This window comes from Chlamydotis macqueenii, chromosome 3 (assembly GCF_036417535.1).
Source record: "Chlamydotis macqueenii isolate bChlMac1 chromosome 3, bChlMac1.mat, whole genome shotgun sequence".
Lineage (NCBI taxonomy): Eukaryota > Metazoa > Chordata > Aves > Otidiformes > Otididae > Chlamydotis > Chlamydotis macqueenii.
In genome coordinates this window covers 71,082,469-71,330,243 of record NC_141558.1, presented here as the reverse complement: position 1 = coordinate 71,330,243, position 247,775 = coordinate 71,082,469, and the positions used below count along the sequence as shown (strand labels likewise).

At 42.2% G+C, this 247,775-nt stretch overlaps 2 protein-coding genes and 1 long non-coding RNA gene across 5 annotated transcripts; 1 reads left to right on the top strand and 2 right to left on the bottom strand.

Annotated features, from left to right (window-relative positions):
- Positions 1 to 31,064: 31,064 nt before the first annotated feature.
- CAPN13 (calpain 13) lies at positions 31,065 to 77,026 on the top strand. The gene is made up of 22 exons (XM_086745963.1): positions 31,065 to 31,301; positions 43,013 to 43,082; positions 43,901 to 44,019; positions 47,641 to 47,774; positions 49,590 to 49,764; positions 50,666 to 50,737; positions 52,474 to 52,559; positions 53,985 to 54,059; positions 54,930 to 55,093; positions 55,624 to 55,626; positions 55,941 to 56,086; positions 59,161 to 59,321; positions 60,862 to 60,898; positions 62,567 to 62,629; positions 63,653 to 63,710; positions 64,746 to 64,813; positions 66,487 to 66,555; positions 67,747 to 67,829; positions 70,724 to 70,866; positions 73,775 to 73,830; positions 74,899 to 74,951; positions 76,897 to 77,026. Exons 1-21 carry the CDS (start codon positions 31,065 to 31,067, stop codon positions 74,923 to 74,925), a joined length of 2,046 nt encoding a protein of 681 aa, XP_086602089.1. The 3' UTR covers positions 74,926 to 74,951; positions 76,897 to 77,026.
- Positions 77,027 to 92,448: 15,422 nt separating this feature from the next.
- LOC147601301 (uncharacterized) lies at positions 92,449 to 96,534 on the bottom strand. The gene is made up of 3 exons (XR_015258021.1): positions 96,434 to 96,534; positions 93,036 to 93,158; positions 92,449 to 92,576 (listed from the first exon to the last, which is right to left on the bottom strand). It is a non-coding gene; the product is annotated as an uncharacterized LOC147601301 (long non-coding RNA).
- A 19,064-nt stretch (positions 96,535 to 115,598) lies between these two features.
- LCLAT1 (lysocardiolipin acyltransferase 1) lies at positions 115,599 to 240,862 on the bottom strand. 3 transcript variants are annotated; one of them, XM_086744932.1, is made up of 9 exons: positions 240,722 to 240,862; positions 240,411 to 240,522; positions 205,188 to 205,308; positions 198,126 to 198,294; positions 192,182 to 192,380; positions 180,174 to 180,320; positions 170,367 to 170,483; positions 141,867 to 141,909; positions 119,662 to 119,785 (listed from the first exon to the last, which is right to left on the bottom strand). In XM_086744932.1, exons 3-8 carry the CDS (start codon positions 205,247 to 205,249, stop codon positions 141,890 to 141,892), a joined length of 714 nt encoding a protein of 237 aa, XP_086601058.1. In that variant the 5' UTR covers positions 205,250 to 205,308; positions 240,411 to 240,522; positions 240,722 to 240,862; the 3' UTR covers positions 119,662 to 119,785; positions 141,867 to 141,889. The 3 variants fall into 3 exon arrangements, with proteins under 3 accessions (XP_086601056.1, XP_086601057.1, XP_086601058.1); XM_086744930.1 differs by lacking the exon at positions 141,867 to 141,909 and having other exon boundaries at positions 115,599 to 119,785; XM_086744931.1 differs by lacking the exons at positions 141,867 to 141,909; positions 205,188 to 205,308 and having other exon boundaries at positions 115,599 to 119,785.
- Positions 240,863 to 247,775: the final 6,913 nt, after the last annotated feature.

The window sequence follows — 247,775 nt, the reverse complement described above, 5'->3', positions numbered from 1 at the left end:
CATACATTCAAAGAGAAGGAATGACAAAAAACCAATCTTGAAATGTTTTAGAGGGATACCGGGGCTCCTGTGATGGGCCTCAGTTTGATGTGCACAGTATTTATTAATCTCTCTGGAAACACAGGTAGAAGAAACTTGGAGACCGAAAGGAGACTTGGACTCAGCAAAACAAACATCTCAATAGCTTTTGGGGGGTGAGGCCGGTGCAAGGAGGGATATACCAAGGGATGCTAAGAAAGATCGCCTGGGATCAAGTGAAAAACACAGCATTATCTTTGCACTTTTCACTGCTGTGGATGAGTTTGTCTTTCTGCAGATAGTGTGGGTGGAGCCGTGCTGCACGTTTTAATTTGTGTCTGATCGAGTACATGTTGTGTGTACAGAGGCAGGGCAGTCATTCATGGGTACGGCCAGGATGAAACCAGCAAGTAACAGGGGAGTCCTGCTCAGTGCTGACTGCACATGGGGGTTGTTGAATCTCCAAAGCCCAAGCAAATAGAGGATTCAGTGTGTGAGATTAAAGGATATAAACTGCTGTGAAGCTGGGAGAAAAGGCAGTAATATGATTATTTCTCTTCTCTGAAGGCCATGGGAGAACCTTGGTCACTGAAAACTCCCCTATAATCTCACTGTGTGTCTCTCTGCTTCAGATCTGGAATAAGTCAAATTTTCACTTTTCCTCCATAAAAAATAGTATTTTTGGTAATTGAAGGTAATTGTGTCATATTTGTGTTTCCCAATTTCCCAACTACAGAAGAGAGGACTCCTATGAAGTCCTGGTACTGAAGGAATGGAGAAGGTACTTAAAACTAGAGACTACTCTGAGAAAGGACAAGGGATATTACCTGGTTTTGCTTCCCAGGTATCTTGTAGCCCAAGATGTGAAGTACTGAAGAAAAGGTTTGGGATTCTACCAATCACAGCTGTGAGCAGGGAACCCTAGGTCACAAAGTACGTCTCGCCCAAAGTCTTCTAGCATAGGTAGATTTGGCAGAAATTATTTCTTCACGTTTTGGAGATAAGTGATTAACTAGAGGTCATGTCAAGTGCTATTGCTATGTGGGAGTGAGGTGACTGCCAAAGGAGAATACGACAGAAGGTCTCAGAAGGAGTTTTAGGAATAGGAGAAGACTGGAAGGTCCTTTCCAGTGTGTTCTTCAGAGCAGATCCCACCACAGCAACAGGTAGTAGGCAGCGAATCACCAAGAGCTGCACACACAGCTCTTGTATAGTAACAACTTTTGAAGAGAACTTTTGCAGGACTGGCAATGCAACTTGAAAAAGATACAGTTTATGTCTCTAAAAATTCTAGGATTTATTGAAAATCCTATCCTTTGTTCCCTCTGCTGCAAACTATAGGTAAAATACCACAAGCTTAGAGCCTTCAAGTGCTCTCAGCATCCCTTCTTGAATAAATTGCTGGCTTTCAGAATGTTACTGCCTCAGTTTCTCCTACCTCAGTGTTGGGAGAAAGCTGTATGTGTAAATCTCCCTGGCTTTAGAGGCAGAGCCAGTATAACTGTTTATTTACAAAAGGTCAGAGAGGTATAAATGCTAAACCTTAACCCTGTGTGCTGCAGTAATCAAACTCCCTTGGTGCAAACCTCCAGGGCTTCTATGTTGAAAGGGCTGGAGTAAGCTGCCATTTCATGGTGGGAGATGGCATTGTTTCCATGTCACTACTTTGTGGAGGAAACAAAGGGAAGTATTAAAATGGAATGGACCCATTTCACTTAGAAAGGTAGTGACCTTGAGATCCTTCTGTTTTATTGAACCAGGAAATATCACACCTACTTTTCACATTGGTGATGACAGGCAAGTGGTACTAATTCCTTGTCTAGTGCTCACAAGGGAAAGCAGCTCCCAGGAGCTTGCAGCTTAACATGTTCACACCTGTACCATGCCTGCAGCCCAGGACTGCCCAGCTGCTGGCACTTCAGTTCTGAAAACTTAGAGAGACAAAAAACTTGGCATCAGTTTTGAAGTCCAGCACCCAGTGGGTACACTGTGACCAGGACCTCAGACCTGTCTAGTTTTGTTATTTTCCACCTAAGCCAAAAATATCTATTCTGCTGACAACCAAAGCTCTCTAAACAGGTAATGCTCTTTGCCTTAGCAGAAACAGCTACCTCACTACACATGTGTGTGCTTGAGCACACGGACCCATGGGACCTGCAGGGATATATTCTAGGAAGAAGTTATTTGACCAGTTTTTCAGCTGTCTTGCATTTTGTGAAACCCAAACCCCCTCCTATTCCAAAACACACACTAAGGTGATCACTGTGGACTTGTTTGGGGGCAGTGAAAGGCAGGCAATGGGGAAGGTGACATCAGACGTAGTGTCCCCTACAGAAGAGTAGCGTCATTCAGGCTGACTCCTGGGAAGCTTTATATAAGCAGGCAATGGACTGGCAGCCTCCAGAGTTAGCCCCAATATGACATTTAGCAAATCTTCTGCTTAGCATCGCTGCAAAGAGACTGCATCGTACTGGGGGAAAGGTTAACTGCTGCTGAAATCCAACTCATACCTTTAGGTTTATTTCACTTATTAAAATACACTGGAGACAGATGAACCTTTTTTGCTTTGTATTTGTCACTTGCCTAGACATTTATTATCATGCTGTGAACAGATCTACGTGACATTTATAGGTGTATCTAGATGGGCTCCTATGCCTATACCTCTTAAGCCCTAATGTCATTTGGTAGTAATGCTTTTTGGTAACATTTTGCACTGACTTGAAAGAACAGAAGATAAAGTAGGAAATATGGTTCTAATCCTGGCTATTGAGCTTTGTGACAGCCTTTATGATCTGCAGGTAAGTCACTTCTTGTGCCTTGGAAAAATTAGATCCAGAGCAGGAAACTCAGAGCTAGAACTACTACTGCCTTTTAAACAGACAACCAAGGTTATATTTAAAAAAAAAAAAAAAAAAAAAAAAAAGCACCTTAACCTTCCCCATCCCTCCTGAAGGAGATCCATTTTCCAGTGAGAATAAATCTACCTGGTTTTAGTTGGGCTGGGGGAAGTTCTACAGTCCTTACCTTGCTGCTTATCTGATTTCTAGGTATTTTGTGCTCATCCTCTCTCTGTACCGGGGCAGTGCCCTGAGATAACAACACAAAGCATTAATGCGTGGAACCTCATCTTATAACATGCAGATGTAGTAATTTAGTAGTAAAGAGATGGAAAGGTCTTTGATTGTCCAGTGAGGCAAAAGGAAAATGGGGCTGGCAGATGAAAGCTGGAGGACTGTGGTTCGAGACAAACAGCAGCCCTGAGTACTAATCCCTTCTATTGCTTCTGGGAGTGACGTGAGATAGCTTACTTCATTTACCTGCCTCAGTTTCCCAAACTTTTGGTGAAGACTGAGTGTTTTGAACAGAGAGAAAGCCAAGTGCTAGTTTTTGTTGCATGCAATACCGTCAGTACTGGACTGGCAATGGACTGGCAGTCTCTGAAGTTACCCCATGGACCCTTATTATCTCCCTGTACACAGTCTGGTTCGAATGGAGTTAATTTTCCTCATGGCAGCCTGTATGGTGCTGTGTTTTAGACTGGTGCCAAAACAATGTTGATAACGCACAACAAAGTTCTAGTTATTGCTGTGCTTGCACAGTGTCAAGGGCTTCTCCATCTCTCACTCTGCTGCGCTAGCAAGGGCTAGGATTGGGCAAGAGGTTGGGAGGGGACACAGCTGGGACAGCTGACCCAAACTGACCAAAGAGATGTCCCATACCATATAACATCACACTCAGAAAAAAAACGGGGGAGTTTTTCCACAGTAGGTGTTGCTCGGATCAGTTGTTGCTGGGCATCAGTCTGCAGGTGGTGAGTGACTGCCTTTGCATCACTTTTTTGGTTTTTTTTTTTCCTTTTCTTTTCCTTAACTTATTAAACTGTCTTTATTTTGACCCACAAGTTTTTCTCACTTTTTCCCTTCTGATTCTTTCCCCTATCCCATTTGGCAGGGAGTGAGTGAGTGACTGGGTAGGGGCTTAGCTGCCAGCCAGGGTCAGCCTACCACACTGCCCTAAGCAAACCAGGGTTCGTGGTGTAACAGGCTGGTATTCTTCATGGCTTGGACTCTGAACACTGCTGTGCAATAGGATCTGCGCTGCTCAAATTTCAGATCTTAAAAGCTTTAGTGAAAAGCTATGGGCTAGAATTGTTTGTAGAACTGGTAAAGGAAGCAAAATCCCACAGATGACAAACTGCTGATGATCAACGTACAAGCAGCAGAAGAAACTGTAGCTCATTAATGTTCTGGCTAAATTAATTTTGAATGATCAGTCCAGCTCCAGTTTTAGTATTATGTGGCTGCTTTAGATGGCTGAAGAGTTTACGGAAGTCTGGTATGGGTGTCCAGCTTCCACTGAAACTTAAGGGCTGAAATCCAGTGGAATTATTCCAGGTTTACGGATGTTTTCCATATGTCCACTGTTCTGTTTCTCACTGGAAGTGCCTTCAGAACCCTGTAAGAATAAAAACCTGTTACAAGCTACTACTTCTCCAATTGAGTCTAATTAAGTTTTGAGTTGAGCTGCATTTTAGCTTAAAGCTGATGAAAAGCAACATATAAATTTGCAGGTAAGAATGCTGCACTGTGATGTAGGGGGCTGTTTTGTTTTCTCTGGTATTACTTGGCCACTAAGGAAACCCAAGCTGATTGTGTGTGATTTATAAAAGAAAACATGATGGAGTTTCAAGGTTGGGTTTTGCATAAGCACTCGTCTAGCAATTATCTATCAACTGTTCATCACAATGACTGTTTTCTCTTATTTTCTTGTGATTTATGTGAAAGAAGTGTTCAGATAAGACATTTGTACTGTACAGGGTTAAATTAATTTGTAAAACCAACCAATCAACTAACCAACCAAGGAGAAAAAAAAAAAAAAAAGAGAAAGGAAAAGGAGCATTGAAAGCTTATATGTAACCTGATAGATGTAATAAAAGAAGGATATTGCAAAGTCAGGACCATTCCCAGGCTGAAAGATTTTGGACTCTACAAGCCAGTAGAAGAAATGTATTTAAGTTATTTTTAAGAGAAGGGTGGGGAAAAAAAAAAAGATATTTTCAGTGTGAACAAATTTATTGATTGCAAACATACTTTTTCCTGCAGTTTCTGTGACCCAAGCTTTCCTACCTGAGGCTGTGAGTTCATTGCAGACAGAAGTGCCCATGCTAACCTGTTCCCACTGCTCAAACCGAAGAAGTAGGAAGAAGCAAACTCCCATCTAAAGTTTATACAGGTCTTCCTAGTTTTTAAATGTCATTGTTTTACTCTGTGTGAGGGAGAGGGTTGCTTTCCTGTAGGATAGCAGCTGTCTCTGCTGCAGCAGGGAGTCCTTTGCCAGGATGCTCAGAGAGCACGAGGCACCTAAATGCTGTGGCAGGGCCCTCTGCAAACTGGCAGCCTTACCTCCTAGCCATGGGCTGGCATGCCTGTGCTTTGTCCGAGTGAGCTGCAAATTCAGCCCCAGTGCCCCAAAGCTGCACCATGGGGTCAGGTTTGTAACACAGCACCAGTGCAAAGTTCCCCAATCCTCCGTTTTCTTCCTGAAAAAAGCATGCGACCCTGCAGTGCTTCTGTGGTCCTTCAGAGCAGCCATCCTTGTACCGGGTGCTCCCAACTAACTCTGACCATGGAGACTCATAACGATCCACGTGTCCGTTTGTGTGTCTCTGCAGCAGACAGATGCAATGCCATGCCTTCTTCTCTCAGCTTTGGAGAAGTTGCCTGAGCCCATTTTAATGGAGGTCAGGATGCTGGTACTGTAATGCTGTTCTTGCATTTTGAAGTGGTTTTAGATGAATCTGTGTTAGATGACTTTGAGCAGTTTTCATTAATTCTGATCTTGCTGACAATTTCCAGGATCACTCCTGTGGACGTTCAGCCTATTTTTTCTAGCAGAGATAATAATTTTCTCTAAACACAGAATCAGACCCAAAGACTATGTCCAGTTACAACTTGATCTAAGGGTATTTCTAATATTAACTCTGATTCTCTTGAGCTAAGCCAACGCAATTTAGATAGCTATTACAAGTTTGACTGGACTTTAGCTGCCTGAGGCCACTGACAACAAGGACACACATGAGAAGCAAAAGAGCATGCAGTGTTGGGAGAGCGTGCTCCTCATCCTCATCCTGAGGCTGCTTTCACCTCCTTACTAACCCCTGGGGAGTTGATCTGAGGAGGGTTGTGCACAAGCTGAGGTGAAAGGGAGTTTTCCTGGAGGTTTGGCAGTGGTGGGAAGCACCGGCAGGCAGGCTGACTGACACAAGAGCTGAGGGAGGGCAAGGAATGGTGCGTTCACAAGATGCACAATAAGTTGTGAAGATGTGAGGCGGCTGCTGCAGCAGGTCAGGTGAGACTGGGGAATAACCAGGGATGTTAGAAATCATCTGAGCATGAAAACACCTGCTCCCAGGGGTGCAGAGAGCCTGGGTGGATGTCAGGTCAGCACCCTGCACTTTTAGGGTTTTTATTTTGACTGACAACTGATCCAGTGGCTTGAAATGGCTGCCCCAGAACACTGTAGGGATTAAAACAAATTTGCTTAGCTGGTCACTACATAATTTTTCATCTGTTAGTGAAACTGTTGTTAGAGTGGCAGTGGATTATTCAGTGCCTTGGAAGTGAAACTTTGATTTGGACATGGCACATACATAGATAATGTGCATTACTTGTCCTGTCTATGCATCTTTGCATTGCCAAACAGTTAGTATGTTTGCAATGGATCCTTAGCTTGAAAGATCACAGCCATCGCATCTTGAAATTGATTTTCTTTTGCAGAAAGATGTTTGAAGCAAAAACCAATTTGGTTTGTATAAACTACATTAGATATAAGAAGATATCTCTCAGAGTGCACAGGATCACTTTTGAAGCCATTTTCACCCTACTGTGAATAACAAGTTGCACAATAAAAGGAGTTTCTTACGGCTGATCTGATCTCTACCCATCTGTGAGCTGGCTCTGAAATGAGATAAACCTATCTACTCTAATTCAGGTGTAGATACAGGTGTATCGTATTTCCCAATCATATTACAGAGACTCACGAGGCCTCGTGGGGTAACTCAGAGCATACTACCAGGGCAAGGGAGGCAGCTCTGTCTGCTTTGAGGGACTTGCCTTGCAAATGAGATGCCAGGCTGCTCCTGCTGCCTTCAGGAAACAGCAAGCTGGTCTGAGAGTTTCTACCTGGGTTGCCAGTTGGTAAGTGGTGGCTCTGGAAGGTCATGCACGCAGCTTATTTTTCTCTCTGTATACATTTGGTGTTTTGTATCTTTCTTCCCCCCTTCTCTGGCCTGTTCTTTCCTTCTAGTTTGGTCCTCAGCTGGTGCCTGTCTAAGTACTGTAGTAGCTAACCTGGAGAAAACAGCAAAACGAAGTATGCTTTAAAGGGAAAAGCAGTAAGGGGGGAAAAAAAAATAATTACATCACCTGCCCCATGCTGGACATCTCTATTGGTCTTTTGTGGTAGGTTTTCCTGGTCTCTGCTAACATCTAATTGGTAGGATATCTAAGCGGTGTCAGGGCTTGGGAGACTGCCTCAGTACTGGAGATAGAGATGTATTTGCAGTGCAACTCCTGTCTGGAGTCATCGCCTTCCCTCAGCACAAGGCTGCCAACTGGACTTGTGTTCAGACTGCATATGTTTCACAGGTCCTGCATTGCCTTTTTCCCTGCACTGGAGTGTCACAGCTGGATAGACACGGTTGATTCCTGAACACTCAGCAGTTATCCCCAGACAGGAGCAGAGGGACTTCTAGCAATAGATGCCAACTCACGGTTGCCTAAGACAACAGGGAAGACAACCCTGGCTGACCAGGCCTGGGGCAGGTACTGGCCCTTTTGTACAGGACAGGGTGACATTTACAGCTCAGCTTGTTGCTTCTGGTGACAGAGAGCAAACCTGTTGATTTGCCTGAATGCAGCTGTGGAAATGAAAGGTCCCACATTCATTTATAGTGATAATTAATGGTAGTTGTCAACAGGTGCCTGAGAATGTAAGCATCCAGAAGATGCCTCAAGTGGATTTTGTAAGAAGTGACTGGATTGGGGCAAGAAAAAGAACATGTCCTTAACCTGACTTCAAGTTTTTATGGCAAATAATAATAGTAGCATCTGTGGGTGGGGATCTGTGGGTGGGCTCTGCGCTGTTCAGCCCTGAGCTGTTTTGATGTGAGCCAATGGGGAGTTAAAAGCTCTGCTTTTTCTAAACCTTGTGTCCAATGTGTTCAACTGTGCAGGGCTGTGCTGGGGCCTGGGTAGCCCTGTCTCCCCAGGCTTACAGTGGTAGCTGGTGGGGGATCACTGGTGGTGAGTTGTGTGTGCCCTGGGTATGTTACACCTTCCTGGTATGACATGCCTGCTCCCCTGCTCCTGGGGGACTGATGCCAACCTTAGTGTAGCCGGTGGTACCCCATTTACCTTTGGTGAGACTCTGATGGAGTGAGAAGCCAGATCTGTTCAGGTGCTGCAAGCTGTTCCTTGGAGGAGGCTCTTTCTAGGGCACTTGGCTGCCTGGGGCATCCTGCAGCCTACTTGTCGGCATATTATCAGCTAATTTAAAATGACTCAAACAAGCCCTTATCAGCACCTGAGACCAAAGGGTATTAACGGGCATGATGACAAGAAAGGCTTTTATGAGCCACTTCATAAAGCCAAATCCTCAAGAGCTATTGAGGCCATAATTAGATTTGGGGATAATAGAATTATTTTTTTTCCCTCTTTTTTTTTTTTTTTTTTTTTTCCCCTCCATTTTCTGCTAGCAAACCAAGGAAAAAATTGGAGCACTCGGTTTGTTCTCACGGAGTCAGAGTGTGGCTGCAGGCTCTTTACTCAGTAACACAAAGGGATTACAACTTGATACCAAGTAGCCCCGGAGAAGTCCGAGCATGAAAGTATAGTGGTCTTGCTGTAGACTGTGTGAATCCCTTAGGTACGTGCCTTGAAAAGGCCTCCCAAGCCTTAGGAGCGATTGATAACATAATCAACTAATAACAAGATCTGCAATGTGAGGAGAAAACTAGCTGGTATTTTGTTATGGGGAGAAAATGAGCAAACCAGCGGGGGACAGGCTGATCGTGTCTGATTCATGTTGTCTCTATAATCCCAGCTTAAGTTTTAACAGCCCAGGAAGATGAATTACCCACTCTAACCAACACATGGATCAGCATGGGGTTTATTAGAAGCAGGCTATCATTTAACAATGTCAGGAGTGTATTTATTATTAAGCAGTAGACTCCACAATCTAAATGGGAAACCATTACTCCTCCTTAGACACCAAAACAAGGTAGGTTCATAAAGCCAAATGGCCAATATATTGTATGCTTGCATGGACACAAATACTAGGTCCACTTTACTGGACCTCAGGGCTTTGTATGTTTAGCTGAAGACAAATAAAGCAAAATGTTTTAAGCTACTGGAGGACAAAGCTGTACACCATATGCTAACGTTGACTCTCAAAACTCCCTAGTGACTTCACCCCTGTGACTTGGTAAGAAACTAGAGAGAGGATTCTGGGTTCAGCACAAAGGGATTGGTTAAAAAAGATTGTGTGAGTGCCATGGTACAAAAAAAATGTGCAAGAAAACTCAGCACTAGCAATTACACTGCTTTCTAATACGCACTGTGCATTTTCAGCCTAGAGATTGTTCAGAGTCCTCCCCTTTTCTTGAGACCTCTGTCTTTGTCTATAAGAAGACTGACCAATCAGTAAAATAATACACAGCAAACATTTTGGTTTGATTTATCGCTACATTAAGGTGCCCAACATGGAAGCATTTTGCAGAGTTAATGCTGGTCTTTAAACCTGTACTTCACCAAAGCTTACTTTGTAAAAAGTAAAATGAACCAGTTAACTTTTCTGGTCCTGTTTCCTGTCACGCACTTGGAAAGAGATGTGCCAAATGTCCATGTGAATGTGTTGGAAACTGAAGCCAATCTTTGCATCTGGCTATGGAGGGCATAATGTCTGCTGTACAGATCTGAAGGGTCTTGCTATAACAAGAGTTCTCCTCACCTTCAGTGCTCAATTTGTCTTTTTTTTTTGTTTCCTTGCCACTCCCATCAGCTACTTCTACTGATGAACATAGTCTGTCACTGTTCCCTGAATTCCCTGTAACCATTTTCCATGATCAAGTCATAAAAGCAGATTTGATAGCGTCTCAACAGGAATGATTTTCATCCAGGCGTGATGAATACCTCTTGCACTCCAATAGCTTGGATCTGAGCCATGCATAATTTTTGCATTAATTATGTCATTACTATTTAATTGTTGCAATTAGCAGCATCACTTTCTCTGAGCCATCACTGTTATCATATGGCCTCCACATTACAGCAGGCTCTCATTTCTGCTGGCTCCCACCTGTTGGGGCAATCTATGCTGATTCTCATGTATGGGATGTCCACAAAGAAAATAAATACACGATCCACAGATGACAAGTCAAATTGTCTGCTGCAATGTAACTTTAAGCAGGAAGACTTTCTTCTGAGGATATTAAAGTTCAATTGACTAAAAGAAAGAGAGTACCTGAGAGTACCTTCTCCTTTGTGAAGGTACCTAAAACTCTGCAAGGTGAGTGCAAAATGGTGCCTCTCTGAAATGGTTATTTTTCATGTCCTCTTTGTGTAGCTTCAGATGGCTACACAAAGTACAGGAAAGTTGGAATCAGGTCTCAACCTGATTTTTAAGGAGCTTCATAAACTCAATTTGTATGTCACCATGACAGTAAGTGCCACCTAGAAGTGATATGCATGTCATTTAGGCTAGGAAATGAAGACCAGGCTGGGAGTGTGTATCAGGAGGCAGATTGACGCTTAGTTAACAGTGTGACTACACTCTTCAAAAGCTCTATAGCTATTAGAATGATGCTTCTGGAAGACCTGAGTGCCTCCTACTGTCTGGTGGAAACGTTAAATGGTGGACTAGTGACAGGCGTATCATCTGATAAGTAGCTAGCAACACTTCTGGTGTCATCTGTTAGTGCTTTAGGAATCTACCCTCATCTAACCCATTGCTGCATCTGTAGTGGGGAGGCTCTGTGAAGAGCCAGTTATGTGTTTGTAGGACCTGGGGGAATGCTGTCATGGTGAATGGAATGGAAGCATCTCATAGATAGGCACAAGACCCTCTGCTTTCAACTTACCGCAGGGCTGGGCGAAGCCAGCTGCAGGCTACATCTTCACAGTTTCTGACTTTTTGAGCTAAAATTTTCAACGTTACCTCTTGTCAGTCTTCTGCACTAAATTAAAATCCATTTTAGATAATGTCAGAAGGATGCCAGTACAACAGGTTATTAATCCTACAGTTATAACATCCAGAGAAAGCTACCAGGACTGGAGTACACTCATTATATTAGCCAAGTACCAAAGTCCATACTTCCATTTTGTAGAGAAAAGGGATAGCTTCTCTGAAGTAATCCCTCTTCCAGTAATCTGACCAGCCCTCAAGAGATCATACAAATTAAAATTACACTCTGTTTTTCAGAAAGAAGATTAGCTTTTTAAGGAGAGTCATACTTTGTACTGTGGTTGTTGGGCTCAGGAGGCTTCTGACTGTCTGAATCCCTGGTCTCCCACTCAGCATTAAGCTATCTGCTAACAGCACCATCAGCCATCATTACTTTACTGCACAATATCCATCAAGCAACAAACCTTGGTATTTATTTAGCAGCAGGAGATCGTTATCCAGGATAAGCGTTTTTTGTGTCTTTAGACATTCTGCCTTAACTAAGGGTCACCCATGCTGCCAACTGCATAAAGCTCACTTTACCCTGAATACAAACAATTATTTTTGAGTAAAACAGAAAGAAATGCAACTTCCTGAACTGTTTTTTATTCTCAGTGATTTTTTTTCTTTTTTTTTTTTTTTTTTTTGTGTGTGTGTGTGAGATGAGAAGGCTGCGTGTGTGCTTCTGGAGACTTTTTTTTTTTTTGTAATGGCAATGGATCTGCTGGGAGTTCTTATTATTGTTGCATTCATTTGAGTTTGCTTACACAGACAAAAATCACTCAAGCAAAATCACTGCTGATCACTCTGCAAGTGGGAGTGATGTTGAGGTGACAGTTATATGGGCTCAGTTGTGTGGATATAAGCCATCTTCATCGCTTGGAAAAGCCACCTTGGGAGGGGCTCAATCTTTTCATGTTTGCTTTTATGTGCTTAGGAAGAAAGGCAGCAATTACAGAACGTGGCTTTGGGTCACTTTAAGTCACCCAGTGATGAACATTTATGACATATATTACCAGCTTTTTAAAAGGCTCTGTTCTGTGCCAATGGTTACCCACTGTGTAGATAATTGTAAAACAAACTCCATATTCCAGTTGACACCTTTTCTAATTACATCTCACCTTCATTAGACTATTTAAGTGATAAATGATAGCAATTACATTGAACTCCAGTGCAAACCCTCTGTCCGTGGCACGCACGGACTGCAGTGTGAGTGATTTGCTCAGGAGACTGGCAGAACTCTGTTAGTGCAGTGAAGCCCTGAACAAACCAACCACAAGAAGAGAGAAAGGGGAGGGGGGGGGAAAATCCTGCAAAACAGCTCATCTGATTAGAGAATATCTGACAGTAAAGTCCATACTCAGCATCAAACTGCATGGCTGGCTGGGGCTGGATCTACCAGCTGTGAGTGGCAGCTTCTTTTCATTTTTTCATTTTAATTAGATCTGTGCAGGAGGGGAAGAAGTGAGCAGATCTGGTATGTTTTTTGACACACAATAAGGTGTTCAGACGTGGCACTGGTGGCTTGTACATTTTGGCACACCCATATTCTGGTACACACAATCTCCCTCACACGAAGAGGCAGGTTTCCTTGAGTGGGTGTAGGTGGACATCTTTGTTCTCTGCACCTGTAGGATTTAAATGTGTGCAATTGCTTGTGCTCTAGCTCATGTGCGGTCTCTGACACATGAGGGGGACATAGGTAAGTAAACAAAAAGCTGCTTTCTGTCACTAGAAAGGGACAGGGTGTGTGGCAGTTTGCAGGGGCTGTCGAGAGCACTGCCCAGGGCGGAGGGGGAAGCCATAAGGAGGATTCCCAGGTGTGGAGCTGCCCCATGCTGGAGGTGCCCTGGCCTCCCCTCCTCCCAGGCAGTCCCTTTTGGAGAGTCAGAGAAAGAGCTGGTGAGATTTGGATTTCTGGCTGATGAAAGACTTTCTCCCTGTTGAGTGATCTGGGAGAGCAGCAGGAAGGGGAGCAGCCCTGGCCTCTCCTCACAGAGGAGCCACCACGACCTTCCCCTGGGTATGCACCACACAGGAAGAGTGATCTCCCCCAACTTAGTGGTAGCTGAGAGCCTCCCCAGAGAAGTGGGAAGATGAGCTGGAGTGTCTGGAGTGTCATTATCCAGCATGTTCATGGCCGGTGTCCATCAGAGCCGTGCTGTCACCCCAAAAGTTAAATCCTCTAGCTGATCCCCCTGAGCCTGGGTGCCTTGGGATGGCTAATGCCCCAAATCGGGCCCCCAGCCTGGTTTAGGGAAGGAGAAACTATCCCTTAGTGGGGGAGACACTTGAACAGCCTTGAGTGGGACAGGGGGATGCGCTTCTGTGTCCCCGTAATGGGCCCAGGGGTTTGGAGTCACCTTGTGGTGCCTGGGCTGCGACTGCCTGATGGCTGGCTGTTAATTTGGCATATACAGCTTTACAGCAACTGCTGTAGAGCTGCTGAGTTTCAATCTCAGAGCAAATTTAATTTTAAAACCTCACAATGCTTTGTTATTGCCACGCGTGCGGTTCAGAGGAGAGATCAGCCAGCCACTGCAGGAGCAGATGTTTCTTTTCCTTATGGATTGAGCCAAACGAGATGTAGTGATAGAGGTTTTGCTGATTGTTTTGTTTTGTTTTGGTTTTTTTTAAATAAATATGATAGCTTCTGCAAACTTTTTCTTGAGGGTTTCTGTAGGGCAACTACTATTCCTGCCAAGAGCATGCCCTGCGCTGGACCCAGGCTTGCGCAGCTCCTCAGGGCCAGTGTCTTCGGAGCCAAACAACCGGGGTTTCCTATGATAAAATAATTTCTCAGAGAAGGACAGACAAAATCACCTCTTCTTATCATTTCTGATCTTCCTATGGACAGATTGAGGGCTTCTCAAATGTATTTGCTGTCTGAAACTATTTGCTGAATAGAACCATTAGTCATTTCTGATTTATGAATTTTTCAGTTGGTGAGCAGCTCAAAGTAAGGTATTTGAGACTCAGAATCCTAGCTATGCTGATGTGTTGATTAGCTGGTCTGAATGCATTAATGTACTTGATGTGTTTCTATTTTCTGCCTAAAATGAGTGTGACCTTTAAATGTTTTGTACTACTAAAAATAATAAGTCATTAAAATCCTTAGTAGTTGGCCTATGCCTTCAGAATATGATCCAGAGTTAGGAAGAAACAGCTGTGGGTTGCTTATTGACAGAGGATAGCAGTGGACTTTCCTCCAGCTTCTTTTGACAGGGGTAGCTTTTTGATCTGTGCATGGCCTTGCCATATCTGAGTATCTTGCAGAAGCGTCCTGAGCAAAGTCATCAGCATCTGTACCATATTATTTCTTCCTTTTTTTCCAGAAAAAGAACCAGGTTGAAGGGTATGATTTGTTTTGGTATGAATGCCTTCTCTAACAATGACTCTTTCTAGCAAAGCTTTCTGCATCTCATTAGCTACAGAATGGACACTGCAGTAGTCTGTTGATGTGGAAATTCTGTGTGTTTTCATCAAAAAATGGTAGAAACTCAGCCTATTTTCAGCGACACAGTCTACACAACGCTCAGTCTATTTTCTGTGACTATTTTCTGTGCCTGAAAGCCTTGCTCAGAACACTATTTTTGAATATATTCTTGCCAGGAAAATTGTTCAGAAGCATATTTGTAGAAAAGTAACATGAAAATAACAGGAATCTGGAAAAAAAACCCAAGTTCTTGAAAAAGAGGAAAGATAATTCCTCAGAAAAATAACAGGGTGATCACAAGCCACTCTAATTGAATGCTGGCCCATTGGCCTGTCTTGCAGATGGGCATGTCCACAGCCTTGCTGGACTACCCTGCTGTTGCCATTATGAAAGGCACTCCTCACACTGCCACCACTCAGTCACCTCCAGGTAACAGGTCCTCTTTGTCACTGTGGGAAGAAATAGGGAAATCAATGGGAGATGCCTGGTTATGTCCAAGGGTGCAGTTTAGACCAGGTGTAACTTCCTGTGAAATCAAAGCTGGTGGTGTGACTTTGGGGCAGAACACCCTGTGGCTCTGCCCTGCTCTCCAGGCCATGGCTGGTTGGAGGTGTTTGTGAGTGGTTTACTCAACCAAGAATAAACACATCCATGTGTGAGTCAAATCCAAGATCAGCTGAAGCCAATGTTTGGTTTGGTGCTAATGAGGCTTTAATGTATGGGTTTTTTTGTAGCTGATATTAGCTATAATCCTTATTTGGGCACCACAGTTCAGGCTCTAATATCTACTGCAGATGACGACAGCAACACGAGTCAACTTTCCTGTGTTTCGGTGACACCCAATTTGCTGTCCATGAGGAACACAACCCCAGGTAATAGCCAGCAGGTAGGAGTCAGTGGACCTCGTATTTGCAAATATTTACTTTTCAAGCACTTTTGACACAAGCTTTAACAAATGGTTTTGCACAGATGCAGGTGTGAGGGCAGGCATTAGGTGTGCCGGAGAGGAATGGTGAAAATGAAGAGCAAGGTCAGGCTGTCAGGGAGATGTAGCATCTTGTGTTAGACCTATTGATACAGATGCAGATGAAAGGAAATACTTAAATATTCAGGCATATGGGCTTTTCTTCAGGTGTGAAACTAACCCCAAAAGGTTTGGGTTTTTTTTTTGCTGGCTAGTAAAGAAGCACTATTACTTACCAGATGGTGGTTTGCAGATGCCAATACCCTGCGAGCCTGGATCAGACTGTCTTCTTTTGAGGAGAAAGTAAGTTTGTGGTGTGGGCACATGCCACTTGGCCTTAGGGCCAGGCTCAGGCCATTGGCATCACCTGCTGTATTTAACAGTAAGGATAAAGCCTTGGTGTCCACGGCTTGTTCAATGACGTGGCCATTGACCCCAGGCAGGGCTAGGGTGCTGCTGCCTTGTCCCAAAAGATGTGCTCTGAGGTACACTGAAGTTGTTGAACCATTCTGTTAAAGTCAGTGGCCTTTGGGTTAGATCCTGAAGCCAGCAGGCAGCTGTGCATGGTTTTATTCGGAAATCCAGGCCTTGAGCTAATCCCTGGTTAGAGAAACAAGAATTTCAGATGTGTTTCTGAGATGGACTCTTGAATTATAAATGGTAATTCACTTTCCAACTAAACGCTTTCTGATTTCGCTTTAGATTGTTTCTCTGTGAACGTTTCACCAGTAAAACTTTCTCTCTGGAGTTCTGATGGACACAAAGGGGTATAAAGCACACAGGGCAAACTCCTCACTGTGCCAAGGTGGCAAATGGTGGGGCACAGCCCTGGCAGTCCCAGCTACTGAGTTGAGTGTTGTTCACTGTGAGCAGCGATGAGGAGTTGCTGAACTCTGCTCTTCACTTACTGCCCTGTGTTGAATGAGATAACAGGGTTTAACCTGCCTCTAAGCAGTCACCCATGGCAGCAGCAAAAAGGGCAAAGGGTGGAAAGGAGGCGAAGTTTAAAAAGTGAATGTGTATCTGCACTGTAGCTCTGTGGTCTGTGTTGCAGGCCTGGTAACACAGCAAGTAAAACAAAGGCATGGAAATCTTCATAAAACATAATTTTTATGATAATCACTTGGCTTTTCCACAGTGTGTAGCTGTGCTCATTAACGAAATGCCCACAAATTTATTAAGCCAGTTTGGTTAATAAAAAAAAAACAATTAAAGATTAACTGCTTTGAAAACTCCCTGTGTTTTTATATACCCAATGGTTAAAACACAATAAAATGTTTTTAATCATTCATCATTCTGACATGGACTAATTGTTTGTTATTATGTTTGGATTACAGAGTTCCTAGAAGCTCCAGTCAGGGATCAAAGTCTTATTGTATGAGGCACCATACATACATAATAAATAGCAGCCTGCAGCCCCAAACAAGCTGCAGGATGGAGTATCTATAATTTTCAGGTTTTGTCTCCCAGCAATGTAGGGTCATCTTCTCTCTCTCTGTCTCTCTCTGACAGTCCAGTTATTTAGTGTGAAACCCATCTTTGTGGCTTCCTCGCAAGATGCAGTAATGCTCTCTAGCCCAGAGTTAACAGGACCATCTCTGGTGCTTTGGCAGGAGGATATAAAAGGAATGGAGAAGAGGAAGATAATTTTTTTTTTCCAGGAATCCGATCCATCACAGCTCGCAGTATCTCCTCCTCAATATCATTCTCTGTCACTCACCAGGACATATATTGGGTCAAACACATTATAGTTTGATTCTCCAGCTAACAGCTACCGAGGCCTGGTCTCAGTATGCTGTAACAAGCACAGTAATTGAAATTCAGACAGCAGGAGAGAAATAGCTTAGTCTTCATTTTAGCACATCACACACATGCTTATGTAGAGTTTTCTCTTGGATGCAGTAAACTAGGGGCTTAAACTAGGGGCTTGATTCAGTACTGCCTCATAGTCTTATCCCACATTAGTGAGCAAAATGTGACAGTACAGAGAGGTTCCAGCATTGATTCTTTTTAAGTTCAAAACTCTCATCTTCTTGCTCTGGAGAACAAACTTTTGATGGTTCACTGTGGCAGAGGCAAAGTCTCTGATTGTTCTTGGAAACTGCTAGGGTGGTGTTGGTTTTCCTTTTCCATTAGTGAGTCAGGAGAGCTGCTTCACTGTGGTCTGCTCCATACTCACTCCCTTTTTGCATCTCTGCATGGCTCATGAGCATCAGACTAGCTGGAGGAAATCAGATGACTAGGAGAAGGATGAGACTTTTTTTTCTCATCAGGTGTGCTGTGAGAGATGTGACATCTTGTCATCCAGTTCTTGCTCCATCTTAAAACCCCTTTTATATTAGTGGTGGTATAGTGAGACTAGTGATTTGGTCTGGGAATTGCTAGTAAGCTCACCAAATTTAAAATTCATGTGTTCTGTTCCAGAAAAAGTTGAAACTAAAAATGCACCAGGAATTGAGGCACTATCATGTTGTTTTCTAGTCTATTTTCAGACTGTTCTAGGTGCTTCCCAGCACGGTATTGTACCAGTTTTTCTCACCTCAATGGGGAGCAACCATTTCCAAGTCTGTCTCACCCTGGGGCCAGTCTGGCTGAGCCTTGTCCACACCTACTGTGTCCCTCTTCCCTTCAGGCATTGCCTTGCATTTTATACTTTTTTTTTTTTTTTTTTAACTGGACAGGATAATTTTCACAGAAGTGAACCTCTGTAAAATACCTGAGATTGTGCCCTTCTATATACTTTCTTGTTCTATATTTTGGCCCTGTTTCTGTCCTGGTTTGTGGCTGCTACCTACAGCCTCCTGTGCTTGACCAAATTTTCTAGGGTTTAGTCCTCCCCTTCCTCCTTCCCCAAGAAGAAGGTGTTTAGAAATAGTGCAGTTTGTCTAGGAAAGTTAAATGCAATCTGAATCGTTTCCTTAATCCATTGTAGAATATAGGTAACCGGGGAAGAATATTTGTTGAAATGTCCATGAAAAGTGTCAGAAATGTTCACTAGGGACCACATGCTGTACTCTGTACTGGTATCTTGCTCACCCTACACGTACTGAGCCCTCGCTAAATGGCTTATCTAGCTATTTAAGGTATTGAATTAATAGCTCAGATATAGTACCCATTCTCATTGTTCTGTGTGCTCATAGAGCAGAGCCGAGAGAGAAGACCTGCGTTATCAAAGCCTGTTGCACAGCTCTTAGAGAGGACTTTCATCCTGACAAAAGAGCTCAGGGCTGGAGCTGCTCTGAAGCTGCTCATGCATGTAATGGGAGCCTGCTGCCAGCACAGAGTGGGGAAAGAGGTTACGGTAAAAGGGCAGTATGGAAAACGGCATGCCTGACGCACCACGGGTGTGTGGCAACAGGATGGAAAAGGAGAGCAAACACATAAACTCTTTGTTTTCAAGGGTGCTGCAGTGGCATGTGCTGATGTATTTGTCCACGCAGGTCACAGCTGGCCCCTTGCAGTCCTTGGAAAGCAGAATTTGGGGAGGACAGTTTTCTCCATCAGGCATTTAGCCATTTGTGTACCTGAACCCAGGCTGAGCGCTAATGCCATCCTGCTCAGGATGACTGCCCCAGGGAAAGCACGACCGGGCTCTGTCCCTGAAATTCTCCACTTGCCTAGACCTTCACCACATGGTCTTTCAGCTTGAATGGGCTTGACTCTTTCATGCATCCTAGGCACTACAGCACCCGCCAGACCCATACTGCAAAAGAACAAATACTCTTTCCTTCCGAGTCTGTACTACTATTAAAAGTTCATCCAGGTAAATCCCTAAACTCTTTCTATACAAAATCTTTTTGTTGCTTTTTTCTTCTTCCCTTGACTGCAGCCCTCAGCAGCAAAACTGTCTCAATTACTAGAGGAGCCCACTCCTGTCTCGAGCTCTTTTCTCCTTCCTATGCCTTTCAAACAAGTGATCAAATTCTGCTTTGGTTTGAGCTGAAGCAACACCACTGAACAGGTATAGCCTCAAGAATAAGCTGAGCTGCCTTCTTTACAGGCTGTGTTTTGTTTTTTTACTTACCTCTGAGCTTACTCATCTGACTGATAGTATCTGGCTACCAGGTCACCAGGATGAGGAAACATGACTGTACTCAGGCTGGTAATGTTTTAGTGGTTTGTTTGGCTTTTGTGGGGGTTTTTTTTTGTTTGTTTGGTGGTTTTTTTTGTTTTTGTTTTTTGTTTTGTTTTTTTTTTTTTTAAACTGCCCAACCCTGTGATACTGGCAAGTACTGATGCTGTTATAAAAGCTGAAAGACTACTATTCTCATGGCAAGATCATTCTTAGAGACCAAATGTGTCTCTTGTGAGAGGGGGTACAGAGAGTGTACTGCTCTTTTCACAGAAAGCTCCAGCAGGAGCTGAATGCAGGGCAATGCCAGAAGCCACACTCCACCTTGTGCTGTGGTTCACCTTCTGCTGAGCAAGAGATGCTGTGGGATTGAAACAAAGAAGCGCAGTGAGTGTGGGCTCAGTGTATGTGAGAGGAACTATGGAGTGTCAGATATCTAAGAGCAAGAAATGGTAACTCCTGGCTGCAGTGGGGCACAATCAGAATTTATCCAAATCCTACAAACACCTGTTTAAGGTACCCTACGTATTCCAGGGAAACACAGCATGATCCTGAGAGCTTCATCCGTGCTCCCTGGGGATGCAAGGAGAACTGCCTGCTGCCCTGTCCTGGAGGCTAAAAGAGCTATGTCTGTCTTACCTAACATGGTAACTGAGATGGACATGATTTTTTCAAACATTAACGGCAAGTTTCTCCATCCTCTTTCAAGATAGTCCTGCTTTTTAAACTGCTAGGTGCCTTGCAGGTATGTATTTTTTGATATTACTGCTTCAAAAGGTGTCACTTCTGTTGGATCAAGAGAAGACGAAGCCAGAGTCATCAAAAACAGCTGCTTGCTGTTTGTTTTTACCTTTTACATTGCCAGGAATTTGCTGATGGGAGTGTTAGTCTGAGAAATTAATTCAGTTTCGCCTTCACTTTCATTAGTTGTATTTCATGGAACTAATATATTTGAACAATGATCAGCACTGTCAGCATACAACATGCTTACTGTGTGGTGGTGAATCTGCGCAAGGGCTTTTTCAGGACAGGGCTAGGATGTTATGTCTGCGACTTCCAGCCACCTCATGTTCTTAATTCCGCCGTCATAATATTAGGATTTGCCATAATTATCTTCAGATCCCTCTTCTCCCCCTGCCCTGATTTGGATAGTAACCAGGTTTTGAGTATATGCTGAAGAACATGGAATACTGGAGCAGCTGTCTGGCTTGTCTCAAATCACAGCCTTTACTGTCTCTAGGTGTTGGATGTCTTGTGGGAGCAAGGAGGAAGGGTGGACAGCAAGTTGCTTATCTGACTGGAATACTGGCAGCACACCCTTGTTGGCTCTTTACAAATTACAACATGTCAAAGAAGAAGAAGCTGTGCTGTGCAATATATGCCACCAGTCAGCAAAGACTGAGATGAGGATTGTGAACTGCGAATGTTTCCACTAAACTGCCTGTGAATGATCTGCAGGCCAAGGATTCTTCATTAGAGGAGGAGTGTTTCTGAAAAACAAACAAATGTGAGACTGTTGCAATCTGTTCATAACTCATTTCACACTTTTTTTTTGTTTTGTTTTGTTTTGTTATCTCGTGCCTACAGGGCTTTAACAGGGCTGGATGCAGAAATGCCAAACAAGGTCTAATACGCTGATGAAAACAAGAACTTCATTTTGATGTACTCTCCACAAAGGTCCGGCTCTAATGGACTCCCTGCTGTTTCAATATCCAGTATCCATTTATGAGGAGGTAGATGAGGGACAACATGGTGAGAAGGGCAAAAGTGCTCCTTGACTTACTTAATGCACTTACCTTACTGAGCAGTTACCAGCAAAGTTTGGTAAAGCGAAACAGCAGTGCTATGACCCGATAAAAGGATATCCATGTCACTTGCAAGGATAATGTCATGACAGCCCTGTTTAGAAAATGCTTTGGTGTTACAATGATGTGATGGGCTCATTCTCATGAAGGGTTTCAGTGCCAGCTGCTGTGGGGCCAAACTGGGCTTTCCGTTTTGTGGAGGTTCAGCATGTTCAAAGTGCCTTCATATTCTGTTCCTCATTCAAAGGAAAAACAATGTCCAACGTTTCCCAAGAAACCAAGTTCTGAAAAAAATAATGCCAGACTGAATGTAGTGAGCTATTGCAATAACACTTGGAATCTTTTTTTTTTTTTACATTGCAATATTAAAACTTTCAGATAATACAGAGAGGATCCTGAAGTGATACGTTTTTCATAAGTAAAAAATGAGACCATTCCAAAGTCAAAATGGAGCCTAGTGGCATTATTGAAATGGATTGTGTCTTTGTTGTGGTGAAAATTCATTGCTAGTGGCTTTCATGTTTGACAGATTGGCATTTTTCTGAAGGAAAAATATTCCACTGGGAAATTCTAGTGCTAATATGGGTGTTGGTAGAAGGCTGTCTTGTTTCTTTTTTTTGGAATTCTTTTTATTTTTATTCTTGAAGAATTCCCACTGTAGTTCTGAAGTCGGTAGATATTTCTTCTGAAAATAGGGCTCCAGAGAGATATATTTTTACACCAAATCCCCCCTCCCTCGAGTGGCAGTAGGATCTAGCTGTGCGAATTCATTATATACTGTTAAGCAGCTGCCACATTTCACTCCAGCAGCAGTTGTACTTCATTTACGAGCAAAATGATTCATATGTGAATATGGCAAAGTGCTGCAGCTCATGGTGAATTTGCACTGAGGGGCGGCTTGTGCGTGAGAACTGGGTAAAAACAGATGTTTAAGTAGGACTTTGCTATTTGCCTGATAGTTTATACAGTCATAAAAGTTTGTGGTTTAGAAGGGCAGATCCTGCTAGAAATACGAGTGCATAAACACAGAGCAAAGGAGATTGTTTATGAATAATATTATTCTTAGCCTCCCTGCATTTTATCTAAGAGAAGCAAATAAATGGTAACACTTGATCTATATACAAAATTATGAATGAGGAAATGAAAGGGATTGATAGCGTTCTTCTATTAGTCCCATAATGCAAAAGCAGTGGGACTCCCAATCACTGCAGGAAATGTGAAGGTGGTTACACGAAATGTAGTTGCATTCACTACCCTGGAAAAATTTCCAGCCTGTTTATTTTATTTACCATGGTATAAATTAGGAGCATTTCTGCTAAAAAGAGTGTGATCTTCACAGGGGTAAAAGCAGCGGAAGTAAGAAACGGAGACATATGTCTGAAACGTTGCAAAAGCTAGCAGTCTCGATACTTCAGCACATAAGCTCTGTGGGCGGAGTGAGGAGCGTTGCCTTCCTTCATGCCAAAGCTTCCACCAGTACTTGGGCAAAATTATGCCGTTCCCCCCCTCCCGCCAAAGAGGATACAAAACTCGCTGCTTCAGAGAGGCTCCTGGCTACGCAGAACAGCAGCCTGCCCTCAGGAAAGCTGGGCAAAGCGGGGAGAAGATAAACATACTTAGTTTAAAATCTCTTTTAAAAGGAAGGCCTGGTTTTGTGTATTTTTATTCCAGGGCAGAGAGGAATGAAGGCTCATTAAATCCCAAGACATATGAAATTCTGTGGTGCCAGCTGAGACCTTGCAAGCCATCCTAACTTCACGGAAAAAAACGGGTTCAACAGCACTTTGCTGCCAGTGCCTGCTGGACCAGGAAGGAGGAAGGAATGCCCTGCAGCTGTTGGCCCTAAGCACAGGGGCCCTCCTTTATTTGTGCTTTTAACAGCCCTGAGGTGGTAGCCGACAGCACAAAAGCAGTTTTAAGTTTCCAGTGATCCTTCAGCGTCTTTTGCTCATGAGTGGATAAACTGTACAGCTCCCCTGAGGTGGATTAATGTCCCTGCTTTGCAAAAGCAAACCTCAAGTCAGGGCAACGTTGCGTCTGCCACAATCTCACGGGGTGCCGCTAGCAGAAAACATGCCTGCTCCTCCAATGCACAGCCCTGTGCTTTTCACTCAAATGCTGCTGCTTTTTTTTTTATTTTTTTCTTTCTTTCTTTTTTTTTTTTTTTCTTGCAGGATTCCACACACACTTAGGAGAGCAAATAATCCAAAGGCTCATTACTGCACATATATCCCCCAGCCTTCTGGATATCCTTCTCTGGAGCCACGGTGAAAATGGACACATCAATACAGCCTTCTGCAGAAAAGCTGACAATCTCAGAATAGTGTCATGCTGCAATAACTGAAATCTCCTGCCAGGTTGGTGATGGTGCTTTCTAATCAACTTTGCAATGAATATTTCTTAAATCATGTTAATCCACCATTTAAGCAGAGATATCGGTTCCAGACAATGAATCACCATACCTAGAGGGGAATATACCTGCCGTTTCCCCAGAGAGGAGGCGATTAACTACATACGTGCTGTCAGATGAGCTAGCAGCACTGGCATTTATCACCCCAGAGCTCCTTTCCTGCAATGAAGGAAATCTTTGCTCCCTGCTTCTGGTGCAATCAGCTTTATTTATGTAGCGGTTGTGGAAAACGGCTGTTAAAGGAAAACCACACCTGTTTTCTTCTCTGGGGCAGGTTTTGCTCTAATTTACAGGGATGCATTTCCTGTTAGAGTTTGCTAAATACTGAGTTCACCTGCAGAAATGAGAGCCCTAAAATGTGAGTAGGCAGGATGCTATGCACAACTTCTGAAGATCCAGTTCTGGAGACCCACAGAACTAAATTAAACATTGATGAAGAAGCTGAACTGTCTTTTTCATGAGCACTTTTTGTGTTCTCATCTTCCCAAGCTCCTAGAGACCAGCTGCTGTGGGAACTGCTAACATCCCACCTCAAAGAGACTGTAGTCTGAGTTGAAAGTCTTGTTCTGAAGAAATTTCTGAGCCCAGGTGATTCCGTTACTTTGGGTAAGGAAAGAACTATGCATTGGTAAGTTTTTATGTTAAGCCTCAAGCTAAACTCCACGAACATTCACTACAGAGTAACTTTTCTCTTGAGTAAGCTGTGGTAGTTTGAAAAAGAGAGGGTAATTTATTGGGATAAGTACCTAACCTGCTGTGTATATGCAGCCATAGCCTGAGCTAGTTTTCCATTTGCTAGTTTGAGTATTGACAGGAGTGGTGCTTAAATAGTGGTGCTTAACCATGCTTTAAGTAGTGCACAGTGCTTAAAGTGCACTAACCAGGCAGGTCTTAAGGTGACTTTTGCAACTACTGTAGACATCTGTGCTGCCACTGCTGTGTCCCACTTGCATGCAGCCTAGCCAGCCTAAAGCCAGTGTGGATGCTGCTACATGAGTTACATCTCCAGAAAAAGCGAAGCGTAGAGGTATTTATCTGAGAAGGCACCTCATCAAGAGGTTTTTGAGTCCCACTCCTGCTCAAAGCTGGGTTGACTTCTAAGGTAGGTGATGTTGCTCATAGCCTCGTCCAGCTGAATGTCTTCAAGGGTGAAGATGCTCCAGTCTCTCCAGGCATCTGTTCGTGGGCTGAACAATGCTGAAGAATTTTTTTCTCTCCAGCCATGTATAACTTCCCTTGCTGCTGCTTGTGCCTATTGCCTCTGCCCTTCTATTGTGCACCTTTGAGAAGAGTTTGGCTCCTCCTTCTCTGTAATGGCCTTTTAGTTAGTGGAGATGGCACTTAGGTCTCTTTGGACTTCTGCAATTAGGCTCTCAGCTTCTTTTCTCACGTGTATTCCAGCCCCTTGACCATCCTGGGAGGTTTCTCCTGGACTTGCTGCACTTTCAGTGTCCCTCTGGACAGCAGATACAGTCTCAAAAGCGCTGTGGAAATGGAGGGGATCTCCTGCCTTGACTTGCCGGCTATGCTGCAGCTTGTACAGCCCAGAATGCTGATGGTTTGCTTTATTGCAATGACACATTGTTGGATCTTGTTCAGCTTGCTGTCCACCAGGACACCAAGGGCCTTTCCTTCAAAAACACATTTACAGGCTGTAGGAATATGCTTTGGTTGCTGCCAGGGACTGTGTCCCTAAGAATGTGCTGCACCCATTTCCTTGGATTTTGAGCCTCTTTAGGCTGTCTCAGTTTGGCCTCCCAAAATTGAAATAACCTCCTCTTTCAAATACTTTTGCTAGATACTCTTTAATTCTTTGGGTTTGGGCTTCAGGATACTGGAGGCCAGTCCCCTAGATCTCCTAAATATATGGATAACTCTTACTTCCTCAAGCAAGCCTGTAGAAAATGAACTACCAAAGTGCGTGAACTGATGTGGAATTTAAGTAAGAGCCCAGTGTAAAAGCTAACAGGTATTGGCCTAAAAGTATCTGCTGCTTTTATTTCTGCAGAAAGAATGACATATGGCTCTCGTAGCTTGTCTCGTGGTGAGTCCTGCCAGGCTGTGCCTGGATCCAGGATGATTGCTGCATTTCCTGGTGGTGCAAGGAGGAAAACAGATAATGTGAAAGTGTAGGAGGTGGAAAAAAGTTATGTTTTCTTACAAGAATAACTGCAATTGTAGCCACAATTAGCCACAGAAAACTATCCACTGACATAGGTTAAAAGACAATTCATTGTAGATGGCTCATAGAAGTATATATATATATATATATCTCTCATGGTATGGTTATCTGTATGAAACCACTACGTCTGAGTCAGATAGCTTGCTTCAACTGGGTTATGTTTACTTAAGGCGTGGCAAAAGCTGCCCTATAAAGGAGAACGGGGATAGTGCCAGCCTGTCTGTCTCTGCGTTCCTGCTGGCTGGAGAGTTACACTGGAGATATTGCAGGTAAATCATCACTTTGCTGTTTTACTTAGTACAAGATAAAGCAGGTGAAATACAAGTAATAGTGCTGGAAAAGCACCAGAGACACATTGAGAGGGATTTGTGTTGGGCAGACAGAATAAATTAGAGTCTCTATCCTTAATGTTACCTGGAGGGAAAGAAAAGATGAATTTGCCATCCTTAGAAAGAGCCTTATGGTAAAACAGTAAGTTCTCAGAAGTAATTGCATCAGGTGGGAGTGGAGATCCTAAGACGAGGACGGCTCTATAGTTACTGTATGCTGCTGTTAAATGAGGTAGAAAAAAAAGGTATCTGGAACTGTCCTATGCTATGTATGCAAAACGAGGAGAAAATTGACTTAATAAATAGCCAGAAGGGAGTACTGCACAGACTGTTTGGAGCAGAAGGTCATACAAGATGCCACTGGGAAAGTGTCTCCTAGACAGTTGCCGAAGTGCCTGGGTTTGTTTTGGATTTTCTGAGGTACTCAAGGCTTTCACACATTGTATGCACAAGGAGCTGTTGTCTATCTGGGGTATGGACGCCCAAGTTCACATCCCTGCTCTGCCTCTGTAGTTTGCTGTCACAGTGGGCAAGCTACTGAAAAGCAGCACATTCTCACTTTTTTTTTTTTTTTCTGAATGCAAGGAGAGCTAATGAACTCGGCTTTCCTTCATTATAAGACAGTTCTGGAACTGTTCTCCTGAGGTTTTTACAATGCTCGAGATATATGAATGACAAAGTCTTAGAGGGAAGGAGTGCTTGCATTACTGTATTGAATACTATGGGTGAGATAAAAAGTACACTGATAGTTGGAATGTTTGAGAGGAAATAGAAGAAGGGCTGCTGGCTTTTCGATTTTTTTCTGGTATTTTTTGTGGTGTTTGAGACAATTCGGCTGCTCTTTCTAAGGTACAAAAAGCCAGCTGAGTCAACACATAATGGAAATGTGTTGAGAAAATCGGTGGAGAGGAGAAGGTGGACAGTTCAGCTATGAAGTAGACACAGGTTTCTAATTGCCTGTTTCCACTTTCTATTCAGTGAAAAATATCAAAAGCCATTGAAGGAAGTTATGTCTGTATTCTGACATAAATCTTTATGTAAAGTGTAATTAGCTGTCAGTACTATTTGCCACCATTGAGTACCTGATTATAATAGTTGCTTGACATCTTTCGTGAATGAGTGCTGGAGGGAGATGAGACACACCCTTTGCTGCTGGCTTTTAAGCTGTTTAATGCAGAAAATGGTGACTGCTCAGGCTTCATGGGTTAGTTTCTGGAGGGGTCACCAAACCTTTTGCTCTGATATCCTCAGAGACTCCCTTTTCCTTCCCATCCCTTTCAACTGTCACACCTGATCTCTTTTTCTCCTTCTCTCTGTAGCTTTTCCACTGCTCCCCTTCCCTCCCTCACCCTTTGTCATTTGACCATCCCTCTGAGAGAGACAGCAACAAGGGGAATCTCTCTCTGCTGAGAAGCAAGAGGGACCAAAAAAGGCAGTAGATGCAAAGTTGCATGTGATTCACTTCTCCGTGTCAGATAAATAAATGTTTTGGAGGAGATCCCAGGACTAAGTAAATATATGTTTAACCCCTTTTGAATAATAATTTCCTTAGTTGAGAGTCAGTCTCTTGTTCTTCTAAAGTGTTTCACAATATATCTTAAGCAGCTTTTGTGAGTGTTTGAAATCTCACCCTCTCTTTCTTTCACCCTTTCTTGTGGCAGGGAGCAGTCCAAGGGCAATGGCTCTGAGACTCATTGCTTGTAATTATGTCACTTTAAAGTCTTTCTGCTTCAGAATTCCATAACAGTAAGAAGCTCCCCAACCAGGCAGGCAATATTCTGCTTTAAAAGCTGTTGTGATCTTCACTGTTGCCGATGCTCCAGTGAGAGCTAACCTGTGGCCAGGGCTCAGGATGCTGCTCTGTAAGAGGTGGCCAGCAGAGCGTGCAGGTGCGGAGAGGACCGTGGTAGCCACGTGCGTGTGACCCCGTGGGCTGCCTACCCGGTGGCATGGACGAATGCAGAGCTTGTGTACCTGTGCACGCGTAGCCCTAGACACAATGCTGATGAAGTTATTCCTGCAAGGGAAAAGTGGTTAAGTGTATTATTTTCTTCAATCTGGTTTCTAATTTATGCTGGATATGTTAAACAACGTAATTAAACACACACACACATGCTTTAAAACTCTTGTTCTCTGTCAGAAGAGAGGGAACGCATGTCAGACCCAGCCTTCAAGCTCTGTTAGTTTTAATTTGAGTTTTGGAATTAGTAATCAGTTTTGCTGGAACACTGTTGCAAGAAATAGATCTTAGCATGCATGGGGCCTGGGCACAGTTTCAAATGAGTATTTGTTAAGAAGAAGCCATTCCCTTGTCGTGTTATGGTACATTACATGAGATTTATTTCCATTGTATTAAAAAATGCAAACCCAAGGGAAATGTTCTCTCCTCTTGTTGGCTGAGGGTGATTTCTGAATTCCATCTGATTTTTTTTTTGTGTGTGTGTGTGTGTGTGGGGCTTTTAATTAAAACAATGAGATGCAAAACTCCTTATTTTTCTAGTCTGTTGTTACAATGCCAGCAGGCCATGTGGCTTGAAGCACTGAGAAAGGTGATGACATTAAGTTAAAAGCGGGGTCAGGGGCAGGAAGGAGCTCTATCACACCTTCAGTGTGGCTGGTCTGTGTTTTTCACATGTGTGAACAGTTCACAGTAAAGATCTGAGGCTTTGTTCTTACTGGAGCCATCTGCTCTATTTGTACCTTTCCAAGCACATATCAGATCTACAGGTAAGTTTGTTTAATAGGAGAGAGCCCTTTCATCTACTTTAAAATTAAACAAAAGAGGGAAAAAAAAAAAGCCCAAACCAAAACAGAATGGCTTGAAAGTGAAATGAAGTGACTTCAGGCTAGAAATTTGTGCAGTGAAGTTAATTAATTGTAGTAGTGGCTTGCCCAAGGCATATGGTGTGTTTTCTAGTGCTAATTTATGAGAAGGTACGTCTTAAGTGGAAGCCAGGATCTAGGGGCAGGAATCGCTGAATCAAGTGCAGTGGTGTCTGTCATGGAAGAAACCAGAGGAGGGGATCACAGTGATCTGTCTTGACCTTTAAAGTCTGCTAATGTAGGGCTTCACCTGGAGCTTTTTTTCATAACGAAATGAAGAAAAGGGGAATTACAGCTCAGGACAGTTACCTTTCTTTTTTTTTTTTTTCTGAGGGCAGTTGTGAATAAAGGGTGAAAACTGGTGTGGACTTAGAGTTGCATTTTGACCTAGCAACATGTAATTTTGCATGAGGAAAGGTGCTGGAGGAACCAGGAGGCAAGGCAAGCTGAACAGCCTTCCTGCTACTTCTCTGAACTCCACAACAGAGCTTTTTAGCTGAAGGAAGATCCCCAGGAGATGGTGCACACATGTGCATCCCTCTGTACATCTGTGCAGCTCTGGGGAGTGCACGTGAAAGCCCCTACTTTGGTTAGACAGAACAAATTCATCCTTTAAAGCTCCAGTGCTGCTGCCCATCCAAACATGCGTGTTTTCCACCTTCCTGTGCCCTTCTCCCACTCCTGTCCCAAAAGCCCTCCCACCTCACAATCCAGCATCTCCATGGACAATGTACTGCCTCCCTTTGGAATAAAAGTAGATTTTTGATGTCAAGGATCCTGCTGTGGTCTTTAATGACTGTAAAGGGCACAGAGTCCACAACAGATGATTTTAGCTCCTGCATCCTCTCCTAGCTGTGCCAGCAGATGTATTAGCAGGTCTGTCCAGTCTAGGGTTTCACTGCATGCATGAAAAGTTCATTTTTCCTAGTTGAATTGCCCCTTTCCTCTAGACACATTAACAAAGAGGGGTTCAAACATGCTCCAGACTGGAATACCTATAGATGCTGTGCAATGACTGCCCCATTTAAATCTGAGTCTACAATTCAGATCTGTTCAAACACTGGTCTCCGAATGAGCTACTGAATCCAAAAACCCTAAACCTTGGTGAACGTTCATGCAAGCAAATAGAGCAGGTGGGATCCAGGTCTGGATGTTGCAGCTTGGTCCCATCTCAGCACTGTAGCTTTAGGAAGTCTGGTGGAGCATCTGTGGAAGCTAGTAGGAAGCCACCCGCTAATTTGTCTGAGGTCTTTGGAGCAGATCCCAAGGAAAGACAAGTCTCTGCCTTCTTTAGGTCTCGCAGAGAGTGACTGTCAAGTGCTCACTTGTGGAAATGAAATAAAGTAAGTAACTGGAAAGATGCCCTGGGCACAGGTGTGATCCATAGAAATGTCCTGGGTAGCTCTGAGCAGCCTCCCTGCTCACACCACCTCCCTCCTTCCCTGTGTCTGCAGCTCCTGCTCCATTCCCTACGCTCGCTTACATTGCAGATGTACCTCAGTGCTAACACAGCGGCTTGCTAACAGCTTTGCTCTCTGTCTGCAGGGAAGACTCAAAATTGAATTTGTAGCAGCAACAGCACTGGTTTAAGATAAACCAGTTGGGATTTGACAACTGCTCTTTCCCCAGGCATTTCCAGCTAATAAGTATTTTGTCACAGTGAATGCCCTCAGCTTTGCAAGCTGCTGCTCCACAATCCTCTTGTGGGGAGGAACAGGGGGGTTTCTTTCCCACACACTCCTAAGGCACCACTTTGGATCAGGAAACTAATGGCAGTCCATGTCTCCCATTCACAGGAACGGGGCACAATGCTTGCCCCTGGCTCTGCTCCAACGTTGGAGCAGGGGTGGCGAACAACAGGGCCAACGGGAAGCCTCCAGAACCTGAAGAAATTTAATAACCAGGACTTCACCCGCCTGCGAGCCTTGTGTCTGAGCCAAGGACTGCTTTTTGAGGATGCCACCTTCCCTGCTCACATCAGCTCCATCGGTCCCAACCTGCTTCCAGAGGATAAGCTGCGGCGGATACAGTGGAAGAGGCCAACTGTGAGTTACACCAGCCAGGGTGTTTCATAGCCCTGCTGCCGAGTGGGAGCAATAATGGCCGGGGCTAAAAGCCTTCACCTTGTGGGAAGAGATCTGTGCTAAGCAGGGAAGCAGACCCCAAGGGGAGCACTGGGAACACAATGCTGCAAGAAGGGATCCTTGGTGTGGGACCTGTGGAGGGAAGATAACTGTGTAATTAGGGTACATCTTTGTAGGAATTTTGTTTCCACCTGTGAACTTGACTAGAACTAGGGCTCCCACTTTGATCTGCTTCTAGATGACTTTGTGCAAACCTGAAGAGCTGTCAAATTCTATTAAAGGTCTCTGATTTCTGTAATCCAAGCCACTGATTCAGCAATACCTATTTTAAGGTAATTGGGACAAGGCATGAGATATAATACATTTGTTTGCTGATTCCAAGTTGCAGATTAATAGGCAGTCGTTGTCTTATCTGTCTTAAACTGGCAGGTAGAATGACACACACAGCTCTTTTGTCCTAGGACCTAATTTAGGGAGTCTTTCCGTGGTCAGACTGTTCTGTATAGCAGTGCTGTGTACCATTTGCTGCTGGTGCAGCCACTGGATTAGCCACACACTGCCTTTTTGCTGGGTTTTGCTGAGCGCACCACTAATGCCTGGGGCCTTTGGCTTCCCTGGGCTGGACCAAACCAGTTTATCTCCCTGAAGGCAGCTCCTCAGGGTGTGGAGACAGTAACTGTGAGACTGTAGAGACAGGACAAGATAACTAGAAAAGATTTATTTGGACGGCAGATGCAAGCAGGGCAATGAGGTTATGCTGGAGCTTGGCAGTGTGCTGGCCTTACCGTACCAACAGCAGCGGCTGCTGCTGGCATGGACATTGAAAGCCATGGCTCACAGAAGAAAAGCAGGCTAGCCTAAGGAGCCTGCATAGCTGCTAAATATGGATTCCAGAATGGAAAGGCGAGAAGCCCCAGCCTTGGTGTTAAAGGAATGTAATGTGGTGAAATATTAGATGGAGCAGAAGCTGCAGCCTGGACACAAACAGGGCTGTGGCCGCAGTGTTGTGGTGATAGGGATGAGTCCTGAGGCTTGAACTTCTCCACCACTAACTGCTGCGGCAGGGCCTGAAAGCATCAGAGAAATTGTGCGTGCAGAGGTGCAGGCACTTCCAATCTGGGTCAATGCTTTATGACATGACTCAGTAGGTGTGGAGGTGCTGGGTGCAGACGTCTGAGTGTCCTCTGTGGAGCTGCTGCAGAGGGATCATTCTCTGTAGAAGCAGCTCCTACTTCTGGCTGAACATCTGGGCTTCTCCTCAGGCAGCCTGTCTTCCAATCCAGGTCCAGTGAGAATGCAGCTGGTGCTGTGTTTTTTACACTAGCACTCCACTTACAGGTTTGTAGCAGGTGGGGATAATCTCTCCTGAAATAGAAGTTATACTATAAGAGTAACAAAAATATGCAAAGGAGAGGAGTTAGTTGACACCATTTCCAGACTGAGAAAGACAAAGATACAATAACTAGGCATTAGACTCACAAAAGACAAACATGGGTATTAGAAAGGTCTCTCGGGGGCATTTTAAAGACAAGTAAACTGGAATAAAATGTTATGTTACAGTTCTGTTAAGTACTAACCATCCTGATGTTTTTGCCATTTGGGAGCAGCAGAGAAGTATAAGATTTCAAAAGCATACAAACTGACTTGGGAACCCAAATACCACTAATTTTGAGGCATCAAAGTGTGGGATGAACATCTATCCTACTCAGATATCCTGAGAGTTATTTCATGTGCAAAGGGACAGATGTACCTTGCCAAAAGCAGAACCTGCTGCTGCTAGTCCTTGGAGTTTGTCAGGTGAGGCAAGTGAATCAAAGTTTTTGTGGAATCAATTTAAAACATTTGCAGAGGTCCTCTCCTTCCCAGCACTTCCCTTTTGAAGACTTTTCCAGCAATCACTACAGTTTCCAGCATCACCCGAGCAAATTGACTGAAACCACTTGCTTCCAACAATTTTCCAGAGTTTTTTTTCAGGAAGGAGGGGGATGAAAAGTCATTGACTTTGCCAGAGCTCTCCTCTAAAAAATTACATTGTATGCTCGTGGCCCAGGGTTCACAACGTGAACATTGAAAAGACTTTTCCTCTATTACGGAGGTTCAGGCAGCATCACTGGCTGCTGTTCTGCAATGTACTTAAGGGACAAAAGTTGAGACTGCTGACTCAACTGGCTTATCGGGAACAGAAACCTAGGATGCCAGTGCTGAAGAAGACTCCATTTAAAATTTTACTTTCTCAGTTTATCCAAAACTTCCACCTGTAGCCATTTTCTAACCAGCCAGGCTTTGTCCTGCTAGACAAGATGCAAGATGAAGGGCAATGGTGCTAGCCTGGAGAGCACAACCAAAAGTCCTCAAACATCACCATAACACCCGTGCTGTATCACAGTGACATATAAGCATGGTCTTCATCTGGCAGAATGAAGCAGAGACAGAAGAAGTTGCTAAATAGCAGTGGTTGCTATTTAGAGAGCTGCAGATGTTTTGAGCCAAGGGTCAAGAAGTAAATAAAACTGTATTTGCATTTGCTGTCTCCTGAAAGGCCAGTGCTGTGTCCAGATGCCTCTGGGAGTTGGTCCCCAGGGAAGAAGAGGGAAAGCTACAGTGTTAGGAGTCAAAATGCCAGAAATCTGAAATTTTTTAAGTTGGGCACCTTTCACCCGTGTAGAAATGTTCATAAACTCTTTGCTCTTAGGTCATTGCAGTGCTAACTGTAATGATCCCAGGTGTTTAAGCTACCTAAACTACTCAGCAAAAAAGATACCTGTGATTTCCTAAAGGAAGACTGTTTCCTACCTGAACGTATCTCCCAGAGTGTAGTTACATCCTGCTGACAGCATGGCCAATTTGACCTATGTATGTATTTTTCTCAGCCTCCATTATTAGCTCCCTCTGATATTAAAAAGAAATTGGCTGCAAATGTACCTGCGACAAAAATGGCATCTTGGCCCTATTAGTCTCTTAACCTCCATCTTCTGTGTCATATAGTAGTTAGTTATTTAAGTGGTAGATAGTAATTATAACTGCTGTCATTGTTCCAGATCCAATTGAGCAGTTGAGCAATGTGCTGCATCTATTTTACCTTGTACATTGTTAAGAGAATTGCCAATTACGTTCAGAGTTTGGAGTCTTCATATCTCGAGGTAATGTATAAAGTAGAGAGAAAACAGCTTGATTTTTCAGACAGCAATAGTCAGTGGTGACAGTCAGGAACAACTTATTTTGACTTGTAAAGTGAGCTGATTTGATATGGGAGTCCCTGAAGGGGGAGGTGGATCAGAAGCACCAAGACATCCTTTGAAATGTCACTTTTCCTAACTAACTGTGCACTAGTTGCAGTTTGCCATCAGATGGGGACTGCTCCAGGCTGTGATTTCATCCCTAGGCCCTCAGTCTATGTCCAGTGAAATGTGTGCAATTTGTAAGAGAGATTTTGCGTGTGGTACTTAAAGCATTACTAGAGGTGGGACTGCAGGTACCAGGTACAGCAGAAGCTCTGCAATTAACTGGTCTTTTGGTTCACTCACAGTTTGCAGATATGGAAGAGAGTTCTATTTTAGATTGAACAAAGTATTTTCTGTAGCTGGGCTTTTCTAAAGATCAGACAAAGGGAAATTCTCCTTGAAGAGTTATGTCAGATTTCAGAAACTAAGATGCTTCCTTAAAAATGTTCAGAACACATTCTTTCATTGTTTGGTGCTTTTTCTTCACACAAGCAATTGAGTGGAACAGAGGATGTTACAAAATGGTTTGTTGTTGCTGAATATTCATTTTTAATCAATTAATGTTTTAGCTAAATATTTCACTTTGTTCTGATCATAATACTATACAGATGCAAAAGGAAACTGAAATAGGATGATCCAGATGATGTGAATTGTTGTGGTGCTGAATCTTGAGTGCTTTATTTTTGCCAACATTGGTTATATTTTCAAACATGGTACATGTGAGAGGAGAGAGATTACCAGGTATGCAGCAGTGCCTTGGCCCTGCACCAGCAATAGCCCATCATGGTGCTTGATATGGTGCCCATTATAAACTTTGTAAGGATGGTCCCTGATCTTCAGCACTTATACTTTATAAGGCTAAAATGGGCAGAGGTTTAAAGTTACTGAGGGTTTTTCTGAAAGGTCTTCAAAGTCACGAACTACTGCTCCTGCAGCTGTTCATCCTTTGTCTCTTGGGACCCTGTAGCTACCTTATGGAGTGGAGGGATTGCTGAGCGAGAGCTGGTATAGGAGGATCTGTCCCCTGTTTAACATAGGCTGTGACATGTGTGGGGAGCAACTCGAAGAGAGGGAAAATCTGCAAGGTGGCCAATGAAGGTTTGAGGGTCATGATGATAGAAATCACTGAGTGCCTCTGATGTGACTTATAGGAGGGTGCAAAGTGGAAAGACTCTCTGAAATAGCCAACATGGGTTTCCTCTGCATCATCCAGTCTGTTCGTAGCATCAGGGCATGGACTCCCTGGGTATTTGCCTCATGTGTCTTGTGTCAGGGGAAGGGAAGAGTAGGGTCTAAAGGAAATTCTTGTATAGAAGCCACAGAAGCACAGGCTGCTTTAATGTAAACTTAAGCGAGGGAAATGCCTTGTTCCTGTATCAGAGACTCAGAGAACCATGCTACTGCACTTAGCATCTAAAAAGTACTGGTGAAAATGATACAATTTGAGACAATGGTGGTTTGCTGAGAAAAGTAATTCATCATTTGATCCAGTAATTTTGCAAAGGGCTTGCTCACATTTTTTCCACCTTCTTCTGCCCCTTCCCAAAGCAAGTGTAACCTTCTTTCAGCAACAGAGTGCTTATCATGATTCTACATTACTTTTGGTGTTTATTTGTTTATTAACATTTTACTTAATTCCCAGAGATTTCCAGGAATAAACATCAACATTAAGGAATTTTGAACCCAAGAACTGATGAAACCAAAATGGATCCTTTAAAAAAGTAATTTTGAAGTTAGGATTCTTCTGCACAGATAAGCTGAGCTGAAGTTTCTACTGCATCAGCCTTGGCCTGTCTGTAGCTGGAGGGGAGAAAAAGGCAGATTTTATTCAGGCAAGGAATCAGGCAGCTGTTTGAAGTTAACCTCAAAATTTAACACAGGGGAAAAATGGAGTAAAAACCTCCCACCCCCTCTGTCACCCCCCCACAAAAAAAAAAAAAAAAAGGACAAAAAGAAATGTGGATTGTCACGTGAGCTGCTTTGATAAAGCAAGTTACGGGAAATGTGTGGCGATGCGGGATAGTGCTGTCCTGCACTACCTGCAAGTCTGTCACCATGGGGCTGTTTTCTGGATGAGCCAAAGCCGCTTGCCAGCTGCTCATGGCAGAGTTCACAGCTTCAACATTTCCCAGGGGCTGCGAGGCCCTTGGATCTTGTTCAGTATTTCTCCCTGATGAAAATCAAAATCAATTCACCTTATTTTTGAGTGTGCATGTGCAATCAGTGTAATTGAACAGGAGCAGCATTTCCAGGCTGCCGTTGTCTCAGCACTTGCCTACTCAGCTGATTGCATCTGACCTCGACTTCAGAGTTCGTATCTCGGCCGAGGAATCATAGGATGATTAGAGTTGGAAGGCACCTTCAAAGGTCATCTAGTCCAACGCCCCTGCAAGGAACAGGGACATCCCCAACTAGATCAGGTTGCTCAGAGCCTCATCCAGCCTGGCCTTGAACGTTTCCAGGAATGGGGCATCCACCACCTCTCTGGGCAACCTGTTCCAGTGTTCTATAACTCGCATTGTAAATAATTTTTTTCCTAATATCCCATCTAAATCTACCTCCCTCTATTTTAAAACCATTACCCCTTGTCCTATCACAACAGGCCCTACTGAACCGCCTCTCCCCATCTTTCTTGTAGGCCCCCTTAAGGTACTGGAAGACCGCTATCAGGTCTCCCCGGAGCCTCCTCTTCTCCAGGCTGAACAGCCCCACTGTCTCAGCCTGTCCTCATAGGAAAGGTGCTCCAGCCCTTTTATCATCTTCATGGCCCTCCTCTGGACCTTCTCCAAATGGTCCATGTCCTTCTTGTGCTGGGGGCTCCAGAACTGGACACAGTACTCCAGGTGGGGTCTCACCAGGGCAGAGTAGAGGGGGAGAATCACCTCCCTCGACCTGCTGGCCACACTCCTCTTGATGCAGCCCAGGATGTGGTTGACCTTCTGGGCCACAAGCGAGCATTGCCTGCTCATGTTGAGCTTCTCAGCAGAGGAAGCTGCAGTGCATCACCATTTATTAGATCTGTCTTTCTGCACAGGCTTTAGATGAGGAGGGTTTATTTGCATAATATCTCCGGCCTCTGTTGCTTTTGGAAAGGGCTGGTTGTGGAGGGGAATGCACGCATCCGGAGCTGAGGAACAAGCAGTGCTCCTGTGATGGTTGGTTGACTCACCTCCTTCCCTGTTTCTCAGTCTTGGGAATCAGTCCGCAAGATTTTATATGGCTGTGGTGGCCACAAGGGAGTAGTTGGTAACACTGTGCCACTTTGAAAACTTATACTGAATGGTCTGAATGGGAGGTTTCAAGACTCTAAGGAAACTGCGGCTCAAAGGCTCAGGGTAGACAGGGCTACCTCCTATGTTTACCTGCTTTGTTTGCAGTTGTCATGTTTTTTAGCATTGAGCTACACAAAGCAAACGAGCTACAGGTAAAAGCTGAGCTCGTTTTTGTTTCTGCTGGTTGTTGGAAACCAGTCTGTCCTCCAGCAGGACTTTGCCCTCATATTGGCGGGCTCTGTACCTGTGCAGAGTCTGAGGCCCTTATTCCTCCATTGTGAGAGAGAGCTGGAGCAGAGAACGGGTTTTTTTAAGCATCTGAGGCATTTATGTTGAAAACAGGCAATTAGGAATTGAGCTATTCTGCTGTAAAGTGAGGAGTTGAGTTCTGGTGGTGCACACAAACCCCTTGAGATTAGCCTGATTTTTCCTATCTAAGAGAATGTCAAAGAAAAGCAGAATATGAGTTTAAAAAAAAAATGGCAGAATCAAGGAAACAGATTCCTGATTCCCATGAGATCTAATACACACAAAACTGGATAGAGGCCTGGGAAGTCCTTTAGCCCCCAAGTGATGGAGAGTGGGAGGATGTATACCGGAGGAGCATTACTTTCCACTTGCTTGGTTATCCAGCTCCCTCTCCAAGCTGTTGGAGATGAGGCATTACAACAGGCAGACCTTTGATGTGATTCAGCGCAGTTTACTCTTTGTTCTGTCCTCCCTCATTACTCCAATGGGCTTATTTCTGTGTTAGCTATTCTGTGGAGGTTTTGTGTGGCTGCGGGGTGTATGACAGTGATGTGCCCTGACTCCTCCTCACAGCACTGCTAGGCACTGCCTCAGCCCAGGGAACCGTGTTTGCTTCTTAATCCAGAGCAACACTTTTACAGGCACAGCGGTGATGCTGAATTAAGATTTGTCCAGCTGAGAACCGAGTTTGGCTTTCAATCAATAGCAGCCTTTTTATTTTTCTTGGTGTGTGTTGAACAGGGAGCGCTGTGGCTCGCGATGGCAGGACATGTCAGGAAAGCGGAGCTGGAGCAGCAGGGAGCAACAGAAGTACAGCCAAAGGGACAGATGTGGTACTGTGGCAGGAACAGAAGTGAGGCAGGGATTTTACAGTTGGATTAAGGTGGACTGATTCAGAGGCAGCTCTGCAAAAAGTTGTATTCTGCCTCTTAACCCTCAGTGGCCTTCTACCTGCGCTCAGGATCATGCTGGGCTGGTGGGGAAACCTGTGGGAAAGTGGCCACGGCCAGAACACCGTACTGAGCAGCAGCCTACAGTCAGACTGGCTTATATTGTCCACAAAATCCCACCTCGGGCTTCCAGTTTTCCGCAAAAATGTCTGACTGAGTTCTTTATGTATGTCTGCATATGGCCTAAATCTATATTACTCACTTCCAGCTTCTTCCGGGGACTTGCTCTTCCATAAAAATGCTGAGCAATTATAAAGAGAAATTTAGAGACAAATGCACAGGACTCTCTCCTTCCACCTCTCAAATTAATTTTCCATCTTGCCCTTTGGATAAGCAGTACTTCTATGGTAAGACTATTCTTTAGAGGATGAACTGGTTTGAACTTGAGCTTCTACTTTGAATATGTAACGAAGTCTTCAGTGGGCCAAGGAAAGCAAGTGATGATAGCTTTGTCCTGAGGGGATGAGTTCAAGCAGAGTGCCTGACTTGCAGCCCATATGGTTGCCTTCACTGCTGGACTCGTAAATACTCTGAGAAGAGACCACGTGCCTCCTTGTGCTCCCTCTTCTTTCCCCCTCCAGCTAAATCTGAAGAGTCTCGGGGAAGATGTCGCAAAGAGTCATCATAATTTCTGAGTGAAACAAGGCACTGCTTCTGGACAGACTTCTAGTTAAATCTGTGGTTTCTCTATTTGTCATGCAATTTGAGCACTAGGGAATAGTGAGGCTTGCATGTTTTGTGTAGTGGTAAGTATGTGCATAGCTGTGTTTTGCAATAATATATGATAGTTTCTGGTCTTTTATGACTGCTGTATTCTCTCCTTTGAAGGAAGAGGAGCTAATTGGAGACTTCCTTTCCGCCCTTTCCTTCTGGTTGGGAAGACCTAGATTTCCAGAGCACTGCAGCCATCACAATTATATCCTCTCTAAGCTCTTTCAGAAACCCTTTGTGTTTAGTTCAGGCTCCACACAGCATCCTTTGAGGGAACAGCCATTCCACCACTGACTTCAGGGGTTGCAGTCTTTCAGAAGTCTTCTGTGTACCTGGTCTTGCAATTCCCCACCACTGTCCCCTCCTGCCTTTGATTCAGCTTCTTTTTGTCCCCTGCCCTTCCTTGGCTTGCACCCAATACCGGAAAAAGCTTGTGCTCTGTGCACTGCATCCTTTTGAAGTGTGCCATGCTACCTCTTTTCCTCAAGCCCACAGAGAGAGGGCTACACTCAGAAGCACAAACCTCTGATTGAAACCTGCCCTGCCATTTCTGACCTCAGTGCAAGCAGCAAGGAGGACTGCTGCCGTTTCAGCCAGTGGCACTGGTGTCAGCTTGGTGGCCGTTCACCTTGCATTTTCTGCCTGGCTTCTGCAGAGGGACAGCTGCTGAGCAGCCCCTTTTCCATGTGTTGGTTTAAAGATATTGCCCTTTAAGTCTGTGGGAGTACACCCCACTGGAATTACAGTGTTGTGGGAATTACAGTGAGAGTGTCTGACTTCAGCTTTTGTTCTCTCTAATAGCCATAAAACTGGCTGTATGCACAGTCAAGGCATGCTAGCTGGGGCTGACTTCAGATCATGTCTTTTCTGGTTTTAGACAAAATTATTGGTTTCTCTCAGCAAGGAACCTGCTTAGTGACTCAGCTCATCCCCCTTTGCTTACTCGTGAGTCAAATATCTTGGTGGGCAATAGGATAATAGGATATCTGCTGAAGCATCTAATGGGCTGACTTTTCAACCAGCCTCCGTAGGCCAGCAGGATCCACAGTGCACTTAAGAGCTTTATTGTCCCAATACAGAACACAGCATCAGTCCTTTCCTTGGCAGTCCCGTAGGAGATGCAGCTGCCTTTCCATTAGTTTCAGGCTTGTGTTTCTATGTGGTGGTTACCCCCATGGCAGCTATGCACTGTAGCACATCCATCAGACCCCAGCCACCCTGCCTTGGGCAACTAAGACTATAACAGCCTCAGAAATGATAGGGGAACAAAAATACCCATTCCTTTATGCTTTTGATTTCCTGGGATAACTGTTGGCAACTCAGACACACGCAAAGGCACAGGCCAAATTCAGAGCCTTGTCATGCAAGTTACTCTTTCCTGCTTGTGGGAGGTTTTGAATTCACGCAGGTGAGGGAGGCAAACTGCTGTCAGGGAAATAAAGAAAGGGAGAAGACAAAGCTGGAACAGATGTAGAGGGGAAGGGAGGAGGGCTGAGTGCTGCTACTTCCCTGTATGATGACCAGCCACTGCTGCTGGTGACCATCACTTCTTAGGACTGCTACCTTGCTATAGCTAAACAGAGCCCCCAACATAAGAAGGACATGGACCTCTTGAATCAAGTCTGGAGGAGGGCCATGAAGATGATCAGAGGGCTGGAGCACCTCTCCTATGAAGAAAGGCTGAGAGAGCTGGGGCTGTTCAGCCTGGAGAAGAGGAGGCTCTGGGGAGACCTTATAGCGGCCTTCCAGTATCTAAAGGGGGCTTATAAGAAAGATAGGGACAAAGTTTTTAGCAGGGTCTGTTGTGATTGACAAATGGTAATTGTTTAAACTGAAAGAGGGTAGATTTAGATTAGACATAAGGAAGAAATTTTTTACAATGAGGGTAGTGAAACAGTGGAACGGGTTGCCCAGAGAGGTGGTGGATGCCCCATCCCTGGAAACATTCAAGGCCAGGTTGGACTGAGCAACTTGATCTGGTTGGAGATGTCCCTGCTTCTTGCAGGGGGGTTGGACTAGATGACCTTTGAAGGTGCCTTCCAACCCAAACCGTTCTATGATTCTCAGTCTATTATCGCAAATCTCCAAGGTGCTGGGATAGGTATGGATGGCTGCATGAAAGCATCTGTCAAGGAAGATGCCTCCCCAGGCTGCTTTCCACAGTGTCAGCAGTGCTGTGGGAGCACGATCTGTCTGCCAGGCTGGAGCAGCGACATTGTGTTGCATCTTCTCTTGATGGGGAAACTTCTTAGAGGGGTTTGATCACTGTGAAGCCGTTTCAGAAAACTGACAGTGTTTGCTAATGCTGAGCTCAGGCAACTATACAAGTCATGAGTCACATTGTGTGCTGGTCTCATTTTTGTGCAGCATGTCAAATCAATTGTGGAGAAGAAGTGCCAGGGCCTGCTTAAGGAAGAGCTGCTGTATTATTATTTTTCTTGCTCAGATGTTTTTTTTTTCCTCCCTTTTATCTCTTCATTTTCTTAGGTGCGTGTTGACTTTCCTATTTAAGGCTGATTGCTCTTTCAAACAGAGCCTTACCCAGTTGGGGTGTGCCAAGGGTTACTCACAGGGGATGCTCAGGCCATTCATACCTGAGCTCTCAGATGTCCCAGGCCAATAGCAGACACAGGTGGGAGAATGGTTCACATTTCTGTGTGCAAAGCCAAGCTCTGAAGTGTTTCCCCCTTCACTACCCAAGCAAGACTCTCAAGGAATGAAAGGAAAATTCTCCCTGAGTTAAAAATAAGTCAGTCAGGCCTATGGGATTTTGCAGCCAGAGATTAAGCTCTCTTTCTGTAGCTTCCTCACCAGGGTGATGAAAAGCAGCTCAGGCTGCTCTGTGTTAGTCCTGCAAGGAAACAGAGAAGGCTCAGAGGGTAAAGCATTCCCAGACCCAGTGCAGAGCTGAAGTACAGTCTCTGCTCCACTTTGCTTGGAAACCTCTGTGTCTCTGCTCTACTGTCCCCCAGGAAATGGCATGATTTTGCAGCCAGGCTCAGAGCTGTCTCTGAAAGGTGTTGGTAGTGTTAGAGAAACTCAAATGAAAGCTCAGTGAGCACCAATCCACAAGTACCCATCCCTAGGAAGAGCTGAGCAGACTAAAGAAGAGATGCCTGAGTATCTCCTCTGATTTTGTTGGTGGCAAGCAAGAAAACATCAGGGCTCAAGAGAAATAGCTGTGGAAAAGGTAGGCTAGCAAGGGCCTTCAAAGGGCAGGAATGTACTGCTAGGTACTCACACTGCTCTTTGCATTTTCTCTTCTCCAGGAACTTCAGAGAAATCCTTACTTGATCATGGATGGAGTTAGCAGATTTGATATCATGCAAGGAGAAATAGGTAAGGTCGTATTACTGTTTTGGAAAAGATTGGCACAAAGCCAATTGTGATTGCTTGGCTGTATTCTGAGTGCTCAGTGGGAAGACATGGACCATGGTAGCTGCACTAAACAATTAGTGCAGGTTAATCCAGGCTTACGCAAGTCCACACACAATTTATTGCAGATATTTAACAAGATTCCCAAGTGCAGCAGTTCTAATCCCTGTTACTTATATGGGGCATCTGCCCTCTGTATATAAGGACAGGCATAGAAAGGAAGGTCCAACTGAGATCAGGCAGATGCTTCAAGTACAAGGTCAAATACAGTTCCGAGATAAGTAGGCATAGCTCTGATGCCTATGTCTTCATCTGTCTCTCAGTGTTTTCTTTCTTGTGGATGTTTCTGCCTTCTCTGATACGTACCCAGGCATGTGCCTGTACCAGATCTATCTTTTTTTCCTGTTCCATAACCATGTTTGTCTTTGGGAGCAGCTCTACTCCAGTATACAAAGAAATGTCTTCCAATTTCTCACCCCACTGAGAGGTCTGAAGATTTCCTAATTGGTGTTCTAGACTGCAAGTCTAAACATGGCCACAAAAGATAGGAGAAGCATGAAAGTAGAAAAGGATGGCTGGGTGGCATCAGGGTTCCCAAAAGACATTGCTGTTGAACAGTGGGTAGTGGTTCAGCATTTTTTGGGAGGAAATGGAGACAGAAGAATGTTGGTTTCTTTTAACAAGCTCGTTCTTAGATGTTGAAGACCACTTTCCTAGAGTTAGTTATGGTCCACAACAAGTGAGTAACTGACTGAATGCATTGGATTCTTCCCTCCCTGGAGGTGATTGCTGGATGCTGGCTGCCCTGGGCTCCTTGACACTGCAGAAGCAATTTTTGGAAAATGTTTTGCCACAGGATCAAGGATTCCAGGATGATTATGCTGGGATATTTCATTTCCGGGTATGTATTCTCCGCTGCATTGGTACTGCTTGGGCTTGGCGGCTGGTTGGATTATATATGGGTCTGAACTGCAGTCCCAGATCTCAACATCCTTGGATGCTTTGATTCTTCAGTGCTGATTCCCAGTTCAGAATTTTGCAGAAAATCCCAAATTTTCCAATGATTCCTTGCGCTCCAGGTGATGCAATCACGCTTCAGGGAATCTGAAGCCCTTTTCTGAAAGTTATGAGACTAGAGGTACAGATATCAGCTGTTCAGATAGATTTGTGTACGTATACATTGTAGATAGCATTCTGGTGTCGGCTTTGATTTGGACAGTTTGTTATGGCTGTCAGCACACCTGTGTTCTTTATCTATTTAGACTCATTTTCTATTTCCCCATATACTTCACCTTGCCCTTTTAGCTCATGGAAATGGCTTGAAATTACACATCCTTGGAGACCGATCAGAGGAACAGGCTTTGATATTTTGAAAAGAGATTTGTTTCAGAGAGAGTAGCAAAGCTTTTTAGTAAATCTCACTTTCTACCAACTCCTGAAATTTTCTGAATCTCCCAGGAGGGTGACTGGGATAGTAACTGGCAGGCCCTGCTTGTTTGTATCTGACCAAATATCGTGTGGGATTAGAAGCACTTGCAGTACCATTAAACTCCAGAAGCTAAACTTGGAGAGAGAATTGGTATATATTTGGTATACATGGCAGTCTAAATTTTGCTCTGTTCTTTTGCTTCTTGGAATACCAGATGTTTCTGTCTTGGCCCATTTCCAGCATGCAGAGGTGCACAATATGAGATAAAGCAGCTGAAGGGACACCGATCTGTTGAAACACATTAAAAGAATGCAAGCTAGATTGTCTTTCGTGAGAGCTTGGAAAAGATTAGTTAGGAGCAATCCTTAAATCTTAAGCAGTATGAATACCTTACAGTATTTGAAAATGTTTTCCCTGTCATCTCATCTGCAAATCAATGCAACTGTTTCTGGCTTTCCTTGAGCAATAAACCCCTGAGAAAGCTTCTCTGAATGGAAATGCTTCTCAGCAATGCCTTTCAATTATTCCATCAAAGATATTTTACTGCCATCCACAGGCTAAGCCACCAGTCCTCAGTTCAGTGAAGAATCGCAAACAAGGCATATCATATGCTAGTATAAAAATTTTAGCTTAGGACTTTTTTTCACACTTTTGGATCTGGAGTATATTGCCTCTCAGGAATACAAAGGGCTGCTCTAGTCTTCAAACACAACGTTGCCTTTGCAAGAGTTAAGGGTGTTAAGCACTTCATCAGGTGTAGTTAAGACGGGTGATGTTTTTATCTAGGGAATAATTACAATGGTGTTATTTCACCAGGAATTAAGTTAGTCCCCTGTTTGTATACGAATCACTTTCTCTGCCGCAGAAACTCTGATGCCTGTGAGGCAGAGCGTGCCATGCATTGTGACAGTGAGCAGCAGCAGCTTTGCCGGGAAAAAAAAAAAAAAAATTCTACGGGGACTACAGCAGGGTATGGCACAGTGCATCAACTCAGAACAGGGGGGATCTGCCTTAAGTATTAATGTCCCTGCTCTCAGGAAGAAACAGATGAAATCTTTAAAGGCCATAAGTGGTCAAGACCTCAGTTTCAGAACATGTCCAAAAGGTGCCTTCTAACACTGCAAAAGAGAGTGGTTGAAAGGCATGGGATTTTCACCTTGCTCACTTTCAGAACTGGATTTCTCTAAGATCCCTGTCAAGAGAGGGGAAAAAAGGAGGCAAAATAAACACAGAGTATTTTCCCTCCGACCAGCAGCACTCTAAGCGTGTTGTTGTCGTCTTGCAACTGTCCATTTCCTTTTCCTGCTCTTCCAAGCCCAGGAAAATAAAGTCCTGATTTAAAAGCTAACCACAATTGTGGAAGCAAAGAACTTCCCTCTTTGCAGCCTATCTAAACAGAGATTCTTTGTTTAATTTACTGTCATGTTCCCAGCTGCAATATTTTAAATCCTGAGAGTATAAAGAAATTTAATGAAGCCAGACTCTCAAGCCAAATGTGAGGGCATTGCCCCCCTCTGAAGGCATACAGGGAAGAATGGCTTCTCCTGTACTACTCTTACACTCCTAGAGCATCCTAGGACTTTCCATTGGGTTTCCCATTCCCATTGTGACTTTTCCTGTCCTTGTGAGCTCATATAAGACCACAATCTGAAAGTCTGCGGCAATCAGGACAAAGCAGCTCTCTTTATCCAGCTGAAGAAAAACATTCAGAAGGCTTGAGCTCCCTACCAAAGATGACCAAGGAAATTGGCTTTTGGAAAAATGTCGCTCAGTGGGTTTGGACTGCATTAATCCCCACAGCCACTTTCATATTTTTCTTCTTATTTACCTGTTGTATTTGCTTATTAAACACCATGGGGAGATATAGCTGGATGTCACACCTTTTCTCAATACAGACCTGCTGCTAGGTGTTAACTGGTGATAGGAAGGCATGTCAGGTGACAAAAATGACAGCTCCTTTCAGACTGTCCTTTTGCCTATCTCTCTCTTGGGCAAAGGACAGCCAGTGTCAGGCTTTTCCTCAAACCCTATCCTGCTAAAATCAAGCAGAAGCCTCAGACCACTCCTGGAGCTCAGGTTTGGAGAGTCGGACCCTGCCACCTGCTGCCACCACTAATGTGGGAAGTGAGAGGCTGGGGTGAGGCAGAACCTAAGGAGGATCAAACCTGCTTTCAGCTTAGCAAACTGTAAGCTGCTTTGCTGCTCGGCAGATCTGGTCTTGTGCTTTTCTAACAGAACAGCTCATTTTGGGGTTTTTCATTGACCAAAGCTGTTGAAATAAAATCATGCTAGACTAAATCTATTGCTGGCATACTTCCAATGGAGTCCTTAGCATTACTGCAAATAAGAGCTTGGCCTCTTATGATTGTGAATCATGCTAAGCTACATTAATCTGCTAATGACTCTGGAAATGGCTCTTTTAGTTCATCCTTGCAGATCTCTTTCCCTGTCTTCTGCCTTGAAAGCTTTCATCAGCTGGATCAGCTGGAGAAACACCTGCTCTGTTCACATGCTGAAGAGACCGCCTGTGTCCTCCTCATCTATCAAGGAAATGGATAACACCTCAAAGTCTTTAGTCACTATACTGTCCGTGTTCATGACAGCACATCAGAGTCTAATTGAAACACAGAGGAAAGAAAATCTTGAAACTGGAGCTTGACAGAGGCTCTCTGGCCCAGCGCTGTGCTGCAGGGGAAAATCCAAGTGCAGCTGAGGAGCGAGGCTCACCGAACCATCTGCGTGATTGTTCTTTATCATCTTGAGTACTTGCTATTGCCCAATAATATTAGCATATTTCCCATGTTGAGTCTTTCCTCACAATGATTTCAGGACTATTTATATTCCCAAATGGCTTCCCCTGCCACTGGGAAATCCAGCCAATAGGTAGCTTGTTTAACAATGTGGACTGTTAGCCTGAAGCAGTTCAGGAGAGAACTTGCACATATCCATGCTTTAGATTAATTCCTGTGCTATTTCAGGAGGTTGTTGCTTGGCATGAATATTTGCTCTTAAAAGAGGCTCATTCTTTTCTCTCTGGTTTTTCTTTTGGTTTTTTTTTATTTTTTTTTTTTTTCTTTCTTTCTTTCTTTCCAGTTCTGGCAATATGGAGATTGGGTGGATGTAGTGATAGATGACCGGCTGCCATTCCTAAATGGAAGATACCTGTCTGTACAGCCTCGAACATCAAATGAATTCTGGCCATCCTTACTGGAAAAAGCATATGCCAAGTAAATATACCTTGTCTATTCTTCCACCCCCTGCTGAATGCTTTCTATGAGTAGTTTCACCCTCTGCTTTGTGCAAAGCACACAGGGAGGAGTTCAGGCTAACAGCTGTGTATGTTGTGGTGTGCCTCTGTAAGGAGCTGTGGCTGAATATGAACACAGGGCAAACATAACCTGGAGATGTTGGTCTCAGGCTGAAGACCTACGTGTACCCAGTCCAACTCTGGGGTGTTAACGCCTGAGTAGTAAAATGAACAGGGCAATGGCTGGTGACACAAAAGAGGCTGAGCATCTCCTCCTTACTTAAAGCAAACTTCTTTGCCTCTGTTTTCCTTTCCATATCTTCTTCTATTTAAAACTGCAGACTCCAAGCAGAGGTTACATCTGTTTGCAGTCACTAATCATGCAGACATTTAGAGCAGGCAATGAGAGGAAGCATAAGTGAAGAACACGTGCGCAGGCACAACACACGCACTCCTGTGAGATGCTGGTCAGCTCTCGCTTCACACAGAGCTCTGCCTTTTGGCTGAGGTCCCCAAAGTACTTCAGGATTGATAATGATTAATAAAGAAACAATATTTTTTTAAAAATCCTCTGAGGAGTGAAGGGATCAGAGTGTGGTCCCTTAGTATCTGTAACATTGCACTTTATTACATGCACTGAAGAGAAATTCCTGTGCTAGGGGTAGTATGAAGGGCTGGAATTTTGTACACGTGCCCTACATCAAGCTAGTGTAACATTTGCAATGCAGTAAAGAGGAGCTGAAGAAAAGAGCTAATTATTCTGGTAGATTTGGTCAGGAATAAGAAAATGTTAAAGCAGCATCCAAATGACTTAGGAATAGGAGGCGTTTTGCCCTGAGATATCTCCGAAAAGTTGACTCAGGATTCAGTATCAATTTGCTGCTTAAGATTTTAATTACAAAACAAACCAAACCTCTATTAAATTAAAGTTGCAAGCGGTGCTGTTTATGAGATTCCCATTTGAGAAGTTTTTCCCCAGTGCCCATGACAAATTCTTCTCATCAGTGTAGGACAAGGACAACCCTTCAAAATACAATTACCGCAGACATTTGATTACATTCATTAAATACAGCGTGTATGGTGGAGTTTAACAGCATGCTCTACCTGCTCTAAGTACAGCATGTTCCAGCTTATTTGCTGTCTCAATAAAAAACACGATAAAAACAACAAGGACTGTGTTAGCAATATTAAATTATTATCCTATTATTGCACTCTAGCAGAGTGAATTTGGAACAGTGCTGAAAACTTGTTTCTGTCTTGCCTTGGGAGCATGGGCAAATACCTTTACCTCTCCTTCCTATTTCTCGTTTGCAAAAGGGTTACCGGACACTTTTGTGAAGAGTCATGAGAAAATACTATGTAGAAACTAACAGTTCATCTCCATTTGATCTGAAACACCCATTTGAACTAGTCACCCTTGGCTTTTTTTTTGTGTTCAGAAGAAAGAAAATGGATACTACAAGATGAGATGCAACTCATCTCTGTAAAATGTCTGTGCTGGCATGAGATGCACGTTATTATCTTCCACTGTCTGTAAATTATTCTAGACAGCTGCCTCAGATGTGAGTGGATACACTGGATACACTGAGTGTATTCTCATTCATTCCACAGGGCATGTGTTGTGTCTGGCCATGTATTTCAATCCCATTTCCTTTCATTACCTGGCCCCAGTGTTTACACACCGCAGGCTCATGGCCTCAATGCGCATGTCCGTTTTGGAAATCATCACTGTACATTGTTTGTTAAAACACAGTGTAAGGACTAATTTACTTTTTTTTTTTTTTTTCCTCCCTAGGTTACAGGGCTCCTACCAGAACTTGCATGGAGGGTACCTTTCTGATGCTTTAGTAGACTTCACAGGTGGAGTCCAAGTGCAGTTTTCATTGAAAGATCCCCCTCCTGATCTAGAGGAGATACTGAAAGCAGCTGACAAGTCTCGGTGTCTGATGGGATGTAGCACCTCAGGCCAGGTAGGTCACAGGACTGGGAGCATGCCTTTCTTGGTTTACCATGTTTGCATAAAGGTTGCTCTTTTGAGTGAAAAAGGAAGTCCATAATCACTCTGTGTAATAGTTACAGCTCATGGATGCCTGGAAAGGTCTTGGCAGCAGAAAGTAGATAAGGTTATGCAGTAAGTAATGTAAAGGTTTTGGCGTAGATGTAGGTGGATTGGTCTGTCAGAGAGGGGTCTGTGGCTTCTCTCCTGGCTAATTCCACTGTGGTAGAGTGGTATCCTCTTGCAGCAGGGCTGATTTTGGCCTCATAGCTTTGTGATAGATTCTACCAAGCTGAAAAATGCACTTCTCTTCTGCGAGAGGGTGCTGTTATTGCATTGTGATTTGCAGGCTACCAACATTAATACTGGGAAGTTGCATAAGGCTTTGTGATGCTCAGCAAGTATCTTGCTAAAAAGCTGCCAAGGCTTCCCTTACAGCATGTAAGGGAAGACTGCAAAGTGTACGGCATTGCTCCTATAGTGCCTGGCTTATCAGGACATAAAGCTTAGTGTTGCAAACAAGCCAAGGACTAGCTCAGCTCAGGTGGCTGGGCTGGGCTGTAGGTGGCAGGGAAATTCTGGGGCTCTAGTCCTCCCTCTGACCCAGTCCGGGTCATTCTGCAGTTGCAGCAGCTCTGGACCATTGAGGAACTTGCAAATATGTGAAGACCTGTAGTTTTGTTAAATTTTCTGGACTACTTATGGCTGCAGTGAGAACAACAATCACATTCCTCTGGAACTACTATATCTGAGATACTGCTGTAGTAGAAACCAAGTCTCTTTTCCTGCCATACCAAATGAGAGTTCTGGGAGTTGATGGTCATACCCTTGCAGTGTGGCAGAACACTAAAAGCTTTGCTTTCTCCCTTCTGCAGCTGAGGAGGAACATAGAGTTGAGGAACGGGATTATACAGGGTCATGCCTACACTGTCACAGGAGCTGTGAAGGTAAGCTCAAGGACTTAATTTCTACTTGGTGATCTGGTACTGGTGATTCACTACAGGGCAGTCACACTGCTGTTCTAATTGGAGTAATTTTAATTAGCTTCACTCTGAGAAGGGATTGTTGAAAGCACATTGTTCAAATTTCAGGAGATGGAAGGATTCTGGCACAATGGGAAGAGGGAGGATATCTGAATCCTATCATTTTTTCTAATGGAAAAATGCAACTTAAATTCACTTTTGTTTTGGGAGACTTCAAGAGTAAATACAGCATTTCTGGGAATTTTCATTCCATGCTGACTTTTAAAAAATTCACTTTTCTGTTTCAAATGAGAATTAAAATACTGGCTAAAGTTCTGGATTTTGTCATATGATGCAAATCTACATTTGTGCAGCTCAATCACAAGCTGTCAAAAATCACTGTGTGAAAAGTAAATAAGTCACTGGTTCAAGAACAGCATTTCTCCATCTTTTAAAGCTGTTCTACTCATGCAGAACTTCTCTTAGCTAGATATTAATATAGCTGGCCTGGAAATAGGACCGATTTATCACACAGATCAAAAAAAATGAAGGATTTTTTACAACCAGAAGTCAAAACATGGCTTACCCCAGTAAGCTGTAGTGCACACAGGGAGTGTTAACAGTAAGCAAGGCCAAGAAGGAAACCAAACAATGGCTATGCTATCAAGCAAGATAGCTACAACACATTTTAATCTAGGAACTCAAAGTAGTTTGGAGAGGGGACGGTGTTTTCTCCCTTCTCTCCCCCTCTCTTTCATTACCTCCCATATGAGCCTGGCTTTGGTTTACAGTCCCTTATGCTGTGGCATGTCTGGTGCCATCATCGCAGTCGTGTGCTGCTTCTTGTAGGATGCTTGCTTGTAGCCAAGAGGCTCCGAAGTGGAAGGATGGGGGTTGTTAGGCTCCAAAGGAGATCTCAGCTGGCTCTCCCCAAGACGAGGTGGAAGGATGCAGAATCCTATTGGAGAGGAAGCAGAGTGTTTCAGCTTCCTGATGCTCATGACGTCTGCAGAGAGGAGAAAAGGTCTTTGCCCCACCTTACAGGAGTGCCAAGGTGTCCAGAGGGGTGGCTTGTGGGGAAATTATTTCAGGCTGGCCAGGGACTGGGCCTTTGCTTGGGAAGAGACTGCCATGGCATTTGTTTCCAGTATGGTCTGTGTGCATAAGGAAAGCCAGAAACAACAAGGTTTGTTTCTCCTTTCCACTTCCACCATTTCAGCTTCACTGGTGAAAGTGAGTTGCTTCTGGCTTAAAGCAGTGATAGCAAGAGGAGAAAAGCACCAAAACTCCAGCTGTTGGAAACTATAATACTGTAGATAGAGACACAGATTCTGTTTATCATAATCTCTTTGTGCTGTCAACATTCACTCCAGGCAGTCTGGGGTCCAGGTTCCTGAAAGTCTCTGCCTTTGCCGACTCACAGCATCAGATGTGCAGGATTAGGCACTGGACTTTTCCAAGACTGTTGAAGTCATGTGGTGTGGCAGGAATTCTGCTGCATCCCTTTGTGTCAGCTGTTTAGCGTCCTTGGGAAAGGAAAATGGGCACAGTTTTCTCCTACACGTCGTTCCTTTACAGTGTAGCAAAAGGCTGTTTAGCTGCAGTCAAATGAAATAAGAAGTTAAACCAGGCCTCCAAGGTATAGAGGAAGATCCATTTTATTACCCTTCTCTTCACTGAATGTGAAAAGCTGTGACTGAGTTTATTTTTCTTCTTTATAGATACGCTACAAGAATGGCTGGAAACATATCATCAGGATCTGGAATCCGTGGGGCCATGGGGAGTGGAAGGGACCCTGGAGTGATAAGTATGGTCTTAAAGCCTTAAACCCATACGAAGAATCACTGTTTTATAGGCTATTGTAAAGGACCTCTGCCTTGCACCCATTGTAATGAAGCAGACATTTTTAAATCAATTCATTGTAAGCGTTATTTCCATCTGCAAAGCAACTGCCCACAGAAGTCCAATCCAGAGAAAACTAATGCAGCATTGGTTTTATATGTTCTCCTCATTAGGCCTAGCTCAGGTATCTCTCTTCGTCTATGTGTACATTTTTCCCAGTGCATAATTCCAGATAAGTCATGGATGAAAGAGTTATTATTACCTGCAGTAAGCTCTGGCTATGCATGTAGACACTGGCTGGTGGCTCCTATTGAATTCTGCAGCAGTTGTGCATCCCCCTTCTTGCTCCTTCTTCCCCTCCCATGAGTCTAAATCTGGGAAGAGGATGGTTAGCAGAGTCCATCAAAGTAGGGCAGTATTTGTCAGTAATATTGAAAACAGAAATAAAAAGGGTCCTTGGTTATTGCAAAGGCCAAGTGCCACTGAGTGGCTTGAACTGATCTTTTGGATCCTGCATGCAGCTTTGGAGATGCAAGGACTACTTTGCTGCTGTGTATATAAGCTAACTTCTCTTTCTTGAGGAAAGGAATGATACAGAGGAAGTCTGCAGCAGTGTTTTATAAATACATAGAAGCTAGTTTTCCTGGTGGAATTGCATCAGTGTTTTCCTGACCAGAGACATGTTCAGGTGTCACTCTTACGTGATTTAATAGCATCCCCCCCTCTCCCTGTTGCTAGGAACACTTAACTTCTCTGCTGAGAAAAGTCAAGCTAGCATGTTGCATTCATCTGGATGGGTTGGTGAGTAGTGCAGATGTGCTTAAGGCAGGGATAATAGCTATCTGCGCAAACAGCATCCTCCCATTTTTTGGAAGGGTGAACTATAAGCCTAACTGTAATTGAAATGTCAGTAGAGTGCACTCACAGGTAAGCTGCATAAATCAATAAATTTTTGATTCATGCTCTATTTATTTATCTTACACTCTGCAGAAAGTACAATTATCACTTAATTATAAACATGCTGCTTGGAAACAACACATTTGACTAGCTAATGTGCCCTCTACACATCAATTTAATATCAGCACTTCAAAGTGCTATGCCTTGATACCTCACTAACCTCTCCAGTATGGGGACAGGTGACCGAGTCTTGGAGGGCAGAGGCAGGATTTGCCATCCCAGGGTGGGTAGCTCAGACAGGCACAGCAAAGGCACAGAGGTCTATTTGCTGGCCTTGGCTATGAAGGTGTTGAGCACAGTCCTGTTCCCAACACGCAGTTTGCTCATCCCTCCTAATCCCTCATGACTTGATGGGCTGATTAGAGGAATGCGTTGGCTGGAGAGGTGGACAGTTGTGTCTCACATCTGCTTGTTGATTTGTTCCTGTTTGCAGCTCTCCTCAGTGGGACCATGTTGAGCCTAAAGACAGAGAAGCCCTCCTGAGAAATAAGGATGATGGAGAATTCTGGTATTTCCCTATTGACCCTTTTGTCTACCAGCTTTTCTATTTATGTCCATTATGGAAAAAAAAGAATCATTTAGACAGTTCTCTGCTCTTAGTGATGGCTCAAGGCATCTTGTGTTAGCTGTAAGCAAACAGCAACTTGGAGGTTGTGCTGATCCCATGGTTTCAGAGGAAACAAGACCTGGAGAAAAGGAGCCGGTCAAGATTAAGTAACAAGCTGGTGAAAAAAGTGAGAAGTGAGAGAAGTAAAAATCCAGCTCCCTGAGACCTAGTCATTTTTCACACTGCCCTTCCCCAAAAAGTGCCTAGCTTGAACCTTGGACTGTCTGGTGCTCAGAGAGGATGAGTGGCTGAGCAGGTCATAGAGCTTGTGCACTTGACTTCTGCAATGTGCTTGTTGTGTTTGTGATTTTTCACTGCTTCTGATTACCCTCAGATCCGGTTTAGCCATGTGTGAGCCATCCTTTGGAAAAGCTATTATTATTCAGGAAGTGCACACTTGCCCTGTGAGGCTCTGAGGAAAAAGCAGAGGAACAACAGGCTGGTCTGAGATAGACACTGCAGGCTTGAGCAAAGCATGAGGGCAAGGCAGGACACTGTGGAGGGACAAAGCAAGGTGCAGTGGCAGGGATGTGCTGGAGATAGCAGGGGTCTACCTAGGTACTACTGAACATGCCCTGTAATTTCCCTGGGGCTTTAGGGGCAGTTAGGGCAGCCCAAATGGATTGAGAGCTGGCCTCTTCTCAAGGTATCAGCCAGCTCATCTACAACCTGCAGTGCTCTCTGTAATCCCCTTTTAAAGATGTGGAGGGTAAACGCGAGAACCTGACCAGTGTCTCGAACTGGAAGGTGAGATTTTCTCCTTTCCTGCAGGATGTCCTGTAAAAACTTCCAGGAGCAGTTTTCCTGGCTGTATATATGTAACAGCACCCCAACGTTTCTAGACTTTGGAGATCAGCACTGCACATGGTCTGTGGACAGGCATGTCAACTTGTGGAGTCCAGTCCGTGCTGCAGGCAGGAACAACCATTCCCCAGGTAATGAATGCTCACTGCTATCACCTAGTCCTCTCCTCCTCTTCACTGGTGCTTACAGTGAAAAATTCACTCTGAGCCCCGAACTGCAGAAATATTAATTACCAGTTGTTAATGCCTGCCCTTTGCCATTGTAGCACCTATGAGCTAAAGAGGGAGAAACAAAGCAGCAGCACCGACTGCTAAGTTAAAACAGGAAACTTGTGATTTAGGAACTCTAAACTCTTTAAATCAAAATGTATTCATCTATCTTCTTTCAGCCAGTTGCAGTAGGTGTAGCAGATGCTACCATCTCAATCCTTTTTCCCCAGTCTGGGCATTTTATTGCTTTCTTGTCAGACATGCTTCCTGTTAACCAAAGCCTTGGTCAAGAAGAAGCCTTTTCCCTCTGGTGCTCAACACTCTGTGTTGTCCATCACAAACACTAACAGGAAGGAAGAAGAGGATAGCTTAGGACCATTTTGTCTTTTTATTTTATGTATTTATGAACTCCAAGCCACAGTGCTTTTCAGCTCAACCACTGGGTCAGGCAGCTGGTTAAGAATCACTGCTTTTCTGCCTCGGGGAAGGTGTGCCATGTAGGTGAAGCAGATGTAGGGGGGTTGAGAAATCTGCATGCATTTTGTGAATTTGCCAGAGATCTCTAGAATGATTAATGTGCAAGTAGTTCAACTCCAGATGCCTCAACTCCTACTGCTAATGTAGAGACCACAGTGCTCTGTTGTATTGAAAGGATCTTGGAGCAGTAACTACCCGTTCCTCTGGGTCCATACAAACAAGGTGTTACACAATAGGCTACTACTAGGACATCTGTGTGGCTTCTATTAATCTATTAACACTTTCTCCACAGGTGCAGTTTCAATGAACCGTCAGTATTTTTTCAAAGTGGTGGATTATGACCCAAAAACCTATAATGTAGTCATTTCACTCATGCAAAAACATGCTGAGGATATGCAGGATGCAAAAAAACTGGAGATTGGCTTTTTGATCACCACGGTAAGCACAATCATGTGGGCACTGTTGTTTTCTATGTGGTTTATTATACCTATACATGGAAGTGAAAGACTGAATTGCATTTTGGGCTGTAAAAAAAGAAAGCAGTCAGTATTTGGAGTGAATTTCTGGATGCCTTCTATCATAGGACATCAGAGGAAAAGTAGAGTTAGACAGGCTTGGTTGTTTCCTTTATTCGTGTCTTAAGAGAAGAAAGGTTGAACTTCTGTAGCATCCCAAAACAGCCGTGGGAAACTTGGGGAATAGGTTAGAATACATGCCAGGGCAATACCCTCTGTGCCCAGCAGTACTGATGGCGTGCCTTGCTGGCCCAGCACAAGGCGTGACAGCCAGCACTAACAACAGTGCTTCAGCAGTATTCTAGGTCTAGTAGGGAAGCGAATGGCCTCTTGGTCGCCAAAATGGGCCTGTCCGCATCCCCCCTTTTCTATCACAAATGCCATGCAAAACCTATTTACAATATACAGGGAAGGCTTTGCTCAAGACCAGTGCAGAGGTAATCCACTCAGATATCTGGGACCTCCACTACAATTTCCCTGTTGATTATTTATTTATTTATTTATTTATTTTCTTGGTGACTGTCCAGGGAGCAATTGTCAGATCATTACCGGGCTTACTGAAAGTGGAATTGCTAGTGTGGATGGATGCTAACCTTTTCCAAAGTGTTTTTGCTGTAGCCTGAGGAAGGTGGGAGGGGGTTGTTCTTAAAGTGAAGAATGAAAGGAAGCAGAGATTGCTGTCACCCTAACTTCACATTCCTCTGATCACTGGAGAGATTTACCCTAGTCTCAGACTTTGAATAATTAATGCCATAAGTCTAACAGCTCCTCATAAAGGAAGAGCATGGCTTTGTAACTCAAAAAACAGTGTCTGAGAAATAAAAGATGTAATAAAAAGAGAGTCCCTCCAGCAAGTGATACTTGCTATCCCTACGCAAGGAGATCCTCTGCCCAATGCAGATATCAGGCCTGTGGGACTCCTTGGGGCCATCTGTGCCACTCGGATAGAGCTGCTGCTCCTGATAAGTGGGGAACTCACTCCTTCCAGCATGCTCATCAGCTGTCCCCCAACAGTCAACAGACATGGAGGTCCCTGCATGATGCACATCCACCTTGATTAGTTACCAGTTTTACCCATTTTAACATAAATGAGCCTCCCTGGTAGGGGGTGGCATAGGTCTTGGATCCCTTGAAAAGAGGTGGTTTAATCAGGAAGTGGCCTGGGGGACAAATTTGCTCTATTCTTGCTCTGTACTTAAAATTTCTTTCTTCCCCTCCAGTTGATGATCAGGTATGTTCATTAGTTTTTCTCTCTCTTGGTATATTCCTAAGGATAGATGAAATTTGCTCAGTATGTCGAGTATGGATGACATGGCCTCTGTGGGCTGTCAGCCCATAGCTCACCTCAGGCTTAATTTGGGCTTCTGATCCTAGGTGATCTCCTACACAGGAGCTAAAGGGCAAGGCCAGGCCAGATCATTACTAAAGGCACTAGGATTGCTGTGAAGCAGTTGGTCAACAAGGGAAAAGGGACAGTTATGCTGCTCTGTCACAGCATAGCTTTTAGTGATGTAATATTGGTACAAATCCACACAGCAGAAAGCATTCTCCCCTGGACACAAGCTGAGTATTTTAATGTGAGAGCTGGTCTATCAGCCCCTCACAACCAGCCCAGCATCCTGCCCTGGTAGCAGCAAAAGCCAAGTCCAGGAGCTAAAACCAGGGTCGGTGTAGAGTGCTATTCTGTCATTTATTTCTCAATGTCTAGCCTCAGTGCCTGAGGGAAGTCAGAGGTGGCATTTTAGTATAAAAGTTTACAAGGGGTTTTCTTTGCATAAGGAGAGTGCAATTGCTAAGATTTGTGTGGCTTCTCTCTTCCTCCTTGGACTGCTTTCACTGCCATTTTTCATTAGCAGCATCATTCATTGTTCAGTACCTTTTGAGATGCATCAAATTGTTGCTGTGAAGTAAAAAAAGTATTATCCCTTGGCAGGATGAGAGGGAAATGCAGTACAGGCAAGGATGCAAACCAGAATGGATGTATCTGATAGCTCTAGGAAGCCTTTGATTAAATATACACATGGAACACTAATACATGGCTATGAGGAAGTTTAATGTTGTGTGATAGAGCTGAGCAAGGTATAGAAGCTGATTCTTATCTCACACTGGTTTTGTCTCCATTGAGATATTAATCTACTTCTGCTCTTTACCAGAAGGAATGTGGAATGAGACCCAAAAGTAAAAAAAAAAGGATTAAACCATTTATTTCTTTGCAGTACTGCCCATTTCTATCTGCTCAGGATCTGACCCATAATACTTGGCAGTCTACATACCTTCCAGCTGTCTGTAACAGTAGTCATCTTTTTTTTTTTTTTTTCTTTCCCTCCCAAAATAGCAGTTTTATGTTATTTTCTCCCAAAGGCATGGCTCATAAATAACTCTGCCACGCTGTATAACCATTCTAAATGGAATTTATACACGCTGATGTATTTTGGGGAATATGTTTAGTAAGAGTTTTTTTATTATGCTATCTTTACATGTCATCATAGTAATAGCTGTTGCACTATATTTGTTTCGTCTCAGCAAAAATATTGGAATAACAGGAGAAGAATCAGAATATTCTGCTTTCTTGTGACACTTGCTGGAAGGTTTGTGTTTTGATTCTTGAAGCATTGACATCTGAGTGAGATGCCTAGTGAGCTCTCTGCCCTCTCTGAGTCACAGTAGATCTCAGGGAAGTTTTAGGAAGAGTATTTGTCCTGTGTTCCTCCATGAACTCCAGTCTACTTAATATTAATAGAAGTTCTCTTCAAATCTACTTACACTCATTCTGCCTTCTGTTTCTTTCAGTTCTTCCACCTTTGTGCATTTTTGACATGTCCTTGAACAAAGTCTGTCACCTGTACGTGCTTTTCATGCCACTGGGGAGGTTAAGGCATGTTAGATGCAGTGTATATTTAGAGAGCTGTGGGAATGTGAGGCTGCTGTGGGTGTACTTGCTGATTTACTTTGGTTCCTGATATGGAGGGGAGATAGCCAGCTATGATTTTCTTTCAGGAGAATTCCAAAGTTCTGAGACAAAATTTTTCCCTGACTCGAGACGTGACCAGCTACTTCATCTTGAGCCCAGGAACCTATGCTGTTGTTCCTGCTACAACAGAGGACAAAGAATTTGAATTTCTCTTACGAATTTTCATGAAGAATCAAGACTACAATGAGTAAGATGATAAGTACTCCTTATACGCCCCAGACTTAGAGTATGCCAGGATTTAAAAATTTAATGTCAAGATAACTAATGTGGCAATTTGCTTTTAATGTACTCTAGAAGCATGTTGGGAAGACACAGCTGAGTGTTAAGCACCTTGTTGAGAGGAATCAGACATACAGTCAGATGCATAGGGGTGGCCGCTACAGAACAGAGCAATAGCTCATCTGCAGCCGCACAAATGAGCATTAATTGTGAGACATGCTCCCCTCTACTCCCCCCAACTGTGGGGAAATCTTTCTTTACTGAAAGGAGGACGGAGAACTTGTTTTTCCTAACAGTTGTTATGTAGTTTCTTACGTTATGCCCACTGGACACCATGGATCAGGTCTCATTCTACTCCAAGCAGAACCTAGAAAAGCAAAGAGCAGTGAAAGCTTTGATCTTTTCACCTGGCCATCTCATAGACAGGCTAGTAGGGCTCCCTGTGGGTATGAGAGGGGTCTTGAGGATAGGTTTAGTGGAAAAACGGCACCTTAGTTCATGCAAAGGCAGCTATTATCACATTTTCACATAAATATCTGGGTGTGTTTTATGTAAAGAGCGAGCCCCAGCATTCAGCCTTACTGAATGACCTTCAAGCATCAGATGTGCAGTGGCTTTCCTTCACAAGCTTTGATGACAGCAGCTCTTACATCATAAGCCCATATGTTAGTAATGAGATTGCTTTCTAGGCTTTGGCCCCTCAGAAAAATAGCCCAGAAACAACTAAGGCAACTCCTTACTTAATGGAAAACAAACATGAGAAGTCTCTGCTCTGGGCTGGACTACCTTCAGCATGAGTCATGCACAAGATGGCTCAGCCTTGGGAGGTCACACTTTCCAGGAGAGCCTCGGACCCTTACAGACCTTCCTGAGCTAGGCCAAACGTGGGGATCCCCTTCCCGTGTGTCTCTGCAGCTCTGATAGCACAGATGCTGTTAAAATAGTATCTGACTCGCCTAATTTCTCTACCAAAAGCAAAACTCAAGTATGGAATGTTGCTGCTAAGTGAGTCTCAGAATGAATGGTGATCCTGGCTCAATTTCAGGCAGTCTGCAGACACTTAAAAGATGTTGCCTTTTAATAGCCCAGGTGCTATTTTTATTCCTGACTATTAAACTAGACAAAGAGAAAGCAAGTGAAAACTTTATGTGGCTCAAGGGAGGGCAGCCCTGTCTTCTGTGTGGTGAGGTTAGTCCTGGCATGCTCCGAGTGAGACGAGTTACCCTGTCGCTGCTGCCAGTGCCAGCAGGGCCGGTTCAGGGAAGGCACTGGCCCCAGAACAGCCAGAGACTCAGATCTGCTCGTGTTTGCTTGCACAGACAAAGCCAGGACTAGTGCAACAAGCTTGGCTGAACCGGGACAGGCTGGGAGGTGTGGGTGCTGAGCATCTTGTGGGGCTGCAGGCTGGGTGAGTGCTCCTGTTGGTGCCTGCTTTCTGCCACATCTGTAAATTGGTACTCCGAAGAGGCCTGTTCTCTCAAAGTTTGACTCTTTTGACTCTTTTCTAGGAAACCAAACTCCCTGCCCAGCCCAGAGCTGCCAATGGTAAGAGTCTGTGAAAACTAATGTAGATACTGGTGGCAGTGAATGGTTCTCAGGGAGCTGACCATTTGGTGGACATCTCTATTGACTCCTCTTCCTTCCCTACATAGCAGACACCACTCCGTTCTTCTCTCCTTTCACCACCCAGAACCTGTCCCAGAGTTTGACTCTGGTGCCCTGCGAACTTGCGGAGAGAGCAGATGACCAGTCTGGAGTACCTCTCTGGAGAGATGGGAGTGACAACGAAGCCCTTCCTTTTCACATATATCTCTTTCAGAGCCTGATTTTTTTAAGGAAACAAATCTTATACAGTCCCTCTGTCGACCTGTCCATCTGTCCTTTTCACCTCACCACCTTTAACACTTTGAGAGCATTTAAAAGATACTAATTATTGCAATATCTGTGAAATGGGTATGTATGTCAGGAGGAGAGAGGGAGAAACTTGGGTGAAAAAAGTCACAGCTTGAGTTTGACCTCTTTTTAAAAGATCTCACACCTGAGAGCAGGGTCATAGATGACCTTCCACGGGAATGGCTTCATTTAAGTGCTTGCACTCCCTAAAGCACAGGAATCCGTAGAGGTAAGGCCCAAAGCAGATTTCCTTTGATTTTCATCAGGACTTCTTCACAAATGTAAGGGAAATTACACTTCAAAACTGGTTGAACCTCTAGTTCAACCCACATTTCAGGCTGCCTAGACCAGCTACCATCTGTCGCTGGACTTACTTGCTATGAACTGTGCAAATTGCCAGAGCTGGTCCAGTCCATGCTGCTGTCTCCCCAGTTGCTTGAAAAACCCTGCTGCTGAGAGGCTGTTATTTATAGCAGTGCAAACTCAGTGCAGGTCTTTGAAGCTAAAGGTGTAAAGCTGCTTCAGGAGAACAGAGTCCTTCCCTTGTGATTCATTTTTCTAGCCTGCAATTAAGCCCCATTAGAGGGGTAGTGTAAATAGTGGCTTATTATCTCTTTCCACTGACAAACTGTCAGTTTACTCTGCTGTTGTCATTAGCCAATGTTTTGACTTTGATGAATTATGGTACCCCTACTTTCTGGTCTTGTTCAGGTATTTGGCCTTCACTGGTGTGAATTATCTCACACAGAGCTGAAGGCATTGGGGCTTAGACTTAGATTTTTATTTGGGAAACTTTATAATGTTCAGGATAGCTCCCCTTTGTGCCTGGTGGATGTCTTCATCAAAAAGTTGGGAAAAAAAAAAAATCACGTAACCATTCAATTGCAATTGCTCAAGTACATTCAAGCCTGCCTTCAGGTTGGAAAGGAACAAGAGAAAGGAAAAAATCAACTCCTGCTCTATTTTCTTGGTTCACGTGAATCTTCACATGCCCTAAGCCAGTGGTTTCAGTGAAGGGCCGTTCATAAGGATCAGGCTTTGTATCTCTATGCTCATGTATTGACTTGCTGAGCTCCACCATGGGTGTGTTCTGTTGTCTTCCTCAGGCCCTGAGCTGCTCCTTCCTGGTTGTACTAAGTGATAATATCCAAACTCTGCTTCTCCCTTCATTGCAGTAGATGTTCCTCCACTTTATTTTCCAGATATTAGAAGTGCAGCCTGTACTGTACATTTCCTGCCCTCTCTAAAGTGCTGTTTAGATCTGCAGACTTGTTGTTTTGTAACTGAATTATTTGTGTGCATACTTTGTCTTTGATCCAGGATGTACCAAGACAGAACCAGGACAGCTCCTATAAGGCTATCTTCCTAAGATACGCTAAGCAGGTATCCTATCTAAAATATCTTGCTGAAAAATAAATAAAAAAGACATGTGGAATTGCAAAAAGAAAAACTAATCTCCAATGTTGATACTAATCCATTTAGAAAAATATTTTTTTTAATGTAGCTCCATCCTCAAGTGGATACCCTGAAAAACCCCCAGAAAAATGGGACATTCGGCTGGGATAGATTAGCTAGCCCCATGTATCAGAGGAGGATCGGAGACTTGTGGTTGTGCTGGTGGTGGGCTTGCATCTGTACTTTTTTTTTCTTTTTTTTTGCTTTAGTTTGTTTATTTACTGAAAGTAATTAGAAAGCCTTGGGTATTATCCCCTCTCGTTGGCATAATTTTCCATTTGCCTTCATGGCGTTTGGAAACCAGACATCAGTCAGCATTTGAGTAATTGATTCCTGCTCTTTCAGAGCCAGACTGTATGTGTTCACAGGAGATGGTTTTAATGGTTTAATAAACTGTTATAAAGAACTCCTCAACTTAGTCAAGAGGAAAAAAAATCACTGCCAGAAGTCTTTGCACAATGGACCTCTTGCAGTTAATAGTTATATCAATGCATGAAGGTGAAAATGAACACAGGCTGCCACGCTGAATGCCCTGGAGGTGTCTTGGGAGGGAGGCAGTCAAGTTCACTGGTGGGTTGGGCGACTCAGAGGGAAGCAGGTAACAGCGCCCATGTTCCCAGCCCACTCACCCAGCTGCCTGCTGTGCCTGCCCATTGGCAACTCCCCAGCTAGGGGCTGGTGATGTCAACAGGTGTCCCTGTCACTGCTGGAAATACTCCACCGTGATGGGGAGTGCCTGTGACTCCCATGCAGACTCTTCTGGAGAAGAACAAGAGTGACCCAGCAGCGTGGAGGGCTTTGTTATGCTCCCGTGTGGGTGCTGCTGCTCCTCTGATATAAGCAGGGGTCCTTCTTGGTTGCCACAGTGTATGACTAAAGAATTCTGGGGCAAAAGTGACACAGGAGAAAACTATGCTCACAGAACTCTCTTTGCATTTTGTTCTTCACTAGAGCTCAGCTATTGATGCCTCGCAGCTACAACAACTTCTTAATGAAGTGATCCTGCAAGGTAAAGCTTTTACAACCCAGCTAATGTTGTTGATGCTTCCCTGTCCTTAGTCTACTGTAAATTAGACAGAAGATTTAGTGGTGTCCTGATGGTCCTCAAAAAAATCCTTAGTGTGGCTTACTGCAGTATTGGATCTTGAGGAACGAGAAGTGCCTCCACCACAGTTCCTTTGGAACAGTTTGGGTTTGCTTTGTTTTTTTCTTTTTTTTTTTAAATTGAAGCAATGTACACGTGAAGAAGGCAATGTAACCCCGAACAGCTGCTAATACACTCTTTAATGCATGGCTGTCAACAAAGCTGTGCATCTGTTTCACAGACAAATTTCACCTTCCCCTCCCAGTTCTGCTGTGGGACAGCCTCTGCTCTGCAGACCTGCCCTGTCCCATGCTGTCCTTCTCCTGGATATCCCTGCAGCCCCCACGAGCACCCCTTCCCCACCAATTGCAGCAGGAACTCTGTCCCTGGCTGGGCTGCACTGGTGAGTGCCCCAGGGAGCTGTGCCTTCCACCCTCCTCACAGTCACTCAGTTTCTCCCAGTTCATTGCTCTTCTGCAGAGGCCTCAAGGTGGCTTTCAGCATTTCCCAGCCTTCTTAACCTTCCTACCTTGACAATTGCGTGAGACAAGGGCACAGCTGAAGGCCTCAAACAAACTCAGTCTTGCACAAGGCTCAAAGTGCTCCTAGGACTCGCTAATTCAGCATAAATGGCCTTTCTTGTCCCTGTCATTTCCCTTATCCTTATTGCAAGAAAGAAGAGTTTCCATCAGGGCAGGTGGGTGGGCAGAGTCTAAGCAGAGCAGCTACCTGTGAGCCTAAACAGGGCACCTTTCCTTAGGGAAGGGAGCAGTAGAGTTGTCTGAAACACATCAGACTCCCTCAGTGGACCTCAGCCCGGTGTGTAGCCCTTGTTGCTCTTTGAGGCCCTCAGCCAGATCTGGGGCTTTTTAACTATGTGAGCTTTCAGCCTCGTGTCCCTGGTGCCTCTGTCACCCTCCTCGCTCTCGGTGATTCCTTCTGTTTTGTCAATCCTTGCAGACGAAATGACCAGCCGGGGAGGAAGATTCAGCTTTGATTCATGCAGAGGCATTTTAGCGCTGATGGATGTATCCTTTCAGCAGAAGCAATAAACTTCCCTGGTGCTGCCCACCATTGCCCTGAGTTATGGCTGAGCTGAGTGTCCCACTGTGAGAACCTGCAAGTAAATTAGCCACAGTCCTCAATAAATAACTGTCCCAGAGTCCATGCAGGGCTTTGCCGTGCATGCCCTGGCTGTCGTGTGTCTTCTGAAGGGTGAGGGTCAACCTTCTGCTACCAGCTGAACTCTTTGCTCTCTTTTTCACCTCTGCAGGGCCCAGGGCTTGGCTAAACTTCACCCCTGGGTGCAGGGTCCCAGATAGAGCCAAAGGTGAGGAGGCAGCACAGGGCTCGAGCATGGCTCAGCTCTCCATCACTGCTGCAACCATGCTGACCTTTGGCTACCTGCTAGCAGCATTAGCAAAGCTGGTGTAATGGGGAGAAGTACTGTCATCACCAAATTATAGGCACTTGCCTGACAGCCTGTTCATCCTTTCCGGTGTACTTTTCCTATTTAGATGGATCATGCAGTCCTTTTACTGTTAACAAGACGACACTGGAACTACATGGTTGGTCATTGTAGAACAAGGGGGCTCCTTGATGAAAACATAGTCTCTCCCATGTATTTTCTCCCCCTTGCTTGCTCACTTTCTCTTTTGTTCCATGCTTTGAAATAACTTTGAGTGAGACATTTTCAAACCTTCATAAACTGCCAGGGAAAGAATAGAAATGACCAGAAGTCTCTCTCTCTTTCCAGCTTTCTGCATCTAGGCAGTGAAAGAGACTTTTCCCCCTTTCCAAAGCCCCTCCTGGGCTAAGTGGGCACTGTGAATGCATGGCACGTGCAAAGAGCTGACAAAGCCACTGCTCTGCTTTAATTCAGGATGGATTTTTCATTCTCTGGACTGCATGCAACCCGTGTGCGGTGTGACCTATCCTGGCCTGCGAAGACAGGATCAACTTTTTTTAGTCAGATTCATGACAGTGGCACTTGTCTGCTTATATTTCACTGGTGCTGAGTTTTGCTTTCAGGGAGTTTTTTCACCGTTTTTTTTCACCGTTCCAGCTGCATTAGGTGAGGTGCTACGTGTCTGCCCGGGACTCCTAGACGGTGTACAGAGGGAAGCAGGTCCGCTGACATAGTCCTTCAAGCATCTGTGGGAGTTATCTGCTGACACCCATGGGCTCCTGCAGCTCATGGTAGGGAAGTGTTTTCTTGCTTGCAGCATACGCGTGGTTCAAAAGCTGCTGCTGCCTTCTGATGGCAGGCGTCAGGACTGGCTCCTCATGCTCTTGGCTCCTTTGGTGCCTGTTCCTCCAGGAGGATCCAGACGGAGCTGGACAATGTGCACAATGTGCACCCGTGGCCTGGAGCACAGGGTCATGTTCATCCAGAGGGGCCTCTCTGCTCAGTGGCGACATGTCAACTCTAGCGATCACTGCAGGTTCCCTTGTGGTTAAAGGCACCGATAAGTAGAAACCTTTTGTTGTTTGTGAGCATGGGTGTGAACAGCTGTACAATGTGCCGAAGAAGGTGTAAGCGTAACTGAAAGCAGAAAAGCTCTTGGCTTTCTCAACGTAAAGTAACAAACAGAAGAGACTGCATCTTATGTCTGTCTTTATGTGACAACAGCATCCTTGGGAATGAAGACAGCCAGGTTTTAGCTCTTATTAACTGTTCAATTCTTAACTAAATGCACAGCTCAACTCGAACGGACGTCTCACACTGCAGGAGTTCGGGAGCCTCTGGCGAAGTCTCACTAAGTACATGGTACACGCGGGCTGCTCTCTTTTCTCTGCTGAAACTGTACTCTTGGGCTTTTCATCAGAAGGGTGCAGGTGCTCTGTGATATCCAAGCAATGGGGGGAAAAACATTGCAGAGGTTGCTTCCTTAGTGGGTCAGACTTCCATCCTCTCATGCAAGGGTTGAGAGTTCAGAAAGCAGTAGTGTGTGTAAAGTGATGAGAAGCCAAAACTTTTCTGGAGCAGAGAATATTCAGGAAAAAAAGTTAGAAAAAGTAGGAAGGCCAATAAGGCTCAGAATTTGGTGGACATACCTGTTTATGTGCCACTACTGGCAATTTTAAAAAAAGCTTTCTAAGCTGAAACGAGTTCTTCAACAGAGTAATCTGAAAAATGTCACTTCCTCATTACTGCAGTTTGTAGTGGAAATGTGTAGGATATGGTGAAAGTTTATCTGGAAGAAATGTCTCTGCTCCAGGACAAGCATTAGATCTGGAAGCAGTGAGGACGGTAACTTGGTATTTAGGGTCCCACCTAAATTCAGGCAGCTTCTCTGTGTCAGGTCCTTCTCCCTCCAGTCTTGCTACAGAATGGGAACATTTCCTGAAGCCTTAAAGTTGGGTGAACTCTGATTTGTTTCACCCCTCTTAAGATGGTCCGAGGCCACCTAGGACATAGGGTGTCAGTTCCCCATCTAGCAATGGTGCTCTTCCCACTGGCAGCACCTCAAGTGTGGCTTGTGGGTTTTCAACAGTGTGTCAGGAAAGATGACCCCACACCATTCTGGGACTCGGGGGCTCTTGGCTTATTTCACTTGTTATAGACAATGTCTTTTTGTCAGTGGAAGTGTGAATATTCCCAGTGCTGCCTGCACACATAAAGCAGGGAGAGCGAGCAAAAAGGCTTCCACCCACCCAAAACCGTGGGATTGTTACCCACAGTAACGTAGTGTCTGAGCCTTCTGGAAATGGGTCTCCCTTGTCATGGTCACCCCATCTCATCTGTTGAACTTCTTTGCAACCTATTTATTAAGGAGGGAAAGCATCCTACATAATTAGATAGAATCATAGAATGATTAGAGTTGGAAGGGACCTTCAAAGGTCATCTAGTCCAACCCCCCCCTGCAAGGAGCAGGGACATCCGACTAGATCAGGTTGTAGTAGTAAATTTGGGGAATGCTGGTGCAGGCCTGAAATCTGCCTTTACACTGTTTTTTAGGATATCTTCAGCAAGGAAGACAGAAATCATTCTGGATTTCTTGATGTGTCTGAACTGAAGAGTGCGATACAGAGAGCAGGTATGTCCATAGGCACTGAGCGACTCCCTTTCTTGTTCCTGTGGCAGTGAAGGAAAGGATGAAAAAGAGGAGACAAAAAAAAGAGCATCAGGGAGAAAGTGGCTTGGATTGCACTGAGGTGCCAGTTAGATTAAAGCTCTGCTTAGGTGTCTGCATTGTTTTAGGGCATTGAGACAGAAAGCTTATTTCAGGGAGAAACCCTTTGCACTGCAGCTGAGGGGGAGCCAGCAGAGATGCAGAGAAGCACAGTGCTGGCCGGAGCATGCAGACTGGTTTATCCATAGTCCCTCTAGGTCATGGACAAAAGATCCAGGAGAGGAAAGGAGCAAGGAGGGAGCAGCCAATGCTTGCACTTACCCCAATTCCCGCCAATTCTCTCCAGAGGCAATGACAGTCTGTAAGGGAAAATCTCAGGGACAGACATTTATTTAGTTTGCACTGACCTCTGTTGGCTACACGAATGCTGAAGCTTGCAGTGAGTGCATGGAACTCCTTCACATGAGTGAAGCATTTTGGCTGAGTCATCCCTCCGGAGATTTTGTGCATGAAATACCGCATTGAGATAGCAATCCTCTCATAATCATGCAGTAGGGAAGCTCCCATTTGGCTACCTGGTGTTGTGGTGTTGTCCCCAGGAGAAACCTGGTGTAGAAGTGCTATCTGTGGAAGCCATCAGCTCAGGGGATATATGTGTCGGGTTTTTTTTGTTGTGGAGAGGTGAGCAGAGCATTAGCATCTGCCTGAGGAGCACAGCACTAATGTGCCAAATGTCAAAGGAGAAGCTGCCAGGTCCATTCTGTAAGAAAGGTGCTAAAGTGTAAAACTGGGAGGAAAATTGGATATTGAGAAGTTCTGGCAGCCAAAACAGTGCAGCTATTTGAGGGGATAAAAAGGCACTATTAAATGGCAAATTCAATACAAGTTAGGCTATAAGCAGTTCTGAGTGAGGAGAAAAAAAAAAAAAGATTATAAGTTGTCCTTGCCTTCTGAGCCAGACAGCTGCATAAGAAACTGGCTTTGCATTAGGATGATCCCTGTCCTGGCCTTTAAGCAGAAAGAAGTGGACAGCTTGAGAAAGAGTTTAGGAGGTTGATGCTACCTCTGGGACTGGCACTAACATATCTAAATGCACCTCCCAGCCAGCTGTTCCTTAAAGTGTTCAGTGCTTTCCCCAGCAAAACACTGGAGTATGGGCTTAATTTTCACAGTTGCCCTGATGCTTCAAAGCATAATAATGATGGGTCAAATTTTCTGCCAGAGTAAAGCAGGCGAGCTGCATTAACAACAGTGCTGCCCTGAAGGGTGGGAGCCTAGGGTATATACGAACTCCTCACTGGCAATATTAAATACATCAAAGTAATTTTTTTTTTTAAAAAGGAAATATAAAGTCTGTGTTTTAAAGCTTGACTAAAACCAGAGCGAGGAATCCAGCAGATTAAAGGTGTGGGGAGTAACCTTACAAATAAGCAACAGCAGGTAACGGAAACATCTTGGGAACAGAGAGGACTGACACTTCAGTCTTGTCGATGAGGTTAATTGAAAGATGTTGCCAGGTGAGCAGATTTCAGAGCTGACCATGCCAAATTGTTGGTGTTTTACTAGTGTAATCGTGTCAATTATAGCATCTCGTTAGCAGCACTGCAATGCTTGCTGGAATCTGCTCTCCAGAGAGAGCTTGATTGAATTCCCACTGCCTTCAAAGGGTTAAAAACAAGATAGGATTCATTGCTCACTACTACAGTTGTTATTGGCAGTGGTTTAAAACCAGAACCAAAGGAGAAATTTCGTTAATTAGAGTGTTTTAATTACTGTTTCTCCTGGGGAAAAAAATTAGAATTGAGTTTGTCTTAATTTGAAATGTATCTTAAACCCAAATGTATTTCCATTATTTAAATATTCAGCATTGTCTGCCTGCTTCCTGCTGGAGACCTCCTCCAACTTGGCTCATGCAACCAGAGTTTGTTGACATACTAACCCACTTTCATTGGCTGTATCCCCCCTATGCAGGTGTAGAGAAATAATTTCCTTCTTTTCTGCTTATTCAACTAATTTGGCTCCATAATTAGTAAATTTAAACCTGAAAAGTTTAGAGCTGGTTGAAAAAGCAGGAAAGCTACTTCCCTTCCAGCTGAGCCACTAAAACCTAGGAGTGAGCAAATGAGACTTTTCTGAAGTCTCAGAGAATGCATTGAACTGAAGCTATCAGTCTAGCACTCTGCAGAAAAAAATCTCTTTTGTTTAGCAAATCAGCTTTTAGTGCAAAATATATTTAAATCATTTCCCTTATGTAGCCAGCACATTTAGGGTAGTTTTATTTAACTAATAAAAGAATCATTCTAAAAGGCAATTTTTGTTCATTCAATTGAATACCAATTTCCATCCAAAGAGACTGTGACACAAATACTGAATAATCAGCTAATAAAAAAGAAATGCACCCTTCACCATTTTCTAATAGAAGAGAAAATGTAAAAATTAAGAATCCTAGGCAGGCTGTACTGCATAATAGCATAAGCATGTGGTATCTCCCTGTTTAGCAGAAAGTGACAGTAGTATTGTAAAAAAGAAAAAATATTATAAGCTCAGACTTTAACAGTTATGAGCCAAAGAAAATCACCCTTTCTTATAGAAAATAAAAGTTAAAAAGGCAAAGCCAGATTATTTAGCTCAATGTTTCCTGCTTGCTGACCTAAGCCACCATTTGAGTAAGTGACCAGAAGGATTTTGATTTGCCATCACCCTACCCCAACTCCTATGCACAAAGCTGGGGAAAGGCAAGCTGCTGTCCAGAGATGCAGAGAACTGGCGTGACAAGGTGAGGGGCTGAGGGAGGGCCCCAGCTTCTTTGCAGGGTGCACAAGGCCATCAGAGCTGGTCCATCATCCCACAGTGTGTCCCCAGTGCTGTCATTCCTCTTCCTTATGCAGGTCTGGCCGCTAATGAGCAGCTCCAGAGCCTGATGGTTTTGCGGTATGGCGATGCTTCCAGGAGAATTGGCTTCTCTGACTTCGTGTCCTGCATGCTGCGCCTTGAAACCATGACCCGTGAGTCTTGGTGCTGGGGCCTGGAGTTTGGCAGGGGACGTGGCAGCAGGGGAGCTTGCAAAGCCAGACTGAGGGCAGCAGCAGGAGGCAAGGGACACGCTGCTAGACATAGTAATATATGTCTAACAGCATAGCTTGGAAAGAACAAACCTGCCCAAAGCCCAGGCATGGTCCAGGCTTCGCTTTGGGCAGCCTGTTCACCAAAAGCCAGATTTGCCTCCTGCCCAGAGGAGCAACTGGCTGGTAGAGAGTGGTTTAGTGCTGAGAGAAAGCAGCAGCTGGAAATACAGTGATGCCCTCACTGAAAGGAGCCAGAAGGAAGGTCAGCCCCCAGTTTCTCCTCAGAGCACCTGTGTGCTGCAGTGGCACTGTGCTTGCGCTGTATTTTTCCCTGCTGAGGAGCGATGGTAATGTATACTCAGAGCTTCTTCAGCTGCCAGTTCTTTTTTGCTGTGTGAATTTAGCCTGGCCTCTGCAAGTTTGTTCTTAGAGTCCCTATGCACTCATTTTCTGAAAACAAGATGTGTGCTGGTGCCCTTCCACACAAGCTTCAGCATCCTGGTCTGCAGCTGGGCTTCCTCCAGGGTGGTGTGGAGCATTGCTGGTACCACTGAGGGGAAGGCTTTCTCTTCTGGATAAAAGTCAGAGAAGTCTGAATCACAGCAAGGGAGGTGCCTTTTTTTTTTTTTTTCTTTTCTTTTTTTTTTTTTTTTTTTTTTTTTAACTGGAGAGATGTTCTTTCCATCAGCTTCAGTAAAGTTCTCTGGTTTTTTTTTGTAAGGAGAAGATCTGAGATCTTTCTCAGTGGATAAACAAACCCCTGCCTTGTATTGCATCCAGCTATTGTCTGGCAGTTGCAAGGAGGAAGAGTCTGTAAACAAGCCTTTGCCTGGAAGTAAATTGAATTCTGTTTTACAAAAGCATAATTTTTACTACTCTAATAATAATCATTTTGACTGGAAATACTGGTAGTTAAACAAACCCAGCAATTGTGATCCATGTGCTAGAACATTGCTACAGCAATTTAGTTCATCTTTGGAATGAGTTGGGTTTCAACAGCGCATGGAAATGAGTGTTCATTTTTTTCCGATGCGTTTTTACCACTGATGTTTTATGGGCCAGCAGTGGTCAGTGGATCTACCCGGATGACACTGCCTAAAATCCCATTTCAAGGGAGTACAGCAGAAGCAGCTCAGAAAGTCAGAGTGTGTCCTGATTTTAATGCTTTCATTAAAAAATAGATAACTTGTAAACACCCATTTTTTTTGTGACTATACATGTCACTTGCAGTAGATGAAAGTTCTTATGCATAAACTAGTACCATGGCTTTGTTTTTTTCATCTTAAAAAAGATTCTCTTACATTTTAAGTGCTAGTGTAAAGATAACTCCTTTACATCCATGTGCAAAGGAACCTCTAAAAATGTCATTGCTGTCCATAATGAGTACCTTAAAATGCTCTCAACTCTTTCAGTTATCACTTCACAGAAGGCTTGATGTGGAACACATTTCTCAAACTTTTCAGATCATTGTGAATAAGATTGTTAGAGGAGAGGATAAGGGTGCCAAGTGGGAATAAAAGGCAGTCCACCTTTATATGATAATGTGAATGCAGCAGGGAAGATAAAATCTGTCCCATTAAATCATTACTCATCCTTTCAAGATAGCCAGAGATGAGACCCGAACTAAAAGCAGCAGCTTCTTTGCAAACTCTATTTAACTGAAGTTAATGAAGCAGTAGAGGGGTGCTTACCTCTACCCAGAGGAGGTAACTTCAGCACTGCCACTTGTTCCTAAAAATTTGTTCTTGCAATACAACTTTGTCAAGGGACTGGGCACAATGGAGATTTCCTTGTTCTATGGCTCTCTTCAGAGCAGTATAGGCTGGATGTTCTTTGTTGTGTTAGATTTCCTCTGAAATCTAACACAATAAATTTCCTCTCTGCTCTGGACCATGTAAGTAGTTCTCCTTGCCTCTTAAGGGGCAGATGAGCAACGAGTCCTTGTGCCCTGTTCCTACACTCTCCCAGCAGCCTTGCACTTTTGTCTAAAGCCAGGCAGGTTTCAAAACATTCATGATCTTACAATGTGTTTTCCATTCAGTGTGGGAAACAGGCTCCTGGAGAAATGTGTCCTTCAGGGATAGACAGACTTAAATTTGTTTCAACTTTTTATTACTGTTTATAACAGCACATTTCTAGGAGAAAAGTAATTTCAAAATAAATAAAAAGAACTCAAAATACTATGTTTTGGCTTTATCTAAACACTTGGGTTTGAACATTTCTCCTAGACAAACTGTAATATAAATATGCACATAGAATATCAATATTTGAATGGATTTAAATTTTCTGATGGCAAAGTGTTCTGCCAGGAAACTTTCAGCAATGTTAATTTCAAACTGTAGCTGAATAACAGCAGCATCTGCATTTATATCCCCTGGAAAAAGCTTGCAAGGCATACTAATGACTTCAAGAGAATCACTTTCTTTAGGGCAGGCTGTGATCAGTCACTGCCAGCGAGGATGGAAAAGGACCAAGAGAAAGTTTCCCTATGGGAAGATGTATTTCATTAGTTCATCGTTCTCCTGTCAGTCTTCAGGCAGGAGGTACAATTGAAACAAATTGTGAGAGATGAAAGCAGTCACGTTGAGCACTCCCCATCCCTACGCTTTTGCCAAATTCTGGCCCTGCAATTGAGGTGCTCTCCCAGGCTGTGAGCCAAGGCCCAAGGCAGAAGGGGTACCCAGCAGACAAATGAGATGTGGCCTGGCAGGGCAGTGTATGTGGACACCCAAGCCAGGCAGAGCATCCCAGCACAGGAATTGCAGCTCTGCTCCTCAGCTGCCACAACCTTATGTCTGTATTGTGTTCTTGCTTCATCCTCATAAGATTGTCTTTGTTCTACCCCTAGATGCATTTCAAAACTTAGCAGAGGGTGGATCACAAATTTTGTTGACAGCAATGGAGGTAAGAATAACCCTTGCTTCTCTTCTCTCCACGTCCAAAGTGGGACCACTGAGCATGTTAGCAGGAGGGTGAAGTTAGAGATGATGTGTGATGTATGTTGCTAGAGGTTTTGCCTCTGACACCAACAGCGGCGAGGGTTTCACCTGGCTGGATGTGCGTAATGGGTGGGAGTTATTTCCCTGGGGTTCCCTGGCCCCAGTCACGCAGCCTTGCTGGGGTGAGCACAGCTCTGTGGTGACTATCCGCGTCCAGAGCACAGAGTCTTCCCTCACTAATGCTACCCTGTCATTGCTGGAAACATTGCTCAAAGTGACTTTAAGGAAGTGACCAAAAAAAAAAAAAAATCCATGTCCTCTTTTCTTACTGCCCCATCTGTTAATTTTGAATTGTGAAACATCTTGGTTTTAAGAAAGAAATAGCAGACAAATGCTTGCTGCTGCTGTTTGTCTTAAAAGCACAGCCTGAAGGATAGCTAGCTGAATGGGGATACATCAGACTTTTTATCAGCTAGTTTGAAGCAAAAATCCTGCTGTGCTCCGTAGTGATATGCCTGAGTGCTGCATTTTATCAGTCTGGGGACTATTACTTGACAGCACAATGTTTAAAAACATTTTTTTTTAAAACACCTTTTACAATCTTGCTGCCTCCTGTTTACACTCTGTGGTTAGTTCAGTGGCTCATAGTTCATTAAATCTTTTGTTGCACCAAGAGCTGAGCAGAGTTTACAAGCAGAGGCCCTGAATCTGTTTTACGGGGTAGTCTGTGGGATAACCGCATTCCCAGAGCCTGCCATCCCTTTCGCTCACAGTTGTGCAAGTGCCATCCTTTCCCAGCAATTGCCTCTGCTGCGGCTGCTGCAGTAATTTATCATGGAAAGCAACACATGGAAAGTGTTTGTAGGTCTGAATTGTAATAAGGGAAAAATGTAATTCCAAACCCCCTAAACTATCCTGTGCAGGACAAGAGGACTGTAGTCACTGGGTCACAGCCTGAAGGTACCGAGACACGTGTCTGAAGACTTAGTGTAATATCACTATCTAAATGCACCTTTTCTTCTCCTTTTTCTAGTGGCTGACTCTTGTCATGTACACCTAAAGAGATGTCAGAGCTCAATGTGGCTGGTAAGAAATCTTCTTAGTGCTATACATGCTGAGAAGAAAGGGGTGGGTGCCCTTGCAGTGGCAACAGTGAACCTAAGTGGCAGCCTTACAGAAAGCTCACTCTGGGGTTATGGAGGGTTTTGAGAGAAAAAGAAAAGATGAGAGCTGCAATGTAAGTGGGTCTGGAGAGGGGCTGCAAAGGGAATTGGATTTTGGGCTATTTTTTTCTGGGGAATTACTAATGGTCTTATCAGTTGCTCAGAGCACCAGTGGCTCAGTTAGCCACTGACCCCTGTTCCCACCTGAGGTAGTACATTTTCGATAGATCAACTAGCAAAACTTCTTTTTTTTCGTCTTCTCCTAAAGGATGCAATTACTCCTGCGTGTCCTACATAGCTGCAGCAAGTGTAAAGCCAAGTAGAGGGTGGAGATATGAGGTTACTTAGATTCCTTGGTCAGTCTGATTTCACATTTTTAACTGAATTATGTAATTTAGTTTATCTTTGAACAACAGTCCCTACCTTTTTCTTCATTTGATGTTTGCCCCCTTCATGTCAGGCCTGGAGACAGCCTTTTTTTCCCTGAAGTTTGCCTGAACTTTCCAGCTTTTCTATGTGGACTCTGCCTTTACTGACAAGATTTGACCTGTTTATACATCCGTAAACCATCTCGGCCATCGTGCTTCTATTAACCCACTGGGACACAGCTGTTCGCAGTTGCAATGGGTAAAACATTGGTGCTGGTCCCAGACAGTTAGCATTGCAGAGAAAACAGGGAGGAAACCCAATCCTTAGAGAAAAGGTACAGTGGAGAGCCAGCAGTCTCTTCCATTGTGTTGTGGGTGACCCCAGGGACTCATGGAGCACCCTTGGGCAAAGTCACACACTTTCCTCATAAACCCAGTTCAAAAATGGACTAAAAAAAAAAACAAACCCAACCAAAAAAAAAAACCCCAGGACCTTTGTTGAAATCCAGGGACTACATCCAGATGAGCCTTCCTATAGATAAGAATTGCAATAATAAATAATATATGAACAGCATCTCTGGTATCTCACATCCTGTTTCTGAAGGCAGGTGACATCAAATGCCGGCTTTGGTGAGAAATTGGAAGGGGAAATGTATAATCAAGGTGTAAATTACACTCCCCCAGGGAGAAAGCATGTGAGTTTCAGACCAAGGCAGGGACAGCTCTGTGTCTTTCACCCTTGGCTACAGGACAGCATGTGTGCCCAGCTGCTCCTCTGTCGTGGCTGCTAAGCTGCATCCAGTGTGTTCATCTGCAGCAGGAGCTGGGCTTCACCACTCAACAGTGTGATATCTTCACCTCTCTAAGCGCTGTTTGCACATGTTTTTGGTTTGGTTTTTTTTTTTGTTTGTTTGAAAATCTGCCCTTTGCATTCAGAGGGCTTTGGATAGTGCACCTTCTCTTTGTCATAGCAAAGCCGTATTTTGATGTGTCAATGTGTAGCAATAGGTTATTCACAAACACAGCACCCACCCCTTGCACCACAGTGTATCATGAGGTAAATAGGAGACTAGAAGGACCTCACTTTTGGGGGATGAATTTGCTTAAATTATTGCTTGCAAATGATATTCATAGTCTATTTAGTCGTCTTTTTTTCCTTTCATGAATGATTCATAAACTGATCAAACTTCTGCAAATGTATCATTAATCATAATTTTCACTTACCAGTTTTGAATGAAATGCCTGTAGGGTGTTCATAAGCAGTTCACTTGAGCAATTCAGCAGCCATTTGCAACTGGAGACTGGGCAGTCACAGCACGGGCCCCTCAGAGGACTGAAACTCTTTAAACTAGAGCCTAACAAACCATGAGTGATGTGAGAAAATACACTTGGTGTTTGTTGGAAAAAAAATCTATTGAAAAAAGTATTCTCATTAGTGATTTCTAAAGACTGGCCTCCAGCTGTCTGTGTTTTGAATGAGTCTCTTTACTTCTGTTTTAGGTGGCTTTTCTGCTTCCCAGTATGACACAGCCCAAGGCCATCCCATACAAGAGCCATCCATGGGACTCTTGCAAAACCAAACACTGTGAAGGAGTGAAGCTGGGTTTCTTACAAACATTTGCTTACACTTGATAGTACTCAGATGTCTGGATAGAGAATCCTTTTCAGGCAAACTGGAGTTGCTTTGGAGAGAGAAGAGTAGGTAATGAGAGAGATCCATGGGCAAGCTGGAAGTGCCAAGTATAATCGCCTCTTGTCTCCAGGTAAATAGTACAGCTCGTTCTCCTGGTTAATGCACAGAAGTCAGGAACAGCTCTGTTACCTTCATTGCCAGTAAGAACAGAATCAGGCCCTTTACATGGAAGGAGTCACTTAGAAACAATTAAGACACAGTTTTGTTTGAACTATTTCTTAGTTTGCTTGTGTACCATTCCTAAATGCGAGAAAAATGATAAGGAAATGAATCTTAATTCATTAATAACACCAGAAGCTTTGCAATTTTTTTTTTTACTTTATTAATAAAAAAATAAATAAGAAAGCTTTATGTATATTTGAGTTTGTCAACTGTAGGGATTCCATTCCATTTTATTTACTACAGCAATGAAGAAGCATATTAGAGTCGTAGAACAGCTTGTTAGGACTTTTTTTTCTGATTTCCAGCATCTGTATCAGGACTGTCTGGGAAGAGACTAATTTATCTGAACTGCATTCTCTTTCTCTGTCCTGATGTCTTTAAAAAATACAGCTTCTTTAGATATAATTCCTCTCAAAAATTTAACTTAAATCTGCTAAATAACTGTAACCTTTCTGTAGCCCACACACAAACTCTGCTTTCATACTTTTTCATCATGGTGGTAAAAGCAAAGCTAGTTATCTATTCTACTCAACTATTAAAAAACAAAGTCTCTGAAGACTCTATTTGTGAAAAATGCCAACAAGAAGGATGCAAATGTCGATGGATGAAAGCAATTCAGGGTTGCCATGGCAATATTATTCACACCGTGCCTCACCCAGACCTTCCATGCAAGTTTCCACCATATGCAAGCAACAGATTTACTCATTTGGCAACAAGATGTTACAGACTGGAGCAACAAATACGTCACAAGGTAAAGAAGGGACCCATGTCTTTATTTTCATGAGGTCAGTCTGCGGCAGTGTCTTGTTCTGCAGTATGGAGAGCATTACTCATCTTGGTAGGTCTTATGCAACCGAGGCCACTGAACCCACTCTTTCACTGAAAATGTGGGGAAAGGGAAATCAGTAAAATTAGACTATTCCAATATTTTCCAGTTATTTTTAAACAAACAGATTCCTTCTCCAAAGTGTGACTGACACACCTCACCTGAAATCATTAATCATTAATTAAGCTTTCAGAAAAGAAAACCCGAAGTTGGCAAAGAGAGATGATAAATAAAAAAGGTGGCCATGGAAAAATAAATATACTTTGCTAAAAAGGTGCATTAGTAGATCAATTTCAGAGAAGTATGCTTGTTTAGTTTAGCCTAGGAATTCAAAAAAGGTAAGTAGAAATCTGGAAGTACTTCTGTATGATGTCCATCACGCAGTTCAGGGATGCTCAAGCTGGCTCAGACCTGCTGGGAACAAGCTATTTGTAGTTACACAAAAGTCTCTCATGGTGAAATTATGGAATTCTGTTCAAGTCAATAGGTTTAAATACATTCTTGTTGTGTGAAAGTCCCGTCTATAGAAATACCAAGCTGTTAAGATCAGTGCATTAAGATAAGTCTTAAAAATCTTAATTTGCAGACAATGTATTAAATTACCTTTTGTTATGATACATAATTGCCTTTCTGTGGAAGGCAATTCTGTTTGTCGTGAGACAAAGATCCTTGTCTCTAATAACTTAGTCTGGCCACAGACTGAAATATTTCTTCTTCATAAGAAAGCTAGCAGCAGACACCCGACATGCCAGGTGAGATGTAAGGTTGTCTCCCTGTGGACAGATGCTGAGGATGCCGGCTCTTCTCACGCAGGGGGTGTGTGTATGCCTGTGCCTAGAGCCCCTGCAGCCAGTCACAGCTGCAAACACTGCTGACTGGAGCCCACCTCCACCACGCCAACCCTTCACTCTGGTGCGTGTGGTCTGTGCGCAACAGTGGTCTCAGGGACGAACCTACAGCCCCTTCGGATTTGCAGGCCAGTGCCTGCATGCTGATCCTGTGCTGGGGCAGAAAGTAATAACTCACTGCTGTCAAGCTGAGCTTGGCTGCCTGTCTGTAGCCTTGGAAGAATTGGTATTCCACTTGATTTATACTTCCAACCAAGCTAATTAAGCAGCAATTCAGGAGGAATCCATCATTGTGACAGACTTGTTGATTAACCATCCCACAAGCAAAGTCAAGGGTGTTTAGTAACCTGAAAAAAAAAAAATCGGGTCAATAGGGAGAAAAACAATGATTTGGCCATAGTATAGCAGTGACTATTATTTCCAAAAGCAACAAGAAGCTTAATACGTTTCATGAACGCAGGGGCCAACATTCAAAACAAAGGCAGCTCAGGTCAGTGGGTGTGAGATAAAGAGGGAAAACTACATCTCAGCTTTGTGTGATGAAGCTGTGAAGGCCACCTTTATGAGAATGGTGCCCTTATTAATATCTTCTGTGCACCTTCATCTGTATTTGCCAGCTCTGAAATGTTAGTGCAATCCCCCTGAGGTTTCTGGCATTTGTGAGAGCTCTGAGATCCATGCAATTATGATAATATCGTCTCTAATTTTTTTGATGAAAATCAGTTTCTAGTCCTCAGGGACACAAGTCTGAAAAACCCTAGGAGGATCTGCTATTAGAAGTTGAAGAGAAGGACCTCAAACAAATGCTTTATTTTTAAATCTTCATGATGCTAAAACCCTCAAGAGGGTAAGAAGCGGGCGATGTGAAGAAGCAGAAGCTGAAGCAGATGAGATTAGCGATGCTGAACTCCCTGGCACTGAAGACAGGATAAAGAGCTGATGAAATTAGGTAGGATCTGAGACAACCATTAGCATTAGAAGGACTTTGGTGTAGAAGTAGTGACAGCTGACCCTGCAAGCATAATCTCTGAATGTAGATCTTGAAGCCCTGCTGTTAACTGCCCTTCTGCTGGGACTCAGAGGCCCCATGTCTGGTGTCTGCCTGGCAGAGGCTGTGGCTAAGTCGTCTCAGGATGGGTGGAGGAGGAAGCTCTGACACATCTTGCCTACGGGGCCCAATCCTGCAGATGTTACCAGAGCATACAGCATGGATTAAGGTTTTCCCAGAAGTCTTAGAGGCTGTGTTTTTGGTGGCCATGTCTCGGTGAACTTGTCCTGCTGTTGTGGTATGGGAGACTGGGAGTGTCCATGGCCAGTTTTGGACTAACTAAACCTACCTTTACGCCTTTGGCTGTGCCTTTTACAGAGAAACTGTTGCAATTTATACAGAATAATTAAAGCACTTTTCAAAGGGGAAAAAAAAAAGGAAAGGAAAAAAAAACAGGGGGCACATTATTGCATAATCTTATGCATGGCTGAAGGGAGGTAAGGCTGGGTTTGACTCTGGCTGTGAGCAGCCTGTCAACCCATGCAGTTCATGGCATGCACTAATGATGTTTTGGTTTTTTTTTCTTAATGTCATGCAGTTCTTGAAGCAGGGACCAACCATGCCGTGCTACAGCAAATGCTCTGATGATGGGCTGCAGTCACAGGCACCTCTCAGGCAAGGGTGCAACTGGTATTCCCATATGCAGCGTGGAGGGATATCTGCAAGCCTGGGAATGCTCAGCTCTTGCTGCTGCCCTCAGTGGGATGGTGACCCTTTCTCAAAAGAGGTATCTGTCTTTATCCCAGTAACCAAAACTCGGGGAGGCAGATGGAAAACTTGTTGAGACTGACCTCCTCCTGTGTTTCAGTAGCTCAGCAGGAGCCCAGGCAAATGTTTGGACCATTTTTCTGATAGGGGGTGACAGCTGTATTTGACGTTACTGTGCTTAGCATTAACTCTTGTCTTTAGGATCTCTTTGCTGCAGGGCTGCAGCTGAAACGTGTTGCTTTTATGTGGCAATTCCTTACCCAAAATACCTTATCCTGCAAATCCTGGCTTCTTGCATTGGGTCCTGTCCTGCGATAGCTGCACCTTTTCAGCCCTGGTGCGTGGGATGCCCAAGCAGATCAAGAGGTCACCACCCTTTTCAGACCAGGTTTCCCAATGCTCTCCACCAAGCTGGCTGGCGCTGCCCTGCATTCCTGCCGCCAGCTGTGCCACCAGCTGTGCCTGGGCCAGGTGTCCCGTGTCCCCAGCCCACTGTGGCACCAGGGTCCATTTCTGCTGCATGGCAGTGACATCTAGAGGCTCCCCGGCCCAGGCTCATGTCTCTCACTGCTCACATACTGCTGGCAGCACTTGGCAGGCAGAAACCCAGAAACCTGCTCCTCGTGAAGCCCCTGGGAAGCCCATTCACACACTAAGTGTGAAGTACTTGCAGTACTTAAATCCAAGCTCTTTCCCTCTCCCTCCTTCCCTAAACCATCATGGGAAGGATCTTTGTTGTAGCACCTTGAAGAAATTTTATATTGCTTCTGGGCTTCCAAAGATTTGGGGGAGCCAGCCCATGTCCTTTCCCCCAGAGACAAACTGGTCCACATGAGACTGGTGCTCATTAAACAATACAACTTTCCACTCAAGGAAGTATTTTTTTCTTTATATGCTGTACTTTAGATTCAGTGCCATCCGGTGTCAAATATAAAGCTGCCACAGAAACACCTCTGTAGTGAGGCTGGCAGTGCAAGATGAAAAATTGTTGTGCAAATAGTCGCATGTATTCAAAAGCAATGCATTCAAGAAAGGGGAGTAAATATGTCATCTCCATAGGCTGAATTGTTCAACTAGTTGACGAATGTATCTCCTAAGCATTCCCTAAGTTTGAGCTGAAATGCCTGTTGTGGAGAGAGATTGCCCATATGAGGGGTACTTGGTATTCAACTGACTATGTATCAACGAGGGTGGTATCACATAGGCATTGCGAGTCAGCAGAGCAGATTGCAAATGATCTTCTAGCCTGAAATCAGGGAATGAGCAGCCAAGTGGGGTAGAGCTCTCCCACAATAGAAAAATCCGTGGGAAGATTGTGGTGAAAGTGGGAGGAATGGCTCTTGCCCATCCTGTGAGCTACCTCACACTTAGAAACATTCAAGAGGAAGGTTAGGTCAGGCCTTCCCTGAGATAAATCATCTCTGGATGATCATCTGGGAAATCTCGAGACAATGAAAGTAGCCAGAGAGTCAGCAAGGTGAGGCAGGAGGAGCACTGAGGCACTGCGATGAAGACTACTGCCACCTCCATCCTCTTGCAATGCGTAATCCCTCAGAGTGCCTGGGAGAGGCTGAACATATCTCAGTGACTGTTAGAGCTGAGCTTAGGGGCTCTCAAGCCAAGTTCACCTAATGAATGTGCACCAAAGTGAAAACACCTGCCCTGACAAAGCACTAAAGCATCCCAACCTGCTTCCCTTATTTAGCAGCATTCTCACGGGATGAGGAGAAGGATGAGCCCCCATAAAAGTGGCTTTGGAGAAGATGAGGGCAAGGGAGAACAGAAAGCTTGTCCCTATATCATGCCACCACCCCCTCCTTCAGTGCCCTCTATGCTTTCTATAGACATGGAGGTGTAAGTGTTTGTTACCATCTTCAGGGCTGTGAGATGGTTCCTCCCACGATTGCTAAATCCACATCCAGACTGAAGCAGATGCTGTAAGTGGGGTGAGAGGAACAAGACCTCCACCTGCCTCACAGCCTTTTGGGGATGGCAGGCAGCTGCCTGCTGCCTTACGACCATGCCAGAGGCATGGCAGGCCGCCCTCCGGTGTGTGGGGGTGGATGGCAGCTTCTCCAGGCACCAAAGTTCAAGCAGAGCCGAGGGCCTCCAGGGAAGGGGTAGGAGGAGGTGAGCCATCCTTGCCAGCAAGACCAGGACAGTGAGGCTAGCACAGCCTCCTCCTTGCTGCTGCCGAGCCTTATGTCCACCCTCCTCATGTCTACTTCTTTGTTTTGTCTGCCTGATACAGAGGAGCTGGGCTGTAATGATTGCTCCCAGCTCAGGACGGGGAGAAATAAAGAGTCAAGGTGGGAGGCACAGCCATGGGGTGAGCCTTCTCTATCGGCCTTGGATTTCATGGCCTAAACCCCCTTCCTTTTATCCCTGAGGGACACAAGTTTCACCTCCATCCAAGGAGCAGGAAGGTGCTTCGTTTGCTAGCATTTTTGTGTGATCTGCGAGACTTAAACACAATTATTAGCCTATAGAGCTTCTAACATCTTGTGGGTTTTTTTTTCCCAGAGTAGCACCCTACATCCTTTAGAGCTCAGAGGTGACAGGAGATGTGGAAAGAAATTGGGGTTGTCAGGTTGTCTCGATTTTGCTGAATAGCAAGAAGAATGGTTAAAAGCAAATAGCAGCTGTGAGTGCCAGATTTTTCTTTTTTGGATACCTTCTTTTTCTCTGAGGCACTTCCCTTTTCATTATTATATCGGATGAAACCACAGGATTTTTTTTTTCCCCCATTGGAAAAAAATAAACAATTTCAAACTTCTAGGGCAAAAAGTAATCAGTAATGGCCAGCGCAATGTTGCATTGCTGTGCTCCTCAGAAATCAGTTAGAAGATTAATTGGACACCTGACTTCACTGAGGTCCCTTGGCCAAAGCCTCCCACACCAGGCTGAAGGTGTCAGGAAGCCAGAGGGAAAGCAATGTGCAGTGGTGGACTTGGACATACTCTTCCGGGCTCTGCCCACCAGGTACAGAATGCATGACCTCAGGAAAGCCATGCTGGGGTCCTTGTCCTTCAGAAACACTAGCCCTTAGTGGTACCACCTTAAGACAACAGCAGCAGTCAGGCTTTGCATCAGATCTTTCATTGCAGCTTCCTCTCAGCAACAGGTACATGCTTGGGTCCCTGCAAGTGGTGCAGGAAAGGGCTTGAAGATTAAATTAAGTCTGCTTATGCAACACCATTAACCTCCAGGGAAAGGTCAGACAAAATTACATACTACGCATTATAGATTCTGTAGCATCTACGATTTCATTTCACCTACTATTTGATTTCTCATTTTGGGCTTTGTAACACTCAGCATTCAAACTGCTAATTCGGGTGTTGACTGTGGCCTGAGGAGGGGTTGACGCCATTTCTCCTTCCCAAAAGGGGGCATCAGAAACTCTCTCTGAACGTTGATGGGGTGGGAGGAGACCCCGTGGAGTGGTTGGAATGAAGAAGACCCAAGGAGTATGAAGTTGGGCATGTATGGGCCAGGACTGGGACTTGTGTACAAAGAGGCAAAGGCACCATTATTTTGTGGCACTGTCAGAGGTTGCCTGGTGCAAGCATTGACCCTTCCAACAAGCGCTCATTCCAAAAGTGGAAGCAGAGATGCTCCAGGGAGGCTTCTGTGTTTCGCTGACCTGAAACAGAATCATGGGGACCTGGTAGGTCTGTGTTGCACTTCACACCAGACAAGGAGGAGGGAGCTAAGAGATCTCAGTGTACTTCTTCATGCAGACCTGGGTCACCTTATCCATGGAGAAATGTGTTTCCTGCAGGCTCTGACTCTTCTTCCAGTGCTAGCAAGGGCTAACTTTATGGTGGACTCACAAACTCCATCTCCCTCCACACATTAACAGACACCTTACCTGTCAACTTTGTGCTAACAAATGCTGGGAAATGGCATTTTTGGTTCAGTGCTTTAGGCAGATGATGGATCCAGCCCTCCTATTTAATGTTCATTAAATATGAACAAGTACTAGAAACGGCAGACATCCGCAATCACTCATATCTGCTGCTGAGATGTGAAGGCACGACATGGCAGGCACTTCTTCATAGACAGCAGACTGGTTTTAAAGCCAGATTCAGAGTGTGGGATAGAGGAATCCTGTTTCCATTAAACTGCATTTGTAAAAATATTTTCTGAGGTTTTACCCTGGTGCAATTTCACTTTGAGGTCTTATTACTCACCTCCTCCATGAGGCTGGGAGAGTGTCGTGCTGTTGGGCACTAGTCACGTCCAAGAGGCAACAGGCTGAGCAAACAGCTTTGCTTTGCCCAGCTGGCACTGCCAAACTGAGGAAGGCCAGAAGCTGTTTGCAAAACTGCTGAAAGGCTCAGGAAACTATATGGTAACCATGTGGAGCCATGGTGGCTGTGCTGCTGGGATGTCCCCTCCGTGCTGCTGGGCCGGTGGTGGATTGGCACACATTCCCACTGACCTACATTACAGGGATTCATGAATCACACATTAAAAAAAAAAAATCGTTTCTCTAATGAAGAGACTGCTGTTATGAGATGGCGATTTTGTGTGAGCTGCTAAGCAAGAGCCTTTGGATATTTCAATATAATAATGTGTTTCTAACACAGCATTAACAACAAAATAACTAGCATTAGGCTTTTAGACAAAGCACTTTATGGATTAATTGATTCTGTTACTCAGTTGGGAAAACTGAGGCATAAAAGAGCTATTTCCTTCTCTAGTCACACAGTCAGTCAATAGCAGAGCAAGCAAGATAAAAAAGGGGGACAGGATTTCCAAAACTCCCTTTTACTTTTGCCTGAACAACAGGAGACCCTTTAGAAAGGCCTGAGGCTCAAGCGTAACTGGTGGCAGAAATTTTTAGGTCAGGAACAGATTGTTTCTCTTTTTTGACAAGATATGCTCTGATTAGATGAAGACTTCATTAATCCAGGGATGTGCCATGTCATGTATAATACAGGAGTTCGGACAGAGGAAGCACGATATTCCCTGAAGCGGTGAGGTCTGGACGGGGATGATTATAGCTACCTGGGTTATGGTGGTGTGGAAAAATAGCAGAAATGGGAGGAATGGAAAAATACTCTTTCCCAAAGTTCAGTTTACAATCTCAACATAAGCTATAACATTAAAAACAATCTTGAGGTAAGATGCAGTTTTTACTCGTGGGAACGGAATGTGATTGCTATGGACAAGGCCAGCTCTGGCCTAATGGAATGTACACCATCCTTGAAATGGGGAACAGAGTGGTGCGGAGGTACCACAGCTCATCCCTGTTATCAAGACTGGCAAAGATAGCGTAGCTGCTATCAAGGAAGATGGATTGCAACTGCTGTCTCATGTCCTGTAGCTGAACTTTGCTCATTATAATGTCGTTATAACACTAAAACGCACCTCCATCCCAAAAGCTACCTGCCTCCAAGGTGCAACCAGCCCTCACTGAGAACACATTCTGAATTTCTTTTAGTCTATACCTTTAAAAGCAAAGTAAGAAAAATTTACACCAGTCCTAACAAAAGCATGTATGACTAGAGTCACTCAAGCTCGACTTAAAAGTAAAAAACAGTATTAAAATGGCTTAAGAAAAGGGAGATACTGGGGAAGACCTCCATTGGAATGTCTGGGACCAGTCGACAGGCTGACCCTCTCTTTCCCCCCATAGGATTAGATACAAACATCTTGCTAGCTATTAAAACTTATTGTAAGTTCTGTGTATGTATATACATATTTTTTTCAAGTCTATTTTCGCAGTCTATATCTTATCACCAGCTATCTTCAAACCTTATCCTGTCACAAACATATATAATAAAATTTGTCTTTGGGAACTTTAATAATTGATATAGAGGATATAAGTGATTTGTCTTAGTGTCGCTGCCCGTGAAGAGTCCCTGAATAGGTTACATGACCACCCTCCGACCTTGCAGGCTGCCAAGAGGGATTTGTCCCAGTAACGCTGTAGGCATAAGCCTGACAGGCTTGCCAAATTGCAAAGGGTTTGAGGAAACCCCTCTTCTCCTTAAACAGAGTGTGGCAGGCTGGTCGGGCCCAAGGGTCTCGTCTCGTATTTCTTAGGAAACCAGCAGACTGGTCAAATTGAAAAGGGTTCAAGGTAACCTCCCTCCCTATCCACTACTGACACAATATCGTGTCTTATTGGCACAGTTGGGATCCATCCTGGAGCAGTTCAGAGGGACATATCGGCAGAAGAATCGGTTTGGCAGCACGTAGGGTTGGAGATGTCGTCACAGCGTCCTCTTACCGAGCTGTTTGAGCACTGCTCAATGGCAGGGTTTTATAAACTCAAACAAATGTTTGCCAACTACTTTTGGCAATCCACCTGCACTCATTCTTTGGAGAAACAGGCAAGCTCCAAACTGTCTTCTTGCAAAAATAATGAAGGCATACAAAGGTTTGTCAAGCTGGAGTTTCCTGGCCAAAGTATTGGAAAAAAAACCTTTTTTTTCCCTGTAAAATGGACAGATTGGCTAAGAACTTCTGAGAAACAGCACAGCTGTAAGCCCCCTGTACTGCTGATATGGAGACACTCCCCCAAGAATCATCTCACCTTAATTTGTCATTTAAGGTGTGTATTTTAACTACTTTATTATTAGGGAACAGACTTTATCTCATGTACATTATATTCATTCTTCTTGAAACCCTGTTTCTTCGGTTCTCATCTCTGCAAAATTTAAACACAGAAACTTAACTGAGAAGATTATTTAAATAAAGGGGTGTTTGTCCATCTCCAAATAGCAGCCGTCTGTGGGGCAGAAAAGCTTACCGCAGTTTCAGACGTGAGCTGCAGATGGCAGAATTGAACTGCAGACTCGTTTCGAAACCAGCACTCATTTGCTCTCCAAACCAGCAAACTAAACACTTTCAACCAAGAGACCAAGGTACATGCAGCATCTTGTAGGTGAGACTTGTGGTACATTGCCACCACACGGCTTGCTTTGGAGATGTTAAACTCCTCTTGCAAAATACCTTCTTTTTCTCCACGAACACAGAGGCTCATGGCCAATGTTGGTAGTGTCAGGGTTGCTCTTAGGATGCTGCACCTGCCTTCTTCCACCCATGGAAGAGCAGAAAAAATGTACAGAGCAAAGCACTGGAGATAATAAAAGTTTCTGCGCAGCTTCTGGTTAAGGAATCAACCATATTAGGATATCTTGGCCTGGAAAAGAGATGACTACATTGATGGTAGAGAGCAGATGCATAAGAAAGGATGTGCATTGTCTCTGTAACACAAGAACCAGGAGAAGCAAATAAATCATTTGCTGGTGTGTTCAAGCAGGCAGAAGGAGGTACTGCTTTACACAGCCTGGAAATGGTAGGGCTCATCTCCACTGCCACTGTGGCTGCCAAACCCTTGCTGCGCTCTGATGAGCAATTGGATAACTTCATGGGAGAAGAATCAATCAAGGGGTACCATGCTCAAATGCATCCCCTCCGGTTCATGAGGATCCCAGCCCCTGTCATTATACCCTTCCCAAGGTGTCTGCTGTTGGAGACAGAAGACTGTGCTAACGGGTCTTTCAGCTGGCCTGATACAGTGCTTTCTGTGGTCTCAGCCCAGGAACCCAAGTCAGGAGATGCTGGATCTGGATCTGTATGACAATGAGGGGGAGTGGGAGCAGATGGGAAAAAGGGATGAGACCAGCCTGGTGACCTGCACCATCCCACAGGTGTCTCTGAAGTTACAACATCTGAGTTAGAGCCTTTCTCAAAGCCTGTTTTCCCTTTGAGGAAAAACAACTCTTTTCCCATTTTAATTAGGCTTCATTGGCAATGTGGGAACAGCCCTAATTTGTAGCCATTTCCTGGCAGTGCTAGAGTTAGCGCTGCTTAAATAGCAGTCAGCAGTTTGCAGTCAGCGTGGTGAGGTGATGGGAGCAGCAGCTACTAAAGCCAACAGAGGAGGAATAGCAGGGTCTCGGTACTACGCTCTGGCTGGGAATGCTGATGCCTTGGTGTTAACAACGGGGTAATATGAAATGCTGATCAGCAATTGCTCAGGTCCGTTGGCTTCTTGGCATCAGCCAAATAACCTTTAACTGTATCTGTGGATCTGATATCTGGGCTTTTTACCTTCCTGGCTGAGCTGGTTTGACAAGGGGGCTTGGTGTCCCTGGCTGCAGACAAATTCCCAGTGTTAAAAGGTTACCAGGTCTGATACCCCTTAATACTGACAAGGCACACATACAAGTAAAAAATTGGTTAAAGTTTCAGCTAAGACACATGTAGTGATGGCACCTGGTTACCGTGTGTCCACACAACCCTTCTGCTAGCAGTATACTGGGCATGGCTGGGCACCTGGAACACCTGGACGAGGTTCTTGCTATTTGTGATTCGGTGATGGGGACCCCTCTGGCCAAGTGGGCAAAGTGGGTATCCACTAACCGGAAATCGGCTGAACTACATCAACTTGAGGAAAGGATGAGTCTAAAGATCTGAGAGATGGAAAGGTAGGCACAGCCTCTGAATCCTTTATTGGTGTATCCATACCGCCCTGGGAGGTAACTGAGATGCAGTGAAAATGCTGTGAACGGGACTGTTAAGATGGAAACAACTACTGTTTGCTAGTTAATAACTACGGGAAAATGAATAGCCATCCATGTTTCTGATCACTTGCGCTTGGTAAAGTTAACACTGGCAGAATAAGATGCTCCTCATGTTTTGTAGCTAAATGAAGAAAGTCACCTGGTTCCTGACCGGCCAGAAGGCAGAGCAGGTCTGATCTGCATTTATGCCATGCCCTGGCTTGCTGCTGTGGCAGGCAACAGGGGAGAAGGGACCCCCCTGAACACCGGCCTTGGCCTTCCGCACTGGAAAAGGGTCAGCCTGGCCCAGCGCAGCGTCTGTGCAAACACTCTGATCGATACAGGCAAGGATGCTTTCCTTCAAGCAGCTTGGTCTGGCCTGTGTCCAGATCCTTGGTAATCTCCATGTCCAGCCCCTGATTTCTGCTTACCCTAAATTTGCGCAAATCCTAGGTGTAATCCTTTGTTGAGGTGGGGGAGCATAATTCTATTTATTGAACTACTTGTCCGTAATTGCATTCGCCTGTGGCTAGCTCTCTAATCTGCCTTTCCCCAAATCTCACACAATCATGCGGGAATCCATTTACAGCCGCATATGCGGGGCGGGGGCCCGAGGAGGCAGCCGGGCACACGTGTGTGAGTGTGCATGTATGTGTGTGTGTGTGCGCACACGTGCCCACGGGTGAAAGCAGAGTGCTGAGCATGGCTGGTCCTGCGCAGTGGCTGCCTCCAGCGCATGCTAAGCTCAGCCCTGCCAGTGGTTCCCGTCCCAAACCATTATGTGGAGCTGCCATGTGCCAGAGTTGGCTGTTCTGCTTCAGAAGAGGCTGAGCAAACACCTTTCTCAGGTGTTTGTTTGTACCTAAGTCCCAGGCTGAGGTTAGCCAACAGGATAAGAGGTAATGCCAGACCAGGTGATGGCTGTGACCCAGGCTGTCCCATCCCACTCTGTCACAGCAGAATGACCATCGCAGGACCCACCTGCAGGAGCTTGCTGCACCTCCAGGCAAGGCTACAGCCATTTTGCTTCATTGCTTTCAGCAGGGAGGTCTCATAGCTGAGTTCCAGCTGTGGTTTGGGAATCTCTGTCCCTTGCCCTTTCCATACATCCAACCTTCTGCCTCTGCCCTGCATGCGGGCCCAGGGATGCTCTACTGCAGGGGCTGGGTGGGTGCTCCAGGCTGATGGGCATCCTGCTCCCAGTTTAGCGGTGCTGCAGGCAGGGAAGCCAGCCCAGGAAAGCTCCCCAGGGTTTCTTTTTCCCAGGAGGTCTCTTGTCTATTCCTGGAGCAAACCCAAAGATATTTTGTACAAGTGCACATGACCCTTGACCGTGCAGTTTCCCTTGGATTACGATGATGTTGAGCAAAGATCTCCCACTCTGTGCCTCTCACAGTGACTGTTTTCTCCACCGTGAAGAGATCTGCCCCTGCTTCTCCTCTCTATCTGCAGCCCCATCAGCCCAAGAGCAAACACATCAAAAAGCTTGGTATGAGCTTGCTTGCAAGAACAATATCCTGCAGGGATGGGGCTTTGGCTAGATGCTAGTATATAATGTTTGGCTTTGCAGTTATTTTTTGTTTAGTTTTTTGTTCATTTTATTTAAAAAAAAAAAAACAACAGAGGGACTAGATAACAGGGGAGAAGGGGATCTCAGCAGAAATGTTGATAGGAGCATTACAATAAGCAGCCTGCCAACACCAAAGAACTGGATCATGAACTTTGTTTAGAGGAAAAAAAAAAAATCCATAGAAAAAAAAGATGCAGCATTTTCAGAAATAAATGTTTCCTCTTGAGAATTTGAAGTGCTGCCTTATATTGCATTTTTAAATGCAATAGAAAAAAAAGTCAGAATCAAAGTGAAGCAAGCTGGATGATGCCATAAAGTGGTCAGACTTTCTGTAGATGGGGAATTCAGACCTTTTCATATTCTGATTCAGGACCTGACAAATTTTGGATGCCTGCAGCTCTCTGAGGGCTCATCTTCCTATACTTTGCTCAACTCTTCCTGAAGGATGAGAGACAGAGTGTAGAGAGAGCAGCTGACCTAAGGAACTGGTGGTGAAGTGCCCTGGTTTAAAGGTGTTTGGAGGTGTCAGAGAGTTTTCTAGCTCACAGGCATTTGAAATTATCATCATAATAGAGCAAAGCATGGCTCTGAGAGGCTGAAGGCTTTGAGGGTCAAGTAGGTGCTGGGGAAAGATGCAGTAGTCCTGCTTTGTGGAGAGACTCTTCCTGGCTATCAAGAGGGAGCAGCTCACCTGCACAGCCTGGCTCTCCCGCATCACCCTGTCAGCTTAAACACCTGGTCTGCAAGTATGGAGGCAAAAAGGATGGACAAGGTTCTCAGTAGGCATGCTCTCAACCCTCAACCCCACATGGCTGCCATGAGATGTGTTGCGTGGCTTTACACCCACAACATGCTACAGCTACCTGTTACCCCTCTTTCAGCAAAGGGAGCCAAACTACGCACCCATCCATTGCAAAAACTCCTTCTGCTTCCCCTCTCATAATTTGGATGCTAATGGAATTTAAATAGCAAGTAATATTTTAGGCAGCTTTCACTCAATGAAGAGGCTCTAGCAACCTTTGCCCTGGAGCATGCTGGAGTGTTTTTGAACAGCGTAATGAGAACTCTCTCAAGAACAAGGCAGTGGCAGAACCAGTATTACAGACGCCCTGGGAGTCAGTTAGCTTAACTTCTTTATTGATCTTCCCTGAAAATGAAGTGCTATAGCAGAAAGGTTAAGGGAAACAGAAAATAAACACGAGAGACTTTTAACACGTGAAAATCGAAATTACAGTTTGAGGGAAGACATCTCCATCGAAGCGCAGAGCCAAACTCCCCAGGGTTTCCCAGCGGGTGAGCCAACAAGTATCAGACACTGAACCCACTCTTTTTGGCATCAAAACAGGAGGAGGTCAAAGTCCGGCTTGTGCTTGTCTCTGTAGGAAGGGGCACATCAAGCAGCAGTCAAAGCGGGACTGAGGAGGTGTCTGTGGGTGCCAGACAGGGCAGTCAGGGCTGGACTCCATCTCTGGACAGCTCTTGGCAGTTTTGGTCCTTTGGCAAGGGAAAGCAGTTGGCATCACACCTTCACATTAACTTTGGTCTACACTGGACAGGGACTAGTTTCCTATTTAGCGTCTGTTTCCAAATCAAAACCTTAAAATTCTTAAGAATATTGCCTGTTGCGCTCTGCCATGATACTAAACCATGCCAGTCCTAGGTGGCAGCTGCGTGCCACTGCCCAGGGGAAGCAGGCAAGAACAGACCCCAGCCCATACATTTTCCTGCTGCTGCTTGTCCTCTGCCTCTGCATCTCTAAGGCTTTGCTGAGGGAAGCGGTGGCATCTCTTTGCTCCAGAGCAGCTAGAAGGAGTAATGGAAACACTTTATCTGAATCAAATTTGTACTGACTCAGACCTGGCCCCACCAATAAGTCGAGACTGTCATTATGCCTATTGTGCTCTTCTGGCCTCCAGCCAGCACTGGACCAGCATTTCTGAAACATCATGAACACCTGCAGTGAGATTCCTAATGCATGGCTGCATGAAGCTATGTGGAGAATTTGGATAAGAATGCAGGATTTTGGCAGCTTGTTCGACTCCACTCAACAAACCTGGGAAAACTGGCTTGTGGGTCATCTCTGCAAGCAAGCTGGCCTCCCCTCTCCAGCACAGAAGATCACGAGGAGCCTGTTCTCCCACCTCCTCCATGCTGCCCCTTTCTAAATGTGGGAAGCAAACAGCAGCACTGGCAGGCTGTCAGCTCTAGTTGCTTGGTTTCAAGCACAGCTTAAAGGCTTTTTTTTTCTCATGGAGGCTTTACCTTTTCTCCTGCGATGATCTTCATGCCCAACAGCCACAATCTGAGCTAACAGTGGCAGGAAAAGACACTGCATCTCTTTTTGAATTGCACAGCTGCAGCTCTGCACTTTTGAAGGTTTAGTACCTAGGCAGTGAGAAATGTCAATGTAACCATATAGTTCTCCTTGGGCAGTATTGAAATCCTCCAGCGGTCAATTTAAAACCAAAAAGGAAATCAAGTCTAATCACAATTTTGTGATCTTTTTTTTTGTCTCTCACAGGAAAACATCCCATGGCTACCCTAAAAAGCTGTTAGATGTTTCAAGGACATTGATTCGTTAGAGAAAAACTTGCATTCCTTGATCCGAGCATCTCCCTGAGCCAGGAAGGAGGGGGTGTCCCAGGCTGAGGAGCCAGGATCTGCTCAAAATACATAAATTTTAAGTTTCTACTTTAGGCCAGTTTCCATTTTGATGTCATCCTTTGACTCCAATGTGAGACAAAAAAGAAGCTGCTCTGGCTTTCTGGTGTCCTTCAGACAAGCTAACAAGCACACGTAGGAAATGCATCTTCTGAAATCACATCCAAGTCACCCCAGCTCCTACAGGCTGTGACCCAGCATGGAGCAGCACTGGCCTGTGGGTGCTGGAGCCCCTCCAGAGGCACCATTGCCCATTGTTCCCACCATGGCTTCTCCCTTACAACTGGTCTGGAGCCCTTGGGAACTAGCCACAGGAGACTGCTTTCCATTCCCCATTCCTGCTCGGGTGTTTTGAAAGGGAGGAAGGCTGGAGGAATGAGGAGATTTGAAACAGGGAAGGGGGAGAAGATGCTTGCTGGGAGAGCAGCCAGAGGGAATTGCCAGGAGGTGCGAGATTCAGAGGCATGAAGACCCTGACCATCATTACTGAGAGGAATCCAGCGTGTCACCACTTGTCAGAGGAAGGACTGTGAGTTTGCAGCGTGGAGGGCAAGGGAACAGAAAGGGCCAGAGAGGACATTGATTTTCTTAGAGGAAAAAGTGAGCAAGAATGACCTCAATGGAAAAATATTTTCTCTCACTCTTTCTGTCTCACGGACAAATATAGCCCTACACGTTATGCAAAGGCAGTGTTCAAGTACGCTTGGAATGAGCAACTTGGGAGGCAAATTGCTACCACTTGTCCTCACCCTTGTTTTTTGGCTTTTATTTCCTCTTTTCCGTTGGTCTTCTCCCCTCCAGCATGGCCCATCCATGACAACTGCCACAAAGCCACCTCAGAGCGAGCCCCTGCCCTGAGAGGAGAGAGGGGTGCCCGGGGGGCAGCTGCCCGCAACTGCAATGAGAACAATCCCTGGTCTTCAGAAAATGGCCGAAGATGAAAGATGAATTGAACTGGAGCTGTGCAGGTTAAAGAAGGGAGAAATGTTTGGCTTGCTGCGTTTTCCCAGAGGCTGCAGCTCTGGTGGACCTGCCTTGCTTCAGCAGCTTCACAGCTGCTGGTCCTTGGTTAGCTCCCACGCAGGAGCCAGCTCAGAGGGACTGGAGGGACCCTGTGACCCATGCTGCCCCACAGCTGGTGCCAACCCCAGCTCACACCAGTGTGCTATGGGAATAGCAGCAGCAGAAACGCCCAGAGGGGATTTTGGAGCAAGGCTCCAGGCCTGCGCTTACTCCTGTTTGTGTTTCACTTGCAGTGCTGAAAATTTCAGCCTTCTGGTGAAAGATGAAAAAAAATCTAAAGGCAGAGGCCAGTGGTGGCACACCTAGGACAGCCATGGCTGCTCCAAAGGAAGGAGGGGGAAGACCCTGGCTTGGGTGCAAAGAAGAAATCCTGCCTTGTGCAATAGCCACAACCCACCCTGTTCTCCTCCTCTAGGACTGTGTCCTGGTTCCGGCTAGGATAGAGTTAATTTTCACCTGAGCTGGGAGAGGAGCTGGAGCTGGTGGCACCCTGGCTGGGGGACTCAGCTGGGATAGTTTACTAATTAGCCAACAGCTGGGATAATTTACCCAAATTTGCCCAAGGGCTGTTCCATCCCATGTGACATCATGTTCAGTATATAAGTGAGGACAGTGCTGAGGGAGAGCTTCTGCTACTCTGGAGGGAGCTGGGCACCAGGATCCACAGTGAGCTACTATGCTGTATGTTATGTGCTTCAATATTTTCTGTTATTGGTTTTTTGTTTGTTTTCCATCTCTGTTTTCTTTTCCTCTGTTGTTCTTTTAAACACTTTTTGTCTCAATCCATGAGTTTTGCCTTTTTTTTCTTTCCTGATTCTCCTCCCTGTCCCACTGTAGGGGGGTGGTGAGGTGGGAGTGAGTGACTGTGTAGTTTTTTAGCTGCTGAGTGGGGCTGGACTGTGACAGACTGACAGAAGAAGCTCGTGAGTCTTGGAGCCGGCTCTGCAACCAGATTTGGGACTGAGTAAAACAGGGCAGCACTCCTGCTCACCCTCCCACCATGGTACTGCACTGTAAAACCACTGATAGGTTTTGCAGCCCAGGGTCTCCTAGGACAGGGTGGTAGGGCTGGGGAGTCCCAGAAATAAATTACCAATGGTAGAAACTGTGGGGCCAGTCTTTTTTACACAAGGTGGCTGCACTTGTGTTTTACATTTACGTTAAGCTGTACGGTTCACTTGCTTTGGCCCAGGAAGCACCAGCTCTGGCCAGTGCTCATTTCTGGCAGCTCCCTTCTGACCCTCACTGCACCTCCCAGGGCAATTCAGCTCTGGGCCCCCACCACTCCCACAGGCGGTGGGCGTTGGGGTGGGGCCTGTCCTTGGGCTGCACAGACACCCAACACTTATCACACCAGGGGCATCATCTGGCTTGTCCTCTTACTTGACAAGTAGTAACTAATAGTAGCAATAACAATAACAATGCTTTCCTTCTAAATGCCAGAACTATCCTCATGTTGTATTTATGAGAAAAAAAAAAATTAAGAAATCAAATGTCTTTCTCAAACCCACACCATGAGATAACTGGAAACCAGCATGGATATCCTCGTTCCTAACCTCAGCTCAGCCACTAGGTAGAGGAGTCACCCAACATCTGTCATGCTGTCTCTAGGGTATGTTGTCCCTCTCCAAGAGGAAAGTGGGAAGAAGCAGAGCCAAAGGAGTTGTCATCCCTGAGGGCAATGCGTGTCCAGTGTGGACAGGGAGGGCTAATGGTCTGGGGCTGTGCAGAGATAAAGCCAGCCTCACCTCCCATGGTTGAGGTTGCTGCCTGCTGTTACCCCAGGGTTGTGTTTTCCTCTCTTCTTGGGTGAGCGTGATGTCAACAGCATGGAAAAGGTCTCTCTTTCACAAAGCTAGTTGTGTCTGATTTCCAGCAAATCAATCAAATGGGACAAAACTAAAGCAAACAGATCGATCTGTAAACAGAGAGACTTTTATCAGTTTCATAAGCAAAAAAATAAAAGCAACAATTACCTTCTCTAAAAAATGGCAGCAAATGTCATCTGCCAGCACTGTTATTTCCATTCCCAGTGGGGAGGCAGACTGGTGCTGCTCCCAGATTTTCCGTGAATGGGCTGGGAAGAAAAGCAATTAGACAGAAAAGAATAGACCATTCATACAAACACAACAACCAGCAGAAGAGCTGTTGTAAACAAGTCAAGTCAAGCTTTCTTACCTCCTAGCAGTTTCACTGTTTTGAGCGCTCAGTGGTTTTGTGAGAGGTGGGACATGTGGTGCACACCCAGCTCCCCTGCTCACCGGGGCAGAGTCCCCAGCACAGGTTTTGTGCACATTAAAAAGTGTGAGTTTGAGGTGCTATTTGCCCACCAAAGTAATTTGTGCTTGCAAAATATTAAAAATTAAAATAAAAATACTAGAATTTCCCAAGCTTCATACAGAGATTTTGTACTTGTAACCTACAAGAAGAGTTGGTCTGACATTGGTGGCTGGAATAAAACTAGTTTGTAAATTGCCTTAAGTTTCCAGTCCTTGTTGGTGCAATACCTGTGCTACCTTAGCATGGTTAAGACCATGGTGGCCTCGTGTTGGGGACCTGCCCAAGCGCTTGTGGCCAGGGCTGAGATCCATCCTTGCTCCTGCTGCTTGGCAGGAGGAGGGAAAGACCTGTTGCTGCTGGGCACATGCGGGTGCTGTTGGAGTTTAGCCAGAGCAGTGCTATTCAGACACCACAGCTGCACCTCCAAAGGGATCATACACATTGGTACAACTTCCCAAGGGATAACAAATCTGTTTTCTATCATGGTTTTTTTCCAGTCATTTGAAGTTTTTGATGGGAAAACTGACTTTTCACAGAAATGCCACCTCTTTGGCAAAAAGTGGTGTTTGTTGAAAAGTCAGTCTTCAGTCAAGAATATTACAGTGGGAAGAAAACACTGAGCAGTTCAACCACCCCTACTTAAGCCATACAGCCATGGACCTGGGGCAGGTGTGAGCGGAGTGGAGGTACCACTGCAGATGCAGTCCTGTTGAAATACTAAAAGTTAAAGTTAAACCTGCTAGACTTATGGAAATTGGGGAGCTAAGGTTTTAAAAAATGTGCCTTTGTCTAACCTGTCTAAAAGAAAGAACCATAAAATTATAAAATGCTAGCTTAATCAGCAACCTGTGGAGAACTGCTTAAGTTTGCCAAATTACTGAACAAACTAGAGGAAAGATAATTCCAGCAGGGGTTACCACGACCAGCGATTCATGGACCCTCTACGGAAATCGTACCACTGGCTCAGAAGAAGTAGGCGGAGTAAAAGGACTGAACGTGCATACTAACTTCCTTGCTAGGTGAAGAGACTCTGACCAATCGTTTAATAAAATAACAATGCATATGTTTTAGAAAGTTGAGTATGTTAATGTTTGGTGTCTAAATATAAGGCAATTTAGAGATTTGATGTGCTGTCTTGGGAAAGGCATCCATACCTGTGGATGTATGCAGTAAAAGGAAATACCTCCACTCTTTGTGGAGTGGCTCTTTGCACACCAGGTGATGGACTCAAGTTTTGGGATAACAGTCTCTCAAAGAAATTACTTGACCAAATGGCACAGGACAGGACAGAAATAATAAATGCAATGTGCTAATGTCCAAAAGGAGAGAGAACAAAAAAAAAAAAGGGAAAGGGAGGGGCTCTCCACTCGTGAGCTATTGGGAGGAGAGGTAATGGGCACAGGACAAGAGGAGGAAGAGCTGCACTATCCAGGTGGTCACCTGTATGACACTGAAGAGGCTTTTTAAAAGCTTGCCACAGCCTCTCTTAAGCACACATTTTAGGAAACAACAATACTTTTGTTTAGTTTGGCACCTTCACAGCACCTAACAGGCAGGCATCTAGAAAGGCTCTTCTGATTTTTGCTCCATAAACTGTGAATAGAAGCTTCACAAGAGGAAATTCCTGTGTGAAGATAATCCCTGAAAAACATCAAAAAAAAAGGATGTGCTGGAAGGGTCTGCTTCAGGGCAAGAATGAAACATTTGACCACTGGGGCTGACTGCCCCTCTGGCATCACATCTTGGGAACTTGCATCCGAGTGGCTTGGGAAGAAGCACCATTGGTTTGGTGTGCTCCTTTTCCAGGTTCTGTACAGTATCTTAGCAAATAAATAAAGACATTGTGGAAGTGATTTTTTTTTTTTCTTTGAGCAAACACAGTATAAACCATGGGTTTGTGTGAAAAGCCTGAAGCCAAACAGTGACAGATACCTTTTTGCTACCATCGATCATGTGGAAGAGCTGCTTGGAGACTGCTGTCTCTAAATAACACCCTGTGTGTTTGAGAAGTGATGTATACAGCCATTCAATCTGTCTTTGGAATGATAAAAGTCTTCAGATCAATCTTCTTACAGATTTCTTCATCTGCATTTTCTGGACCTAATGAAGGGAAACCTGGGACACAAACATCTTCTGGCTCTTTTAATACACTTCATTGCAGAGTTGCCCGTGCCATATTGATAAAACTTGGCAATAATAGTTTTTACATTATCATTTATTTATTTATTATGATCAGCACTTCTTAGACTTTGGAGTTATTGGGACATGAATGGATGGTCCTGGCTGAGGTAGGGGACATTTTCCCCTTTACACTGCACAGATATATAGTCCTGCCACCTCTCCCAAACCATGTAGGGCAGTATCTGTTCATCAGTGAAGGCTTGGATGGATGCATAATTTGCCAAGTGCCCAGTCTTCCCATTCTATATAGCACGAGAAGATACAGGCACAAGTCTATATGTAGGAAGCCCTTACATCCAGCTCTAGCCTTCTCTGAGCAAGGGCAACTGACTGACTGAAGTGGTCCTGGCTTCCGTTGGGGATGCCTTGTCCCTCTGTGCTCGCTACCCTGTTAATGCAGATTTTGGTCCATTAAGGCCTTGCTGTCCCTTTCTTCTTCTAGACTGTCTTGTAGCCTGTTGCTTCTTTCCTTGGGCCATACATACCATCAACAGAAGTGTTTCACCATCCTCCATTGATCTACATGGGACAAGTAAAGGGACAAGCAAGGGGAAACGGATGGTCCAGTAGATTTGGAAGGACTTGTTGAATGATTTCAATACCTCAGCAATAATTCAGCATCCTCTGCTTTTAGCTGTTGTTCTTTATTCCCAAATGACAGACCAGCTGATGTACACCACAGGGGTTCAGATGACTGAAGGCCCATCATGACCTTAGAAGAGAGGCCAGAGACAAAGTTCCCCATGTCAGTCTAGGATCATCTTTCTCACCCTTATGGGTACAAGCTAATGAGGGAGTCCAAAGAGCTTCGCTTTTCCTGTTCTGCCTAATTTGTGCACGTGATGACTGGTGTAGGGCCCTAGGCCACCCTACTCCAAGCACGTGTGCTGGTGTGTCTGCTTCACACACTGTGGCTTGCAGGAGCTGTCTCCACACATCCTGCAGCAAAGGGAGCTGAACAGGTCTCTCTGAAAGGGCGAGCATTTTGCACTAATTGAATTAATGTCTTCCATTAAGGTCACTAGCTATTAAAGTGCTAATTTTCTTCCTGAGCCTGAGGGCCAGATTTTTTAAAGCAAGATACTAAGGAGAAGCTTGAGGCAATGTGAGCTTCTTATGAGCTGCCTCTAGCATCTTACCTGGGTCTTTGCTGCCAGCGAACTGAGACGCGTTCAGCAGACACGTGCTCTGAGATCTGTAGATCCCAACCACTTGGCCATCAGCAGAGACTGAAGCCACAACCATGACTGTAAAGACCTTCTTCTGCTTCAATACAAAGAAACACACCCTTTAAGCAAGAAGGACATTGCTGACTTTTACCACTTCACGTAGTGTACAAAGATTCAATGTGATTGTGAACAGGGATTTAGTCTTGGTGCACTGCAGATGACCCATGAAAGCTAATGGGCCAGTCAGCTCTGCAGATACCTGGTCTGCACAAAAATCAGGTCTGCAGCTTTCCCTATAGCACTGAGCTGTGGTGCTGTGAAAAAAATCTGACCTGTTTACAGCTGCCCCATGCACAAAAATGTTTTACCTTTGACAAGACTAACGCAAAAATCAAGAGGGATAGCTTGAGACAAAATCACTTAAAGGCATCTTCTTGTCTCCTCGAGTTTATATTACACAAAGTAATTACAATAAATACAAGATTAAGTACTATCAAGCCTCTAAAAACGAGCTGTGTATATTAGTGCCCTTAAGCAAGACAGCGCCTGGGATGAGTGCTCTCAGAGGAGATAATCTCTGTCTCTTTCCCTCTGTGCACACACAAAACAACGTTCTCATCATTCTGATGTCACAGCACATCCAACAGATGAAAAAAAAACCCAACTAAAACAACTCCAAATCTCACAGACACATAAAGAAGCGCAGCCAGTGGGGGAAACAAGCACACCTCTTACATCAGCCTGCATCGGGTTGCTACGCAACTAGGAAATCCACACGTGTTGCCATGACGATGTCACTTCATTGTCATTCAGTGCGCAGCGCCTGCGAGTGCAGCAAGTCATCAGTGCGCACATGTTGGGACAGAAAAATGTGGGACCGAGCAAGAGCATCGCAGTGCTGTGGACAGGGAGGTGCTGCTGTCACAGCCTCTCCCTTGGGCAAAGCACGCAGGGCTGCTGGGAGGACTTTAACCTTTTCCTCTTCATGTTTTGTGGTTCAGCATTTTCCACTGGTGTTTCTCAAATGATCCCATGTCAAATATCTATGACCACAGCCATGGACTACATACAGATGGGCAACCCATTCTGTGTAAGGTGGCAGCAGCTTCCTCCTATCACCAAAAATAAGATGACTATTAAAGACCAATAACTGAGCCAGCCAGGGTGCCATGTAATGGCACGTTAACCCAGGAAGGATAAGCAAGCTGGAGCTTGTGTAGGTAACTTCATCATGGCATCACTGCCTGGATCCTGCAGTGCTGAGCTCTTCAGAAATGGGAAGAAAAGAAAAGGCTTTGACTAGAAAGGGGACTTGTGGTTAACCAGGTCTCAGTATTGAGCCCAGAGGTCAACAAGACCCAAAAAACCAACAACCATATTGCAGCCCGTGGACAGGGCTGGCTAGTGAACACAAGCTCTGCCCTGCTACAGAAAATAACCACTGCAGCCAGCAACCATTTCAGGAATCATTACAGAGGCTTTTGGGCCAAGTTTGGACAACAACAGGCACATTTCCTTATCTGAATACTCCGTATCTTCTTCAGGGTTGAAGAGCTGAAGCACTGAGAGCTGAACCAGTGCGTGGGATAGACACTCTGAATCCTGGTCCTGTTCATTGCTCCTCTTATCTCAGAGTGAAGCGTGCTAGCAATGAAACACCAATTCCAGCTGTTGCTTGGTTGTATGTATTTTACCTTGTTACCCGGGAAAGTGCTTATTCTTCTGTTGCCTTTCCCTTTTTTTAAAAAAAATTTAAGGTTGCAATGCCTGCCTGTGTGCTAAACACATCCATAGGAACAGTATTAAGAAAATGGAAAAATTCAGATCATTTGCCAGCCTGTTCATGCTTGGAGCAGCACCCAGTGTTTGGGTTTAAAAATAACCTTTACATTTAATTTAATAACTGCTATCAAAATCCTATCTGAATCCTAATGCATTTTTTTTTCTCCTTCTTGCTTTCCACAACCATCTAGTCTGAGGGAGGAATGACAAAATATTGTCATTAAGTGTCCTTCATGTCTCCGTACGGCTCTTTGTAATTTAGCTGGTATTTGACTCAGCCATTTGAAAGAGCAAATCATAACACCGCACATTCATGCAGCTCCTTTCTCAGCAAAGAAAAGGAAAATTGCTAGCATCACAAAAGATTCTATATTTGGCTTTCCATGTTTATTTTCCCCTTTGTGCTCTGCAGCTTTTCAAAACTACCAGACTCACCCAACCAACACAAATCTATTTTCTTTCAATTTTTTTTTCTTCCTTTTTTTTTTTTTCCTGAAGGGAGATGTGCTGGATTTGGATGGGATAGAATTAATTTTATTCATAGTAGCTGGCATGGGGGCTGTGTTTTGGATTTGTTCTGGAAACAGTGTTGATAACGCAGGGATGTTTCAGTTACTGCTGAGCAGTGCTTACACACAGTCAAGGCCTCTTCTGCTCCTCACACCACTCCACCAGCCAGTAGGCTGGGGGTGCATGAGAAGTTGAGAGGGGACACATCTGGGACAACTGACCCCAACTGACCAAAGGGATATTCTGTACCATATGACATCATGCTGAGCAATAAATCAGAGGGAAGAAGAAGGAAGGGGGAGATGTTTGAAGTTATGACGTTTGTCTTTGAAATAGCCGTTAAGTGTGATGGAGCCCTGCTTTCCTGGAGAGGGCTGAACACCTGCCTGCCAATGGGAAGTGGCGAATGAATTCCTTGTTTTGCTTTGCTTGTGTGCACATCTTTTGCTTTACCTATTAAACTTTCTCTATCACAACCCATGAGTTTTCTCACTTTTACCCTTCTGATTCTCTCCCCCATCTCACCAAGGTAGAGGGAGTGAGTGGCTGTGTGGTGCTTAGTTGCTGGCTGAGGTTAAACCACAACAGGAGGCTGTGTTTGTATTTCCATCGGATACCCTCTGGGACCAATCATCAGAGGAGGCAGATGTTTGTGCCTTGTCTGTGCCCCACATTTCAAGCTCCATGTTTGATCCAGGGGCGCTTACTCCTTGGAGCTGCGGTTATGGTACCCCTGCCCTTTTCTGTAGGGAAAGGTAACGCTGCTCCCGTGCCACAGTTACTGTGAGGAAATATGGGGGGAAAGTCTCTCTTGGTTCAGGATTAGCGCTCAGAGCATTAGGGCAATGCAGACTTTACCCAGCAGACCTGTAGGATGCTCTTGATGGCTATTTTATCTCGTTTCTTGTTTCACAGTTGCAACAGAGTCGGAAGAATAGTTGGTGGACCTAAGGAAGGATTGCTAGGTTTCCACATCAGGCCAGGTAGACGCAGGTCAGAGCAAAGATCTGCTCAACCCGTTACCTGAAAAGGGGCTATTAGGAGGAGAATAAAATTAGGGAAAAGCCACAAGGGTTCTTGCTCACAAACCCCACACACTTCCAGCAATGTGTTGTTGAGGAGTTCAGTGCCTGAGATGGTTTCTGTGCATTAACTAGCTCTCCAAAACACTTTCTTCTGCCAACATGTTCGCTCTTCCCTTGGACCTGTGTGAGGCAAGATGCTCCCCTGCTTTTCTGCTCACCACGCAAAGAGCCATCTCCTTCTTGCTGTGGCCCCACCATCACAAGTGATGCATGGAGTAGACCTCATGTCGGAGGGACGTGGGGTGAGCCTTGCCACGCATGGCTGCTCACACTGCTCCCCTTCTCCCAGCCAGGCCCACCTGTACAGGACTCCTTCCTGGCCCCAAAGCAATGTCAGGGCAGAGCGGCAGCTTTCTATTTCTTTGCCATTCAGTTCTCAAGTGCTCAAGCGGGCAATGAAATGGTAGCTGCAGGATAGCGGACGAAGGCTTGGTGAGGGAGCCACAGAAATGGCTTTCAACAGCTGGCAGGGGGAAAAAATAGCTCTGCTGGCACATGGCTATAAAAAGGTTTATATGCTGCACTTTAAAGGAGAAAATTGACTCCATTACAGTCAAGCGGCTCAGTGCCTTCAGCTGTGTCTGGACATTTCTGATTTGCAAGGAAATAGTTTTGATGGCTTTTGTTGTGCTCCTTTAGCAGACCTATGCAAGCTATGTGCTCAGCCACCTGCTTTCCACACTGCTGCCTTCCCCATGCCCACAAGGGGACCCGGAGGATGCAGGAATAACTCTGTTAAAGCTCTCTGCATGGCTGTAAATCTTCCCTTGGTCACACCGATGTTTTCCCAGCTGCTTTTGAGCCCATGGTCCCACCCGTCTGGAGGCACCCCTCCTGTCCATTTCTGTCTGCAGGCTGCTGCTCTCAGGAAGAGAGTGCACAGCTGGACATCTCCTGCGGGAACGGACTAGGAGCCTCGGCCTCAGCCGGACACGGGCAAGGACACGGACAGGTCAAAGTCTGTCAGTGTTTATCTGTCTCAGACAACGACAGCACCTCTTGCATTTGCTGTGCTGGATTTCTGACTGCAGAACTCCCCAGCAGGCAGCAAAGAGCACCCATACTACGTGATACTGGGTTTTGGATTTCTGCCTCTAGCAGAGGTCCTCCTCCTCCTCTCCTCCTTCTCACACTGTGCCCCAGGAGATACTATCTCCAGCTCCTCTGAGGTCTGGGGGATGTGAGGTTCATGCCTCTTTGGGATTGTGCCCATGCTCCAAGTTGGGACCAGTGGTGTTGGGCAACATTTTGCTGTGGGAGCACCCACCTGTGTGAGGACCCTCACATCAACTATGCTAGTTTTGAGTTCGCTGGTGCTTTTCCCCAGTTTTCAATCACCTAGTTCTCTGATGGGCTATGGGGGTCATCAACAGACATGCACCCATGGCAGCCCTGTGTAGGTGTTGATGTCACTGGATCTGGACATTGGGGACCCCCCAAAAAAATTTTAGCAGAATTAGTTAGATTGGACTTGGGATAGGGGCTTTGACTTCTGAGGACATTGAGCTGAAGTCAGCAGAGCCACATGCATCAGTAGCAGCAGAGAATTTGGACCGCTGCTCAAGCCTCGCATGAAAGCCCAGAGTTGAAGGTGAGTTCTGGCTTTGAAATAGCCCGTGTGTTGGCTGCTTCTGTCTTTGTAAATGACTCATTTCGTTGCCGTCACATATGTTTTGTACACATGGGCCTTTCTGGCATACGCGTATTCCCTACAGGAAACCCGCATGCTAATTTTTCCCTGTATGGGCAAAGCCTATCAAGCTGCTAATGGAGTACAATGGGTGATGGAGAATGAAGTTTTCATTTTCATTTCAGAACAGCAACCCCAGCAAGCAGATGTAGCCAAGTGAGGCTGACATTTAAAGCCACTACTGAGATTACATTACTGAGATTATACTTAATATGGATGGCCAAATCTTTCAAACAAAATCAATGTTCTTTTACTTAATCATACCCTTGCCAGATCTTAATGAAGGCTCCTCCAGCTCAAGGCCCTGTTTTTCTGCAGTCATTTCATGGTGTGACATCGCTGACTGCATCAGATGATACACAATCCTATTTTCATCTGTTTCTGTTGGATTGTATGCGTTCCCATCCTTGATTTGTCAATTGCCGGATCAATTAATCAAGGGACTCTCAGGGGAGAAACAGTTTTATTACTGAGAAGGAAAGGGAATTAATTTAAATTCTGCTTTTTCCTGCAGCATCCAACATCTATTATTAACTTTCCCCACCAGGCATGGACAAGAGGACGATAAGGGACCTACAGACCAGTCTGTGGCCACCTGAGTTATTTGCAGAAATGACAACCAGGATGGGCTGATCCCTGGTTTGCCCCTCAGTTCTCAGAGTAGGAGAGGCAGCCAGGCAGTGCTCCACGGGAGCCCGGGGGTCCCAGGGCAGGTCCCTGAGCAAGGCTGAGCCTGTCATGGGCAAAGCCCTAGCACTGAACAGGCAGCACTGGAGCCCAAGCAGCAGTCGCAACAGCTGGGGGCAAGATGAGAAAGACACTTGTCATCCCAGTAAATTCAATTTAATTAGTGATGCCTGAAGAAATTTAGTGGAGACAGGAGTTGTACTAAACCTTTGTGCAATTACAGAGCCCGGCATAATCCTTTTCTAAAAGCTAGGGGAGGAAAAAGTTAATTTATATATCAGCTGGTGCCTGTCTCAGGATGAAGTGTACCCCAGCAGGGACTCCTGAGTATCCTTGTCAAGCTGTAATTTTGCTCCAGGCCCAGCTCTGGTGTGTTCCAGAAAGCAGGCTCCTGGCCTCAAAACGAGCACCAGCAACTGTGTTTTCTCCCATGACCGCAGCACATGCATGACTCCTGCCTGCAAGCAGGCTCCCATCACTATGATCAATCTAACATCTCCCATCTTGATTCCCTCGTTTCTTTTACTGGCCTTTGCATGCTCTCTTCCAAAATTCAACATGGCCTTACCGTTCTGAGACACTGCAGCGAGTTTGGTGGCTAGAGAAACCAGCTGGGAGCCAGTCCAGACCACAACATGAGCTCAACACATCAAGTCCAAACACTTCTGAACACGTAGGCATTTACAGCCAAATCAGAGTGGGGTTTTTTTTTTTGCTCTGGACAGGGAGCTGCACCAATGTCCCTGCATGATCCATCCCTCTCCCCAAATCTTTAGAAGCTGCCCTGGTTTGGGGGTCAGGCTACCACCCAAATTGACTGCCCATGGACAACTCCTTGCACCCAGCTGACCAAAGGCTCCTGCCCTGAAGACACCCTCTCTCAGGGTGTGGGCAGCAGAATGAAAAATAAACAGATAAGAGGATTATTTAAATAGTGTTTCCAAAGAGGAGAATAAAATTTCATGGCCCATAATCCACTTTGCCTTTTTCAATCCCATTAACCCCCTTTAAAGAATTTTTTTTTTTTGGGTCAGCAGAAAATCTGGTGGATCTGAGGTGAACTCAGTCCTTGCAGCCACTGTCCCCCACCTTGCAGCAGGAAGGCACAAGCTCACCATTCCTCTGGGCTCTCTACAGCCCCTCTTCTCATGCCGTAGGGAGAAGCCCCTCCACAGTTTGCAGCCACAGGGAGCCGGCACCAGCTGTCGGCAGGCCAGGCAGCCACATCTCCTCCTGCCTTTGGCACCTGTCAGGTTAATTTGGTGATCAGTGGTTGCTTAATGAGGATAGGTGGAGCTGCTGGGACTGCAAGGAAATGATATAGGCAGAGCTTTTGTGACCCTGGGTTTAAAAATAAATGCAATTTTGGCAGCTGTAGGAGGAGAGGGATGTGCCTCACAAGCCCATCCAGGGGAAGTCAGGGAAGGAGGAGCTGCTGTGACAGCTGAATTATCTGCAAGGAGGACCTAAGGGATCAGAAAAATGTGTGCAAAGATCTGCCGACTCTTCCAAATAAACTACCTTGCTCAGGAAAAATGCAGTGGGCAGGCCAACCCTGCAGCTATATTTGAATCAGTCCTTTTCCTCAGTCGCTGTGGGACAGAGCCTCATCCCAGACAGGCCAGGGTTGACCAGTGCATCCAAGCTGGTTAGGTCTCCAAGCCTCAGCTGGTGACATTGCCAGGAGCAGAGGGGAGCTGGCACCTACGTGCTTGGCCAGTGAGAACCCAGAAGGCCCAATCCAGTGCCAGCAGTGGCACGGGTGAACTTTGCAGTGACCACGAAGACACCACAGACAAGAAGAAGAAAAGGAGTGATGGGAGGAACATCCTCCCATGGTTTATGTTAAAACCTCCAAGGCTTACACTGAAGATGGGCCTGCGACTACACGACTACAGCACAGGCAAATGCTTTACCCAGTGCCCTGGGCCCACAGCACTGCCATGACCCCTGATGTTGACCTCCCAGTCCTTCTCCAGGGGTCTGTCCTCACCATCAGGGCTGCCAGCATCTCCAGGCTGGCACCAGAAGTGGTTCAGGTGGGGAGCAGGATCTAAGCTTGTGCCCGGCACCTGCAGAGCTCCACGTGGAGCACCAACACGGTGCCTGCACCCGCCTGCATCCCTCTGCCCTGGGGCTAACCATGAACTGCCAGATCCCCCCTCTTCTTTCTGCCCTCTGCCTGCACCGCCTCTGAGACACTGCTGCTCCTCAGCCCACAGCTCAGCAGGATCCTCGTTTCAAGGCTTAGTTGACACTTGCTGTAGCAGCCAGGAAGAAGCAGAGCAGAACTGCTCCTGTAGGTAACCTCCACCCTGACATTCATGGGAGAGAGATGTTCTTCAGAAAAACACAAAAATAGCAACGAGAAAGTACTTTCTGACCAAGCTTTTCCAAACCATAACAAAGCATGGATGCTCCGGGTGCGTCAGGGTGAGCCCTTGGATTATGTTACTTGAACTGGTACAAGCACTCTGTGAATGCCACCAAGAGGGATATTGACCTTGGCTGTGATGGGTCACCAACTCAATGCCTCCGTGCAATTTACCCCTCTGCAGTTTTATTATATTTCAAGTGGAGGTCAGATTTTAGAGCTGCACGTGCCCATCCAGGCTGCTTTTAGCATGGTGGCCTGGCCCTTGTGTAGGGCAGGCTGCTGACCCACACGAAGCCACGGACCAAAGACGTTACAAAGATGCACAGCCATTGTGGCGATCGCCATCCTCCTGGGACAGGCTGTGTGGCCAGGCTCTGCTGTCTGCTTCTGGCGGGTAGGTCCTCCACCAGGTCTACAGGAAGGCAGAATTTGGTCCAGGGCACAGTATTTAAGTTCTTAAAAAGGTAAATGGCATGTCTGGACAGTGCACAAGCACAGGATAGGGCCTATGGGCTAAGGACCACTCATTGCCTATACTGCCCTGGGCAAACCAGAGTACTGGGCTGTGCTCTTGGGCACTGAAGCCAAACAAATCCACTTATAATAATAGAAACCAAGAAAACAGAGACTATCTGTTATTTCTTTCCACCTGTTCCAGTTTCCTAAAAAAAAAAAACCAACCCACTCTCATTAATCAGTTTTATTCATGCAAAACGGCAGAAACACCCCTTCAGCCGGCGGCTCACCTTGATGTCTCCAGCCTGACATGGGGTGCACTTCCCGGCTCCAGCGGCAGTGGGAGAAGTGTGGGGCAGCATCGCTGTTCCTGCCACCTGCTCATCAAGTGGGATGGAGACAAGCCTGCCTCTGGGGGCTCCTTTCACCTGTGGGTCGGCAAAGCCTGGCAGGAGCCCATCTCAGGTCCCAGTCTTGCAGCTTGCAGGAGAGTGACAAAGTCTCCCCCTGTTCCCTTGACAGAAGGACGCAGCAGGATCTCTGAGCAAAAGGGAGAGCTGGATATGTGTTGGCTTTCAGCTCCAAGGTGAACCAAATGTAGTCATCCTTTTAACATCTTCAGCAACACCACCGTAACAAAGCTGTCCTCAGGCAGCTCCTGCAAGCTGTCTTCTGCCTGGCTTAAACAAGCCCCAGCTGGCTGTAGACATTTGGGTAGCTAAGCATGCTGATAGAAAAACATCCACAAAGCATCAGGGCAACCCCAGGCTAGGAGGCGCAATGCACATGTCCCACCAGCACCCATAGCAGAGTTCAGCACAGGGGGTGCAGACCACCATCCAGTTCTGGTACCAGCCAAGGACTGCCCTGACCCCTGCATGAAATCAGCCATTTTTTAGTGGTACTGCACCCTATAAAGGAGGATACATCCCACTGGTGTTCAGGTTTTCCCCTCCTCTGGGTAGGAGGAACACCACCTGAAGTCTCTCCCAGTGCAGACCAGTGGCCAGGCTCAAAAAGGACGGGATCATGAGAGACCTGCTGCTTGCCAAGCCATTGGCTGCTGAGATGGCTTTGCCTGAGCACTGCCTGGATGCCAGCTCACAGATCGGACGTGGATTTGCCCACCCTATGTGAAGCAATGTGGTGGTTCTCTCCAGCCATACCTATCCAGAAACGAGGACGGAAAGTGCTTGTCGCACTGGTAACACCTACACAGGCTTAGATGGTCATCACTTGTCCTCTGTATGGCTGATGCCGTCACATGGGATGTGAGAAACCAGCAGCCCAGGCTTTCCCCAGCCTTTATGCTTCTTCCATGCAGGATACCCTAAGTCACAAAGCTGAAACCCAGAGCAGGTAGGTGAGGCCAGCACCCTGCCTTGGGGAGTTGGACACATATGAGTCCAGAATTGCCAGGCTCAGAGGGAGAACAGCCCAAAAAGGAGGCCGACACTACAATACAGTGGTTATGGCATGGACTGGGGGTCTTTCTCCTTCTTTAGACCCTGGTTCAACATCCAACACCACAACAGAAGTCTGTAAGGAGGCTTAGCGCAGCATGGATCCTGCCTTTTCAGCGGTGAGAAGCATCTGAGCTTAGCATCACAACCCCAGTCAGAGCTGGAAAGGCACATCAAGGCCTCTTGAGCTTGGCTCCCTGAGCAACTCAATGATGCCCTTCTGCAGCTGAGTCGTATTTTTAGGTCCTTCTCCCTGCTGATTCATTAGGGGAGCTAAAGTTCTCCAAACTACCAGGCATCTGACCCTCAAGGTGTGTACGCCGTGCACTCCTGATAAATATAGACCACTTCAATTACATAAGCTGTCTAATAAGCAGAGCCTGTCCTCCCCACGGGCATGCGGGGCACCGGGAACTGAAACTTTTCTGTCAAGGGTGTGAATGGATGCCTCCCTATTTATTTTATTTCCGCTGTCTTCTATTTTCGATGACTTCCTGCTGTATCGACTTAATGAGTGACTCAGTGAGGTTCGGTGGCCCTGGAAGTACTCCAGGTTCAGAGTGACCTCTCCGCTCTGCCCACTGTTGCTGGGGTGCGGGGTAAGGTCCCCTTAGAGGTTGTAAGACCATTTTCAGAAGACCACCAAGGAGGTGCTAACCCTCACCTCTGCTGGGACAAATGCGGCAGAGTGGGATGGGATGGAAGGTTTGGGATTTGGAGAGACCTAGGTAAAAGCTGGCTTCATTTCCTAATTGGATATGTCAGAGCATTTGGCAGACTAAGGGTAACCAAAGCACTTCATACCTAGGGGTGCAATGGTCTGTCACTGGAAGAGGCACCTGCTTTTGTTACAGAACAATGAAAGCACCTAACTGCACGCTGTGCCAATACAGAAGGGTTAAAAATTAGTTGGTAATAAAGACATCTTGGTATCAAACAGCAAGACATCAGTAGAGTCGGGCTGTGATCTTAGAAAAATGAACATCTGATAACTTTAGGACCTAGATATGACCGCCACGGCTGAGTGGCAAAATGCAGAGTAATCATTAAATAAAGCATTCAAAATACTCTATGAAGCACATAATTCATAGACTCCACAAATGCATGCAGAAGTGGGGGGGGTTGTGATTCTTTTAACCCCTGGTTTCTGGTTCCTTGTGATACTTGCAGCAAGAGCCTCATGGAGAGGACCCAGAGAAACCAAGTCTGGCCCATGTCAGGTTTATCTCTTTGGGAAATGTTCAGGGACCCACTAATCATAAACCAATGCAAGCCTCCTATCAGTTGGAAAGAGAAGTAGCCATTTCCATCAGAAGCACCCACTGCTCACCCTCAGTTTGGGACCACTCAGCCAGGCTGGCTGCAAGCAGCATTATGATCACAAAGAGAGCTGTTGAGACAGCTTGAGTGATATTTATGACAAGGAGCGTTCTACCTATATTTGTTGTTCCCGCTGTGCAAGCATCCAGCATGTCCTGTAAGAACTTTAATAGCTTTTATGCAACAGCTAAGCGTGATGAAGCTGATTAAAGAGTAGGTATTTAACCTCCCTGGTTTTATTCTTGTCTTTATCTAACAGTCAACAATCTGATCTTTTCCAATGTCCCTTGCTGGCAGCTTCAAGCTGCAGCGGGGCAGAGGGCTGGTCACAAAGTGAGGGGGCTCTGCTCTGACCTCCACAGAAGCAAATAGCTGTACTTTTTCTCCTGGACCACCTCTCTCCTGATGTGCCATGGCCTGCTGCCAGGGACCAGGCTGAGGAAAAGGGACAACTGTAACCAAACAGACTCTCAGGGAGCTGGAGCCCCTTTTACCCACAATAATGGTCCGTGGCATGGTGTGGTGGGTGTCCCCAGCAGCAGCATATCCCCAGGAGGTGTCCCCAGTCCTGCTGAATCACCTGGGAAGCAGGAGGTGCTGGACACACACTGCTAGTCGGCGGCAGACCCAACAGCAGAGCCCAAACTGCTTTTGGCCAAGGTCTGTGCTCCATCCACACATCTGGGTCTGTCCCAGCCTGCAGCAGAGGACGCTGAGCCCCACCACTCCTCGTCCGCAGCATCATCCTCTACCTCTTGGCCTTAAATGATGCAAAAAGTCTGCTAAGGACTCCCCTGCTGGAAGGACTCAGTGGGAAGGAGCTAATGCAACTTCTCTTGCTCATCCATGGTGCTCATGTCCAACGGATAATAAAACCACAGGCTCCCTTCTCATTAATCCCTAATTAGGCTCTCTCTCACTCACATAGCACTTTCTGTCATTAGCGGTGGAAAGCTGAGAGCCTGCCTTTAACCTTCACAGGTTGTCAAGAGGCAGACTCCAACACCTTGCTGTGATCGTGCATAAAACCCCTCCTTGAGCTCGCTGTCAGGGGCTCCTGAAAAAAGACCCTCCCCCCTTTCCCCAGTGAGGGTAGAAAAGCAAAAACTTTAGAGGTGTCTGTGGCAAGGGGACTGGAGAGGTCCCACACCTGGTGAACGCGTCACCACTGAGTGACTGCAAGGTCAGGTTTGCCCTGCCATGACCCTGAGGCCAATCCACTGGTTCTGATGTTTTGTGCCCCTCACAAAACACCGAGGAAGGCCCCTGGGAAGTGGGGACCTTTGTTTAAGTAGCTGTAAAATGGGCAGTTCTCAAGTGAAATGAGTTCAGAGCTGAGCTTCAGAGACCTCTTTGGACACTGCTGGGCAGGGAGTGCAAAGCTGTAGGAAGCAAATCTGTGGACCTAGCAGCGTCAGCAACATCTCCACTCAAATAATTTCAGCGGATAATCTGGAAGGAAAGCTAGCTGTGGCGGTGCGGAGGAGGACGATGAGGGAGCTCCTTGCCAGGGAGGTGAGGGAATACCTGGCTGCCGTGCGATGTACGGATTGCACAAGGCAGTGCTGCGTTACAAGTGATTTTGCAAGCTTCCCTGGAAAGCCGAGCAGCTTCCTAGCTTGCTGGTGGGAATCTTACTGACAGTGAGGGATTACTTTGTCTTTAAAGAACTTGGATGCTTGCACAGACGTCAGGCCAAGAAAAAGTAGGAGCTGTTTGCATGTCTTGAAACACAGGACATCAAGTGAGAAACGTGAGTATGGAAAGAGAGGAGATATCACCCCAACTAGCTACAGGCACACACGGGCAATGCCAGCATCGGTGGGCAGCCTGTCAGGTAAGAACATCAAGAGGCTCCTCCTCTTGATGTCCGCAGGCCCTGCTATGAACCACCCCATGGAGGATGTTCTTTCTCTCTCCACATTCTCTAAAGATGTCTAAGTAAACAAGTCTCTTAATGTAGTCCTTTTCCTTCAGCCTCCGAAGCCAGGTGACACACTCCCAACCAGCTCTACGCAGCACTGGCAGGAGCCAACACCCTCTCCAGCACCTCTGTCTGTCTCATTATCCTTAATGTTTCCCTTCTCTTTGGGTTCAGCATTAATTAACATCTATTCCACTCACTCACTAGATACTCAGCAGCTCAAGCAGCAGGGCAAGCCTCCAAGGCAGGCAAAGAAATCGCGCAGTGGGGCAGAGGGCAGAACCAAGTGGTGATGTCAGTGCCAGTTATGGTTCTGCAAAAAGCGGTGCCCAGCGTTGCTTGTTTCCTCCCATAGCATCTTCTGGTGCTCTCGCACCCTGCAGCAGCTTATCCTCCTCTGTGGGGTGCTGTCCTCTGGACACAGAAGCAAGGCTGAGGCCTGAGTGCCTTTAGCAAATCCCCTTGGTGAGGCTGAAGGTGCTTCTCTGCTCCCTGCAGATGAGAGTGAAGGGGTTCTCACCTCCTCCATCTGACAAGCAACATGGAGAGGGAAGGGCTCTGACTGCCAAAGCCATTACACCATCATCTGTATCTCTCATGTAGCCCAGCATGAAGTGTCTCAGGAGCCAACACCCTTCCTTCTTCTCCTGAGAGCAGCAATGTCTCTGAGAAAATGCAGGCAAAGTTTTGCTCAGACTCCTCCTGTCCGTTTCCTGCATATCCCACCATCAGAGAAAACAACTGCCCCACATGAAGATCTCCAGAAAAAGGGATGACAAGCTGTATGGAGGCCAGATTGGAACAAAACAAAGACATCTGCTTAAAAATTCAGGGCCCATCTCCACTCCTACGACTGTCGAGAGGCTCAGCAAGGACAGAGGTGAGCTCTCTCTGCCTCTCCTGTCTCGGCACAAACCCTCTCTAGGATGAGAGCCACTCAAGCATGTTTTAAGCACAGACCGTGCTCCCTGCTCCCAGGAGTAATTGCTGTTTGAGATAGCTTGTGGTCGTACCCAAAGTCCTCAGGAAGTAAGACAACCTTTTACCCATGGTATTGAACTGCAGAGGAGGGTGAAAGCTTTGGCTTCCATTGCTACGATTTTCTCTAATGGCAGGTAAGACAGAGAAATCAATTTTTTTCATGGCATATTTGGGCTCTGAGGAAGCAGAGGAAGTGACAACCATCTTTTCAGAGAGACAAGCTGCTCAATACAGAGTATGGCTCATTTTTACTTTTGGGGACTGATTTGGATGCTCTGAGCATATGTAGACATTGCAAATATCATCTCCAGCTGCAGAAACTGCTACCAGTGTCTCAGTTTCTTGTGGTCTTTCTGACACATGCTACCTGCTGGAGATGCAGGTGTTTTGCTAGGGCTGCTGTGGGGTGCGGCAGTCATGGCAAGGCTATTCCCTGTTAGGTAACGAGGAGCACAGCAGCTCCTGAGAAACAGAGCTCTTGCCCTTCCACACTGGATTAGCATTTGGACAATGGAGAGAGAAATCAAGGAGCCTGTGATATGAAGTTACAGTAAGGACAGGTCCTCTAAGAACATGAAGCGTGTCACAGATCATTTCTTGCATTAGTAATTACATGGGTGGTAACAGGAGATAGCTAAAATGGAGGACTTACCTATGTATCACTACCTAACACACTCTTTTGAGTCACAGCTTATTCTTAAGCAATTCTGGTTAAGCAGCAAAGCAAGGCTAAAATTGTACTTCTCCCATGCTCAAAGGAGATGCCAGGTTATGGCTCTGCAAAGAACAGTGCCCAGCATTGTTCGACGACTCCTATAGCATCTTCTGGTGCTCTCGCACCCTGCAGCAACTTATCCTCCTCTGTGGGGTGCTGTCCTCTGGACACAGAAGCAAGGTTGAGGCCTGCGCCCCTTTAGCGATTCCCTTTGGTGAGGCTGAAAGTGCTTCTCTGTAAAGAGATGCTCCGCATCTCTTAATAATGCAAGGCCCACGCTCCGCATCTCTTTACACGAAGAGGCTAGAAGGGAGGGTACAGCCAGCTGCCCCTTTCCAACCACCGATGGAGAGAAGGGAGACATACCACCCCAACAGCCACAATCCAAGGGTCGAGCATCCAAACGGACACCAGCCTGCCCAAGACAGACAGACATATGATGGAAGACAAGGTTTGTTCCTTATGGGTGCATACAGAGTATGTCACACGGTAAAAAGGAAATGGCAAAATTAAACACGTGCAATGCTTCAGGTCTTTATTGTTGCTGTAGAGTAACTGGTACATGGTTAAAACATTCTAAAATAATCAGTGATCTCTGAAAACTAAGGCTTTCTGTAGGTTTGTAGTATCCTGGTGTTTCCTTTCACACAGTGTACATATAAAATCAAGTTATAAAAACACTGATCTTTTTTAAACAATACAGATTGATGCAATGCACAAAAGTAGGAACTACATTTTGTATGATCAAGACAACACCTTACAGATCAGCTTCGGGCCTTGCAGCTTTGAAGCCAAGAGAGAAATGTCTTGGTCTACCCAGATGAGCTTGATGACAAACACAGATGGCAGGATTTCAACTTTCTGTTCTGAGCAGAGAGAAACAAACCCCTGATACCAATGAGGAAACATTTGATTGAGCAAATGAGAACAGCATCCTTAAAGCACAGCACTGATCTGAAATAATGTAAGCAAGACCTAGCAAGACCTGTAAGGTCCCGTAGACAGAGCAGTCGCTGCTCAGCAGTGCGGCTGCTGGGACCAGGAGAGAAGGTGAGCGGTGACAAACGTGCCAATGAGTGAGACGAGCCTCGGTGCCAGCAGGCATGCCATGAAAGAGGGGAGTGTGTGATTCCCAGAGTACTAGCCCCTTTAACCTAACAGCACTGAAAACATTTCAAAGAATCATAGAATCATTTAGATTGGAAAAGACCTTTAAGATCAACGAGTCCAACTGTAAACCTAACACTGCCAAGCCCACCACTAATTCATGGCCCTAAGAGCCATCTTAGTGTACTTCGAATAGGGAAACAAGGTAGGAACAAAACAGTCTCAAAAAGATGTGTATATTAGATCCTTTTGAGTAAAAATCTGTATTTTGACCAAAGAGAAAGAAAAACATTCACAGAAAGATCTTCCCTGAATTCCATAACCACTTTTTAAACAAAGAAGCTTCTATGTCTGCAAGCTTTTTCTTTGCATTCCATTTTCTCCCCGTCTCGCATTTCTAATTGAGCTGCAAAATGATGCACATAAGCTGAAAATTTACGTCAGTTACAAAGCCAACACCCCTCCCTGTGAAAGAAGGATTCTTCACTTACCATGTGCTGCCCCGCATCATGGAGTCAGGCACTGTAAATGTGACATTAGCAGCTGACAAGAAGATTATTCTTTCTCTTTGATTTGAATACATGAGAGAGGAGGATGAATTACAGATGTGCAGGGTGTTTACCACATTACAGTAGGTTACGTGTTCGGCTCCAGCTGGGAGAAAATCCTTTGTAAGGGTCAATGATGGACTGCATTTGATTTCATTTTCAGAACCCAACTCTAATCACACACAGACATAAATCTTTCACCGCTCCATGACCAAGACTCACACTAATGCTTCTGATACATTTGATGACACCAAAAAGTTCTCTGAATGACTGAGAAAAGCGTAGCTGGTATTTACGTCACCAACATATATAACACATCCTCTGAAGTCACTCCTGAAGACTATGTTAAGGCTATTGGAGTAGGCTGGCCATGGTTACTCCTGGTGTGAAAGCACAGCAGTGGCTCAGGACAGACTAGAAGAATCCTTTAGTTCTCCTCTGCGTTAACCATAAACGAGGTTTTTAGGTTTTCCTTTGCAGCTAGTTACCTGGTGTGCAGAGAATTGCACCACAGCAGAGTATTAGGTGAAGAAAAACCAGGCTATGTAGATTTAAGCTGCACCTATGCCTTTGATATCACTGAATTAGGTTAAAAAAAGTCCTTATAGTGCAGAAAGAACCTCCTTCCACTCATGACAATGAAACACCAGTTGTCAGTCGTCAGGTACTCAAATGTAAATATGAAAAAATCATTAAGAAACATAACCCTAAATATAAATCTAGTTTTATTTATTTTTAAGAAAAAAGGGATTAAAAAATTAGAGAACACAGATGGCTTCACGTACCTTCCGCATAATAAACAATTTGTTATTATAAGCGTAGATTAAAAAATACCTGTCACCTTGCAAGGGACAGTTGAATAGAGGCTGGTGATTCGTTCAAAAAATGGCCTTTGATACAAACACATTAGACAACGTTTAGTGCTGTAATTTAGAAAAAAATGGATGCGTCTACGACATCTACCCAATGCTTAAGATATTCAGCACAGTACAAGATACATTTTACACTCTGTACTTTCACCTTTCATGGCAATGCCACTCAACATATGGAGCCAGGCCATCTCAGTTCAGCTCAAACAAGCCTTCATGCGATAAACAATAAATACTTAGTAAGTCAGGGAGGTTTTGCAGCAATACAGTTGATCAAGTGGTCTAATGTTTTTGAGGTTGAAACCCAAATCTAATCTGAAGTGTCTCCTAAGTGCTGGCAATGTTTATGTCTTTTACTACATGACCACGAGCATTACTTGTACTATACACGACAATGAATACACCTGAAAGTGCTTTCTCAGAGTTTAAGCCTCCAGATTTTCTGAACATCAGGAAAAGAAGGGAAAATGTTTTAGTGGGAGCCACCAAAAATATCCCCCAAATTACAAAGGAGATTGGAACAGGAATGATGTCATCAAGCAATCAAAGAGAATACTGCAAAGGGAAGATGTAGCTTAATTTCCCTGTGCTGTGATTGTCTGAAACCCATCTCTTCTGCCTATAAAGAGACAACCATCACGTCACATGCATTTCAACAGGTCTGTCTGACATGCACACTACAAGCAGTCTCCCTGCCTATCCACATGGAAACTTGAAATGTCTAAGGAAGCAATCTGAAAACCAAATTAAATGCTTTTAAAAAAGGCATCTTGCCTACTCTGAAAAATAAATACAATGCTTTCAATGAAATAATGTCTGCAAGGAGACCTTTATGAAAAACATTTGCCAGCTACTCAGAGACAAAACACTTATTTTTGCCTGTACAAGAAAAAAAACACCAATAAACCAACAAAAAACCAGCTCCCCTATCCCACAGCTCTGTGTACTACAGTAGGAACAAGTCTCCCACCGCTGACAGGGAGACCAAAACAGTACGAAACAGTGAGAAGTCAAACCAGCTACATAGGTCTATTAAATAATCAGTTAAGACTTAAATGGAGGCAGAGCCTTTTCTGTACTACAACACACGATTGCAAGGCTTAAAAATTCTTCTGAGTGACCAAGCCAGAATGGTTGAGTAGTTGCAGGTTCAGTAGTGTTTGCAAAAGCTTATGCAAAAATAAGTTTGAATATTTGAAATAGAAAAAAGAAACAGAACAACTTCTCCTCCAACTTCCACCTACCATCGAAACATCGTTAAACTCACCAGCTTTCCAAATCTGGTGCTTACTTTACGACCACGTGATTATACAGAAATCATACACCTGTCTCTCCTAGCTGAACAGTTTGGGTTTCTACATGAAAGTTCAGTGCATGTCACATTTATTAACGTCCTCACGATTGTTCAATAATCCAGCAATTTGTTTCTTAATTACAGCAGAATGCAGTTGCTAGCTGCTTGCGAGAGCAATGTTGAAATTACATTCAGAGATAAGAACTACCATTTTCACGTGTAGCAATAACTAACATCTTTCTTTCTCTTCACAGAATCAAGTGCAAATGTCTAACAATGGCAATAGTAAAAGACAATCCTCATGCAGAAATTCTTCCCTGTGCATAAAATTTGCAGGACATCTCAAACCCATTCACTTTTACATCTTTCTCTAACCCAGAACTAATAACTTTTTATTTTTGTGTCATGAAATTTCTGTTGCTTTTTAAAATATCGATGACAAGCAAGTTCAATTAGTTCCAGCCCACCAAATATCTTCTGCTGCGCAACAAAAAAGATGATCATGGCTGCAAAATACCATCGTGCAAAGCTGTGCAGGTACAGCAACACAAGCATACCCAGCGGGAACAGCGTCCAGTACAGGAGTGAGACGCACTTAACTGCGAGGACCCTGAGCTCAGATTTACACGGTGGAATAATGCTTTGCCCTGTCGCACTGAAGCACTTTCCACCTTCATAGAAGTGTCGGAGTCTCTCCTCTTTCTCTTCCCAACGCTTCCGGCACCAAAGCTGCAGCTCCTCCTTAGAGGTGGGCACTGTCTCTATGGGATATCTCTGGACATGGAAGTGAATCTCTTTTGGGAAGTTTCCATTCAAAAGGTGCTTCTCCGTCTGCGGAATGTTTTGGGGGTATGCCACAGTTATGTCATGGATAGCATCGAGATTGTCACCTAGAAGAAATGTTTGGGGAAAAAAAAGATCAATACAGATCATGCAATGGTCAGAACACTAATTTGCTTCAAGGTGTGATTGAAAAGTCTCCAAATTGTAGCAGAAATCAGAAAGAAACGTTAACTATGCAGACTATGTTTTATCTGCTAGAATCTCTAAAGACTGAGAGGTCAAACTTTTCCGAATTATTATCCGTTCTGAATCTGAGAAAAAAAAATTGTGAACAAGACTATACATGGTACAAACTAATGTAGAATTACAACACAGTGACTAAGAGGATGAAATCAAATTTAAAGGAGAGAAGATGCACATCTGTTCTTGGATAAAGAGGAGAGTACGTGAGACTAATCTTCAGTGATTCATACCTGTACTGCAAGCTGAAATTGCTTTTAACTAATGAAATACAACTTAGTGTATGCTCCTGCGAACACCGAAAAAGACTCCATTTGATCTGGAGCAAGCAGCATACACAATCCTAATTTACCGAAGATTGAGAAAACATACATGAAACTTATACCAGCTAACTATCAGGAGCTCATTAAATCTACAGTATCTCACAAAGGATGAGGAGTATCTCTGTAGCTCAGCCAGCTTCGCAGAGCACTCCAGTGAACACAATTTCTTTAAATTTTACCAGCCAGTACTGTAAGGAGGTGAGGTGCTGCTTACTGCGTTCCAGATCTGGTAAAGACAAAGGACAGCACGAATGGTGGAGAGGCCCAGCTTTAGGTAAACCACATATAGTTAGCTATTTGGGTAAAGTGAGTATAGTTAAAAAGCAATTGCAAATTAGAATTTGAAGGGAATACTGATGAAAAAAAGCCTCTACTCTTCATTATCATGCCTCACGGAGCCAACACTCTCGAAAGGACATCAGTATTGCCCAAGTGGGATTTGACAGCACATCTTTGTACTGTGTTTTTACATTTTGCACTTTCTAAATACCCTCTTTATCCCCCAGCCTCTGACCAGACATTCTTTTTAGATTTCATAAAGCAAATTCTGCTAGTGTAAAACTGACCTAAAAATAGGCGCACAGTGCACTGGATGTTGCATAACTGTTAAGTTCTGCCAGCAGTGATTTATCCCGCTGTTTTTATTTGGCTGGCTGGCTGGCTTGGGGCAAAACAGAATTGGAGACTAAAAGCTGTCTCCAGTTGCAGTAACTGAAGACTTTTATTCTGACAGATGACATCACTTCTTCCAAAGATGATCAAAACCTACTCTTTAGCCCCCCTCCCCCTTTTCATTTGCTCCCCTTCCCTGGCATTTTGGCTTTCCTTTACAGCTCCAAAAATGACAGGGACAGAATAGAAAGTTACTTTAAAAGGCCATGTTCAAAATGATGTATCTAAAGTTCATCTCCAAATATCAGAAGTGGGGGGAAAACCCTATTCAGCCTTTCATAGAATTTTATAACTGTGCTGTCTTGTAACGATCTCTCAGACAGTTTTGTGGCAGGTTACTTTGGTTTTTAAAGAGCTATATATAGCTCCTAGGAAGTCTATCATAGCAAAACTCAATACTCCAGCTTTTGCCTAGCTATGGGATCACATACTCTCTCCTCCAAAGATTTCTGCCATCAGAAGGATGCCCTACAGGAGAGACATCCCCTAGTTCCTGGTCCAGCCAGAGGAAGGGCTGCTACATATGCCTCTGAGAGATATCCATCTCTTAAAATCTGTATTCCCCCTGATCCTCCGTAGCTCCCCAGATTCTAGTAGCACATAAAACCTACACACTTTACCTCAAGAGGGAGGCCAGAAGAGTGCAGCCTTCCTGATACCGTTGCATGAGAAAAGCCTTCTGTGAAAAGAGGTTTTGGCTACAGGAGTTCCTCACGCACCTTGTAGTCATTTGTGTCTTTGCAGCTAAACAGTCAGTCTGCCATTACATGCAAACGTTCTTGAAAAATCAAAGCTTTACATGCAAGGATCACTGGCATACAGACCACAGGCAATAAAAAAATCAGATGTGCTTAAGACACAGATTTCATGACTGTACTGTCAGACTGGCAGGACTCTCTGCACCCATGCAGCTGGTTTGATCCCTTCAGCATGCAGATATATTTCTGCCCATGAATTCCTAATCAAAAACAGGGAAGCCTCTACTCCTTACCTATGGATCTGTAGCATCCCTAGACAGATACTTTCCAGCAGGGCTTCACGTCAGACTGTAGAAGGTCTACAATACGTTATGGCTTCTAAAATAGTTACGCAGAACAAAGCTCAAAGAGTGGTATACAGGAGGGTGAACATTACTCTCTCTGCATTACAAATGGGGAAACCAATGCAAAGGATGATTACATGTCCTGCTCAGTGTGTCCAACTTGAATCACTATCTCTTAATTCCCAGCTGCAAGGTTCACCTATTAAAGTATATTTTACACAGGAAGAAATGAAACTTCAAAGGTAGATTTAACATATCTGAAAGCACAGAAACATCAGAAAGAGAGAGGACCAGAAGACCAGGTTTCACACGCAAGAGGATTAGAGCCTTTCTCAACAGGCCCCTTGTTCTGGTCATACATATTTAAAAACTCCACACAAATGGCAGCCCAAAGCTTTCATTCCCTGGAGCAGGTGGAAAGGACCAGCTTCAATCAGTTTTCTATAGCTGTTGAAAGAAGCATGCCCTGCTAGTATTACGTGCAGTAAAGCGGATCCACTCTGCACACTTCAACAAAAAGGTTCTGCATATTCTCTCTTGGTCTATCAATGGCATCTTTTAACATGGACAGGGTCAACGCATCACTGCCAGACATGCTACAGGCAAATCTGCTAAAAAAGAAGAAAGGTTACTGCAGCAGATGATGGTAGACCATTCGTGAGCAGGGACAAAATTCCCTTAGGCTAGGTTTAATCAGGCACCCTTGGCTAGAGCATCTTTACTGTCTCCGTTTCCCTCTGAAGTTAAGCTCATTCCCTCTGCAGTCTGGAGATATCTAACAGCGTGTGTTTCAGATCAAAAGCAAAGTGTCAGTCAACTAGCAAAAGAAAGTGATCCTAAGTGAAGACACAGGGCAGTCACTGTTTAAAGACGTCTTTCCCATCTGAATTTAAAGATTTGCTTAAAACACCTCCTACACATTTTAAGAAGAAACTGGCCGAAGGGAAGTCACATCATAATACTCCTTTAGTGGGTCAAAAATGAAGTAAGCAAGCGTATTTGTTCGTAGTTCAGAGCAGCTGTTGGTGGACAAACTACTTTTTGCAATGCTTTTAGTGACATCTGAGGGATCTTCTTTATCCTGCATGTATGCATATCCCATTGGGGAAGGAATGAAGAACAGAGGAAATCAAATAACGTTCACAATCTTGCATCTGAAATCTAATTAAGCTGTGAAATCGCCATTAAGGCTAAAATGTCAAGCAGGTATCCCAGCTCTTTAGGACAAAGAGACACCAGTTTCAGTAGCTTTACAGTCTCACAACTTTCTTCCTGCAGTAGTAGAACTATATATCCTTCATACGCATGAAAAATAGTCTGTTCTATGCTTTACAAAGGCACCTCAGAAAAGCAAAGCTTACCAGCGTGCTCAGGAGTGAATATAAAGTTTATCTGTAATCATTGTTACACAGCTATAAACTGCATAACATACAGATGATGATTAATCCATGCGGCAGCCTTCATTTTGGGACGACAAAATGTCTCAAAAGCAGTATTCTTTTTCTTTTTAAACTTTCTGTGCTCCAAAGTTATTTATATTTCAGGCTCACACACGACATTACTTCAAAAGATCACAATGCACAGCTGGGTGCTTTGGGCATTGCACTCAGAGGTGGCAGAGGAAGAACTTAACCAGGCTCGTGATCAAAATAACAGCATCAGAGAAAGTTATCTTCTTTAAAAAAACATTTCCAAGCAAAAATTAGGTAGTTTTCTTTCACTACATCAGCTGTTCCATCAAAAATTTTTATTCTACATTAGGAATTGCTGCACCTGGTAGCCCAGTAGAGGTGAGGTTGCCACAGCTCCCTGCCCCAGTTACAAGTGAGTCTGAGCATTTCTTCCCAATACAGACACACACAAATATATGTGCACAATGCACAGCACAGACAGACTGACAGCCATGGATCAACCTGGACAGAAAACACAGCACTCAAGTAAACAAAACGGCCTCATTGTGTTCCCCTCTCTGGTTGATTAGGATTGTCAGTGGGAATAATATAGACACATATACAGGCTATGGACCCCTCCATCAATTGGCCATAGACAGTATGCTGTAGCTGCCCCTGGGTCCTTGGTCTTCCTTGGTGCTGACATCCAGTCAAATGAGCCCCTGGGACCACAGCCCCTCTCCAGTGGCTGGTACAGACCCCTTGCATGGATGCACACACACAGTCGATCGCTCCAGTAACTGGCCTTAGAAACTCAGGGCCACCCAGCAGCTGGTCTTCAGATCCTCTCTTCTCCAGTTGGCTCATGTAGAGAGACAAAGACATACAAACTGGTCTCAGTCGACCCCAGACCCCATAGTCTCCCCAGCTGCTGGCTTGGACCTTGCAATCCCTCCAGTAGCCAAATTGTGACCATCTGACCTCTCCAGTATCTGACTAAGACTTATGGCCACTTTGATACTCGACTTCCAAGATTTTTACCCTACTTGCCTGATAGTCCTGCTCGGTAGTTGCTAGTCATCACACACACACTGACATATGCACCCACATGACAGACACAGACCCTGGTCTCTCCAGTTGCTGGCACTTGGACCTCCATAGGCACACCCACAGAGTCCCCTCAGCCAGGAAAACAGTTAGAAATAGGGTTTAATGAGAAGATGGGCAGACCGGGCTGATCAGGCGCAAGGCACGGCCACGTAAGAGTGCTGACTGGCCCCATTTATGTGGGACCAGGCCCTTTTACCCCTTATTCCTCTATTTTCCTAAACTTACTCCTCCCAAACCACCTTGAACTGTCCCTTTCCCCACTTTTGGTTCCTCCCCTAAATATCCCATACTAAATCCTGTACAATAAAAAAAATGCTCCTCTTCAGCATCCTGTAACGAGTCCCAAAGCCCTGCAAACAGTAAACCCCCTCGGTCTGCAAGGTGACAGACGTCAGCCTCTCCCACTGACTCACCAAGTACGGGTGTCACCCTCAGCCCAAAGGACAATGGTTCCCCTGTGACAGCCTCGGAGGAGCCAGGGTAGGGACTCTGTTTCTCCGCCAGGGTTTTGGGGCTTTCTCTGCCTGCCGATGTGCCCCTGTTCTCCTTTGTGTGCGTGCAGACAAGCCTTTTATCTCACCACCTACTATACAACTTTACAACCGAGAGCTTCTTATTAGGTTCAAAATAAAGACATCACAGGTAAACTGAAAATTACTTCTAATTGTGTGTGTTAAATAACACAATGTCAAGACAGTATCTTAATTCTAAGGGGAAAAACTATCCTGAATATAAAAGGCAGGATTAAACTATTTTAAGCTTCTTTCAAACACATTCACAAAGAGAACATTGCAAGGCAGCTGCAATTGGTGAAAACTGCCAGAAGTGATGCTCAGCCCTACAGTGCAGTCCCAAACAAGCGGGCTGGTTGGATGGACCCGTCCCCTCTGCTGTAAGTATTCCCAGGAGCTTGAGCACTGCTTGTTCCTCAGTAACAATTCACGTCAGCGACAAGGACGCTTTCTTGCTCATACCCGGGACCGAGCAATGCTGAGCAAGCTCACTGCAAGACAGAAAGATCTATAAAAGCAGAGACTTCAGGGCCAAAATGATGATTCAGAACAGAAGCTCTTAAAGCCAAAATGACCATCAGTGAGCTAAAAATGAGGATGGGCTTCAGGCAAATCCAGGCAATGAACTGCTCAGACTCTCAGCAGCCTGGAAGGTGTAATGCTGTTGGCATTAACAGCGGTGGCTATTACCCATTTCCATCTCTAGTGAGGACCTCAGCAGCTGTAATTTGTCCTATTTAAGTTACCACCGACACGGCTTTAAATCATACAAGGATTATACAGTCTCTTCTCCTGCATCGATCCAGCAGAGAAGATGCTATTCTTAACCACAGTACATCACAGAACAGCACACCAGTAAGTTGTTGAGCCAGAATGGGGAGAGGTAGACTGAGACGCTCTCGCAACAAAATATTCATGATCACCATAATGTTGGTGATCTGTGAGAAGTGGGACTTTGTATGTAAGGCCTTTGTCCATCCCACTTCCCACCACAATATAACTGCTTCATCCTGCAAAGCAGCATACCAGTCCCTTCATCACACAGCTCCAGATGCTTCATACATCTCCAGGCTTCCGTAAAACACTGGCTGTATCTCCCACACACAACCCTTAATATCCTCACCATTATACACATTTCCTTAGGAAAACCAACAGAAGGAGGCTTGGCATTTCTGTAAATAAACTGATTAGCAACATAATCAAAACAGATATAGAAACAAGTAGATCAAAACTAGTTGTTACACAATATCTGAGTATTGGACATTAGCTTTGAAACAAAGATACATTTTTGGACATTAAAACAAAAGCCATCTAAAGCTGCTTACTGGGAAATATTACTGGCTTGGCTCCTGAGATCCAAGTCATTTTTCTTTGAGAACACAGTATCAGGAGGGAGCAGCTTCAAGGATTTACAGCACCTCCTGGGCAGTATCATCCTTATGAGGATTTAAAACTTCAAGCAGCCTTCTTTAAAGCAGCAGTGTCAGCTAGGGTTAATCTAAATCACTTTCAACTCAGTAGTTATTGGAAATCTTTTTTTGGGTAAGTGTAGCAATCAAATAAGCAAACAAAAAGAGACAGAATGATAATGCTGGCCTTGATTAACAGAGAAGAGTGATCCTGCATACCAATTCTGTTTCTAGCTATCTGATTTTCCACTGGCATTGTGACACAAGGAGAGAGGAAGACCTTCCACCTTATGACATAAAGGAGTTAAGGAAACTGCACCTCTTGTCCTTGAGGGTAGGAGTCTGGGGAAGGGACAGCCCTGGCTGCTTTCTGCTCCGGAGTGGGGAGGAGCTGTGCTCTGGGTGCTGCGTAGAGCAGTAGAGGACTATTGGGATCCACTCCAGCCTGGCTGGTACAAAGATCAAGAGATACAAGGACATTCTCTTAGCTATCAGCAGTCACTATGTGTGCTTAATTCTTTTGTTAAATACATTTAAATCACATCGTTTTGCAGCCTGATGCCACATCTCATTAATGTGTAAAACAATACCACTAACTGAAGTTGTTGGTGGGAGGGGGAATTCACTTTCACTTTGAAATCTCTGTAAATATCTCATTTAATTATTTTAAGACCAGAGGGGAATGTTATCATCATCTAATCTGATCTCCTGAATAACACAGGCTACGGGAGCTTATGAAGAATGCTTTCAGTTTTGCCATAGGATGTTGTAAGACAGACATCCTGCGTTGACTTAAAGCTTTTTACATGAGGTAGGCAATTCCTTTAAATAATTGCGGGGCAGTACATTATTTCTATATTGAACGTATCTAGTTTTACTTCTCCACCATATAGCTTTGCTAAATTAAAGAGCTGCCTGTGTTCACATAGTCAAGTGTTGGCCTGATCCTCCAACCTCGTAAGCTGCTCCTGAACAAACCAAACCTACTGAGCTTCTGAAATCTCAATATGAAGCATGTTTTCAAAAGCTCAAATCCCTCTTGTTGCTCTCTGAATCTTTTCTAATATTTCAACATACTTTTCAACATGTGGGTGCTGGAACCAGATAAAGAGTTTTCCAAAATGGCCTCATTAAGACCATACACAGACACCTAATATGAACACTCCATTTGCCTTCATGCCTCCAAAGACGATGTCCTTTCTCGTAGCTACAGCACTGCTGTAAGAGCCGATATTTAGCCCTGTTTGTTAAGCATTAGAAAGCCCTTTGCTGTATCCTGGCAGGCATGGAGACAGCAAGCTACAGTAAGCGTGCCAGGACAACACTTGAGTAGGATTTGAAGTGACGCGCAACAGGGCTGAGACACAAAACCCACCGTTCTCCAACGCAAAGCCCATTGAACCTCCACAGCTGAACTGGGCAGTCACCTCCCACAGAGACAAGATGCCACTGAAATGTTAAGGGGGAGCTGGCAGGTATCGCTCCCTGGTTTCTGATGAATTTCTTCCAGGAGAGGAGAATACAGCCTGGCACACCATCCATGAAAGGCTGTTGATCCCCAATTGAGTCAGGGCATGCAAACAAGCTATGGGAGGGATTTTCCACTGTCACCTGCGACAGAGCCTGAGAGTCTCACACCCCAGGCTGGTGCCTGCTAATTGGCTTTGCACTTGTTGCTTTAACACGTCTATCCCCTCACCTTCTCCATAAGTAAAAAAAAAAAAAAAAAAAAAAGAGGGCTGCAGTTAAGAAAACAATAATTTACACAATATTTTTTTTAAATCAGCATCACTACACTGAACTTGTAAAGACAATAATATCTAATTGACCTAAATTCCTCTTATAGATTGAGTGATTCTTTGCAGGACTATAAACCAATGTTTCTATGCTGCCGGGAGTGGGAAGGCTCTCTTTTCTATTTGAACATATGGGATGCTCTTTCAGTCAGACACACCTGCCAGCTCCCTTCCTCCTCTCCAAACCAGATCAGAGCTACTACAAGAAGGAAGACATGGTGCAGTTGAGTTATGGTATGAGAAGTCAGTGCTGTGGGAAAGCTAGGAAAGCTAAGAGCAGATCAAGAAGTATATTATCCTGGTCTGAATGTTAAGATGTATTGAGTGCTAAACTGGTTATTAGTTTGCAAATTAAACTGTAGAAAAATACTTAGGCATGTGTCAAGTCAAAGCGAAATACAGAAGATTTACCTCATAATTACTGCAGGCATTGTTTGCACAGCTACGCTTTATAGGAAAAATACAAGAATGGGTCGTGGTGCCAGATTTCACGTGTTTCACATCACTTTACAGCCTCCATTAAGGTTTTACAGATACAGCTCTATCTTGCCACCTCCCCAGATGGGGGCCCTCTGACCCAGCTGTTGTCAAAGCCACAGTCAGCTCGTCTGAAATACCCTACACGGCTCCTGGGTACCCCTGTCAACACAAACCGACTAATTACTTCACGAACCGACTTTGCTCATCTAAAAGAGGATGCTCATCCTCTGAGCAGACGAGGGAAGGGTGTGCAGGGGAGCAGGGGACCCGGCCATCACGACGGGAAACGCATCAACCCAGTGGCTCCATCCGCAAGACTGCCTGCAGGCTGTTGTCCTTTGGTCTTCCCTCCCTGGCTCTGAAGTTATTTTACAAATTGCAAAGCAAAAGCTGGTTGAACTATAAACAAAATACAAAAATATGTGGAGAGGAGGGAGCGAAGGGATAAAAGGGTTGGAATAACAAGTTATTTTTAGTCACTCAGGATGACCAGGCATAACTGACTCACCACTCTTTACTCTATCATTCCCAAAGTATATTTATTAATCCAGATAACAAAAATGCCGTGTTTATTCCCCCGCCTGCATATTTGCTCGCTCCCAGTCTCCCATACTATATGTCTGCTCTACATACACATATGGGATTTGGATTTAATAGGTATGTTACATGTTAGGAAGGAAAAAACATGTTGTTTCTAGGCTTATAGTACACCACTATTCATACAGAAAAATGATATTTCATACAACAGACAGACACTGATGCACTTGTATGTGACTCTCCAACTGCACTAAGCTCTAACGTGAATTATTTGGCAAATTATTCGGCAAATTCAGACAAGAATCACATTTAGGCTTGAAATAAAGATAATTTACTACACTGCAGTGAAATCCTTTTTAAAAGCATCATGGGTACTCTACCTTGTCATGATAAGATGTCTTTCTAGATAGGCAAATGTATATAAATTAGGAAATGGCTGATTTAAAAAAAAAAAATTAGAAAGAAAGCTAAACTAGTCATCCAAGTCTTTCTTGAAAGCTGAATATCATGACAATTAAACAAAAATAAGATGTCAAATATCCCTAAAATAAATCATATGTGCACACACACAAAAGCATGTATAAGCAGCTCAAACTTATTCTTATTCTTTTAATGTAACAGACTATTCACCTAATTCCACTGTTACTCGCTGGGCATTTGAAATCACTAGGAACTGAGAAAGAAGTAATCCACTCATGTACGTTTCTTTGCTCTCTGCCTGGATGCACAATCTTTCTCCAGTGCAGATGGAATTAAGCATCAGCCTCTACGAGAGAAAACAAATCTCTGAGGTAATCCAGTTCTGCCAGAATTCAGCTGTTGCATCTACAATTTCCACTGTCATTTCTGACTGGCCTCACTGAGCTAACCGTAAAGGAAAACACTCTGGAACAGTTTACATACACAACTGCCATAGTAATGATGCTCAACATTGCAGGATGTTACTGCTAGGTAACTGCCTTAAAACCGGGAATTTTTGGAAAAGTGATACATTTTTAAAGATGTAAGGAGTAGCAGTGTGTATGAACTGCCATGCTGTAGCACAAAAGCATATGTTAGCTTTCAGCAGCTCAATTAACATACAAGGATTAAAGGCATTATGCTTCCCAATCTCCCCGTTCATTCTAGAAGATATTATTTATTTCCTCCAAATTCTTCCACAACCAACACTTATACTCTTTTCAAATACATCTCTCTCTCTTTTTTTTTTTTTTTTTAACAGTTCCAGGATTTGCCAGGATGTAGAGTAGGAATCTTCTCACAATTTCCAAATTTTAATAATTTTCATGTTGTCTTGCATTAGACCCCAGATTTGGACACTCGCCATACAACTTATTTTGAGCCTTGTCTTTTGTGAAGTCACTACAAAGCTGGTGTGAGACACTCTGAGAAGCAGAGAAAAATAATTCACCACAGATATTTAGAAGGAAGCAGTTGTAGCAATTTTCTCCCAGTAATCGACTGATCAAAGTGCATCCTATCTCCTCAGAAATGCTGTGGACTTTTCACTTTCCATCAGCCCTTAGTTCACGCCAATGGAAGGAAGGTGCAATGAGTAGCATAACACCATCCAACACGGTTTTGCAATAGCAGCAATAAGTAAATAAACAATGGCTAGTAAAGAAAAGAGATTTTATTCTTGGCTTCTAGTGCATTACATCCATTCTTTTCTATAATTCAGATACAAAGTTCAGCTTCCTTTCCTCGCGTTACTCTATTTTTCTTCCATTTTTTTAATGGCTACAGAGGAGTAACCTTATTCGATGCACTTTGCTGTCTCTCCTTATCACTACCCAAAGTCAACCGCTAGAGAGTACTCTTTAGCTGCTCAGTGACCTCACAGCGTTTTATAACCCTGCCCTCTTCAAACTGTCCCAGGCATCGCTCCCGGTTAGTGCAGCCTTCAGCAGCCCCAGGAAGAGCGATCCAGGATTAGTGGTGAACTGGGGAGTCCTCACACTACAAAGGATGGGCTAGATGATACACCCAGTACCATTCTATTTGGGATACCTGAGAAGAAACTAAAAACACATTCAAACTTTGGAGAAATTAGATATTACAAATACAGCCCATACCAAATCACAACACTAGATGAAAGCGTACCCTGCACCAAAAATAGAGCATGAACAAGATGTTGAAAAAACACCTGCTAGCAGCCACCTCAAATATTTGGAGGGAGTGCTTCCACAGACGTCCTGAGCCAATCTCTCGCGTTTCATGCCTCACTGATTTGCGCTATTGCCATTCTTGGTCACAGTGGTTTGTTTTCATTTCTATGTACAAAGCAAGAGGAATGCAGAACAGCACCAGCAGCCCAACAGGAAGGCATAATTTCAGCACACAGAAAATTTTGAGGCTTATAACTTCTCTTTGATGGATACATATACTAAAGCCACATCATGCTTTTGCTCTACCTTTTTTTAAATCCAGGACAAGGATTTTGCTCTGAAAACATTTCATACTCTGCTGCTAGAAGAACTTCTGTCGGGAATGCATGTTTTATTATCTGAATTGACAGCTGAGGTATATTTACATAGAAACGAGCTCATCTATACATCTCACCGGGAGAAATCAGTCTGGGGCAGAGAAGCACTCGGGCTTCAACTCAGCAACAAAGACCCAGTCGTGAATTAGTCAACAAAAGAAAGCCTCTAACACACTTTAATCTTCTGTTCTTTACTGTAACCCTCTAGATGTAACGTAATCCTTTGATATTCAACTCTAATATTACTAATTCAGTTTCAGTGGATTTTTTCCCCTCCGCTGACCGACCCCACAAACTGTGGAGCCCCCTGACACGAGAGCATACAGCACTGCACATAACAGGCATTTATGCCTGCCTGCACTGAGATATGAACGTATTGTTCCAAATCCCCTGGTGCTAAAACAGTTTCCACCAGACCATGATACACAGAAGTGGACAAATCTTATTAAATTTAATCAGCCCAGTACTTGGGGGAGCCATCTTAATCAGAAAGGGATTTAATGAAAAGCCGCAACTCCAATGAATACTCTTTAATTACGACTGACTAATATTTATCCACAAAGAGGAATTTGTTTCAGGATTAGTCTGAGACCTGGAAGAAGCTGAAGACATCAATTTAATAATGGAATGCCTAATTAAAGTATAATGGAAACCTAATTGTGATATACTGCTTTGTAGCGCACATGATTTATTTAGAACAATTGCTTTTCACTGGGCTCATTAGGGAAAGTTAAACAAAACACAATAGTAAAAAAGAATAGGGAAAGCCAGACACACTGGAACTTCCAAGATGATTATAATCAGCTGATGAAAGACAGTGACATATTTGTCAGATAAAACACTGCCATCCCTCCACAGGCTGTGGTTAAAATTTCTAAAAAGGATAATGATTATATAGTTCCTTTCCTCCCTAACGACATGGGATCAGACCCAAACCCTACTGCAGCTACTTGGTGGAGCTCGGCTGGTGGAAAGGAGCCATAGGGTTGAAGGGTCTCACGGCCTTTGGATCCTCCTCACGCAGAGGAACCTCACACAACACAGGCGCCCTCCCAGGCGCTATGGAAGGAGAGCGGCCAGGGAGAGCAACCAGTGCAAACTCCCTCCAGCCCTTCCTACCTGCAGTCTGCAGGTATGACTGATCGCTCTCAGTCAGGACGCATTTCTTGAAGAAGGCATGGCCCTACAGGTACCCATGGCACAGAGCTGAGTGTCTCCTACTTTTTTTTTCCTAAATAAAAGCACTACTCAAGCCATTCCTATCATAAAATAAAACATTCTCTTGACTGCATCCTGATGGCACTGGGGTAGTGGTCCTCCCAGTAAAATGGGCTAGCTGCTGACCCCCTCATTCACTCAAGCCAAGGTGAAGGACATGTACTGTTTATCCTGCATCACACTTCTACTGTGTCAATACAAACAGTGTTTCTTCCCTTTACTGGTAAAGTGCTAGGAAAAATGAAGCACGGAAAGGAGCTGCTTCTCTACCCTGCGGTGCCCGGCAGAAAACAGACACAGGGAGGCCCAGAAGCTTCCTTCCATGGTGGGTGCTGGAACCACTGATCAATGCTCTTGGCTCCAGCTCCATTATGTTTAACTGGGGATGCGAGAATGGCTGTCCCAACAGCAGCTGTCATGACAGTGCTATGGAAAGGAAAAAGGGATGCTGCAGACCACATGTGAAAACACTGCATCATGGCCTTGCAGACGAAATGAGAGATGGCAGTAATTTTAAATGCACAGCAGCAAAAAGATCTGTCTCTAGAAAGAAAACGATTTGCTAATGGTTTTGTTCCAACTACTGCTGCTCATAGGGATGCTTAGAAAAATTATACTAGAGTCAAGCCTTTGAATGAAAATGAGCAAAGACTGCTGAGAATGCCTGAACAGTCATTCCTGTGCCCAGATGGAAGCTGAGTTCTGGGCATCCATCTCTTCTACATGTGTGATGCTGTCAGTATGCCAGCCTGAGAAGGAAAACTGAATTCCTACCTCAAGGACAACAAAACGGTCAGATATGGGCCAGAGGCTCACCTTCAAAGCTGGTCTCAGTACTGCAAGAATGAGGTTGAGAGAGACCACTTATCCCAGCACGCAATGGCCCAACACTGAGCTAAATGTGTTGCTCTACTCAAGGCAAACAAGACCAGGTTTAGGCTCACAATCTATGCACTGTATCTTTACATTGAAGATGTGGGTTGTAGTGGTCTGCTGGTTTGTTACACAGATCGGAAGGCAATCCCCCGCTGGCAGTTGAAGTTACAGATGAGAAAGTGCTGTAAATCCTTGTTGTACAAGCCTCTTTGAACAGAAATCTAAAATTGGTTTCCTGAAAATATCTGCTATAAACTTCCATCCCTGAACTCTGGTGGAACATTTAACTCCACTGGCACTGCATGCTAGAAAGCTCTGAGAGCAGTCATTACTAACGATTTTAACATTGCTTTTTGACACAAATATGAATATGTACATAACTAAACCACAATGAATAAAATCAACTTAGACAGTTCAGTTTACTTCATAGGAATTATAGAAACAAAAGGCTTGCAAGTTAAAAAAGTCCACTGTTGTCAGCACACAATTGTTTTCCTCAAATATTTTAACTCAGGAAAAATGAAGCTCCCTAAATTTCGAGCAGTGCATTGAGAGGACAATATTTAAGTAAGGAGAGAAACTATTTGTCACAGCAGAAAATCCTTTTGCACTCTGTTTTCCATAAATACACTTTGCTATATCTAGCACATTTAAGTTCAGAAACACTGTCCTGTCTGAATAAGATCTCGGCACATTGCTCCCCCAGGGCTTACCGCTGAAAGCACAAAAGGCATCATGTAGTCTTTGCTCCACAGCTTCCCCCACTGGGTGATCCCGAAGGGTACAGGAACAGCAAACACAGATTGCAAACATGCACATCAGTAGCACACCCCAAAAAACTCCATGCTCCTCAGTAGTACCTTGATACTTCCCCTCAAGTGCTTCTATACATAACCATGGTTCACTGCAGTCAACATCCAGCCTTGCTAGTCTCAACATTTTGGCTCAATGGACGTGAACAAGCTAGACACCATCTGCACAGACTTTAAGTGAAGACTACTACTCTCACTCATGTTTGGTCTATGGACACAAACAACTGTGGAGAGTTTCAGTCAGGAGGGAAAGAACAAAAGCCCTCCTGACCACCAGTAAATGGATCAACACCTCTGCTCTTGAGGAACAAGAGTCAGCAAAGAAACCTGGCTCAGGGCTGGTGGAAAGCTCTGAAGTGCCTGCAGGAAGGCTTTGCCATGGTACAGCACAATGTCTTCATCAGCCAGGAGCAACTGGGTGTCTCCATCTTCCACCCCAGTGGGAAGGAAAAAGGCTCTCCCTACAGATGGGAATAAAGAAGTTGCCACTGATTCATATGGCAGGTCAAAGGTGGTGAGAGAGTTCAAGTTTATCTGAAAAGCATAATCTCTCATCAGAGGAACAGTTAAAGCTAGACTTTTCAAGAGCTGCAGAATAATGAGATGCCAGTTAGTCTTTCACAAATAAATGATGGGGCAATGAAAAATCCAGTGAAGCATGGCTGATTCCAAAGACAGTTTAGCCCTAAGAGGTAGTTCTGGTAAAAACCTTTCTCTGTGTGGGCAAACATAAGCAAAGGAGAACTTCAATAGCTTTGCTGTACTTTTTGAAACACAGAAAACATGATGAATGTTGAAACCCAAAGTCCACCACTCATCTCAGTACGTTTTCTGCCTAAGCAATGGTGACACAAACTAACTCCCATCAACTCTTCCATCTGCCCTGCTTCTGAGAGCATTACAAACAAGTAAACAAACCAAACAATAAGCAATTATAGCATGAATATCTCTGAAATTATATATAATTAGTGACTGAGGCAAAAGAAATGCAGAATAAAAAGTAAGATCTCTTATTTTTATTCTCCCAAAGCCACGTCAACCTTCATAAGTTCATGAAGTGATGATGACAACTTTAACTATGCTGCTATGTCGTAGAAATGGCCTTTCAAATGTCAAGGCTGACAACAAAATTCATTCAGCAAACTGACAACTTCTGTTCAAATACCCGTAGTAACTCATGTTTAAGTGGAATGCGCACCAAAGTGACAAATTCTTTGATTAATTTATAAGATATATTGTATGTCAAATCAAAACGCAGTGTTAGAGGAGTGAATATGCTGCTCCAATAACAGCTAATGTTTCACAGAGGTTACAAAATGGAATATTTTTCTAGATTAGTCTGTGATCTAAGAAGCCGTCATAGTATCACTCCACTCTCACCAACTGCAGGCATGAATGAATAATTCTATCCATAGAGTAAAGTTCTGGCACACTTTGGCATTTCAAATTGACTAGTACATTGAGTTATGGTGCTGCCTGTGACGAAATAACATTGTAAGCGAGAGTCCCAAGACGGAAATTAATTGGCTACTGTCCATCTATCTTCACTGACTTTCAAAAAAACTTCTCCCTTGACACTAAGAGTGATGAAGTAGGTATCAATGTGTTTTTAGACTCATTGGTAAATTATCTTACCTAATTCGAAACAGGAAACTGAGGGAGGTCTGGAAGGCTGTCTAACTTTACTGTATTCACATCTTTAAAGCTATTTTAGCTACTTCTCAGTTACAATTACAGGGGATATTTCTATTTCACTCCCTGAGCTACACACCTTCAAGAGAACTAGCAGAGATGTACACGGTAGCAGACTGATACAGCTGCATATACACCGCTCTGCTGGCAGGCAGAGGCCAAATTAACTACCTGTTCCTAGTTACTTCCCAGGAGCATCTTCCTGGGACTAGCTACAGGAAAATCCCACTGGGATTCCTGAAGGGAAAACTTCAGATGTCTCCAGTGCTCCAGAAAAAACAACTCCTTTATTTGCTGGATTGGGACTTGACGGTCTTTGTCACCTCCAGCCAGTTAATATCAGGCAGGGTACATCCATTATCCAGGATCTTTCACGGAAAGGCCTTGGTGCCACCTGCCACTGGGGCATAGTGGGATTTGTACAGAGCCTGAAGTGACAGTAACTGCAGGGGTACAGTGGGAAGACCTACTCCTGAGTCTTGTCAGCAGCCCAGACCCAAGTGCATCCTCTGAGCCACCTGACTGAGCACAACATTTCACAGCTCAACCAGCAATGGATCTTGAGAAGTCTAGACTCTGCACTTGGGTTTTACCACCTGCAATAGAAATATAGATTACTTCTATCTATAGATAGCACAGGCATACTAAAACATAATTAGAGTTTATATAGCACTTTGAAAAATGTACAATAGTACTCAGACTCTTAGAACTGTATACAGTAAAAGGGGAAAAGACTAGATGAACAGTGACCTTCTCTTGTTTTCCTGAAGACACGTTTCTACGTGGTTAGCTACCAACTCGATCTATGACGTACAATTTTGAAGTATGCTATAAACTCAGAAATGTATCCCCTAAGGCAAGATGAAGATGACTAAGTGCTGAGGAAGTATATATTATCAAGGAAGGATTCTAAAATTGATGCAAAGTCCACCATTTTGTCCTGACATCAGCAGGACCTGAACCGAAAATATTGATGCTACAGTTGATCTATGTAGCTGCTTCTGATTTACTCACATGCTGCTTTCCCCTCAAGATCTACTGTCTGAAACTGTTAGCCAGTAACAATACCTGTCTCATTTCTGAATACTGAAAAAGGGAAGAGCAGAGCAAAATACCACTAAATGCACGATACCCCAAATTCCTGATTCTTAAGTATACATTCTCAAAATGGTGTTTTAAGAAAATATTTACTTTTTGGTTGTTATGGTGATCATCTTTTCACAGCAGTTTATAAAAATAGGAATGGCTAAAAATAAAAATCCAAAGGAACCTAAGGCACTAAAAAAGGAATATGGCATGCAGATTTGTCTGCTTCAGAATAAATCTGCATATTGTGTCCTGCAGCAGCAAGTTTTACAAAAGGAATTAAAGCCATGAAATTAACATTTTAATGAAGTAGAGAGACCATTGACGTCAGGACTACTCACTGATTGCTGCTTCCAGGTGGCCTAATGAGATGAAAATGAAGTTTATATCTTCAGCTAGTCTAAGCCAGGCTTGTTTTGTGACTGTGATTGAATTTAAATGAGGAGATACTGCTGTGTGCAAACATGTCTAGGCTGGTAAGTAGCCTTATCAAATCTAGGCATAATAAATGCTTGATTTTAAATATTTTATGTTAAGAAAAGAGATTTCAGTCTTCCTTTCACAATTCAACATGAATGCAAAGCCAAAGTTTTATCATTAATTGTATAGCATGCCACAGCTTCTGTACTGGTTGCTCTAGAAATTCCTGTATTAATTTTTTACTGCAAGATATGCTCGTTTATCTATCAAGACACAGAAAACATTTTGGATTACAAAAGTGACATAGGAAATCGTAAATCCAATGTAGCTTGTGGATAACCCACAGCGTGACATTTTGGCACCAGAGGCACGTCAGACACTAAGGTATAGTGACGGAAATGTGAGACCACCATATATTGTAAAACACAATACACAATAAACAAGGAACTGCAGCACATCATAAATTCCGTGTTCCTAAATGCCACTGAGAGCACTGCGTTTCATTTTCTGTCTTCACTGTACATAGTAAAGAGACACGTATAAATATTATTAATTATCTTATTAGAGGAATGAATCAATATTGGTTTTGCTTTAAATACCATATTTCTATCTAAAGAATAAGAAATCCATCGTGCTGGGGACATACCCTCAGAATTCCTGCGAAATCCTCTGAAAAGTTTATTACTGTTTCACTTTCTACCCCGTGTTTCAATATTAAAAAACAAATTAAAAAGTAAATCCAAAGCCAGACTCAGTTCATGACACTATATATATTATTTAAGGCTAATTCTCACGTCATTCCTGGGTTCACACATCTTTAAAGTAGCCTTCAACAGTCCTAATTTCTCACTTCATAAGATACCCTGACATTCAACCTGCTGCTGCTGTTTTAATTGATCAGCAGTAGAGACTGGAGCAGAGCTCGAGAAATACAGAAAATAAATTGACTGACCCTCCAACTCAGCTGTTCTCCTGTGTCTGTAGTCTAGAACTAAAGAGCAGCAGTGAGGGCATACGTTTTAGTCGCCTTACAGGATATTCTCTATTTTATCCCTTATAACATACATAGTTTTAGGTTCATAACAAAAAAAAAAAAAAAGCTATCCCATCAACAGCTCTTCACTCTTTTTAAAATCTGAAAACTTCAGAGGAAACCACTGCTATGGAAAACCCCTTGTTTCTCTGGTTACAAGATCTCTATTTGCATTCCTTTTTTCTTTTTTTTTTTCCTTCACAACAAGGAACAAGGGCTGTTGCACATGGATTACATTTGAGGATTCAATAACTAGGTTTAAAAAATGTGACCACTGATAACTCAACAGTAATACCACGCTTGAAACTACCCTGACCCCTCCACACGATGGCCAACTGATCTTCCTGGCTGTTGAGGTTGAGATTTCCAGAAATCTCTTTCTGTTTGAAACCTTACTAGGTATGAGACGCAGAGAGATTGCTTGGAAGGACCTCACAAAACGTGCATCATGCCCTGCCATGGGAACTCAGACACAAGGAACGTGACTGCTCGAAGCAGGAGGAACAGCTGGCAGACACCTATGTGAGATGCTCTTGTATCATCAGCAGAACAAGCCATGTTCTCACAGGCAAATAAACACATCTGAGAACAGGACTGCTCTCTGGCCCCTGGGACTTCCTTAAACATGGAGCCTTCTGATCCAATGCTTACACTACTTGGATTGCTAAGACAACTGTTCTGGACGGAGGGCTAGATATAAATGTGACCATTCAGTATGCTACCAAACCAGAAATGTAGCCTGTTCAGTGTGACAGCAAACATCTTTCTCTCCAAAAGAAGATTTTAAGCCACTTTTATTCTTAGGATGCTGGTGATACAGCTAAACCAATCTAGTACTACCCACCTCTGAAAGGAGTAGTTTTGCTGCTTCCCACACTGGATGCTCCCATCGCTCCCTCTGATCCTACCTACAACGAGCCCTTTCAGCAGACGGAGCTGGCAGAAGCTAACGCTGCCAAAGAGCCGTGCTGTTACTGCGGGTGCTGGCGAATCTGAACCCCTGACTACTGATAGAAGTGGGACACGGGTATTCCCACTGCTAGCTCACTGAGTCAGAAGAGGTAGTCAGGCTGGATGGGATGCTATATGCTCAATATGTTTTCACATTAGAAACTTCCTCCTTCATCCATCAAAGGGGATAAGCACTCTTTGCTTCCCCCACCCATCCAAGATGTGGGTGCAGGCTTGTCTTCTCATGGCAGAAGACCCAACCTGTAGCTCACATCTGTTGTGTTGGTAAGATGCAAAAACAAGATTACACAGAACACAGCGTCCTCCCGTAATTCATATGAATACTGGGCCAAGGGTTGGAACATTTTTTCTTCATTATTCTACCGTTGCCGGAGTAGCACTTTCCTCTATCAGTTGCTATTCCCTAGAACAGCATCTGGAACAAGTTAGGTAGCCAGAGGAGAGTAACAGACATGAGCTCAGCGTGTTCCCAAGACCTGATTTTCAGAGATACAACACACCTGCAGCTTTCAGCAAATTCATTACAGAATTAAAGGGCTCAAAGCTATCTGAAAAAAAAATCAAGCCCATGCTGATTAAACCCACTCAGGAAGTATGCCACTGCTTTCTACACACCAGCTCAATGCTCTGGAGGCTTATGAACATTTCCTCCAAGTCTGGATTGCAGTATTTCAGCCTGGGAGGTGACAAAGACATGAATAACCTCAGCAAGATCCACATCCGAGAAGGATGTTCACAGATTCCTGGCTAGCAACAGATGGAAAAAACAAAGGCATGGAACCACAGCTGTTCCATTTCTGAAATGGTGAAGGACCCAAGAGGACCTCCAAGCTACACACTCCAACAGAAGTGAGAGGCACACCCTCCTGACTCCCTCCAGAGCTGTAGGCACTTACTCCATTCCTGCAGATAAATGCCCTCTGCCATTCAGACCCAAATTTCTTCATCGCTAATGAAACACAAAAGTTTTTACAGAATAGGTACATGCCTCGCAAGCTTTAGCACAAACAACTCCAAGCTAGGCGAGAAGAAAATAGCGATGCTGTACCAAATTGTGGTAAAACTGTGTTTTTCAGCACTTTTTAATTCCTCCCCGATCATCCGTATGCATTCATTTATCTACAGCAGCAACAACTTCAGCAGATTCCCGAAATTAAAAAATTCCAGGGAGGAAGAAAACCACGCTACATGTCACCCTCTGCCATCAATCAGCACTCAGCTCTGACACCTTCACACACAAAACCCTTCCTGCTGTCAACAGGAGATACTCAAGAAACAGCACAGTGCCTCAGAGGAAGAACAGAACGAAGACTAAGCTATGCCGCTGCCTCCAGATGTGTATAGCCCTGAACTCCTGGACACTTGCAGTTGAATTTTGTAGAGCCCACCTTTAAAAAAGAAAAACAAAATGAGGAACAGTGCCTTAGGGTTTTCCACTCCTCTCAACTAAGCAGAAAAAAGACAGAACTGACTTAAATTTATAATTTTGGGTTTGAGGGGGGTCTTTATTTCTTTTTTCCTCACGTGAGGCTCTGTGTTTCAGTACAGCAATTTCTACAAGGTGTTTCCTGCCTCCTATCAGTCACCCAGCTCTTTTGTGATGAGCTTAACTGATGAGGAATTGACAAAACCTGTATCTTCCTTATTACAGTGTAAGATGCTTAAAGCAACTTCTATGATGTATGAAGCCAATATTGTCTTTAGTAAATAGCACATTTCAGGCTTCCAGAGCTTTTCAGTTTCAAAATAAGAATTTCTACTGAATGCTTAATTCATACATTTGTAAACTGACAGATCAAACAGTGCTAATGCTTGATGCAACATAATTACTTCTGTTACAGAAAACACTGTTGAAAACAAGCAAACACATTTTTGAAAAAAATTAAAAGTAACCCACAGTACATCAATTATTGCACGTAAGACAAAAATCCTGCTTTGCCTAGTCCTTCAGTCTTGCTGCCTTGACTTTATACTGCTTTACAAGTGGCAGAGTACTTGACCAAAGAATTAATTGCAGAGACAGAAACAGTAACTCTGAATCCCACCAAGGATTGTTTATAAGAAACCATGTGAGGCATGTACCTTTTCAGCAATAAAAGTCTGAGTCAACATCCCAGCAGAGAACCTGGTTCAGCCAAAAAAGAAGAAAGATTCACAATCAAAGTGGCATGAAAATGACAGCCCTGAAAGACACACGCACTCTCTTCTACGACTTTTATTACAGCTACAGAAATGTATTTATAAACAATGGTTAATACATTTTCTTAATTTTAAGTTGTATTTTGTGCACTTAATATTTGGAATTCAAGGGTTTTCAGGGGGATTATTTTCTCTGTACACAATGTGTACAAAAAACATGCATGCTTAAACCTGTCTAATTATCCTTCCTGCCTTTATGAAACGCATCCAGAATTTCCATCCTAAATTACACATAGGATTCTTTGTTATAAACGGTGTGACTCACTCATGTCAATGTAATCTGCCAGGAACTGCTCACTGTAGCCAACTGCATGGCAGGCACGTTACTGGCAACACTGCACGTGAATTACCTCAATCCCTCCCTCTCCCAACCACCACCCTCATCTCCAGAGCAGTAAGTTCAGAGATGTTTTGTGCTGCATTTTGGGAATACTCCCACCATATGTGAAATGAACAAAATTCTGTATGAAAACATTTTTCTTTTAGGAAGCATTCATATCTTTTCGCATGTTTATCATGTATTGACTATGTTTGGCAGACATGAAGCAAACATTTTGGTCCCAGTTAGGACTTGCAAAAGGTTATTGCAATGCAATTCATCACAAAAACTGTCAGTTTTAGGGATTAATCTCAAATCAATCCAGTGGGATCCAGGGAGACTCTTACTAGGACAAGACGACATGATTTACCTTTTAAAATACCCAGGTTGGTTGCTGAAAACCTTGGTTCAGGTTTTTAAATAGTTTCTGTAGTGTTTCACTGCCTGCTTCTGAAAATTAGCTTATAAGTGTAGTAAAGCCATGTTTCTTCTATGGCTTAACTAAAGTAGTCAACAGTTAAAGGATGCCTTAATTCAAACAGAACTTGAGTTTGCACTTTTCCATTTCTTAAGTGGAAACACGATCACAGAACTAAATGATATGCTCACTTCTTGTTTCATGCATAAAATTGCTACTAAGTGTTAACCTCATACATTTAGAGAGGAAATTAACCAAGGTTTCACAAGAGTTATTTTTATATTCCACTCCAAAATAGAAAAGAAAGGGGCTATTTGGAAGAAAAAAAATAAAATGCAGCCATTCTGAAATGAAGATCATTGAGTTGTGTATTTGGTTAGGTCAAAATCTGCATTCCTTAACCACACTATAGCACTGACTGTCCTGTGGGTGAAAAAGACCCCAATCCAGCCACTACACAAAAAGATGGTTGATTTTGTTTTAGAGAAAAGCACTGACAAATGTAACCTACTTTGGCATTCTGAAAATATTTTTTCCATAAATCAAAACCCTACTAAATCAGAGCCTAAAAAAGAATGCAACTTGAGTTTTTAAAATTTACTATTAAAAATATCAACTCCCAATGTGGAAAACTACATATATATTTAGCTATGTCTGTATATGTATGTGTCTTAAAAAAGCAAGCTGAAGCTTTTTATCCCTGTAGCTTTAGACTAAAAGATGATTCAAATTGGACACAAAGTGATTACTGACAGCATTCTATTAAATGTGCAAAATACATTTGGAAGAAAACTACCATAAAACAAAAATCAAGCATTTTTTTTAGTTGACAGGGTAACTAATAAAAATATATTGTGTTTCAACACATTTGAAAGAAAGAAGATGCCTGCAGAAGATGAATTACATAAAGAAAATTGTTTGGTTTTCACATAAATGGCTTTATTTTTATTTTCAGAAGCCTAATGTACTAACAGTCAGATGTGCCTAGCTTGCCCTGTGTATTTGTGCAGTCCCTTGACCACAAATGAAATTCCTAGATGAGGATCTAAAATTTAAAGAACCTCCTTTAACCTCTCATACCTGTTTGTTTGTATGCACAGTCACCAGTGCCTTGAACAGTTTACAACCCCTCTGTGTGTGCTTATTAATTTTCCCTGTGCCAGCTACATCTTTCATTTCTCCTTATTTCCTGCAATCCACAAACCATATTCTGTGCAAGCAGAGGAAGCCGTGAAGTGGCCTGATGTGACTGCTGAGACAGTAAGTGAATAAGAGAAGCACCGCATGATACATCACAGCATTATATAACTTGTTATTCTCTCCTCACATAAATTATTTTATTTCCTTGGACACACAATTATCGAACGAGGCGTACAGATCCAATGTCACTTTTTGCTTGCACATGCAGTCACTGTAACAGGACACGGGTCAGGTGAGTGCATACCCATAAAGCCATTTTGGAAACCACACCTGCATACATGAATCTACAGAGTTTGCTGCGACCTCACCTGTCTTCAGTGCTATAATTTTTGAAAACAGCACTAAAGGTTATTATGATAGATTTGACTCAGCTCATGATTAAAAGTATTACCTCTAACATTTACTGAAAAAGACTCCTAGGTCTTTGTTTTAAAAATCTGCCAGCGCCACCATGAAAACCTTAGCTTTTTTACAGTTCTGAAAAGATTTTTAAAAAATTAACACTTTTAACCTTGCATCTCTGAGATGAAGGTTAGACCCTTAGTCCTCACAAAAAAAAGTGTTTATATAACATTTCCAAGCTATTCTATGTTGATATACAGACCCTGAATTTTATTAACAGAATTTAGCGTGATCAAAATCCCAGTAGGGTATGCTGACACTGCTCTCCCTCCAGCTGGTCTTCTCCATCTGAAATGTTTTCCAGTCTATAAACAGGAAAAACTACTAAAAAGCCGACAGCATCGTATGCTGCAGACACATGCATCCCTGCAAATGCACAGTTTACAATATCAACAGCTGTATGGAAAACCAAAACATAACAAAAAGGAACATTTCATAACAAGATTTCAAAAAACCCCTTAACAATTAAACAGTTTTTGGTTGAGGAGCTGAAGCTTGTTACAAATATGCATATCTAAACGTACCAGATTGTCCAGATGCAGAAACAAAGATAATATAGAAAGACAGATGTCACTTTGAAGATGGTGTTGCATGCAAAAATGTCAATTTTTAAATCTACTAAAACACAACAGAGGGTATGCAAGAGGTGGAATCCTTCTGCCAAATGGGCAGGGGAGAACAGGAATTTCAATATGAGATGTGTCCAGAGATAGAGGTCAGAGAGAAGAGAAAGGAGAAAAGGTCAAATTAAAGCTTTTAATAGGCAATAACATTTTCTGGAGGATATAATTCCAAAACTATTTGGCAAAACTTCAGGACATCCATCAGCAAAAGTAAAATGAGGGTCAGTTGGCTATTCTGTGAAATATTGAGCATTTTATGAGTCATAAATTTAATAAAATGTGGATGTGCTAAATTTACTCCACTCCCAAGTCACACCCTTTTTTGGTAACCTCTGTCCATTATATTCTTGAATGCATCAATAATGGGAACCCTCCAAAAAACCTAAACTCAAAGGAATTAAGACTGAATAAAAACAGACAATACATGAATACTGAAGTCCCATTTAAGGTAACAAAGAATAGAGTAAAAACTCCAGACACAAAAGAAAAAGCAGATACGTCGTTTTTGCTACACAGGGTTGTAATTAGTGATGGGGGAACCAATATTTCACCAGGCACCCATACTTAAAGGGTCAGGATCTTGTGAATAATTTTGCTACCCTCTGATAGACGTTTCACAGCTATTTTACTGAAAATCTTGATTGTTAAGCTGGGCCATTTCCCCACACACTTGGTACATAACAGTAGAGGCTGCAGAACGTGTCCTTCCAGTCTGCCTGCCCACCATCTTACTGCCACAGCTCACAAAAGTAAATTTTGCTAGACACAGGCTTGTACAGATCTAGTTGTCGCTCTCTCAGTAGCACACCAGTAATGATCTAGGCAGCATATAGCAGCAGACTCAGAGCATTTACTACTTTAGGTGATTCCTAGTTGGGCTGGTTATTCCACAATTGCTTTGTTTCTTGCATCTCTCTCTAAAGCAGCTGCTGGTAGAGTTTGGATTCTAGATGCAGTGACCACGGGATTTTCTCTAAGGAGCTACTTTCCTTTAAAAGACACGCACCACTACTCTGCAATGCCTTCTCAAATCCCATCCTTTGCTCGGACTTCTGTATAAACTCTCAACCACAATTTCAGCAAATTTCCCCAAGTCTTCAGAGAGAGCACTTGCTGTCACCCCATCCCTTCACACTATTCTGCCTCATGCCCCTTATCTTTTAATTTCATAGAATCATAGAATGGTTAGGGTTGGAAGGGACCTTCAAAGGTCATCTAGTCCAACCCCCCTGCAAGGAGCAGGGACATCCCCAACTAGATCAGGTTGCTCAGAGCCTCATCCAGCCTGGCCTTGAACGTTTCCAGAGATGGGGCCTCCACCACCTTTCTGGGCAACCTGTTCCAGTGTTCTATAACCCGCATCGTAAAAAAATTTTTTCCTAATTTCTAATCTAAATCTACCCCCCTCTATTTTAAAACCATTACCTCTCGCCCTATCGCAACAGGCCCTACTAAACAGCCTTTCCCCATCTTTCTTGTAGGCCCCCTTGAGGTACTGGAAGACCGCTATCAGGTCTCCCCGGAGCCTCCTCTTCTCCAGGCTGAACAGCCCCAACTCTCTCAGCCTGTCCTCATAAGAGAGGTGCTCCAGCCCTCTTATCATCTTTGTGGCCCTCCTCTGGACCTTCTCCAACTGGTCCATGTCCTTCTTGTGCTGGGGGCTCCAGAACTGGACACAGTACTCCAGGTGGGGTCTCACAAGGGCAGAGTAGAGGGGGAGAATCACCTCCCTCCACCTGCTGGCCACGCTTCTCTTGATGCAGCCCAGGATGCGGTTGGCCTTCTGGGCCGCAAGGGCGCATTGCCAGCTCATGTTAAGCTTCTCATCCACCAGCACTCCCAAGTCCTTCTCCTCAGGGCTGCTCTCAATCCATTCCCCGCCCAGCCTGTATTTGTGCCTGGGATTGCCACGACCCAGGTGCAGGACCTTGCACTTGGCCTGGTTGAACTTCATGAGGTTGGCACGGGCCCACCTCTCCAGCCTGTCAAGGTCCCTCTGGATGGCATCCCTCCCTTCCAGCGTGTCGACGGCACCACACAACTTGGTGTCGTCGGCGAACTTGCTGAGGGTGCACTCTATCCCACTGTCCATGTCGCCGACAAAGATGTTGAACAGGGTGGGGCCCAGCACGGACCCCTGAGGGACGCCACTCGTGACCGGTCTCCACTTGGACATTGAGCCGTTGACCACCACTCTCTGAGTGCGGCCATCCAGCCAACTCCTTATCCACCGAGTGGTCCGTCCATCAAACCCATGTCTCTCTAATTTAGAGAGAAGGATGTCATGTGGGACAGTGTCAAAAGCTTTGCACAAGTCCAGGTAGATGATGTCAGTTGCTCGTCCCTTGTCCACCGATGCCATCACCCCGTCATAGAAGGTCACCAAATTGGTCAGGCACGATCTGCCCTTGGTGAAGCCATGTTGGCTGTCACCAACCACCTCCTTGCTCTCCATGTGCCTTAGCATGGTTTCCAGGAGAATCTGCTCCAGACTGTATGCTCTTTGGTTCAGCATTTAAAATTACAGTGGAATGGAAGAAGAACTACTGCCATATAAAAAAAAAGCCGAGTAATCCCCCCTAAAATGAGCCAGGCTTTTCATGAGTGAGTTACCAATTAGCATGAGTCATGAAGAAAAAGCTGGGTGGAGTGGGACAGCGAGGGAAGCAAGACCTAGTTCAAGAAACCACCAAATACGAGCTTTAACTCAACCCAAACACTTTCACGTTCCCTTTTCAGGAAAACAAGGGAGAGAGAAGAGGACAGGAGGCTAATAGAATTGAAATTGGCAAACAGTTTTCCAAACAAATCTTTATATAAGAAACTGTATCAAAACCTCTGCTGGATTAATGGACCTGTAAAGACATTGTTTTAAGGAAACCCTTCCCTGGCTGAGGCTTTGAATTTCAAGCTCCAGCCAAGAAAGAAAACCAAATAAGTAACTTTTTTTTTTTTTTTTTAAATTCAGAGGAAAAGAAAGGTTATCTCTGTTTTACAAGGATGAGCTAGCCTGTCTTTCAACACCACGCTGGTTTCTATACTCACTTATTACAACTGACTGCATATTTCCTCAGGAGTTTGAATTCATCAGATGTTCTCAGAGAAGCTAGAGCAGTAAGAACAAAATGAACTGATTCCTTAAATTTCCAGAAAAACAGTCACCACAGGTGAAAGACTCTGTATTACAGATACAAATAATTACTCTTTAAATACTTCTGCTTAGTTACACTTTTGGGAAGGCTGAGAAGAAAGGCACTTGCTCCTAAGACCATGCCTGCAGACAGCTGGGCTTCCATTGCTTCTCTGAAGTTGGCTGCACCCAGAGGTTCAGCTTCTGTAGCTCCTTTTAAAGTGTTCATGTGTTAAATTGCCATTATGCAATCTCTTGCATAAACATCACTAAAATTGCAACTGCTGGTAAGGCTACCAAACAATCTCGTTAAAGTACAAAAAGTTACTTTGTTTCTGTCCAAGGGTTTTTGTTTGTTTGTCTGGGGTGAGGAGGACAGTTGATCATTTTAGAATGATCTTGTCTCGCATGAAGTATAGCAGGCCATAAACCATGTAATGAATTTATCAAAACCATTTCTTTATTATGGTCATTACAACACACAAGCCACCTCTGGCTTATTAATTTTAAGTTAAGTAGTTTTAAACATAGGATAGCAGCCACATTCAGTTGAACATTTGGTTTCTTTTGTTCTGACTCCTGCTGTTTAAAAAGCAAAACAGCAAGTAAATCATACAATATCTGTAATATTTGTATATGAAAGAGCATACATAAAACTAAAACAAGTGACGAAGTTCTACAAATGCTGGTAAATATCTCTTCTCTTTTAGTATTACTAATACATTCATTTTCAAAGAGAGACTAATCTGGAAATGGAGATCACCAGTATTTTACTGAATTTATTTTATACCAAGCATGCTGCTTTTGTTAAGCTTTAAAAAAAAGACCAAAACCTAAAAGATACTTTACAAAAGAAAAATGTTTAACTGTCCCTTGTTAAATATTTATAATTAATTGTATCAGCAAGACACAATCAATTTAAGAATAGCAATGTCTGACACCTAATATTCAAGCTGACTTCTAATGAATTTATGTTTTTTCCTCAATCAATACAAATAAACCATTAAATACTCAACAACCTCTGCCCATATACAGCAGGAGACAGCAAATACCAGATTTCAGATAGTGTTGGTCAACTGGAGAAAGAAAGAATAGTATCCGAGAAAATGGCTGAGGTACCAGATTTACCAATTTATTTTGTAGCCCAGCGAATGCATGAGTGCAAGGAAGAGGTTTTGCAGAGACCTGGACTCGTCAGGTGCCCATCTCCCACAAAAGTAAAAAAGTTCAGTACCCCGTGGTCTTTTCCGACGTCAGATCAAACCGAGTCAGGTGCCTGTTTATATCTGTTAGAATCAATTGTTTTCTTTTGCCAACTGGTTTGACTGCCCCGCTGCTTTAGGTTAAGCTGCAGCACTGGAGCTGGTATTGTCCACTGCCATCAAAATAAAATCGTTTCATCCACCTCCCTCACCTTCTGGCTTTGGCATCGCAGGCTTGCTCCTTCCTCCCCACGACCACTGCTATGACACAAGGATTTGCAGGCCAGATGGTGAATCACATAAACATTTTCCCGTTGAAAAACACCCCTTTTCCTGTATGTTTCCCCGGTGGCAGTTGCTGGTTTACACGCACATAGAACTACACAGTTGGTTATAAAGCTTTTGAGTGGAATAAGAATCCCCTCCTCCCCTCCACCCCAGTTGTGCAACCTGTTGAGAAGCAAAGCACCTTAAGACTCGCTTCCTGCTTTATTTCAACCAAAGTTCAGTCAGGAAATAAAAACCTGAACTCCCAAGTGCAAACCCAAACATTCTAGTTAAAAGAAATGCAAATACTGACTGGATGTAAATCGGCACAGCGGTACATACAACAACAGAGCCAAACCAATACAGCCCAGCTAAGGATCTAGCCCTGCAAGAGCAGGCAGGCAGGAAACCAGCAGATTCTCACTGAAGGCAGCGCGAGCTGCATTCATCTTGGAAGGGAGAAAAATAACTTTACCCATAAAGGGTAAGATGTTATTAGTAACAAAATTCTTCGCATTCTTTTCACAAAAAGACGTTTCATATTGCAAGATGATATCCTAACAAACTAGCCTTAGATGGCTGGATTGAGTCTGCACAGTGCAACGTCAACATATCATACATTCTCCTGATCAAGCGAAAATCAAAGTAGGACAAGTTGTCCAGTCCAGATTGGGTTATTTGGTCTAAAAATAAAGCTCCTAAACACCAATTTTATGCTAGTATGAAATGATTCAGATGACAACAGACAATTTTTTTCACTATAAAGCAGGGTTAGTACCTCCATATTACAACTTCCCAGCTCTTTCATTACAAGATCCTACTGTAATTGCTAGGTACAACGTCAAGTTTAAACCACTTGCACTGAAGTGGTTTAAATTTCCAAGCTCTTTCAGCCTCAGATCTCAGATTTTTTTCTTTTTTTTTGAAGGGAAGAAGGGGCATCACAATCTCAGCTAAAGCAATTCAGCTGTATCAAAGACTGAGGCTATGGAAAAAATGTTTTTGTTGCTTAAAAAGTCACAAAAAAAAGTTTCAGATGGTTTCTTCTTTGGAAAGGACTAGCATCCCCAAGCCTTGGAACTGGGATTTGAAGTTTGGCAGGAGATGGTATTTGTGTCAGTAATACGTCTTTTGCCAACTTCCAAGAAAACATCCCAAATTCGGCCAACAACTATGAGTCTTAGAAGAATCTTAATTTCACACATGCTCAGCAAACATTTTATGGAGTTTACAGCCGAAATTTAAGAAGAATCTGTCCTTATTGAGTATTCCCAACTTCTAGCCTTCGGTTCATGCAGTATTCCCTGTGAGTAAATGATCATGATAGGTCCACTCATGGCTCCAGCATGTGACCACCCATGCAGCATGGAGAAGGAAGCCATCTGATTCAAATGCAAAGGGGACAACTATTTAACAGCTCTGGAAGGGAATTTCGCAACCAAAGGAGAAACTCAGCCTGGGGAGGGATGGCGGCACTATCTGTTGCGTGATCAGCTGTTGATTTAGTGTTTAAAAACATTTCAGAATAACATAAAAGACATCAGTAGTAAAGAACATTAGGTTGTAAAGTTCAATACTCAGATGTAGGAAAATGCCAGATCTAAGGCTGCCTCTGCCTATATAATGGGTATTATCTTTAGTTCCATGATGATATACTACTTTGCCCCAGGCCATGAACTTGCAGTGAATCAGGGCTGTGTAACAACAGAGTGCAGGAGCTTTGCTTCATTTGCTGCAGGACCAGGAAGGTCTGCAATGAACAAAACAGAGTAAGGAGGGAGGAAACAGGACAAGTTCAACTTCAGGCAGTTGAGTCTCAAACCAATCTTAATACTAAAAAAAAACGAAGAGAACCTTATGCTCTTTCTGCCTATTTCATAAACAGACTTTAATTTCTCATATTCTGGACTGGCTGACTGGAAGTTTCTAGGGTCAGTTTTACAGTGCTGCTGAGCATCCCCAGCTGCAAGTTGCATGGAAAGCACTACGACTGAAAAATAAGCCCATAGGTGTCTAAAACCAGGCAGTAGACCTGACCTTAGTCTTGTCGCCCTTCAGTTTCCCACATGCATGAGATAAATATAGACACAGTGAAAACAAATTCCTTCAAGATCAGGAAACACTCTAGTACTAGAGCAGCAAGCAGCAGAGATGCTTACATAGAAATCCTGTTTTCAGAGAAGAGCTTGAATAGTGCAGCATATAAGCCCTGGGGCCACCTATTGAAGATGACGAGAAAACAAAATATTTAAAAGTTGCTCCTTCAGTGAGTACTCAGCGAGGCAGAGGATGTGTGTGTGGGGAGAATGGCAGGCAATCATTTAGCTAAAGACCAGATCATCTCATACATACATGTAAGAAAGCCAAAATAAGATTCCACAAACAGCTTGGTGATGTTCGCTGACTTCTGAGTGTCAAATTTTCAAGCATTATAATGTTTTTTCCTCTCTTTTCAATTTTGCTTTCCTTGTTGGTTTCATCCAAATAAAATTACCAGTCCTTTAAGATTTAATGATACTGGATGCTGAAAGGTGATAAAGAAATCTGGCCTCACCCTTAAAGAATACATTAGGCCTTCAACTATTCAGTTTTGCATCAGCTTTTAAATTCAAAGCCCAAACCTCATCTGCAAAGGAAGACTCAAATTTTGTAGTGTCAATGACCAAGTCTTAGAGCTTTCCACTTCCAGTGCTCATTAGCAACTATAAAGCTAATTCACAATGATTTTTCTGATTCTGTTTCTCAGACATTTATGAAATAAAATTATTATTTCATTTTAGACTTGAGCTCCATGTGAAAACTGCAGATTTGGAAACAAGTTAAGGAAAAAAAAAATAGGATTTTTGTCATTTTGAATTGCAGCTCAAGTGTTAAAGCCTGATCTACAAATTTTGCACATGTAAACTGTTTGAGTAAGAGTAACTTCTTATTTGGCATTATAATATGAACTCGGTTGATTTTTTCTAATTTTTTTTAAATTACCCCCAACATAAACACTCGTCCTCACCCATTCCAAAGATACTCAAATCTTCAGAATACACAGCACTGTGTAACACAGAGGTAAAAGATTGTGCCCTGCACGCCTCTGGCGGTACGTTTACTGCAGATTAAGGACTCCTGTCTTACAGGCAGTTGAGTGGTGGCTCAACTAATCAAATTCAACAGTAGATTAGAAAGAATGAATAGGACTGAGTTTGCAGCTCCAAGCTGAACCCTCTGTCATGACAAACAATCTGACAGGCACTGATCTAAATGCTTTGGGATTTGTATTTCAGAGTTGAGTAGCCATATGCTTACCACTGAAACATGCCAAAGGCATCTGCTCTTTAACAGTTTCTGAAGTTTGTTTACCAGTGCATATCAATACACATGTAATAATTGCTTTATACCTTCCTCCCTCTCCCTCAAAGACTAACAGCTTCAAGAGAGTTTTAAAAGCTCTATATGTAATCTAGATCTGAACTTTTTATATATCCATGGACAAGTCTGAAATGAAGTAATAGGAGCAGCATAAATAAACCACCCATAAAAAGCCAGGATAAGCATTGCCATCTATCAAGAAATCTGCAGTAGAAGCCTAAAGATAAACACACCTTCTTTCTCAGCTTTTTCCTTCTTGTCACTCCTCCTCAGTTTTTCTCCTACACTCCTAGTTTCCTATCTTCCTATCTTCCAGGTAACGTGCTGCCTCTCCGGTGAACCTATGTTGGAGCTGTTCCTCTTGAGGAAGCAGCGTGGTGCAGCTTAGCTTGCACTTAGAGCATCCTCACCTCTGCCAGGCCAGTCCACACCTGACATTCTTACCCTCCTGCTAGGGAGCACCTCTGTTCATTACTTCCACAAAGTTTTGGAAATTAGCTAGTCCTGACACAATCTTGGCATTAACTATGCCTGCTTATCACAGTGATTCAACACTAGTCCCTTTAATCATTAAAAGCGATAACGTAGACGCAACACTCACCTAAGAATTCAATTAGCTTTTAAAAGGCTAACTTGTCTGGTTGTTTCTAGACAAGACCATACCTATGAAAATCACGGTTTTACTGTGAATAAAGTACATATTAAAACATCTACCTAGGAAAAGACAATTTAAAGAGAAAGGCTCTATTTCAAGTGTGAATTTGCTGTTTTGTTGTATTCAAATGCAAAACAGTGTGGTTGCTTATTAAATTGCCACTTTCAATGTTGCTTAATTTACATAAAAATTAACTAGACTCTTCTTTTGCATGCATCAAGTATTCATGGTTAGCTATCTATGTATATTTAATATATTTCCATGTCATCATCCATTGCCAGATAATTAGCTCCTGGAACTCTTACTGTGTTTCAAACAGTGAAACATAAGAAGATCTTATTTAACATCAAGTTTCCATTCAACCGATGAGTAGCAATTTCCCTCTCATCTTCACCTCTTCTATGTTTTGATACTTTTTTTCTGATATTTTACACTTACAGCGAATGCACATTTCAGTTACTGAAGAGACACCTCACAGGCATCCAGTCTAATCAAGTCAAACGAGCATTCAACACAGACAGCTAAATGCTGGCTTTCTTGCACCTCCTTTATATTTTCTCCAAGTTACACTGCCTATCCCAGCATACTGACATACAAGACAGTTACACAGAGGAAGCCTCACTGAGATTTAGAATAAACACATTAATATCAGTTTGAAACACTGGAATTTAAAACATTATTATATATAAACATTATACAATGTTTTGTCTTGTGCAACAACTTTTCCAACCACCTCATCCAGTACAGTCAAGTATGAAATTTTCCAACAACTTCAACAAGTGAGGGACTCTGCCAGAGATTCGAAGGGCAAAACACACACTTAAAATTATCTTAACCTGACCTTGCACCGAAGGCTACAGAAATTCCTACAAAGGAACTTCTACCTTGAAGAGAAATAAAATAGAATTGTTATATTAAAAAAACCCTGCAAAAGTAAGATGTTTCTATTGTAACAGTACACTAAGACTGAGCAATACTGAGATACTGCAATCACTAGGGCACAGGTTTGATAGCCACTTCCCTGTCTGTTAAGACACTTAAAGCAGTTTGCAGTTATGGGATTAAGTTCCACTCACACTTGCTACTCTTGGGCTAGCCACTTTGGGCCAAATGTCATCTTTGGTCAGCAAGACAACTGCCTACTCTTTGTTCACTAGTGGAGGCTTATTCGTTCTTCCCTTCCAGACTGGTGTTACAATCTTTATTTCCAAGCCTAGGTAAAAATTCACAGAAAGCTATAGCTGGACACCTTACCCCAGGTCTCTGCACTCTGCCCAGCGTGCCATTCAATGTTCTGGTACAGACCTCCCTATCCCTCACCAAGTGGTACTCACGTGTCCTCTCGCAGCTTTACTCGAAATGGATTTGCCTTCCAATCTGATAGATAGGATCATTCAAGCACATACCCCACTCAAACCAAACTCCTCTGAGAGGCACCAGCTGGCCGGCTGTCATCCAGAACACAAGTTTGGCAGAGGGGACCTTATTATTCACAACTGTTTATAAAGTGGAGTACAGCAACCCAAAGCTGCCTCTGCTATGTAACCTCGACCAGCCTCTGCTGCTAAACAACGGGAAACTACTGAACTCAACCAAACTTACTCCTATTCCTGCTAACTGAATTTCACTCAAACGGTCACATATGAGGTGCATTATTTCTACTGGACAATGAGAGGGTAAAAAAAAAGGTACCAAATAAATCTGGTCTGATAGTAAACTACTGCGGAGAGTAGCTGGGTAAGGAAGCTCTAAGTAATGTTGAGTTGGAAATGTTATTATCAGAATTGTCTGCTGTGTGGCAAGAGATCTGATTAATTATAAACTGGATTCAAGAATGATTGTATTGGGCAAGTGCTGGGCATCAGCACAACTAGGCTGGTGGAGGTAACACAGAGCAGAAACCTCACAGAAGCTCCAGATGGGTCCTTCTGAAAAGTATCTGATATGGAGGATCTTTCAGGGAAGTTAGCAAACCATCATATGTTTCACGGTTGAGAGAGGGACCTATCCAAACTTTGGCTTCTTTCAAGAGGAGAACAAGCTAAGCATAATACACAGAAAGCATTAGTAATTAATCACACCACAGTCAGTGCCGGAGCATGACTGGTGGAGCGTGCACAGAAAGTAGAAAGAAGAAATATCTAAAAGATTAAATTAGGAAGGCTTGAGTTTTCTTAATTCTCTTGAACTTCAGAGGTGACAGAGTTTCCTCCCTCTGGCTCTCAGATGAAGACAGAAACAAGGATGTAGTGGCATAAGAGAGAAGGAAACTTGAAGAATTAACTGTCACCTGTAGAATTGGTGAGGCCACTTGTGATACTCTTTCAGGCCTGTTTGGGGCACAGGCACCAGGATAAGCAGAGGACAGAACCGCAATAATTTAGTGAAGGATCACATGCAAGTGTATTTGGAGTGTTTACTGCAGAGAAGTGTAGGAGAAGATCCTTCAAAAAAATCCTGATAGTATACTAGCCAGATATATGGAAAAGACTAAGAATTTGGATTATCTTGAGTCTGTGTAACAGTATGCACAGTAATTCACCTAAAAGATATTACTGGCTGATAAAGATGTAGCTGGGCATCAGGCTAAAATCTAAGCAGATAACTCAGAATAGGGTTCAACAGCAAAGGCAGCAAATTCCAAAATTGCTGTAGGCTGCCAGATTGTCATTTCTGTTTCAGCAGAATGGCATACTCTGTTTTGAAGGCTGGACTAATTTGACTGTTCTGACAAACACAAGTGCCCTGTGGTCCGTGGTGACAACAATTATAAAAAAAGGCAGAGTGCTTCCTTGTCTGTCCATTCATTGACATCAACCTGCACCTGATGAGTTCCAATTAATCTCTCTCAGCTCCAAGGTTCTGCTGATAAGCATCAGCTCCTGAAGACCGGATTGCTTCAATCTCATTTTACCTTGGTTGATAAATTAGAACATTCATGGTCTTCATCTAAACTTGCCCACAAATATAAAAATATATTAGCTACTGCTCTTTGTTTTTGACCAAAGTGGACTATCATGCAAAAGCAACAGAAAGAATAATTTCTCATCTATGTCAGTATTTTGTTTCTCTTGTAACTTTAAGTAACTCCTTTGGTTTATTCCTATTTAACCAGGCTCCCTAGTGTATTTATCTGGTTCTGAACATTCTTTTGTATAATAAACACTGCTGAAAATAACATCTTAAGAATTACAACAACAGCCTGAGAAAGATACTTTATCCCTACGCTATGATAAAAACAGTTTCTGATAATAGTTGTATTTAGATACTCTCCAAAACTCACCAAATATTTTCAAACACAAAATTTGCCTCCCTAAACCTTTTTTCCCCCCAATAAGAATACCTAGTTCTCAAAGTTCACTGGAATGGTAATGAAAACCTTTTTTTCATACCAACTTAGTTGAAGGATATCCTGTCCTTCTGCTGCATTATTAATACCATCAAACCACTGGAAAACTAAGTGCAAATGCCAATTCACTTAATGCTATCATTCGGCTCTACAGAATTTTCCATTTTAGCTACAGCATGTTCTAAGTAGCAGACAAAATATATTTTACATACAGTTCTCAATAGCCTTTGTTTATCTTGTGACAAAAGCCTGACCAGCATATTGCTCATGTTCTTATTTGTTAATAATTGGTTTCTTAATGTGTTTATTTTTATCCAGACAAAGATTTTTGTGAAGTGTCAGACTTCTGGGATTAAAACTATGCTGGTGTTCCTTTTCAAGATAACGGCTCCTGATTTTTGTCCATGCCATATATACATAGCAAATTCCATGGAGGAAAAGGCAACGTGACATTTCTGCTCAATGAAGTACAAGTACAATTTAGTACTGAACGTCAGTGAAGAAACATATCACTTGAAAATTAGCAATTTTTTTTTTAAAAAGAGATCAAACTGTGAGAGCTAGAAGATGCTTATTATGTAACCATGTTCAAATATACCATTTGATAAAGCACCATTTCCTAAAGTGTACTCTGCACTACTCATAGGTGTAAACCACATTACTGTATTTACTAGATTTGGATTTGAGAATCTGCTGTCAGAGTACACATCTTCAAAGCCTTCCTACTTCTTTCAGCTACCTCCACTACTTCCATCCTTCCATATTTGCCACAACTTTTCTACTAAAATAAGTATTTTAGGAATGTGCTTCTGGACAGCAAAATATTTTGAGAAAATAATGTTGAGATAACAGCTGTAAAAGAGTTACTACTAAATTTTTGAAAATGAAAGCAACATTTCTGGAATTATAACCAGATACTCCCAAATTCCACCTTTCTCATAGGCAGAAACCCATTTCCCTAGGTTCACCCCTCTCAGGGTCTTCCAGAGAACGTTGTGGATCATAGAACTTGCTTTATTCCTTCGTAGCTTCTTGCGTAACAGAACAACATCAAAGACCTGCTGATAAAAGCTCTCCATTCTGACTTTTTTTTTTCTTTCCTTCATTTGAAATGAAAAAGCAAGAAATATATTGTTAAAGGTTTGTCATTCTAAGCAAAGGAAACAGCAGACTGGCAAAGTACATCTCACTCAAAAGGATACACCACAAGAGGGCTGCATTCAGTCTCACTTTTTGAAATTCCTATTTCTCAGCATTTAGTTATACAATCTGAAAGTTCAATACTTCTCTTCTGTTTTACTTTGAAAAGGTGCAGCACCTAATGCTGCACAAAAGCTGCTTTTGCTGCACAAAAGCTAGTTGTGTTGTATGTCAAGACAGAGCATCCAGATAGTGGATCCTGAAATGTTTTCCAAGTGACATGTACCTACTCAGTTGAGTTCCTCTTCTAGACCAGCTAAGAGGAGGTAACGGACCTCCAGGAAGCTGCCAATGAAATAATTCTGAACAAGACAACTGCTACACTGTCTTGGGGATGCCTCAGAGTATTTTGCAGACTGAGTGAGATCACTTTGCTCATATTCCAAACTAGTTGAAACCCATGTTGGCTTCATCACCACAATCTCTTCGGTTTGGGTGTAGAGCTGTCCTAGCCTGGCCACGGTGCTTTCAGTCAGCTCAGAGGGAGCGGCAGAGTAAAATCATTCTGCTTGTAAAAAATCACGGGGGATATATCCTTGCTGCATAAATTCACAAAGGCTAAGTAAGATTTCTTTTCTCTATCTGTATTAACATGGTTTTAGAATATGATGCTCACCCTAGACAGTTTGCCAAGTAAGACAGAAATCGGCCACCAAAACTCCCCTACATACATATATGCAAAATATACCAAACCTTACAGGAAAAAACCTAACATGTGATTCATAGGCTCATTACATTCCATCAGCATTTGGCTGTTTCATTTTAATGAATTCTGTACTGTCTGCTGCTATCCAAACAAGAAGACGTGAAAAAGAATACACTGCTGGTTGATTACAACATGTGCCAGAATACAGAAAGGCACAAGACTGAAAGTCAAAAGAATTTATCCCTTCAAGGAGGAGAATAATCCTTTGAAAATGTTCTCTCCTAATGTACAATACTGCTGTTATAAATCAAAAATTATGTATATATTTTAAAATTGAGTGCCTGCTTACAGGCGTGTCTCAGTGTGTAATGTCAACTGCACCACAGGTAGCATAAATCCTGATGAATCTTCACAGCCTCTCAGTGGCTTTGGAATGTATTATTAACAAGTTTATTAAATATTTGCAGTGTTGTGGACATTCAGTGTGCACCGAGACAGCTGCAGCTTAAATCGTACCTGCTTCAACAACGTTAATACACCAGTGAGATAGTTGTTTCAGACATACAAAACCAAAATACCTGCCTCAAAAAAACACCAGTGTAGCAGATAGTATGTGAAGAATGGGAAGAAAAGAAGGAGTCACATAGCTGCTGAGTATATGTTTCATTTAATTCTCTGATCCATGCTACAAGAGCAGCAAAAGCAAAGGGCTGACAGAGGAAGCCAGGGAGCTTTCAGGTCTTTTGGAAGGAATGCTTTTTTTTTAATAAGTGAAGGCAGAAGTAGGACTGGTTAAACCACAGCAGTGCTGCTGACAGGATGAACCTGGAGAGCACTTAAGCAAAGAATCCTTTTGAGGGATGATTTTTCAAAAGCATGCAAGTAGATTTAAAGAACACTAATTCTTATAGGATTTTAAATGGGACTTAGGTCCCTAAGGTCTGCCCTCTCTGTGTTTGGCTTTTCAACATCAGTACCCATAGCAACTGCCAGGCAACGCAAACGTGCCATTACTCACAAATTCCAAAGTCTCTGAAGCACTTTTGAAAATGTCTCTTTTTTTTACCTATTGTGTATGTTATGCTTTTCTCCAAACAGACGTCCTTATTGTCTGTGCAATGCCAGAAACCATCAGGATGGGCCGGCTCCTTTCAGAGCAGCACAGCGAAGGACCAGTGATTGGAGCAAGCCAGCCGGAAGGTTGCTCAGGTCCCTGCTTCTGGAACTGTTTTATCATCACCAAGAGCACTCATTTTTATTGTTATACCGCAAGGTCAACAATGACTACCAATGCAAACAAAATCACAGTTTTGCATACGCCTAAATATAGATGATACGCATTTCAGAGACAGTTATTTTAAGACACGGGCATTCGCTTTTAACAGTATGAAATGGGACTGGGCAGGAGACTACCATAGCGAACGCATATTAAACACAGTTCTCCAATTCTTAACTGGTAGTCATTCCACAGAAAAATGAAACTATGGGAAAATACATTCAAACCTCACATCTGTGATCTGTAATATACTTCATTATAATATTTCATTCACAATGTACCATACTTCAAATAATTGTCATGGCACATAGGCAGTAAAGTGAAATCCTCCCTGTATTTACCAATGTTTTGTGAGAACATGGAGGGCAAAGACTATTTCCTGCCTTCCAGAATGCTGCAGTTCAGGAAAAGGTTGACAAAATAAGTCCCAAAGACAGAAATATTTCAGGTTACATATAAGGTGATGAATGAGGTGAAGAGTTGAATTTATGCTGAAGTTTGTGTTTTGATAAAAATCTATTTTCAAAAGCATTCATATTCTACTACAATTTTTCCCAAGCTCCTCTGCCCTCTTATGTTTTTCGTTGTTCAGTATCAGTACCATGGCAACATCCAGGACTCATGAATGTGGCACTGCTCTCAACATCTCTGGAGCAGAGCCTTGCAAATGATTACCAAACTCAGGGATCTGAGTCAGCTCAGAAAAGTATGATGCTGGGCTAATTTTTGTATACCCTGAAAATAATGGCAGGGGATTGGGAGGAGGAGCTGAAGCTACAACAGGAGAAAATAATGAAAGAAGCAGACTATTTAAGGTTTAATGATATATAAGCAAATTTTGCAAGTAGAGGAGAGTGAAAGTTTTATTACTATCTTACAGATGTGGGGGCTGTATCTGAACAGCTTGAGGATTCCAACATTTCCAGTAACTGAAATGATACTCCTCGGACCTTCTCCCCTGCCAGCAATTACTTATGCAGAAAAGTGATATCAGGAATACACAAAATACATTTGCAGCAACTTTAATGCAGCTGGAAATGAAAACAGCTAGCATCTGCAAGACGTGAAAGACTGAAGGAATCCACCAAATATGATTGAGAATCTCCTCTACAATGGGACTCTGATTTAGGATTAGTCTGCTCAGCCTGTAGATGCTGCTATTTTTCTGGTGAAACACATCAGGAAATATCATCTCTTAACTGAAACTAAAACAGTACTTAGTCCTGGAAAAAAATACGTTTAGGCTCCCCTCTGTTGAAGACTGCTTGAAGCAACTATTGGCATTACTAAAAAACAGAGCTGAGAAAAGGGTATGCTGTGTAGAGCATCTGGTAAAGCCATGTGAAATAAATAGATATCAATACTATTCCTCTGTTTATAGGAATGAATTTCAACTTCAGCAATAATTAAATATGCCACCAGTCCAACCAACATCATCCGCAAAATCATGGATCACTGGCTAACAAGAACGAGCAGTAATGAATAAACTTGAGCTTTACCCAAAGCTCATCTACTGTCTGTCCTGCAGCCATAAGTCTTTAAAAACAACCACAAAGCTCAGTATTCTGACACAAAAACCCAAATCCCCTTGACAATTCTTACAGTATTCAGTATACTTTATTAGTGTCAAGTTCATCACAAGGATGTAGTGAACAAGCCCACAAAACAGACTGTTTGGTGTTTTGTGCAGGCTCAGGGGAGCACCAAGGCCATGGGAAGACCCTGTGCCACTGTGAAAGACACTATAGGAAAAAACAAACCAAATAAATATTCCAATTAGATGACTGACCTGTCAAAATGCATATCCAAAGAGATGCTGACCAAGTCTAGACCAGCAGATACACCTTGTTACACGCACTCTCAGTCCACTGCCTAGCCAAAGCACATAAACAACTAGAAAAATATTTTAAAAAATATCTTGAAGAAGAGATAAACATTAGATCAAAAAAAAAAAAAAAGTAGAAACATCTTTTCAATTCTGAAGAAAATAATTCTAGTTTTTACTGAGCAATCATTTTTCCTGAACTCATCTGTGGCCAAGCTTCATTTCTACATATGCAATCTGATGAGCTAACGTCTTTCCAGGCCTCCAATTGAAGCAATTAAAAAAGTTCACATTCGCCAAACATTACCACATTGTTACCACAGATACTGTGTATTCCGAGTTAAGGGAAAACAGTGGAAACCTCTAATACCACTGTGGGGTAACTGCTGGCAAATAATAACTTTTTAATATGGTTACCACAGTGACTATTAATAACCTGTGAGGAGGTAAATGGAAAATGATCCACCACGTGGTAAATCTGCTTGTCACAAGCCATGACTCACACATAAGAGAGCGTAAGGAGATTATTTCAGTAGCTGGATCTTGACAGGCTCAAGAACCTAAAATCTGAACTATTTCTGATGAGTACCATAGATGTGTAGGTGACACAAACAACAACATGTCAAACTGCAAACACTACAAGTGGTAGCGATTCTGACATGGATCCACCATAACCCTCCAGTGAAAGGCTGCGCTTCCTTCTCAAAAGCAATGGAGGATGGAGAGAGGAAAGGACAGGGGCTGAGAGAAGAGAGTCATTTGGAGAAAATCAAATCCTTCCCAAGATGACTGAAATGATGGCCTGTTTGCTACTGAGGTGGGTGAGTAGTGCAGAATACAGCTCCAGTAAGACATGAAAGAACAGAAAGCAACAGAAACTTCAACGTACACCAAAGGCCAGAAAATATCTAACAGAAAGCTGATGCTCATTCTGAGAAGTACATCAAAGCCAACACATGCAGATGTTTGTAAGATATGGTAATCGTCAACGGTTAACATGATTCTGGAAAAAGTCAAGCTGCCCTTTCCCATGTTCCAGATTACAGAGACAACTGTCAGCATTCGCAATAAAGCACAACAGCCTGCACCCAATTTTCTGCATTGCTGAATTTCACAGACATGCTTAGCGATAAAAGTGTGCTTTTGAACAAGGTCTTTGTTTTTTTTAATTAACTAATTCATTATGAATTTTCTACCAACACACAAAAAGCCATAAAAGGTAGGCAAGCTCCCATTTACATACTGATATTTCTATATCAAAGGCTATGCTATTTAATGCACAGGATCCAATTCTCATAAAAGCACAAGTTCAATTATAATGGCAACCAGTGAAGCTCTAATACTGCATTTTCAGCTAAAAAATTGCTCAAAGCTCTTTCACAATAGCTCTGTAATTTCTGAGTATCAGTGTACTTAGTAACATGACTCTGGGAGGCACACATGCACAGAGGGGAGAAAAAAAAAATCAAGAAGAAAGAATTTCTTTGCATTAAGGAACAATGGTTTAGAGTTGCTGCTTAATCTCTCCAAATCCAATGGACGTACAGGTGAAATTTGCTGATTGAGGACCTGAAGTTAATGCTTACGTGGCCACCTGTATTTTCCTGTTTCCAAAACAGACTGGTTTTGGTTTACACATGCACTGAGCAACCAGCACAAACAGGCGAGAGCTGTTCTGAGAGATGGCAGTGCCGGTCAGTGTGCAAGCTCTGGCCTTGCCAAAACCCACAGGAATTTTGGCAGTGGCCCTACATATCATTCTGGGAGTCAGAAATCTGTTCAGTCACAAAGGAGGCAGCTAGCTTTCATTAAAACAACAGAGCTAAGCCTTCTTGTCGTTTGATGTGAGACCTTTCAGCATCCTGTACCTCTGACACACAGAAGACAAAGTAGGCACGAACCTGAAAACTGCTGAAGTCCTGCTTATGCAGTTCACTTTGAGCACATAAAGTAATTTAGCAGATACTTCTGTGGCTAAGACCTGCACACCTCAACTAATATTTATGTGAAGAGGAAACAAACTTTGTGTATCAGAGTAGAAAGCAGTATATTTAATACATCCATCCATCCATTCATACACCCCATCCACCATAGCCTGAGCATTTCAGTCAATGAACAAAGCTATTAGAGACCTGAATTTTACACCTGCATCAAATTTTCCCTTAAAAACCGAAATATAACATACTTAGAAACTGGCATTACTTTGTTTTACATTTCATACAACAAATTATATCTGTCTTGTAAGCTGTAGGATGTAACTATGCAGAGAGTAGAAACTTCATCCATACCAGAAGAGGAGCCTTTGGCACTATCATGGTAGCACTCCCCATTGACATTTCATCCACTCATAAAAGCAGCCTTCTACTTCTCTCTCTTTCAGAGTCAGAATAAGAAAATAGCTCTGGGAGCTAATATACTGTGGCTATGTGAAGTCGGAGGGTCTCATTAATGAATTACTCAATTGAGAGTCTCAACTTTAAACATCATTTACACAAATATGTCAAATTTGAGCACCTCAGCTGATGTGACAAATGCAGGGCTCAAGGCAGAATCAGCTCTTAAAGCCAGTCCCTAAGCTATTTAGTGCTTTATACAGCAGCTTACTATATTGTCTGCGCATAGCAAGGACACCCAGATGCCACTTACGAGGACCTGCTGCGTAACTATTTGGTTACTTCACACCCCAGCAAAGGTGAACCAAACAATATGGGCCAGCTTTCAAGAAGTGCTAATCATCATCTGTTAATTGTCTTAGATACACATTAATCTGCAAACTGCCTCCTTAGATTATTAGTTCAAAAGTGCCATATAAGCACACTGTACCATAACCTAAATAAATAGCATTAAAAGTTAAGTACATAAATACACATACATGGATACTATAGCTCCCAGAAAAGTATACAGTTGAAAAGTGTCACAAAATAAAAATACTTACACAGAGATATAAATATATATATGTATATATATATCCAGGACTGAACATTGCCATAGCAATGAAACAGACTGGGATACTTGCATGCAATTACCAAAATACTGTACAACTGTAAAACTCAGGTATAAACAGAAGATACAGACTGGTTTCTGATTGTGTATATGTAAATATTTATTCTGGGGAAAAACGATCAATTTTGAATCAATCATGGAAACAGGATGAGAATCCCTGTTTCTTTTCATCAGTAAGGCTATGCAATGAAAGCAAGAGTGTTAAATGTGTATCTTTTTTATTTTAGGATGCTGCGGTTGGCAGCTGTTATCTGTAATATTTTTTCAGTTGGCTAACTATGAACCAGAAATAAATTTCAAGCTGAAATACTACAATAAGGCAAATAATTCTGACTTTTCATCATACTGTAAAACACAAACACCATAATAGGAACATCTAGTCCAATGTATTCACTAATATCAAAGACTGTTGATGGATATAGAGGAAGTGTCAAAAAGAGGTCAGTTAAAATTTAATGTTGGTAGAAAAGATTGCCTGCAAAAGTATGAATAATCCTCTAATGATGCTTTAAACCTCAGCTTTGTCTTAACACTTACTGTTTATTTAGTCCTGAGAAAATACTTAAAAGCCATGAAGCAATTTTAAGAAAACATCGATAAACAACTATTTTCTCTTGACAGACTATTTGGCTACAATTACAATTCAGAAAAAACTTTACAAAATACAACCAGGCCTGAAAAGCCCTACTTAATTTCTGAGTAACCTCCTGACCATTCATAGAAGGATCTCACAAACTAGATCTCCAATAGCATTATATAAACTAGAAATGTTTTTAATTAACTTTCTTAAAGGAATACTTACATAAAAGTCTTATTTAAATGTCTGCACATTTCTGTCATTTTGCAAGTTCCACATTTTGTAAAAGAAGATGATTTGCCTTAACCCAAGTTCTGCCAAATAGCTCCATACATGACATCTACTCAAAGTTTCAGGCTTTAAAAAAGGATTAAATATTTCCAGTACCTAAAGGGGGCTAATAGGAAAGATGGGGAGAAACTCTTTAGCAGGGCCTGTTGCAGTAGGGCAAAGGGTAACAGTTTTAAAACAGAGGGAGGTAGATTCAGATTAGACATTAGGAAGAATTTTTTTACAAGGGTGGTAGAAGCACAATTAAAACAAGAGAAGGGCCACAAAGATGATCAGAGGGCTGGAGCACCTCTCCTGTGAGGACAGGCTGAGAGAGTTGGGGCTGTTCAGCCTGGAGAAGAGGAGGTTCCGGGAACACCTTACAGCGGCCTTCCAGTACCTAAAAGGGGCTTATAAGAAAGATGGCAAAAAGCTCTTTAGCAAGGCCTGTTGTGATAGGACAAGGGATAATGGTTTTAAAATAGAGGGAGGTAGATTCAGACTAGATATCAGGAAAAAAATTTTTACAGTGAGGGTGTTGGAACACTGGAACAGGTTGCCCAGAGGTGGTGGATGCCCCATCCCTGGAAACATTCAAGGCCAGGCTGGATGAGGCCCTGAGCAACCTGATCTGTTTGGAGATGTCCCTGCTCCTTGCAGGGGGGTTGGACTAGATGACCTTTGAAGGTCCCTTCCAACCCAAACTATTCTACGATTTCATGTTCTGACTCAGTCTTTCCAAAAAAATGCTCACCTTTGTTCCCCAAAGAAATACAGCATAAAGCTCTAGTAATTTTTCACCACATGGTGACAGGATTCATAGCGGCTTAAGCAAGATATATAATATGCTTTACTAAGTGAACAGAGTTAGAAAGAAGTAAATCAACTATTTTATTCCCCTTTGCTTGCTTTTAATAGCCATCTAAACATATGTGATAATGTTCTCAACAAAGTATGTGACATTCCAGTGGTCAGTTTGGCCAACAAAGGTTTGGTTTTCCACAGGGTAACTCCTCTGGCTGCCATGATAAGTCAAAGCAATCAAATCTGCTTCAGCACTGAAAAAACCTGTAATTAACTGAGTTCATACACTTTCTTCAAGTATTTTGATAGACTAGGACCAGAGTGTTCACAGAAGCAAACTTTAAAGCATGCCAGGAGAAAAGGATAGTACTATTTTGAGTAACACACATCAGTAGAAATCAATGAAGAATCTCACAAATCTGCTTTATGTGTTGCGGAGACTGTTGCAATTGACTAGAAATTCAATAATCATTCCCAAGAAGGACGATCATCTTGCAGGGGTAAAAAAATGCATATATTTTGTTAATCTATATTTAGCCTAAGTATATTTAATACTTATCCATCTTTATTAGTCCTTACTGAAATTTTTGTTTCTCTTACTCACTTCAACAATCTTCAGGTAACGCTTTATGCTGCGTATCAGGTAGCAAGCTGACCTTATCCAGCTAGCACGCAGTCTTTCCCCCTTTGTGTTCTCATGTCTATGCTGTATTTTCTCTTACCATGCACAAACAATGACACTCTATTAAACCATCCTACTTAAAATTATTATTGAGCCAAAGGAACACACTTCTCCGAAAATCAGTGCTGAATCAAATTTATATCTTTCTCTTGCTTAAAAAATAGCAAGAATTGCAGTCCTTGTTCTCCTGAGTATATTAGTAATTATACATCTAAAGCATGTTCATCGTCTGTGTTTACTCTTTGGTGGTTCTAAGGTTTATATGAATGAGAAAACAGTAATGTGATCATTTACAAGTAAAATAATATTTTCTCTGTCCTGGCACCCGAGCATAATGTAACGAAAACACAGTCAGCTTTTACCGGGGTTTCTGTTTAGAAAAGTCAGTTGAGGGGGTAACAGCTATCACTCATGAAGAGCTAAAACGTGACAAAAAGGTAAGAGATTCAAAAGCCAAGGAGATGTACTGCCTAAACAATTTTCATTGCTTTTTTTTGGTGGAGGTTATGTAAGTGGTTTTTGTTTTTTTTTTTCTTTGCTTCTATAATCTCATCAGTGACTTAGAAACCATTATAGCAGCATCTACGGGCAAAAGAGATCAAATAGTTGAAATAATGATGATGTAAGAGTGAGAAGGCAGCTAGAGGAATCTGAGTGTTGGTCATCACTGGCAAAAACCCATTCACACGGTTCAGAAACTTCTGCCACCTATGGAAAGTAAAGCTCAGATTATGCTATCAGGGTGCAGATAGAGCTTCCTCTGAGAAGAAACTCTCCTGCATAGATACAAGGAACATTTTACTGAAGGTTATTTTTTCCTGATTCTTCATTTCCTATTCAGAAGGGTCGCTAATAGTTATTTTTATGTAATAACAGGTAATTCTTTCATGCTACAGCTTGTTACGCATATTAATCAGGGTTCTTGCCAAATTAAATTATTTTTTTTCAACATTTGAAAAGCATTTAAACTTCTAATGACATTTTCCCTCTCTCTTCATCAACCTATTTTTGGAGCAAAATAATGTACTCAGGCCTGAATTAAAGACACTTGAGCCTCAGGAATGGAAAACAGCCACAAGCCAAAATGCATTCACAGGGGAGCTATAGGGCACTAAGGTTGTCATCTATGCACAAAAATACTTTCAAAGACGTAAACATGATGTTAAAATCTGCACCACTCCCTCTTGCATGTTAAAGTCACACACACTGCTTTGTGCTTGCAGTTCTGAGTAGGAAAAAAAGAAACAAGTCTATGTTTTTTATTACTGCTACTATTGTAGCATCAGGATGGGCCAAAACCAGGGATTCGGAGTTAACACCATAGTCTTAACAATCCTGGTTTTCCTTATTACTGCTAGTATCAGAAATTAAAATTGTAAAAAAGGCATTCTAACAGTATAAATAATAAGTCAGATCAGAGCTGTACAATAACACTAGGTGACAACTGTGCAATCAGTATCTGAAAATCTACCTGGATATCTACATTTTACAAATTAAAAAAACAGATATATGCAGGCACATTATATAGTAAAGTGTCTTGAATTCAATCAACTACAGTTAGGTTATCTGTAAAAATAAAACATTTCAACAGAAATGGTATGTATTAGGCACACTTGCAAACAACTGAAAACCAATTCTTAAATTAGTAAGTAAAAACTTAGTATTTTAAAATGCTAGTTGAACTACCTTCTCACACATAATTGACTACATAATATCTTAAAGTCATAATATATATAGCTTATAGTGCCTATCAATGTACTAAGTACTTATTAAATTCAGTGCTAAAGGGAAACTAATATTTCACACAGTATTTGCCTTCCTTAAATAAAAGTAGAACTTTAAGCATTTGAAAGACTAGACCAAAAAAAAAAAAAAAAAAATCTAGGAATGTTTTTGGTTTTTCCCCAGCTTTGTACTGCACAAAATCAGTCAATTAGCCTCAAATATTTTCCTTTTTATAACCCGATAGCCTAATTTGCAGAGATTCCTCATACAGCAAATACATGAGAAATGCATTTCTATAAAATTAGAAAATGACTGTATAATCACAAAATATCAAAGTGATAGATGATTTTAGGATGTCTGCTTAGTAGAAATCAGGCAAAATGTAAGCCAGCTCTGCTTCAAAAATCCAAGCAAGGATTCCAGCAAGGGAAAAAAAACCTACCAGCAAGCCCTTATTGTTTTTAATAATCTCAAGCTTCTTCCTTTGGCAGTCAGAATAACCAGCATATGTTAAAGATCTCTAAATTGCTTTTCCCCGCAGAACTAGTCTATAAATAAGTCACTTCATATCTATCGTACATGTTTTTTTTTTTTTTTTTCAAACATACATTCACACATCCTGCAAACATTCACTCATCTGTATTTGAATTACCACCACATCAGTATCATTTCATGGTTACATATTAACAGCCTCAAATCTCATAGATATGCCCATTCCCAAAAGAACCCACAGATATCCTCAGCTATCAAGCAATCTTTATACTCTGTTCCCCTGAAAATAGGGAATCGATCTCTACCCCCAGATTAATACAGGGATGGAAGACCATTTCTAGGTAAAGAGCAAGTATCATGTGTTCTCTTACCCACCACTGCCAAGCTGCACAACTCCTATTTCACGCACCTTCTCCAAGTCACCATCACCTGATGCTGGCAGCACTGAGCAGCTGACTTGCTACATCTACATGCTGCTGTGCATTCCTCTTTGCCCATTTAACACAGCAACTTCTTTCTCAGCTCTCAGACTTAAAACTAGGAGCTTTTCAGAGAGGGCAGTGCTATATATGTCTGTTTGCTTGGTGTCAACCACCCAGGTGGAGTTAAGGAGTGGTTCAGACAATAAGGCTGAACTTCCTTGGGAGCTTTTCCACTATTTTTCTGAGGTAGACTGGCAAACAAGCTACAATATTAAAAAAAAAAAAAAAAAAGTGAAAATGTTGTTTTCTTCCACTGCATATCTCCTGGTGATATCAGCACCTGTTATCAACTCCCTCAAGTCTCTCCATGTTACAATCATTTTAAGAAGGGTTGCAAGCAAGGGGTGTTTTTGCGATCAGGATACATAAAGTTTTCATGAAATTACTTCAAGCAGTTTTGCGAACATCAGCTTCTACAGCTTCGGTGAGATTTGTTATCTTAAAGGAAAAAAAAAATAAATACAGAGCAGGATTACCTTCCCTTAGACGCTCAACCACAAAAGTGAATCCAGTAGTTCGTGGATGTAAGACATACTCATATTTTTGAAGTCCATTCTTCTCAGCGAATTCATTACTGCGGGCTTTGGTACTGGCTGACAGAGAGAATAAAAGCACCATTTTTTATTAGTGTGCACGTAGACCAAGAATTAAATACAATTATTATACGACAGGAACAATACAACAGCAGTTCACACAGTACGCATGTGCAACAGCTTTTCGGATGGAGGCAGACTGCAGGGTGCTGTCGGTTGGCTATAGTGCAGTACGAGTAAGAGCAACGTGGATTGCAAGAAAAGCCTTTTTATCCTCTCCTGTCATTTTACAAAACAATCAGCAAATCTTTCATATTTATCAAACGCAATCTGAAATCTATAAATTAAAGTCTGTTAATAGTTCTCTACACACTTCAATACATATTTTACAGCAAAATACGTTATTTGGCTAATTTTTTTATTAAACTCTGCCGTGGTTTTGTTTAGTGAGGGGGGGCCTAATGTGGTAGCTTCTGTAGGAAACTGCTAGAAGTTGCTCCCCTTTGTTCAGGGGACTCGGCCAGGCCTAGGGCGGACCCACTGCTGGCCAAGGCCGAGCCGATTGGTAGCAGAATGTCTCGTGATAACCCCTCTGCGATAACGTATTTAAGAACGGGAAAACAGAAAAAAAAAAAAGAGAGGAGAGAAGATGTGAGGAAGCTGAGTGGGTGCAGAGGCGCAGAGGGGGAGGCGCAGGCCTCATGGGCCTTGCAGGCCTCACCCTCTGGCCTCTCGCCAAGCGGCTGACTGGGCCCAACTCGGCCCGGCCCGGCTGCAAGAAGTGGAGAGGAGATGAGAAGTGAATAAGATGTAAAAAAAGATCCTGAGAGACATCTACCAGCCTGTTGTGAGGAACGGCTGCAGTCGTCAAGGTCAGTTCAGAAGGAGGGGGAGGAGTAATGCGGCTCCTGGCCAAGATTCCCCTGCAGCCTGTGGTGACGACCATGGTGGAGCAGGTTGTCCCCCTGCAGCCCATGGAGGTCCACGGAGGAGCAGAGATCCACTTGGATCCCGTGAAGGACCCCGTACTGGGGGAGGTGGATGCCTGAAGGCAGCTGTGGCCCGTGGAGGGCCTGCTGGGACAGCTGTTCTGGAGAGACTGCACCCGTGGAAGAGATGACCCATGCCGGAGCAGTTCCACTAAGGACTGTGGCCTGTGGGAGGGACCCCACGATGGAGGAGGGGAGGAATGTGAGGAGTTCTTCCCCCGACCATGAAGCAGCGGCATGAAACAATGTATGATGAACTGACTGCAACCCCCATTCCCTCTTCCCCGTTGTGCCGCTCACGAGGGGAAGGTAGTAGAGATAATGTTAAGCTTGGGAAGAGGGAGGGGTGGAGGGAGGTTATCTTGTTCTCTGTCTCATTATCCTGCTATTTGTAGTAATAAATGAATAGTTTTCCCCAAGTCGAGTCTGTTTTGCCTGTGACGGTAACTTTAAGGATTTCTCCCTGTCCTTATCTCAAACCTCGAGCCGTTTTTCCTTATATTTTCTCTCCCTGTTCTCTCGGAAGGTGGGGGGAGTGAGAGCGAGACTGCGTAGTCTGGTCCGATCGGGGCTGAACTACGACAACTCAAAAGGCACAATATATAGTAACGTAGGTTTGATATAATATACAGAAATACCTTGAGGTCAATGTTTAATTATGTTAGACTTATTTTGGAAAGAAAATATTAAATGGAGGAAAGAAGTTAATCTAATGTGGTAAAATGGCAATTTAAGTCTTCATTCTGAACTTCACACATTTTATTCATCAACTTGCACTACACATACATACTCTTTTAATTTTTTTATCAACTACCTCAGTGTCACAACATGTGCTTGCTACTGTAGGCAGAGTATGCGCAAGGCATCTGGAAGGCAGCGTGGCTAAATCTCATGACAAACGTGTTTTGAACCTCTGGCAAAAAAGTCTCTCATGAGCAAACCGAACAAGGGCATTTCAGAGCCAGTTGCTAAAAGAGTCCACTAAGCAACGAAGACGTGGACTCTAAAGTGAAAAATTCTGAAGGCAAGTGGAGAGGAAGCAATTTATTCTCCAGTGATGTGCATGAGCCTCTTCCAAGCAGCCTCAGTCAGCAGCCAGACAGACTTTGCTGGCTATGGTTACTTCTTTGTTTTGAGTTCTGCTGTGCCTCATCTGGGGCCAAAAGGAAATGCGCACGTGCAATGTTCCCTTGGCAACATGGAAAAAAAAAATCAATTTGATTAACTAACTTTTTAAATAACTAGTATTTATACAGTCCTACAGGTGTTTTAAAAGATAAAATCCATCAATATATCTATAGAACAAAATAATCATTGCCTAAGCAATATATAAAACATTTTCAAGCAGAAACAGCTCTTTTTTAAAGTATCCACAGTTAACCTTAACAAGGATGGGAGAAATTAATGAAAAACATACTGCTGCTTAATAATTTAACAGAATTGATACTTATAGGTAAGACCTTTCTCTTACAATCATCATAATTTTTCCTGCAAAGGAACAATAGCACAAGTGGACAAATCAACAGCAGCGTGAGATGTCCTTCTTGCAGTAAAGCACCTTTCTTGCACCTTTTTTTCCTAAATTACATGAGCTCTTTATAAAGAAAAAATGTAGGTGGCTCTCCTAAAGGACCACCTACCTATTAAAAAAACACTACAGTGTATCAGTATACTGAGTATTTTTTCTCTGTGACCTATTGTTTCCATGCACAAGAGTACTGCTCTTCATGCATGCACGTGCACATATTTCCCAATCATGTGATTTGGAGGAAAAGAGAATTGTTGCACAGTAGCCAACCAAGTGATTCAGCAAAGAGAATCCAAAGATTTAATTCTTGCCAAATTGCCAAAACGTACAAATACTTGAAAATATGACATCTTCAAAAAGTGTTGCTAAAATTACAGAATCTGTGAAATACTAAAATTACACTTGGCTATGTAACTTAAATTTATCTTTCCTTGGACATATGCACTATGTCTTTAACCACATGATCAGAGTATCTGTTTTTGTCTGCTCAACTACTACTCCATTCAATGTTGAAAAAGGACTATTCTGAATCAGTGAAGGGGACTTGCCTTTAGGATCCCTACCTCTGTTACAGCAAAACTTACAAAGTGAGTCATGAGTGAGACTTGGAATGGCAGAAAAGGCAGGAGTAATCTGGTAATTATTAAATGCTTCTCTGGAAAGCCAGATTCCACCTCTTAGACATAATGGTATTGCATTATTAGTTCAACAACTTAAACTCTCTATTTTCTAAGAAACAAGACTGATCATCAAGAGTGTTCCTATAAAAAGTACACAACTCAAGGTTTCTTTCCAGGTTCTGTGGTGATTCCAGTAAAATGCTTTAATTTATCACAAAGTTTTAAGCTAATGTATCGTTTCTTCCAAAGGACAGAGGAAGTGGTATCTTCATTTTCTGCACATCCAAATTTGAGTTTCGCATTGACTCAATTTGCAGATTGCAAATGCTCCAATCAAAGCTTCATGACACAAGTGCCGTAAGTGTCTGCACAAAGCTAAGAAGTTAAAAAAAAAAATAAATAAATCTAAGTCTTAAGCATCTCAAATTGCATACAATTAATGAGCACTCAGAAAAACCCTCTCCATATGTCTGCTCACTAGGACTTTGTTTCAAAGGGAGCATGAAAATGAATTCCTTGGTATTTGCAAAACATTCCTACTTGTGCCACAAGAAAACCAGTAAGTAAATGGGCAGTTTTGTTTTCTAGGCAAGACCTAATTGATGCTTCAAGAAAGGTCTGGAACCTCCAAAGGGCACTGCCTTGAAGCAATAATCTTCAAGCCTCCTCTTAGTGCACATCCTTGCACTTGGAAAGAACTCACTGTAAACATCTGTAAAACATCTTCCAAATTTCCCTTTACTACAATGCCTTTCTAAAACATGTGAACAGCTGGACATTGGCACACCAGCCAACACTATTCAGCTATTTCCTGATATTTGTATCCCTGTCTTGCCTCTGGACTGTAAGTTTTATATAACAGAGATTTTTCCCTTCCCCTTTTGCATGACCCCAGTGTAATCGGATTTTTGAACTAGAATAATGCTCCTAGCTAATGCAATGATCATTGTCATCTGTAAAAATCATCTCCCTCTTCCCTTCCTAACAACCATCAACCCACAGGTCTTTGTGCGCTAAACTATTATATAGCAAGTCAGGAATGTCAAAGTGAGTGAAAGCAAGGGTAGGACATGCTCACTCTACCAAAAAGCTACACTGCTCTTCCTCCCCTTCCTGCTACTCTCAGTTTCTTATTCTGCTATTACTTATGAACAAACGCACTGACTGCCAGCTCATCCACTGTAAGCATCTCAGTGCCCACTGCTGTTTGGGATCGCTGTGTGAGATACCTGCGCCTAAACCTTCCGGGGAAAATTCAGAGTAAGTCTCCTGCTCAGCACTGGATTCAACCAAAGTCAGAAAATGTGATGTTCTCCATTATAGAAAACCTAGAGGTTTAAAAATTGATCCAGGAAATTGGAAACCCAATTTCTATATCCTTGCCAACCTAAGGGAATTCAAACAAACACCTCTTTAAAATCCCTTAATCAATAGACCACGCTACACTGTCAGAGCTGCAAAACTTATGCAGATGCCTCATCATTCTGCAGCCCAGATTACAACATTCTGAAAAATGTCTGAGTAAGCCTGATAGCGAAAACACTTTCTTAAAAAGAGGAAACGTTCTCTTCTTTGCTTCCAACCAACTAACACAAACTGCATAAAGCAGCTATTACAGCAGTGACTGGAAATGAACTCAGTTTGAGTCTCCTCAGCCCCAAAATGTCACTCACATCATTTGGCTAATGGTAATGCCCCCTTGCTCTCTGTGAAAAATATGAGCAAGTGTTGCTTTCTAGAAACAAGTATTTTCTTTCTTAAACTGCATTTAAGCCAAAGTAAATCTACTCCCAGAGTTTTTGCTCATCATTCCTATGAAGTGTATTTTGCATTTTAATTCCTTGGTTCTGTTTGCTCCTATGACAAAAAAAAAAAAAGTAAGTAGAACAATCTATTCTTACGGAAAGCAGCCAGTTTATTAATAGAGGGTGATATGGGACCTTTCCTGACCCAGGAGTGCTTCATGCTCTGTCTCCACTGGTCTCCCACTTACTTGCCTGTCCTCCCTTGTCTCCTTCAGCTAATACATGCTGCCCCTCAGAGGGTATGCTCTTTGGGGTGGTGGTACAAGAAGTCCAATTTATTTGAGTCTTTAGACATTACTGCAGAGCAATTGTCAAACTACACAAAATAATAAGAATTTAAGGGTACTGGCCATAACCTCTTACTTTTTTTGTTCTTGTGTTGCCTTACATAATCTGATTACTTTTTTTCCCCATTTATCTCAAAATTATGTGGGCAAATCTCATTTATCACATTTTTTAATTACTGGAAAAACTCAGAAAGTCAGCACTTTCTAGAAGCATCACACTTCAGAATTTCATTTAAAGTAACTGGAGCAAGAAATTATGCTAACACATTTTCTGAATTTATGAGTTACAGATTTTTAAGAAGTTAAATTCCTTTATCCTCTGGTTTTCTGGGGCAAAAGGGAACAAAATAAAATATTTTTGTAAGTCAAATTATATTTTTAATTTGTGAGCTAGTTTTGAATAAAACCAAAAATCGCTATAATTTTACTTTGATGAAAGCCTTAATGCACTAACAAGTTGCATTCATGCAAGTCTGAAGAAATTAAAACTCCAAGACAAAAAGCTAATTCTGTGCTCCCCATGAAATACATATACAGTATTAGTTCTCAAACAAACAAGTTCACATGCTTTTACAGATTCAGCACTGTCCAGGTTGATAAGTTTTGCTGGATGTCACCCAAAAGATTTAAACTTCCCTCATCATCCCACTGGAAAGTTGATTCTAAAACTTTAATACAACTATTTCCTTTCTGACTCATGATAAAAGCATATATGTTCTTCTACGACTTCAAGTACTCTCAAATTATATTGGTGCCAGAGAGTGAAAGAATACACAAATACTCCATAAAAATATCCCTTAAAAAAAAATCCTCATGTATCTATTAGAAGTTTGCATAGAAAGCATAAAAGCCATATTGGCTCACAGTCAATATTTTAAGAAAAATTTAAGCAATTTTTCTTATTTGTGCTACTTTCAAACTACTACATGTTAAATCAATCCCTACCAGTGCTTTTGAACAATATTTTTTTGCATTACCAAAGTACATCACATGTATTAGAAAAGAGAAAAATCCAACTGCGGTTCATTGTTACTTTCTAGACAGTACTGTATGTGATCCACATAGAACAGATCCCTGCCAAAATTTGGGCTCTAGTAGCAAGCTCTCCTACTTGTTTTTGAGCTGTTCCTCAAGGAAAAAAGGTCTGTGCAATCACACTCTGTCTACTTGTTCACCTTAACTTTTGAAACCGTTGCCACCTGCAAACAAAGTTTGACAGAGACAAGAAATTCAAAGATAATTAAGCCCCACAGGAGTTTTAGAAAAAAACAATGGCTGAGTAAAGGGAAGCCTCTGAGAACACAGATCTTAATAATGGGAAAAGCCAGGGCAGGTTCCACAGGTATTTAGTCTGTCAGAGCTCTCAGCACAGCATGCAGAGTTTGTGAGTTAACGCAAATATTGGTGAGGATGAGCCACAATACACAATGCCTCTTGTGGAGACAGCAGCAAGAGATTTGTTGAGGAAACGTCACACAGAAGGAAACATAAGAGAGAAGTCGGAGTGACGAAAAGACCACGCACAGGGATGCAGACACAAATCCATAGGAAATGAGGCTTTAACAGGCGTGGAGCAATACAGTAACTTTTTTTGTTATTGCTTTCTGAAGAATTACTACGAAGAGTCTTGTAAGGAATACCAAGAAAAACAAAAGAACAAGCGAAATGGTGGGTGGTATTCCAGCTTTCCAGAAGCACCAGACTTATGTTTGCTTTGTTTTCTTCAGGGCTTCAGAAAGTCTGGCTATATGGTTATCTGCTGAGGGCTTCTTTTTAAGCAATTACAATAAAATACCTTTGATGCACTTAGCTTTAACCTTGAAGTACTCCAGAGTGAAATGATGACCAACCTATCAGAAATAAGTATATAATTATTACCTCAGACCCTATACATCCAGTCTGCAAATACATCGTTTGGGGTTCATGACAATACTATTTTAAAAATTCTTTTACGTAGCATCCTCCACTGCAAAGTACTTCACCAACATGAAGTCAGGCAGCAGCCCATGTATAAATACAGTCATACTTCACATTTCTTTGAAATCTTTCATTCTTAAAAACCTGAAAACATTATACAGTTTCTTGTAAAGAGGAGTAAATCATTGTCATGCAGTCACTGAGAGGATAAAAAAAATGATAGTAGCACAGAGCTGCACAGCAATTCTGCTTTTCACTGAAGTACATGTAAAATGTTATTTTTCATTTTAAGCCTTGGAAGAATTTTGTTTTCAGAATTAGCAGTTTTGAAATTTGGTCAGAAAATAAAAACCATTCCCTCTTTTGTTTTATTTCTTATTCTAAAAGATGAGTTTGCAATAGGTCCTAATATGTCAATAACATAACAGTTTTCTGAAAATCATTTTTCAAAATGTTACGCAAATAACATTATTATGTTCCATCATTCTCATATGACATAACCTTATTGTGTGGTCAGGATTAGCTTGTCAAGGGATTTTGCCCTACCTCCTATAATATTTTAAAATCTATGACCCAATGTTTCCTGTGAAGAGAATTAGAGAGGGATAGCTATTTACTTTCACAGAAAAAGCCCCGGAGTTCTGCCTGTCTCTATACATCTTACTATGCACAAATGTAATATCAAGGTGGCATTCATCAGTGATGGAAAGTTAGAGTGGTAAACACTGGACAGTTTAACACGTCAGAAGCCAGCACAGCTGCCCAAGAAGCAGTGCCCTGTTGTCTTCCCTGCCCATCACTCTGTCCTTCCCACCACACTGCTTCCTCCCTGAGCTGCTCAACAAATCAGGGAGAAACGATCACCACCCATCTGTGGTGCCTTCAGAAGAACAGTGCAGTGAGTGCGGATATCCATTTGACGCTGCAAAGTTAAAGAGTACCCGTTACACACGTATGCAGAAGGAAAACCAGAACAGAAGTATCTTAAAAAAATAAATCTGTCAAAAATCTGTGTTCAGAAATCCAATTAGAGAATTCTTTAATATTGAGTGAAGAAATCTTGTCTGCATGAATTTCTTAGTGGATGGTACCAAAAGCATATACTTAAATTCAGTCCAAGTCATTTACATCAGTTACAACAGTGGAGAGAAAACCCTGTGTTTCCTTAAGCAACTCCACTCTCAGGTGGGAGCATCCTCACCACTGCCTTTGGGACTCTGCAGCTAACACACTGCAGCTGTCCCAGTCCTCACCCAATTCTTCTTTAAAACTGCAGTATGAAACTTCCTCAGTTCTTTAAAATCTGTTGTCTCTGAGAAATATTAGGAGGGATTATAAGAGATACATATTTTATGGAATACATTACAAACAATCCAATTCTTTCAATCATCTTGAGATGGAAATAACTGTTCAGAAAGAGAGCATAAGCGACTCAAGGAGCAGTCTCCAGACTCCATGAACAAGATAAAGATTTCATCTCAGTTCAGAGCAAGGAGTGGACAGTTGCTCATCACTTCAAAGGGGGAGAATTACAGTGACATAATTTCCATCCTTCTTCCTAATTTTAGATACAAAATAACTAATTCAACAAGAGAGATCATGTGAAGCAGTCCAAGAATGTACGATGAATTTATCCTCTTTTAGAAAGGCTGATCAAGTGATGACAATTCCCTACAGTGTGATAGCATCTGAATACCATACATATCCATTCTTAAGGATATCGGGAATACAGAAGAAAAAATAGTAGTATGCTAGTTATTTTTATACTATGTCTAGTAGTTACCGATCTGGCATTGCAATAAAACATGATTTGAGAATATCTGCAATTGAAAATATAGTAAAAATTTTTTAAATAGGCTAAAAGATAAAAGTTTAATTGTAATTTATTTTCTATTTAAAAGACGATGCTTATCTAATCATGCTGCAGGGATGAACGACCACAGCACATTCATACGGTATTTTCTTTCATTGGCAACTGAGTCATCTTCAACACCAGTTAGCAGTTTGCTACTGTTGCCATAAGACACGTGTATTAAGGTAGATATTTTATTAAGAATTAATACTACAGGATCAAACTCATTACGTTTACTCTTATGATAATGTCAACATTTGTTTTAGGGAGGTATTTTTCTTATAGAGGCAGATACAGACTGCTTACATGGCCTAAAGAACAAGTATCTCCACTTTCTCCTCTTAAAACATTAAGCAAGAAATCTAATAAAATCTTTATCTCTCCTCTTCAATCACTCTTCCATAGGTCTGAAATGATTTTGCACTGTTTGCCACAGTAATATGGGAAATGGGAACATGCAAGTGATTTATTCCAAGTCTTGAAACCTACTTTTGCTAATGCAATGTATATACAGTACTGACCAATATAAAGCCATTTCAATCACCAGATGCTTTGAATGCAAGTTATTTCAGGAAGACTGGCAAAGCTTCTCAGTGGAACTACATTTGTACTACATAAATCAGCACATACGATCATTTAAATATAATTTCTACTGTTCATGAGAACCCAGTCTTGCTCCTGCCTTGGGCTTTTTTTAATTACTTCTAAAAACAATGAAGAATTTCCACATTAAGATGACAAACACAGCCTACCTGTGAGATCAGTGCCTTCTGGAAAGATGAGGAGTTGTAGTGGTTCACGAATGTCACAGAAATAATCCAGCATTTTTTCAAAGTGACTCTTGTCATCTTCCCACTTCCTTTGAATGAAAACAAAGGCAGCAACCTGCATCGCCCAGCCTAAAGTTTAAAAAAAAAAATACACCTTTAGTACCATTTCACTCTGATACTTCCACTGTGTCTGGATTACAAAATACTTCCATAAATTGTATTGACACAACATGCCCTCACCCACCTCATTAAGAGCACCCAGTTACCTTGTAAAAGGAGTTTTGGATAGGAAGCAAAAGGCAGCATAATCTAAATAAATAATTCTAAAAAAATTTGGAATGGCTACAGTTTTGCAAAATTCAAGTTACCAGAGTTAGAATAGCTTTCCAGAGAGCAAGAACAGGGTCAATGCTGTCATGAAAGGAGGTTGTAGCGAGGTGGGTGTTGGTCTCTTCTCCCAAGTAACAGTGATAGGATGAGATGAAATGGCCTTAAGTTGCACCAGAGGAGGTTTAGATTGGACTTTAGGAAAAATGTGTTCACTGAAAGGGTTATCAAGCATTAGAACAGGCTGCCCAGGGAAGTGGTTGAGTCACCATCCCTGGAGGTATTTAAAAGAGGTGTAGATGTGGAGCTTAGGGCCATGGATTAGCGGTGGACTTGGCAGTGCTAGGTTAACAGTTGGACTCGATGATCTTAAAGGTCTTTTCCAATCTAAACAATTCTATGATTCTGTCAGGTGAAGTATTTAAAACCATGGCCCTCACTATAATATCCTTAATCACTGCAACACTGATTTGCTCAAGGGAAGGTGCTGCCCCTATGGACAAACATCTCAGCAACGCACTGCAGGGTAACAGAAAGCTGCATTATACAGAGATAGTTGCCCTTAGCAGTGCATGTTAACGACGTGCATTGTGCAGAAAATAGCTATTGCTTCAAGGGCTTTATTACATATACCTTCTTATAATTTTCATTACTAATAGAAGAAAATACAAAGTTGTTCTTTACATTTGATTAGAGAAAACATTGACATATTCCCATTTGTTTGCATTAACACACAAGACAACTGTGAAGATTTACTGCCTGACATCAAACTGACAAGGAAATGCAGTTAAAAAAATGAAACTGCTGCTGAATCTGCAACTCAGGGGTCACATGCCATTATCTTCAATAAATATTCTTGGCTTTTTTGGCACAATTTAGTATATAATGAGCAAGAAACTGTGTGGTGACTTGGGCTAAACCATCACAGTCTATCATACAACATTAGAACTTCTGTCCGCTAGTTCAGAGAGCAGGACAAAAAATCAGGGCTCCAGTTCACCATAAGCCCGTGATGCTCTCTTCTTAAACAGCGCTCAGAGGAGCACGACATTGCCTTGGCTAGCTTGTATCCCACCAGAAAATCTGCAGACTGATATTCCACATCAAAGAAAACATCACAGCTTCCCATTCTCCTCTTTGTTCACCACAGTTCTCAAAGTATGTTTTCCCTTTGCTGATGACTTAGAGCATGCTAGTCTTGCAGTTTATTTCAGCTCCTCTTTACAGGGATTCCTTTCTGTTCTGTTTGTGGCAGCATCTTACAAGGAGCATATGCTAGAAAACAACTTATTAAAGTAATCAATTTTTAAATCATCTTCAGAAGTCAGTCAGCCTGGCTAATGCATTAACCAAGCTGCACGATCTCTTCTGTATTGGTCAGGAATGTTAATTGTATTGTTAAAGATTTGTAACCTGTATCATGGGGTAGATACCTTTTATTTTTAAATCAGCTAAACAGATGAAACATGCATAACAAACATGCCTTCTGCAATCTGACCTAATGAGTCTCAGATGTTCAGATAATGAATGATATCCAGATAACTGGATACTGGAAGTGGTTATATCAATAAAGAAAATAAATGCCCAGAATGCAATCTCAGCAAATCTTTTTGAATTTGCACACTGTACTTGTTAAAAACCCTCTGTAAATGAAACTAAACTTTAACCACAACATTTTATGTGCATCTATGCACATATCACATTCCCACATCTGCAGTGTCAAGAAGTACCAGTACAACTGTATTCATAGAGGCTATCCACGCCTAAACAAATCATTTGCAGGAAAAACGTAAATTTTAAAGTAACTGGAAAATAACTTATGTAATTTAACTATGCTTTCTTCCGGCATTTAATCATCTCCTACTGCTACAATACATTTCACTGTGATGGTGAAACCCCAATATTTTAAATTTAACTAGTCAGGGCTTCATTTTCACATTTGTCACTATGTTATACAAAGAGGACGTCTTTTTGTACCAAATGTTGCCAAATACCAAACAGTGCCAAAGCATTCAGTTCCTCTAGAAGATACAGGGACATGGTAGGAAGCTGTGTCAGGGGGAGTTCAGGTTGGACATTAGGAAAAGGTCCTTCACTGAAAGGATGGTTGGTCACTGGAACAGGCTCCCCAGGGAAGCCGCCACGGCACCAAGCCTGTCAGAGTTCAAGCAGCATCTGTGCTAAACCATTTTGTTGTGTGGCATCACGTATCAGGCCTAAATTGTTCAGTCCTTGTGTTCTCATTGCAGCAGAGCCCATAGGCGGAAACTAGAAGCAAAAGAAATGCTCACTTGGGAAGCCTGCTGATATTTTCCCAGGTCAGCAGCTCCTTAGGAAGAATGATTTTGGTCCATAATAGGGAGGGAGGATGGAAAAAACTTCACTGCCAGATCCCACTCCCTCCTCTGCCTTTCCTCATGCAGCACAAGGCTTTAAATTATATGGAAAACTTGCATAAAAACTCTTTCTAGCGATCAGTCTTCAACAGCACTGTGAACATCAAATTACAAACACTTTTAGCTACTAAGAAAGCTGCTGCTTGAGTTACTCATATTTTAACCTGACTTAATTGCCTTAAAGTTGAGGATATAATGCAGTAGTTTCCCATTCCTGTCCTAAGTGGTGGTGTTATCCACAGGCTACGAAAAATTAAACAGAGACGGTAATGTAATGACAGTAGTGTGTCAGGGAGGAGGAAGAAAGAGAGGGAAGGGAGTTGGGAGGCATCCATTTTTTAAATAAACAAGATATTTTATTTTCTGCTCTTTTCAATAGATAATGTCCAGTGTTCTGGAAGAATTTTTCTGTCTTTAAGTGTATATCTAATTAGATAAAATAGTCGTGACTGCTCAAATAAGGACAGATTATCTACAAGTCAGATAACTAATAGTAAAGGACCCAGGTCTTCCTCCCCACTTACCCCAGTACAGCACACTGCAACAAACTATTTTACCATCTATGAAAGTGGAAGAATCTTCCACATGCGCTCAAGCTTTAAGGCCTTCAGTGGAAGGCAACAAAAGCATGAAGTATTCGCTTCAACCAAAACCCTGGTCCATGCAGCACTGGGGAGGAACACCTACTGTTTACACCTCTCGCTGTCCCACCACATTCAAGCGGGAGAGGAAACCCAGCACAGGCTTGCAGACGCATGCCTTCTGCTCAAAGCAAAAGCAGCTCTTGCTTTGATTGCCATTCCACAGTGTGTCCGCGTTGTGCTGCTGGAAAAAACAACACGTAACAAGTCCAAGGCACAATGTGGGAATGCACGGAGAAAGAAGAGGAATTCAGTAAAGCAACGGGCAAAAAGAAAGGGTTTGCTAATTAGCAAGATTTATGAACAAGCAGAAGGAAGTATCTTCTCATGTGCAGCCTGCAGTGAGACACACTGTTCAGTTAATTATTGTTAAGTTTACGTCAACATATTGTCCCAGAAAAGTAATTACATTTTGCTCTTTTGCACAATGTTTTTGGTCATCTAAAAGCTCCCAGGAATTTTCCTAGCAAAAGGCAGCATTCACTTGACTGGAGAAATACGGTTGTCTTTTGATTTCCAGATTCTTGAGAAATCATCAGTTATAAAAACACAGCAGAAGAACAGTGAAGCTAAAGAAATCATAACAAGGCAATTCCAATTCTTTGCTTTGCTTCTTGTAATTGAGAACATTTCTGATAACTAACATTGTCTGGTACACAAAAAGCATCACACTGCACAGCTCTTGTTCAAAATTGCTGAATAGGAACACAAAAGCCTACTAGATAGAGTAGCTAGCCACACTGACTTTAAAATCAACTTTTTGGAGCTGAAAAAATAAAGAAGGCAACTTCAAATCTCAAGTAACACATACAAGCTAACAATATGTATTCCACACTTCAATAAGGCTTTATCAGGACACAATTCTACACAGAAGAAAATTACACAAAAAGGAAAGTCTTCTATTGAACCAGAGAAATGTGCTGTACACAAGAATTTCCTTACAGCCTTGGGGATAAAGCAAATTATAGCCTATGCAGGTTGAGAATTTGTAGCATTGTACAAAAAAAACACTAGTTGCAAGTATAAAGCTTTTTAAGTTCTAACACTTCTGTTTTCCCCACCTCAAAAAACTTTAAAAGAAAATAACACTTGAAGTTAAAATTTCTTAAATGTGTTTTCATTCCAAACGTAATTTGTGAGTAAGCAGACACCTGGGATGGAGGTGGCCATGAACAAAAGAGAGAAAGAGGTGTGTTGTACAAAGCAATGTCTTTGTTTGGCTTTCTGCCACAATTGTACGTACATTTCCATAAGCATCTCAGAAATCAGATATCCCAAAAAGTGTCATGTCTCTCTAGGAAGAATATCATGGCTGATATTGAAAGTAAACGTACATCAAGAAAATGGTATCTATGTATTTCCTATAGCAAAGCAACAGAACAGCTAGTAATACTAAGCCTTCCACAAACAAATTCAACAAATGATTCAAAACTGTAGAAACAAGTAGGAAAGTAGAAGGCCTAACTATGAGATTTCCTTATTATATTAATTCATCTTCCCTCTTTTGTTCCTCTGCATTATTCACTGTTTTTTCATATCAAAAAGTCTCTTGGTCAAAAATAAAAGCATTATTTAGTGTGCCTGTATTCAGCAGCGATCTGGTCTGGACCAGGGCTTTGGAGGCAATAGTGAACCAGACGTTCAGGCTTAATAAGGGAAATCACTCGGAAGCACATGATCCCACCATATACAAATCACTGAGTTCATTAACAGTTTGTTATTCCAAGTGTTTTGCTGCATAAAATATCCAGAAGGCAGCAACCACACAATTCTGAGTGCTCCTTATTTTAAAGATGGGTAGGTATTAAAAAGATGTTAGCAGATAGAAAATCACACAGGAAGCCAGGGCTTAAAGTTCCTACGTATACACTGCAAGTTTTCATCACTATAGACTGCTAAACAGGTTTCTGCAAATTCAATTAGAATCAGCCATTTTACCGTTTTTTTTCCTAGATAGTTTTATGTTTAATAACCAAAAGCAAATTAAAAATTAAAAGATTCTTCACATTTAAAGTAATGGTTTGAGCACGCAAACTAGGAATAAAGAAATGCTTCTTGACATAATCTTGTAATGCGCAATCTCTGCTCCTGGCAGGTTTTTTAACCATGCTCATTTCCAGTAATAGGAGTATAATGAATTGAACAATTACCATCTGATTTGGTGAATTCTTTGAGCAAATTACAAAATGAGCTAAGAGATAAAATTCACAAATATAGATTCACAGTAGCACTCCTAATTTAATAGTGAAACATCTGATTCAGCCTATTTATTAGATTGATTCAAGCTATTTGTAAGGTGTCTTTAGAAACACTAGTGTTCTTTCGCTACTGCCTTGCCCTGTTAGACTCTGAACATTAATCTACATCTGTTTTTAAATTATTTTTATGGTCACATTCAGTTTATGTTCAGATTATATATTTCATAGCAATACCACACATTCTACTTTTTACTTGGACAGAATATCATCTCTTCCAACATATGGGAAGTCTAAACCTTTTTTCTTACTAAGACAACTTAAGTGAACAAACAGAAATGTTAGAAACACTGAATTTTAAGGTAACTGAAAAAAAAGAAAAATATTCTGGTTTTACTCCGATCAGTTTTACCTTTGATTTCCTCATAGTTCTCATGCATTTGTTTCTACAGCAAAATATAATAAATTTTATATTTAAGTCACATTCAAACATTAACACTTTCTGTATTTTCTTTGCCCTCCTTCATTCTCTTGTGGGAGAGTACAGTATGTGCCAGTAGAAACCTCTCCTTATTGTTTATAATACGATTAGAAGCTTCTTCAGACAACATTTATAGTACAAGATTCACTTGTCAGGGCAATAACAATGTTGTCAAAAAGCCAGTCAGATATAGCGGCCTACATATTAGCTGTGAAAATTTAAGTGTGAAACCTTCTCAAAAGGACATTCTATTGAAGAATCGGTATCTCTCAACACAAAGGAAAAAATAGTGTGACAGTACGTAGGATAAATTCATGATGGTAGTAGTAGGATATATATGTATACAAAGCACCCAGACAGAGGTATACTATGCCCTTGGAAAGCATTCTTTCAATATTCAATCCCTTAATCACAGATCAGAAAGATGCTATTTGGACACTTCATACTCAAATATTCATTCTATTTCCTAAATTATGTCATTTTTATAGAATATGGACAATCAGATTATTAACTCTACCATTGTATTAGTGCTACTTACGCAAAATCTTTGTGCTAAAATGCTATGAATGCCATTAAGGAACATTACATCTATTCAGTTACAATATCCATCTTAAAATAACACTTCAAATTTGATTTGATGTACTGTGTAAAATCAGAACATTACTCAAAACCATAACATTACTCAAAACTAAAGAAAACTAAAGCAAAGGCTTAAACCTCTAGGATGGCTGGAAAGTTTGTTTTTGTAATGCATTTTAAAAATACATCAAAGCAGTGAAACAGTGCATGAAAACCTAAGTATTAAAAAAGATGAGTCTTGCCCAATACGTGTCTGGAGTAAAGCCCCATGTCATTCCAAAATCTCCAAAGACAGTGAAGAAACTGGTTGTTAGATCATAGGGAAGTGAAAAGACCTCAAGAAATGCATCTGAAAATGGCAGGGTACAGTGCCCATCTCTCCTATGCATGTGTTGTCTTTACTGCAAGTCAGGAATGGTGAGCTATTTAAAATTCAATACCTTTTCGGTAGGCTTGCATCCTCTTCAGATGCTCCATTTCCTTACGGGAGGATCATGAAAGTAAAGAGCAGAAAAAGGACTGGAGATCAGCTGCCTTACTCGGCAGAAGAGGACCTAACCAATGTCCCTGGCTGCATCTCTGCACTGTGGTCCCATAAAGGTGGGAGTTTCTCGCGCTGCACTCTCAGGCTCTTTTGATGTACATTTTGGAGAGGCAAAGCAGGCAGAGAGAGGCTGGAGTCCTTGTTATACAGAAAGGATAAGGAAAGTTTAAGTGGACTGTAGGCTAGTATTTTTTTCCCCCTGACAGAGGTGGGAGAATTTCTGTGTTGTTCATCCGCAGTTATTCCTATTATGTCTTTCCTGAATTATCAAAGACAAGAGCCAGCTGAGAAACAGGCACCTAAGTCTCTTCTTACCCACAAAAAATGCATGTAGAGTTACAGGCAAATTAAGCTACTTTTTTTTTTTAATGCTTCCCTCACACTTAAAACTTCTACAAGAGAGTCTTGCATCTCTGTCTTCAGAGATGACCAACCGGGAGAATAACAACTGTACTTTCCATTAGAGAGCATACTTTTCAACTTCTGCTTTAAAAATTACATAGGACAACAACTCTTATGGCAGCTCATAATTGAATTGCTAGAGGACAAAATGTCTCAGCTCCTCAAAACTCTCATTTCAGTGTATTTTAACATAACAAAGGTACTTGGGACATGAGCTATACTAGAAAGTTCAGAAGGTTACACTTTCAATTTTTTAAACCAATAAACTCTATTGATACGAATTTGGATGTAAATCCAGCTATAACTCGAACAAAGACGCTTTCTGCTGAAGTATTTATATCACTACCTACAGAAGTAGCTGTGGCAGCACAAACACTTTCTTGCCAATATAAATGCGTACAGATTCCCCGCAGCGTGCTGCTTTAACTGTACTCCAATTGAGTTAAGTGCTAAAATTTTCTGGGCTTAGTGACACCAATATTTTACCTCATTGTGGCTGATCCATCATAGCTGTCGGTGTGCATGCTCTTAGCCCGTGGCAAAGGCAGGATAATTTGAGTTGTTTGGCCTTGCTTCATTGAAAACTAAGATGACTCAAATTACTTTGAATTTGCTTCAGGCGAAGCTCACGCACATGGACAGCTATAATGGATCAACTGACGTGCTGTAAAAGATTGGTGGGGCTAAGTCCAGTGCAGAAATGGAGCACAGTCCTTTTTTTATTTTTCCCTGGCACTTAACACAACAAGCGCCAAACTTCAGTTAAGCCTTTGAGAGCTACAACACAGGAATGACCAGACGACTGGAAAGTAACAACTAAAAAGCTCCTACATCTTGCCGTCTCTCCAAGAGCGATGTTAGCCACAGAATAACTTGAATACAGGGAGGAAGATTTGGACAGAATTACCCATTTATCTCTGTTCCTAACTACTCCAGGTTCATCTGCTTTGCTTATTCTCCTTTTTCACCCTGTCCTTTCCTAACCTGTTCCTGCCCCAATCCACTCCAGCTATAACTCCCTCCTTTAGCGGTCCCAGTGAGCCTTTTTAAATACGTTAAGCCTTCAAGATGTGTCCATCAATGGTGCCTGCAGCAGCTGCATACTTCACATTTGTACTCTGAAATATAGTGTTATTTGTCTTTTCCATCCACATTAAGCAAAGCCACAGTGAATTTCACATAGCAGCCATGCACTGACACTAACCCCTTTGGTTACCCTCTCTCATTTTTCCATCAATTTATCTGAGTGTCCTCAAATTTAAATTTGTTTTCCATGTAGAAGTTGAGGCACTTATAGCCAATATTTAAAACTGGAATATTACTGCAAGCCCACCAATAATTGAAATGTAATTTAAAACAACGAACATATGTGAATTGTCCGTCATTAAAATACATCTCTTTTTCCAGTGAAGTCTTACTGGTTCATATCACAATGAGACTCTTAAAAATGAAATTATTTAGATACAAAAATTAAAAGGATGCAACTAACTTCTAGTGATTATCTGGTCATCTGACAGTACTGTGTACATTCCTTGGTACCTACTCGAACAGTAAGTATTCCATATCATATGTTGAACACAATTGCATCAGAATCTGTATCACTTCTGATGCTATTCCTTATTAATTGAGAATAAGCGAGAGTATAAATTGTACATATCTATTACAAGTACTGTAGAGAAGTCCTGTCTTGTCAGACTACGCTAGAAACTGTCAATGCCATTAGAAATTCTCCTTGAAAACCGACACTGCAGAATGTGTCAGTAGTTCCTGGTGATGTCAGATGAGAAACTGTAGCAACAGCTGAGACTAGAGCAGCGCTCCCTCGAGATGCCAACTTTGGCAAGTTGTACTGAAATGCTGCAAGAATGTTTCTGAATTTGAGATTACTGAAATGTAATACCTCTTTCTGAAAACTTTACTGCACACAATTTATCAAGCCAAAGCTACAGTTCCAGGAAGAAAGGACCATCTGTTTTTCTTTCGGCTTCTCTTTTTAAGGCTCACCTTTAATCAATTTAAAGTTTTTTTCATACACTGGAATGCAAAAAAATTAATAACTTAAGAACTAGATAAGTGAATCAATGCTTCTCCTTGAAATACTGCTGCCTCTGATTTTAATTATAATTACCTAGAAAAATAACTGCCTACTTGTAATACAGACTCATTAAATCTGATACCTTTATGCTTTTAATCTACAAAAGGGGTGATAAGGACTCTGAACCTATTTGCCTTCCCAGCTTTGCCCTTCACCTACCATATATACCACTTAGATCAGTATAATCTCTCATAGACTTATTTTTACACCCTAACTGGGATATTACTTAGAACAACAAAGGTGCAATGCTTAATACTTGCAAGGTTTTCAGCAACATGGAAGTTCAAGGGTTGCATTATAAACCTATCTTACACATAATTTTAAATTAAATGCTTGTAAAAATAAAACCTTTGAAATAGAAAAAACTGTGCTGAACACAATACAGTATATTCATTCAAATATTTCTCAAACTCAAAGCAAAATTACAATTAGGTAAAGATTTATTAGAAGCTACATTTAACCAATATATCAATAGTTCCATAATCCTATACTTTTGACTATGTACAACTAATTCATATATATGAAAAGATTAAACAAAGACATGATGAAAGTAGCTGTTGCAATTTCCACAAATATTATACCTTAAATGATCAACATCTCAAATACCAACTGTAGCTACAGTACACTGAAACTGTACAGTTGATTTCCAAGTTGTCTTTTTGCCTTTAGAAGCTCATAAAATAAACAAGACTTATGTGAAAACAAAGGACACAACTTAACAAAACCAAAACCTGACAAACACTTATTAAAAGTTTATCACAAAACACAGTGGGGTCATTAGAGATAAGTAGTAGAAGTTCTACTCTTACTAATAAGATTCAGGGTTGTCTGCTTTGGATACCATTTTCTGCTATATCACTGCCCCGCCAAATTTCAGAGATTCATGATGGCAGACTATGAACAAAGATGGCTCATGGTCTGCTAACACTGAACTGCCACAGCTCCATCTGTCTGAGCCTACCCTCTAAACAACTCCTGACACCCTTTCAAGGAACCAAATTTTGCCAAGCATAACATAGCATCCAGGCTCCTGGAGTGGACCTTCCAATTCTACTAAATGCATTAACAAGCATACACATACAAATGCTTTGTTCGAAAAAAAAAAAAAAAAAACAAAAAAACCCCAAAAACCACAAAAAAAAACCAAACCAAAACAAACAAACAAAAAAACCATGTTACTTCTCAGAAGATAAACCTATGAATCCTCTAGATTATACTCCTGGTTCCATCTTCCATCATTGCTTTAAAAAATTGCCCTTGCAGCTGATTCCAAGATTTCAAAACATCTCTGCTGTATTATAAAGATAACACATTTATCTAAATATATATTTTCTCATTTCCTGTAATGTTGAGAGAGATGTCTTTTGTCAAGTAAAATTGATCTTCAATGTTTGACTGTTAGAAAAAAGTATGTTACCTAGTTGCAGCTCTTACTTAAGAGGACTAAAGACCCAGCAAGCGAATGCAGTAACAGCGCAACAGTAGGAGAGCTCCTCTGTATGGAATCCTGCCAAAATATTCTGTTCAGATAAATGGCCTGACAGAAAGGAACCATAAATAAGGTTACTCTTTCGACATCATAAAGTTGACGCATATCCTGCCAAAGCTAGTTTTGCATAAAACAGCAAATAAATCTAAGAGATAAATAAAATGCAAAGAGATGCTTTTATTTCAGATAAGTCTGCCTATTTATTCAGAAACCATTTGTACAACAATTTTTGGCCCATCTGAAATGATTCCTTTGAGTACGTGCAACTCAGATCTGTTTCCAGCCTGCATCACTATAAATACTGATTATTTCATATCCTGAACAGCATATTCTACGCAACCAAGTTCAATTTAAAACTACAGTTATTAAAATGAGCACTCAACTTTGCAATTGCCCACAAGGCTTTTTCTTTCTTTTTTTTAATCTTCTCAATAGCGTAAATTGAATAATGAAGAAAGAAGCCTGATGAGAGCATTTGCAACGTGGGGGGAAATAGCACCAAATCCAAAGTGTCGAAAGAGATTTTGAAGAGAATTGTAAAATCTTTTTTCATAATTTTGAGAAATGCTTTCAGTACATAAAGCAGAATTATTTTTACCTATAAGCAACAGCAGCACATGTAGTATCTTTAAAAAGAAATGTTTAAGCATTCTATGATTCTATGTAGCCCTGGTGTCCTCCCGGAGATTTATGGTTTAATCACTCAATATGCCACATATTTTACACAAATAAAAAAAATACTGAAATTGAATTTAAACCTATGTCATTTAACAGGGTATGAACAGTGCTGGGCAAAATTTACACACATTTTCCTTTCAAATTAAAGGGTTTAGTGACCTACCAAATCCCGGAATGCTTTTGAGACTGGATTTGAGACAGATTTTTTCAAGTCTGAGGTAGCTGTATCGCAGCAGGCAGTTCCACAGGAACATCCAGTCCATTCGTGTGCGATGGTTCATGATAATGACACTCCTTTCTCCAGGAACAAATCCGTCACCAGTGACAATCACCTTGGCGCCAAACACCATCTCCAGCAAGGCCTAGAAATAACATCTCAATATTACGGCTTTACTCCCAGAAGAAAAGCATCAGCCCATTAGCAGTAAAAATTAATCTGAATTATATCATTTCACTTATTCACTCACATTGCCACTGGTAAACAAACTTCTGACTGCTTTCAAATAAAGCAGCCAGCTTTCCTGCAGGAACAGTCAGCTGTTTAACAGCAGAGGAAACAACAACAGCACTTCTTAAAAAGCACTCTTTTACAATCTATGTCTGATGTTAAGCTTGGGTTTCCCTGTTTTTCCCAGAATACTATTATGTAGGAATAGAAGCAAGGGAATCAGTATGGATTGAAGAACAAATCAGTCAAAAAGGCCAGGAGGCCGGCGTGGGTGAGCAAGGAGCTCCTGGACCAACTGAAAGAGAAGAAGAAAGCCTATAGAGGGTGGAAGAGGAGACAGGTAGCCTGGAAGGACTACAAAGAGGCTGTGCGAGTGGCCAGGGATCGGGAAGACTAAAGCCCTGACAGAATTGAATCTGGCCAGGGATATAAAAAGCAACAAGAAAAGCTTCTATAGGTATGTAGGGGACAAAAGAAAGTCCAAGGAGAATGTAGGCCCCCTCCGGAAGGAAACCGGTGTCCTGGTTACCTGGGACACAGAGAAGGCTGAGGTACTCAATGACTTTTTTGCCTCAGTCTTTACCGATAAGGGCTCTTGTCTCACCACCCAAGCTGTGGAAGGCACAAGCAGGGACTGTGAGGATGAAGAACCACCCACTGTACTCGAAGAGCAGGTTCAGGAACATCTGAGGAACTTGGAGGTGCACAAGTCCATGGGACCTGATGAGATCCATCCGCGGGTCCTGAGGGAACTGGCGGATGAAGTTGCCAAGCCACTGGCCATTGTATTTGAGAAGTCGTGGCAGTCTGGTGACATCCCTGATGACTGGAAGAGAGGGAACATTACCCCCATTTTTAGAAAGGGGAACAAGGAAGACCCAGGCAACTACAAGCCGGTTAGCCTCACCTCTGTGCCTGGCAAGGTCATGGAGCAGATTCTCCTGGAAACCATGCTAAGGCACACGGAGAGCAAGGAGGTGATTGGTGACAGCCAACATGGCTTCACCAAGGGCAGATCATGCCTGACCAATTTGGTGGCCTTCTATGATGGGGTGACAGCATCGGTGGACAACGGACGAGCAACGGATATCATCTACCTGGACTTGTGCAAAGCTTTTGACACTGTCCCGCACGACATCCTTCTCTCTAAACTAGAGAGGCATGGGTTTGATGGATGGACCACTCCGTGGGTAAGGAGTTGGTTGGATGGCCAAACTCAGAAAGTGGTGGTCAATGGCTTGATGTCCAAGAGGAGACTGGTCATGAGTGGCGTCCCTCAGGGGTCCATGTTGGGCCCAGCCCTGTTCAACATCTTTGTCAGTGACATGGACAGTGGGATAGAGGGCACCCTCAGCAAGTTTGTCGATGACACCAAGCTGTGTGGTGCCGTCGACACGCTGGAAGGGAGGGATGCCATCCAGAGGGACCTTGACAGGCTGGAGAGGTGGGCCTGTGCCAACCTCATGAAGTTCAACCAGGCCAAGTGCAAGGTCCTGCACCTGGGTCGTGGCAATCCCAGGGACAAATACAGGCTGGGCAGAGAATGGATTGAGAGCAGCCCTGAGGAGAAGGACTTGCAAGTGCTGGTAGACGAGAAGCTCAACATGAGCTGGCAATGCGCCCTTGCGGCCCAGAAGGCCAACCGCATCCTGGGCTGCATCAAGAGAAGCGTGGCCAGCAGGTCAAGGGGATGATTCTCCCCCTCTACTCTGCCCTGGTGAGACACCACCCGGAGTACTGTGTCCAGTTCTGGAGCCCCCAACACAAGAAAGACATGGACCAGTTGGAGAAGGTCCAGAGGAGGGCCACAAAGATGATAAGAGGGCTGGAGCACCTCTCTTATGAGGACAGGCTGAGAGAGTTGGGGCTGTTCAGCCTGGAGAAGAGGAGGCTCCGGGGAGACCTTATAGCAGTCTTCCAGTACCTTAAGGGGGCCTGCAAGAAAGATGGGGAGAGGCTGTTCAGTAGGGCCTGTTGTGATAGGGCGAGAGGTAATGGTTTTAAAATAGAGGGGGGTAGATTTAGATTGGATATTAGGAAAAAAATTTTTACAGTGCGAGTTATAGAACACTGGAACAGGTTGCCCAAAGAGCTGGTGGAAGCCCCAACCCTGGAAACGTTCAAGGCCAGGCTGGATGAGGCTCTGAGCAACCTGATCTAGTCGGGGATATCCCTGCTCCTTGCAGGGGGGTTGGACTAGATGACCTTTGAAGGTCCCTTCCAATTCTATGATTCTATGATTCAATAATTCTATGTTTAGAACTTGGTAAGTAAAATCTAAAGAGAGACTGGCTGCACAAATAATCTATTGCTCAATATTGTCAGGGCTGGGAAGGCATCAGAAGCTGCCTTGCTTTCTGCTTGGGTCCAAAAGGTCAGCATTTTGTGCTTGACTTCCACCTGCAAAAAAGGCTAGAACCTAGCGGCAGAAAGAGCAGCGGAGAAAGAGAAATCAAAAGAAGCTTGAGCATAGTACTGTGATGTAGATCTACGTCTGTACAACTCTACAGTGCTACCTCAAAGCCTGGGCCTCCACCTCACAATTTGCAAAACGCATTAACCACCAAACAAACACTGGTATACAGGCACCTATGAAGTGCCATCCCAAAGCACAAAATAAGCCTCAAACTTGTAAAGTCACAAACAAGAGGCCAGGCAAACAGCTTTCTCGATTTCGCCTGAACAGCCTGTGATGCTAGAAGTTCACATATAAAACACGTTTCTTGCTTTACTCACTTTGAAAAGTCAAGTTAGAAATCACATGTTGGTGGTTTATCAACAGGAAAAAAGCAGGCCAGAGCTACATAGTAAGTTTAAGAGGACCTAGTTTCATAACCTGGACCGCTGGACATAAACATAAAGCTAGACTAGTTGTATATAACAAAAGAGCCCAACAGCATGCTCTGGCCACGTTCACACCACCAAAGTCTTTCAACCTCCGAAACAAGGTGGCCACATCCACATTGCCTATTCAAAATGGTTTCTGTCCCATGACCATTTCCAAATCATGCAAGGAAGTGTACAGAGGAGTGCTGGCTGGTTACAGCAAGAGACCAAGACCAGGCAAATAATTAAAAAATACAGATGACTGAATGCTAGTGCCTTGCCTTTTAATATCTAGTGAAAACACCATGGAAAGGTACAAAATCCCAAGAAATAGAGGCAGACAACAGATGCTACCTAAAGGTATGACTTAAGGCCCTAGAGTTAGGGCCACTGGTAGGACACTGTCCAATCCAGTTACAACAGAAAAAGAAACCACCAAAACGTGACTGGACATCTAGAAGAATAAACTTAACATTTGGCCTTAACATTAAAAAATGGAAGCACTTCAAACTACCTTCTTACCATCTCTTCCCATTCTTCCTCTAGAAAAATACAAAAAAAAAAAAAAAAAAAAGAGCAAAGTACGGGATTTTAAACAGAGCTCTAGTAGATAAAACAACTTTTTGTTCTGTTCATATTTCTGACACCTCTGTGTCACAGAACCTCAAAGAACACAAATTTCTCAGTTTAAGTCACCTGTAAAACTGGAATGACATTCTCACAATCGCAAATGGCTTGAGATTTCAGAACAAAAAGCATTATATGTGCCAAATATTAATAAGTCAGATCACTATAATTCTGGCAAAGGTGTTTGCTGTCAAGAGTAACTATTGACCACTGCAAAAGCAGAACAGATTGTGTAGCTCAAAATGGTAAACATCTTTTCAGAAGAGATAAGCAGCCTTTTTTTAATAGTTTAATAAGAGTCTTATTACATATTCAACATCTAGTTAAACATAATAATGAACAGATGTCCTGTCTACATATCCTTGGCTAGTATAAGCCAAACTAAACTGAAGAAGTTAAGACCCACTCACTGTCCCATCCTGCTGACTCTGCTAGAAAGGAAATAACACAGGGCAGAGGAGTAAGGTAGGTGGAAGTTTCTTATATCTACAGAGGTCAGGGTCAGAGCTTCCCTGCTGGACTCCAACTGGTCCAACATTACTTTATTGTCTAGAGACACAAACCCAAGTACCTGCTTCTCCTGACTAAGAATGGAGTAAGTGTAAGGAGAGAAAACTAACGCAGACAATGAGCCTCAAAAAGCTTGGGTGCAAAACCTTTTTGAGACCTTTTTCTTGAATGTAAATACCCGAGATTCTTAAAAGACAGAATCCTTTTCACAAAAATATTAAAATTATTTTGAGTTAGGTTCAGTGTGGGCTGAAATAAAACTTCCAGACTTCAAAAGTTACCACAAACTACTTGCAATATTCCAGAATTGTAAAGCCCAGGTAGCTAATCAAATAAAAGACAAGTATTTGATTTTGGAGAGGGAGATAAACAAGCAGAAAGGGTAAATTTTGTGACACTGTCGGTACTCAGAAAAATTTCATCATGGTAAGAAATAACAATCCCTCTATTCCCTTTACTGGTAACTATTTCTTCCTTCCTAATTTGAACACATTTAGTAATGAAGAACAGAACAAAAGTTTTCGAATATAAAACAGCTCACACCCCTTTAAAACACACAAAACAGAGAAAGTAGGAACTATTGGATAAGTAATAAAGATTAATCTTCCTTTATGCCATAATATACACATTTCTGCAAGCCAATATAGCATTTTATTTCAGAAAATTTAAACAAATCTTTAAAGGCCTAGAGGAACAAAGTCTCTTGGTTTTTAGAGAACAGATGAAGAGACAGATCCCATTCCTAATGCCTTTCCTCAGGAACAACTGAGGCAAGAGCTTTGTAATTGATTTCCTGACTCCTATAGCTATAAGAGCTTAGAGGCTGTTCAGAGGGCCTGTTGTGATAGGACAAGGAGTTCAATGGTTTTAAAATAGAGAGGGGTAGATTCAGATTGGATATTAGGAAAAAATGTTTTACAATGCAAGTTGTAGAACACTGGAACAGGTTGCCCAGAGAGATGGGGGATGCCCCATCCCTGGAAACGTTCAAGGCCAGGCTGGATGAGGCTCTGAGGAACCTGATCTGTCTGGAGATGTCCCTGCTCCTTGCAGGGGGGTTGGACTAGATGACCTTTGAAGGTCCCTTCCAACTCTAACCGTTCTATGATTCTAAGTTGATAGAGTATAAGTGAGGAAGACTTCATTTCTAGGGGAAGTTCTTCTTTTTCACCTGAAGTACTTTGTCTCTAATTCAACTACAAGGACTAAATTCTAAAAGGATTAAGTAAGAGAACAGTGAAGGTCAGCAACAATGTACCAGACAGTGAATAATTTTCCTAATTAGATAGTTGGAGCACAGTTGAAAAGAAGAGTTTATAAGACAATTCATTTAGGAAGTTTGTAATTTAAAAAATTCTCCTACTTACTAGTGCTTCACCTACTCTTCTCTGATCAGCATCTAACTGACATTGGGTGGAGATATCATGAAAAGGCCTTTTCAAGAGTACAATTAAGACATAGCATTAACTTACATATAAACTAAACTGTGGAAGAAGAGGGGGACTGTAGACAGGCACACAATCTGCAACACTGAGCTAAAACCTGCATCTCCACAGATACTAAGTATGTTAAGGCCTGTTTTGACAAAAGCATATGAAACTTTAAACAAATGAAATAAAATTAAAAGTGTTAGTGAGTAAACTAAATAATGGGATTATGAACATTTGCCCAAAACTTGGCTCAAACTGCAACTTACCACTGGGAGCGTGAGCCAAGTGGCCACAACGCAATCGGTGATCCAGCGATACCAGGCCGGTGAGATAAACATCAAAGGTAGAAAAGGACCGAGCATAAATATACTCCCAAAAAAACTTCCCAAGAATAGTGCAAGTACAAAATATATCCCTTTCCATGACACCATGGCTCTGAAAGAGAAAGTTGGCATTATGTTAGAGAGAAAATGAAAGAAATCACATAATTCTTCAAGACCATAGGTCCAGTATGAGGTAACATTCCTCCTTTTTTTCCATGGCTAACAATAAATGATGACAGTAAATGCAACCAAAATGTTCAACCTCACAAGCAGCAGTAAGAGAACGACTTTATAAACACAATGATCTGCAAGGCGCATTGGGATATGAAAGGGGTCATAAAAGTATCAGCTACATCATAATTTCCTCCACTTATTACAATATGTAGTTCCACTCTAAAATCTTCAGTAAGCTATTTTTATTATACAAAGGTATGAAGAGCTATATAACAGAACACCTGTTAGATTAAACTTTTCAGCCATTATCTCTGCCATTGGCAAAGTACCAATGTTAGCATTTTCTGAAGACAGGGAACTTTGCTTTTCGATTTCTCCATTTTATTTCTTCTTGCTAAATCCAGTGTTGCAGAAACTCAGCTTCCCCATCTAACAAGGCCCTTTCAGAAACCACTCAAACCTTGAGAGGCTGATCAGCCATTTCAAACACCAGTTCCCTTCTCATCATAACAGGGCAGGCAAGCAGCGGCTGAAACCTCCCAACTCACCCTGGCTTTGAGAATCTGCGGCTTTTTGAAGCCTGCTGTACTTCAGCTGTCCTTATCAGTTATTTTCCAGCTTATTCCAAGAAAAAGCTGATCGTCTTTCGTTTTTAAGACAGTAGTCTAGACTTGAAATACTTCAGTGTCTGTGCTATCAGCTAGAATCCCTTATTATAAATTGAAATGTACAGTGCACGGAGCTTCTTAATGCATTAAGGCAGAACACTCAGCAGTCCTCCAAGCATTTGTAACAGCTACAAGCTTTTAAAACTTAGTGGCTACTACCAGCTATGACAAGGCAAATGTGGAAATACCAATTCTCTAAATTGGGGCCTAAAAATAGACTGTTTTCATCTATTTCGGACTCAACCAATTGTTTATAAAACCAAAGGTTAAGCAGAAGTCACTTTTCAGTCACGTTACTGAATTCCTTTTTGGACAGGCTATTTTAGAAATTGTAAGAGCTTGGACAGACAGGACTTTAGGACAAGAAAAACAGGAAGCTGGTGTTTTTAATTTCAAAATGAGGAATGGAAAAGTAATCCATTAAGTCTTGTGTACTGTAACATGCAGGATTTATCTCAAGTGCGTCTTGTGCAATGTCCATAGCAATAATGTTTGCACAGTAAAGTATTCAAAAGTCAAGAAATGGCAACGCTAGTGTTGCTAGCACATGAATTTGCCTCTGCTACTTCATGTTGACAAGTAACAAGAAAGGAGCTCTATTTGGGGATATTCTTAGGTTTAACAGTTTCCTGAACCGTACATATTTGGAGGAAGGCCAAGAGAAGAGGTCATGCAAATTTGTTGATGTAAGGAGGATATAGGAAGCTGTATTTAGCCTGACTTCTGCAGCACAGCAAAAAAAAAAGAGTAATACTAAAAACAAATGTTTGCTGATAGTTGTATCAGAAATATTTTAACACAATGACATTTCAATTCAAACAAATACACATTATTTACATCCTGGAGTACAGAGCCCTCTCCTTCCTGCCAAAAGCAGGAACTAAATAACCAGCTGGCCACACGTGCACACACTAAGTGGGACCAATTTTAACATATCAAGGGATCCTCCAGGAGCACTGCACTGAAGAAACAATGCTCCAACTGCCTTCTTGAATTTGTTACTGCAAACAAATGTGTGGGGAAAGTCCAAAATAAAGGTAGCGGAGGAGAAAAGATGAAACCTAGAGAAGGACAGAAACAACAGAAAGCACAAAGAAAAGCATTAATTGCGCAAGACTAGAAGAAAAGGCCTTCTCCTGACATATCAAGATTCGAAAACTACTGCAAAAGGCAGCAGAGACTATTAAAATTCAAATTCAAATGCTGGATCTAGTCAAGCATTTTTTTTAACAAACAAACACAAAAAACCCAACTGGAAACATCTAGGGACAGATTTCAGACATGTAGTAACATCCACTAGCTGACACAGAACATGAGCTTGTTTAGCTTCAGCCAGCTGTTCTGGTCACCTCCAAGGCTGCTCAGAGCCACTGGTCACCCAGTCAGACACAATGGCATCTGCCAGACAGACACCCTGGCTACAGGCAGCTGCTGGACAACACAGAGGAGCACATTCCACTTCCAAATACTTGACAGCCGCACACAGGTAAACACAGAGTTAAGGAGCGAAGACACTGCTCTCTCATCCTCCTAGACTCTTAGGAAAACAATGTAGGCCAGGTGTTTACAGACTGAGCTTTTCAGAGTTTACACTGGTCCTTCCCTCAAATTACAGCACGGAGCCAAATATTTAAGAGAAATATTTTCTGCATTTTATGTGAAAGACTGTGTCAAACTTTTTTTTTTTTTAGATGAAAGTATCCAAGCTATGGCAAAGACCTGAGGAGGCTCTGAAGTTTCTCTTTTTCAACTCACAGCCCAGCAGCATTTTTTTAACATTACAGCATACACTTATATAAGTTACATTGCATTCCACGGGATTAAACACTGCAGTATTTATTCTTAGACACAAAAGATATAATGTGTGTTTTTAATTGATGTCATTTTTCTCTCTTGCGGACACATTTTCAAAGTGTGATACGTACCATATTTTTCTTATATATAGTACATTACATATCTTTACACATGCACACATGCATTTTATCTAGAATAATGGGTAGACTTTGTCTCTGCATTGCCTCCATCACAATAAAGCACATAGTATGCAAACAGATATGAGAACAGAAAAACAACTCTTAATGAATTTGAGCAGAACTCCAAAATAAGAAGCCTGTGACAACTTGAAGAACTTACAGCAGAGAGTAACCATCCAGTTTGCCTTCTGAAAACAATGCTTAGTAAGCTCATTTTAGGAATGAGGTGAAATTGTTAACACATTCAACCCATTTGATTTGTTTGTGGGTTTAGGTGGTGGACTTACAGCCTGGACAATAGGTTACATGACTTAAAATGCACCTGCCTACACGTCAGCTGAGAAATGTTCACATATACTCTCATTTTAGCCAACAAAGATGGATATTCATCACACAAGCTGCTTGGCACGTTGGCTGCCAACAGCACCTGCCCTCCGCTAGTCAGCAAAAGTATTTCTTTGCATGTGTTAAGAGCAGGGAGGGCAGAGAGGAGGCTGAAGCCCCAGGCTGGATTTGACACTCTCGCCAGACCAGGTGCACAGCTGAAGCGACATGCCCTCTCTAACTCACGCAGTGCCACAGGGAGCCAGCTCCAGCATCTCCTCAACTAGGAGTACAGTGTGCAAGTTCATAAACTGTACAGAGTCACCTCTGGTCAGACCAAGTAACTAGTGACAACTTTGTGTCCTACTAAAGCTTCAGTACAGTTTGGGAATTGCCCTGTCTCTGTTGTGTTCACACAGTGCTGCAACTTGCCTAACAAACCTTCTTTTCCTTGTCTTTGCTCAGCTCTGTATCCTCACCTTTTTCCCTTCCCAATAGCAACCTCTTTCCTAGCCCCACATCCCACATCTCCCACCCCGACACAGCAATACTGCTTCCATACGCACCCCATTTCCCCTCCTCCCTTGCAATTCCAGCTTGTTTGGGCAGGTGAAGAGCAGCAGGCTCCAAGTGGCCACACACCCTGCTGAAAAGGAAAGCTGTGATGCTTGAGGACTGCACGGTTGGCACGCAGGCCCAGCTACTGAGTCCTGCCAGGCCAGGCCAGATTCTGCACACTGGTGTCAGCTTGCGCGGGCACTACAAGGGCTGCTGTACCCAGTTTACCATTGTGTTAGTCACCTGAGGAACTCCCAGACACCTACTACCAAAGCCAACAGGGAACTGACTCGATTATCATCCTTTTGCATCTCTCAGCCTCTTAAACACCTAGATCAGAATTGAAGTATCTTTACAGACACGTCAGCCATCCCAAATCTAACATATGCTTTCAACAAGAGAAGTAACAGCTACAAATCAATGCACAGCACATGCCTGCAACTTCAAAACATTATTAAAAACCAAACAAATAATCTCAAAGGAAAAGAAGTACTTAATGAGGACTTGTAAAATTATCTAAAACTCTGAAAAATCTCAAAACAAAGAAAATTGGAAATTATTCATGTCAGAGGTAAGACACCCGAGAAATGAATTAAAGGATTTGACAGGAAGTCTGAATAACAGAACCCAAGCACAGATGTATTCCCTTACTGCTGCTGACAACTATCCGTAATGCAGCAATCACTCTCAGCACTGGATTTAGCATGTATTATGGCCTGTATGCATCTTAAAGTCACCTTTCATTTCCTGTGTGGGTCAGAGCTGTGGGGAGACAGTCAAAATTACTTTAAGATTCAGGCTGAAAGCTGCAAACAGTGAGAAAGACAGCATTCTTACACCGGGCTTGTAGTTCTTCATCTATTTTGTGGCAGAACTCCAAGTTATTGGGGTACTGTACTTCACATGTTCTCGTTGCCATAGCAGAAGAAAAACATGCTCTGTCTCCAGGTAACGGGAAACAGCCATTCTTAAAATACAATTTTTGTTTTATGTTTCAGTCAATTTTAAAAATTCTTGGCTACAGTGTGACAAACTACTTTCCAAAACAGATGCATTTTTGTAAACTTCATTTTTACTAGAATATTTTCTTGAAAGTATTTCAATATTCTATGCAAATAAAGTGTTAGCATAGTAACATAAAGCAGAGGCACCTTCCTGTGATTGGATTTTGGCTTGTTTTGCTTATCATCTACATGCTTTTATTCAAGGTACAGCTGGAATGAGAGAGGAACTGCAGCTTGTTATGATGATGATTTCAAAAGGTTTTAAATAACCTGTTCTCTACAGCAAAGTTTTTCTTCACAACTGCTTCTATGGCTTGTAAGCTGGCAAAGGATGCAAACTAAGGTTATCTGGTAAGAAAAAAAAGTTCTAAAATTAAAGGTCTAGAAGTTTCACATTAGTCAAGACTCACCACACACTTCACGTTTCCTTAGCGGTTCCTTGCTAATTCACAGTTCTTGTACAAATAGGTTAATTCATCTTCCAGATTCAATGTAAAAGAAGATTTAACCTACAGCATGGAATTAAGCAATGCTACCTGACAGAGTCAGCTGCCTGACAACTAGAGAGATTTTTTTAAGCACTTAATATTATGTAGTTAGCAAATCAGGTTTTATAACACTGCTGAAAAAATAAAGACATGTTCTTTAGTGCCAATAAAACAACATTGTATTATTACCGGTCAGTATGTTTTCATTCAACCAGTATGGGCAATAAAACTGTTCATTAGTTTTCAAGAACTGAATGGGGAATACTAGGCACTGGGTTTAATTCTTCTCTCAGTCAACTACCAGTGGAAAATGTAAACATTTTTTTCAATTAAAATCAAGCAGAATCTCACACGGACAGCCAGTGATGCCTTTTCTCTAACAGTTCTGCAAAGAAAGCCAGCAGTTAACTGCAAACTGACTTAATTTAGGTTTGTGTTTCCTCTAAGCATGGCAAATGAAAGAAGTGAGCCGGAAATTCCAACTCCCATATTCAATTTTGCATTCTGAAACACAATTTTCAAGTCAGAAGATATCATTTCCATTACAGGTTTTAAAACTTTTCATCTGAGTGAAGTGAATTTGACTTCAAGGAGGTGGACAAGAGGGAAACAAAGATTGCCAACTTCCCAGGTGTCCATTAAACAAGACACCAAATGAATGACCCAAACTTCTACTTCTGCACTAGTTTTTAAAGTTACTAAACAAAATTATCTAGACAGGAGAGCAGGCAGCTGGACAATCCTTCCCAGCTTGTGAGGCAAACAACAAAAGGGTCTTGGGAACCACTGAGCAGGTGGCCAAGTGACAAAATATCAGCCAGACAAAGTTTCAGTGGGAATGACACATTGTAGCAGAATGTTTTGAGTTCAATAAATCACCAGGCTTTTCTGTTTAAGCATTTTATAGATTTTTTTCCCATAACAACATTTCAAAGGAAATTTTTACCAATTCTTGCACTCAAAACAAGAAACTAGTTTCTATGTAGTATTGTATTCTGAAAAGAAAATTGCTTACAGCAAGCTTCTGTAGACTGATTCATTATATTTCCAGATCTACAACTTACCCCATTCTCTTTGATCATGTAACTTCTTACTTGTGTCACAGTTAACAGAACTTGAGAAATAGCAGCAGTTATATGGAAGCAATGACAGGAAGAAGCTGAATTATTAATTGTGCAGATATCCACTCTCATCAGTAGCCCACAAGATACAGGCAAAAAGCTCCATCAGTCCACAGACCTCTTAATGAACTACCTTTTCTTTCTGACTCTTCTCTCAGGCACTTCAGTATTTTATAGAACAACAAATATGGCACAGATCACTATCACAGAAAAAACAGGTGAAGAAACAGGCACTTGACCATTGAAACTACTTCCCCTTTATTCAGTTCTTGCATTTAAAAACTTTTAAGAGATTTAACACATGTATCATAAAACAATACAGGACAGGGCAATAAAAGATAATTATAATCACAAACCACATCCCCGACCCTCTCTAACCGTATAGCAGATATTAGCTTACACATGCACAAAGTACAATACTTAATGAGTAATTTCCGTAAATATTACCAATAAAATATGATTATTGCTGCATTTACAATTTATTATCTCTTTTATTTGTCAAGACTTAATCTGACTATTATAATTCAATAAAAAATTTAACAGAATATTTAATTTGGTCTTCCAAGTAATTGTGTCTTTCCAAATGCAAAAAAAAACCTGGCTGAGATTCTTTGCAGCACAGCCTTTAGATACTGTAAGCAGATAATTCAGTCAGGGTACAGACACCAGTCTGATGCTTTTTCACTCTTGTTTACCTGTACTCTTTCCTCTGTTGCTCCAGACAACCATTAGACCAATAAAGCTTGAATGAGAGCATGAGCTAAGGTATTTAAAATCATTTGTAAGAGGCTGTCAAGCAACAGCTACAGCTGCTTCCTGGAAAAAAAAAAAAAAAAAAAAAAAAAAAGAATGACTTATGGAAAAGTAGCATACTTTTGTTCCTTACTATATTCAGAAGGTCTAGATGAATTGACAAATTTGAGCTGCTGCAGGAAGAACTGCACAACAGCTTTTTCCTACCAAAAGCTACCTCATTTTTTATTATGCATATTGCACAGACACAAACAATTTTTAATTACTTGGTCATGGCTTTCCATGCTTACAGTTCTTCTCTATACTATCCTTCAAGTTACTGTGGCCCCACAAACCTGTACGAAACAGCAACCATTATAAGAAGAGTGATCTGGTTCACAAGTCATGAAAAATAGGTTTTGCAGATGAAGAGCAGCTGTTGTGTTCCCCCCATCTCCTTCATCCTCTGTCTTTAAATAAAACAAACCAAAAAAAAAAAAACAAAAAAAAAAGCCACAAACCACCAGCCTTGCAACAAACATGGAATAGTGGTCAGTGCTGCAGTTTTCATGTAAAACCTGCTCTAAGCCCAGTACACTTTACAAAAAAAAAAAAAAAAAAAAAAAAAACAGAAAACAAACAAAATACCAACCTACTTGCAGTTAACAGCTGGCAAATCTAAGTCCTCTGGTTTTAGACGTCTACAACAAACCAAAAAGCTGGCCACCTTTGATAGGTAACAAATCCAAGTGAAAATCACAAAAAACAGATTAAAAGTTCCAGTCTGTAATTGGAGATGTTACAAAGCAATAAATCTTTTTTTTTCACCTCCATAAGAGCACCCCAACACTTGAGTTCACAGCTATTCTTGGCAGGGAGGGGTGGCATTTGTAATTTCAGAAGTTCCTATTTCACAATAAAATCCTCAGCTGGGGAAGAGAAATCAAGGACTCCATGCTGAAGAACAGTTACACAAAGCCAAAACTAGTAGAGTACTCAGTGGAGTATCTTAAAATCTCTGCCGCTGGCGTTGAACCAAAATCACTCCCTGAGAACAGTGAAAGCTCTTCATGTTATTGATATGCACTGCAACAGATCCTGAACATACAATTTAAAAAAAAAATGTTGAATTTCCAAGGTTCTAAAAACTTTGCTGTGTTCAGCATTTCCAACATAAACTCTTTTCTCACCCTACTTACAGAACAGTAACTCACAACTCCCTTCTGTGTAAGGACACATCCATGAAACTTCTAATGACTTTTCTACCCTCGTCAAGACAGAATTCTCTCATTGGGATAACAACTCGAAATACAGATGGATATGAACAAAATTCAAACATCCTGTTCAACAAGCTATGAAAACCACCAACCATCACTAGTATAGTAACAGCATGACAGAAAATTTATGCTAACTCATATGATTCTGAAGAGTGCAATAAAAAGGGAGGACGAAAAAGCAGACTTTCAGAGGTCTTAAGCAAAGCATCCAACTTGGAGAAAGTTTCAGAGAGCTGTGACCATCCTTTACAAAAACCTCTCTCTGTTATAGAACAGAATATATTAACCCAAATAATTCCTCCTTTTCCAGTTATAATGTATGCTACAATTTAATTTGATTCTGGGTGGGTAATATTACAGCATGGGTTTTTTGTGTTTTTGTGGGATTTTTTAAAATGTCTTTTATACTATGACAGCCATCACCTGTAAAACAGCAGCAATTGCTGAACTACTTTATTCCTTTTCTTAGTAGCACATTATATCCTGTAAAACTTCAGCAGGCCCCATGCTAGAAATCTCAACAGCAAACTTACTGAAGCCAGTGAGTGTCCACCTAGAATCAACTGCAAGATCGGATTATGGATTCTACCTAATCTCACAATTGTTAAAGAAAAGAAAAACTAGAGACGTAGCTTCATTTCCCTACCATGTAAGTAATTCTGGCTAAACAGTGCCTCTACAAGAGATGGAGAACAGTGCCTACAGACAAATTTATGTCACTTTTTTTTTTTTAAATTACAGTAAAGATAAATTGCTATTATCAATTGTATATAACTCTGCCAAGCCTTTGAGCTTGTGCAACCGCCTCAGGCTTTTAAAAATATATTTCCAAGACAAATAACAAAGAAAAAAAAAATTTGGAAATAATGTTAAAAGTGTCCTAGCCACTTAATTGGAAAATTCCATGCTTTAGAGAATCTGAAATTTTGCAGAGCTGACTTCGTATCAGAAATACACAGCACTTCGAAGCATACTTACACATTGGCAAATATCACATGTTTATAACAACTTTAAAAGCCACATAAATTGTAGTTTTCTAGTGAGTCATGCTTACAGGCTGGCTGCTTTCCAAGGTAAGCATAGTAGAAACAGTAGATCAGTTACCTGGAGGCTTCAAAGCAAAAGAGGAAAAATGCAGTAGTTCTGCAGAAAATTTACAAACGTTTCATTCCCACCAGAAGCAGCAGAAACAGTTTATTTGTATTTGTTCCATTTCTGGACATGAAATCCTCTTCTCATTCTACTAGGTTTTGGTGAAGACGGAACATCCAAAGCAATATAGTCAAAAACATTGCCAAGCTAGTGTCCCACTACTAACTAATAATATTCCTGCTTCAAGACCTTACAGTAACAGATGAAGTTCTGCTGTGCTTTTTGGAGCCTTCTAGAGAAGTCTTCAAATCTCGTTTGCGTAGCTCACAAGCAGGACCAGTCAACAGCACATCTGGATATTTCCAAGATTACATTACAAACCAGTGTTAAGGACTGCAGCTTAACCCTGTCTTCAGCTCTGTAATTCTTTCTTTTCACCAGCTACAAAGGGAAGCTTCCCTTCTGACAGTATTCCAAAGGGACATCCTCAGGGCTTCGAGTCAATCCAGGTCTTCAAAACCATTTCTAGCAGAGCGTTGCATTTCACAGTGTAAACTCTTCCTTTGTGCATTTGTGTAGTGCTGTGCACAGATGTAAGCTTTGCCTGGGAAGACGCACGGCTGAGTTAGAGGATCTGTACTTGAACTAATAAAGCTCCGAGGCTCAGCAGGGATTCTCAGCCCATGCACAGCAGCAGGCTGATGCAGATAAGTTGCTTCTGGTTCCAGGGCTACTGAATCTGATTCTATAAAAGACACAACATTTTTCTTCAAACTCTAAGTGTTCTCAAAGCCATAAAATGTTTTACCAATACAGTATACTAAAACAACTCATGTTTCTTGTTAAAGTTGAATGGCTTTGGTCTCTCAAACACACAGGAAGATACAAGCTATAGTTTGATTCTTCCATCAGAAGAGAAGCTTTGTTTTATATACATATACACACACAAACACACACACACATATGCGTATACATAGCACTCAGTGCTATTGACAAATGAACAACAAAATGTTTTGCATGAACATTTAGAAAGGTCATTTTATCCCATAACAAATTACCAGTATCAGAAGCTAAATAAAGTAATTCAATGCTAAAGTAACCAGGGAAGTTATCTGCCAGTGCTTATGCAATACTTCACTAAGCTGCCAGAAGACAAATGGAAAAAAGTGGTATCTAAGACTAAAATTTTTTAGCTTCTTAGCGTTGTATTATGTAAAATAGTAGCTCATTTGAAACAGAACCTCAGTTTCTAATAAAAATTGCCAGAATTGAAAGGAGCTTACAAAAAAAAAATTACAAGTGGTTTAATAGGTGTTATGTTTCCCATCACAAAGAGCAAGTCAATGTTACAGTAAGAATGAGTTTCAAGTCAGCTGCAAATATATTTGGCAGTTGCAGATTCATTAGACAGACATGCTGTGGCGGACACATAGATGCTAGGCAATTCAAGAACAAAGTATCCACGAAATAATTACAGAACAGCAAGTGACCCAGTCAGGGAAATAACCCATTATAGCTATTCAGGGACTACTAGATTTTACACGTGAGTAATGCTCTAGCTTAACAAGAGCTATTAGGGAAAAAAGGAGAGGAAAGAAGGAAAGCCTCACAAGAGCTATAGATAAAGAGCCTCCCACACACACCTGGGGCATTGTTATAGACCAACTGACCACTTCCAGTCTCCAACTCAGTACCGCTGACAGTTGCAACAAAAATGCCTTAAAAGCTGCAAAGTGATAAAGGAAAGGAACAAAAAGAAAGAACAACTTCTAAAAGATCGATCGTTGAAGTAAAAAACCGTTTGGATAGTTAAGGAAACTATGCTGCTCATACCTCAGGCCTGAGAGACCAGAAGATAAAGAATACTCTGACCTCCACCAAAACTATCATGTAGAAGATAAAGGAGACAGGTGACAAGGCAGACATAGTGTGGAGAAGGTTATTTATTGCTATCCCCTCTCTCCCTTAAAAGAAATAATAATTTAAAAAAAAGAATCTAAATGGAAATGCAACAACTCAATATTTGTACCAGATAAATCATATCCAAAAAAGGAAGATATAATCCAGATTTGGCTGTGCAGATCATGCTACCAGAAATATCTAAATCGGGAATCTTCTCATAGCAGTTTCTGTAGTCATGGAACATGTTTATTATCAGCTGTAGCTAGACTTTTCTTTAGGGCCAGACAGATTTTAAGTTAGTGATCTAGCAATTAATTATAAGGATTTTTCTCCCCCCCCCTTTTTTTTTTCTCCTCTCTTGCTATAAGAATTTATCTTCCAAAAAGACCTAGCCTTCTCTCAGTTATTCCGAAGTGGGAACACATCCTGGCACATGCTTGCTCTTTTACCAAGTGCCCTGACCTTTCAGAAAAAAAAAAAAAAGGTTATACAAAAATACAGAATTCCTGGAAAGAATCTGCTATTTCTGATTAGCATGCCAATATTGCAAAAACAGAAGCCAGAAGAGCTTATCTTCAAGCTGTAAAATATGCTCATTAATAAGTGAAGTACCTGGGCAACTGGCTAAGGATATATACAAGAAAGCACATACATCTTTCTAGCTGCATTTGCAGAGGAATTCCCAAACACAATCACAGCTCTTAAAATGCCTTTAATGAGTTCATTGCAATGGGCATTGCGGAGGTGGTATTTTTATTGGGGAAATTATAAATCATGAACTGGTCAAAAACAGATGCTCACGACATTCTACTTCCCTCTCTTCCTCATCAGTCTGAGGCTTCTCCCTGTGTCTTCAGAAAGTACTCCCAAATAACCAAAGGACAGTATATTTTTACATACTTGGGCACTTTGCATTCAAACAATAAAGCCTCAAGAAAATTAGTCCACTTCTGGCATGACTCAAGGAACGCTGAAGTTAAGAAAAAACACCACAAAACACAGCTACAAAGTTGAACACAGAAGCACCAGCATTAAAAATAACAGCATTAACTATGAAATATTCTTATGTCCCAGAGCTAAGCAACGTTTTTTATCTGAGCATGGAACAGACAGCTATCTTATCCTATAGAGAGATGTTCAGCTCCAAAATATTTTTGTTGCCAATATGACCATCAAGCAAACAAAGAGTAGCGATGGCAAACGATGCAACACAAGGATCGAAGACAGAGTATCACCTGAAAGCTATTCATTTATGCTAGCATAAGTAAATACCAACAAAATATGGAAACTATTTAAAGAAATTATAGTTACAAGTCCTTCATCAAACAAGGAACAGTAAAATTCTTCCAACTCCTTACTAAAATGTTATGTATTAATCAACTAGCAGTTGGGTCAACTTGCCATCTTTCTCAGAGGCATAAAACCAAGACGACATGCAGGGACGCTGCTTTCCAAGCTCATGGGCAGAATGAAGAGTATGTGAATTTCTATCCTAGTGGAGGCACCTAATGAGAAACACTCACTGCTATATACCTTAACTCATACTGAGCAGGGTCTTAAACCTAATTCTCCACAACGGCACTAAGAGCCTCAGCAACAAGCAAGGCAAGGGTCCTGCCCCTCAGAGTTCTGACTTCTCCCCTCAGCAGATCCACATTGAGCGGCGACTGAGGTAGTAACACCTCTGAAAAAGTTAAGTTGTGATTAAGTTAAAAACTCCTATTTTTGACTTTCACAGGGGGATATATGCAGACACTTCTTCCAATCTTAACACTAAATATGATTTCTTGGATGTACTTGGATCTGAATTTATGCAAGAGTACTGTCTTCCCATGAGGGTTTCACTTAATACGTAGATGGCCTTAAAAGCTCTCCACAGAAATGCATTGAGAATTATATTGTTTTATTTAAAGATTAATAATACATTTTTAAATAGAAGATAAATGTTTGCAACTTCTACTGTGATATCTACAAATGTGCTGTGAGAAAAATCTCAGGCTATTATAGTACCAATTATATACTTGGATTAACACAAATAACTTACATGAAGCCCATAATTTTTAAAGTCTAAAACATATCATTTTTAATTTTACGTAAAGTTGCTTACCACTCAAAACTTTCCTCTCACACAGATGATTTTTAACTGCTCCTGCTGTTGTTGCAGATTAACAGCCAGAGAGAGAGGACAGAAAGAACCAAAACAACACAGCAGTGGGAATAGAGGAACATACTATGTCAAAGTGAAAGCCTAGAGCTACTGGAAAGCCGTTTATTACAGCTAAGCAAGGCAAAACAACATGCCTTTAACAAAGACAATTTGAAGCCAATTACAACCCAGAAGATTAATATATTGACTCAGGCGTACATGAGGTTGAGTTTTCCATAACCCATTTTTCCCAAGAACCCTTGTCTAACTCACTGAAGGATGAGTAAAGTTGGTTGTAAAAAAGTTTTCAAAAGTACAATAAGAAGAAAATTTCAAAACAACTTGAGGAAACACAGATTCCTGCTGAGCCCAGAGTTTTCAACAACAGCTACGATTTATTATATTGTAAATTTTTTTTCAACATAGATACAAGCTACAACAACGTGTATTTCCTTTCCAATTCAGCCACAGCTGAACATTTTATTGAACCATTACAGTAAGAAAAGAAACTTCCACAAAAACATTTTAAAAATATCTCTTATTTTGGGATCAAACAGATATACTATTAAAGTACTGCTGGTAAAAGGAATCAATCATCAGCAATTAAATTTGCTTACTAATTTTTATGTATTGATGAGAACATCAGAATCAAGTATTCAAAAAAACATACTGAAGATAAATGTTCATGAAACTATTCTTTATGTCTTCACTTTCCCTCTACCTTGGATTTGAATATATAAAGAAATGTAAACAATCTTCTAAATCAATATTTAGAAAAGTTTTAATTGCATAGAGTAATTTATTTTTTAATAAAGATATCATTACCTATGCTATTAAATAAGAGTTCTCTTTTAATTGTCATGGTTTAACCCTGGTCAGCAACTAAGCACCATGCAGCCACTTCCTACTCTCCACTTGTGAGATGGGGGAGAGAATCAGAAGGGTAAAAAAGTGAGAAAACTCATGAGTTGAGATAAAGACAGTTTAATAAGTAAAGCAAAAGATGTGCACACAAGCAAAGCAAAACAAGGCATTCATCCACGAGTTCCCATTGGCAGGCAGGTGTTCAGCCATCTCCAGGAAAGTTGGGCTCCACCACAGATAACTCTTACTGTTACAAACGCCATCACTCTGAATATCCCTCCCTTCTTTCCTCTTCCCCACCTTTTTATTGCTGAGCATGATGTCATATCATATGGAATATCCCTTTGGTCAGTTGGGGTCAGTTGTTCCAGCTGTGGCCTGTCCCAACTTCTCACGCACCCCCAGCCTACTCGCTGCTGGAGTGGTGTGAGAAGCAGAAGAGGCCTTGACTGTGTGTAAGCACTGCTCAGCAGTAACTAAAACATCCCTGTTATCAACACTGTTTCCAACACAAATGCAAAACATAGCACCATACCAGGTACTATGAAGAAAATTAACTCTACCCCAGCCAAAACTAGCACAAAATTTGTTTGTTTGAGGTTTTTCTTTTGCTACAGAGAATAGGGAACAGGAGGAAAAAAAAGAAAAGTCACATTTTGTTAGTTTCTGTTGTAAAAGGTAAGCTAGCAATAGTCACCAAAGCCAGCATTTTTAGATCCTCCTCCACTTTTATCAGTTCACTCATATGACAAATTAACACTCTTTTCAGAGAGTACACTGAAATAACACAGCCACACAAATTCCATCTGGAAGCAGCTGGCTGGTCAAATAGCACATGCACAGCCCTGCACCAGTCCCAGCTTGTGCTGCTCTTTGATATATTCCCATCAAGCAAAGGATGTGAAGATAAAGCTGCCGTTGGTGATTTGAAGGGAATATCATTAGGGGATAAAAACAAAAAAAATGTAAAGGATCAAGGTTTTATTACGGAACAACTCATTTTCCAAATAAGTTTCTAACAACATCAGATGAACCTTCCCATTGATCTCCTTGCAGAAGGCAAAAACACTTTTTGTATATACTACAGTAATTATATACAAATAATTTTTATTATTCACATAAGCCTTTCCTTGTAAATCACATCTGATTCCAGTATTTGGTATTATCATCTGGGTTTTTGTTTGTTTGTTTTTTTTAAAATGAGACTTTGCTCCATAGAAACATCAGCAATTACACTTGGTGCAATGGGGTAAGAAGTTCACACACAAAGCTCTCTCACTGAATAGGCAGCAATGACAGGATTTGTTAAATATGCATTTTCTCACCTTAAAGGTATCTCACTGGCACAGCCCGAGCACAAGAAGAAAAAGTAAAGGGCTCTTGGCAGCACATGTAAGCTGTCATTATTATGATGAAACATAAAACCACAAGCAGCTTCCGGAGCGAGACGTGCTTATGTAAAGGAGCACGTTTCTTCTTCAATGTTTTAGCTTAAATAGATACTGAAGTCAAAAGAACTGAATTTTAAGAATTGCCTTTTAAGTCAGCTTTCACCTCTTTTGTATGTGTATTATAACAAAATTACTGTGTTTCTGGAGTAAGGGTTTAGTTGTTTATTTTTTTTCAAATCTTTGAGAGAAAAGATTAACTTGAAAAGAAATCAGCTGTTTTCTGCTTCATACCAGCAGAGTAGTACAGACTTCTTATAATCCTGAATCAAAACCACCTTATGCAATTTTGAATTTGGCCAGCCTAGTACCAATCTGTCAAAGATGAATTTCCTTTTCATTCTGGGCATTTACAAAATGCCTTAAGTTGGGTCACTGGAATTATTTCCTCTCATTCCTCGTGCTGCCTTGCTCTATTCAGTAGGCTGACCCTATAATCTAATTTCACAAAAGAAAACTCCATTTTCTCTTCCTATGACAGAGCAAGTATACATACAGCTTATTTTCACGGAGGCTTGATCTACAGGGGGTTAATATTTTAGAACTTCTGAGTAAAATTTGCAATCACAGTAGGAAAAGCTAAAGAAACACTTATCCTCAGGGATGCCTCACTCTCCTCACAGCTTTGTGACGTAAGAACTCTCCAAATGCAAACTACTAATTCAGGCAATACTTTTTCAAGTTTTTCTTCTGAGAAAAGGGAGGGAAAGAACAAGGTATAGGATGCCCTGGAGGAGTTTCCTGTTATGAATAGAAGTTTTCCTATAAGAACATGCAACTGTTGGTGTACACCCACAGAGCTTGGAGTTTTGAACAGAGTTTCAGCAGATAATGAAGTTTAGCCCTTTCAAGCTGTTTTAGAGATCAGTTCAAGACCCAAGTTATCAGACTCGCTGACATTCACATATGAAAAGGATTAAGAAGTGACAACGAAAACTGCCGTATTTCTTTTTACGTACAAGAAGTGACTAAACATGTGGAGAGTCATAAGCTCCATCTATGAAAAAGCTGCTTGCAAAATGAAGTGCTTTTGCAAAACAGCTCCCTCTTCAGTTTTCATTCAGTTTGTTCCCGCTGATTTAAACAAGAATATTCTTCCATCAGTGCCACCCAAAGACGTTTGGGAAAACTGTGTTAGATTCAGACCCTATTTTAGTTGTCACAGGCTTGTCCTCCACAAAGTCTGAAGCCAGAAGTTACCATTAGACCATTTAATCAAACGTTTATGGAAGGCTATTCAGTTCAGGTCACGTAGCCAACAATAGTTTGTCCACAACAGCCTTCCATAAGGTTGCCCTGTGTGAAAATACCAGCATGTGGATATCTAACATCTCCCACTATTATGCTATTGACATATATTTCAATTTAATAATTTTGTTTCCATAAAGATAATTGCTAACCAATGAAGCTTCAGTCTTCATTTAGATAAACTGGACAAATATAATACTGTAGCATGAACAGCGAAACACTTTACAAACACTACTGAATTTGATCAACCAAACTTATTTTCCATATAACCGTACATAGTCAAAGATCACCCTAGGCCAGATCCACACTGGGCAGGCATCCCCATAACCACTAGAATTTTCCCTTAGCCAGTTCTATTTTTGAAATAAATTATAACTTAAAAAAGTAACGTACAGATAATAAAACACACATCAGAAAGACTCCCTACTCACTACGCTGTGAAGTTAACCCTTTATCCTCTAATAGTCCCAAGGTTGTAAGCTATTACTAATGCCATGAGTACCCCAACCTCCTGCCCCATACGTACTCTTTATATATGTATAAATACATGAGTAACAGGCTACCAGTCCTTAACAGCGGACTACTTAGTACAGTCATTAAAGTGGTAACATTTTAAGTGTCACTTTGATTCAAAAAATTTTCTTCCTTTTGTCATGACAGCTATATTCACCAGATAATTTTTCTGCCAACTCAGGAACCGCCACATTTGCCTCCAGTCAAACTATTTGTAATTCTAAAGAGTAAACAGTGATTAAGTTAAGAAATTTAGTTTTTCTAGTTTATCAAGGGACTTTCTGAGCATGCATCTAATTTACAAGAACTTGGCCTTTCAACAAATACTTATAGCCATTCGTACATTCAGAGACAAGAACACAAAAACAGCATTGTAAAAATCAAACACAGCAGCAAGTTTTTGCTCAAAATAAGCTCCTTTTTCATAAAGGATAAAGAAGTTTAACTATGAAATTTTCAACATTAGGAGGACTGCAGTGATTATGAGCAGGACAGGCAAGTACATTTCTAATTAAAGAGTAAGTTATATTCTTCATTCAAGGCTCTTCATTCTGCTGCTTATACCTTCAGAGAAAGAAAACAACTAGTTACAGAAAAAGTAGTATATGTTCACGTGAATTAAATATACTACCAATGTGTAGATCAAAACTAAATCAACCTCTATAGGCAATTTTACTTCTAGTATTTAAGCTTTGTTTTCCAACAAATTAATCAATTAGAATTTAAATAATTTCATTTGTTTCACTAGGGAGATCACACGCTTTTTTGAAAGACTCAGGTCTTGTAAATAATATGGTTTATCTGAACCCTGGAATGACACAGGAAAAAGAGAGGAGAAGAGAACAGGCCTTAATTCACTGCGAGGAGCATCCAAACAGTCTGGTGATCAGATCATACAACCATTTAAAGAATAAGATATTTCAAGAAACACTGACATGATCTTCAAGGGTTTATAATGCTTCAAACGCATTGAATGGTTATACTAAACTTTAACTGCACTAGAAGAACATGTTGTGGATATTTCTACAAAAGTAGTAAGCCCTGTCTTAGAAGTACTCAAAGAACCTTGAGAGACTTGATTTTTTTCCCTTGTGAAAAAAGTTATATTGTAGAGCTTTAAGCATGCCCAAGAGTTTGGTCAGACTAGATGTATCACAGTAAATAAAGTATTTACTGATTGCATAGAACTTATTTTACGAACAGCAATGACTACAGGTTGGTAAAGGACGTTCTATCAACCTTTCACATCTCTCACACTGGACAGCATGTCTGTTTCTCCAATAAAAAGGAATCAGTCATGCAAGTTTTAGATCCAGAAAAGAGCTACCCTTACCACTGTAAAGGTGCTAGGTGACAGTTCAGGAAATGAGTTCTAGAGAAGTCTATATTCCAGCAGAAAAAGCGTACATGGGCATGAACTGAAAACTGCAAGTCAGAAGTTATGAAACCATAACAAATTCCCTCATTGACCTTCTGTCAATACAAGACCTTTGCAACCATCAACAAGACATCTGCTAAAAATAAAACATCCCATTTCCCACCACCTCTTCCCTCACACAATACAGCTCTGACTACTATCAGTTTTCTTTGGAAGTACATTCCTTGTTTCCTATCTTTGCCCACAGGCCATAAAGAGAAGTTAGAGAAAAAAGGACATCTGTCCTTATGGAGAACAGACTGTAATGTCTAAGCACTCAGAAGATGCAGAATAACTTCAACACTGAATATACACCTTTGCAAAATTCGCATCACACTGGGCAGGAAAAAACTACCTGTCTTAAAAAAAAAAAAAAAAAAAAAAAAAAAAGAAGCCCAAACTATGGACTTAAAAGGGAGTCAAGAAGGAAATGAGTCATGGGGAAAATTTCAGGGAAATTTTACATGAAAAGGAAACCCATGAGCAATTTCATAAAATTTTCCATGCTCAGCCACGCCCCCGCCCTTTCTTTCTTCTTTCCCAGAGGCTTGATGGAAGAGGATAGACCTCAAAATACTTTTATTTATCCTGATATTAGAGGGAGAACAAAACAGAGAATAGAGCACAGTATGCTCTGATGCCCTGAAGATCTGTCTGTTGCATCAAGAACTGGCAACCACAAGCATTCAAAAACCATGAATCAGATTGCCAAAAAACCCAAACACGCTAAATAACCATTCCACTTCCAGTTTTCAGACATGCTGTCAGGAAATGAATGGTTTCTTTCTTGTCCTGCGTCAAATGAGCAGGTGGAAAATTCCCAAGCATGTTGTTCTTGTGGCTATGTTCTCAACCAGCTGGAAAGCAAGTGTGTCAAAGTCCCAATAAGGTCATTTGGATTTATGTCTTAGTTCCTTCCCTGACACTCAGGGCCAGCCTTCTATCTTTGATCCTGCACTAGAGAAACAAAAAACTTGGGATTGTTCAGATGCAGAAGGGGAAAAAAGATCCCTATAGATGAAGAGAGGTCCTCAATACCCCTACTATCAATTGTCTTTACTTTTGCAAATTATCTTCTTTCCTCTGTAAATATCTAAGTCATCACCTAATTAAAGAAAGAAAAGCAAGCTGCTTTGCTGTTCCAGGTCAACATATTTTTCTATGGAGAGCACAGTAGTTTGGAGAACAGATGGAAACAACAGCTGGAAGCTCTAAAAGACACTGATCTTTCTAGCATCTCGGAAAACTGAGGCACAGTGCTCAGCTTGATACATTTACCTGTTCACACACTTACACCCTTTGCAGTTTCTAAACTGCACTCAGATTCAATCTTGATTCTGAACAGGGCTCAAGAAAAGGCTTTCTCAAGAAAAAGTTTACCACGAAGAGTCTGCAGGGTAATTTGTTTGAATGAATTCAGAATAAGAAAAATTGAGCCCTCATGCAAAACATTTGTTTTCAGAAGGCTCACAAAGGGATTCTGCTATTGAAATTACATTGTGTTTGTCTCTAGAACAAGTGTGATTTTCCAGGAGTCTTCAAAAGAGACATTGCCTGGACTCAATGAATCAAATTTTCTAGCTTTTACAGCCTCCAAAATAAAAAAAAAAAACAACAACAAATAAAAAATTAAAAAAAACCCCAAACAAACAGAAACTATATCAGCAATCAAAACAGCAGCAGAAGTACAGGAACTGACATTAGAACTTACACAGACATGGTCCTCAGATTCTAGACTATGTCTCAGTTTGGGTGACTGTTCCCTCTGGTTTGGGAATTCCAGTCTGACAAGTCATTGACCTGGAAATACTTCATAGATACTTGCCCTTTGGAGAATGCTCAAAATTAAGATCCTCAAAAAACATCTTAGGGAGGTCACAAGTCCCACGGTAAACTCACACACGCAGAAACGGCTTCAAGGAATCAATTATTTGTCTTTGAATGTGTCATGCACAGTTCATGCACAGTCATTACTTTATACAAGTCAGTCATGTAGATCTGACAGATCAAAAGGCAGCAATCTCACAGAGTTTGAATACGTAAAGCCAAGCAGCAGAACTTCCTCTAGTAAATCCACCAATGAAAATATTGTTCTTTCCTATCACATGTATGAACGTTATTAAGTTCAATGACTTGTTGATATAAAACACCTTTTGGGGGAAAAAAAAAAAAATTCTCTTTCAACTCTCACAATAGTGCATTCATTGTAATCCCAAGAATTTCAAATAAAATAAGAATGACCTGTAGAAAACAGCAGCACGTGCAACTCAAAACAGACAAGCTGCAGCCAATCACCAGCATTCAAGGAGTCAAAGAACTGACCTTGTGAACTCCATTAATACTTGCTTTACACATCTGGTACAGAAGAAACCCAAACAGTTATCCTGTAGCTGCAGATAACATCCCGATTCTTGCTTTAAAACCTGGCTTCCTGTCTCTCTTGTTATCATTCGGTCTTAGTTTCGGATTCTGCTTCTCAGCAGTGGTCTTTGGCCCTTCAGTTGTATTAACTGATTGTTGTGGTTTTGTTTAGTGAGGGGGGGCCTAAGGTGGTGGCTTCTGTAGGAAACTGCTAGAAGTCGCTCCCCTTTGTTCAGTGGACTCGGCCGGGCCTAGGGCGGACCTGCTGCTGGCCAAGGCCGAGCCAATCAGTAGCAGAATGTCCCGTGATAACCCCTCTGTGATAAGTATTTAAGAAGGGGAAAACAGGAAAAAAAAAAAATAAAGAGAAGAGAAGATGTGAAGAAGCTTGGCGGGGGCAGAGGCGCAGAGGGGGAGGCGCAGGCCTCATCCTCTGGTCTCTCGCCAGGCAGCCGACTGGGCCCAACTCGGCCCGGCCTGGCTGCAAGAAGTGGAGAGGAGATGAGCTGAATGATGTGAAGAGATCCTGAGAGGCATCTGCCAGCCTGTTGTGAAGAACTTTTCTTGTTGAGAGGAACGGCTGCAGACGCCAAGGTCAGTGAAGAAGGAGGGGGAGGAGTAATGCGGCTCCTGGCCAAGATTCCCCTGCAGCCTGTGGTGATGACCATGGTGGAGCAGGTTGTTCCCCTGCAGCCCGTGGAGGTCCACGGAGGAGCACAGATCCACCTGCAGCCCATGGAGGACCCCACATCGGGGGAGATGGAGGCCTGAAGGAGGCTGTGGCCCATGGAGGGCCCGCTGGGACAGCCATTCTGGAGAGACTGCACCCCGTGGAAGAGATGACCCATGCCGGAGCAGTTTCACAAAGGACTGTGGCCCGTGGGAGGGACCCCACGATGGAGCAGGGGAGGAATGTGAGGAGGTCTTTCCCCGATGTGGTGGTTTAGCCCGGATCACCACACAGTTTCTTATTCACCCTCCCCCTACCCAGTGGGACAGGGGAGAGAAATTGGGAAGAAAGGAAAACTCGTGGGTTGAGATAAAAACAGTTTACTAAAAATACTAAAAACTACAAAGCTAACAGGATATAAGGATTTTAATATATACAAAATATACAAAATGAACAATGTACAATTTCTCACCACCCAATGTCCGAATGACCGACGCAGCCCGTCCTGAGCAGCGATCACAGGAACAACACCGAGCAGCAAGCAAAGGGGAAGAGCAAGCTAGCAAGGTAGAGGGAACAATGCCAACAAGCAAGAGAGAAGAAAAAAGATGCCAAGGGTGCCCAAACGGATACCCGACAAGAAAAGGAATAACTGAAAATGATGCCCCCTCCCATGGGCAACCCCCACTTATATACTGAGCATGACGTTTATGGCATGGAATACTCTCTTTGGCCAGTTTGGATCAATTATTCTGTCTGTCTTTTGCCCAGCTTCCCGCATCTGCACGTTAACGAGACTTGGAAAGCCAGACAGTGTCCTTGGTCTCATTAACAACAACTCATATCATCAGAATGTTTTTATCAACATTCTTCACACACAAAATCCAAAACACACCGGCTACTGAGAAGAAAATTAACTCCATCCCTGCTGAAACCAGGACACCCGACAACGAAGCAGTGGGGTAAAACAACACGTGATGAACTGACTGCAACCCCCATTCCCTCTTCCCCCCTGTGCTGCTCGGGAGGGGAAGGTAGTAGAGATAATGTTAAGCTTGGGAAGAGGGAGGGGTGGAGGGAGGTTCTCTCATTCTCTGTCTCATTCTCCTGCTAATTTTAGAAATAAATGAATAGTTTTCCTAAAGTCAAGTCTGGTTTGCCCGTAACGGTAACTTTAAGGATTTTCTCCCTGTCCTTATCTCAAATCTCGAGCCGTTTTTTTTCGTATATTATCTCCCCCTATTCTCTTGGAGGGTGGGGGGAGTGAGAGAGAGAGACTGCGTAGTCTGGTCCCGATCGGGGCTGAACTACGACACTCATTCTGCCAGCACAGTCTTGGTTTCTAATCCCACCTTAACATTGATTCCTGGATCTCACTGCCTACTGCACCCCTTCACCCTACTTACTACTTCTGATCACGTCACCAACACTGGAGGAGGAACAAGCAAACATGGGTCAGAGAACCTCTAGCCTAGGATCACTCTCTCTGAAGCTTGTATCCCCTGGTTTTCCAGTTCTTTGTAACAGTATGTCACTCCAGTCTGACAAACTACAGAATCTATCCACTCATGGCCCAGTTAAGACTCTCACTATCAAGCAAAAGAAGAGCAACTAGCATCAATCCAATCGATATCCTAGAAACAAGAACAACAGCTGAGCATCATAAAATACCTAGCAGTTGCCCTTGGATTTCTTGCAGCCTTAACAGATGAGGAATAAAACCTTAATAGTCAGATAAAAAGTATACCCTTCACAGTACTTGTTCTCTAGCATTTTCATGATGACATCTACTCTTAATTAGATCAGAGGCTGAAAAAGAGTCTGGTTTATTTCGTGAATTCTTTGGGAAGTTTTGTTATTATTCTGGGACAGGGAAGGAGAGGAACATTTACAAAAAAAAACCTGGCAAGAAGTGGCAACACCCACTTTTCCTTTGTTATTTTGGTCCCCATTGCTGATATTTTTGGATTTTCATTCTGGAAAAGGGAGAAAGATGAGGAATTGTCTGAAGGAGTGTTTGCTGGGCTGCTTGCCCTCAGAAAACTGGAAATTTGCCCAGACTGAAGAAAGAAAGGATTTTATAAACTCAGATCTGACTTGTGTTTAACAGAACAACATTTATGGAAAATGAATATTTACAGTGTCTTGACCTAAGAGACTTTGTTATCTTGTATGGTGTTAAAGAAAGAAATGACCAGTGGAAAAACCAGAGAAATTGCCAAACTGAATCAGCAGTAGTCTAGCCAGTCACCCTGTCTGACAGTGTCTTGAACCATGCACTTCATAAGAAGGTGCAGGAAGAAAGCCTGCAGTAGGCAGTGATGGCAGGTTTATTCTTAGTCCCTGTTAACATTTATCTTAAGCCATAAAATACATGGGCAATATCCTTCTCAACATTACTCATTCATTAGCAGGCTGATCTTCTCTTCTATATAAACAGATCTAATCCCTTTGCTCTATCAGCAGTCTTTAAAGCCTTCTTCACTGTTGCCCAGTATCCAAATCCATAAAGAAAAAGGATCGACAGCAGTCAGACAACTCGCCCATTCGAGCGACAAAGGTACAAATCCCACCCTCGGCTTCACTCAACTATTAGTAGCAAGCAGTCAGTAGCGAGGTGATTAAAAGCCTGTAACCTCCTTAATGGCAAATGATCAGTGATGCTCATCAGCACCCTTCACTCTCTCCTGAAATCTTTAAAGTAAAATAAAACAGTTTAAACTCTGTATCTTGTTCTAAGGAAAAGTTCTGATTTTATGGAATGCCTTACTAGAAAGCATTGTTAGCTGTGAACAGCACTTAGATTGTGTAAAACAAGTCAAAGGCTTCAGGCAACATAGTATTAAAGCGGAGGAAACTAGTAAGCAGAAAATTCGATCTTACGTCTGGGATTTGTTCAGACAGTTTTTATAAAGCAAGGGATGCTCTTGAGAAGCTGTCTCTCCAAGCCAGGAAGTTCTCATTGAGCTGGCCAGTGGTCCAAGGTGCCAACTACTAAGATCGAATCAGTCTTTAACTGTTGGGAGGAAGCTCCCATTCTGCTGCAGTAATAGCAGGATAGGAACTGCTGAAAGGGAAGACACAGCCGTGTTAATGGGCACCACTGGCATGACCTTTAAAGAACAGCTGGGAGCTGCCAGCCTAGACAGCAGAACTAGTATGAACAGTCACGTAAAAAGATCAAGTCTGCAATGACTCCTTGTAAAAAAATTATTTGTAATCTTATATAGCCTACATTGCTAACACCACAAGGGGCGTAAAGAAAAGGAATGAAAGATGCCAACTGGAGAAGTCTAGTCTAACAAAACAAAAATATGTATTCCTGTTGCCTGCATTATTTATAGTGTAATTTATTCATCACCACTCCAGACTACGAAATGTCTGAGCAACTTCCAGAACAGAGAGGTTTTTTTCCCCCCTCCAAATACAAAGAGCGTAAGAAACACAACTGACGATCAGTATTTTATATAATAACAATGCAATACTATGATTCACTTGCATTAAGTCTGACTAAATAGGCCATTACCTTTAAATAGAAAATGCAGCCAATAATTTCAAAACTAAAAATAGAAAGATATAGGATGTGAATCCTATCTGATTTACTCCTAATTTGAATACATTATGCTGTCTTTCAAATGTTTTTGTAAGTGCTTTTCTGCTTTGCCATTAGTTTTCTTTTCCAGTCATGTTTGCTTTATTTTTCATTTTATAACTGCTACTTACAGAAATGCATTTCTATAGTTTTTTATAAAAAAGGACTACATCACTACACTACTACAGTAACCATGCTGCTATGAAATGTAGATGCCAATGTAGCTGAAGAAAATCAAACGGTAGAGAAGACTACAATGAAATATGTGGGAGCAAATACACAAATAAACACTTTATAATGAAAGGAAATAGTACTAAAGTCTTCTAAAAATGTCAGCTTGGGGAACTCAATAAAGGTCAAGACACTTTGAGAAGGAGAAGTTAATCAAACATTTTCTGTATGTACAGTCTTTTCTTCCGTAATTCAGTACAATGCACTCTAGGTTACCCTAAAGCTAAGCAGTGACCTTTCTTGCCAACATTCACTGTTCACTACCCAAGAAGTCTCAAGTTTTGCTTAAAGAAGCCAACCAAGCCTGCTGATGTGTAAATGGTCTAAATCTACACCTTGCAGAACACAGTTATGATAGCATCCAAAACCACTACTTAGATGCTAGAGCTTCCCCAGCATGATTACTTTTCATTGTTCTTGCACAAATCAAAATAAACAACAGGTGGGGAATGACCCCAGAACTCACTTCATGTATTTTTAAACAGCCTTTAATGTTACTATTCCCAGCACTAGCAAATGAAAATAGGTGGGGCAAATATTTTTGTGCCAATAAAAATGTTTCATTTAACAACAAAATGTGTGTCAAGAAGGCCAATTAAAATGTACAGGCACGTTTTGAAGTCACTGAATTTAGAGCCACTCCAAACTTGTGAAAATAAACAAGCATTTCAAAATGGGAGCATTTTCATTACAAAAATGACAAGTAGATTTCTGTCACCTAAAGGAAAGTCGCTTTTTTACTATTTTCTTTAAACTGTCACTCTCAAAATGAAAGCAAAATTAAGAATGAGAGAAATTGGTTTTGATACTACGCATGCTCTCGAAACCTCTTATTTTTTGTGGCTTAACAACCACATTTTCCTGTGTTTAAAGTGCTTTACTCCCTTCTTATAGCGTAAGATCATTAACACAAGAGGAGAAACAGCCTATACCAAAACAGAGTATGCAGCAAGTGCTTCTCTGTCCTTCCCCCCTCAGGAAAAAAAATTATTTTCCTATGGTGGCTTAGCTACAATGTACATTTACATTGCTCTTAAGAGCAACTGGAACTACCGCTTCAGTTCTCAATTCACACATTTCTTAAGACTTAAAAGAGCAAAGGAACCTTGTTTCCCAAATAACACTCCTTATTCTGCAATTTACTTTAAGCTAAGTAGCCATCTCCTTTGAAGCTGATGAGAGCTTTAAAGGAATAAATTATCTTCTCTTGTGACTCACCCATGGGTGATCTCAAACCAATAAAGACTGTATGACATTTGCACAACAGAATCACACAGAATGGGTGACATTGGAAGGGACTTCTGGAGGTCACCTGGTCCAACTCTCCAGCTCAAGCAGGACCACCTACAGCCAGTTCCCTAGTACCATGTCTCGTCAGCTTATTAATATCTCTCGAGGAGACTCCACAACCTCCTTGGGCAACCTGTCCAGTGCTTACCAACTCTCTCAATAAAAAGGGGTTTTCTGAATGTTCAAGAGGAACCTCCTGTGTTTCTGTTTATGCCCATTGCCTCTGGTCCTATACACTGGTAAGATCCCCCTCCCCGAGACTTCTCTTCTCCAGGCTGAACAATCCCAGCTCTCTCAGCCTTTCCTCATGTCAGATGCTCCAGTCCTTTCATCATCCTTGTGGCCCTTCACTGAACTCTCTCCAGTATGTCTTGACCCTAAAATTTCTGGAAGCATCCAGAAGTGTCCTTATTAGCTAGGAATTAAGCCTCTGAGTGTTCCCTTAGCTGCTGCACAGCATTTCAACAACAATAGGATAGAGTTTATGGCCCTCCAAATTCAGCATGAGGGGGTTCCTGTCTTTAACCACTAGAATAATTCCTTTGGTCCTGATTCTGAATCAAACCAGAATAATTAAGGTCAACTTTTAGGAAACTCTGAATTATGACAATGCTTCTGAAAATACCTCCCTGCTAGCTGCAAAATTAACAGACTATAAAGTCACTTAAAAAGTCACTCAGAAATTCATCAGTCCTCAGCTCCATTTCAAACAGTTCAAACTTCATGAAGCAAATAATTAAGCTTATAATGTTGTTCTGCAATATTGCAAGGCTGAGAGAAAAACTAACAAGAGATTAAAAGACAAAACATGAAGATCAAGAAAATAAAGCTCACATTTGCATACCAATCATTGCCAAGAACAAAACAAAGGAGAGAAAGAAGTGAAACTGTTCCCACTTCTACATAATGTGTATAAGGTCTCAGCAGTTCTGTGTCATAGTATGGCCTAACAAAATACTTCAAATTACTTTAGGAAAAGGTAAATATATTCCAAAACAAAGAAGTTCACTGATCTCCCAACATTTCTCTCTCTCTTTCCCTCTCTCCACATTTTGGTAAGAGGTCCCAATACCAGGCATCTAGGTAGACTAAAAGACGTGAACAACAACGGAAAGATCCTTTTCACTTATTTATATTAAACCATTACTTTTTCATAGTGCTTTCCAGAGCAATTTACACTAATTTGCAGTATGCAAAAAAGGATATAATAGACAAACAGAATGAGAAGTTATTTGATAAGCATTTCTTAGGATGTCAGAATTTTTAACTACTAACATTGTGGCAAAGAGGAAAGAGATTAATGGTGACAGAGTAAGAAATAAAGTGGAGAAAGCCACTGTAGTAAACTCAGCATAAACGTCCTGGGATTGCTTCAGGCTTCAGTTTGACAGCTGCTACAGACACATCACATCTTCAAACCATACAGCACAAAGACACTCAGACCAGTCACTTTCTGCATCTCAAAACATTGATAGACTGGAAACTTCGAAGGGGTTTGGAAACGGAAAAGCATTAACACAAGTGTAATGAACAGAGCAAAAAAAAAACCTTGCAAAACTAGCTTTGCACAAGATTGCTCTTACAGGATTCTCCATCCAACAAATACAATTAAGGTGTATAGATAAAGAGCTTATGATTTATACTGGTGGGATTTTAGGTATTTTACAGGAAGTAAGAAATTTAAAGTGATCTAAAAACCTCTAACAGCATAATCATAAGCCTTTTTTTATCAGTAACAGATTCCAAGCTTGAAATCAGGATTGACTGCATTAGTCACTAAGGAAAAATGTCATAATTTCTTCACTGAAATTCTTAGACCAAACTATAACAAAAATAAATAATAATCCCTTCTAGAAGGAATATCAGAAAAGGATTCTCCTCCAGTTGTTCATGAACACCAGGGATTTAAAATATTTCAAAGTGGCTGGCGGCAGCTCAACATAACATGGCTTATGAGACTCATCTATCAACTGTCCCATAACACTTAACATGGTCAAATAACTTCTCATTATAACTTTCCATGTCAGAAAAGACAGTCAGAAAAAGATATCAAGATATATCATAACTGACCCTTTTAAACTGAAAGTATATTTTTCTATACATTAAGAAGCAGCTCAACTCAACTGCAAGATGTCCTATTAAAGAACACCTACAACCTGCAATTTGGGTGAAGCTATTATACATTTTGATAATATAATTTAGTCACTTTCTATTATGCAAGACAGGTAACAGAAGTATACTTAGTACTGAAAACATCCCCACACCCCTCCCCACCCCCCTCCCCCCGAAGTTCTTACTTTAAAAGTGCATAGAGAAGTATTATTTCTCACTGTCAGGAAATTCAGGACATTAATTGTAGCTTGTAAACAGATACATCTGTAAAGATGATTATTGTATCCTCAATCAAAAGCTGAAGAAAATATTTAACTGACCATGAAATAAGGTAAACTAGAACAGACTAGAAACTCCAAGCTTCACACCTTGTTCAAAATTCATCTCTCCAAGTTATCCACTTGTAAAGATGTCTGCCAGTTCATCAAATAAGCTTTGTCTCACTCTAAACATCACAAAATACTAAGATATATTCAGATCAAACAACTTCAAGTACATTTTTAGGCTTAACTTCACTGCGTAAGCCAACAAAGATTGGGCAAAGCTGTCTATCACGAATCAGGCAGTAAAAGTCAGTCAATGCATAGTGGTTCAGTATTAATTTCTCAGAAGAAAGGCATCCTGACCAACATCCTTCATCTTGATTGCTGAGGCATCAGACTGAAATTGAAAAAAATGGTCCTAGATGGCAAATACAAATTTCACAAGAGTTACTACAATGAAGATTTCAAAATGTGAACTGACAGATGAGAAGATGCTATTTTCTTCCTCTCCTTGTAACAATAACCATATGCTCTATCATGCATACGTAAATACGCAAAGAACTATTTCACTCTGGACAAAAGTAAGACTTAGGGGATGGGCATGAAGTAGGATCTGTATAACTCAGTCAAACTGCAGAATGTTTCATGATTGCTAACTGCTTTGTAGAAATAACTTGGAATACTGACAATTTTTTTTTTCTAGCTCTGACATGATTAGTGGTCTTGATACTATATTCAGGAACACAGCCTAGTTACTTCTCTTTGGAGTCAGGATTGATCTCTAATATCTATCATTTCGCATACAATAAAACAGATTGCCAGTTGCAGCTGTGAGAGCTTTATCTTCTTTATTTTATAGGTGTCCAACTTGAAATCTTACTATTCAATAGAAGGATCACAACTGGTTATTAACAATAACAATGTTAGGTGTCTTGCTTACCAACTAAAAAGTTGTTGTGGTTTTGTTTAGTGAGGGGCGGGGGAGGGGAGGCTAAGGTGGTAGCTTCTGTAGGAAACTGCTAGAAGTTGCTCCACTTTTGTTTAGTGGACTCAGCCGGGCCTAGGGCGGACCCACTGCTGGCCAAGGCCGAGCCGATTGGTAGCAGAATGTTCCGTGATAACGTATTTAAGAAGGGGGAAACAGGAAGAAAAAAAAAAAAGAGAGAACAGAAGATGTGAAGAAGCTGAAGAAGCTGAGCGGGGGCAGAGGCACAGAGATGGAGGCATGGGCCTCGTGGGCCTTGCAGGCCTCACTCTCTGGTCTCCCGCCGGGCAGCCGACTGGGCCCAACTCAGCCCAGCCCGGCTGTAAGAGGTGGAGAGGAGAGGAGATGGATGATGTGAAAAGATTCTGAGAGGCATCTGCAGCCTGTTGTGAAGAACTTTTCTTATGAGCGGAACAGCTGCAGACGCCAAGGTCAGTGAAGAAGGAGGGGGAGGAGTAATGCAGCTCCTGGCCAAGATTCCCCTGCAGCCTGTGGTGACGACCATGGTGGAGCAGGTTGTCCCCCTGCAGCCCATGGAGGTCCACGGAGGAGCAGAGATCCACGTGCAGCCCATGGAGGACCCCACACCAGGGCAGGTGGAGGCCTGAAGGAGGCTGTGGCCCATGGAGGGCCTGCGCTGGGGCAGCTGTTCTGGAGGGACTGCACCCCGTGGAAGAGATGACCCACGCCGGAGCAGTTTCACGAAGGACTGTGGCGTACGGGTGGGACCCCACGATGGAGCAGGGGAAGAATGCAAGGAGTTCATCAGCACATGATGAACTGACTGCAACCCCCATTCCCTCTTCCCCCCTGTGCCGCTCAGGGCGGGGAAGGTAGTAGAGATGTTAAGCTTGAGAAGAGGGAGGGGTGGGGGGAAGTTCTCATTCTCTGTCTCATTCTCCTGCTAGTTTTAGTAATAAATGAATAGTTTTCCCAAAGTCAAGTCTGTTTTGCCCGTACTGGTAACTTTAAGAATTTTCTCCCTGTCCTTATCTCAAACCTCGAGCTATTTTTCTTATATCATCTCCCCCTATTCTCTCGGAGGGTGGGGGGAGTGAGAGAGAGACTGTAGTCTGGTCCTGATCAGGGCTGAACTACGACAAGAGCAAAATCCAATTACTCATAATGGCATTTAACTAAAAAAAAAAAAAACCCTTTAGATGGTCATCTTCAATCCTTTATTCAGTTCAGTACAAAACATCAAGTATGCACAACAAGTAAAATGGTTTCTACAGACCGCATTCTTTAAGATCTTTAAGGCATTCCTAAAATACAAGCCACCCTGAACAGTAAGTTTTTTAAGAGGGAAAAAAGGTAATGTGTTCATGGAATTACAGACTCTCAAATGTGGAGATGTGGGTGGCACTAAAAAATTTAGCCCATATATCACCTGGTACCTCTGTTTCTGTTGATATTTTAACCAAGTCTAAGATCACGATCCTAGTGCAAAGAGAATTTTGAGGAATAACAGCTGCTCATCTCTAATAGCAATCATGTAACTTGAGAAATGTAATTTAGTATTTTCAAGGGACAAAAGAAAACACTCTGATCTTCATGAATTTCCAGAAAATAATTATAACGAAAAGGTAGGTTATCTTAAACAGAGGAAGACCTAACATTTTCATATATATTATTTATGATTTTCTAAAAATCAAAAACTCAACATTTAAGTAGGTCACATAACCATAACATCTAAGCACCCTTTCAACTTCTTTACATAAACTAAAAAAAATTGGAGCATTATCTAGAAAGGTAGCAGACATAACTGTTTCTGTATTTGCTACATTTCATGGTAGATCTGATAGCATCAACAGATTAATGGGAAAAAGAGCAAAGTGGTAATTAAACCAAAAGCTTATGTTTCATATCATTACAGTAAATCTACATATTCAGTGTACACCTCCTTAAAGCCAGCAGGCTAGACCGCATTAAAGAAAGAGTAAATCCTATCACATTTAATGTTTCACATGCCTGATTCAAGTTCCTTTTTATGTGCACTTCACTATTTTCCTCTACAGAAGCAAAATAATGCCTCCTAGTGCTATTAATTGCTCATAAAAGAAGTGATTTCCAAATAAAAACACTAATACGAAAATCCGAAAAGGTACCCTCTTTTTTTTTTCTGCTAGAAATTCTGTCCATCAAGAAGAATTAATCAAAGTAAGCTTATAGAATTTAAAGTTAATAAAGTGTAATGACTCCAAGTCTTCTTTTTTTCTTCTTTTTTTTTTTTTCTACTAGTTACATTGGAGTCAGAAAATGTCTTTATTCTGCATTAGGGAATAACTTACCTAAGTCAACTTCCTTCTGAAAAAATAAATTGGTGGCTTTTAATAATGGTTGTGGTTAGGAGAGGTTTATATAGAACTTCCCTAACCTCCTTCCAGAGTAAAACTAGTTAAAATGTTTTAATTAATCCACTTTTCCTTGACAAATATTTCCTTTACAGTGTTTTTAATATAACTTAACATTGGATGCATCTTTCTTGACAGCTGGTATTTCCTTAACAGGGAATGTTTCAAATGGCTTATGTATAACATTCTTTCTAAAATTAATTTCCTTTCTGTATAAGAACTTAATACACCAGGAAAAAAAAGAAAAAGCAGGAATGTTTCATGCCATATGGGATATAACAGTTCTAGAGTTTTGCTTTAAATTAGCCCAATAATGTTTTTGTAGAAATATTACTAATATGGCTGTGGCTTACATAACATTTAGAAAAAGGAAAAATACTTGCCCACAACTTTGCTTCTCTCCGGATCTCATTCCAACGTGAACTTCACTTTTACCTTCTAGCTCTTCAGTACATGTCTGGTGGAAACCTGACAGCTCTTAGAACAGACATTTAGGTCTCACAAAAGAAGATGCAATTCCCAAGGCTGGGCCACTCTTCCATACTAACACCAAATGCTAAGTTCTTAAGAGTTGGGAGACTTGCACCAGTTGCATGCAGAACTAAGGTTCCACATGCAAAAACCCTGGGAACTGGTATCTTTCCAGGATACTGAGGCCAAACAAAGGCATTTGTTCTAAAATCTGTAATATATAATCCCTGTAAAGGTTGTAAACACTTAGCTAAATGGCTGGAGAGCTACAGCAGTATTCAAGTGAAGACATACCTGCTGATAATTTCTCTTTCCTCTTGCCATGCTATAAGCATTCCTTAAAATATTACTCTTCTGCCAGATCAAATAATTTTCAGTACTGTTGAAAATTTTCATTCTAAAGCATTCTACAGCCTGTGGAACTCAATGTACAACAATACTTTGCAACTACTGTTTTCCATTTTTTGGATATCTCCCAGCAAATACATCATTCTGTAATACTTCTAGTAAACATTATTGTCATCGGTTTTAATACTGTACATATAGAATACCCTACACTGAAATCCAAAGCTACCAGATGGTTTCCTTAAATTTTAAGGTTTGCTTATTTTACTTTATGAATAAATTACATTTCTAAACTTCAGCAAAAACTTGTCCTAAATATGCCTTTTTCAGCTAATTCTGTATTTCAAGAAGGAGTGAGAGATGGAGACAGGAAATGTAATCTTTCTTTCTAATATGCAAACTCATGTTAGCGTTCTGCTCACAACAATGAAATCTTTTGTTCTGAAAGCAAGCTTAATTCTGCAGGCCCAGCACTCATTGTAACAAAGCTAAGGAGAAGATATGCAATGCTAGTTTGCTTAGCAGATTTTAATGGATGCCTTAAAGTTAATAAAAAAAACAAAACAGCCATATTTACTGCCTCTACTTTCCACTGTCTACATATAAAACAAACAAGACTCGGAACACACTTGAGGGAATAGCTTAAAGCTTCCCTTAAAAAAGGTAAGTATTTGCTATAGTCACTTCAGGGGCACAGCGCTGTTGTGGAAGGATGATGGGCTGCCAGCCTGCAAAGGCACAGAGGGAAGGCAAACCATAAGAAAATCTTACTAACATGTAACTGACACAATCAAAGCTTACTAAATCTATAAGCTTTTCTTAAGGCTCTTTCACTAAATCAAAATAACTGCTATTAGTGTATTTTCAAAGATATTAAGATATTCTACTTCACAAGGGTGCTGTGTATCACGCAGTATTGTTCTTCAATAGACAAGCCTACTGCAATTACTTTAACAAAAACCCTATAATTTTAGCTATTTTCCCTTTAGACAGAAGATAATATGTATCCCTGTGTTATCAACAATCTTTTTAGCAATAGCCCTATTGTGACCACTCAAGTCACCTTCACTTTTGCCTATATTTAACTTCCATACTACCACAACTAAAGAGTCTTTGTCTCAATTTTACAGATCAGTCATCTCTCAAGGTCCTTCAATGACCTACTGTAATAAGAACACACACAAAAATACAGCTGTTTAATTCTTGACATCTTTTCAGGCATTTGTCATTCAAAAACTATTAAGGTGGCAGACAAGATAAATATATAGCTCTTTTACTCACTGTCAAAACCTAAATGAGATGTGTTATTCAGTTAAAGTATTGTCTTAAAGTTGGATTTTTTTTATTGTTTAGGGGAGCTGATATTGTTCAACATCTAACCCTGTAACCGACATAAGTGCAAAAGAAAATGCTTCTCAATATTTAGGAAAGAGACTGAGATGCTTTCTTCACAGTAGGACCAAGACACAATAAGTACAATGCCTACCTTTATTACAAAACAAGTATAAAAAACCAATTTTCTGTGAAGAAAGTTTTAACAAAAAATGACTATTCTAATTAAATTTTGGAAACTGGGATCTAAAGATACAAACATTTACGACAAAATAATGAAGTATCCATTTTGAAATTAATAGCAGACCCATGCAAGTACTGGAAATAGTGGATAACTGTCAGGATTTTATTTAAAACTTTGTATTCAAGTGAAAATTTAAACCTGATGTTCCTAATACAAGAACACACTTCTCTGAGCAAAGCTGTAATTTTGGGAGACACACCCTTTGTCACTTTCAATGGTTAGAAACAGATGAGTACACAAAACACTTCTTGTAAGTCAGATCAAAAAATCATTATTTTTCTAAGGAAACTCTAGTGCAAAACCTATCCATCTCATGGAGACAGCACAAAATGCAGTAAGACCGACCCTATCCCCAAAGTTTAGAAAGATCAAACATACCCAGAACATTACATTCCATCTTCCTAGATGGTCTGCAATTATTTAAGAAAGATTAAACCAAACTCCTCCTTTCCAAATGTGAAATGCATGCCAATTCCCAGAACATTAATCGTTTCCACTATCTCATGATGAATTACACACAATTAGTTCACTGGCAGTGCATCATTTTCACTTGTCCTAAGTTGCTGAAACTGTTTTCTTTTTAAGGGAATTCACTAGTTCAGTTGACAGATGTAGTGTTGTTTTCACACTGAAGATGGAAGATCAGAAGAAAGCTACTGTCTATGCAGGAGGCTGAAAGGCAATCATTATCCTTACCTCACCAGACTTTACAGATTGGCTTAATAACCTTGGCATGAGTGTACTAGCTCATACTTTCTGAAATGCTGTGCTCAAGAGAAAGAGATTTTCCACGACTGGAGAGTTTGGGGAAAAGGAAAAAAAAAAAAAAAAAAAAAAAAAATTGACACTCTCTGAGAAATCTTTTGTAGTTTTCCTTGGCTTTGTTAAAGGACCTTAGTGATGACTTCCCTGGAGCACAAGGCCACCTACTCCAGCTGACACACAATCTAAAAAATTTACACACCAGAACTAGGAACAAGCTCCAAGTTCTGACCATAGCCTGAAAGTTGGAAGCCAGTTTGCAGTTTGGTTCACTTTGAAAAGTTAACTTCCACGATCAGCATGTGGTCAACAGTGTCTCCCGGCTTTATCTTACCAGAAGAGTTAGAAGTTGTTTTTCAATGTGCACAAAATGTGTAACTGCTATTCAGTGAGCTGAATGCTTGAGATTTACGCAGAACTCATGTGGTACAGTGGGAATGAGTTAATCTTGTTTATAAGAAAAATTGTTGAGTGAAATAAAAAAAAATGTTTACTCCATTAAGTTTATTAAAAGCTGCAGCAACTGGAAAAAACTAAGCTTTACCACTGACAAATATACTATTGCTGTAGTATTACCAGCTTTCTCAAAACCAACATTCTTTACATTGTAGCAGATCATTCAAATCACCCTAATAAACAGGATCTTGGTAGCAAATGGAATTGATCAGCTGAACATATCCATGATTACTGTACAATTAAGTATTAAAATCTATAAGAATCTAGTCATTCCAGTATCTCAATAATAAAATTAAAGCATCTGAAAAACTAAGCCAGATTTCTTATAGTTCCATGTCCAAACCAGGACAGTATTTCTTTTCTACGCCGTTTTTACTAAAGAAACGGTGCATCAAAGCTAACCAGCACACCTCACATAAAAACACACTGCATTCTATATAATGGAAATCCACACAACTCATCTCCCTCTTATGACTTTGTCCTCACATTTCTCTGTGAAAGCATCTCACCCTCCCTGTGATCAGCAGAAATGGTCTATCTGAATGGATGTCTGCTGACAGATTGACTCCCTTGAGCTCTGAACACTCTACCAGCTGGAAAACTTTCTAGGTATATGCATTTGGGTAAAAACAGGGATATAAGATTGGTAACAGTTTTGGAGGGCTTTTTGCCCCTTTTAATTTTAAAATACTTTTTTAGAAACTGAAACTACCAAATATTTAGCAGTAATTCAAGGAGTTGTAATAGCCACCTAATAGATTCCCTTCTGACCCGTTCCCACTTTTGGAATAGATTTTGGAATAGATATAATGTTGAATATTCTCTACACAAAACTGAACAACTTATCAACGGAAAATAGTAACTATACCCTGCCTAAAGAAGTACAAGGTCACCAATGAAAACTGCAGTAATCTCCAAAACAATGCTTGCATGGAAGTCCAGAAAAAACAGTACGCATTTCACTTTGATGTTGTAACTCCACTGCCTGATGAACGGAATTTTCAGTTTCTTTCTGAACAGCTACCTTTCAAATTTCAGAAGCACAGCAGGAGGTGCTTTCAGTGCTATTTATGACTTGATACTACTAGTTTCATTGCAATATTTGAGCCAGTTTATAAATGTTTTTTGCAAATAAATTGTAAAAACACTTCAAAAGCATTAATCAGCTTAAAAATATTCAGTTCTGCATAAGTTTTTCTACACGAGTTAAATCACATTAGGAGAACATACTTTTTAAAATATGGCTTGGGCTCATTTTAAACGTGGTTATGTGGTTGGAAAAGTTTGGCCTACACTGATTAAAATCTATATTTAAATGAAAGGAAAATTTAACCACAGAAACTGTGCTCATTTTAGAAAAACAAGCATATCACTGCCAAAGTGCTGTCCTAAGTTTAGATTGCTGTCTGACTAAAACACTATAATTACGAGAAACTAAAATGGATTTCTAAATGTTTCAAGATGAAACAGCCATTGGGTAATTTGCAAGATATGCAATTATCTTCTGAATTCAAACACATAATGCTAATACTTTATCTAAAAAAATGGAAGCTGTAGATCGTTGCTTGTGTGGAGACTGGGGAAATCGATGTTAAAAATCAATACCAACACTAGATAAGAGTAACCATAATGAAACCTAAGAGCAAAATTACCAAGCGATGTGGAATTAATTACTTAGATAGAAAGAATTTTCTTTCAGAAAAAAAAAAGGTTTCGAATCTTTTATATACTACTTCTGTCTCTCCAAGAGCTGATCAAGCTGAACAGAGGACCCTCAGCACTTTTATCACTCCTAAAACCGCATCAGCGGCCATACAAGGCATTTCACACAAGCTCTCACATGTAGCAAGACAGTAACATTTTTACCTTCAAACACCAGATAGGGTCTTCGTAACAGATTTGAAGTGTTACACAGCGTATTTTCTGTTACTTTGCAATTAACATTTATGTTTGGGTGGAGTCATTATCACACTGACCATACAAAAGTTAAAAGGAAGGAAAAAAAAAAATAATCACACATTAACCTCAGATCTGTATGTTCATTTCATGTATAACCAAAACAAATTCCAGTTACTTTGAACAGTAACTTAAATCTTGATCTGTGACAACCATAACCAGTTTGATGCAACTAACAGGATTTCAGGAAATGAAAGTAACTCCATTCCTGTTTAATAATCACAACTGTGTGTACTTGTCAGTAGCTGCACTGCCTGCTGTTGTTTGTCTTTGATTTGGCAAGAGAAATGAATGGCTTGGTTGTATTTTATTTCTTGTTCTCCTGTAAAAACCTGGGTGTTTGGTTACCTTTTGACTCTGCTGACTACAACTAGCTCTATTGTTTCATTGTTTCAGTGAAGTAGTACAAAATTATTCATATATTAAAGCACCCAGGAACTCTGAGGAACTGGGGACACAGTAGTTTATAGGAACACTTCTATGATTCAAACAGTACTTTTATAAGAGAACAGAGCATTTTCAGGAAAAAATAATTATCCTTCTACGAGCAACGTGCAGTGATCCACACAACTGCTTCATATAGAGTCATTAGGCAGTCTATTCATTTAGCCTTCATGGCACCTCTGAAACGGACATCAAAAGAGAAGAACAAATAGATACAGACTTCTTTCAACCGTAAGATATGCTAGATGCCTTAAAAACAACAAAACCACCAAGCTCAATGGGAAAGCACTTGAGCTTAAGGAGTATCAATCAGAACCACTGGAATTAATGCAGTACGTTCTCCCTTGATACCCAAAATAACACAAATAGTAAGTATTATACCAAAGAATGAAAAAAAAAAAAAAAAACCCTCAAGAGTCATGGGAATTTTAACAGCACAGATGCAAAGTCTTGGAAAGGCATGTTTAAAATCAGCAAGATAAAAACCAAGTTTCATTTCAAGGAATTCCCCAGGCGGGGGGGGGAAGGTGGGGGAGGGTGGGGAATCACCAAAAAAAAAAAAAACCCCGAAAACCTAAGCCTACTGTCAGATTAAAGGCAAATTCATTTTCTCAAACTCATGAAAGGCTAGTGTGCAAACATAGTGGACCAATTAATTTTGTATTGACGAGTAAAGACTCCCTGAGTTTTGAACCCCTAAGCAAGTAAGAAACCCTAACACAAACAAATCAAAGTAAGTAAATTAAGTTTATTATAGCAAAATAAGTTCACAAGCAAACTAGTTCAGCTAAGAGAAAAGACTAGGAAAAAGAAGAGACATTTTGTCTACTTCTCAAGAAGTCTGCTAACTCTTGCACCTCACTGTGCCCTGCAGCAGCAGCAATGGACTTTATAACACAGAACTGTCTTTCAGAAGCAATTTGCTTTTTACCCAGGTCAATAAAAAGTCACGTAAAACCAAACTGCAAGGCTTTGCCCACACTCAGCGGGGATCAGTTTCAAAAAGTCAACTCTCTAAAGGTTCGATTTTCTCCTCTCTTAGTTTTAAGTGCTGACCAAACCCCACACATGCAATGCTAACAAGCCAGCTCTCCTCAGCTAAAAAAAAAAACATTAAACCAGATTATGGAACTCAATACCACATATAGAACATAAGGAATCTTGTCTGTGTGTTCTCAGCACCACAACCTAAAGAAACAAGGGAACAAGGAAGGGAGAACCTTGAACAAGACTGTAAGTGGAGAAGAGGAGAATGAAATAAGGAAAGAATGACAGAGGAAAACAGAGATCGTTCGTAAACAATGACCAGGTAGGATGAAAGCATAAACTGAAACAAAGACTCTGCATGTCCTGAGAAGCTAGAAGGAGCAGCCAACAAAAGGAAAAGGTTTGTTTTGGCAAAGCAGAGGTGGGAGGAGTGAGAGGCAACAGCACATTGAAGGACAGGACAAGTGACAGGAAAGAAAGGACATAAATGAGACTGCCCAAACAAAACTCTACAGGGAGAAGTATTAGACAGAATCAAATAGAAAGCCAGAAGAAGGACAAGACGATCTGCACCTGAGACAGTTCAGGCAACTAATAATCTAGCCTGGCATTATTAAAAATATCTGCCAAAGAAGTAGAGACTCTGCAGAAACATATGAAACATGTGACAGCCTGCCACCTTAGCAACTGGAGAAAGGATTTGCTGGATCAAGTAACCCTAACACTTCTAAAACCCCAGGTGGATGTGAGGATGACACCTTATTACACTTCCAATTTTCTTTTCAGATTGCTTATGCGAGGAGGGTAGGGAACTCCATGGAAGCAAAACTCATCAAGACTGAGGAGTAGGAACATACCAGAATCAAGGTTTCCCCGTGCAACTTCAGTTGCCTTTCACAATAGCATACAATATTATTTTTCCTTCAAGATTCCTGCCTCACTAAGTACACATTGCGGACCAGCCCCTGAGGTCTAAATAAGGCTTTGTAAGAGACTTCCTTTTTTCAGCCCAGAAACTGTTTGGCAAGAAGTAAACGGAGACAAGATTCTGGAAAGATGGGAAAGTTCCTTCATAGGCTTATACTCCCTTCACTCTTACTTCATATTCCCTGCACATGGGTGACCTTTCTTTTTTTTAATCCAAACTTCTCAGAAGATCTAAGTGTAGTCCTGATTTTCTGAATGACCAACCTGAGATTTGGTTTCTTGAGGTGCAGTTTCACATTATACTCCACCAATAGCTGGTTTACATTAGTGCAAAGAAATAGCTTTCATTTATATCAGAGCAAACACTCATTAGAATAGCTTACATCTGACAGAAAGCCATCCCCCTAAGACTGTTAGATTAACTGTCCCTGCAACCATCCAACCACTAAATCCACTACAAAGAGAGTAGCAGTAAACCTATGGCCAGTGGCCACAAAGAAGAGACCACACTCTTCAGCTGCAGCCCACCCACTGACCAAACTATGTGTTCACACTGTTGAACTGTACCTTGATTTGCCGAGGAGCCAGCTAGTACAGCTGCTGCTGAAGCTTTGCATTCAAAGTATTAGATAATACTATAAAATCTGATTACAAAGTCAACCAACCCGCTTCAGATTTCTGTGTTCAATTTAAGACGTACTTTGGCTTTCCTTCTTTTTTTATCCTAGTTTCCCCATTTGTAAAGTAAGAAGATTACTAAAAAACCCCAGACTATCTGTTAATCTCTCTATGTTACAGCGGAGTAAGTTTGTATTCGAGAAACATTAAAATATGGCTGTGGTAACTACTACTGAAAAGACTACGGGTCCAAAGGCAGAGTGTGGGTGATGTCTTCAAAACAAGAGACATCTACTATGAAGTAAATGAGATATGTTAATACTTAGCAATCAATAGGCAAAATATGTTACCAATTATGTGAGCATAGTCCATTCTATCCACTAGCATAAGCAGAGATTAAAATAAAAGTCTAATGACAACCAAGTACTGAATCACAATGAATACACATAAGGACCAATGTGAATCTGTACGCATAGTTTAATTCTAGTATTTGTTTTCAGTACGCAGCTTTTTGCAGCCACAGTTATATTCTGAACAGCCTGATTACGAAAAGTTACATGCCTTGTTCTCATACTCACCCTGCACTTCTTACACAACAGACCATTCAGGTCAAAGTTTAGCTTTGCCAGAGGGCAAATCTAGCAGTATGCACACCAGTACCAACGGGAGAATCGGCGATAGGCACAGTAAACAGGGAAAAACACTCAGCTACAGTTGGCAAAACCTGCCTGACTTTTGTGTATGTGCCAGTCATAACAAGAGACGCTACTTTTCCCAAAAGGAAAGATATTAAGCATGAGATTATAGCAACAAGCCTCCGTTTATTCCTCTAGGTGTAATAAAAACAGCAGTAGGGAAAGCAAGGTTTCGGTAACGTACACGTTTCACACACACTGAACGTATCCCCAGACAAGCTCAAGCGCTCTCCTCCAGCGGCTCCTCGCCTGGCATCGCCGCGGCTCCCAGCCCTCCTACAGCGCGGCCACCATGCCTGCGGAGAAACGGGGGGCAGGTGAGAGAGTCCGGTTGGCCGCACCTCGGCGAGAAAAAAAAATCGGCAAAGCCGGGCCAGCGGCGGAGACCCGGAGCCGCAGGTCAGCCCCGCGGTGCCGCGAGGGATCACCCCGCCGCCAGCACCGCGGCCCGGCCCGCCTCCCGCCGCGGGAGCACCCGTGCCCGCCCGCCCTCACCTGAGACGGGGCAGCGCCGCGGCGTTAGGAGGCTCCCCGCCCCGCTCAGGGAACCGCCGGCCCCGGGAGCGCGGCCCAGCCGCCGCCAGCGCCCAGCGTCGCCAGGGCCGCCGCTGCCGCCATGTTCCCGGCTGCCAGCGGCGACCTCTAACCCCGCCAATCACTTCCGGTCGCGGCTGTCAAGCCGTTACCATGGCACCGGTCCTGGCCCCGACCTCCCTTAAAGGAGCCGCAGCCACCACATTTCCCCCTACACACACCCCCACGCGCTCCCACACCGACTCCTTACACCCACACCCACTCCTTACACGTACACGCTCTGGTAGCTGAAGGGGCCACCACCGCCCTAGGCCTCAGCCCCGCTGCCCTGGGCCTCCTCTCCCCTAAAAGCCAGGGCCGCCCTGTGGGTCCCCAGCTGGGAGCTTGGGGGCAAGCTTGCCTCAAAAGTGGGTTTTGGCTGGGCCTTTTGGGGTTCTCCAAGCCGTGCTGCTGCTCCTGTGGGGCAGCTGGTGGGAGAGGATGGCTTCAGGCGACCGGGAGGAAAAAGCACGGGTCTCAACTTAGTTATTGGCTAAAAAGGGACAATGATTCATCAGCCCAATGGTGCTGTGTGAAGGGGAAAACCCTACTACTCTTAGCTGCAGGTTTTGTCATAAAATAGGCTGTCGAGTGTGAGAGGGCGGAAAATGATCGTGGCACGATTTCCACTGCTGTGAAGGGATTGTTTGTCTGAACTTTCTCTGAAACTGGCAATATTTTCAAGCTTTTATTGCACCATGCTTTGCTGCCGCTCACTGTCGACGCGGTTAACCTTTTTATACTCTTTCCACATGTGTGTTTTTGTAAGGTAAACAAATCTGGTGAAATCCCCAACCCAAGAAGGAAAACTCCAGGAGGTTTCAAGTAAAGTTTTATGCTTGTGTAAAACCAAAGTGAGCCCATGCCTGGCTGACTGGAGCTGTTGGATTAGAACCAAAGTGACCAGGGCTCTCTTTCTGACCCCACAACAATGTCATGTGCACAGGTAAATGTGCCTCTCTGCAAAACTGCTGCAAAGCACAAACACCAGGGCAAAATCTGATCCCATACCCAATTTGGGATATATTACCCCATAGTCACTCTCTTGGTGGGATCCCTCTTTTCCACCGCAGTTAGTCTTGAGGACAATATCAGCTCTTTGGAAGTCCCCACCATCGTTCAGTGAGAATTGATTGCCTTAACAAGTACCTTTGTGGAGCTGAGAATAATTCATCAATTTGGTCAATACTTCTAATAAAAAAAAAAAAAAAATAGGGAATAAGCCTTCTAGGAATCTTATCCTAGAAGTCACAAAAATGTTGAAAATTCCATTGTCACCCCTTTTTGAGAGATCTCGTTTGTTCATTCAGCCTGGAGAAGTAGGGGCTAAGGGTAGGGCTTAACTGTTGTCTTCCACTGGTGGAAGGGTATTAAGAAAGTGGAGCCAGACTCTTCTCAGAGGTGCACAGCAAACAAATGAGAGGCATTTGTCCCATGTTGTAGCAAAAGAAATCCCAATTAGCTATTAAGAAGAAATTCTTCAAAACAAGGATGGTCAAGCACTGGAACAGGCTTCCCAAAGACCTTATGCCATCTCAAAACTGGCCTGGACAATGTCTTAAGTAAAAGTACTTATAGCATTCCAAACCCTTCAAATTAACTTAGCTGAAGACATGAAGACAACTCCCTACGAGATGTCACTGTCTCTTGTGTCAGGAGGGTATTTGTGAGTGATTCAGCTCACCTGACTTGTGCTAACTATAAAACAAGTATTTAGTCAGACTTAGTCATCAAGGTTCCCCCCTCTAGGCAGCTTCAAAAAGTGACCCATTCCATCCTAAAACAGACATCTACAGACGGCTCAGGACATGGAAGGCTGAAACAGCTTACTTTGGTAGCACTTTTACTGATCAGATAGAAAAGCTAGGTGAAACGAATCCTCACTGGTGCCTCCTTAAAATAGGGACAAGAGGAAGGCAAACTGCAGAATTTTAAGTAGCTAAGTGCAAGGCCTTAGGATGAAAGAAATAACTTAGGCAGAATGACTCCAATGGGAACACGTGTCTTGGGCTGTCAGCCATTGACTTGTGGCCAGGCTCCTGGGCAGCCTGAAAAGGAATAGAAATGGGGCATCTGCTGTGATGGCATCTGCAATAGACTTCCTGGTACAACTCTGGAATGAGAAATGGAAAGCTGTCCCCAGATTATTATACTGCTGTTGTATAGGAAGGTGAGAGAAGTGAAACTGCAGTCACATCTACGCGTGGCTTTTGGTGTTTGTAATGCAGGGAAGTCACAGCTCTTTTCATTAGTTTGATAAACTGAAAAGGGGCAAAAAGGCATATGGCTAATTGTCTCTCGGGTTGAAGCTCTTGGTATGGAAGAAATCCATGCTAAAATGGGTTAATAAAATCTTGAAGGTTTTGTAGCTATGTAAGGAGCTTTGGCACTCTAGCATGTACCTCTGAGCACCAAAAGGCGAGCCAGAATCTTACTGCAGCTCACTCTGCCACTTCCAGGGTGACCCTTCAAATCACTTCATGCTCCCTGTCAGTGAAGACACTTTTTTCTTGCTGAGAGTGCTGTCAGGAGATAGTAAGCAAAGTTTGTAATTTTATTAGAAAATGTGAAACACTATACAGCTCTCCTTCTTACAATGCCAACACCTGGCTATACAGACTTCCAGAGGAAGTATTTTCCTTGTAACTGGGGAGAAAACAATTTGCTAAGATAGACAATAACAAGTAATTGTGTTCCTGTTTTCCTTAAGGACCCCAAAACAATTTTGTACTGTTTGTAGAGAAATCATTTTGTCTATCGCATTGACATGCAGTCTACTGAAGAAGAACATGACATCCTCTCAACCATTCACCATGGCACTGTATTAGAAAATACAAAGGAGAATTTAATTTTCAGTTGCAACTACACAGGCAAAGTAGATAACCACCTTGTGCTTTACAATGATATATTTAATGCTGGACTTGCATGAGGTGAGTTAGTGTAACCATTTTGTTAGAAAGCAAAAAGTCTGCTCAAGGAAAATACAAGCACTCATAATGCCCCTACAGTTTTTGTGAAAGTGGAAAGTACAATTTCTACAGCCAAAGACAACAGTGAGGGGAAGAAAAGAATGTTCAGTATTCAGCAAAAAGGAAGAATCTGGCTGACTGGAAATGTATGTGCATTTCAGAAGGCTTTGTTAAAATAATATTAAGGTAGTGGCTTTACCTCCACAAAAACAATGCCATTTGAAGCTGAAGTCAAGCTTTCAACATGTTTGAAATAAAACAATATAGATTTAATTTAGCCACAAAACAATTTCTGTGGGGAGAGCTGGAAGCAGCAAGGCCTGATTTCCAACAAACTTGCTCCCTGTACCCCTCAGCCCACCTCTGTCCCTACTGCATTAATTTTGTCTCCTCCCCACATCACAGACGTCAGCCCTGCAAAGCAAGAAGCAGTAGGTGCAGGTTGGGCAGTGAGTACCAGCTGCCAAGAGAAACAATAATGTTTGCTCAGTGGAGGCATGAATTTAGTTCTTGTTCCTCTGATGTGCTGTCTGTATTAACATACCTTGTAGGAACATAATTGTTTCTGAGACTACTGCCCTTCCATCAAATTTGGGTGAAATTCATCAAAAAGATTCAAAAGCTATTGGAGGGAGGCTTGCAGCCAGACTGAAAGCTGGCATGACAATATAAGAAATATTCATGGGAAAAACAGGCTGAAAAAATAAAGAATTGACTACAGTGGGGAAAAAAAAACAACCAATGAAAGTGTTTTTGGAAGGGAGTGAAATTAAAATGATACAGACTTTCTAGTTGTGCTAGCACTTGAGGAACAGAAAGTGAAAACAGAAAGTGAGACGAGCTACCATCCATCCACTGATAGGACTTGGAAATGTAAGGAGTGAAGAATTTAAGGTGTTGATATTAACACAGGAAAAGGGAATTTTTTGGCTATAGCTGGGTAGGCTTTACTAAACTTTTCTAGTGATATGATTTGCAGTGGGACTGTTCCATCCATCCTGTGTTGGTGCAGCTCACCTGGATGAGAAGCGGCATCATGGAGCTCATAACAAGCTGCTAAGGGAGGGGAGACAGACAGGAAAGGAAAGCATTTGAAACTAGTGTCACTAACAACAGCAGTATGCCTAAAACATTCTGGTTTTTAATCACTATTGCTTAGTTCTGTGTTTTACTTGTAGACTAAGTTCCCCTTGGGGCCTATATCTGAGCTGAGGGAAATGATAGGCCATGTGGCACTCAAAAGGAAAGAAAAGATAAGCAATATGGAAACTATCTTTAAGCAGCCAGTTACGCTTCTCTAGAACTGCCAAAAAAACAGCACAAAGAAAACTCATCTTCTCCTGCTCCTTGCAAAAGCTCAGTCACTTGAATGAGGAGACTCTCTAGGAGCTCTTGTTGCTAAATGACCTGGGCTGTGCTTCAATCAAAAGGTTTTCAAATTGTGACCCACAAACTACTTATGGGTCTGCTGAGAGCCTGCTGTTCACATGGCTATTTCCACCTCCTAAATCACATCAGAACGTGTTAAATGCTTTCCTAATGGTCTTATGCCATGTAAACAATTGCAGAATTAGCCCCAGGGATGTTGTAAAATGGTAAATTGGAGGAATGGGAAGAAGAAGAAAGAATTGTGTGACAGAAAGGGAGAGATGAGAAGTGATCATAAATGCAAGAGATGGGAGGTCATGAGATGGTCTCCCCAAAGACCTCCATCCCAGAGAGCAGATACCATCATCAGGGCCTTTCCTGTGTTTTCTTCTAAAACCCTTTAGGATGGCTCTGCCCTAGTGCTCTAACACTCCTCATATAGGTCATTCGCTGAAACTGCAGTACTCCATATCCACCTGGATTTTTCCTCTCTCTTGGGTTTTCTAAGCAAATTTCACTGTCTCTGAGAAGACCTAAGTTACTTGATGTCTGGATCATTCACCTTCTCGCCTCCATTATTCTACTTTTCTGGAGGATTCAAGATAAGGATATGACAAGCCCATGTAAGGATTTTCACCTCTCCATCTGCTTGCAAAGGAAACCATATATCCAAGCCCACATACCCTCTGAGGTGTGGAAATTTGCTAACTGTTCATAACATGCCTAAGCTGCACTTGTTAAATTTTTTTTCAGAAACAGGAGAAATAGAGAAAAGGCCTTGACTCAAAGGGTATCAGCGTAGCAGTAAGTGGAGATTACCGTCACCAGATCAAAACAGTGGAGGCAGTGACAGCATGGAAAACTTGCGCTGATTTAAGCTGGTATAATATTTCTGGTGCCAGTAAGGTAGGTGTATATCTCAGGAGACAGACTAAGCTTGTTCTTATGCACAGCCCCATGCACAGCAAACAATAAAGGCCACTGTTTACTGCCCTACAAATATAGTAACTGGCACAGGTGATATAATGGATTTAGCTGATTTAGGAAACACTATGAGTTTAAATGTTTTTGCTATCAAATTCAAAAGGCATCTGCAGGTATAACCATGAAAGACAATTCAATAAATTACTGATTTTTTTTTTTAAACTCCCCAAAGCTAAAGAGAAGATGGATTTAACTCAGAAATGTTTATTTGATTTAGTTGCTGTTTGGTTCACAGGAGGCTCCCCGCAGGGATAATAAAAACCAAGGCTGTCTTTTTTATAGTGCAAAGATTTTACACTGCAGCCCTCTCCAGTCTTTTAAACGTGCCCCTCTCTTGTTTCAAATACTAAGAAATTCCATTCATCATGACTCAGAAATTTCAGAGATGGAAATGATCTATTAAGCCCTATAGTCCATCTCCCGAGCAGTGCAGAATTGCTCCCTATAGTGCATTCTTATCTTTAATATTTTGTCCATCAAATTTATAAGGTCTCATTACCAAAGTATTTTAAATCACATTTTGTGTTCGTGTAAACAAATACATGGTTGTTGCATTTTGGTGTAATTGCTCTTACAGACGTACCAGAGAAAGGAGGCAAGCAGTAGCCAGGATAAATGACAGGTGCCAGTATCATGGACGGAGTGGGGGGCATGTTGTTTTGTTTTTAAATGTGATCAGTCTGTGCACAGCAGGCTTTCAACTCTTCTTCTTTGGAGAATGGTCATTCTAATGTCAGTCATTAGCAATTTGCTGTTGGTCACTTGGGAACAGCATGTTTCCTGCAAATTGCTTCTATTAGTCACCAGTTCTTGTCTAAATAATTGGCGATGAGAGAGAGAGAGCCTGTGTGAGACAGGAGTTAACAGGATGGCAGAATGTATGGGTACATTGTTGTAAGACACATACTTTACATTTTTTGAATGCCAAAATAGTGGAATGGGCTCAGATCTTTTTTACGTTGGGGTCAGGCTGGAGTTGCACCAGCGAAGTCCAAGGGAGCCGTTCGAAAAGCCAAGGCTAATGTAGATGAGGTCAGTATCTGGCAGCAATACAGCAGTACATTTGCTTGTCTCTGAAATGCAGTCACCTCTGGCATCAAACCTGGCAGCTGTTTCACATAAAATAGTAAGGATGTCAACCAATATTCTTCAGGAAAAGAGGAAGAGAAAGAGGAAGAAGAACATGGAGGAGTCTCACTAGTTTACACCCTTCGGATTCCTGTCACCAGCCCACTTAGTGAAAGCTCCAACATGGTGTTGTCAGTTCAAGTACCTGCTGTTTTGACAGCCTTTTATCTCACTGAAAATAGGTGTTTTGGCATGACAGAAAATAAAAGGAACAAAAAAAAATTTAACTTACCTACTAAAAAGAAAAATGCTGTGGCAGAGAAAGCAGGTCACAGTCAGCAGCACATCAGCATTCAGCTATGTCATTCTCATCAGAAATGTCAGTCTTCCCACCATACCATCTGAATACATTCTACTTTAGGTTACTACTTGACTGCTCTTATGGGCCTACTATACTTGGTTTGTGAAAGCTGAGCCTGAGAGAGGGTGAGGGTAAAAGATTACAAACATCCTCCTGATAAACTCGTGTCAGTTATAAGGAAATATCTGTTTGTTGTTGATGGACTACTTTAGAGATGCCAGAAAAA

Bases quoted from the DNA above. Each gene is read 5' to 3' on its own strand.
- LCLAT1 (XM_086744930.1), bottom strand. From the start codon at position 205,249: ATGCTCTCATTCAAGCTTTATTGGTCTAATGGTTGTCTGGAGCAACAG. The intron at 198,295-205,187 runs GTAAACAAGAGT...TTTCTCTTTCAG, and splicing joins CAACAGAGGAAAGAGTACAG to AGCCATGGTGTCATGGAAAG. The intron at 180,321-192,181 runs GTAGGTCACTAA...TTTAAACTTTAG, and splicing joins CAAAAGCATTCCGGGATTTG to GCTGGGCGATGCAGGTTGCT.
- CAPN13 (XM_086745963.1), top strand. From the start codon at position 31,065: ATGCTTGCCCCTGGCTCTGCTCCAACGTTGGAGCAGGGGTGGCGAACA. The intron at 64,814-66,486 runs GTATCCTTTCAG...CTAAATGCACAG, and splicing joins GCATTTTAGCGCTGATGGAT to CTCAACTCGAACGGACGTCT. The intron at 70,867-73,774 runs GTGAGTCTTGGT...TTCTACCCCTAG, and splicing joins GCGCCTTGAAACCATGACCC to ATGCATTTCAAAACTTAGCA.